The sequence below is a fragment of the Larus michahellis genome, chromosome Z (genome assembly GCF_964199755.1).
Source record: "Larus michahellis chromosome Z, bLarMic1.1, whole genome shotgun sequence".
Lineage (NCBI taxonomy): Eukaryota > Metazoa > Chordata > Aves > Charadriiformes > Laridae > Larus > Larus michahellis.
The window spans coordinates 54,572,319-54,860,676 of record NC_133930.1 but is presented as its reverse complement, the minus strand read 5'-3'; the positions used below and the strand labels follow the sequence as shown (position 1 = coordinate 54,860,676).

The 288,358-nt window shown below is 41.8% G+C and overlaps 5 protein-coding genes across 22 annotated transcripts; 3 read left to right on the top strand and 2 right to left on the bottom strand.

Moving 5' to 3' along the window:
* Positions 1 to 60,609: 60,609 nt before the first annotated feature.
* POFUT3 (protein O-fucosyltransferase 3) lies at positions 60,610 to 73,340 on the bottom strand. Of its 2 annotated transcripts, none has more exons than XM_074570555.1 (5): positions 72,851 to 73,340; positions 70,615 to 70,821; positions 67,777 to 68,062; positions 62,781 to 63,616; positions 60,610 to 61,021 (listed from the first exon to the last, which is right to left on the bottom strand). In XM_074570555.1, exons 2-5 carry the CDS (start codon positions 70,693 to 70,695, stop codon positions 60,797 to 60,799), a joined length of 1,428 nt encoding a protein of 475 aa, XP_074426656.1. In that variant the 5' UTR covers positions 70,696 to 70,821; positions 72,851 to 73,340; the 3' UTR covers positions 60,610 to 60,796. The 2 variants fall into 2 exon arrangements, with proteins under 2 accessions (XP_074426656.1, XP_074426655.1); XM_074570554.1 differs by having other exon boundaries at positions 60,766 to 61,021; positions 70,615 to 70,818; positions 72,851 to 72,978.
* A 4,798-nt stretch (positions 73,341 to 78,138) lies between these two features.
* Positions 78,139 to 92,406, top strand: FNTA (farnesyltransferase, CAAX box, subunit alpha). 2 transcript variants are annotated; one of them, XM_074568978.1, is made up of 10 exons: positions 78,139 to 78,297; positions 78,775 to 78,860; positions 79,452 to 79,566; positions 80,406 to 80,510; positions 81,230 to 81,356; positions 81,776 to 81,924; positions 87,086 to 87,148; positions 88,216 to 88,387; positions 89,922 to 89,986; positions 91,076 to 92,406. In XM_074568978.1, exons 1-10 carry the CDS (start codon positions 78,167 to 78,169, stop codon positions 91,140 to 91,142), a joined length of 1,080 nt encoding a protein of 359 aa, XP_074425079.1. In that variant the 5' UTR covers positions 78,139 to 78,166; the 3' UTR covers positions 91,143 to 92,406. The 2 variants fall into 2 exon arrangements, with proteins under 2 accessions (XP_074425079.1, XP_074425080.1); XM_074568979.1 differs by lacking the exon at positions 91,076 to 92,406 and having other exon boundaries at positions 89,922 to 90,234.
* A 13,521-nt stretch (positions 92,407 to 105,927) lies between these two features.
* Positions 105,928 to 159,980, top strand: LOC141735785 (E3 ubiquitin-protein ligase KCMF1). 4 transcript variants are annotated; one of them, XM_074568975.1, is made up of 8 exons: positions 105,928 to 106,283; positions 114,734 to 114,835; positions 135,328 to 135,495; positions 145,984 to 146,123; positions 152,519 to 152,620; positions 155,270 to 155,444; positions 157,359 to 157,641; positions 159,343 to 159,980. In XM_074568975.1, exons 3-8 carry the CDS (start codon positions 135,465 to 135,467, stop codon positions 159,602 to 159,604), a joined length of 993 nt encoding a protein of 330 aa, XP_074425076.1. In that variant the 5' UTR covers positions 105,928 to 106,283; positions 114,734 to 114,835; positions 135,328 to 135,464; the 3' UTR covers positions 159,605 to 159,980. The 4 variants fall into 4 exon arrangements, with proteins under 4 accessions (XP_074425076.1, XP_074425075.1, XP_074425078.1 ...); XM_074568974.1 differs by lacking the exon at positions 114,734 to 114,835 and having other exon boundaries at positions 106,063 to 106,283; XM_074568977.1 differs by lacking the exons at positions 105,928 to 106,283; positions 114,734 to 114,835 and adding an exon at positions 106,297 to 106,488.
* Positions 159,981 to 166,033: 6,053 nt separating this feature from the next.
* HOOK3 (hook microtubule tethering protein 3) lies at positions 166,034 to 262,837 on the bottom strand. Of its 3 annotated transcripts, XM_074570919.1 has the most exons (23): positions 262,602 to 262,837; positions 246,358 to 246,443; positions 239,093 to 239,165; positions 230,541 to 230,591; positions 226,957 to 227,089; positions 224,777 to 224,844; positions 217,177 to 217,239; positions 215,645 to 215,728; positions 214,253 to 214,416; positions 211,888 to 212,028; positions 208,080 to 208,281; positions 204,586 to 204,696; positions 201,569 to 201,656; positions 200,910 to 200,979; positions 190,639 to 190,779; positions 188,405 to 188,492; positions 182,852 to 182,886; positions 181,984 to 182,066; positions 179,904 to 180,004; positions 178,688 to 178,792; positions 178,498 to 178,569; positions 176,856 to 176,992; positions 166,034 to 167,361 (listed from the first exon to the last, which is right to left on the bottom strand). In XM_074570919.1, the coding sequence occupies exons 1-23, from the start codon at positions 262,656 to 262,658 to the stop codon at positions 167,346 to 167,348; spliced, it is 2,169 nt and encodes a 722-aa protein (XP_074427020.1). In that variant the 5' UTR covers positions 262,659 to 262,837; the 3' UTR covers positions 166,034 to 167,345. The 3 variants fall into 3 exon arrangements, with proteins under 3 accessions (XP_074427020.1, XP_074427022.1, XP_074427021.1); XM_074570921.1 differs by lacking the exon at positions 204,586 to 204,696 and having other exon boundaries at positions 262,602 to 262,824; XM_074570920.1 differs by lacking the exon at positions 166,034 to 167,361 and having other exon boundaries at positions 174,137 to 176,992.
* Positions 262,835 to 288,017, top strand: RNF170 (ring finger protein 170). Of its 11 annotated transcripts, none has more exons than XM_074570930.1 (9): positions 262,835 to 262,947; positions 265,108 to 265,167; positions 274,975 to 275,047; positions 276,507 to 276,588; positions 281,429 to 281,504; positions 282,902 to 283,010; positions 284,084 to 284,157; positions 286,122 to 286,226; positions 287,263 to 287,532. In XM_074570930.1, the coding sequence occupies exons 6-9, from the start codon at positions 282,941 to 282,943 to the stop codon at positions 287,530 to 287,532; spliced, it is 519 nt and encodes a 172-aa protein (XP_074427031.1). In that variant the 5' UTR covers positions 262,835 to 262,947; positions 265,108 to 265,167; positions 274,975 to 275,047; positions 276,507 to 276,588; positions 281,429 to 281,504; positions 282,902 to 282,940. The 11 variants fall into 11 exon arrangements, with proteins under 11 accessions (XP_074427031.1, XP_074427029.1, XP_074427025.1 ...); XM_074570928.1 differs by having other exon boundaries at positions 276,507 to 276,650; XM_074570924.1 differs by having other exon boundaries at positions 276,507 to 276,650; positions 282,899 to 283,010.
* The last annotated feature ends 341 nt before the right edge of the window (positions 288,018 to 288,358 follow it).

The following is a 288,358-nucleotide window of genomic DNA, read 5'->3' as shown; positions in this document are numbered from 1 at the left end:
TTTTGACTTCCAAGGGAGAGAAGGTGAGGTCCTGTATTTGCAAGGGTCACAGGCTAGAAGACAATCAAAGCTAAAAGAAAAGCTCCCACACTGCACGGCTAGTTTTACATAGTCTGATGAAAACTAGAGTCCAGGGAAAATAGCTCTTATCTCTCCGGGTTTCCTCTGATACCTTCTTTATTTCTGTCTGTTTATGGATGGAGAGAAGGCATTTGGGAAGCAGTATTAATTCCAGCTTAGTCCTTAGTCACTATGCCACTTTCTGTGTGTAAACACTCAGAAAACACAAGCCCAAGGCTCCAAATGAGGATTTTTCCGGCCATTTTTATCCTGAGCCTTACTGGTTATGATCATGCTCTAGGAATTTGTGTTATCAGTAAGTCTGGCCCCTCAGAGATGATGGTCATGCAGTAGGCCCACCCAGCAAGGTCAGATATCCTAGAGCAAGGGCGGCTGTAGCCCTGTGTACCCTGCCAGGTGCCAATCTAAGCAGCTTTTTAAGACCTCTAGTCTTAGGGACTCCTTTTTAAAATGAATTAGTGTTTATTAGGGCGTCAGTCTTTGCAACAGAACCTGCATTTACCTACAGATCCCTTCTGCAGAGATGGTCTTGAGGCAGGATTTACCCATCCTCTCTTGATGCAACTGAGTACCGCTTCCTCATACAGTGCCTTGGGCTTGTCCCCACTGAACAGCACCTCCAGTTTGCTGACATTGTCTTGAAGGTTAAACCTTCCCTTTCACAGTTTGCGTACTGCCTCCCTCCATTTTACAGGGTGATCAAAACACAAAACTTGGCTTTTTAAAGGCAGACCAAGGTGCTGTTGAAACAATGATGGCCCATCCACTGAAAATTATCATCAGTTTTAAATTCAGACCAGCTCCAGCCTAGCAATGACAGCCTTGCAGGTTTCGGTGAGGTTCAGGAAGGCCCTCCTAACAGCCTTTTCCATGTCCAGCAATGAAACCAGCCCCACAAACACCCCTAGCCCCAACCTGTGCTAACACAAAGCTGTTTTGAGCTAGTTGGCGGGTTTCAAAATTTTTAAGAATTCACTGCTCTTCTACAACTTTTTCCTCTCCTGACCTTTGCACTTGTGATTTTTCTTCACACCACAAGAAAGAAAGGCCTTCCCATTTCATTCACACACACAGAGTAAGCCACAGGTAGCTGCCTCTACTTTCAAAAGCCAAACTGAGTCATATAATCAGTGTGGTGCTTCTGTGATGGAAAAGGAGTGCAGAGATGAAGAGATCTGATTAAAGAAATCTGAAACTGGGGAGTGCTAAAATGAGAAATCCAGAGGTAATATGGTGAAGTCAAGAATTGCAGGTACCACTGAATAGAGTGGCCTAGCTATAATAATAGCTAGAACACCTGGCAAGCCAGGGGACTTGGTAGCATAGACCAATTCTCCATTCCGTCATGGAATGGAGATGGATAATGTGGAAGACAGCTGATGTGGAAGAGTTAGGATTATGTGGATGAGGACCACTCTACTGCAAAGAGAAAAGATCATTCAGTTGTCCTGGACCACTCAAAAATAATAGAATTGGGGGGGAAGGTGGGCAGAAAACCAAAAAAAAATAAATAGTATATATATTTTGTAGGCTGTATTGTCATCTTTTGTTGTTAAACATTTCCTAAATTTACAAAACCAAGGCCTTGTGATTTTCATATACTCAGTGGCTTCCTGCACTGTCCACTGTTCCTTTCCTTAATGTCAGCCTCATGCTTAGCACCTTGGCCTCCTATTGGCCTGCTTAATACCCACAAGAAGGAAAAGTTGCAGTAGAGCAATGGCAGACTACCTTCCTCTTCTATGTTTGTACAGCATCTGGCACAGTGAAGGGCCATTTCCAGATGCTGCTACATAGATGGTAACGAGTCTGAGATCTGCCAGTTCAACACACCCTGCTCAAGGACTCTAAATGCCAGTCCTGATGCGTGTTTAAAAGTAAGCAAAAATTTATAAGAAAAACTGCTGGACAATGTATGAGTGTCAGAATTGTGTCTCCTGAGAAATGAGTGTGTCCCTACAATAGTGTATGTTGGCCTTCAGGGAACAATGTGTCCTCAGCAGCTGGAGACAGGTCTTTTAGAAACCTCTTTCACGTATCTTTCTTTGCCCTCATCCCTGTTCTCCACATAGAGCCAAATAACTTAAAGTTCTGCAACAACAAGAATACACAAAGTTCAAATTTGGAGTGAGTTCTGGCAGCTCAGAAATCCCAAGTGCATTTCCCTCTTATGGGATCCATTCCACTGCTGCAGAACTACGAACCTAGGTTCCCTGGGGTTTGGAAATCACACTTCATTGTTAGCATGAACTTCTAGCATATTTCTCCTCAGCCATCTCTTCTCAGGAAGAAGTATCCTGCTTATATTTAATCACTCTTCATGCTGCAGCCTCCACACACACCAGTCATCTCCATGTTGCTCCTCTGGCTGCACAAAATTCATCTGTGACGAATGAATTGGAGATTGTATTCAAGATGTGGATATCCTGAGCATTTATGGATTAGCATTTTAATAGAGTTTGTTCTGTTGTCTTCCCATCTACTAATTTTTAATATTAGTTTCTTTTTGTACTTTTACTGTTCATTGAACTAATATTTTTGCAGACCAACCCACAGGAACACAAAAATCTGTTTTTTAGTGAAACTGTGGAATTCACAATTCACCACTTTGTATGCAGTGTTGACAATACTGTTTCCACATGGCGAAATATGTATTAGAGCTTCATCTACAATCTTTTTCTTATGTAATTTGCATCTTGAGGGTTTTCTGCAACTCTTCTCAGCAGATGTTTTTTTGCTACCCCAACTTGGTATGCTTGACAAAGCTGGTTGCCTCATTAGGCAACTACCCTTTCTACCAATCATTTGTAAACAGGCTGTGCAACATGCACTTCTGTATAGATGCACTTCATTAGAAGCCTATATTCATTGTAAAATCTGACTTTTTAGTCACTCACTACTTCCACTATTTTAGCCTGGTCTTTACCTATGCAATACCTTTCTCTTTTAGCTCACTGGAGTTTAGCTTCTCCAAAAACCTCTACCGAATCATCTTGTCAAAAGCTCTTTTAGAAACTCGGGTAGTACCTAACAACTGGATCTTCCTTACAAATATGTTCAGTGGCTCCTCAAAATGACCCTCATAAATTGGTGAAACATGACTTCCTTCTGCAAAACCTGAGGACTGTTCTTGATCACATTTGTTCTATCCGTAAATTCTATCTTGTATTGCTCAGTGTGGATATCAGAATTATTAACCTGCCCTGCCCACAACACCCATCTCCACAGCTCTTTTAAAACTGTTACGTTATGGGCCACCTGCTTCTACTGCACTGGGGTTGTTCTGATAAGCTCTCATGCCACAGTAACTGATGTGGGAATTTGATACTTGGTCTCCTTTTGAAGTTTTGGATGAATGTCATCATTCACGGTGACTTTTTCACTCTTTGTTTTATAAAGTTGTTCTATAGGTTTATTCTGACTCAGATCCTCCAGCATATCCCAAGAGAAAGTGAACTATGAACCTTAGAGAGATCCTTTCAAGTGAACACAGATGTGAAGAGTGTATTCAGTTTTCTGCCACGGCCTTATCTTTTCACCTTGACCTCTGTGACCACCTACAGCTTTTACACAGCCTGTGAAGGGCATCTTTCTCCTGGTGAGTGGTGAAGAAACATATGCCCTTGGCAAGTTGCTTCTCCAAGGTTTTTGACCCGCCTGTTCGTAACTCTGACTAACCAGAAGGTTTCCTATTGTCCTCATCTGGTCTCACTTGTTTTCCTCCTCCAGGTAGGAAAGCTGTTTAATCATGTCAGCCTTTCTCTTTTAAACAAGGCCTTGCACATTGCTCAGGGCCAAGTAGTCACCTGGTGTGACATTTCAGTGCTCTATTAATTATCACTCTTCCAGCAAGTTTCTGCTACAGCCAGTTTATGAGTAGTTTCATTTAAAACTATCATCAGTTCCCACACATTATTTCTAAAACATCAAATATTTGCCACGAAGTTTGTATATATATTTAAACATACATATGTGTGTATATATTATGATTTTATTTCCTATTGTCTGTGTTCTGCTTAAATGAGAATTGCTATCTCTTCAAACTGCTCTTTTCCTTTTCTTTTCCATGACCTTTTACTCTACCCTTTTTTTGAGGGAGCAGTTTCTCTCACTTCACCCCTACAGGTCATCATTCCAAACAGTATATTTTGATGTACTTTATGCGTTTCCTTCTTTTTTATTTTCTGATTTGCTATTTAACTGTTTTAGCTGCAGCCTGCTTCCATGCAGGATTAGCTGAAGCCCTTCCGCTCCAGAAATCAGACCCTTAGGAGTTTTTGATGAAACTGAACATTTCCCCCTCACACCTCCCTATGTCATTTACTCAGCTATACATTAAGGTTTTGCTTTTCCACATCTCTGACTGTCCCTCAACATGCTCCTGGAAGGACTTCCAAAGATGATATTGTCTAAAGCCATAAATTTTGTGTGCAGAATCTTCCTTCTTCCCCATCCCTTTTTCAACCATAACTGATTGTCCATCACTATCACCTCCTTTCCAGCACTCCCTAAGAGCCTGTCTAGACACATGGAGGGATTTACTACCTCTACATCATCTGCCAAGCAAATCTCCATGTAGTCTTCTCCAATATCCTAAGCAGATACTTATAGACATGCTATTTATATGCAGGCACTGTAATAGCCTGCATCTTCCTCTCTGTTGGGATATCTATTATTCTTCATGCAAGGCAATATATGTGCCCAGTGTGGGGCTCATGTCTCACTTTTTTGGTTAGCTGGCTATTAGATTTTTCCTTTTCTCAGCTGCGCTGCACTGCACTGCTAAAGCTGAGTTGGACTGCCCTGAAATGTCAAAAAAAAGTCATGATAAACTCCTCTTTCTCACTGAATTTTTCCAGACTGGTCTCAGGGATAAGTGGTCTGGGCATGGGAGTTGGACAGTGACCCACCTGCCTGGCAAGCAGGTGTGCCATGAACAGGAACATCTCCAGTGCTCCTGTGCCTTCTAGGCTTTCCTGGAGGGGAAAATGAAATCCCCTTGCTACTATTGTTTGGGGCAATTGCATTAATTTGTTCCTTCACTTTAGAGTGGCTGCTTGGCTTCCACGTGGGGTTGATTTCTCTGTAGGAGTCAGGACAGACTCTCCATTATACTGCTGGCTCAGTGTTGGGGTTTGCCTTGCTTATGCACACCACAAAAACCTATACACATCAACTCTGTGTGCCTGGAGTCTTAAAAGCACTGTTTCTTCAGATAATGTTTTTTCAGAAATGCTAAGTTGAATTCTTGACTGAAAGCCTTCACTGGGTCCTCAGCACACTTGAAACGGTCAGTTTCAGTAATCCATATATCAGAAAAGGATTTTTCCGCAGCACAACAAGCAAATTCTGCCTGCACGAACAGCATACACAGAGTTTGGTGCAGCTAAAGACAATTTTTTTTTTTTGTAAGGGGTCCACCAGCCTGCTATTTCCATAATGTCAAAGTGGGGGAGATTTTTTCTTTCATCCTTGGCATTCATAATGATTCTGCCAGTGAAGGAAGCCTGGATGATGTCAATAGCATTAAAATGGAGAATAACACATCTTCCTCCTTGCATCTGTTTAAAACAAAGTGCTGGTGTTTGGGAATAGTCCTGTAACTTTCAGGCAGTAACTCTGGACACCAGGTATAAAACGCTGTCCCCTAGCGGTAATTAACAACTACTATTACTAAGAAGGCACGTCATTTTGTAAAAAGCGTGGCGAGGAAGAGCATAAAGCACAGCATCTCTGAAATAACGGTATACTTCTTATTGTTTGGACAGCAACCAACTGTGGTAGAAAATAGTAGAAAAAAAAAAAACCAAACAAAACAAATAAATGCTATAGCGTGAGGACCAAAGTAGACGTCAATTCCCTAGGCTGCCAGGACCAGAATGAATGCACTTTCCCAAATGAATAAGCTTTCCATTGTGTGCTAAAGTACCCCTTCCTTAAAACAAGCATGGTCTAGGAATCAATAAGGCCTGTTAAATGGATTAAAAATGGACCAAAAAATATATCTCAAAAGGTAATTGTTCAAGTGGACCAGTCTGTGAATGCAAATTATTTCAGTTGTATCCCTGAGGATGGATTTTAGTCCAAGGGCTGTTCAATATTTTAATCAATAACCTGGAAGGAAACATGAAAATCATTGCTGATAAAATTTGCAGATGAAACAGGAATGCATAGAATAATGAATGGTTAAGGAAGGGTTCCTCAGGGAAATCCATATTGCTAAACTGTATACTGCTCAGTGTATAGGCCTTTGTATTTGCCTAATAGTAAAAATTAGTAACAAGCAGTCTGTGATGATCAGGGGGACAGTTCTGGAAAGCAGTGCCTCTAGCAGGGTAACTTAATGTGCATTTTGAGTGAGAGACTGCAGCTGAAAGGGTTAACACAGTCCTCCTGTACAGGGGCTGTGAACAAGGAGCAGGGACCAGGAGTTACAGACTGCTGGCATTAGCTGTGGTGACACCATCCCTAGTCTGCTGTGTCCAGCTTGGTGCCACTGGTATGGAGGGGGTGCCGGAGGAGGCAAAGGGAGGTGGAGTAAAATTGGAAAGTGGAAGGCTCAGAAAACAGATATATAAGTGATGCAAGGTCTGAAAATGCTGCCTTGAAGTAACAGGCTTCAAGCACCTTGGTTTATTTAGAGAGAGGGGGATGGGAGATTGCTCACTCTAAAAGCAGTGGGTTTCGTCCTGTGATTACTGATGCACTGACAAGGGAGGAGATGTAGGAGAACAGGGCACAATTGGAAGCTTAAAATTTGCTGGACTGGAAGCAGCTTTTGAATGGGAAAATGCTTGGAAATAGGTAAATTTTAAAGTCTTTTGCAAATAAAAAACAACAGGAAGGTAAGATAATAGAGAGAGAAAATGAAAAATAAAAAAAAAAAGCCCCAACAACCTTCTAAATTCAGGAGCAGCAAATTAAAAAGAGGATGGAAATGTTTAGCAGATGGAGTAATTGCTGGAAGCTAAGTGGTGGATTCTCTTTTCATTGAAACCTAGCATCTTCCTGCAGAGGAAACTATGCTAATTTACCAGCCACACATGGCTTGCAGCAGATCAAATGAGGATGTGGACATGCCAGGGATATGAACAGCATCTTGCCGGCTGAGAATTAAGATGCTTCAGGGACCTGGGCTCTGTGGCCTGTGTCCTGCAGAAAAGTTGCATTGGGGAAATTTATTTCAGGTGCTACTTTCAGTTGAATTTAGCAGCCACCATAGATGAGATGCCTTCAGTGGGAAAGCTTCATTTTGGAGAAGCGGACTCAGGAAGAGGGTGCAAAGGCGTTTCTGACTCTCTGAGCAGCTCTGATGGGGGAAAGGGCATGCGTGAGAGGTTTAGTACTCACAGTGATTATTAAAGTGTAAGATCTGTTTGTAATCTCAGTAAAAGTCTGAGCTGAAGAGCTCCTAGCCCCCAAAGCTCCTTGACTCAATTTTGTTGCCTGACAAGTGTCCTGATCACAACGTACCATATGGCACAGTCTCCTAGAGGGACAGAGCTGATGAGGATAGCTGCAGGTTTCAATTTCAGTCCCAGCCCACTACTAATTTTCTTTAGTCACTGATGCAAAATATTGATTTCAAGGCAGATTTAAAAGTGTTACTAATCCACAGGGGAATAGGAGTATATATTTAAATTCCATATGTTGATTAAAGCTGTCAAAGGTCTTACATGTAATTAGCTACACGGTTTTGAATGCATTTAGTTCTCAGTTCTGTAAGGCAAAATCTTCAAGATTGCAAAAAGGAAAAATAAATAAGATAGCAAGACTAGAGGAATAGAGCAAGATGGGAAAAAAATGTTATAAGCTGCCCCAGCTGCATGGTTTTGGGCGTGAGTGGTTGGTTCTTTGCTCATTCAGCTCAATGGCATCTGAGCCCATAGCACTGAGGATGTCAGTTTAAAAGGAGATTCATTAATATTACAGGTCTTTGGCCAAACCTTGGTAGATGGATATGGTTTTCTCATTACAATACCTTTCAGGAAAGTCTCCTGGCCAGTAAAAGAGCTCAGTGTGGTGGGACTTTCCCAGGCAGCATAACTACCAATACCCACGATCTCTCTTTGATGCTCCGTTCTCTCCTGAGTCTCATTTTCTTCCATTGTGCCCTTGTGGGCGTGTGGCTAAATCGATTTGTTACAGCAGCCAGTTCTGCTTCAGATGGAGTTCCACCCCAGCTTTGGTCCTTGACAGTATTTCACACCCTTTCCCTCAATTTCTGGATTACTTTCTGCTTCTCAGTTGTCACCTCTTGGTCTTCCTGAATGTTAAGAGGAAGAAGTGTGAAAGCACCAAGTTTTTTAGGAGCAAGAAACTCCTTGGCCTTGCACTGGGCCTTGAGTGCCTAAGTCTCTTTGGTACATTTGGAAACTACTAGCTAAATGTCTGACTAGAACTGCTCGAAAATGTTCTGACTGAACGGCTGTTTGATTAGATTGAAACATTCCACAGGAACATGCCAGTTTTGATAAAAATTATCAAAGTGTTTTATTTCTGCCAAGCTGGAGCTTTTGGTATGATAATTTGGCACACTTGCAGGGCATTATGATGGGCAAAATGGCAACACTGAAGTGAAGAATTGCAGCCTTTACCAAGATGTTGCATTTTTATAAAATGATTTTTATTATATTTTCAAAATTAATTTTAAAGGGGAGGGGAAGGTGCAGGGAACAGCTTTGCAAGGAAATGTCAGAAGAAGGGCTCGTCAAAAAACACTTTCTGCTTTCAAGCTGCCTGTCTTTAAAATGCTCTAGATTCTGGGCAGCTTGCTCTTCAAACCCAATCTGCCACCCACCCTTCCCACATCAGCAGCCCAGTTCAGCCATGCTCCCCACCTGTCCCACTGGGTGACCTCCCTTCCCCCCAGCAAAAAACCTCTCCTTGAGACTTGTTGTGTGGCAGGTGTCTCCTCAGTTCCTGATAAGGGCCTCTTCCAGGACTGCTTTTCTCAGGTGGGAGTTCAAGGAAAGATCTCAATGACAAAGACATGCCCAGGAAGAGTTTGCCCTGGGGAGTGGAGAGGGCATGTGATCCCTGAACAGTCCCTTTTCTGCAGGAACTATTGAAAGGCAAGGCAGAGGGTTTGAACGGAGGGTGCTACGGGGCATGCCAGGATGCAGATCCTGCAGGGAACAGGTGCTGAGTGTGCAGCCCCAGGATGAAACCCATGAGGCTGATCTTGCAAGGGAAAAAGCAAGCCATGCACCTCTGGGTATTCATCTGTGCACCCTGGGAGAGGAGGGCAGGTGACGGAATTAAAAGGCAGGCAACCATAGGCTGATGGGGAATTCCCCTTGCACAAAGCCTAATTAAATTTGGGCTGCCATGCAGAGAAGCAGACTTGTCAGTAAGACTTCCAAAACGGGATTAGGTGCCTTAAATTGAGACAATCTGCATTTGTAATTACACTGCTTGGGATAACATTTCTATGGGGTACTTAGCCTTGTTGATTGGGGAATAGACTGATCTGCAGCTGGGTTTGGGATGGGAGTTCCCTGTGCTGAAGTCTTGCAATGGAAGGAATATTATGCACATTTTCCTGCTTCCTCCAAAACATTTGGTTGCCAGCCACTGCTGTAGGCAGTCCCTGGACTAGACTGACCATCAGTTTGTATCTCTGGAGCATTTCTAATGTCCCTGTGTTATATTGCAACAGTACGATAGTGCAGGGATTCTGCTCTGTAAAGAGCAAAGTCAGAGCATTATGAAGCCCTGCAACATTAATGCAGCTTTGTCTTAGTCAATCTATTCTTGGGAAGAAATACAAGGAAATATAGCTAAGCTTGTGCTATTAAAAAAAAAAATACTAAAACACAGGACGAAAAACGTCTTTACAAAGCAGAATAAGCGTACACAGGGCTGAGTGCTCTGTTGGTGGAAATCTGCTCAGAGTCAAAGAAACTAAGCAAGTCAGAGCCACATCCACTGTGTTCTTGCATGATCAACAAACATGAGACATGTAGATGAACATTTGGGGAACACGAGGATTCTGGGTACCAGTTTATTGCTGCTTGTGCTGAGCAGTGTACCTTTCTGGTGTGGCCGCGGAGGCTCAAATGCTTGCAAAGTGACAATGGTTTCTCTCTTTCAACTGTGGGAGAAAATAGCAATTTCAAATAGAAAGTAAAGCCTTCAAACACTGTGAAGAGAGAAACAGTCTTTATGGGCCACCCACTCTATAGAGCATGACTGAAGGGAAAGGGAAAGAGAAATATTTCATCCCAGAAGAGTGACAGAAAAAACATTCGGGACTGAACTGCAAACTTTTCAGAAGCATGGAGTCAGTCACAAGGGAAGTCCTAAAGAAGATCAAGAGGATTAAGACAGCCTTTTATATTGCCTGAACTTACTTTTGCACAAGAAAATGCAAGATTTCCTTGCCTGAGCAAACAATGACACTTGGGTTTGTGTATCTGGGATGCGGAAGACAAACCCACAGATTTACAGCATATGCGTATTGTACCTTTGTTGATTACACAGTTTATGGTACCAATCCTTCAAAGTTATATACATTTGTAAGCAGAATCCTTACAATAGTCACATTAATCTCAGTGCAGTTATTCCTGATTATAATATTAAACACAGGTATAAGTCTTTTTGGAACTTTTTGTCATTAATTCCTGAAGAAGTAAATGGCCAGGATTAAGGAAATTTCTTTTTCTTTTCTGTATTCTTAGTTTCTTTTCTTTGGTTCAAGTCCTGATCAGACCAAAGCTCCACCCCAAAAGTCAGATATGGACTATCTGATGGCTACAAAATCATGCAGCTGCCCAGAGAAAGGGACAGGTCTTGGATGCTCGCTCAAGTGCCAGCTGGCAGGGTGGAAGACCCTGGCTTGGAGCACACTTGCATCATATTTAAGGCCTCCTGGTTTTGTACTCAAGAGACAGTAGAAAACCTCCTAACCAGCTCCAGGCAGATCATAGGACATTTTCCTGGGTTACTGAAATCCAAACATTGAGAGAGTAAGGTTTTGTTATTCTTGTTGCCTTTGCAGGATCCTGGTATCACTATCCCTATGTAAGTGACTTACAGTTCAGGATAAGAGAATTTTCTCCCACCTGAGGAGTTTAAGAGAGACATAAAAGAGAGAGCATGTGTAAGTAATGGCTATCACAGATGTTTAAACCACCATGCTTATTCTTTGAAAAGACTACCATTGACATTGACATGGTACTTGTCCTTTCTGGGAGTTTGGGACTTTTGGTTTCTTTCTCAGGGTGTCTGGACCTAGTGACGTCTTTGGCTAGGAACTTTATTCACTCTGTAAGAGCTTCAGCAAGTCAAGCTGTGCCCAAAGGGCACCAGAGATGGCCCAGAGGACTGAGATATTTGGAAAGGGATACGCACATGTAATGCAAAGCTCATGTGTTTGCAGAGTGTGTCCCACTGCTCACAACTGGGATAGTCATTGTTCCAGTCTCTGCTCAACTCTCAAGTTGGTTTTGCAAGCCAAATGTTCAAGTACATAAAAGGGCCACAGAGACAGCTGAAGATAGAGGATATCTGTGTAAGAGATAGGAAAGTCTTCGGGATACTGTGTCAAATGAGTGGTGCAGAAGCCTTAAGTGGAGGGGATTTATGCTTTACTATGAGACACAAAGCCATGGGAACATAGACTCCATAGCTACAGTGGTCCATGAAGATCCTGTCTGTAATGGCAGTAATTCTCCTCATGGTGCTGGCTGTTTATCTCTGATAGAGCACGTGTCCCACCCTGGAGAAGACATTAAGGGGTTGGAGTCCCTGGCATGTTTCATCTCTTTGTTACTGATCTGTCTGTGTAAAGCAGCACATGAACACTCTCATAAGACAAGACACTTTGACGTCTTGTTTCAGCCCGTGCAGCAGCAGCAAAGCATGTGGAGCTTATTGGTGAACCTGGCCAATGATTTCTGAAATCACAGTCTAACTGGCTTTTGTAAGAAAACATGTGAGTAAGGAAACAACGCTTCTCATCTTACAGAGTAGCTTATCCAGAGCTCAATCCCTCTGGCTCTTCTGATGGCCTTCACTTGTGAAAATCCCGGTCCACGATCAACAGGGTCATCCATTGTCTCCTGATCTTCACGTGCTGGTGTCCGAGTAGGCCAGATCATGATGTCTTACTCACTCTTCCCCTTCTTCCTTTCCTCTTCTGACGCAATGACAGTGCTGCTTCTCCCAGCTGTTAAAATCTTTCCTCCAGCATGATCTTCTTGCCAGGCATTTCCCTTCTGAGATGTGGCTGAGTCATCCAGGGGTCAACTGCTCTGACATATTACTGGAAATCTGACAAGGTAGGGGAGCTCACGGCAGCTCCTCCCGTTGCTTTTCAGGCCTGCCGAGCTCACCAGAGGCTGATCACTAGCTGCCTGCAGGACGAAACAGGAGGATCGTGTTGGCAATTTGGCACCCAGCACTGAACATATTGGTTTCTCAGTCACAGGCTGTTTCCTGGAAACCAAATAATCTCTGTGGCCAGCACCATCTCCTATTATTCTTTATTAAGAATTTCGCTCAATGCATCAAACTGGCCACAGACGCAATACAATTAATTGGCCTCCTCAGTAGATTTGCTACTCTGATGTAAACAAGGAGACTGGCTCGGGAGAGTGGACCTTAGCGAAGCCGGACTCGCCTTCCAAAAGGAAAGTGCAGAGAGGATGTACGTGTTGAATGACAGCAGGAGCTACGCCTAGTGATGAAGCTTTGCAGTCATGAATGGTGTAAGCTCATCCAACTCACTGCTCCCATAAGTAAGGAGCCACAGAAGACCTACAGCCTCTGCAAAAGGATTGAGGAAAAATGTAAATGTGCTGGAAAAGGGCTGTTCCAGCCAGAGGGAGGTACCAAACTGTGATTGCTGGGCAATCCGGATGCTTCAGCAAGTACAAGCCTTTTTTGTTGCTCATGGGATAGCATTTGCAAGGTTTTCCTCACAGCAATGGCCTCTGTGGGAGACCAGGCTACATTTGCCTCATCTTCCATCCTCATGGGCCTTTAGAAGGCATAGCCCTGATGAGCACTGAAGCACTGAGGATGCTGTCTCAGGAGCCTTGTTCTCTAGGCATGGGGCAAAGGGGGGTTGGGTTTTTTGGTTTGGGCACATATGTCCAGCTGTTTAATGCTGTTTGTCACCCCTTTCCTCCACCACTCATTTCTCCACACCTTTCTGAAGCCTGAAATTCATCCCTGGGTGACAGCCTCCCTCTAAACTCCTTACTGTGTACTCATCCATTTCACCTCCTTTTCTGTATTTTTTTCTGATCCTGCCACTAGAACTGATACAGACCCTGGCACCTTTCCTGAGGAGCGTTAGCATGCAGCAGCCAGTGACTTCTTAGCCACAAAACACTTCAGAAAACTCTGTCAGACCAGGAAAGGCCAAATTCCTGCAACAGAAAGTCCTTGGTAGCAGAGTGGTATGTTGAAGACAAGATGGGGTTTAGGCAGGTTTTATGTAGATACAGCTAGAGATGAGTAGCTATGCTTAGGTTTGTCCACAGGGTGTTTGCAGGTAGGGATGGAGACATGCACTCAAGCCTGTAATCTCTGTATGTACTTTGTATGATTCTTCCTCAGTGTCATCCCTGGACCAAGCACATTTTTTGTAGAGCTGGGTATGAATGCATGTGTAATACACTCAGTCGTACTCCTGCAACCCAGATGGGATGTTCAGCATATTCCTGATTTCTGCTAATTGCTTGTTTTGTGCAGAGGATTTTTTTATTGCTAACGTTACCTGAGGAATCACCAACTCTACGTACAAAGACTTGTATTTCAATAGAAGTAAACCAGACCGTTTTGCATATATAAAGTATTTATAAATTCCTCCATTCTTATTTTTTTCAAAAAAACCCAATAATATATACAAGAAAGTAAAGCACCATGCCACTTAGAAAGAATTGACCACTAATTACAATTTATTATTGAAGAGTAATCTTCTTTGTGAAATAAAATTTTGCTATTGACTTCCTTGCAAAAGAGAAAGGACAAAATTTGCCACAAATTCTGCCCATTTCTGCTTCAAAATATTTTTTACACATATATCTGTTTCTTCGTTGATTTTACAGGTTGACAATACCCCTTTAAATTGGAAAGCAAAACTATACTGTGTCTTACACATGGAAACATTGGAAGAAACCTTGCTGGATAAAAGAGGCAATTGAAAGACTAGTGTGTCCTTCATTTAGAAAGCTGTTTGCTGTCTGATAGGCATTTTTTGTCTAACACAGAGAAAGAGGAGACTTGTCAAAGATCTGAAAATACCACTATAAAGGTAAAATTACCACTTGTAATTCATTACTCAAATGTTGTCTTCCTGGAGACTCAGCTGTGTACCCAGGTGAGCCTCATCCCAGTGTCATGCATGAAAAACACAGTCAACTCCTACTTGTCACTCTTCCGTGTTCCCTCAGCCCTCACTACTTGGTGGATCCCAGAGTTGTGTGATTTGCACATCCCTTTTTTATGCTGCAGTCTCAGATGTGGTGGCACTGACTGTGAGCTGCTGCATTTCCCGCGTTTAAGCATTCAAATGGCTAGGAAAGCACATGCTTTCAGTGGTGAAAGTGTCTGACCAGGGGAACCCACTTCTTCAAAGCAAGAAGTGCTACAGGCATATAAAAGCTATAGGCTTGATGCAGAGGTAATTGGATAAAGTCCTACAGCCTGTGTGCTTTACCGGATGTCGGCCTAAATGAGCTAATGGTCCCTGCTGACCTTTAAATATAGGAAATGCTGACTGTTAAACTGCTTGATCATGGAGTTTTCTGATAGAAATCTCTCCCATTTGGTTTTAGACTGGTCCACAACATAGGAGCCATGCATTTTCACACAGAAGTGATGCCAAAGGTTCACAGAATGTCTCTGGTCTTCTCCTCCACCCCCCTGCTCCTTTTTTAGGGGTAAAAATTCCTTTTGGTGTTTTGTTCTTTTTTTTTCTCCAGAAGTAACTTTCAGATCCTTCTGCAGTTTCTGAATGTTGGATGTCTGCTGTGATTTGTGCGAAGGGTTGGCAGGAAATTTTTTGCCAGAGAGGGTGTCGGTGCCGTGAGAGCAGAGAGACCCCTTTATACAATGTTAGGGCTTAGACACATGACTGCCACACACCAGCTGATCCACAGCGAGCGTAGCTGTGTGCACTGCTATCTATCTCACGCATTTTTCCCCACCCCACTCTTTTGCTGGGATCAAAGCCACCCCCTTGCCCTTGCCAGAGGGTTGTGCAGGTGGTGTGGTGTTCAGCCTTGCTTGCCTGCTTGCCAAAGTGAGAATGAGGCAACTGCTGGCTAGGAACGGGCTGGAAGAAGCTATAACCAGCAGTGGCCTGTATAACCCAGAATTGCCCTCCCAGAGGAAACTTCAAAGCAGACAGAACAAACAGCAACCAAATTAGAAAAGTTGAGTACACTGCAGGAGTTGTTTTACCAGGGAGGTTGTTTTTGGAAGGACAAAGCTGAAATGAAAATCAAAACTTCAGCCTCACTCTCTTGCGCATTTGGTCAAAATCGATAGTATCAACACCATGAAATGTGTTATTTCAACACACCGGCGTTTTGGCTCCAAAGTGATCCTGGCAGGTCTACTAACTACACAGAGTAGAATCATGAAATTAAGAAAGGTAAACTGTTGAACTGCACTAAGATTAGAAATTTATAATATAGGAAATAAAGTCCTATCACTCCCCTGAGGAAGAGACAACTAGCCATCTAATAACAGGTTACTTTCATCTCTAATTTTTACGGGATTCTGTAAAGTAAGTTAATTAATGTGAATGTATTTTTTATGAACAGGGAAGGTGGGTTATCTGCCCTTTATAAGTAACCTGAAACCTCAAAAAATATTCTTCCTTCTAACAGCACTCATGGGTTTTCAGACAAGGTTCCTCTTGGTCCACTCAGTCTGGCACCAAGAATGGTGACAGCACGGAGCATGAATATGTGCATAGACTGTCTCATCTTGAACATTTTGTGTTTACACTGATATCGCAAATTCATCACAAGGCTGGACCAACACACAGGTCCTAGACGACTTCCTGAAATGCAGACATACCTACTGGCCTAAAGCACTCTTCTCTGTGAGGACCTCAGGGTTTGCAGTCTCTCCTGCAGGCGTGTACAATGGTTGTGTGTCACTGAGATGTTCTCCATCTCTATCTGATCAAGTGGATCAACAGTTGTACTGCAAGAAAGGATGGAGACAAGGCCACACCAAGATGTCCTTTCTCCTAACTTTCATTGCCCAGATCAGTGCTAAGCCTTCTCAGAGGCAAGGAAAATGATCAGACAGCTTTCCCGTACACTGATAATAAGAACCAGAGACTATTGCCTGGCAAGTGCCTTAGATGGTATGACTATCGTGCATCTTCTTTAATATTCTCTCCTTCTATTTACAGCGCTTAACCACAATACCTCACAGGTCTTTTTACTGTAGCTGTCTAACAGGCTGGGGGCTTCAATCATTTTTCCATAATCTCTTTTCTAGTCATGATGAGACATTTGCTGCATGTAGCAGTTATTCCCTAGATTGTCTCCTTGAATTCAGCCTCATTATTTTATCATTTTGACAATGAGTTGCATTTGCCATCTGCTGGCTCCAAATCTCAATATAATCCAAATCCCTTGGATTCTAGTTATACTGTTTCTTGTTATTTGTTCATCCTCCAGTTTCTGCATCATCTGTAAACTTGGAGCTCTCCAGTCAGATTCTGCTCTCCATTTTTTAACCAGGATAAATCTGGACCTTCTCCACTAAAGTCTGTGGAATTACTCCAGAGTGAACAAACGGAAACCAGAGCTGGATATTGCCTGGGTTTTCAACACACTCATCCAAGTAATTTTATATTTATATATAGACACATGTTATGAATAACAGATGTCCTAAAGCTGACCTTGAGGACACTTTTCATCTCTTCTGTTCCTATGCCATTTTTCTCATTGACACCCATTTTACCTCAATCCTTGGTGTTTGTTTGAAGTTAATTCAATATTAACAAACACATTATTACAGTTATGAATGAAGTTTTGGCAAAGTGAAGATACTTACAGGCTATGTTTACACTCTTTCTTTCCTCTTTCATTTTCTTCATTTTTTTTCTTCTTTTTTTGGATAAAGATTTTTTTCTTCAGTATAACAAGAAAACATTACTATTTAGCAGACCACTACACACGCCTGGGGACAGTAGGTTTACTGTTCTCCCTGGAATAAACAATAAAAAACTTGCAAAGTGCCTGAATGCATGGAGTTTGATGCTCCACGCCAATGTGGAGGAGAAACCTAGTAGAACTGCTGACCTGTCACGTAACTCTGCAATTTAGTATTACAAAATCTCTTCGCTTTCCCACACCTCTGGAACACCAGTGTGAAGCAGAAAGCAAAACATGTTTTGTCTCTGCAATTCTTTCCCCTTCTGTTCTATTTCTCCCATGCTGGTGAATCTTTTTGCCTGTTATAATTACAATTTTCAGCATAAAGTCCCCAGGGCAAACTAGAGTACACGGGAATAGTATAGAAGGCAGATGCAACCTGCTATCAGGACGTTTACGCCAAACACTGCTACGGGCTTTTAAGGTGTTGCATCTTAACCAGCTGATTTTCCTACTTACACCTGTTCCCAAACCCTGCTCTTCTCACAGTTGCTGTTTTGCGTTTTAGCCCCTAATTTCTGTTATGGTAGCAGGCAAGACATAGAATCAAGCTTTTCTCCAGCTTACAGCACCTAGTATTGCCTGTCCTGTGGAAACAGGAGTAATGTGATCCTGTAACTCGAGACTGTCTCATAACGTGCACACACGAGGGAGTTCAAGTGTTTTTGGCATTACCTAACTCCCAAGTACTCAACTTTTAGCTCTAATGTTCTCTTGGCAACATGTGGTGCAATTTATATATACATTTCTATGCAGTTTCCTAGGTTTTTAACACAAGAAAATATAAATAGTGCCACGTGCAAATAAAACAGCCCACCCACGTGGTCCACCAGGTTTTGAAATACAAGCATCACCAGACATCGCTGTTCCCTAGGTTAAAGGTCTAATGTCACCAGCTAGCTGCGCTGCTCGGTGGCTGTGCTCTGCGGACAAGCCTTAGAGAAGAAAGACACCACACTGAATAGTAATTCAAACAATGTGGGAGAGGAAGTGTGCATATTATGCCCACTTAAATATGCAGTTTTAGGAGATCTGGCTTGAAAGTGAGCCGGAGAACACACAAGTGAGATCTCGCCCTGCGTCATGTTCCCCCCAGACCACGAGTGAGCCTATTCCTCCTCTGTGGTAAAAGATGTGAGTGGACTCTTGTCTTCAAGTTAAGATGCTGATTCTTCACTTCCTACAAATAATGTGGTAAGGAATATGGGAAGAGCGTGTGAGATGCCTGGGTACCAGTTGAAGCACCTTGTTTGAAGACAGAAATTATTTAGGGTCAAAAAGAGAACAAGCCCTCCTCTTTCTGTGTCCCACAGAAAAACATAAAGCAAACTCAGAGTAGCGTGAAAATCAGGTGAGTTGAAGAGCCAGAGAGAAACATGAATGTTTCCTCAACTTCAGGATGAATTTCCTGCTGACCTTCAGACAAAAGTTGCTGGAGACCTTCAAAGAAATCACAGCTGTTTAATGAGGATTAACGGTTCCTCAGAATGAAACAGAAAGTGTTTCCTTGGGATTCTGCACTCTCTAAAGGGCCTTCCCATATCCAAAGATACTTTTTCAGTAAGGGTAGAGACGGCAACAAGGCTGTGGCTCTGACTTCCGCACGCCACTTCAGGAGAGTGGAAGTGTACAGCCGTCTTCTCGCTGCTTCAGTGCCAAATACCAGTCAGCTGGACTGCTAGCGATCTCAGGCTAGCCTAGCCCTCAGGCATCACCCTGCAAGTGCCAGTGGAGAGGAAAGCAGCGAAAAGAGCATTACCCCTCTGACTTCCCTGGCGTGGAGCAATTCTCCCAGGAGTTGAGCATCTCATTGTCACAAGGATAACGATGTGCAGAGTTGCCCGGCTGTCAGCAAATGCAATGAAATGCCAGTATTGTCTTCTTCAGTCAACAACGATCCTTTGAATCTAAATCATGACTGACAGTTTGCGTGCCTGTATTTTGAACAGTGTCTCTGCAATATCCTCTGACATCCATGAAATGTACCTCCCATGAGCTGGAGGGGAAGGCACAGAGGGCACAGTGATAAATGGGTATCCAATGCATTTTATGTTGCTGGAGTGGCAGGATGTGCCACATTTTGTCCCTGGCTGGCTTTACCTGTACTCTGTAGGATGAAATATCTCCAGTGTGCAAAGATGCTGAAATGGCAGGGGCACCACAGAGCGCTGCCCAGACATGCTCTGCCTCCCAAACCCAGTAGTGCCCACAGAGCAGGACTCAGCAACAGCTCACTGCCATCTGCCTTGCCCAGCTCCTCATTGCAGGGAGAGCACCTTCCCCATCTTCCCCAGACTCAATACTTCTGCTGTGCTGGAGCCCTTACCAGCCTTGTGCCCTGAGACATGGCGTGTGCGGAGTACACCAGTGGAAAAAGCATTTGGAATATGTTTTCTGAAGTGACTGCTGCTGAACAGGAGTTCAGCAAGGTAGGAGGTCGTCATGGTCCATTAAGCAGCCACCTGGAGTAACACATCAGACTGGTAAAGTTGGAGGACAAAAGCAGATGACACCTTGTTCATGCACCTGAAGTTATCCCCCCTGTCCAAACAGCCTGGGCTGAATTTCAGAAGAACTTATCAGGGTTTCTGATAAAGCTGTCATCCCTGACTTCAATAAGTTTGCTTACTGCTTCCATCCAAACATGAAACCAACTGTTTTTATGGCAGCTATAAGACACCACAAGCAGCAGAAGTATGAAGCCAGAACTTTTGCTGTAGCAAAGTGTGCCATGGAGCAGGTGGAGTAGGACTCATCCCAAAGTCAAGGGAAAAGGAAACCAGAGGTGCCATGTGGGTTTGAAGTTGCAGAGAGGTGGGAATTCAACACAGAAACTGGGGACAGTTGGTAGAAAGCTCCAAAATGGGTACAGTCAAGTGCAGTGCTGGCTGGCTGCCGTGGAGAGAGCTTTTTAACTCACAAGTCTCTTCCCTCAAACTCTAGCAGTTGCCTTTTTGAGGCAAGATGGGAGATATTTCTTTCAGGATTAATCAATGCACACCATACTTTTCGAGCCATACTGCTTTTTCATGTTCACACATGACAAGCTCCACTGCCATGCATTCACTTTAAAAGGACATATAACAGTGGCTACAGGGGAATATATTGACAAGTGACTCGTAGCATTATAGTTGAATTACTGACAACATTCCTTTTCATCTCAGTCATAAATTTATCACTAGGGTAATCCAGTATTCCTGCAATCTTCATGAAAGTTGTTATGCAAATCACATTCCTGAACATAAATTTTTAGAGAATATGCCAGCGCACATTATGGACCTAAGATCAGAGAGAAGACACGGTTTGATAAGAGCAGCTCAAAATTGTGCATTTGTCAGATCTACATGCAGGTAATGTCTTAATTGTTACAAGTACCTGCAGTCTGATATCTAAAAATATAATAGATGCACTAATTTGGCTAAAGCTATCACAAGGTAATTGTAGCACAGAAGAGAGTTTAGGAAAGAAAGCAACATAATTTATGTCTATTTCAATCCCACATGGTACGGATTCTCTCACTGGTGTTTGATTTAGGACGCCTTGAATTGCCCATTGAGAAAACCGTCCTTTAACTCCTTCTATAATAGCTATTCTGGGCTCTTACATTCCCAACAGCAAAATTGATTTCCCACTCTCAGGCCAAAAAAATCATTCCGAAGAATGTAGCTGAGACGTGCTGATGTTCATGCTCTCTGTATGTGCACATATGCACGTCTGTGCACGCATGTGTATGCATGTTTCTTGTTAAGACAGAAGCTCACACATCTGGTAGCATGATACTGATGCTATGATCTTAAATTAATGCCACTGTAAACCTCAACAAAGTTTCTCTGGATTTATTCCCTTGTAAAAGGGAGCAGAATATCATCCAGTCCCTCGACTGATTAGAAATGTCATTCCTCCTGATGTCCTAGCTAGCCTGTGCTCGCAGTCCTTGAGCTACACAAATTTATTCCATGCCACTTTCAGATTAAGAGGATTTTATTAATTCAATTAAAGTTAATTTTCTTAAATTTACTGGAAAATGAGAGGTTTTTTTGAAAAATCTGTACACATACTTTTGAAAGTTATTTTAAAGTCAGTTAGACTTTTTCTGGTAAATTTTAGTTTGATAAAATAGTCTATCATATCTGTATATTCGACCATAAAGTTTTCGCTTTCAACATTTTGATTGAAACTGTTTTTTATAAAGCACATAAAAACTCTGTTCCACCACCTCTGTTAAAATTCTGTATTTTCCTTTGTGATTTTCCTTTACTGGCTTTATGAAAAAAAGAGCTTATCTACATTTGTAGTTATGTATGTGTACAGTGTTTACTGGGAAATTGCACTTGTAAATGCACTGATCTAAAAAAGAGTTTCTTTTCCTCCTTATGAGCTTAATTCTCCAAAACAAAAGTGCATGCCCACATGCGGTTACCCAAGAACAGCTCCTGCTCTTTAGACTCTCGCTGTCAAGAACAAAGAAGTCTTACTTGAGTTTAGCACTTGGTTAAATAAATGAAATACAAGAAATTACTTTAGAAAAGCAGTGCAGCACCCTCTAGTGTGGACACATTTAGGTTAGGAAATAATACGGCTTTACAGATACTTGATTAACCTGGTGCTGACCCACCAGTCAGCCCAATGGCTGAATTAGGTTCTGTCACTAAACTTCTGATTGATCTTGGGCAATGTGGTTCACTTTGTCTCAGTTTCCTGAAAAAAAATTCTCAAAAATTCAAAAAGTTTTCAAAAAAATCCTCAAAAAATTTCCTTAAAATTACTCGTTTTAAAACAACTTAGACTGTCCTAATGACAAGTTCCTCCTGTATAAAAGGTGGGCTGTTATCCTAGTCATAACCACATGATGGAGGCTGGAGTGACAGCTCTACCTCCTGAAAATGTACTGTGCAGCAGTGTGGCTAGGTAAGTTCTCTTGTGAGGTGCTTCACCTCACCTGACAGCCAAGCTCTTTTTTTTTTTCCCTCAATACGATTGGCACCAGCAAAGCAGTGCCTTATGGACTGGGATCATAAGCTGCGCTGTCAGGTTTTCAAAACTGGTCAATAATGATTTTGTACTTCTACCTCTTGGAAAGCCTGCTGCACATTGACTCATGTAAACCTCTCTCACATTAATAAATTCCATTTATAGATGGATAAGTGCGCAAAAGATAAGTGTGCAAGGTCAACGTGCAAAAGCTTTTACTTAGAGTGATCTCCTGCCTGGAGATTTTCTGGGACTGCAGTCATCATGCGTGTATATGTGATAACACACATATATGTATATATATCCTGTTCAAGTCATATTGCCATTCCATTGCATAGCCAGATATATAAATCCCAAGTGGAATTAGACGGCACATCTATTTGTTGACACTACATTGAGGGGACTGTGTTGCAGGACTGGATCTGTAATGTAACAACCAAGAACTTCTTTCTTTGACAGAACCTGTTGGGTACAAACCATTTAATCTTAAATGTCTCTGACTCAGGCATGAAGTGACAAAATAATTAAGGTAATTAAGGACCTGTCTGGGCTGGATAGTTATGGAGCAGACAAGGAAATAAGTGCCAACACACTCAGACATTTGAGATGCACTACTGCCATCTGTATAGCTGGTTTTCATGTGCCATGGCCTGCCCATTGCTCAAGCACATGCAAACTCTGCTCAAGAAGACCAGGTTCAGGCAAATCTTTTCCTAGTTAAACAAGGCTTTACCATTTTGGAGGGTGCCATGAACTTTTCTTCCTGCCTCGCAGCCAAGTTCCTCTCCCCTTGCACACGGAAGTCACATCAGTCACACGGCACTTCCCTTCTTCAGTCGTCTTTAGCCTCTATGAGCAAAAAAAAGTAAGTTATCTGTCAAAATTAAATGTGAGGGGAGCAGCCTTTTATTTCTCACCCTGCAGTAAGATCCAAGGCATAAAGTCAGGGGAGAGGAGTCTTTTCATGTGTGAGGGACAGGAACCAGAACATACAAAATCTCCAGGGCTTTTATAGAATCACAGAAACGCTGAATGGTTAGAGTTGGAAGCAACCTTAAAGATCTAGTTCCAATCCCCCTGCCATGGGCAGGGACACCTCCCACTAGACCAGGTTGCTCAAAGCCCCATCCAACCTGGCCTTGAACAATTCCAGGGATGGGGTATCCACAGCTTCCCTGGGCAGCTTGTTCCAGTGTCTCAGCACCCTCACCGTAAAGAATTTCTTCCTAATATCTAGTCTAAATCTACCCTTTTCAGTACAAAAATCTAAATCTACCCCTTTTTCTTAGCACTACCTCCTGCTTTTGGGTCCGCGATCATCATACTTCAAATTAGAAATCTGTGATTTCAGGAAGAAATGGGAAAAAATGTTTCCTCTGTCTTGCAATCAGCAGTCTTAGTCTTCAAAGCCAAGATTCAGATCTTCAGCATGAATAAGTTAACACATGCTGATCTCCAACAGGCAGGGAGGAGAGACAAAATTGTGAAATGTAGTAAGATTAGAGATGTGCAGAAAGGAGACAGAAACTTTCAGAGGATCCCAAACAGTACATTACCAGACTTGATACCAGTTTAGTCTTTCTTCTTCTATTTTAAGTCATGCTCTTGGAACATTAGTTTATACTGGGCTCAAGTCTTTCCCCAGTGGGACCAAGATCTTGAACATCACTGCGCTGCTGGCAGGAGGACTTGCACAGCTTCCTTATACACAGTCACATAAACCAGCAACATGAAGGTGACAACAGGAGATTAGGAACAACCTTGGACTTAGCCGTCCAACTCTTCTGTTGTACTGGTACAAGCAGGTCAAAGGATCCTGATCCTGTAAGTATGTAATGATCCAATTATCATTTTGGATCAGTTTGTGGAGTCAGAGAAGGACCGTGTGTGCAGAAAAATGGCCAAGGCATGTGGCATGAGTGGAAATTTTTCTGAACATACTCTAAGACTTCCCTTAATAAATTTTTAGATATTATTAGCTCTGTCTTTCAGTATCATGCTGTCAGTATTGCTGCAGTTAAAATGCCTGTGGGCCAGGCCCACTGCTTGGTGGTGTGTCCAGAACAAAGGGGTTGTATATTCTCCCTAGCTACCACAAAACTGGATACTATTATTGTTCTGCCCACGTCCACCAGCTGGGAGCAAGCCCTTTCTGAGCAACATGAGGCTAAGGACAAATCTAGTCTAGGATTTAGACATGTGATTTTAATTTGTTCAAGCAGATTAATGTATTTCAAAATGCTAGATAAAGCAAACTGGTTGGACCTGAACTTGCACTAAATTCAGCTTCATCTGATCTACGTTTACAAATTTAAAAGCCAAGGCCATGCATCCAATGGGACGGAAAACAGTTTTTCTTTCTAATGTAATGGTGGGGAGGACACAGCGATGGCTAAATGCTGCTCTGTATGCATCTGATAGCAGTGCTGGGAAAAACTGGAAAGCAGCAGAGAATCTGAAGTGAAAACAACGAAGTGCATATTGGATAGCTGGCAATTCACATGGGTGCTTTTCGCATATGCAGCAATGTGAATTATTTCTGTGTTGGCTCTGTGATATGCCTAATGCAGAGAGAAAAGTACCGAGCAGGAGTATTCCTGTGCTTCTCTTGCCTTGTTGCACAGAACTGGACCACAGAGAAGTCCAGATAAATCAAGTCCTGCAGGCGCTGGTTCTTTCACTGATGCAAGGATGATGTACTGTTGCCTTGGTATGCCTGTGCTTGGGTTATGCCTGGGAGACTTTTCTCACAGTCTGTGCTCATCTGCTTCTCATACAGCTGGGCCCACGTCATCCCACAGCCGGCTCCCACTGTGGTCCGAGGCAAAAGGCCCGTGCACCCCACTCACACCTGGGAGACATGCAGCAGCATCCCAAAGGAGCATTGGGCACAGAAACCCAGGCACGGTGTTGGGCAGCACTTCCCTGCAGGGAAAGAATACATCCTCTGATGGATGGCAAGACAGGGACGCCACATAAATTTCGTCATCTCTGCAAGCAGGATTTCTATACATCTTTCCAACACTGGGACATGTTTTGGGAAGTACACTGGAGGTTGACCAGGTGGCATCAAGGATAGGAGACACTCACAGGCAGGTGCTTTCAACTGCCCTGATCCTTTTTATGCTCTCTGAGCACATTTCAGAGCAGTCCCATGTACTGCTGTTACTCAGAGTAAGTCCTGGGACTGTAATGCACCAGCTGCACCACTTTCCTAGGTATTCTCCACATTTGGACTTTTCCACCATTATCTACATCTTGCATGACCCAGATTTAGAAGGAGATTTCACAGTCTCGTGGTAGCTATGTGCTTACTGAACAGCACTGTGTTGGCAGTCTTCAAAAAAGAAAAAAAAGAAAAAGCATGTTATTTTTTGATTGTGAGAAACTGTAAAATTTTTGCAGAAACATCTCTTTCGTAATGCTGTCAAATCATTTATTCATCAAAGTTTATCAAATCACCCAGAGCTCTGTGTCTCATAGTGCTCCCTCAGTGAGATAGACTGTGATTTCTGCATTTGCAGCAAGCTATCTTTCACCGCCCTCCACTGTCTGAGCAAACAGCAAATGCACAATGATAAGCTGCAACTGCCATTACTGCTTTTAAAATGCTTGCAGTGGCAAATCAGGATGAGGCCTGGTGAACATGGCACATCCACAGTGGAAGTTAAATAGTATTTCAGGAGCAAACTTCATTCGCGGAAAACAGCTCCACAATGCCCATTATGCAGGAGTGATGTGGAAGACTAAGAAGATACCACCTTTGAACGACATGTAGAAACATTAAGTCATGGTGAAACCATGAAGTTAGTGGGCTAGTGTGGCCTGTTGGCAGCAATACATGTACATCAAGATATTACTGCAAAGTTTTTCCATTGCAGTAAACTTGGTTTTGTGTAGGCAAACCACGTGCCGTGGACTGGTGAACTAGTGGAGAATACTTTTGGATCTCTCACACATCTAAAATGTCTCCTCCTTAAACTGAAAGTGAACAAGAAAGCCAGAACAGAGTAATATTGTAAAATGTTCAGCTCTGGTGTACTGTGCTCACTCTAGATTTGCTCATCTACAATTTCATCAATGTAATATCTTAGTACTCTGCAGATAGCAATTAACCTTTATCCGGCAAGCTCATTTATCACACTAGGTTTCCCAGGAAATCAGCCCAGGCACAGAGGAGTACGTTCTGGTGCCCACTATTTCCTCACCTAAGCAAGGCTAAGACTTTGAAAGGGTTTAAAGAATTTGCTTATATTTCATTAATAACAAGGAGAAAGTTACATTACTCCATAAATATGTAACATCAGCAGGAAATAACACAACACTGGCAACAAGAATTTCATTTATTAAATTAATGTTTCTTTCTAGTTAGAGCTGCATTTTGTCAGCTTCACCTTTACATGTCCTTCTCTGAACCTGGAACCAGGTTGTTTCATGGGGCAGGAGTCCCTGTGTCTCACTTCGACCATCTGTAGCCTTCTGCCTAATCCAGCCAAGACATCTGATTCCTGTCTACTTGGTAGGGCACCTCCAGCCTGCAATTCATCCAAAAGACAGGTGACTAAGATGAGTGGACTGTATTGGAGGTGCTTCTGTCTCCTCAACTGTGCAGGCTGTTTGGAGACAGACAGTTTGATTTATATTTTGGTTGTTATGGTTTGGCCTCACCTCCCTGCCTTGGTGAGGCTTGTCCTGCAACAGCTGTCTATGCATGCCATGGGGTCTCTGATGGAATTAGGGTCCCAATGTGTCACAATCCCTGCAAGCAGGGGTTCCTTGAGAGGAACCTTTCCTAGAGAGACAAATGGCCTAACTGGGCAAGACAGAAAAGGACAAAGAGGCAAAGTGGCTCCCTGAGCTCCTACAGCAAGTAAGTGGCAAAAGGAGGAGAAAAGCAAGTGAATATCACCCCCTTCAAATTGCACTCTGCTTCACATTAAACTATTTGTGTTTATTCATCCTTCAGGTCAGAAAGGTCACTCTGGCTCTCTCCAGTGGGAATGTCAATCAAGAAAAATAAAGTCAGGCTTGGCAAAATAGAATAGACAGAATAACATAATTCTGGTTTCCTGGGAGAAAAATGGTGTATGGACTACATTCTTGCCAAAGCTGTGGCTGATTCAGAGGCAGATCTGAAGACTGATCAGTTAGCATGGAATATGTTTTTCTGGACATCACAACCTTTGACAGAGTTATAATAAAAGGAGAGAGAAAAAAGTATCAAGAAAGTGTGCAAGAGAAAGGGAAGAGTGTATTTTCCATGTGTTCTGGCCAAGTGAATGGTTTCTTCTACAGAGTTACGGACTGAAGAAAGGACTTATCTGGGCCGGTGGTCCTTTTTGTTTGTTCTTGTACTGGATGTTAAAGGCTGGGCTTACTTTAGATTAATTCCTTGTTTCCTCCCTGTTTCTCACCTTCAGAGACATGGAGATTTTTTTTTTTACTGTCCCAGCAATACGCTAAACTTGCTGAATGGTGTTCCCCAGTCTGAAAAGCACTGAAGAGGAGCCAAGGAAAAATGGTTGCACATTAAAATGCCAGCCTTTGTCCTGCTGGAAGGGGGCTGGTAATGCACTGACACACAAAGCCTTTATCCTAATGATGTCGGCTGTGAAAATTCACTGCCTACATGCAAAAGCACTTCCTTTCCATGGGGCTATATGAGTTCAGCATTTCTGCCCTGGTGTGTGACCGTCTCCCCAAAAGAAGAGATGATTGCTAGGCAAAGAGCCAGACCTCCCTACATGGCAAGATATCCACGCATGGTCTTCCTACATGTCCTGGAGATGGGGACTTGGGATCCTGCACCCGCGCAGCCCATGCCTCCTGCACACTGAGGCGTCTTTGTGCTCTGCCCTCACCCTGGCACAGCCTAGCCTACAGAAAGCTCCCTGCAGCTGGCAAAATAGTTGGCACAATGGCTGTTATCCCACCTCCACTCCCCAGCTTGTGAGAGGGGAGAAAGAGCAAGGCTGTATCTCGTGTTCTGAGTTATTGCACTACCACCCCCCCTTGCTCTGGTGTCCAAGCGACACAGTCACCTGTGCATACAGTGACAACTAGCTGGAGCAATTAGCCCCTGGCATACCTCTACGCACTTTGGGAGCAGAAACTTAGGGAGAATGAAGCAGTTTAACTTTTCTTTTTCTCTAACTTCTAGAGAAAGGCATAAAGCCCTCAATGCTTGAGCCATGAAGACTAAAAATCTGCCAGCCACCTAAGCAAAACTGGTGCTGAGCACTCAAACCTCCCCACCACCTTCCTGCTGAATCCTTCACAGCCATGAGCTCCTGGCTGGATTCGGAGGGCATGGTGCAGTCGTTCGCCCTAGCAGTGAAAAGCTGCCTCTGTGTGCAGAGTTTTCTGACTGATGAGGACTCAGACCTGGAGAGTCTGGCTGCTCCCTGCCTGGCCCTGGCAGCCTGACTTGCTACAGAGCGCACCAACAGAGATGCAAGGTAATACTCTAAACAGGAGCAATCTGGTGCCTCATCCCAGACCTTTGATCTCAACATGTATTTTATTAACGTCAAAACTATTTCTGGACAAGATGTGGGCACTGAAGCCTCACTTTTTAAATTAAACATTCTTCTTTCTCTCTTTTAGAAGAGGTGAAAGACATTTAATTTCTTATATTAATTTCTCCAATAAAGCACACAGTACTTCTCAGCTGATTAAGTGCTGTGCCACTCTTTGGCAGACAGCACTGTTGTGTAATTCCAACCTATTCACATTCCTCAGCTCTCCTTCTGAAATGCCAAGATTTCTTTTCCTTGCCAAATGACGAAAAGGATCAGCCAGCTCAGAAGTGGTTTTAAAATAATTGCAAGTACTTTAATGGCAAGTAGAAAAAACCTGTTGGTCAGAAAAGGCACCTGTAACCAGTGCAGAACCATATTCCCCAGAAGAGCCCTTGTTCAGTTTTGGCGTGTTTTGAGTGATTCACCTGGTGACTTCTGATGTTAATCTGTGAAATAATGAAACCACCACGCTGCTTCAGCTCTAAGAGCTGCACAAAGCGTAGAGCTTTTTGCAATGCTACTTGGATGAGAGAGGGGCAATGGTGTTCTGGATGTTGCACACTGAAGATCCATCCTGTAAGGTTCCACGTTAGTGCAGTGTCCCTCAAGGAAGCTAACAGGTGGTACAGACAGCAGTCATGTCAAAGTTAACACATCTGACGTAGACACCAAAGAAAAGGTTACTGTATAGAAGCTAGCTGGGACCTTTCACACACCCCCATGCAGAACATGAGGACTTTCCACTGAATGGTGAAGATGAGAGACTGGACAGTGGAAGAAGCCCACAGACAGGACTATGTGCCAGTGGAGATTGAATACTTGACCAGCCAGACCATGGCTCCAAGGAATTCACCATGTGTAGTAGCTACCTGGACATTCACACCAGCAAAATCCAGTCCAAATCCCTTCTCCTGCCCCACCTTTCCAAAGGGAGGCAGAAAACAAGGAAACCTCATCTGAGTGCCCTTGTAGTGCAGACAGCGGGGGACAGGAGCTCTCTCCTCTAGAACAACAGTGACAGGGTGCTCAGAGGAGAAAAAACAGACTCACAAAAAAACTAAAGTAGAGGTCATTACATTCCACATCTCCCTGAGGGACATGATTGCTTATGACTCTCATAGTGGGGGAGGCAGAAAAGGAAACTTGGCCTCACCCACAAGTAGGAACGTAGCTTATCGCTCACAGTATCAATCCTGTGCTTGATTTATCAGCACTACTGTGCATCCAAAACAGCACCCATCTGCATGAGGACAGTGTAAATAAGGGCATCTGGCAGAGTCCAAAGCTGCCTTTTAACTTCGAAGATACCTAGTCTTTCTAGCAGCCATCGGTTTCTCAGAAAGACAATAATGTAATACCATTTTTATAATAAGCTGTGTTACTATAATCTCTATGGTTTCACACCCCATTATTATTCTTATGTAGTTAAAAGATATTTAACTTCAAGGGCAGTCTCAGTCTTCTGCTCCAAACCTATTTATATACAAGTAAATTTCAAGCAACAATGCCACTGTCAGCTAAAAAAAAAGGGGGAATATCTCGGTATTCTGACACTTTTGCTTTTCCACAAGAAAAAGAATGAGAAAACCAAAACCAAAGAGGAAAATATTTGCAAGTTTGGAATGAGAGTCCAGAATGAATGTCAAGAAACTCCCAGCAGCCATAACAAAAAGATCCTAAGTGTTTTCTTTTTCTTTATTTCTTTTTCCCCCAAAGGCTACATTAAAATAGGCATTTTTTTATCAAAGCTTTTGGGGTTTTCCAGCACACTGGGATCAATACTTCCTTTCCAAATACTTGGGCAATGAGTCACTGATCAAATGTCAGCCACAATTTATGCATTGTGCAATGTTCTGATCTCAATGCAAGGCCTGCACTGAGAATATTCCTAGACTCACTAAGAGCCTATTCTGGTATTTCTCCCTCTCTAAATTGCTTTTGTTTTTGAATGTCACCAGAGGTTCTTAGTGGACACATGCAGTCAAAGCAGTTTTCTTAAGACAGTCAGTTGTTTACTAAATAACTCATCAGCTGCACAAAAGCCAAAAAGGGGCAGAAAAGCTCCAGCATGAAACAGCACTTCTATGCAAATCAGTGTTGCTCATACTCTTCAATTTCTGGGAGCAACTGGTGCTTTGCACTGAGCTTGCAGAGGGTGCAGTCTGCTCAGCGGCTCGCTCTGCGGATTCACGGGGGGCCAGAGGGGCAGGTTGGTGTCTGCAGCTATATGAGTGACCTAGCTGGGAGTGGGCAAGTTGCAGACCTCCACGCCATGGGATATTGGTTGCTAAATGTTGATGTGTCTTCCACAGCCCTGCCAGCTCTCCACAGCTTCCCTTCCCCTCAGCATGCTGCCGTAGAGCTCCCATCCTGCTCTCCCACCCCAACCTGTTCTGACCACAGCACTGCATTTTGAGGCTCCAAGGGCAGGGAATAGTTTTCTCCCCCGGGGACAGTAAAAGGCAAGTCTTTTGCAGATGCCTGGTGCCTTGGTTCCTTGTCCCTGGCCAACCCATTTTCTGCCAGGGTGGAAGAAGCAGTGAGCTGTGCCAGGAAAATAGCTGATGTCCTCCCTGTTGGAGGAGAAGCAGAGAGTGACTGGAAACCATCACTGACAGACAATACTACTGTGTTCTCCCACAACCTAGACAATTCTGGGGATGTCTGATTGTCTGCTCCTGGAAAACCAAGCTGTTCCTTGAGCAATGGAAATTACAAAGCGTATTTTCCAGTGTGTCTCCTGTGTGGGTTCAGTTACACCTAACACAAGTTCTCTCCTCAGCAGGAGAGTGAGTGGAGACTTCTCTGTCCCCCTCCTAGGAAGCAGGATTGCAATTATCGCTGAGATCTCTCGTCCTCTATCAAACTGCACTGAAACTAGTCAAAGATTCAGAACATGTTGGGACTGCTGGGACACACACACCGTTACTGCATAACCTTAATTTTCTGAGGAAATCAGTCTGAAAATGCGTCTCTGATCCTAAGCAAGCAGCACATGTCCATCTCTGTCTCTTCACCTTCATGGTCTTGTCTGGCTGTGCAATTTCTCATTCAGTTTGTTTAGTTTACTGCTCTGTATTTATTTTAAAGAACTAGTGTTACTAAAATTATACATTGTGGTATTTGCAACTGTAATTGCATTAAAAGGAATGTGCAATTTTCGGTCACAAGGGATGGGGGATGAGAGTGGAGAGAAAGAACAAGATCACTCCAAAGATTACTAGTAATAGACATAAAATTGGCTTTGATTTAGCAAGCATCAGCCTGATGTATTTATAGATTTTCAATTACATATATCACAGTTAGCCTGAAATGCATTCCCAATACTGCTTTGGAATTTAAATCACTGCCTTACTTTTTTTCTTGGGTGTTTCAAGTCTGAGCACTTTAGAAAAAAAAAAAAAAAAAAAGAGAAGAGGTAATATTGTTAAAGTGGCCAGAAGAAGCAGATATCAGTTTTCTGTGGTATTGAGTTGCAAAGGTAACAAAGGACTGCCATTCAACACATTAAGAAATTAAATTTGGACTGGCAGTTTGGAACGGATTTTTCTGCAGCACTCAGCACTTTTCTATACTAGGATTTGTTCTAGAACAGCTACTCCTGATGGTCCGTTCCATGACAATGCTTGCTCCAGAGCAGATTAGATTAAATTAGTATGTTTAGGCCAGCATGAGAATGGCTCATGCACAGGGAGTGAGCCACAAATCACTCATTTGCTTTATGTTAATCCCATGACATTAACTAAATTAATGTTCCTTTGCAGACAAACATTTGTTCTTTGTCGGCACAGGAACATTTGAGGAAATTAATTCAGAATAACTTTGAAAAGGGATTTGTTAAATTGCACTAAAGCCCTATGACCTCAGTTTAGTTTAATTGGGCATTAATTCGCTTAACTCAATTCTTGTCTTAAGTCAATTAAACTCAGCAGAATTATGACCCTTTCAAGTCTGAAAGAGAATGCCCACACAGTGCTCTCAGCAGTTCAGTTAAAGCAAGGGAAATATACACCTTTTGTTTAATTTGGGTAATTTTTCTTCAGTGTCCTGTGCTGACAAGTCCTCTGTGGTGGCCCAACAAGATCAGAGTCTCACTGACTTGCAAAGGTCATAAGAATTTGACACCAGACCTACAGCTCCCACCCTTGCTGCATGCTATCCGGTGCTGCAGCCTTCCTCCCAGCATTGTGCCTAATACCGTGGACACCCCTCAGGGATGGACTCAGTGGTCCCTTCTATTTGTACAGACATTAAACCACCCTGAGCTCACATAGAACTATTCAGAATAACTCAGTAAGGCTATTTTTGCCCTAGATACATGGCATCATGGTATCATCAGACCCTTTTTCTCAGGCAGTCTTTTCCACTGTTGAACAATTAATCAGGTACTTTGCATGAGGAGGGTCTTAGTGACTTCTTGATGCATCCTTCTCCGTGACAGATGCAGACCAGACATTAGTTTTACGAGCAAACCTGTCCTAAGAAACACTGCACTGAAGCCATAGTGTTTATTCCATCTGAAAACTGGAGACAGTTTCCACATGTGGCAGGCTGCAGAAGTACAATCTTGACTTAGAGACCCTCTTTCTTTGTAGTCTGGCAAAGAATATTCCCACTCAGCTGAGTGCTTTTGATAAAACTGTTCTTTCCTTCAGCATGGTGCCCTTAGCTCAAACAAAGAGAAGGTGGTCTTTGGAGCACTAGCAGTTTTCTTCCTGTTTTCTGGCCAAAAGGATTCTCTTTGTCCTTGTCTGCTCTTTCCTTTGCAAGTCTGGGATCACTTTGTCCCAAAAGCGAGGAAGAAATAAGTCATGGGCTCATTACTTAAGTCAAGAAAATACATAAGTGAATGTGTAAATGTAGCAAACTAAAAGACTTGAGTGAGGTGCAATAGCTGCACATGTGATCACTGTTAGGTAAAAGATCTGAATTTTTTATCATTTTATCAGTAAATGTGATGAATTATCAGCTCTGCACCGCCTGTACACATCTCAGTGGAAAAAGGGTTGAGGAAATGGCTGAAGAACATCTTCAACAGAGGAGAAAGTATCCACAAAACTGCGGAGATCTACAGGATGCATAAAATGCCAAAGAAGCTCAACACTTTTAACCTGTCAGAGAGAAGTTAAGAGGCAATCTCAGTCCATGCAATACGAGAGAATATATTTGAGATCAGGTCATATCAATGCAGCCAATAAGAGCACTGTGGGGGCTTAGAGTCAGAAATAGTTGTGAAAGAATGAAAATGGGCTAAGTAGCATCATGACAAGGAGGGTAACTAGCCATTGCTGTAGGAAATGGTAAAGTTTGTCTCTCTCTTAGGAATGCTCAAGAGAAGAGAAGTTACCTTTTCTGCAAGCTCCTTTTCCACGCTTCAAAATGCCTGGGAAGCAAGGACTCAACAGAGGGAAGTGCTAGAGCCTTGCTATACTTTGCCTTTGAGTCTTTTTTGGTGTCCAGGAAAGCACATTCTCATCAGACAAAGCTGAAAAATCCAGCCCTGCAGACACGGAGATGCACGGAGCACACAAGCTGCACAGAACAGCTGAGCCATACAAGGGGCGAACAACTGAAATAACTTCTTTCCTATCTGTTCCCAATACAGGTTTTTCTCCAACACCTTGTGGAAGTTTGGCAGCTCTGGAGTGGAACTAGGAAAAATAGAAGATAAAATCCAGCATAGGCATTTTGCTAAGAGCTTCTTATAAAATTCTCATTAATCATCCAGCAATTGCACATTCAAAACCCATCCAGAAAAATGTCTGCAATTTTTTTGTCTTGAGATGAAAGACAGAGAATGGTAATACCATCTCCTCCTTCCAAAAAGGAAATGGGAGGAGGGTTGGCATAGATGTGTGTAAGAGAACAGTGGCTGCTGTAACACGCTGCAGTGTCCTCTACAAGGGTACCATTGAGTAAATATAGAAAAAGGTAATTTTCCTGCTGGCTGTCAAAGAGACTAACCAGACCAGTAGCTGTAGTGGGGAGCACAGCTCAAATGAGGGCAAAATCTCCCATTGACTGGTGACACTCTTCGGTTTTGCCTGCATTGGACATGCCCCTCCCCTCACAGTTGCGGCTTCGCACCATCGCATTTCTCCAGCAGTTTGGCCTGACATGGCTTTTCAACCTGATCAGCACGTACACAGTGAGTGTGTCTGGCTTGTATATTCGCAGGGCCAGGGAGAGACAGCTGAACTGGGTGGATGGAAATCTGGTGGAGGAAAAAAACCAGGAGGAGTCTGGGTATGAATCAGCCTGACAGCCATGGGGTTTAAGGACTTTTAGGGACTAAAATTTGGGTTTGCTCTTAGGTGCTTGAAAAATGGCAACATGAAGATTTACAGGCCCTTGAGAGAAGTGAAATATCCCAACTAAGGTTAACTGCGACCTGCTGATTTCTTTGGAAAGCTTCGCCCTGCCTGCTTGTGATCCTGCACGGTGTGAAGCGAGCTGGCAATGTCCAAGGCAGCACCCTAGGAGAAGCTGGTCATTCATTACAGAGATCATTTGTCGCATATAGCAGTTCTGCTAGGCTAACCGTCATTTCCACGATGATCGCTTCTCCACTGCTTCCTTGCCTGCACTGCTTCACCAGGATCTTGGCTGTTATTTGTTTTCCCTTTTACAATTTGTGGTTCTCATGCAAGGGTTTTCCTCTCACCATAAAAGGCTCTGCCAGTCGCAGCACTGGGAATGTCTGAGTAGGGGAAGGAGACAATAAATAGCGGAGTGCAAAGATGCCCTTTGCTTGAACTGACAGCTCAGAAATTTGAGCTGAAGTGAGTTTCTGCCAGGTTTACAAGCAGGGGCATCAGCCCAAGAACAGTAATTGTTTTAGATGTATATCTCCAAAGAACAACAATCCCAAAGGAGGAATTATCCTTCTCACAGAACATACAAGCGCAGTACTCCATTGCATCAAGTCCATTGAGATTCAAGTTGTACTAAGCCCAGTTTCCCTGGTTTGCCTTTCTTCTTGCATTTTGCTCCTGCAGCAAAATTACTTCTTCTCAATCACTGATGACTTTCTCAAGAGTAGACATAAGGCCTCATAGAAAGCCACAAACACACTTTGGAAACCTAGCCGTGTATCAGGCTTATTCTACCAACATATGCTCCAGGCTGCCTCTGGTGAAGAGTTGAGCTGCTGGTGCTGACCCTGGAGATTCGGGGTGTATTTTCAGCAATGTCATTCCTCCTCTCTCACTGCTCCAGCTTCTGGCACCAGGTAGTGAAGACCACAGGACAGCACCAGCTAATGTCCTGGATGTGCTCAAATTTCTAAGTCTGGTCCTTGCAATATTTGGGCTTAAGGGAGTACAGCCTACACGCCTCAAGGCATGCCCAAGGCTGTCTCATCTTGCAGCAGATCTTCTTGACTCTGGATGTGTACAAGCCCATACCAGTAAGGGTGCTCCTTAGTTGTTAGCACATCACACAAGGAGCCAAGGAGTTGTGTTCAAGTCCCCTTTTTGCCTGGAGACACCTGAATCTGCAGCCTGCCTTGCCCAAGGAGCATATCTTCCCACCATGTTTCAGAACCATCTCACAACCTTGCCTCTGCAGGCTGCTTAACTTCACACAGTAGACTTAAATAGTGAGTGATGTAAGAAGTAGGAGGAGTGTCCTAACCAGTGAGAAAGTGGATGGAAAATGGCATACCATGCCCAGTGTCCCTCCTTCTTACTATGCCATGTGCTCCTTTCCCCAACCACCCTTTTTCTTCCAAAGGCAAAGGCTCACCTGTTTGCAGGGTGCAGCATAAGGTCAATACTTATAACTCCTCGGAAGCACTATGCCTTCCCTGCAGACTTCATGTCGTTTCTTAACTGGCTTCAGCACTCTGTGCTCAAGTGTGCTGGATTTCATGACTACTAATCTTAATTACCTACCTTGCTTTACGCATAGTGGGGAGCTTTACGATTTTCTGAGCTCGCCCCACTTTCCTCTCCTCCCTAGCACTGTGCAGTACCTGTTACAATGGCGGTTCTTTTGCTCTGTATGAATAGCAAATTTTCAGTCTTGTGAAGTCATCAGCCCCAAGGAATTCTTGTGGCTAGAGGATTTCCCAGTGCTTCAAAAAGGGTTGCCTTGCATCTGTTTTGAACATTAATCCCATACATTTGCAATAGAAAGATATACTGCAGATAATACGTATCATACATAAAAGCTTTTTCTATAGATAGATAGATGGTTATATATACTTGTATTATATAGAAATATATAGATAAATATATATTTTTCAGTATTCTCTTGCCCTTGGCCTGAAAGCCAATGGTTATTTTCTGGCAAACCTCTGATTATATTTTTTCCCATCTAAATTTTGTCTTCATATTTGAAATCTGCACCAATTCCTGAAGATTAATACAACAAAGAGGCACTACTGGGGGCTGCAGGAGGACATTTTTCATCTAAATTCTGATAAACCTAAGTGCTGCTCATTAATTTTTGTGTCCCAGAGGAGTGCCTGGAGCCTGCAAAATAATTTCCTTCCAACAACTTGCATAAAATTTTGCACTGCACTTTGGATCCAAGCCAGGTTGTCGGGGTTGTTATTTATTGCAACTAGTAAAAATGATTCTCAGCTGTTTTAAGTCAGAGACATTCGAATGACTTTGGTGGAGCTGTGCTCGTTTGCCTTGGCAGTTCAGCAAATACACTGTAATAAGAACTAACAACGTTGACATATCAGCTACTGTCACAGCAGTTACCAGAGGATTTTGAATCACTCACAGGAGGAAAGGCAAAAAGGAGAAAGAAGCCTCCTTACAAAGACACTGTGAGCTAGCTGCCTAGCTCAAGACTCCCAACACTAGAAGTCCCCACTTTAATGTACCTTCATGCCCACACGCTCCCTTTTTTTTCAGTTTTTCATGTAATCCATTAAACAACTCGTGGCCACCAGTACTGATTAAACCCACCTTCTGCCACTATAGCGAGCTAAGGTCCCTCCTGGGGTCTTCACAAACAAGAACTAAAGCAAAGCCAAGAGGCAGTTGCCCAAAAGAGAAGCTGCAACCAATGAAGGGGAAAGGGGCATCTGAGGCAGTGATGCTAATAAGCCCCATCAAAGAATGACAATTAAGAATTGTCAGTGGCTTGATGCACAGAAGAAACCTTAAGAGGCAGGCTATCATGTCCTCCGTGCAAATGCCTCAGGCGATCTTAAAGGTGACTGCTGTCTGACAAGTGAATGCATGCCAATTCTGTCTCTTCAGTGGAAGGCTGTCCTGGTTTGAGGTATCTGCTCTACTATATACTCTGAAAAAGAGAAGCAGAAATCTCTGAAAAATGTTGAAATTGTGGCCTGGTTCTTCCCAAATCAATTGGCTCTTCATTTCAGCTGTTGTCTACTTGTAGAAGGAGCACATAATACTCACATTGTGCCTGGAGAAACATGAGATAAGGGGTGAAATAAGCTGGGACCTTCAGCTCCTTGCTGCATGGAGCGTTTGCTTTTGGGATGTCGGCTAGCTGGCAGACCCTGAGCCCTACCGGTCAACCTACACCTCAGCTGCACAAGCCTGGGAGATGGAACTTCTCTTTTCCCCACGTGTGCTTAACTCCTGGTCTAAGCAAAGAGAAGCCAACACTGTGCCTTTCTAACTCTTGTAGGGTAGGTGGCTGACTCCAGGCTTTTGCTGTAATGATCTCTCTTCACATAAAACCTTTCTCACCGACATAGCTAGACAATGATGTCATTCTTCTTCTCAAATAAACAGAGTTCCCAGCTCTTAAAATCAAAGGCAATCTCTTCTCATATTTCCCCTGGGCTAGATCCCAGTGTCTTCTCAGGATGCATATTTGTGCCTGTTGTTATTTCTGATTGATTTTTAATGTATTGCATTTGATTCTATGTTTCCACATTCATCCTGGCCACCTGATCAATGTGTTAAATAATTGAAAACTTGAGATGACACACCCCAGCAGTAAGTCAGGCTTGTTAATATGACACAAACATTTTCGTGCTCTGTATTTTCTGACTCCAAGACCCTTTGCAGTGGCTGCAAAGTTTTGGTGGTTGATCAGGCCATTTATTGCTTTTGAGGTCTCTGCAACCTTTATGGATCAAAGCTTGGCTGGTGTAGTTCAGTGTGGCTCCATTTACTTCAGTTAAGCATCACAGGTTTCTGCCTACTGAAAATCTGGTTTTGCATCTTTTTCTGTCTCTCTTCTGCCTTCTCCTCAGAATGTCTATAAGAACCAAGGAGGCCAAGATTTTAAAGCCTGCTGATGGGCATTGGGTGATGAACCCGCACCAACGTTAATGGGACCAAGACAGCAAAATATCTGTTCTGCAGATTTCACCTTTAATGTTTAGCAAGTCAAGTGGATTGGTTCCTTCAGTGCAGCAATAGGGACTGATCCAAAACCATCTGAAGTCAAGACAGTTTTGCATTTATTTAGCAAGTTTCATAACTGTCGTGATGAACTCCTCCCAGTCCAATGACTTCTGCAGATTTTTATGCAGCACCCACAGAACTGCCTGGCTTCTTATATACTATCTCTTTAGTAAGAATCTGACATGCTGGATGCTATACTCCTGACTCAGCAGCTATCAAGCGTTTTATTCTCCGTCCCTTTTTAATGTTAAAAAAATAATAATCAAGTGATTGTAGCTCATGTTTCCACCTTTTATTTCACTCCTGGAGGTTAATACCAATGTTATTGGAAGAGAATATTGCAGAGCCTAGTTTTCTCTTCTGGTGTTATTTTTATATACCACTTTTGATCTCAGGAAACCTTTTCATTCTTGCTCTGCTGGTGTTTAATAATATTTTAACTAAGGTTTCAGTGCACATGATGCCACATGCTGCTCATGTGAAAAGACGGGAGTGGAGTAAGTGACAGTGGAGAGGCCGCAGATCATGGCAGAGATCAGGGTTTGAGGTAGACATCATGTGTGTAATGGCACAGTCTGGAAACTGGGCAGAATCATAGGCAAGTGAGGAGAAACAAGTAAAACTAGAACATAAAGTCATCAGGTTTTCAGAACTTCCGATGGATAGCAGGCAGGTCAACTTTCTTTCCTGCTGCTCCTGTAGTCCTACCAGCTGAGGATCACCTCTGCTGGCTGAACAGATGCTGTCAGAGTGGACCCAGAGAGTCCTGTAATGGCTTATGCTTGTGATTGCAGCTGACTTTACGGCAAAGGTGCTCTCTCGTTTCAGATTATGCTACGTAAATTCAGAATCAAGCAGCCTCTTTCCAAATCCTTAGGGTTTAAACAGGTAAATAGTAAGAAGGGAAATAAAGTGACAGACCTAGCTGTGACAAAGGGCCTCAGAAATACGTACTGTCCCTCTGGTACTTTCCTGATAGAGACAAATATCTGTTCCTCAACAGGCTCAAGAGCACTCAGACCTCTGTCCATGTGTCCTCTCTACTGGGAATGGTGAGGTTAAGCCTACAGTGAGAGAAACATTCCTTTAAGGGGTCTTGGTCAGGTCTACTAAATTCAGCTCATACCAAGCGAAACAGATGACTATGTTCTTGGGCTCTGAAAGCAATGCATGACTTCCAGGGGCATCTCCGAGCAGAATAACTGCCAGCAAGGTGGGCCTGCCAAACACAGGCATAAAATGTGCGACCTGTGTTTGGAAGTGTGGGTGCGGTGCAGTTGGACATGCACCAGGGAGAGGGACAAAGGACCTTCTCTATTTCCACTCTAAAAGCCTCAGGGCCGAGAAGCAATTCCTCATACCTGGTGCTCGTGAGGGGACACAAAACACCGTGTGATGTGAGGCAGCCAGCTGGCTTGCTGAGGGGATCTTCATCTTGTCGAGCTTGGCTCAGCCTTGAACAGCAGGAAGAAACTGCAACACCATTTCCCAGAAGTTTAGCTGGCAATAGCAGTGATTGCAAATGCTTAGCAAAGTGCCTTTTGTCACATTTTGCTAACAAAGCAGGGGTCAGGTCCCTTCTGCCTCTTGGGATATAAATATCTTAATTAGATCTTTCAGAAAGAGAGAAGAAAAAATCTAGAAGCCTAGGAGATATTTTATTATTTCTTCTTTATTTTTAGTATTAAAAGTATAACTCAAGTAGTGCTGGCACCAGGATGCATAATCCACTTAGTAGGGCAGAAAGGGCTCTTGAGCTGTACCACAAATGCATCATTTGATAACAGTAATGAAAAAGACAGCAATCTATATCTGCAAATAGCATTAGAGCAGAGTTGGTTTGGGGACCAAAGGAAGCTGATGCTGAATTTATGAGGCAGACATCTCAAACATTTGAGACCAGTGCTTTCTTTCCTCCTCTGTTTTGTTTCATCCTCCCTTACTTTTTTTCTTTTTTAATAATTTGACCCTTTGCTTGGGCCACCTCTTAGCTCTATAGTCAAAACAATTTAGTCAAGAGAAGCTGTGGACTGAAGTGGGCCTGCCTTGCCTCATGGGCTGAGTGGGACCAGGCAGCTCCTGCTCATTTACCCTGCCCTGCAGGCCTTGCTCCGTTGCTGCATCTCCTCATGGTGCACATGCTCTGAGATGCACACACCACATGGATTCATGCCTGCAGTGTCTGCCACTGAGCTGGGGCTCAAAGAGCTACAGGGCCAGACAGGAGAGACCCCATCCAGCTAAACACCAGACAGGATCTTCTCCAACAGAGGTGTCCCATGTAATCTTTCTCCATCCCATTTCATGCTACCCATCACATGGCTCCTAAAAGCAGCCTCCTAAAGGAGGAGTAAGCATGTTGGAGGAAATATGTGGGATCTGCAGGGAACATGCATGGGTAAGAAAAACACATAAGAAATGCTCTACCACTGATGCACAGCAGTCCTCTTGGCCAGTTGTGGCAGTAGGAAATGCTGCTTAGGGAGAAGACACAAGCCCATCCACTTACATGAGTTTCTCCATTTCCTTTGTGCTTTGTGTTTCCTTGTCTGCTGTCACAACCTGCAAGTTGCAAAAATTCTCTTCCCCTCCGTATAGAAGCAGCTTCTTTCTTTTCTGTTTTAAACCAGTCCCCTTGACTCCAGTGTTGCAGGATTTGATGAGCTATGGCTCCACTTTAAGTTTGCCTTCCACTTTACTGATTTTGCATGTGCCTGTCTCATACCCTTCAGCCCAGTCCCAGGCTAAAACCTCTCAGCTTTTTTAGTGTCCTTGAAAGTAGCTTCTCCATCTCCTTGGTCATTTTAATTCTCTTTTCTTTCCTTTCTCTACATCCAGCATGTCTTTATTGGAGACGAGAGGGACAAGACCTGCACTGTCTGCTGAAAATGCAGGTGCATCAAGATTTTCCCATTCACACCCTTTTCCAGCTCTTTGATGAACATGCTGAAAAAAACTGGTGCCAACACTAACGTCTGCAGGATCTTCCACTAAGCCCCATTAGGCAAATGGGGCAGTATGCAGCTTTACAAAGCCGTACTAGTTATTTCTCAATACACTGTGTTTATCCATATGCTGTGTGACCTTAGTCTTGACAGTAAGCTTTTATCATCTTCTCAGGACTGTAAGTCACCCATTGGTTGATGCTTCCATCTGACACCCTTGCTCTTTGCAGTGACAGGTTATGCACTTCAAGCAGCAGATCTGCAGGTTCACACCTGAGTTCCCACTCAGCCCTACAGTGAATGCCATCTGGTCATAGGAACTTGTTAACATCTCATCAACCACAGAGCCAGACACTTCTCGGTCTTTCAGGCTCCTGTTAGTACAGACCAGCACTTGCAAATTTTGCCTTTGCTCTGTGTCCTGGCACATGCCAAGCAGCCAGAATTGCAGGTAAACTAATTTTCTGGGTGGTTGTGCTCTCTATTTCTCTACTGATCCTTTCTTAGACACAATAATTGTTAGTTACATCCACCTTGTAGTGTACCGGTATGAACAAGGTACTTTTTCCCAATGCAGAGTGGACATACTCCTCTATGGCCTTTCTCCTTTCCTGTGCCTGCAGACAAGCTCCGTTATGAAGAGGGATAGTCCTTTCTGCATGGGTTCCTCTTCTCCTGAAAGGTTTCCCAGATCCATACCACCTACCTCTTCACGCTATCACCTACCTCATCCACAATTCGAGGCTCTGAATTTCTGCCCTGACTCCTCAGCCTTACACGCGGCAGGGGATTTCAGACAGTGTTCCCACGGAGATCACAGCCCCCAGTCTCCAGTTTCGGCATTGAGACAGTGAAGTTCATATCCCAAGGCAAGAGAGACTTAGAGAAACAATGGTTCACAGGCAAGACCCATTGCAGTTCTGCAGAGGGCTCTGCCTCATCATGACTGGGTGCTAGTGGTGGCCCAGGAATTCTTGATCTGACCCTGCTGATGAAGGTCTTACCTCATAGATACTCTCTCCATTCAGTGTTTTGCATCTCCTAAAACATTTCCTTGATTTTTTTCAAACATGCCCCTGAGCCATGCTGTCTGAGATGTTTGTCCATAGCAGCTGGAAGGGAATCTTCAGCTTTTTTCTGATATGTGAAGACTCACAGAAGAATGGCTTCTGGCTTCTTCAGCTCTGTAGCTTTTACCATCATAGATCACTTTAACAAGATTGCTAGCAAACCTTAGAAGAACAGCTGTGATCTGAATGGGCTTGGACAGGGGAGCAGGGCGTAACTCAGTCTCTCTTTTCTAAAGAACACGGGGTCCTGGCAGGACCCTCAAGGCTCTTAAAAATTTTGGGGATTGGGAGGAGGTAATTTTTAAAAAAACATACCTAAGTGCCAAGCCTTTCACTTGCATTTATTTCTGTGAGTTCTTCCTTACACTCTGTTAACAAGCTACAAGAAGACATTGCGTCTCCAGGAAGTTGTACGAGCTGTGCAGGCTGCACAGTGCAGCTAAGGAACCCTGGGGGTCACAGAGAACAAACTCCTTCAGCAGGGTAATGACATGGGAACACAGGAGAGCTTGTAGGGACAGAAGAAGGGGTGAATCCTGGAGAAACAGGGAAAAAGACTGCCCTCAGGACAGAAAGGCAACTGCAGTAGCAGAATTAACTGATAAGTCCTACCCTCCCACCCTGCTAAGGTACTGGCACAGGAAAGGCATGCAGACTTTTGTGCTTAATATAATCCCAAACTGGTTTTATTGCTGATTTGTTTAATTTTTCTGTTTTACTGACGGAAATCTTACTTGGTCCTGTCCTTTTGCTAACCTGAAACCAGGTTTTCCTGCTAAGCAACTGCAGAGTGTCTTGCATGCAGGAGAGCTGCCTGTGGTTCTACATCATGTTGCAGAAGACACAAGCTGAGCCAGCGCTGACTGTGGAGCTGCAGAGCTACAAGCTGGAAGCCATGAGAGAGGAAGAGGAGAGCTGGAGCACCTAGCAGGAGCAGCTAGACAAGTGCAACTCAGCTACAGCAAGCATCAGCATTTACTTGCCCAGGAAGACAGTAAGCAAGTCCTAAGATGTTACTGATGAGAAAGAAGAAATCTGGTGGTTTATTGGCTGTGCTAAAAATATATATCCATGCACACTGAAAAGGAGTGATTTGTCTCTATGGTACTTGGTTTTCTCTGTGCTATCTTTCCCTTTCCTCTCTTCGATAAACTCATGTTTGTTAATCCACGCTTTTAAAGGGGAAAAGTTAGGTCATTGAGCACCAGACAGTTTAAAGTTAACCTTTTGTGTTTTAGTCTCACATTCTTTTATTATGACCACTAAAATTTAAAAAGCAGCCATTGCTGCTGCAGTGAAGTCCTGGTGAAAAGCGTCCATATGCTCTATACAAGACCATCAGCTGAAGTAAAACTATGTGTTTCTGCTAAAGAAAGTAGAGAAATTATTTTTCTCATCCTCAGACACTGAAAATAAGTCATTGCATTTTTCAAAATGCAGTGCATATGTTCTCTCTCTGCCTGGGAGAGGAAAGGCCATACCACAGGGGAGGTCAATGTTTCTCTTCAACTTGGTATCCTTGAAACTTGTGCTTAAAAAAAAAAAAAAAAAGAAAGAAAAAAATACCAAATAAAAAACAAAGAAAGAAAACCTGGTGTTCTCCCATCATCCTGTGATTCCAGGAGCTGGAACACTGGCTCTCATCTTGTGGCAGTACTGAATTATTTTATGAACTCCCCACCCATCGGCCCAGAAATAGGCCATGCTAGGAAGTGTCTCACATTTCAGCAAGGTGTGGGCCAGGAAGGTGTCATCTCTGTCACGAGAGCATAGGAAGGCATATTACTTGTGGCCAGCACCTCAAATACCCAGGCTGTACAGGAATATCGTTACTGTCCTCACCATGCTGCGGCTACACCTGCCCTGGGAATCACCCTTCCTGCACCAGTTCTCACAAGTGTAGCACACAGACCCAGGATTCTGACGACCTGGAACATATCTTTAGCTTTGCCACTTATTGGGCTTCCTTCACCCAAAGCATCTCCACAGCCGCCAGGGGCGATGGCACAGAGGGCTCCTCCTGGCTGGACTGGTTCAATGCCACATGCCACCATCAGCATCTCAGGATGCTTCGCTTGCTGCTGTGAGGGCAGCAGGGCTGCCTGTGGCATCACTTGCATTTATTCACCAGGTCTCTCAACAGCTCAGAGGAAAAACATATCTGCCTCTCTGGCAGAGTTCAGTTAGAGGGAACACCAGACTTTCCTTCTTTTTACAAGCAAGTAGAAAATAAATTGACTGCTTACCTTTTATTTTAATTTAAGTAAGTGAAAACATGAGTTGTTTTTCTTTATAAAACTAAATGCATTCAAAATTGCTTAAAATCAAGTCAGGTGAGTCTAGTCTAAAAAACTAGAGCTGCCATTTGAAGGGCAAAGGAAACCCTAAGCCAATGGAAATCTCTACCTGAGCCCTGGGGAAGAGGGTGTTTCAAAAAGGTGAAGTCAGCTTTGGAGAACAGTGACTTCCAAAAGTGCACAGAGAATATTTTCTTCATTCTGAAGCACTTATTTGGCTATTCAGTGCTGAGAACTGGAAGGTAAAAGGAAGGGCAGAAAAGTTTAATTTTCCTCTTCTAATCTATGAATATAAACAAGATGTAAAATGAGATTTATTACTGTTAAAATCTTGAAGGTCATTATGACCAGGAGCTAAATTCAAATCACTGGCTAAGGATCGTATTACTTATGTTTAATAAATGACTTAGTTTTAAATGTTGGACATGTTTTGATAAACCTTCTCTTTTGCAGTATGCATATAGTACTTCTATGTAATTACAAAGGAAAAAAAAGAAGAAACGAGATACCTCTTTCCACACAAACACCATGCAAAACCTCAGCTGAAATGCTGTTTGGGAGCTGACTGAATCCTGGCTCTCTTCCAGAAGCTGTTCAACCAAGATCACAAGAAAGAATCTTTAACTAGGAAAAGCAAATGGGTCTTCATGAGCCTCCAGCACCATAAAGAAAGTAAAAATTATTAATCTGAATAAACATATTAAACCTTGTAACTGGGTGAAGAACAGCTGTGGGTCCTGAGTGTATTCCCAGCTCAGCCAAAAGATACGCTGGATTTTATGAGCAAACGAGAATCAGACTTTCTTTGAGGAGAAAACAAACCTGAAAGCCCACATACAGCCAAATGTAAGCAATAATTTAAATTGAAGGTCCCTGATTTTTGATTTAAATCATGATTAAACATGATGTTTTAAATCATCATGATAAATGAGTTTCCCCTCTTGTCAGGACTCTCCTTATTAAACTGACACATCTAAATTCTTAGTCAGAAAGTCTCAGCTATTAGTCAACAGAGGTGTCCTGGAGGGGAAAAAAAAGGTTTAATCCTGCTTTCCCATCCCCCTTTTTCAAGCAATTCGATTTTCTTCTATTGATCCTGTTTTTGTCACAGATACCTGGCTTCTTTGTCATAAGGAATGTCACCTGCAGTTAAAATCATGGTAAGCAGAACAGAGATTTCCCAGAGCACGTGGTTAAGATATTTATTAAGAAAATGCAGACGAAGGTCATACTTTGCCTAGTTTTTTTAGGATCTGTGTCCATGTGAAGTCTCCCTCCCACTCAACCTTGCTTTTCTGGTTGCGGTTTTGTGATGCACAGACCAAACGCGACCCCAGTATACCTGCCCAAGCCAAGCATGAGACTTGTGGCAGAAGGTTCCCCCTGCAGCCTCCTTTCTCCCACTGTTACCCAGCAGATCCCTGGTGCGGCAGGAGAGGATGATTGATTCTCAATTCGTGTTATCACCGCTTTGCACACCCATATCTTTGAGCAGATGCTCCGCCGGTTCCTTGTGTGTCAGTGGGCAGGCAGATTTGTTTTCTCCAACAGCCACTTTAGCAGTCAAGCTTGTCTCACCCTCTCTGCCTGATTTTGAGCACCACAATGCCCGGGCACAGAGAGCCAGATTAACAGCACAACACAACCAGCCCACCTGGAGACCCAGGTCCAGCTGCACAGCAGCAACAAAACATGACTTTCCATGGAAGGGGGGAGGGCTGCAGAGGGACTTGCATGACCACATGCTGTTGACATCTCCAGGTGGGATGCCAAACCTACAGGAACTTTTACCTTAGTGCAATATTGCCCTGGTCCACGAGGGGCCATTGCAGAAAGCTCTTCCCCATCCCTCACCCTGGTTTATTCTAATACAGTGCTCTTCTGAGAAGGTGCTCGTAAACACCATCAAGGGTGCTTCAGTCATCCTTGGTAATTCTTTTGAATTATTTTTAAAATGTCTGTTAGCAACCAAACAAGGAGGCAAACTCTCGAAGTTTTTCTTTTGTAACCTCTAATTGTCCACTGTTAGTTGTATTCTGTCATGCAGCTTCTGGTGTTTTGCTTTTTTTTGCTAAACATCCAGTATACTGGGGTTTTACTTCTTTTAAGTAACAAATAAGAAAACCCAGATGAGAAAACCCTGCTACATAGGAGGCATCTTTGTCATGCACTTGGAGTGTCAACACACTGCAGAGGCAAAGGGGTGATAGCCGGGGAGAACTCTACAGGTGACAGTGACAGACAAGCAACCCCAGCACCTGATGACAAATTGAGTCCGGGAAGGCAAAACTGGGGGGTTTGTCAACAACCAGGACACCATGCGGAGATGGCACTGTCCCTCCCTGTGCAGATCAGGAAAGATGGGCCAGACCTTACTGGTTTAACTGCACAATCCTATCTGCTGCTGTAGGAAGTACTTTATCTGCAAATTAAACTTCAGAAATGTAGAAGAAGGATCAATCACATCTCAATTTGATCCTGGGTGGGATATCAATATGAATATCATAACGTTAATAATGACATGTAGATTCTTATAAAAAGGAAAGAAAAGTCATATGACATTAAATGCTTGCAAAATGGCACTTACTTACCCATTTTCTTCATTTGTGTAAATAAACTGTAGTATTAATATACCAATTCATATTCATTTAGTACTATAGTATTACTTCTGTAAAATTATTGATGTAGTATGACTGATCAATAAACTGCAGATAACTGCTACTTGGGAGTAAGCCTAGATGTTTGTAAACACAGCCTCTCACAATGGGCTGTGTTATTTTTCCTTTTCCTCCTTTTGTGCTTTCCTGCTGTCACTGACATTGTCATTTTGCATTTAGCTTACTGTGCAGGCAGCTCAAAGAACCTGCAGTGGACTGAATGTGAATACGACCACTAGTTGCTATTTCTTGGAGCATAGTTCTTTTTAGGATGATAAGGGGAGGTCTACGTTCATAGGATCTTGGGTGTCACCAGTGCTGTTGAACTCAGTCCCGTGTTGCGTTGGGCAATGCAGAGCAGATGTATATCACAGACAGGACAGCAGGCTGCCTATGCCACGTACACTCCACATGTCTCAGAGTGCTTCCTGACACAGCCTAAAGGGCATATGGGCAGGGTATATAGTCCCAAGCCAGTGCCCTGGATCCAAGAGAAACAGTAGCTTCAGGTGATCCTAAAAGCAAACCACGCTCCATTGTACAGAGCAGAGCAGAAAGAACATCAGCATCTCTCCACAAATCTGTCCTGAAGGGAAAACTATCTTCTGAACATAAAGATTGGTGTTAAATCTGGGTTGCAAGGATGCACAAGAGGCATTCACAGCAATGTAAGGCTGATGCCATGTAAGTCCTGTCTTGACTACGGTCAGTTCCAGGAGCGGTGTTGGGGAACGGTAACATGCTTCACATCCTACTTCTGTAATAATATTAAATTAACACACAGTTTGGTGTGAATTTGTAAATAAACCATAAAATGGTTCATGTGCAATTCACATGCCATTCACATGAATGATTCAAACAAAAAACAACAAACAACCAAACCAAACAATTCAAGATTTCCTGAATTTGATACAATGGCAGTTTTCTCCTTTGCTGTACAAAGAGGACCTTGAAGAGACAGCGGTCCGTAAGTGCAGCACACTAAAAGCCACTCATCATGCCCACATTTGCTCGGGCTGCTTGCCAACGGGGTACCCCTGAAGTTCAACCCCTTCAGTCCAGAAGTCTGAACACTTAGTTCACTTCTCATCGTCGTAAGTATTTGGGCACATCATTCCAATGATTACGTGTCATGGGAAATCAAACAGAGCTTTGAGTACCTCCTTCAAATCATACTCGAGAATATTTGTGCTTCGTGCAAGGGAGCAGGAAGGATTCCCTGGGCTGGCAGGGCAGGAACTGCAAGTGACCACATCATAAGCCTTTTCTCATATGAAGGACCATGTATTTTAATTTTCCTGCCCGACTCCTCAGTTGAGATAACCAAGCGAGGGCTAGTTCCTCTCACTTTTCAGGTGAACGAGATGCAGAGCTCATACCCTGCTTTGGGGGAGGTTCAGCCTTTCCGAGAGGGATACGACATAGCAAAGCGACGGGCACCACATGGCGAAAAGCCCCGGGGGTCCAGCTGCGGTGGGGCAGCGGTGCCCTGCCTTGCAGTGGCACCTGGTGGCCATGCGGGAGATTACACCCGCCGTGTGGGCACTCCTGCTCCCTGCCCCCCGCACTGCTGGGCTCACCGGAGGGGTTTTGCCGGAAGGTTTTTTCGCTCCTCGGGGGGAAGGTGGGGGGATGGTGTTAAATATTGATATGGGTTCTGAGGATGCGGTTGGCTGAGGCATCATGGATGTGAATTCAGGCTAATCAGCACAGGATGTATTGACCGTGAAATGCATCCACAGGGCTGAGTCAGTCCTGTCGTCTCTCAAGGTTATGTTGCCCCATCTCTTAACGAGCATATGGGACAATTTCACAGCCAGTCCCGCTGCTCTTTGGGGCATTGGGATGCTGATGCACCAAACAGTATTTTGGGTACCCACAGTCACCCCTGCTCCTTGTGTCAGACAAAAGGACAGACTCCCTATCTCCCAAAATTAGGCTACATCCATCCATCCATCCACCCTGGACACCTTTCATGCACTACAGCTGCCATCCAGCCTATGTCAGGGCAGATCCCACAGCCTCCTCTGAGGACAGTGGGTCTGTCACATACCAGAGGACATATCTGTCCCCACCCTGCGGCAGGGAGAGAAGTCAGCTGCGGGTGCATGGCCCTGCTCCGTCACATCACCATTGGCTGTAGCATGGTGCCTGAGCCCCTCCGACACTGAGGAGCTGGCCTGCCAGTGAGCAAATCAAAGCCTTCACCAAGCAGTGTTCCCACCTGGAGCAAGAAAAAGGCCAAGTGGGCTGCAAACTCGTGAGGCGTGTCCCTGACTCAAAGGGTTTGAGATGGGAGCTGAGTGGGACAGGTCTCCCAGTCCCCCAGCAGCAAGTGGTGCCTGAGAAGGAGCTCTGCCCATGATCCTGGGCTGAGAGTTCAGTGCCTTTTTTGGGAAGACACATTTCTGCCTCTCCTTTCCTCTCTATTAGCAGCCTGGCACTTGCTCCCAATTCCTTTGCTCTTCTCCTTGGTAGACTCGACCATATGCACTCCACAGTGAAATGCTGCAAAATCCCATGTTGAACTGTGACAGTCTGAGTCACTTCTGTGCAGAGCCACAGGTGACAGAAATAAAGGAGAAGTCATTGTGAGAGACGGATGAGATTTGACCCCATGCTTCCACCAGCTCCTTCTGCAGAAATACTGTAACACCTTTGACCCTGTGAAGCACAGGCATGTGTGGGCCAAGAAAAAAAAACAAAAAAACAAACAAAACAAAACAAAAAAACAACAAAAACACAGACAAAACCAAAACCAAAAAAAATAACAACAGCAAAAATCACATGCAAAATATCTACTGTTTGGTCCCCTTACAGAGAAATTCAAGGTCTCAAAACCAGACTTTCCAAGTGTCAGCATATTCAGATGTTTCTATCTATCATCTCAGGTGTCGAATTACTTAGCCTCTTTTCCAAAGATGTCCCTAGCAAGGAATACTCCAGCAGGACATCTGCTTGAGTCTGCAAAGAGCCTGGAAAGAAGCGCTGCCAAGCATAATCTCCTCTAGCACCTTAGCAGTAGATTTGGCCACAGATAGGGGAAACGCCCTCAGGAAGCTGACCCCCCTCCATGCAAATGAGGAACAACTTTCTGGTGGGTTTTCCCATGGGTACAGGTATGAATACCTTTACATAGCAGCTCGTGAAGAGGTACAGAACAGGTGCGGTACAGCTTCTGGCTGTTCTCCACTGATGCTGGAGTGGACTTCAAAGGAAAAATAATGCCTACAGGAGTGAAGAGACAAGAAGTCATACACACACTTTAGGCTGACTGCAGCTGTATCTTCTTCTCCGTAAGTGTAAAAAATTCTACAGCCTTGCAGCTTTCCATAGCACCCAAATCACTATTGCTGTGCCTATAGAAAAAACTCTGGATATCTTCCCCCTGTCCTCAGCAGCACCCCTAGAGCTGGTTTTCCATCCAGCAAACTAATTTTTCGCTCTAGAGCAGAGCCCCAGTGCCAGGTAGCAGGCATGCCTTTTGTTCTGGTGGGAGAAGGGATGCTGGAACAGCTGCAGCATGGGGGCATAGACACACCTCAGTAGCCCTGCCCATCAAAAGTGGTTGGCTCTGCAGTGACCACCATCCTCCCACTATGCCACCCAACATTTGCATTATCTACAGCCTTCTGTGTCCTGATGGTCTCACCAGCTCCCACACAGTGGGCCAGGGATTTAGGATCCAATGACGCATGGTTTCTTCATGCTTCTCTTAAAAAAGCATTCTTAAAAATCCAGTAATAATAGCAAATCGTGTGGACAACGCCTTCTGTCATCTCTGAGCTGGGCAGGCCCCAAAAAGGTGAGCTCTTGTTCGAGTGCTTGCATCTGTTTATTTCCTAAACCTACATTTAGGTCATGTATGTAATGGCATTTTCTCCCTTAATAACTATCACCGGCCTCCTTGTGCAAGATGCAAGAGGTCTGCTTTAACACATGCCAGCCATGAGCTGTATGGCGAAGTGCCATCAGGCGAGTGGTGCAAGGCGAGCATGTAGCAAGGGTAATCCTGACTGTAGTTAAACTACACTCTAGTCACAGCAACTCCTTGCCTTCACCTGCATGTCTCCAGCTCTGTGGAAACCTCGGTTTTAAGCCTCTACAGTAGTGGGTTATCCCTCATAACAGGACTTGTCACTCCAGACCATGTCACAGGGGTGGCAGACATGGCCAAGGCTGACTCCTGAGCAGGATTACTTCCTCATGATGCCATATGCATCTGAGCAGCACCACCCCCAGAAGACACATTCATGTCAGCACATCTAACGCAACTTGCCCTACTTTAAGAACAGCTCAGAGTTGTCTTCCAGAGGCTTTCAGGTGTGTGATCAGCAAGCTTACCTCAACTTTCACACCTCTTGGCCACTATCTTCTCTGCTGCTACCAAAAAAAACCCTGAAAAGCAACGCTATTTTCTTCCAAAATACTGCTGACAGTCATGGCAGCGAGGTTGTTCCTAAGGAGCACGCTTGCCCAGCAGGAGCCAGTACACAAAGCTGTTCTGCCTTTCTTGGGCGACTCCTCCCCTTATGGGGCAGGCTGACTCTGACAAAACAAAAGCAAGTCTTAATGCTGGCTGCCATGGGCAATCTTAAAAACAGCTCTGTGGTGACAACCAGCCATGGGGGCATGGAGCTAGCTCCTCTGCCCATACAGGCTATCCCTCTCCAACTTCACCTAAAATCTTCCTTTTGTCTTCTTTCTCACTCTCTCCAGTGAGTGACCATCAATTCCCACCAGAAGAAGTGCCCAGATGGACAGGCTGGCCTTCTCAGGAGTCTAAGCAGGGACAGGGAGGGGGGGGTCTATCAATGAGAGGGTGCCACAGCAAGGGGGCAGAGCCTCCCTTTCCTTTGGACCTGCCCCAGTTGCCCCAGCTGATATTTCAAGTCTTTTCTTCCTATTTAAAGAGTGGAGCACAGTGAGCAGGCACTACTGAGCATGGAGAGGAACGCTGCTCCAGTAACAATGGAGGAGCAAAGCTATCTTGCATACCTGTCCCCTGTGCCTCCACAGCCCAAGGGTCTGGGACCAGCTTCTCTGTGGCAAGACTCGTTTGAAGCTGGAGCAAGGCTTTTCAACCAAACCAAAAGTGCAGTCCCTCTGTCACACCACCCTCTGAGTGACCTGCGACCTGCAACCTGCAGTGACAGCCAAAATGTTGTCCCTGTGGCTGCTGCCTACTGCCTGCATGGCTGGTCATTGTTTTGGCTGTGGGCTTTGACTCTAGTCATTAGGCCAGACAGTCCAATTCTGACCTCTCAGACAGAAGAAGAAGGGTTTTTCTTTAATTCTAGATTAAGTCTTTTTAGGCAATGAAGAGGCCTTTTCTGATCAGAGTTTGAATCTACTTCCATTATTATGGGGATTTTTGTGTGTACCGCTCCCACCACCAGAATGGATCATCTTGGGTTTCTGTGGTCTTTGCACGAAATACACGGCATGGAGAGAAAGGATGTGTTTTTGCTGACTCTGGGAAAATGCATCAGTCAGGAACAGTGAGTAATGGCTTTAAATGCAAACAACTGTTAGCAGAACATTTTACTGTATTAATAATTTACACTCCACAGAAAATTTAATTTAGGCAAAGTGAGAGTTTTGTGGCACAGTTACAAAAGGCACACATGATCCTGGGGATAACGGATCTATAGTGAGCCTATGACTCCTCCTGAGGAGCCGTACCCTGACAGCCAAGTCTCTTGGTTTCATCACTGACCTTGAGGTACAGTTTGTACAGTGTCTTTCTCAGTGCGCCAATGGCTGGGACAGGGCTGCAGTACGAGAGCATTTCCTCATCTATACAAAGAAAAAGAAGGTATTCTGAGGCCCACCCATGCTAAAGAAATGCCTGAAGCTGCAAAGTGTGCACACCAAAACATTCAGAAAGGTTGTCAGGAAAGGGGAAAAAAATAGAGTTATCTTCCAAGCTTGTGACCCTGGAAGGCTTGCTGGATTATATTACCAATGCACTGTCACTTCTACCTCCAGATGGCAGCCACTGCACGTCAAGCTGCCTCCGACCCTGCCCTGCCCCAAGGACTGCAACAGCCAGGGTCCACCAGAGGCCCAAGGACACCCCACCACCCAGAAGACACGTGCCAGTGGTCCAGAAGGACCCTGTTTTCTGCAGGCAACACACAGCATTGAAAGGGAGATTGACGAAGCTGCCAAGCAGCCCTGGAGCCTGCAGCAAAGCTGATCAAACAGAGATGGCTTTGCTTAGGCTTCCCTAAACTGGCTACGTGCAGCATGCTTCAGTCCTCTGAGCCTTACTGCCCCACTTACTCCCCCCAGCCTGGGGAGCCGTGGGACCACAGACCTAAATACCCAGGGTACGCAGAGCCCAGGAAGGTCGTTCTCGGTCTGAAGGCTCTCAGAAAGCAACATGCAGCCTCTTGCCATTTAATGTGGCTTTTTGTGTGTAGGAGACTACCAGACTGGCAAGTCAAATGCCGCAGAGGTTAGAGATGCCAGGTGGTTTCCCTGTGCCTGGGCAGAATGACACAGCCTCTGGCTAAGTCTCTTTCAATGGTGCTTTTCCCAGACTCTCACCCCATTCCAGGTTCAGGATGGACAGCAAGTGAAAGGGAAGAGGAGGAGAAGCTAACTAATCTGTGTGTGCATGCAGTTTTGGGATGGAACTAGGAATGCAAAATGGATGGGGCTTCATGGGCTTGGTGGTGCCCCAACTTCCCATAGTATTTCAGGAATTAAATGTTTTTAATTCCCGTGTTTTTAAAAAGGCCAGTTACACAAGTGTTCTTGATTCTGCTTTAATTTGCAACCTTAGCAATCTTCAGACAGTTTTTCCCTGCAGAATATACGTACATATATTAAACAAGATTGCTTTCAAGACATCTGATTGATCAAATGCAAAAAAGCAGTCTCTATGCCCTATCTTTTTCCAAGGCCAGAGAGTTAAGAGATCAGCAAATGTCTGTAGGTTTTTAATAATTAATTCACCAAGCCTGAGTTTAGGAGGCACACTAGAAACAAGGTCTGCACATGAGGGTTCAATAACAATGGTTTAAAAACATTTAGGGGGGAATGTCAGCCAGCAGGACATAGCAGCATATGTCCACACCACCCCATGCTACCCACCCTTCCATCCTTCCTGCTGCTGAAGAAAGTGCTCCTGTGAAGGGTAATACAGATGAGCTCTCTCTTTCCATTAATTACACAGAGGGAGCCTGGCTGTAGTTAAAGTAGAGCCTGTTTTTTGAACAGTCTCCACAGATCTGTGCCGTATGTCGGCTACATGAAACCTCCCCACCATTCACCTCATGCATACGCAGTAGTGACACACTTTCCTACAGAAGCACACAGGCCCCCTCATTGTATTTCATATTAGGCTAACGCCGCACTGCTGACAAAACTGAGCATCGCGTGCTTTGCAAGTGTGCATTACCAGCATCAAGATCTTTGGCTTTCTTTAATGCCTGCCACAAGGAAGCATTTCGTTTTGTTTCTCTGTAAAATGCTGAATGAGGGAGGAAAGTTGGGATTTGACCTCTGAAGCCCGCAATGCACAGTTGTGCACCCACAGCATAGGATCGAGGCTTGTCTTGCATTGAAATGAACACAATCAAAGTCCTCCTTATATTTCTTTTCTCTAATCACTTCCCCAGTCATTGGCTTGCTGTTCATTTTCTGGGGTAAATTCTCCATTGTTCCTCTAATGTATGCCTAGCACAGCAGTCTCATATGATCTGCTCCCACCTGTGTTAACACCCCCACCCCATCAAGCCCTCCTAAAGGACATGAAACAAGGGAAGTGTGTTGGCTACTGTCAATGCTAAGGAGATTTTTGAAGAGTAAACAAATATGCAAAAATGAACCAATTTGGGGAAAAACAGGTTGAGTGGTCAGAGTCCAGAGAAGGAAAGAAATTTTGAACCTGAAGTCAGTGTGCACTGGGATCAAAGCGATGTGTCAGGAGAGCCCCCATCACTGGAATGCTGCGGGAAGGTACGGAAGAGGCAGAACATGGTAGGCGAAGGATGGCCCCAACTGCGCAGCACTCTGCCATGGCACGGGGGATGCAGCTGTTGAGGGCTTGTGGGGAACGGTCAGGGGATAAACTAACACCAGGGGTGATGTGGGGGCATCTCCTGTGGACCAGCTCACCAAGAGGTGAAGCAACTCCTAGACAGTTGTAGGAAGCCTCATGAAGGCAGAACCAGACATTCCCAGGGGAGTTTTCCCACCAGCAATAGCTTCTGGAACAGACAGAAGCACAGTCAGGGTCGAGCACAGGCATCCAGATCCTAGGGATGACAGAGAGGAGGCTCAGGCCTCTGACACAGCAAACGTGAAGTGGAAAACTGTGAGCAAATGTTTGCAGTGAAAAAACATCCACCTCATGTTTTGTTTTCCTACATAACCAGATGCCGCAGAGGAGGAGAGGCACAAGGGCACAGGTACATCAGAGAGAGCTAGTGGAAGAAGGCGGCTGGGAGTAGAGAGGCCAGGGGAATGCAGTAGCAAGGGTAAAAGCAATCCCTGCTCCCATTTGTCTGTGCTTCAGTCCTGATTTTCCTCGGGGAGAGGGAAGAGGAAGACCATGCCCAAGGCTGACTTCCAGGGTCGCCTCTTTCCCCAGGCTCTCCCAGACCCACTGCGACTGCTGAAGATTCCCAGAGACAGAATCACAGAATCACAGAATGGTAGGGGTTGGAAGGGACCTCTGGAGATCATCTAGTCCAACCCCCTGCCAGAGCAAGATCACCTAGAGCAGGTTGCACAGGAAGGCATCCAGGCGGGTTTTGAATGTCTCCAGAGACAGAGACTCCACCACCTCTCTGGGCAGCCTGTTCCAGTGTTCTGCCACCCTCAAAGAGAGGACGTTCCTCCTCATGTTTAGGTGGAACTTCCTATGCTCAAGTTTGTGCCCATTATCTCTTGTCCTGTCTCTGGGCACCACTGAAAAGAGCCTGGCCCCATCCTCCCGACACCCCCACTTTAAGTATTTATAAGTGTTGATAAGATCCCCCCTCAGTCGTCTTTTTTCCAGACTGAAGAGACCCAAGTCCTTCAGCCTTTCTTCATAAGAAGAACTGCTGTACTCTCTCCAGCAGTTCCCTGTCCTTCTTGAACCGGGGAGCCCAGAACTGGACACAGTACTCCAGATGCGGCCTCACCAGGGCAGAGTAGAGGGGGAGGATGACCTCCCTCGACCTCCTGGCCACACTCTTCTTGATGCACCCCAGGATGCCATTGGCCTCTTGGCCACGAGGGCACATTGCTGACTCCTGGTCATCCTGTTGTCCACCAGGACTCCCAGGTCTCTTTCCACAGAGCTGCTCTCCAGCAGGTCAGCCCCCAACCTGTACTGGTGCATGGGGTTATTCCTCCCCAGGTGCAGCACCCTACACTTGCCCTGTTGAATTTCATAAGGTTCCTCTCTGCCCAACTCTCCAGCCTGTCCAGGTCTCTCTGTATGGTGGCACAGCCTTCTGCTGTGTCAGCCACCCCTCCCAGCTTTGCATCATCAGCGAACTTGCTGAGGGTGCACTCTGTCCCCTCATCCAGGTCATTGATGAATACATTGAAGAGGACTGGACCCAGTACTGACCCCTGGGGAGCACCACTCATCACTGACCTCCAAGTAGACTCTGTGCCCCTAATCACCCTCTGAGCTCTGTCTTTCAACCAGTTTTCAATCCACCTTACTGTCCATTCATCTAATCCACACTTCCTGAGCTTCCCTATGAGGATGCTGTGGGAGACTGTGTCAAACACCTTGCTGAAGTCAAGGTAGACAACATCCAAGGCAGACACCCCCAAGCTGAATGTAGGCATCACCTGAAGGGGCAGTCTGGCCTCCAGGTTTCGTATTTCTGATGCAAAAGCTGCTGTGAGCTTAGAGGCCACTAATATGTATGACTCCCGGGGGAGCTGACGGATACGCGTTCAGGGGAATAAATGCAAGCCCAGTAGGAACTGCCTTTGTGTCTTACATCCCGCAACAGGGGAAATCAGGACAGCTTGTTACCAGTATGCAAGAGATTGGGAGGCAGCCACTCATTCATCCAGAATCAGCTGTTCTTGTTTGAAATACAGAGTTTTTCTCAACTGTTTTGCTGTTGCCTTTTAAGGCTAAAAGAAACCGAAAAAGAAAGACCTGTGCCACCCAGGATATACATAAGCCTGCCAAACAAACTGGATTCCTCTGCTGGCTAGAATTACAAACCTGTACATGGCAGGAAGGATAGCAAATCATCTGAAAAAAAAAATAGACTGGTCAGCTGCTTCTGCTCATTCAGTCTCAGAGCAGTAGGGGGAGAAAAGAGATCAACTTAAAATTCACAATGGTCAGTCCTTCTTGCACTTGATTAGCCTGCGCAAGTTCTTGCCATAAGTCTCCCAGGGCAATGTTCACTAAGACCTCCCTACACCCAGCACCGGAAAAAGGCTCCAGAGGGTGATTAAAGACCAAAAGGCCAAATATAGGTTGCTCTGAACTAGCCTGTGGGAGCCAAGAGCTTAATGCTTATCCTCTAGGAAGGACGCATTGTGAGAGGATCTTTTGATGCTGACAATCATACCACAGCACACCTTCAGACAACTTCACCTTTCTACTGTGTAAATCTACAGTGGATGGAGATGTCTTCCGAAACACCTTCTGCTGACCACTTGAAATTTCAGAATGTGGATTGTAAACCAGTTACTTCTGTCTTCCTTTCCCTCTCACTCCACCAAAATAAAATGAAGGATAATAATGCACCATAAATTAAGTTAAATACGCCGCATATCTTTGGATAATATCTATCTACCAGATTGCCCAGGAAGCTCAGGAGCTGACAGATTCCACAATGGAAACAAAGGAAAAAATATCTTCAGTTGTGCAGCTCCTGAGGTCTTTAAACAACATGGCTTGAGATTTTTGGCAAAAGAGACAGCAGTACATCACCAAAAAAAAATAAATAAATAAATAAAAGACTCCTTCATGTTGCAGATATTCTGTGCCATCCTGGGAGGAGAAAGAGAGATTCATGGCAAGGTGCTGGGATTCAGCAGTTCTCTTTGTGAATGTTGTGGGGTTTATGTCCAGCTCTTGGTCCTGGTTTAGGAAAGCCTCTAAGTCTGGTGTTAATGCCACTCTTCTGAAGGGCTTCATTTGTGAAGCTTAGTTATTATTTGCACTGTAGACCACTGGGGAAAGAGTTTAAGACATGTCCAAGAGACGCTGTGTGCCATACTGGCAAATCACTAGTGGTGAGAAATTTCAGCAGGACTGTTTTTCTTAATCAAAACTAAGTACGTGCTCATAGAAACAATGACCAATAATACTACATGGTTTGTGGCCACAAAACTGCTCTTTCTCTTGTTATATTTAAAATAAATAAAAAATTCACCAGCCATTTGGTGAGGAAATTTCTGGTGAGGAAACTTTTCCAAGGTAAGTAAATTTTGCAGCTGAATTTCCTGGTGTAAATGCTACTCACATCCTTCCACATTGCTACCCATTCACAAAACAGCTAGATGCCTGGCAGCAATCTTTAAATAGCCTGCTACAAGGAACAACTGCATGGGAATTATCAGAAAGGTGAAAACCTGCCTTTCCAGCTATGTGAAGAACTCCCTATTAGTAGTTACATTTGGCTGTGTCACCATACCTGGGCAGGGGTACGAATTACTGTCCCTCATCTCAATGACTCCACCCAGACAATGCCATTTTGCAGATCCTGTGGAAGTTGACTCCTCCACAGAATGAGGCTGGAAGAACTTGGGATGAAAACTGCAACAGTCTGCATGCCAGGCAAAGGTGTGTCCTTTGGCAAGTGATGACCTAGATCACCACGCTTTTTCTTTATCAGATAAAGTAACTTGGGGTTTTCTGTGTTACAACGGGGAGGCTGCTTGCCTACCTCTCCTTGTGCCACTGAAGACTTTTCAGCACCAATGGATAATTTTATCCCTCTCCTTTCAAGCACATAATTCCATGTTTATATGTGATACAAATACTACTCCATCATCAGAAAGGCAAAAAGGTAAGTCAGATTGAGGCCAGCCCTGTTTCTGGGGAACGGAGATAATTCACGTGCTCTGCTTATTTTTAGCAGAAGATGGTGGGTAAATCTGAGCCAGCACATTTTTCATTCAATCTGTCCCTGGACACTAACAGATGGTGCTTCTTTGTGCCAAGCACTAATGCACTTTACATTGGCATTCAGTGTCAGGACACAAAGCCCGCCAAGTCCCTGCTAAATCTGCTGATGCCAGGAAAATTGGTAATAAACGCTAGCCAGGGACACAGTCCCAAGTTTTTCCTCCACCTCCAAAGCAGCACAGAAGCTGTACCAGTGCAATAGTGTCAGCTGCTCTCCAGGTCACGGCTATCAAGGCAGCAAAGGAGGGTTCTGGACTGGGGAAAAGGGTGTCCTGAGGCCATGAACACGGATATGTATCTGAAGATGGAGTGAGATCCATCTGCTTCATGGGAATTAGCTGTGTGCTTAAGACTGGGCTTTGAGAACCTTGACAACTTGTGCCTTAATGCTCAAACATCTGAACTACTAACAATTAATATAAATAATTCTAAAATATAAATATAAATAAATACACACACACACACGGATCTATACCACCTGACAGGGTGATTCTATTGTTTAGCACTCCTTATTACTCATTGAGCACTGAACATACTAAATTCAGTCTTACAGGTCTACTTCCTACAGCTACCAATCCTATATATGATAAGATCACCTACAAAAGAAAATTCCACAGACCACTCTGAGGAGCTCGCTTTGTTTTACAGGTCATTGTGTTTATTCTTTGAATACAAGCATCCAAAATTCTTGAGCTGTAAAATTCCTGTTTCTTTCCACCAGGTGCCTCAGCGCCCAGGCTTCTTTCTTGGATTGCTCAAAGCTTGCTATCCACATCTCTTGGAGTGAAGTCCAGCCAGGGTTTGAAGATGAGAACCAGAACGCTTCTGGTTTGGGGCAGCTCAGATGGTTAACCTGAGCCTGCCACCTCAGGGGCAGCCGTCCCTGGCAATGGAGAGAAATAAAACGGGTTATTTCAGGGACCCGGGCAGACAGAGAAGAAAAGTGCTATGCCATTAGTAAATTATGAAAGCAAGTCAGTGACATTTTCCTTTCCACTACAGGCTCTAGCCATGTCCCCGTGGATGTCAGAGGGGAAGCTCTCCCCACAGTGTCTGGGACAAGGTCAGTCATGCTGGCAAGAGTCTGAGTCTCAGATCCGGTCTGGTTGCAAATGAGCAGCATCAGTCCACCCAAAATGAATTCTAAGGCAAGGAGTTCTGTTTTCATCTTACATACACACACACATATTTACTGAGATTTTTTTAAGAAGAAAAAACAAGCCATGAATCTGACCAGGAGAGCAAACCGGTCTTCATAATCTTCTTGACTTGAGAGCGACAAAAGCATGGGGAAGGAATACCTGTATCTAACCTATTCTATACCTTTTCATGGTTGTATTCCTAACTCAAAGAGAAGACATCTGTCCAGATTTGCACCAGATTCAAACAGGAAATCCTGGTTAAATGTAATGCTTATCAGTTTGCATTCCCCATCACTACAGCTCACCTTAGTAACTTCAAAAGCTTTCTTCATCTCTCTTCTACTGGCTGACCACAGAGTGTACTGATCAGACTGTGACCAGCTAAAATATGGCCTAATGGATATAAGACAGCTGTAGGATACTAGAGCCGTAGGATACTAGAGCCATTGATCAGTTCCATTACTGGACACAAAAAGATGTGGTTTTTTTATTCATGCTGATAACTGAGCTCGTGGAGAGTGTAAAAAAAGGATACTGACTCTAGGTACATAGACCTGGAAACCATAAGGGAATGTAGCAACTAAAATGAGTATCCACCAACTCAGAAATACACGTGGTGAGAGTTTTTAGCTTCAGTCTAATTCCAAGTAATGCCCTGTTTATATCAGACAAATCCACAACAATTAGTAGCCTCAGGAGACTGACAGCTCATGGTGCCTTTGAAGTGGCCTTCTGGTCTTATACCTGGCACTGTTGCAAGACTGCTGGGCCCTCAGTGCTGGGCTTCCTGATAAGACAGCCATTTCTAGATGGTCTCTATCAGCATAATTTCAAGAGGATCAGATGGGGAGGAACAGGTCCAATTCCTCTCACAAATACACAACCTGGCTTAAACATCAATGTTTCAATGTTTAGTCATCAAACGTGGCCGCAGACACATTTGCCACTACAGGTTTGAATATACCCATAGACACACAGATCCAGACAGTCATAGAGTATTTAATTCAGGAGGGTGATCCTTACTTCATGATCCTCCACTGATCATCTAGTCCAGTTGCCTATTCCAAACAGGTCTAATCATATCTAATTGCCTAGGGAAGCAGTGAGCTGAGTCTTAAAACACTTCCAAGGACAGAGACCCTACAACCTCTGTGGGCAACCTGTTTCCAAGTGTTCCAGGTCATCTAAAGCAAGCCAGCAAGTTAGGCTACTTCCTGTAGCCTGATAAAAACAATTCAAGCCCTCTGCTGAAATGACTATCAGCTCAACGGCCAATGTGTATGAGCTCAAGCTCTGCAGCAGTATGAGGAACACATGCTCTGGCTGTGCACCCACAAATTCTGCCAACATCTTTTGACATGAGGATGTACAACCCAATGACATTGCAATACAAGTGGCTGTAGGCTGGCCAGAAATCTGGTAACCAAACTTCCTGGGACAAATCTGAGACTAGTGTCATTTTAAAGCCTCTCTGAGACACAAGGACAAAGTCACACGTACCTTTTCTGTCCTTCTGATGTTTTCCCACACTCTGTTACACACCATGCACTCAAAGGTGTCAATGTAATTGTCCTGGGTGATATCTTGCACTCCCCACTTACGTTCCTTCATCGCTGTAAGCAACCTTGGGTTGGAAATGTCCCCTTTCAGTTTCCATTGTAGGTAGGACTCATATTCTTGATCATTTGTATCTAGTGTTTTGATATAGTGGGCCAGCTCCCGAGGGTGTGAAAAACTGGACACCAGGATTGCACTCTTGTTACTAGGAAGCCAGTCTACAACGCTGGGAGACCCAAAGTACACTGGTACCACTCCCAACTTCAGTGGCCTCCAGAGTTTTTCAGTGATGTAATCTTCACAGATAGCATTTTCAAAAGCAAGAATGAACTTGTACTGTGCCAGTATTTTATAGAAGTTCCCATCATCCATGGCAGCTGGATTTCTGAGATGCTGAGGAAGGTCTCTGTTATGCAGACATTCCCCGTAAGAGTCTACTTCAATGTGGCACATCAGCTCACGCACATACCTGTCCCGGTCAGAAGGAGGGTTGCAGTCAGACTGCACATATACAAGTGGCGCAAGCCTCTTCCTCAGGCTGTTCTTCATCTGCAGTGGGATCATGTACCTCAATGACTTCAGGACCTCTATGCCCTCAAGGTACTGAGTGGTCAGCGGTAGGTGAGAATGGCGGCTAAAGGTTGCAGTGTGGTTGAATAAGGTGATGGCTGGTTCATGGAAGAGTTTGTAGTTGTTTTTTGGCGACTCTTCATGGAAAAGGGCCCAATCATGGTAGTCTTTACGAGGGAGGGGTAGGCTGTCTATACTGAAGTCAGTACCTAGACAAAAGCAAACAGTGTTTAGCCTGCCCCTAGCAATGATGCAACGCTAACTACAATGACACAGAAGTCTAGTTTTAATTTAATATCAGCCCCACAACCATTGCATTTATGACATTATAAGGCAGTATTGCAAAGAGTGGAATTAATGCAAAGATAGAGGACTGTTATGACAGATAAAACTGAATTTGGCAGCAGAATCTAGAGAATGGGGATCAGTACTTAATATTACAAACGGTTTCCTTTCAGGTCGTATTAGTTTAAAGGCCTCTCATTTCAAAGGCTCACTAGAAATTCTCCATTTTAATGCACTGAAATGAGACTAATAAGATGCTTAATAATTCCTTGGTTTCGTAAATAGGGGAACAGATGGTGTTGCTTCTATCTATGACATGAGGGAAATGGTTACTGCAGGGCTCAATTTGGTCCTAGTAGCAAAACAACAAAAAGGATGCTAGAATATTGGACAGGGTTAAAGAGAAAAATTACAAGAATGACTTCAAGTCTTGGAAAGACATTGTACTATAGCGAGTTTGGAAGCTCATCTATGTAGTTTATCAAAGAGATAATTAAGAGGTGATGTATCACAGCTGCCAGATACACACCAGATGCATAAAGAAGTAGCTTCTGGCAGAAGATAGCTTCTCAAACTAACGCCAATAGTAGAAGAACCATATCTAAACTCTAAAAACAGACCACTGCAGCTGCTTGCGCCACCCTGTGAGGACAGGGAGCCTCCAGAACAACTTAGAAAAGCTGTGGTGGAAGCTTTACGACAAACCTAGAAGCCTTTTTCCAAAGGCTGATCTGTGCAAAACTGAATTCAAAATACCGGCTTGTGAATATGACCCTTGGTCTCCCTTCAGTACCGCTGTACCACACTAATACAACTAGCCTTATTGCAGATGAAATGCAAAGCTGGTCGACTCTCTGTTAAGATACCTCCTCACTGTTTTATAACTGTATCTGTTTTTTACTTACACTGAATATACAAAACTTTTAACTGGTCTTGTCAGGAAAGGGAAGTTCCTAACTGAAGCAAACATTGAACAGCTGGTTTAGAAAACACCACAAATCCTTTCTCTTTGAACAAGCCATTCTACCATCCCAGTCACACTCGTAACTTTTCACTCTCTGATGTACCCTTGACCTCAAACCACTGATGGGAAAAAAGCGAGAGCTAGCAAAAGTCTAACACAGAATTTTGATCTAGAACCTAATATATAAAGAAGTAAAAGAAATGCCCAGTGGTCTTTGTGGCTGCACAAGCCTGCCAAGATGACTCCAAGGATGACCTTGTAAAACCAACATAAGACTTCACTATTGCAGTGAAGACAGATGTTATCTGCCAGTAACATAAAAACCTCCTATAGAGCAAGATCTTTCAAGAGCATCAGGTGGTTTTTTTTAAGGCCACTAAGTATTTTACCTTCTTTTCTCTACTGAAGGGTGTTCTCAAGTCATCAACACTAAAAGGATGAAGGGCTGTACCACTGAAAAATGCTCTTTGCTGCCTCTGGTTTTGATGTGTTATAGTGATAGAAGAAGGTAAGCAAAATTGAAAGTGAATCATATTCTCACAGGGAAGCTAATAAGGCCTATCTAGTTCTGAAAACACTTCGTTCTAAGTGATGCCCAGAAGAGAAGCAGCACTGCATACAGACAATAATGAAATGCTGTGGACTGAAACCACAGCACTTCAGCTCTCTCTCTCAGAAGGGTGCTCCCTCTTTAAGGTAGTATTGCAGGGAAGAGGGAAGGAAAACGCAGGAAAGAATAAGACAAGGAAAAGGATCAGAGAGAGACGAAAATGCAGCATGAAAAACTTAATAAACAAGGAGAGAATTAAGCAAAGAAAAACTTAAAGAAAAATACACTGTAGATCAGAGCACATCAGAATGACTGATTCTAATAGAACACTTAACCAATCTCAATCCAGCGTGAAGACACCATGATTTTAAGGACTAAAGGGAAGATAGTATCAGTGTTCCATATCAGTGTTCCATACCCCATGAGATGAAGGAAATAAAGGAGCTTATGAAGGGATAAAGAGAGCACACCACCAAAATTAGGAGCAATTTCAACATCCAAACTATTAATTAGAAAATCTTAGATATGTGGCAAAATGCAGAAGAGAAAGACAGATGCTGTCAGGAGAAGTTATGCACCTTAGGAGACATCTTTTATTCAGCTTTCATACTCCAAGGACTCAACGCTCCAGCGCAGAAAAGCTGGACATCCTCCTCCCTTGGGAACAACACGCCCGAGGTTCTGACAGCATGGCACCAGATCAAGCTCATACTGACTCAGTTGCACTGGTAGCTCACGCCACACGCCAAGACGCTGTGAAGCGTGCAACACTGAAAAGGTGGAGTTGGAAATCCCTCCCAAAAGCTGAGACAAAATCCAGCAAGTGGGTGCCACATCTCACTTCCAAACAGGAGATGATGGCCCTTGACAAAGTCATCACCTACACCTAGAGGCTTCCCAGGCCAGGACAGTAAGTCAGAACAAGCTGCAGAAAAGAAGGTGGTCCTACCAAGGCAGTTCTGCTGGAAAACATCTGTACCCCATATTTTTGCATAATATTTTTCCTAAGCTTTGGATCATTCTTCCCTTGAATAGCTCACTGACCAAATATTAGGGGAAAATTAATGCAGTTTCTTTGGAAGGTGAAACTGTGCCCTGATCCAACCCTAGCATGGAAATGCAGATGTTCCGAGTTTTCACTCAGCAGGCTGTTTAGAGGGAAATTCTGGAACACCAAAACCTGTCTTTTTTGCAGGCCCACAGCTCAGTGCATCAAGGTCAGCGTGTGAAGCTTTTCTTTATTACGTAGCATTTTTTTTCACCTTCAATACCAATCTATGACCTTTTTCTCTGCTGGTTTTAGCACTGTGGTATCATTTATTGTGGTTTAAAAATAAGTAATATTTTGCATGTTTTGACATTTGTCCTTACACAGTTCATAGCCAACATCACTAGAAAAAGAAAAAAAACTACAGGGAGAGTCTTTTGCCTAGCATAAATAGTCCTTTAAAAATAAGTAAGCAAACCATGTTCACAAGCCTGCTAAAAATGAACAGTAATAGTCCTTCTAATGCTGAAACAAACAAACAGAATTGCTTCCAGAGACCAAAACTACCAGAGTTTACAGCCCTCATGTGATGCAAACCCAGATTTCCTTGTCTTTAATTGGGTCAGCTGCTCATTCCTTTGCTTTCATGCTTGACCACTATATTATCAACTGAAAAAGCTGACCTACTTGGAGCTCTGAAAAGATTAGTGATGAGAAGTTTTTAGTTCACTGTTCACCAAGCTAAAGGCCCTTCTTTCTTATGTTTTGAGTTCACCTGTATCCTGACTGAGTGAATGAGATTCAGGACTCTGTTTTATTTTGGTTTGTTTCCAGACAAAGGAGCTGAACCTAGCAGTCACAGAAAAGCATTTGGCTTCATTTTTCCACCTAAAATTCACTTTTTCTCTGAAAAGCAACTGTGGGGGGGAAAGGACAAAATGAAAAAAATGCCTGGTTTTAAAAGATGCACCTTTTGCGTTTTGTAGACTCACTTTACAGTATATGTAATGGGAAGTTTCTGAGGTGGCAGAGCCAGAGCAGCTCAGAAGGTTGCACTCGCTGCTGATCCCTGTGCAGAATCAATAGGTCTCTTTCTCTACTTTCCATTTACAGTCTGCTCTCGGCACATGAGGCAGGGGAGTTGCACAGTTACCAGCGAGGGCATTATTTTAAGACAAAAGACTTGCACAAGTGCAACAAAGGCCTTGCAGAACCTCTGCTAGGGGTGACAAGCCAGAAGACTGGAAAGAGCTGGCTTGATCTCAGACTGTCTTTTCATGACTTGGCAACCACAGGAAATTATCTTTTCTCCCATAAACAGGGAGCACATGTGATTGGAAAGCAGCATGAGAGAAGGCAACAGTCATCCCACAGATGTGCACAGTCACTTTTCAGAGCACATTTTCAGAGAACGTGCATCTCTGTATCTCTACTGATGGCATTCAGCAACAGAAAAGTTTAGCACAATGACCTGCCTAAGTTTCCTGCTCTCAGTGATTGCCTCCTAGAATAATTAATCTGCAAAGGAAAATAGCTGGGCAGGGGGGAAAGTTACTCCTTTAAAAAGGAAATAGATCCTTACCATAGAACAGAAACGCTCTCGTCATCTGATTGTGCTGGTAGGTCTTGTTGATGGTAAAGAAGCAAACATCCTCTCCACACTGACCCAATCTCCCTGTCTCTCCAGTCAGGGGAGACCACCAGAGCACAACCGGATAGTGATTTACATCAGAATCTGTCTTGAAGCTGCTGTGAAGCTCCTGCTTCTTAAACTGAAAAGCGTGTCTCTCCACAGGCTTTAATGGACCACTGCGTAAACTGGAGATTACTGACGCCTTATTCTCTGAACTGCCCAGTTCAGTGATAACCTTCAGAGAAATAAACATACATATCACAGTGCACCACTGTCATTAGCCAGGACATTGACAAATCAGAGTTTTAGCATCAAGCACAAACCAAGTCTGCATGTGAAGTTTCTGTCAATCAAAGCAGATACATGCCACTGACTGCAGCCACTGTCCAGGGGATCTTAATGTCAGAACAACAAAAGCTTTAATTTGAATTTGTAAGGAGGAAGCAAGGAAATACATTTCTGTACTAAGATATGGCCACATCACATATGATTTAACAACGCAACTTCTGCTTTCTCCCTGGAAAAAGCACAAAACAGAGAACAGCCCTTCTGTAGCCAGGTTTCGTCTGGAAATTAGCTGTAAAAAAAAAAAATCCATGAAGCTTTCTTGTCTCTGTGTGGCCATCTGTACTCACCCCTATTAATTTTTAAACCACTGACTGAATAGACTAGGTGCAGACAGGCCTTAAAGACAATGCAACTACAACCTCGTGGCTAGTTAGTGGAGAAAAATCTCATCTGTATGCAAAGAAGTAAAAAACCTCCCATTATGAACCACCATTTACTGATCTGAAACCCTATGAGGAACCTTAAAAACTCTCCACCTGCAGGAGAAGACTCTAACACTGCTCACCATCAGCCATGAGACAGAAGCCCCTACAAAATCTGTGGGATTTCTGGTGACCATGAAGCCACCACTCTTTTCTACAAGGTAGTACCTGCTATAAAAGTGTCCTGAGGCAGAGCAATCTGTTGAGCAAAGTGACAGAAATAGTGCCAGCAGGTATTGCCACAGAATACATAGCTCCTGCTCTTAGCTTTAGTGGGGCAAAGACCTTTCTGCTACCATGCAAACAGCTCTTTGTGTGTGCACCTTCACAGGCAGTGCGTAATGTCACCCCAGAAAAAAGCTGCAAGAACGATGGGGGAACTCAAATCCACCAGACAGCTTTGGCCACAGCACCTTCACTTGTCAGCCATCTCTGAAGGACAATACTCGAAAGCAGGGCAGGGTTGTTTGGAAACGTTTATCCTCACTGATTGCTTCACCCCACGCATTCATTTTGCTGTTTGCCCTATCATTAGCTCTCATTGTTTAGCAAAACATACTGATTGTAGCTCTGCATGACTCTGTGGAATACAGGATACTGGGACAGCACGCACAGGAGGCTGTGCAAAGTGCAGCTGTACACAGAAATACAGAAAACATTCCTGCATTGGCGAGTGGACAACTGGGGAAAAGATTCATACGTCTAATAGTTTGACAAGATATAACTGCAGCAATATAACTAAACTAAGTCTATAACTATCTCATGTCCAGGTTTCTCATGCCCTGGCAGAATTTAAGGAGTCTTTGTATTTGCACAGAATTTCTAGTAGCGCTCTCTGAACTGCTGGGGGCTGATACACCCCAACTATACTGACAGCTCTTCTGCTATAGCAGTTCCAGCACCAGCGCACCAAGTGTCACCGTCCAGTGAACATTCCCAGATAAAAATCCCAACCAGGCATGGGGAAGGTCTGACCAGCTCCAAACCTGCTTACCTGTGGAGGTGCAGCAGAGTCACAAACGCTCCCAATAAAGGTTAAAGGTCCGAAAGACTTGCTAGCCTTGCTCCTATGCTAGGGCTGCCGTTATCACCTTTGGATGCCTTGTTCAGGGGAACAGAACTGAAAGTGATCATTGAGTATCAGTAACTGCCCCCAGGAAATAGCTGGAGTAAGCAGCTGGCCTGGGAGAGCTTCAGAGGTCCTGTTGCTATCTCCACTGGAAGTCTGAGCACAGACCAAGTGGAAAGGCATCTCTGGGGCAGATGGAACACCTGGACACGTTCCTGTGCAACCTGCTCTAGGTGATCCTGCTCTGGCAGGGGGGTTGGACTAGATCATCTCCAGAGGTCCCTTCCAACCCCTACCATTCTGTGATTCTGTGATCCTGGCTCTCTCGTAACTGAAGTCTCCTACAGTCCCATAACTGCCAGCCAAGGCTGATTCCACCTGTGTAAAAGTTGTTCTCTTTTAACAGAAATCTAGGCTAACCTGCACCAGTCACTAATTAATATGCTTCCACATTGATTTTTCTCTCATGCGTTTTTTTACTGACTGGCTACTGGACTTCCCAACGCCAAGAACAGCCTTTGAGTCAAGGACTGAGGAACTAATCTCCATCGCCACTTACTGATGTGCTCAGATTTCCCAGTTTTTCTTCCACATTAGTATGAAATGGGTCCAGCCTTGCCGCCCTGCCTAATGAGTTCAAATGCATGAACAGGGAAGGCAATGCTGCTTGGAGGCAACGCAACACGGCATGGTATAGTACACCACTCCTGAGAAAATCCTCCAGGAGCTGAGATGCTATGCAAGAAAGGTGTTCTCTGTGTAATGTCATTTCTGGAGTGAGCTATTACCACCAGGCCAATGCTGCTGACAGAGTTTCTTTAAACACTCCTCTTAAAGCACAGACTTGTACAGAAAACATCTGTCGCCTCCAATGCTCTCTCTCATCTGTCAGAATTGTGTCATACTTTGAGAGCAATCTCATGCATACCCCTCCCCTTGCCCCTGTACCTGGAGTGTCATCACAAGGAAAAAGGCAGCTGCAAAGCAGAAGCAAGATGCCCACAGTTTCTTCCTCCTCATCCTAATCATGCTGCACTGCCAGGACTGCCAGAGCAGTTAGAGCTAGGCATCAGGAAAGCCAGCTTGTCTAAAGTCTTCAGCCTTTGCTGCAGAGTTTTCCCACTCCATCCTTACTCCTCTTCATGGTGACTGCTGCTGAAAAAGGGTACAGCATCAATAAAGACCACTCCTGAAGCTCAGTGGCTAGCTTGATGTCTACCCACAGCTTTCTGTAGGTGCTGGAGCCACATTTTGAGCCAGGTATCTAGAAAGCAGCCTGCACAAAACAGCACTCTCATACACAGCCCCAGGCATCTACTCTCCCTCTGGCCATCCTGGACCTGGGCATCCACTCTAAATAGGGTCACACAAACCCTTATCCTTGCAGTCAGTGGAGAGAGATGCTGATGGGCCTGGGTCAATCCTGTATGGGACGAGAAGCTGTCTTCCTGAGTTTCAGATGGCAAACTGTGCTGCTTTTCAACAGACTCACAAAGAGATGAGTGAAATGAAAGACCTTCCCCCCCTGGGCAAGCCCTGAAAATGCTCCTGGAGGACACACAAAACTTTCTGGCCTTGCGACTTTCCATACTGCAGACTTCCGGGAATTCTGTTCACCAGCATATCTAGCTCAATGCATAGAGAAAGTAACCATACAGCACACAAAATCTTTCCACACCTAAAAACATTTAAATTTAATAAATTCCTCTTACCCTGTAATCTACATTTGTGCTAGTCTGGCTCTCCTCAAACAACTCTCCCCTTGCCCCCATTTTTTAGCTTCCACAGTACCCTACTGTTTTGCTGCATGCTGGATGTTACTGTGTGAAAATCCCAACTCCTGACAACACGAATAGGTGCAAATTCCAGCTTTGTCTTAAAAAAAAAAAAAGAGGATGGGAGAAAGATAAGATTTTATCTCTCAACACAGGAGTTTGAAAAAGTGGGTATTCTGAAAACTCAGAAGGCAGAAACACACAATCAAAAATGTTTAATAAATTGCTATTTTAAAACTCATCTCTTTCAGAGAGGTGCCTTCTGTAATTTAGGCTGGTTTTCTATGAAAAGAAGGTGTATGTGATTGCATTGCCTCCATAGGCATATACCTGCCAGCTTTCCCCCCATCCTAATCCCACTGTCAAAGTTCAAAAAAAACTGACAAAGAGGGATGGGTTCCAAACCTACTGCCTGCCATAGTAGTACCTCTGTAGCAATGGCAGCTAGAGACAAAACAATGATCCTGTTTCTGCCTCCACTGCAACATGAGTTCATCCCTTCCCATCGACCATCAGAAAAGCCTCTTTAGTAAAACTTCACACCAAACCATGCTGTGTGAGTTCCGCTCTGCACAGGACAGCTGCTTTTGAAGGTTTTGTGTGGACACAGGCTGCCAGTTGAGCACTTCTCAAATCAGGTTGGATCTTTTATAAAGCCTCTGCCTCCTGCATTAGAGCCAAAATGGGGCACCAGGAGGGGAAGGGGCTGAATTCTGCCCACAACTGTGTTGGTGAAAATCTACTCAAGGCACACCCTGGAGCCTCACAGTATCTTCAATACCAAACATCTTACCCTGTGCATGGCAAAAAGTAAGACTGATGACCCACGGAATGCTCCCCTACCCCCTGCCCAGGTAGAAGACTAGTAATCATCCCATTTTCAGCCATTCTAGAGGGAGAACTGCCCACACCATGGGCGTGCTGTACCAGTTGCCGCTGGGTACTGCAGTGGGTCGTGGCTTCACTCCTGCATTTGCAGCGCCCAGCCCGCAGTACTTTTACCCACTTGGAGCAGGCCACACCAGGCTCCGTCCTGCCCCAGCTCCCCTGCTAAAGGCGACCTTGCAGCGCTCTCCCAGCCCGGTGACGCCGAGCGGCGGCCCTGAGGACTTGAGGGAAGAGAGATAAATCACCGCCCGAGATTTGCAACACTTCCCTGCAAATCTTTCCAAACTTCCTACCAGCTCTCCCTGCCCGCTCTGCTTCCAGCCCTGCTTCGCTGCATTTCTCCGGGCTCAGCATCCCATCCGGGGTTGTGCCTGCCCCCCCCAGCGCCGCTCCTTCCCTCACCCCGTCCCCGTCCCGAGGCTCAGCCGGTCCCGCAGCCCCCGTGGGGGCTGCAGCTCCGGGCCCTCCTCCCCGCCCGCGGCTCGGGCATCCTCCCGCCGGGCGCCCGCCGCTGTACTTACCCCGAGAAAGACGCTCCCGCCTCGCCTCACCGCCCACCGTCCCCCTCCGGCTGTGTGCGAAGGGGTTTGGGGCGGGTTTTCTGTTTTTTACTTTCAGTTTGTGCACTTCCCGAGTGCGCGGAGGGAGGCGGGGGCGGAGGGAGGGGGGAGGTGGGGGCGGAGCGGAGCCGTGCTCCTTCCCTCCACCCACCGTCCTGCCAGGCCAGCGGGTGGGCCGGGGACCTCTTTTTGGGGTCCCAAAGGCCCTGAGGAGGAAACGCAGAGGGCTAATCGGCCTTCGTTCCCACCCCGCCTGCCCCCTCTTCCTGCAGGTCCCGCACTTCAAGACCTTCACCCTCTCCCCCCCCCAAAAAAAAAAAAATCCGTCCCTGTCCCTGATATCTACAGCTGTTAGCATAGTTGTGGGTTTTGCGTTTTTATGTTTTGGCAACAGTGCCGTTATCTCAGCCGGTGCTACCCTGGCGAGGACTTAGCCGTCCTCCCTCACGCCAGAGGGATGCCGGAAACAGAAGCGCGTCACGGAGGCGGGGGAGGCGACGGGGACACGGAGCAGCATTTCGCCCCACACCCTGCCCGCCTCCCCGCGGGCGCGGGCATAGCCGTGAGGAGGCCGTGCTGTCTGACGGCTCTGTGTTTCCAGCGGCTGGCCACCTCTTCACTCGGGTGGTGATTTATCTCTCTTCCCTCAAGTCCTCAGGGCTGCCGCTCGGCGTCACCGGGCTGGGAGAGCGCTGCAAGGTCGCCTTTAGCAGGGGAGCTGGGGCAGGACGGAGCCTGGTGTGGCCTGCTCCAAGTGGGTAAAAGTACTGCGGGCTGGGCGCTGCAAATGCAGGAGTGAAGCCACGACCCACTGCAGTACCCAGCGGCAACTGGTACAGCACGCCCATGGTGTGGGCAGTTCTCCCTCTAGAATGGCTGAAAATGGGATGATTACTAGTCTTCTACCTGGGCAGGGGGTAGGGGAGCATTCCGTGGGTCATCAGTCTTACTTTTTGCCATGCACAGGGTAAGATGTTTGGTATTGAAGATACTGTGAGGCTCCAGGGTGTGCCTTGAGTAGATTTTCACCAACACAGTTGTGGGCAGAATTCAGCCCCTTCCCCTCCTGGTGCCCCATTTTGGCTCTAATGCAGGAGGCAGAGGCTTTATAAAAGATCCAACCTGATTTGAGAAGTGCTCAACTGGCAGCCTGTGTCCACACAAAACCTTCAAAAGCAGCTGTCCTGTGCAGAGCGGAACTCACACAGCATGGTTTGGTGTGAAGTTTTACTAAAGAGGCTTTTCTGATGGTCGATGGGAAGGGATGAACTCATGTTGCAGTGGAGGCAGAAACAGGATCATTGTTTTGTCTCTAGCTGCCATTGCTACAGAGGTACTACTATGGCAGGCAGTAGGTTTGGAACCCATCCCTCTTTGTCAGTTTTTTTTGAACTTTGACAGTGGGATTAGGATGGGGGGAAAGCTGGCAGGTATATGCCTATGGAGGCAATGCAATCACATACACCTTCTTTTCATAGAAAACCAGCCTAAATTACAGAAGGCACCTCTCTGAAAGAGATGAGTTTTAAAATAGCAATTTATTAAACATTTTTGATTGTGTGTTTCTGCCTTCTGAGTTTTCAGAATACCCACTTTTTCAAACTCCTGTGTTGAGAGATAAAATCTTATCTTTCTCCCATCCTCTTTTTTTTTTTTTAAGACAAAGCTGGAATTTGCACCTATTCGTGTTGTCAGGAGTTGGGATTTTCACACAGTAACATCCAGCATGCAGCAAAACAGTAGGGTACTGTGGAAGCTAAAAAATGGGGGCAAGGGGAGAGTTGTTTGAGGAGAGCCAGACTAGCACAAATGTAGATTACAGGGTAAGAGGAATTTATTAAATTTAAATGTTTTTAGGTGTGGAAAGATTTTGTGTGCTGTATGGTTACTTTCTCTATGCATTGAGCTTTTTTTGGGGTCCCAAAGGCCCTGAGGAGGAAACGCAGAGGGCTAATCGGCCTTCGTTCCCACCCCGCCTGCCCCCTCTTCCTGCAGGTCCCGCACTTCAAGACCTTCACCCTCTCCCCCCCCCAAAAAAAAAAAAATCCGTCCCTGTCCCTGATATCTACAGCTGTTAGCATAGTTGTGGGTTTTGCGTTTTTATGTTTTGGCAACAGTGCCGTTATCTCAGCCGGTGCTACCCTGGCGAGGACTTAGCCGTCCTCCCTCACGCCAGAGGGATGCCGGAAACAGAAGCGCGTCACGGAGGCGGGGGAGGCGACGGGGACACGGAGCAGCATTTCGCCCCACACCCTGCCCGCCTCCCCGCGGGCGCGGGCATAGCCGTGAGGAGGCCGTGCTGTCTGACGGCTCTGTGTTTCCAGCGGCTGGCCACCTCTTCACTCGGGTGGTGATTTATCTCTCTTCCCTCAAGTCCTCAGGGCTGCCGCTCGGCGTCACCGGGCTGGGAGAGCGCTGCAAGGTCGCCTTTAGCAGGGGAGCTGGGGCAGGACGGAGCCTGGTGTGGCCTGCTCCAAGTGGGTAAAAGTACTGTGGGCTGGGCGCTGCAAATGCAGGAGTGAAGCCACGACCCACTGCAGTACCCAGCGGCAACTGGTACAGCACGCCCGTGGTGTGGGCAGTTCTCCCTCTAGAATGGCTGAAAATGGGATGATTACTAGTCTTCTACCTGGGCAGGGGGTAGGGGAGCATTCCGTGGGTCATCAGTCTTACTTTTTGCCATGCACAGGGTAAGATGTTTGGTATTGAAGATACTGTGAGGCTCCAGGGTGTGCCTTGAGTAGATTTTCACCAACACAGTTGTGGGCAGAATTCAGCCCCTTCCCCTCCTGGTGCCCCATTTTGGCTCTAATGCAGGAGGCAGAGGCTTTATAAAAGATCCAACCTGATTTGAGAAGTGCTCAACTGGCAGCCTGTGTCCACACAAAACCTTCAAAAGCAGCTGTCCTGTGCAGAGCGGAACTCACACAGCATGGTTTGGTGTGAAGTTTTACTAAAGAGGCTTTTCTGATGGTCGATGGGAAGGGATGAACTCATGTTGCAGTGGAGGCAGAAACAGGATCATTGTTTTGTCTCTAGCTGCCATTGCTACAGAGGTACTACTATGGCAGGCAGTAGGTTTGGAACCCATCCCTCTTTGTCAGTTTTTTTTGAACTTTGACAGTGGGATTAGGATGGGGGGAAAGCTGGCAGGTATATGCCTATGGAGGCAATGCAATCACATACACCTTCTTTTCATAGAAAACCAGCCTAAATTACAGAAGGCACCTCTCTGAAAGAGATGAGTTTTAAAATAGCAATTTATTAAACATTTTTGATTGTGTGTTTCTGCCTTCTGAGTTTTCAGAATACCCACTTTTTCAAACTCCTGTGTTGAGAGATAAAATCTTATCTTTCTCCCATCCTCTTTTTTTTTTTTAAGACAAAGCTGGAATTTGCACCTATTCGTGTTGTCAGGAGTTGGGATTTTCACACAGTAACATCCAGCATGCAGCAAAACAGTAGGGTACTGTGGAAGCTAAAAAATGGGGGCAAGGGGAGAGTTGTTTGAGGAGAGCCAGACTAGCACAAATGTAGATTACAGGGTAAGAGGAATTTATTAAATTTAAATGTTTTTAGGTGTGGAAAGATTTTGTGTGCTGTATGGTTACTTTCTCTATGCATTGAGCTTTTTTTGGGGTCCCAAAGGCCCTGAGGAGGAAACGCAGAGGGCTAATCGGCCTTCGTTCCCACCCCGCCTGCCCCCTCTTCCTGCAGGTCCCGCACTTCAAGACCTTCACCCTCTCCCCCCCCCAAAAAAAAAAAAATCCGTCCCTGTCCCTGATATCTACAGCTGTTAGCATAGTTGTGGGTTTTGCGTTTTTATGTTTTGGCAACAGTGCCGTTATCTCAGCCGGTGCTACCCTGGCGAGGACTTAGCCGTCCTCCCTCACGCCAGAGGGATGCCGGAAACAGAAGCGCGTCACGGAGGCGGGGGAGGCGACGGGGACACGGAGCAGCATTTTGCCCCACACCCTGCCCGCCTCCCCGCGGGCGCGGGCATAGCCGTGAGGAGGCCGTGCTGTCTGACGGCTCTGTGTTTCCAGCGGCTGGCCACCTCTTCACTCGGGTGGTGATTTATCTCTCTTCCCTCAAGTCCTCAGGGCTGCCGCTCGGCGTCACCGGGCTGGGAGAGCGCTGCAAGGTCGCCTTTAGCAGGGGAGCTGGGGCAGGACGGAGCCTGGTGTGGCCTGCTCCAAGTGGGTAAAAGTACTGCGGGCTGGGCGCTGCAAATGCAGGAGTGAAGCCACGACCCACTGCAGTACCCAGCGGCAACTGGTACAGCACGCCCATGGTGTGGGCAGTTCTCCCTCTAGAATGGCTGAAAATGGGATGATTACTAGTCTTCTACCTGGGCAGGGGGTAGGGGAGCATTCCGTGGGTCATCAGTCTTACTTTTTGCCATGCACAGGGTAAGATGTTTGGTATTGAAGATACTGTGAGGCTCCACCTTTGACAGAGACCAGATTCCTCAGCCTTGCCCTGTCAGAAAGCACAACTCTTGAATGGTGCCATTTTGTGAGTTTCCACAGGGGAGGAAATACAGGTCACCTTGCATCAGCCCCTTAGCAGCTGAGCATCAACTAGTGCCAGGGGATCTCCTATTTGCAGCTCTGTAGCATTCCACCTCCGCTGCCACCGCAGCATTTCCCACCCGTCTCTGTTTCCCCGTGTGGTCTCACGGCGTCAACCTGCTGCTGTTGTTCTGGTGGCCTTGCACCTGCACGCCCCAGTACTGGTGTCAGGCTGGCTTCTGGTGGTAAATATGCTACTGCTGGCATGCACTATGCCTCCCTTCTGTTCTTGCCTCTCAGGTCTTGGTTTATAGCAGTGAAAACCAGGCACAGCGCACAGCCGAGCAGACAGCTGCCGCACCAGTTAACCCATAAGCGCTGCTGCCGTAACGCCCGGGCAGAGCCGTGACCACCGGCCGACAGGCCGACAATCCCTGCTGGTACCATGGCTTTTCCTCAGGGCACGGTGGAAGCGGAGAAGCGAAATGGTGCAGCGCCCGGGCCCCGCTTCCCTCCCCACGCACGTGCGTGAGCGTTAATTAGCAGACCCGTGGATAAAAGCTTCTGAGGGCGGCAGGTGGCCCCTGGACGCTACCGGAGGTGGGGGACAGTCTCACTGCCCGGCCGGCGGGCAGGCCCCACCTGCCTCACGACCCCGCCTCTCCGCGCCAGACGTCGGCAATGCCGAGCCACGCATCGGCTCCGCCCCGCCGCCGTACCGGCCTCTGTGCTTCCGTCGGGTCCCGGAAGCAGCTGCGGGGCGATGGCAGAGAAGGGCAGGGGGGCGGTGGAGCTGGAGCCAGCGAAGGAAGGCTGCAGCGAGTTGGACAGCGGTTTCGGGGAGCTGCTGAAAGAGGATGAGGTGGGGAAGGACCCCAGCTACGTGCTCTACAGGTAACGGCCGCGGCGGCGCCGACACCGACCGGCCGGGAGCGGGGCTCCCCGCGCCGCCGGCGCGGTGGCGGTGTGTCGCGTCGTGTCACGTCTCGTCACATCGTTCGTGGGGGGCGCGGGGTCGGGGCGCGGAGGCATTGAGTTGTTGACGTGCTCCGGGGGTCGGCGGTCGCGGCCGGGGCGGGGGCGCTTGGTGGTGTGGCGGAAGTCGCAGCGGGTGGGGTGGCGCGATGATGGCTTTCCTGTCCCGGGTTGCATCACCGCTGGGTTTTGAAGCGGTTGCGTGTGTCAGGGTCTCCCTGCGGCGTTCGCGCGCCGGTCTGCGCGCGGGGCAGTAGCGCCGTGACAGTAGTGCCCGCTGGGAACAAGGGGGTGTTGCTGGGCGTCGATTCGCTCGTGCAGCGCTTTGAGTGGCGTCTCGTGCTTTTTAGAAACGTTTAAAAAAAAAAAAAAAAAGACTAACCCACGTATTTGCAGGGACAGGAAGAAGTGGGCAGATATTAAACCCATTATCCAAAGCGATGGACCGACCCCTGTCGTCCGGATCATCTACAGTGAAAAATGTAAGTTTTAAATACGTCGTGTGCTGCAAACTTAAGGTGGTTGAGTTTGTATCTGTCCCCGGCATTGTTAAAGCAAGACCTCACGTTTTGGGTAATGTATTTTCCAGAGCAGCACTGGGAAGAAATTAGTTTAATGTTTATTGTGTTATTGTGGCTGTGTGTGATGTTTTCACCAAAAACCACTGAGGTTGAATCTTCACCTGAGATATTAATAGCCAAAGCTTTATTTTAAAATCATACGGCTTAAGAGGTAATACAACAGACAGTCCGGTTCACACAGTATGGCATTTCTAGCCCACAAGTGGAAGAGAGTGTATAAAGCTACTGCATCTGGGGAGATTGTGGGTAAGCAGCAAGAAATTTTTCTGATTGTTTCATGTGTTACTTGGGTGGTGTATTTTTAAGATATTTTTGCAGCTTTTTGGTATACTAATATAATTTAGAAGATTTAATTAGCAATGCTGTCAGAGCAATACGTAGCTATCATTTTAAATACGTGTATTCAAAGTACACAAAATAGGAAGTAACTTGATTACCCCCTAATCAGGCGATTGTCTCATGGCCTTGGATAAGATGCTGTTATCTATTTAGTTGAAGATGTCTATGACTACTTCCGGGCTGTTGTGCAGCAGGATGAAAGAAGCGAAAGAGCTTTCAAGCTGACAGCAGATGCCATTGAGTTAAATGCTGCAAACTACACAGTATGGTAAGTTATAACTTTGTGATTATTTCTAGCATCGCTTGATTGCCGACTTCTTATGTCTTTAATAAATTTGTTAGTCTAATGAGGGCATGACTAGCTGAGTTTACACAGAGGAGTAGTGTAGACTTACAGTGAGCTTATGAAGAAAGCCTTTGTTCAGTATTTTCCGTTTCTCATTTTGATTCAGTGGTTTTCATTCGTTTGGCTTTGAGAATATTATCAATCAAGGTCAGGGTTAGCCACAGAAAGAACTTTGCTGTTTAAAATTAGATCACTTGCCTGATAACGTGGCTGTGGCAAAATGCTAAAGATGCCCTCACTTGACTTCAAGAAGAGACATAAAAGTATGATAGCTGCTATGTCCTGCTAAATAGTTATATACTTACTAAATAGTGCATTTTAGAATATCTGTCAGGTTAATGTGCAGTTAGGTAATGAATAAACAGTGAGGTTTTGATATTTGGAGTAGGGCCATTTAACTCATGAATGCTAACAGGTACCTCTTGTACGTCTATTCCCCTACATGCATAAAATCAGAAAGTTTATATTGTTTTAAGCACATAAGTCATAGTTTCTGCGATAAGATCAGTGCGGGTAGACAGAGGTAAATTTGAAGCAAGATTGCTGTGACCTTTGATAACATGCTGTTGTAAACAGTTGTATTCCAGTTCTCCACTCTTCAATAACTGAATGGCCTTTACCAGAACTGGATACTGGTTTAGTTTTTTGCACTTTTTTAACTCAATATCTACTAGAAGAACTGTGAACAAAAGTTCTGTGTTCTCCTCTGTGAATTTTAGGAAAGTCCTGTTGCAGTGTTCGAATGCTTGACTTTTATACAGGTATTTCAGGAGAGTCCTCCTGCAGTCTTTGGGAAAGGATCTCTATGACGAACTTCAGTATATTACAACTATCATTGAAGATCAGCCAAAGAACTACCAAGTCTGGTAAAATCATGTTTTCTTTTCAGTTCTTAAATTTTTTGCGTATGATTTTTGTTTTGTACATTGTCTAGAATAAGTTGTGATCACTGATCCACAAGGTTGTTAAGAGTTGCTTCCTGTGTCTACTGCATTGGCAGTAGTGGAGGAGTTAAATGGAGTCGCATCAGTATCACTGCCAAAGTCCTCTTTAGCAGTTTGTTCTAAACATGTGATTATGACATGCTTAAAAGGTCTTGTTTTCTTTTAATTTCAACTTTCAAACTGTCAAAATTTTGACATCAAAAAAAATGATTTATGAAAAGACAAACAAAAAAACAAATAGAAATGAGTGGGTTTTCTTGGCCTTGGGAGTTTGCTTACCTGTTGTTGGGTTCTTTGCAACAATATGTGAATGGGAATAGGTGAAACAGCAATGCCGGTTTTTGTAGAGAAATTATGTAGTACTAGAAAATTTTATTCTGCTGAAGACTCTGGCCATGAGGTTAAAACATGTTACTTCAAGTAAACATAACTTGCCTAAAAGAAGGTGATTGGCCAATGTGTATGTGCAGTTAGAATTTGTTATAAGTTTGCATCATATATTTCTCAGAGCCAGTAATTTGCAGTATTTAACTACTGGGTTTTTTTCTAAGTAGTTGCTGTATGCTGTTTCGCTACAGAACACGTGTTCACAAAAAAATTTTTAGGCTATTCTAAAAATAGTTTCCTCTACCTATCATCAGGCATCACAGACGGTTGTTGGTGGAGTGGCTGCAGGATCCATCCCAAGAGCTTGACTTTGTAGCTGACATTCTTAATCAAGATGCCAAAAATTACCATGCATGGCAACACAGGCAATGGGTTATTCAGGTATTGTATCCACAGAACACAAAGTCACAAAATAACCTGCTCAGGATGTAGAGTTTTGCTTCTTAAATGCAATCTGAATTGCATTTGGCACTTAAGGCTGAAGGGTGGAAAACAATTGCATTTTAATGTGTAGTAGAGGTTAGCTATAGACTTGCCTTTTAGGAATTGAGTTCAAAAAGGTCTGGTTTTGACTGCATACTGTTATGTGTGTGAATTTAATGATGAGCTAATACCACTGCGGGCAACTGAATACTGTAGCATGTTCATAGTGTACTTCCTTATTTTTCTTTGAACTTTGTGTTGATATCTTTAAAAAAGTATCAGTACCTAATGTTCAGAGAACTTAGGAGCAAGGAAAATATGTCTTAAAAAATACAAACTTTTGATTGTGATATTCTCTCTTCCTTCCGTTTCCATAGGAGTTCAAATTATGGGACAATGAACTGGAATATGTAGACCACCTTTTGAGGGAAGATGTGAGAAACAACTCTGTTTGGAACCAACGATACTTTGTAATTTTCAACACCACCGGCTACGATGATCCAGCAATCCTAGACAGAGAAGTCCAGTTAGTAATGTTGTTCATGCTAACATGAAGAACTCTTCATTATGTGAGAGCAAACGAATAGTTTGAAGAAGGTCCATGTGGGCTTGTCTTTCCTATTATAATGCAGTTTTTGGACTCGCTCTCAGGGAGAGCAGATCAAGTCTTAGTGCATATAAAATCATAGGGCTGGAAGGGACCTCTGGAGATCATCTAGTCCAACCCCCCTGCCAGAGCAAGTTCACCTAGAGCAGGTTGCACAGGAATGCATCCAGGCAGGTTTTGAATGTCTCCAGAGACGGAGACACCACCACCTCTCTGGGCAGCCTGTTCCAGTGCTCTGCCACCTTCAAAGAGAGGACGTTCCTCCTCATGTTTAGGTGGAACTTCCTATGCTCAAGTTTGTGCCCATTATTTTTTGTCCTGTCGCTGGGTACCACTGAAAAGAGCCTGGCCCCATCCTCCCAACACCCCCACTTTAAGTATTTATAAGTGTTGATAAGATCCCCCCTCAGTCGTCTTTTTTCCAGACTGAAGAGACCCAAGTCCTTCAGCCTTTCTTCATAAGAGAGGTGTTCCAGTCCCCTAATCGTCTTGGTAGCCCTTTGCTGCACCCTCTCCAGCAGTTCCCTGTCCTTCTTGAACCGGGGAGCCCAGAACTGGACATGGTACTCCAGATGCGGCCTCACCAGGGCAGAGTAGAGGGGGAGGATGACCTCCCTCGACCTCCTGGCCACACTCTTCTTGATGCACCCCAGGATGCCATTGGCGTCTTGGCCACGAGGGCACATTGCTGACTCCTGGTCATCCTGTTGTCCACCAGGACTCCCAGGTCTCTTTCCACTGAGCTGCTCTCCAGCAGGTCAGCCCCCAACCTGTACTGGTGCATGGGGTTATTCCTCCCCAGGTGCAGCACCCTACATTTGCCCTTGTTGAATTTCATAAGGTTCCTCTCTGCCCAACTCTCCAGCCTGTCCAGGTCTCTCTGTATGGTGGCACAGCCTTCTGCTGTGTCAGCCACCCCTCCCAGCTTTGTGTCATCAGCGAACTTGCTGAGGGTGCACTCTATCCCCTCATCCAGGTCATTGATGAATATATTGAAGAGGACTGGACCCAGTACTGACCCCTGGGGAACACCACTCATCACTGACCTCCAAGTAGACTCTGTGCCCCTAATCACAACCCTCTGAGCTCTGTCTTTCAACCAGTTATCTATCCACCTTACTGTCCATTCATCTAATCCACACTTCCTAAGCGTTCCTGTGAGGATGCTGTGGGGAGACAGTGTCCAATGCCTTGCTGAAGTCAAGGTAGACAACATCTGCCACCCTCCCTTCATCTCTCCATCCAGTCATTCCATCATAGAAGGCTATCAGGTTAGTCAGACATGATTTCCCCTTGGTGAATCCATGTTGAGTACTTCTGATAGCTTTATTTTCCTCCACATGCCTTGAGATGACTCCCAGAACGAGCTATTCCATCATCTTTCCAGGGATGGAGATGAGGCTGACCGGCCTGTAGTTCCCCAGCTCCTCCTCCTTGCCTTTTTTGAAGACTGGAGTGACGTTGGCTTTCCTCCCGTCCTCAGGCACCTTGCCTGTTCTCCAGGATCTTTCAAAGATGATGGAGAGCGGCCCAGCAATGACTTCTGCCAGCTCCCTCAGCGTTCTCGGGTGCATCCCATCGGGGCCAATGGACTTGCAAATATCTAATTGACCTAATTGTTTCCTCACTTGATCCTCCTCAACCCAAGGGAAGTCTTCCTCTTTCCCCGTTACTTTCTCCAAAATCTGGGACTCCTGAGGGCTGGGCTGAGCAGTAAAGACCGAAGCAAAGAAGGCATTCAGTAACTCCACCTTCTCCGCATCCTCAGTCACCATGGCTCCTGTCTCATTGCGATCAGTGTCCGCAACTTCTCTGGTCTTCCTTTAGGTTCCAGTATACTTGTAGAAGCCCTTCCTGTTGAGCTTGACATCCCTGGCCAGGTGTAATTCCAACGCGGCCTTGGCTTTCCTTGTTTTATCCCTGCATGCTCTGGTGGCATTCTTGTAATCCTCCCAAGGGGTCAGTCCCTTCTTCCATTTATTGTAGACTTCCTTCTTCTACTTGAGCTTTTTCAGAAGCTCCTTGCTCAACCATGCAGGGTTGTGTTTACATATAGATGTGTTCAGTACCACTGACTTGTTGAGTAGTACTGAAGCAAGCTATGCTCACCCTGGCCAAGCTGTTCTCTTGAACCTGTCTTCCTACCCTGCTGTTTATTCAAAACTTTTTTTTTTTTATCGTCAACTAGCTATAGCGGAATAACCTGCAAAAAGTCTGTGACACTGGAAGCACATAAGTTGTGCTGTTCATTAGTATCTTGCATCCTACCCCTAGAGCTTGGAAGGAGAGGCACTCTCAGTGTTGCACTAAACTGCTATTTTAGTAGTACAGTAGCGACAATGATTTAAAAATAACATGGACATGGATTGTAGGAAGAGGAATTGCCTTTTGTGAGGAATTTGATGCAGCTGGAAAAAGAAAGGAGCTTTCAGGGGTATGTGGTCAGCACAAAAGCAACTAACTGAGTGAGTTTTGAGGAAAGTGATCTTTGAAAGCTGTTTCAGAGTGATGTGTTTGTAACTGAAGACAAACTGGGTTTATAGCCATTTATTTCACTACTGATGGTGGTAAGGGAAGCCTCCTTCTATGGTTTTCAACTCTCAGACTGCTGATCAGGGTTGATGATTATGAGAAGACGTTTGTCTAAAGTGAAGAAGCAATAAAAAGAACGTACTGCAATTTTTCTGAGTTATTCTTTAGAAGAAAGGCTGAGTCTCTGAATAGGTCCATTGGTACATTGTTCATAGAGGATCCCAGCCCCCACCACCTTTCATTGCCCTTGCAATTGTCTTTGCAAACTGCAGTAACTCATACTTTTCTTTCAGTTTATAACTTTCTTGCAGATTAATAAATCTGCACCATTTCCATGACTTAGGCTTGGATATTTGCAGCTTTCTGTCTCCAGAGGTTAGATCTGACATCCTCCCTTGATCTGTTTATACGTGCTACTATGTTCAGCATAATTGTATACCATCTTAAGAATCAGACTGTCCAAGGTTAACACTTCCCCGGTGTTGTTGTAGAACTGTAGTTGGGCTGCTTGTTGCTTGATAAACTTGGTCATTGTCATAGTGACTGCAGAAGGTTAAAAAAGGTTTAGGGTTGGTTTGAGGTATTTTTTCAGTATAGAACTTTTTAATCAGTGTCCGCTGTCTCTGAAAATAAGCTGAATGCTTAGTTATACTGGGGAAGGGCAGAAGGTAAAGCTTGTTTTGTGAACATGAAATGTGGCTTTGTGACTGTATGGCAGGTGCCTCTTGTTGCTTTGCTTTTAGAGGAGTTGCCGAACTACTGCTTTAAAAGAATTGCTGCAGAAGGTTGTGTGAGCTGAAAGGTCAACCTCTGCCTTTCTGTGGGTTTGCTCAAGTGCAGCCTCATGAAAAAAGTTCTGCAAATAGGTACAGAACATACCATACGCAGTCATAGTAACATAGCTCACCCTGGGCTTCGATTACTCTAGCCTTTTGGGTCCCTTGCCATTTCTAAGTGTTAAGACACAAGTTATTCCTTTAGCATACTGGGAGAGTATGTTGTTTCTTAGTTGGCTGTGATGACAGTCAGCATGGCTTCACTAGGGGCAAATGGTGCCAGATAAATTTGGTGGCTTTTATGATGGCATTACAGTATTGGTGAATAAGGGAAGAGCAACTGATGTCATCTCCCTGGACTTGTGCAAAGTGCTTGACACTGTCCTGCACAACATACTTGTCTCTAAATTGGAGTGATGTGGATTTGACAGATGGACCACTCAGATGATAAGGACTTGGCTGGATGGCAGCACTTAAAGAGTTGCAATGAATGGCTCTGTGTCCAAGTGGTGAGCAGTGATGAGTGGTGTTCCTCAGGGGTTAGTACTGGGATCAGTGCTGCTTAACAAATTTGTTGGCAATGCGGACAGTGGGATTGAGTGCACCCTCCGCAAGTTTGCTGACGACACCAAGTTGTGTGATGTGGTCGACATGCTGGAGGGAAGGGATGCCATCCAGAGGGACCTGGACAGGCTTGAGGTGGGTCCATGGAAACCTCATGAAGTTCACCCAGGCCAAGTGCAAGGTCCTGCACCCGAGTCATGGCAATCCCAAGCACAAACACAGTGTTGGGTGAAGAATGGCTTGAGAGCAGCTCTGAGGAGAAGGACTTGAGGGTGTTGGTTGATGAGAAGCTCAACATGAGCCGACAATGTGCGTTTGCAGCCCAGAAAGCCAACAGCATCCTGGGCTGCATCAAAAGAAGTACGGCCAGCAGGACAAGGGATATGATTCTGCCCCTCTACTCTGCCCTGGTGAGATCCCACCTGGAGTACTGCATCCAGCTTTGGAGCCCCCAACATAAGAAAGAGATGGATCTGTTGCAGTCCAGAGGAAGGCCATGAAGATGCTCAGAGGGCTGGGAACCTCTCCTGTGAAGAGGGGCTGAGAGAGTTGATCTTGTTCAGCCTGGAGAAGAGAAGGCTCCGGGGAGACCTTATAGTGGCCTTTCAGTACCTAAAGGGGGCCTACAGGAGAGATGGAGAGGGACTCTTTATGAATGAGTGTAGTGATAGGATGAGGGGTAATGGCTTTAAACTGAAAGAGAGTAGGTTTAGATTGGATGTTAGGAAGAAATTCTTTACTGTGAGGGTGGTGAGACACTGTAACATGTTGCCCAGGGAAGTTGTGGGTGCCCCATCCCTGGAAGTGTTCAAGGCCAGGTTGGATGAGGCTTTGAGCAGCCTGGTCTAGTGGGAGGTGTCCCTGCCCATGGCAGGGGGGTTGGAACTAAATGATCTTTAAGGTCACTTCCAACTCTAACCATTCTATGGTTATTGCTCATAATTTTGAGAACTGTTTCATTATTGTATAAAATGCAGCAAATGGAACACTTCAGAATTTCAAACTGTTCTCAGAGTGTTTGCCTTTCTGAGACTTGCAGTGATTATATTATGAGGTGTTTTTGATCTATGACCCAATTGAGATGATCTTCAAAAAGGCTCTGAAATATAGACTAGAGGGATGTATTTGGGAGTGTCTGAGCACAGTTAGGTAATTTCTAACTGCATTGTTAGTGGTTGCATTCATGACCTGTTATCTTTTTCTCACAGATACACTCTTGAGACAATCACAGCAGTGCCACATAATGAGAGCGCTTGGAACTACTTAAAAGGGTGAGGCATCCTTCTCTGTGGGGCAAAGAATATCCGTAGAAGGTGTCTTAAGCCTAACCCTTAACTGAAAAGAGCTTGTTGCTGTTCATCCTAGTGTTGTGTGCTTAAGCAGGCAGGCAAAAACCTTTGCAAGGGGTCAATATATTAACCTAATTTCTCTATAACTTTCCATTAAGTTTCTGGCCCTGTTCTTGTGGGAGGATTGCAAGTACTTCTCATGCTTTTAAAAAACTGAGCCATAATGTTACTGGTTCAAAAGCATAGATTAGAAAGTAATGAGCATGCTTTCAGTCTAATTTCTGTTCAGTTGAGCATAACTATACTAGCTGACTACAACATTAAGCTGTATTATTGCTGGATGCTTCTCACTTTCTGCCTTACTATTTCAAAACTGATCTCCTGTCATGGTTTAACCCCAGTCAGCAGATAGGATCACGCAGCTGCTCACTTAATGCCCCTGGTTGGGATTGGGGAGGGAATCAGAGAAGTAAAAGTGAGGAAACTTGTGGGTTGAGATACAGACAGGTTAAGTAAAGCAAAAGCTGCGTGCACAAGCAATGCAAAACAAGGAATTCATTCAGTACTTCCGTTGGTAGGCACGTGCTCAGCCATCTCCAGGAAAGCAGCACTCCATCATGCGTAGTTACTTAGGAAAATAAATGCTGTAACTTCAAATGTTTCCCCCTTGCTGCTTCTTCCCCTAGCTTTATATACTGAGCATGATGTCATATGGTGTGGAATATTCCTTTGGTCAGTTGGGGTCAGCTGTCCTGGCTGTGTCTCCTCCCAACTTCTTGTGCCCCCCACTCAGCCTGATTGCTGGCAGGGCAGTATAAGGAGCAGAAAAAGCCTTGAGTGCTTATCAACAACTAAAATCACCAGTGCACTATCAAAGGTATTTCTCATCCCACATCCAAAATATAGCACAATACCAGCTGCTGTAAAAAAATTAACTGTACCTCAACTGAAACCACAACATCTCCAAATAAAGGAGTCATAACAAAAATGTAATTCTTCATGCCGTATTTCCCAGTGTTATATTTCAAGCCTATTAACCTCTGTTCTAGGATTCTACAGGATCGTGGTCTTTCTAAGTATCCAAATCTGTTAGAGCAACTGTTGAATTTACAGCCTAGCCACAGTTCACCCTATCTGCTTGCCTTTCTTTTGGACTTATATGAAGATATGCTTGAAAACCAGTGTGATAACAAGGAGGAAACACTAAACAAGGCATTGGAGGTAGGTTTTGAGAGCTTGGCTTTGTTTCTTAGGGATGCCATCTATTACTCTCTTGTTTTATATCCTGACAAAATGGGATTGATTTTCATAAATAGAACAGGTTGCTTGTTAATCACAGGAGCTCTATAAAGACTTGAAAGCCAGATAATAACAAGGGTCTTGAGAATTTATCTATAAATAATAACTTGCCAGTTAGAAAATTGCTGTAAGTTTTCTTCACCTGGTAAAAAAGGAAGGTTTCTAATATTGCCTGCAAAAGAAAGGAGATGCTTGTGCAATCAAGGTTTCCAATGCTAACTTTGTAGCCTGAACTCACTTTCTTCTCTGAGGGTTGGTGGATCTTGTTTTCAGAGTATCTGTATCTAAATAGAATCTCAAGCTCCCTTTGCATGTCTTAGTTCTTTCTAAGAAAGCTACAGAATTAGCTTAAAGGCCAGCAGGCACTGGGAGCATTAGTAAGAAATGTCAGGCATCGTTTCCTACAGAGAATAAGTGACTTCTAGTAATGTTGTATATCTCCCTGTACTTCATATTCAGGGAACTCCTTGCTGTGGTTTGCAGTGTAGTTTTGACAAGAACACTTTTCACTCACTGTGGGACAGACTGGAACTCAGTGTAATTAGAGCTGCAGTTCTTCCCTGAAGTCTCGGTGTTCCAACAGCGTTCTTCCTCAATATTTTTCCTTTGTGTTCCAGGACCAGAGTGTAAATAAGTGCAGTTTTACCTCACAGGTTCATGTCCCTTTAGACTATTTCATTGAGTTTGACTTCATCTGTTTAGGCATTGAAACTCCTATTCCTGAACTCTGGTTCACTAAGTAAGGCAACATCATCTGCATAATAAAAGGGAATTGACTAGAACCTTTGTAGACAGTGTTCATACCATATAAGCTTACATAGCGTGTCCTGTGAGTCGGGTTGACTTCTGCTGTGCCTCAGTGCTCACACAGATCAAAATAAAACAAAAATCAGAAGATGTAGAAGTACGTGTATAGCACCAGCTCTAACACATTGTGAGAGAAGGTTACTGACTTGCATGGAGAATCCTTTTGGGACAGTCTGCTAAGAGAAAAACCATTAAAAAAATATCTCCTGTCAGTCTGTCAGGACTACTGAAGATTCAAGAGCAGGATGTTGCCCCACTGTTTTGAATGAAGTCACGTACAGCCTACTGGATCACTAAAAGACAGTCAGGCTTTTCAGGAAGTCACCAGTGTCCTGCAGTATACTGCAGGCTGCATAGGCTGGGGTAGATGATGAGTGGTAGGCACGGAAAGGAGTCACAGGGAAGCCGTTGCAACTGAAATAGGACTGAAGAGATTTCTGTGCGGTGTCACATTGGTTGACTACTGGTTGGAGCAGAGATCGCTTTGAGGTCATTGGACAGTTGCAAATCTGGTGAATAAAACAAATGTTGTTGCTGAGGAAGGTGTTTCTAATACTGGCTGAACCACATCTTGTATGCATTTTATAAAGATAATAAGGTTTCCGTAAGCTTTTGATTATAACACTACAATCTCTCAATTTTTTCATAGCTTTGTGAAATTCTGGCTAAAGAAAAAGACACCATCCGAAAGGAATACTGGAGATACATTGGAAGGTATCTTAAGAACAAGCACAGCTCAGGCACTGAACACACCATGCTGACTGACAAGCAGCAGTAGCTGAACGCATAGGAAGAAAACAGCGTTAAGCTCTCAAGCTATTCTAAAGCAGTACTAAGTAGGGTCATCAACTAGTTTAAAATCCAGTGTAGTATTCAGTTGGTAAAGAGGTATTGCAATGAAAGAAGAGTGCAGTGCTGTATAGTCTCAGGTTGTGCTGCTGACAATAGCTGTAGGAGCAGTCAAAAAATAAATGTACCAAAAAAAGGATTTATTTCCTAATAATGAATACATATACCTATGTATAGGTACATAGGTATAGCTATATCTACTCTTTAGCTACATAGCCACATAGATACATATATATACCTACATAGGTATGTAGGTAAACTGTACCTACTATTTATAAAGTACTAAACTAATTTCTGATGCCCTGGCTTATCCATTCATGGTTCCTAACACAGTCACATCAGATGCAGTAATGACTGCAGGTAACTTAGGCTAGTGGATATGAAATAACCTACTTGTGGTTAGCGCAAGCAGGAGCTGCAGTTGTTGCCTTAGTGGGAGCAGCTATGCAACACTGACAGCACAAGCTATGCAGCTAACACCAAGTGTCATTTTAAAGCATTTTTATGAAATATTTTAGTTTCTTCTAGTCTTCAGATGCACATAGTCTACTCTTCTCAAATGCTAATAGAGATAAAAATAACATCCCCCTTTTAGGGATATTAGATTCTATTGTGTTGAGGTGTCTTTTGCACTGGTGTATTCTCATCCCAGAAACTTTCCATATGCTTGATGTATTCATTGGAGCCTTGAATTCTTACCTGCACAGTCAGAAAAAATGCTTTGAGGACCCTAGATGATCTCTTAGTTTTTTCTTGGAGTTCTGTTCACATGACTGAAAATCTGAATTATTGGTTTTTTCTTCACCCTTTGTAACCAGACCAAACTGAAGTCATAGGTCAGAAGAGATTATAACTAACTAGTTATGTTATAGACCTTCACTGAACTGGAAGGAAAGGAGTGGTTTTATTGGGGACCTATTCCCATTAAATGTCTTAACCTTGTTGCTCCTACAGGCTTTTCATACCTTTTCCATGCATATATTCAGCCAAGAAGTATTTTCCTCCCCTTTGTGAAAGATAGAGCGTATCTGCAGTGCAGAACTGCAAAGGATGTGTATACCTGTACAAGAAAACTGCTGCATCTGCTCTGTTTTCAGTAAATGACCGTTGTAAACTGTGTTCTTCACATAGACTGCTTGGCTGATCTGAAATATTTTTTTTGAGAAGATCATAATGGGAACAAATAAATACTAGTATTCATAATAGGAAGTCTTTCAGACACTAAACACTAAAAGCTGCTGCTGTAATTAAACCATAGTGGAGATTATTTTAAATGCTTGAAATATGTTAATTCAATGCGTTCTTTAAATTTAAAACAACTCATGGGGGGTGCAATCACTATGTGAAAGCTATGTAATTTGTTTTAATATTTTTACTGTTTTCTCCGCGGTAGAGAAAACATTTTTATAGTGACACACAAACATTTAAAATGGACAAGAACTTCAAACTTTTGGAGATTTTTTTTTACCTGCTTTTTTCTTTTTACTTTACACAAGCATAGTGATACTCCAAAGATAATGCCACTCCTGAGCTAAGTTTACTAACGAAGGAATAACCAGATATGTACTATAACAGGAAATATCTCATCTCATGTAAAGCAAATGTGTGACCAAACAAATCATGCAAATCCTAAGAAAAAACCATTCTGGAGACTAGAGTCCATTTAAAAAAAAAGTTGTTATGTTTTAACAGAAATGTTTTGGGTTTTTTTTAAATGTTTATTTTACTATTATGTTTTAGCAGAAATGTTCATTTTCTTCTTTCAAATGCTTATGTTTACTATTATTTGGGTTGCAAGGAAGCTCTGAAGTCCTCTTCAAAAGGCATCTCAGTTCTGTGGTAGTGAGCCATACTCAGAAATACCGAGCTGTGAGAGCTGGGAAAATGACAGGCTGCCCAGCCAGGTTGCAACTGCAGCTACTAACCCTTTAATTTTAAAAATATGCCTGAGACAGAATCTTTCTCGCAGAAGTGGGAGCTTGATGAAGTGTATGCGTCATAGAGAAAAGGGCCTTACAATAGGAAGTGTTAAACTATGTATAGGAATTGGTACTGACTACCAAAGTTCAGGGGAAGCACCAAGCTGATTTGTTCTAAGGGTTCATCTGTACAAGAAAACTTCCTGTTGTTACTGATTGTGTGTATTGATGGGACTCCTGTGTACAATTTTATTACTGAAGAGCTGTGCCTAAATGGAAAACTGTATCGGTACAAATGTCCCTTGTAAATCAATGTAATTGGAATATTCAGTGGAGTATGGAGAATTATTAAAGCATGTGAAATAATTTCCTATGCCTGCTTTCATCAGAGGCTGATGTTCTTACCTTGGTCTAGCTGTGTCTGTCTGTCTAAGCTGTTACTGACTTCCACCTTATTGTCTCTGCAACTTGGCTGACAAAACAGCCTCCAAGTCCTTCCTAATCTATTCAGTACAAAACGACCTCAGCTAGCACATAATGCTCTATCGGTTGCTGTCTGGCTGTGCTGAGACAGATTAGGAGCGTGCTGCTCAGCTGGACCTCATGTGGGAGCAGTATCCTGCAGCAGGGAAGCAGTGACATGTGAAACGCTTCTGTCCAGGAGGTAATTCATGCAGTGCAGTGGTGACAAGGGGCATATGGAGACCTGGGCCCCTACAAGAGCACAAAAAGCCTTGAAGCTCCTCTGGCTTTTAGAACAAAGGGGTAAGGGAACAATATTAAGTGATGGTGCAGAGTCATCCCTTGTGGGCTCACATGAAGGCTTTGCAAATGCCTATGTGCAAGTTCAAAATTGGCAGGGGAGACAGTGCAGGTCTGGTTTCCTTGTACACACAAATGGAAAGAGAATATTGACAGCTGGAGACATGTGTCTCAGATGTTGTCCCAGATATGGCGTGGTGAATACAATAATATGAAGAATGCTCTTCAGCCTCGCTTGTGCCCTTTTTTGAACATCAGTGCCTTCTGCCACCTTACTGATATTGTGGGATAAGGTGTATGCCTTGCACTTTCTATTCCGAGTCTGGTTTTAGTTGGTGATTACCCCTGTGACTTTTGGGTTGGCAGCAGGTTTCCCTAGTGTATCTTCTGCTTAAGACAGATTGTTTTGGAAAATTTTGGTAAGACGATGTTTGACCGGGTTTTGGCAAGCCTGTTAATGTGTCAGTATGGCAATTTACTTCTCCCCAGGTGTAAAATATCCTTCAGTATTTAATTTTTCTTGTAAATAACCATCTCTATGAAATATTCCAAGCTGAAAACATTTACTCTTCTTTTAAGGCTGTACTGTCAAGCTTTTGATACAATATATTCTAACAGCAAAGGGTAAAAAAATTGCATTTGAATGTAAAAAATATATTATTTTTGTCCTATAACAGGTCCTTTCCAGAATCCCTGGCAGTCTGGACTGGTCTGTGTAATTCTGGTCATGAATAACATTGCCATTTTAAAGTACTCTGTGTACATTTACATGATTACACTCTATGGATGAAATGGATGAAATCTGAAGCAGAGAATAGAAATCTCTAAAGTAGACAATCATTTGTTTTCCTCCACAATATGTTATCTCATGCCTAAGTGTTCAAATAGGGATGATCTGTACCTAGCAGAAGTCACAGTGTAGAAGTGACACGGTCATTTTCTCTATTCATCCCTTCTCTGCTCTTAGCATCGTTTTATCTTAATGCATCACTTAGCTTAAGACCATACACCCCTTGACACAAGACTTTTTGAAAATTAGGAGCCTATTTCTGGACTGGAAGCGGTACTGTTGACACTGTTGATGGAGGAACAGCGCCTCCCTGTGCCTGCTCTGAAAAGAATACCTTACCTTCTGCCCTGAATTTGACGAAAAGAGCCTATAGGCTCTTCAGGAAGGATAGGCAAGCAAGGAGAGGCGGGGGTGTGGCCCTGTATGTTAAGGAGTGTTACGAATGCTTTGAACTTAATGATGGTGATAATGGGGTTGAGTGTTTATGGGTAAGAATCAGGGGCAGGGCTAACAAGGCGGATATCGTAGTAGGAGTCTGTTATAGACCGCCCAATCAGGATGAGGAGGCAGATGAAATATTCTATAAACGGCTGGGAGAAGTCTCAAGATCGCGAGCTCTTGTCCTCGTGGGGGACTTCAATTTGCCGGACATCTGCTGGGAATACAATACAGCAGGGAGGGAACAGTCTAGAAGGTTCCTGGAATGTGCTGGGGATAACTTCCTGACACAGCTAGTGAGAGAGCCAACTAGGGAAGGTGCCCTGCTGGATCTGTTGTTTGTAAATAGGGAAGGTCTTGTGGGGGATGTGAAGGTTGGAGGCTGTCTTGGGAACAGTGACCATGAAATGATAGAGTTTTCGATTCTGCGAGAAGCAAGGAGAGGGGTCAGCAGAACTGCTACCTTGGACTTCCGGAGGGCGGACTTTGGGCTTTTCAGGAGCCTGGTTGACAAAGTCCCCTGGGAGGCAGTCCTCCAGGGCAAAGGAGCCCAGGAAGCCTGGATGATTTTCAAGAAGGAAGTCTTAAAGGCGCAGGAGCAGGCTGTCCCCATGTGCCAGAAGACAAGCCGTCGGGGAAAAAGGCCGGCCTGGCTAAACAGGGAGCTAGTGTTACAACTTAGGGAAAAAAAGAGGATCTATGGCCTCTGGAAGGAAGGGCAGGCCACTCAAGACGACTACAAAGAGGTAGTTAAGCTATGTAGGGAAAAAATCAGGAGGGCCAAAGCCCAGCTGGAGCTAAACCTGGCTTCTGTTGTCAAGGACAACAAAAAAAGCTTCTATAAATATATTAGCAATAGGAAGAGGACTAAGGATTATCTCTGTCCTCTAGTAGATGGGGCCGGCAACATAGTGACCAAGGATGAGGAAAAGGCTGAGGTACTTAATGAAGTCTTTGCCTCAGTCTTCAGCAGTAGGACCAGTTGTTCCCTGAGCACCCAGACCCCTGAACTAGAAGACAGGGATGGGGAGCAGAATGAAGCCCCTCTAATCCAAAGGGAAATGGTGAGGGACCTGCTTCAGCACCTGGATGTGCACAAATCTATGGGGCCGGATGGGATCCACCCAAGGGTATTGAAAGAGCTGGCGGAAGTGCTCGCCAGGCCACTTGGTATCATTTATGAGCAGTCCTGGACAACCGGGGAGGTCCCAGCTGACTGGAGGTTAGCAAATGTGACACCCATCCACAAGAAGGGCCGGAAGGAGGATCCGGGGAACTACAGGCCAGTCAGTCTGACCTCGGTGCCTGGGAAGGTCATGGAACAGATCCTCCTCAGTGCCATTACACGGCACATGCAGGAGAACAGGGTGATCAGGCCCAGTCAGCATGGGTTTGTGAAGGGCAGGTCATGCCTATCAAACCTAATATCCTTCTATGATAAGGTGACCCACTTAGTGGATGAGGGAAAAGCTGTGGATGTTATCTACTTGGATTTTTGCAAAGCTTTTGACACCGTTTCCCACAGCATTCTCCTGGAGAAACTGGCTGCTCATGGCCTGGACAGGTGTACTCTTCGCTGGGTAAAAAACTGGCTGGATGGCCGTGCCCAGAGAGTGGTGGTAAATGGAGTTAAATCCAGTTGGTGTCCAGTCACAAGTGGTGTCCCCCAGGGCTCGGTGCTGGGGCCGGTTCTCTTTAATATCTTTATCAATGATCTGGATGAAGGGATCGAATGCAGCCTCAGTAAGTTCGCAGATGACACTAAACTGGGCGGGCGTGTTGATCTGCTTGAGGGTAGGTTGGCTCTGCAGAGGGATCTGGACAGGCTGGACCGATGGGCTGTGACCAATGGTATGAGGTTCAACAAGGCCAAGTGCCGGGTCCTGCACTTGGGTCACAACAACCCCATGCAGTGCTACAGGATTGGGGCAGAATGGCTTGAAAGCAGCTCGACAGAAAAGGACTTGGGAGTGTTGGTTGACAGCCGGCTGAATATGAGCCAGCAGTGTGCCCAGGTGGCCAAGAAGGCCAACAGCATCCTGGCCTGTATCAGGAATAGTGTGGTGAGCCGGACTAGGGAAGTGATCATCCCCCTGTACTCGGCACTGGTGAGGCCCCACCTCGAGTACTGCGTTCAGTTTTGGGCCCCTCGCTACGAGAGGGACATTGAGGTGTTGGAGCGTGTCCAGAGAAGGGCTACAAAGCTGGTGAGGGGCCTGGAGGACAAACCTTATGAGGAACGACTGAGGGAGCTGGGGTTGTTTAGCCTGGAGAAGAGGAGGCTGAGGGGAGACCTTATCACCCTCTACAACTACCTGAAAGGAGGTTGTAGAGAGATGGGGGCTGACCTCTTCTCCCTGGTGACAAGTGATAGGACGAGGGGAAACGGGTTCAAGTTACGTCAGGGGAGGTTTAGATTAGATATTAGGAGACATTTTTTCACTGAAAGGGTTATTAAACATTGGAATAGGCTGCCCAGGGAGGTGGTGGATTCACCATCTCTGGAGGTGTTTAAAAAAAGGGTAGATGGGGCACTGAGGGACATGGTTTAGAAGTGGCTCTTGTCAGGGTAGGCTAAAGGTTGGACTCGATGATCTTAAAGGTCCCTTCCAACCTCAACAATTCTATGATTCTATGATTCTATGAAAAGAAAAAAAAAAAAAAAAAAAAAAGAAGAAGAAAAAAAAGCATTGTAGTATGTAAAGAGGCATACAGGTGCCTGCCTATGAACATCGAGGACAAGACTGACAAAATCGAGGGCGCATGCACTTACTTAGTTTTCTATAAATACTTGTCAAGAAGAGCTAATAGAAGCTTCAGCAAATTTAGCTGTGAATCCCACCTCAGGATGTCTAGATGTCTACATCAGCTATCCTGTGTAAGCTCCCTGGGTCTCTGTTCTCCATTACGTGTGTCACCCATCACTGTACCTCAAGAAGCCATGGGATATAAGCCTACATAAGATTTCAGCCTCAGGGAATTAAAATCTGCTTTATCGTTGTTCTGCAGTTGTGCAGCAGGGAGAGTGGACATTAATCGCTAGATGGCAGTGTGAAATTCACCCCGAGTTCACTGAGGCCGGCTACGTGCAGGCAAGCAGCGGTGTAACTGGGACAACTCTTTCTCCGTGCAGCACCACTGATTTCACACCTGCTAATTCAACACGGAAGAGCAGCTGCTAGTCAATACATAGCACCACAAAGGACTCAAGCATGAGTATCTCGGGAGGGGCTAAATGGTCATCTTCACTAAAAATTGTTGGTGTTAATTGGAGAGCAATTTTTCATTAACTGAAATTATGCCTCCTCTGACACTGCACACCTTGTACCAGATCCGGAGTCTGTTAGAGTCCTGGTGTTCTAAAATAACCGCGTGACTAAACCCCTCTGCTCAGAGTGTGGGTTTTGTGGCCAGTTCACACCTTTTGGAGATGTGTCTCCAGTTAGAGCACTACATGCATGCACCTTCACAAACTGGGAAGTTTTGCTCCACTAAAGCCAGCTTTGTTATGGTAACTTTTTACAGTCCCTCTGTAATGAAATGCTGGCCATTGCTGTCTGTTTCTGTGAATATGGGCTGAAGGACAACAGGACCTGCTGCTGCTTCTTGGAGGTCAGGGGAGGACTTGGGCCTAATCGAGGAAGTCAAGCATGCTGTCACAGGTCCAAAGTGGTTGCATCACTCATTGGGAAGCAGGACCAAGGACTTTGGCGAAGAAGGGCAAAGACAGACCCCTCTTCCACATGTACTGGTTTGTCAAAACTCAGTTTTGTGGGTTGTCACCACAAGGAATGGATTTTAAGTGAATGAAGAGATGCTACGTGTGACCTCAGACAAGTCAGCTTGAGCACCCAGGGCTACTCGGGTGCAGATGCTTCCTATATGTGTATGCATTGAGCTGCAAGGACATGCTACCATTACCCTCTCCTGGGGTATAATGCTAACTCTGGTACCTCTGCCCTTATCTGAAGTGGTCAGTGTAATGCTGCCATATCAGTACTGCTCGTGAGGAGTGGTCTTGCCACTGCAGAAGAGTTATTGCTGTGCTTGCGCTTCTCATTCTTCTGGGTTTGGGTTGCTTTGTAGAGATGTATTCAGTTAATTACTTCAGTGGTTCCCTGATGTGTCTTGTCTATTCTCCAAGTCACCTCTCCAAGAGACCAAAGAACACCTGAATAAATGCTTGTGCTGCTACCAAGAAGCTTTGGAAGGAGGGGGAAAAAAAAAGGAAAAGCGAGCTACACTTGTATTGTTGATGTACATCACCTGTCCTTCCCCTTCTGCCAAAGCCTGTCATCAGGACAAGACATACAGATAACCTCCTTCCCTTTCCAGACCGAAGGTGCTTACACACATACGTCCTTGCTGTAGCTTCCAGCCACACCATGAATGTGAGTTTTATTTCTGGTTTTACTAGCAGACAGTGAGAACACACTCTCCCTGTACCTCATAGCGTATGGTGCTCACCATAGTTTCCCTGCTGCAAAATGAGCCAAAATGACCATTTGCAGGTACCCACAGCCCAGGTGGAGGGCTCCCAAGCATATAACTCTTTGCAGCACTGTGCCAGCACTCTGCTACCAGTTGAGTGGTAGTGCAAATCATTTCACCAAGTTGTTTTAGAGGTCTAGCCTGCAAAGACCCTGAGCTCAGCTGAAGGCTAGAATAAAAGGAGAGACAGTTCAGTGTTTTAAATTGGCAAATGAAAACCAGAAACACCTGTTTTTTAAAACACACTTTCAAATGTCAATGTTGATAATTCTTTAACTGAAAAATTAAAAACTTGTATACTAGAAAACTGCTTGGCTTCTGACATTCAGAGGGAAAATGCATGAGAAAGCTTTGTCTTAGGTGAGATCTAGTTTTTTGTTAGAAGGAGATTTCTGGGCAAAATACGAAAAGCTGGATGACTTCTTCTTGTCATTAGCAGTGTCCCAGGCATAGCTAGGTCCTTCTCGGAAGTGAAATTTTATTTTGTGTCATTGCGGAAGGAAGGGCAAGATGAGGGATGACTGGGTCTGGGGCAATCCAAAATCACTACTCATGCATCACTAACAACAGCTAAAAATATTGCAGCAAATCATTTCAGGAGAGGCGCCTGCTGCTGAACCAGACAGAGCCACCTAGCACACCCAGCAGTTCTGTGCATTTGCAGTAAGAGCAATGCTTCCCTCCAGCTTAGTCTGTATTGACTTTCTCATTTCTTTTTTTAATTGCTAATACATTGGTGGCTCTGTGCTTCTCTGAGCTATGCAGGCTAAAAGTTAAGAGTGAGAGTAGAGGAAGGGAAAGATGAGATATAACCCTTTTTGCTACAGGATTGCTACTCATCAGCCATGGCCAGGACGTGACCCTCATCCCCTGGACTTTATATCCCATGCCGCCAGCTTTCAGCTGTCACTTTATAGCACAGGTTTTTTACAGCAGAAACCACATGTCCTCATATGTTCAAAAATGACTGTACACAGAGGTGCCCTCCCCACCCCCCAACAAATGCCAGCAGTGTCTTTGTCACTGTTGGAGTTTCACAGGCTTTCTGTTCCACAGCTCCATGCCTGCATAGCAGACACAAGCAGTGCAGAGCAATGCTTTCCCATGCTGAACTTAGCCTGGGTAGTGCTGGAGTCGTTGAGATTTTGCAGTGACTTCTACAGGACCCCTTTGCTCACAAGGCTGCTCATGGAAAAGTACCGAGCCATGAAGGCCCACTGTGACCTCCCCAAGTCCTGGGACAGTTGTGGAGACTAGAGTATGTGACTCCATTGTACCACCTCATCATAGCATCCCACCCATCACATGATCCCAGCAGGTGAGTTTAGAGCTCTAGGCATAAGGTAGCACCTGCTTTAAATTTTACTGAAATAGAGATGTATAGACCCAAAGATTAACCACTATGATTTGCAAGGAGCAGCTTGTCTCCTGTATCAGATGGCAGCATCCACTGTAAGAACATGCACAGAGCAGCACTCAAAAAGTTCAAATACGCTCACTCAGTGATTTGAATTCATAAGGAACCTGCCTAAGTACAGTTATTGTTTTGAAAGAGGGTGGGGATAGCAGAGAAGAAAAGCGCAGAAAAAACACAAGAAGGTAATAAAAACCTAGCTCATAGCCTGAACTGGTATTACGGCATGGCCCTGAGAGTCATGTGCATAAAATACATCTTAGCAGCAGAGGAAAGGGTGTTTACGGTGATGAGAAGATACTGTTTTACTTGCTTCCCCCTGCTCACAGAAACAGGGCTTTGTAAGTAAACAGCATACATCCCCAATACCTCATGCTTGCTGGAACAGTGCTTGAGACACTCTGTTTCTCATTCATTCACGTGGAATGGAGTAAAACCAGCAACATTTGGGATTATCAAGTAGAAGAATATTTAACCTCCAAAGTAACAGTAATAATGATGTCAAGAAAGAATAAATTCTTTTTTCTTTGTCCTCTTCTGACAGAGAGCAGAGCTGGAATTTGAAGAATTTTAAAAGCTGTTTCTATTTCCTAGTACACTGTGACTTTAGATACTGTAAGAACAGTGTGCCTACTGGAACCATGCCGTTCCGAGGGTATGTAGTCAGTTTGGAATATTTTTGTAAGAGGACAGAATGATTTAATGAATTTTCAGTGTTTATTTTGGCTCAAATTCTTCATAAAGGTTTGGCCAGAAAAGTAGGAGAGAAAGAGGTAGCTGGGGCACTTTTGGCTTTATATCAACATCTGGTATCTTAACCAACATCGGTACAGACTGCTGAAAAGGACGAAAGCTCTCAGTAGTGAAGGATAGAACCTCTGAATGCTGACTCCAAAATGGAGAGGTCTGGAAAGGTGAGGAGATTAACAAGACAGTTCATGGTTTTGCCAAAGTCCAGATATATTTGCTGATAGAAGGAAAAGACTAGCAATATATTAGAATTCTGTGTAGTGCCTGCATGCATCTGTCTGACTGCGTACAAGTACCGATCAACTGAACCTCTTCACAGCACCTATCTGTTTTCCAAAAAGATTTTGGGAACATGCAAAGTCTGCTACAGATGGCCTGTGCTGAAGGCAGAAGTTTCAGGGTTTGTGCAGCTGAATGTGGGGATGCCACTGCTCAGGAAAGATGGCAAACGGGACATCTACACCTCAACTGCACATCTCAAAAATGGAACAGCTCCTGCAACTGCTGGTAGCCAGTACAGTACAGGCATAGCAGTGTAGCATTTGCATTACACATCCTAGCAGCGTCCAGCATTCAAAAGGAGGAGTTCTGATAAAAGTTTAAACTGATGATGACCATTTTATAGCATATTTAGTTGTGCTTACCCCAGTTTAGCTCCAAGGCCAAATGCTGTTCCCACAGGAGGGATGTCTCTGCTAGAAATTCAAGCCCCACTCTCTTCCAGTGGGATGTTTGGACCCCATTGCAAATGCACTAAATAAGACCCAGTGAGCAAAGCCATATGATGTTCCTGATGACTCCACGTTCACTTGTGCTGTTCCTCAGTGCTTTGGACACTTCAAGCTGGATTACGATACACAATAGGCCTGGGAACATAGAAAGATTCAGTTCCCAGGAAGTATTTATGTAGAAATACCATTTCCTATCTAGCATCCAGCCACAGGAGTCTCAGACTCTTTGTGTTTTCTGGTCCATTATCATGGCAGAACACATGTCCTTAATGCAGACACCAAAACAAAACAGAAGAAGGTACGTACACAAAGTTCTTTTAGGTCTTTGCTTCTAAATTAGAAAGCAGCAAGAATGTCTTTCTCAGTTTGATTTTAAAAGCTTTCTTTACAGATCATGCTGAAAACAGACAGTAAGCAGCTATATATCCCGTTGAATGACTACTGGGCAAGAGGAGGCAGAAAAGCAGCAGTGAGAAAAGAAAGCGTAGTGGGAGGCCCTGACGTGTACCAGTGTGCAAATGTAACGTTTGAGCACGTATGCAATCACAGTTCCATATTTATCTTATGATGACCGGAATGATCCAAGCAACTGACTTATCTAAGTCTTATACCACTGTAGTGACAGCATATCTTGCCTCCAAGTGTGAGGCTGAATCACCTGACTGACAAGGAGCTAGCGTGTGTAGTTGGGTCCCCAGCCTTGGTAATTACAAGTCCAAGCAAAGTGAAGCAGCAATCACTTCCTCAAACAGATGAAGCCTGGTAGGGACAGCACTGAAACAAGTAAAACCACTGTTTTAGTGGGCTTTCAGTAGCCCACAAAGGGGTGAAAGATTTCAAGGAGAGTAATGGACTAAGTGGCACCTAACTTAATAGTTTTACCGCTCAGGAACTCTGCTCTAGGATGTCACTATTCAGTCTAATATCCAAACTTAGCCTGCTCTGCTCCAGACACTGAACCCTTTTACAGAGGCAGGGAGAGGAACCACAGGAGGCCACACTAGCATCTCTTCCCTATTTCAGAGGATTTTATTACTTCCAGGCACAAATTTTATCGTATTATGATTTCATGTTGCAAAAATTCATGATTTTTTTTGTTTCTTGCTGTGGTTTATGCAATGGCCTAATTAGCTATGAGATCTGGGTCTCTAATCTCTTGCCTGGCTCTGACCTTGAATGACCTTGGGTAAGTAAAATTTCATTTCTCAGCTTGTGTTTACCAATCAGGAAAATACTAACGTTGAAATTTTTTTCCCTCGCAGCACTATAGGAAGTCTCACCTATGGATTATTCTGATGCACAGGAGGGAAAGGATAAGAAACCCAATTATGGCAGCCTCTTCCCTTAGGGACAGAAGGATCCATCCACACTAGTGTCCTGGTTTGAGACATAACAAAACCAATCTTTTCAATAATTTTACTTTTCAGATTAAGTCTCTCTGAAATTAACAGTATGTTTTTCAGACAGTGCTTGCTTCCAGAGTGATAAGGCCTGATGTTTGCAGTTAATACCACAAAATGGTATGCAGAGAGGCTCTTCCTTATACTTATTGCTATAAAACCCTAGCTCAGCTGACTTTGTTATGTACCATGTAGGAGGGTCAGAGGTGGAAAAGCATAGAGGGGTTGCACCTGTGGGGAGGAGCAGACAGGACAGGTGACCCAAAACTGACCAACAGGGTATTCTATCCCATCTGCCCCTTGCTCAGTATAAAAGCTGAGGGATCAAAGGGGTCAGGCTCTTTCATCAATGGCCGGCATCCGAGGAAGACTCTGTCTGTTCATCTGCCTTTAATCCCAATGCGTGTGGTCCTGAATCCAGTTGCTGTTCATCACCTAGACCAGTCTGTGACTTTCCCAGTGCCTGCTGGTGACATGATCATCATCCTGGGAGCTTGATACTGTATATATTGTATATATTTCATTATTTTCTTATTAATATTTTTTCTTTTTATTTTTAATATTTCATTAAAGCTGTTTTAGGTTTTTTTCCAACCCGTAAGTCTCTCTCCCTTATTCTCTCTTCCTTCCCTTCTGGGAAGAAAGAGGGGCTAGTAGAGAACATCTGTCATTCATTTAGTGCCCAACCTAGACTAAACCTTGACAACCAGAATTAAGCCTCACTAAAACCTTCTTTCTCATTCTACCTGTGGAATAACAGCATGTGGGTTTGAGAAACAATATTGTTCAAAACAAGGACAGTACATGTTACGAATTATCAAGTTCATGCTAAGAACATAAGAATATTTCCTAGTGGTGGCCCTGACCTTGTAAAGGACCTTCAAATTCTGTTATGCACCTCTTTCTGCACTCAGATGGAGTTGCCACAAGCTCACCTCTGGGAGCCTGGTTGTCTCCTGTGTGCTATATTTGCAGAGGAGATAATCAGCAAAATTTTGGACTTGAGTCTACAGATATGGAGAATAGGCTGCAGAATTCTGCTTGGCTGCCTCAGGCATCAGGGGTGTTTCAGAAAAGCTGTGTTCTGAGGGGCTCACCAGCATGTGCTGGACGATGTGCACTCAAGGGATATCCATGACAGCAACACTTAATAACAGCAGGAAAGGTTATTAAACCATTTTGCAACTGAAGCATTGAGAGATGAGACAATTAGCTCAAGGTCTTCCAGGACCAAAGACTGAATCTTCCAGGTCCCAGTGAAATGCCTGGGTTGCAGTCTGTATTTACCAGATGCATGGGGAGAAGCTCCTGTGAGAGGACACTCTGCCAGAAAGAGGATAAAAGTGAGCACAGGCCAAGACAGCACCGTAGTGCTCAGACACAGAGTTATGTACACAGGGAACCACAGCCTTGCACAGAGACAAGATATGGCTAGCCAGCTGACTTAGCAGCTTGCAAGCCACCTTGCTCTTCTAGGGACTGAAAGGTAGCATCAGCCAAGAACACCTGATAGTTTGTATTCTGCATCTGGGTGAAATAGTTGCCATTTGCATTTAAAAATGCTGGTGTTTAGTAAGACACATGACCCACTACCCCACTCTACGCACTGTTGCGGTGAAATGCTGGCAAACTAGGCACAGCTTTGCCTCCAGAACTGTCTTGGAGATACCACTTTCATAGCTTGGTAGTGAGCTTTACAATCGTTGCAGATTTCTCTTCAGTCTCTTGTCATCTGTGGTGTGCTTCTTGCAAACTCCTTGCATGGTCACTGGCTCCTCCCTTGCTTTCAGAAGCAGTGAAGCCATTGGCTCCCATCAGTCAAAATGACCCTCAGTTTCTCCTACAACTTCCCCAACACACATTACTTGCTTCCAGTGGAAATGCCCACAACCCACTGGACTTTTAGACAGACTGGATCCAGGTTACCCTCTCAGTAGGCACTGTATGAAATTGGCAAAGGGAAAGATGAAAGTGAAGCAGGTGGCCAGAATACAGGGGACAAAAGTGTGCACATGCATGTAAGGAAGAGAAGCAGAGGCTATATATGATTGGCACGGGAGGGAGGTGGTGCAAGGAATGAGGTTGGCACTTCCTCCTATTAAACACTTACTGTTCACTCCTGCCTTTCACTGCAGCTTGGTGCTTAGGCTGCTCTGGCATGGGCCCTCAGGGCCTTCAAAAGACTACTGAGAAGGTACTTCAACTTGAACGTACAAGAATTGCAGGGCTGCGGCAGACATATGGGGGCTGTGGAGAAGATGGAGGCGTTGGACTGGCAGAGATAAAAGGTGGAGGACTGCTACGAGCAGGGTAGGAGATGAAAACTTAGAGGAAAATGAAGGCAGGTGGGAGCAGCACGGACAGATGAAGTGAGAGAGATGGTGCTATTCAGGATGAAATCTGGGGAAAGGCCAGGAAGTCACAGGAAGAAAGGCAGTACAGAATCAAGACGCTTGATTTATGTACCCTGTACATCTGTACCAGGGAAGGTATACAGCCACACCGCAGGTTTTTCACTCATCTCAAGACTAGCCAGCTTTCATGACAGGGAAGGAAGCAATCCACGATGGGACAAAAAGTTCTCATGGCAAGTAGAGAACGAGACACTTGTCTGGAGCGCGATGACACACGGCACGTGGGGCCTCCTCCTCTTCCTTCTCCTCCTCACTGAGCTCGAGCCTGACCGGAGGACACTTCTGGAAGGAGTACTCCGCAGGCCTGACAAAGGGGGAAGGGGAAAAAATAAGAAGGAAATCAACCCCGTGCCTGCTCTGGAGCCCGCAGCGAGCCCTTCCCCAGAGCGGGCAAAACGAGTAACGCCATCGGCGATTGAAAAATCGGCTCGGGGCATGCGCACTGATCTCTGCCACTTTTCCACCCCACCACCACCTCACCCCCTCTTTTTACATAAAAAGCTGATTAACGCGTGTCCCTCAGACCGGTTCTGGTGACTGCCCCACCATCAGGTCCCGTTACCTTGGCCCGCCTCCTCCCCCGGAGCTCGGCCCGGCAGCCCGCGCGGGAGGGCCGCCGCCCCGGCAGGGTGTTTCCTCTTCCTCCCGAAGCGCGGCTGGGGCGGGAGGAGCAGGAGGAAGGGGCCGGGAGCGCTCCAGAGCGGCGGTCAGCCGCGCCGCCGCCGTCGCTGCGGCAGCGGGCGGAGCGGGAGGCGGCGCCAGCAGCCGGCGGGGCCCAGAGTCACCGTGTCACGGCGCCGAGGAAGCCGCTGCCGCCGGATCCGCCCCCCGCAGGGCGAGCGAGGGAGGAGGAGGAGGGAGACCGGCTCCTCGCCGCCTCTTGTATTTTTGCCCCCTTCCCCGCCCTGCCCTCGGCCCCTCTCCTCCAACCGGGGCTCCGTGCGTGCGGCGGCGGCGGCGGGGGGCCAGGCCGCAGCGGCGCCTGAGCAGCCCGCGGGAGCCCCGAGACGGGCCTGGGCCGCCGCCTCTGGACTAGGATGTCCCGACATGAAGGTGAGCGGCGCGGGGCGCCAGGCCGCGGCGGCGGGGGTGCGTCCCGGGGTCCGGCCCGGCGTTGGGGCCTGGCGCGGCGCCCTCTCGGGCGGATCATCATGGCGGCGCCGCCGCCGGCGGGAGGGGGACCCGCGGAGCCGGCGGCGGAAGGAGGCCTGGGAGGCGGAGGGCGGCGGCCGGGCCCCGCTCTGCAGTGTCATGGGAGGTGAGGCGGCCGCGGCCGTTACGGCCCGTCTCCCCGCGCGGCCTGCGGCGGCCCCGGTGGCCTACCCCGCCGCCCCTCCGGGCGCGGAGCCGAGGCCGGGCGCGCGTAGGGAGGCGGCGGGGGGCCGTTCCGCCCCGCTCCTCCGCCTGAAGGACGGGCGGAGGGAGGTAGGGTCGGGCCGGGCGGGCGTGCGGGGCGGCCCATCCCGGCGGGCCCGGCCGGGGTGGGCGGCGGCGCGGGGCGGCCTGCCGACGTGTCGGCCGCGGCGGCGGGTCAGGCCGGGCACGGCGCCCCGAGCAGGGGGGCGGTGGGGCAGGGGACCGCTCCGGGAGGGCGGCCTGGTGCCCCGGGGGAGTGGGCTGGGAGCGGGGCCCCGCGCCGTGCGGCCGGCGGGCCGGCGGGCGGGGAAAGGAGCTGGGCCCCGGCGCGGGGCCTGGGGGAAGAGGTGTGCGGACAGCCTGCGTGGCCCTGCTGGCGGGTGGCTCGTGTGCTGGTAGCCCTGGGTTCCTCTCTGTTTTGTCCTGTGGCAGTGGGAACTAGTGCTGATGTAGTGGCGTGTTTTGAGGCGTTAAGAGAAGCCATCAGAGAAAACGTGTTTTGTGTGTGTGTGTGCGCCCTGGTCACGCTGTGTTTGCCGCTGGGGGTGAGTTGAGTGGATAGTTCAGAACGAGTCAAAAGGAGCAGGATGGAGAGAGAGCTGGGCGCTAAGAATGGAATTTCTACAGGAGGGAGATGGGAGTGTGAAAATGGGAGAGGAAAGTCGCTTGATTTTTCTGGCCTTTCTTACCAGTGGGTAACATGCTTGGACTAGTATTAAAATACTCTGTAAAGCCGCAGTTTGTCACCTGAAAGGCTAACTTTCTGCCATGTTAGGAACTTAATTCAGCACCTGTCTCCATTTTCTCTATCTCTGTTTTAACTAATGTTAAAATGTTTTGGCAGAAATGTTACAGGAGAATTCAGTATTTGTGGCTAATAACACTGGCTTCTGATTGGTAGCTTGATGCTGGACAATGGTATATATGGTGGATTTTTTGATCTGCTGTCACAATATTTTGCAGACTTCGTGTTTACGCAAGTATGTGTGCTTCTGTATCAAAGAACTGTCTTCCCTGAATCCACTAGCTCTTTGTTAAAATTTGGTAAGGGTACCAAATTCTGTCTCTTTTTCTCTCCATCCACCCACTTTTAAAATATATATTTTCCCAAAGGGTGAAGATGCTGGATTCGTTTATGATTAAAGATGCAGTTTCTAACAATAGTGAATGGAATGAGCATTGATCACAAAATTCTTGTTAGGGATGTTGTGGGATTATGCTCTCTGTAGTCTCTGCTGCGATGCATGTATCCGTGATATTCTTTTTGAAGTACAGTACTAGAATACAAGCTTTTCTAGCTTGAAGAGGTTAAAATTAAAGAAGTGATATATTGTGGTGTTCTTCTTTGGTGTTTTTCAGTGGTAAGTTCATGGACTGTTACAAAAGGTGGTGGTGTTTGCTAAAAAGGCATTTCAGTCCTGGAGCTGCCTTTTTGTTAAGACAGAGGAAACTTGAAAGTAGGTGTCCTTGTAAGTATGTTTGTGATGGAGACTTTATCATAATCTTTTCTAGTTGTGTGTTAGGTTCTGTTTGTAGTAGGGAATGTTATGTTCCCTTGCTTGGGTATTTGTTGATATTTTTAGAAGGAGTGACTGTTGACAAAACCAGGCCTAGTATTGTCTTTGTGAAGCAGATTTATCAGTGTTCGGTCTTTCTAGATGTGCCCTGTTAAAAAAAAAAAAAGTTAAATAACTGTATCTTTCTGGATAAGTGAGTGTGAGGTTCAGTAATTTCATAGTGCAGATGTAGACTCCTCAGGTTTGTGTCTGCACACACATGCTTGAGAGAAATCATGAGAACACTGTGAGGTTAAAAATGGTATCTGTCATTGTACGTTGTATCCTTGTGATATATTTTTATTAAAAATCTAGTCTGACTTAATTTCTCAGTGGTTCTCCTCTAACTTAACAATTCAGATGTTTTTGTTTAGTCAACTTTAGTTATAGGGTTAAAACCACTCATTAATATGGGAGGTGTGCGTTTCTAACTTCATGGAAAAGAGGTTTGGAGACTTAATTTTGTTAGAAATCCGGAAATCCTCAGAAATGAAATAGTCAAAAAAAAAAAAAGTAATTCTTCTTTCAGATCTGCGTGGTGTCATTCTCAGCTGATAGTTTTTGATCCTGGTTTGGGAAGGGCTGTCTTGGAATAATATAGTATAGGGAAAAAACAGTTTTAATCATGTTTAATAAGTGATATCTTTTCTGCATGTTTTCTTTAATGGTCCGTCCTCAAAGTTACAAGATTTATTGATTGCTCCTGACAGAATCTGGATGCTGTACCAGTTTTATGATGGGAAAGGATGCCCCTGAAAGGGTAAATGCTGGAGAAGTGGAATTCTGAAGTCTTGGGACTTTAAATAGGCTGTGAAGCGTCTGATGGAGGTTTAAGCTTACCTTCCATCGGGGTTTCTCGACTGTTTTCATTGGTAATAATAATAATCCATAATATACATTGAAATAATCCATAAAATATCTCTCTTGTTTAAAAAGAAATGAGAGAGATTTTGTTATCCTTCAGAAAATGTCTGACCACAGCCTGCCTTTTCATTGTACTCTCATTTCACACAGGAGTCTGGGCTCACGTTTCTTCTGAATTCAGGAAAATGGGCACAACTAGAACTTGAATTATTGTTGCTCTGTCTTGAGATGTTCATTCAGTGCTTAAGAGACTTTGTTGGTAATACTACTACAAGTAGCTGTTAGTGTTTATCCACCTCTTGCTAGTCACTTCTGATTTTTCAAAACCATTTTTGTTCTCTGATTTGATGTTAAGAGACTAGCTGTTCTCTGCCTTTGGTTTTCTAGAATGCAACATGAGGTCATCCCCTGGTCGTGGATTTCGTGTTGTTCCCTTTATAGGAGGGACACGCTGTGTTTCTCTGGGTTAGCCCCTCTCTTGAGGAGTATGTGGTGATGTAATATTTGGCAGCCTGTAAGGAGCAGGTAGGTAATTTTTTTTTAAAACTCTAGAAAGTATAACAGAAGGTATTTTTCATAATACAGATTTTCTTTCTGTGGATGTGCATCTGGTAGTGATTCTCTTGTATAGCAGTAGACACCACGCAGGACAGCAGAAAAATAGAGAATTGCAACTTCTGGGAATATCATTAGAAGATCACTTTTTGCAACTTCTTTTGTGAAACTAGGTTGCTGCAGCATTATCAGTCATACAAAGGCATGGCTTCGGGTTCCCTACATCCTGCAGCTGCAGAAGGCTCCCAGCGCGACACTGCCTGTACAACTCAATTCTCGGCCTCACACACTGTGCATCGCACTCCCATCCCCAGTTCCGTACTTTGCTTCGTATTTGCACTAAAGGATGTACTCTTTAAGCTTCAAAGAGCTAGCAGCAATGCAAGTGGTGGTTGTTTTTGACAGTGCTCATTTGTGAGCATTTCATGTGAATTGGCAAAGCGATGCAGTTAATCCTAGTCCCACGTGAAGTAAAGTTGTGAATGGATGGTGGTAACAAAGCTAGGAGGGGAGGGCACTGACTGTCAGGACCATGTGGAGTTTCCAGATGTTCTCTGCTGGTTTCAAGCTCCTTATATTCAAGGGCTCCTCTTTTTTTTTTTTTTTTGGTGTGTGTATATATAAATGTCTTGCATAGATGTCTTTAAATCAAGTGAAATACACAGAACTTGGTGTTTGAAATTCTAGAAATCTTAGACTTGCACTTGAATACATACCAGCCATTTGAAAACAGCTACCGTAAAGGTAATGTTAGCTCCAGTCTTCTAGCTGTATAGTGAACAGATTAGGAGTCTGGGCTGATGACACTTTCTGTATGATTGTGATACAAAACATAAATAAAACTTTATCCATAACAAACTTTTTGAAAACATTAAAAGGAAGAGCAATTTCTGCCCCTTGTAATTATGCAATAGCTGTGTCATACTTTAGCTGCAGAAGGGTACTACGAAGTTCTGTCAAGATAAGTAACACTCAGCAGTTGATGTGTAACTTCTACTATTTCATGTAGTGTCAGTTATAGAATTGCCATTAAATGCAGAACTAATCTATTTTTGCATGTAAAGCTCTTAATTCAGGCAGCAAGACTTCATAATTTTTCATACTAAGTACTCAAAGTATTGTGGTGAAGTATTGCATTTGATAATGAAACATACATCTGTGAGATCAGCTATAACTTGTTACCTTCTGATGCATTTGGATACTTTGCTTACCTCTTCTCCAAACACAGAATTTTGCTATTCCACGGTACAGAATAATCACACATTCTTTCCTAATTTGTTGCTACTTCGATCTGTTTTTTGGCAAATAAATCCAGATTAAGTTGTACATGTAACATAAAACAGTGAGGGTTTTTGAATTTGCACTAATATTTGACTCTGACAAAGCATTTTCTAACTGTATACCTCAAAGTATTTCATACTGCTGTTAGTCTTACTTTATGGTAAGATATTGATGCATATAGTTACAGGTGTAGTGCAGTATCTGAAAACAAGTTAGTGTGATAACTTAACTAGCAAGAGCTATATTTAGGACACAAAAGATGTTAAATGTAAACAGCTGCAAATGTGATTAGAAATATTGGAATGCAGTAATTTGATCTATTATTAAACTGTTGTTTGTTTTCAGTGAGAAATGGTATCATCATTTAATAATAAAAAGAGATGGACATATCGGAGATGTTTTAACTGGTGAGATACTGGTTTTGCAGAAGCTAGGTTTTCGTTTTACAAAAGGTTTCTGGCTCTGATGGTTTAGGAGGCATATTGTCTGAACCAATATGCTGCTCTCCCTGCAGAGTCTGTGAACAATGTCCTCCAAAAATATGTGTAAAGAGAGACTATTTTTTCTCTTAGGTTTGTGATAAGAAGTAATGCCATAGATCAAATGTTCTATGGAAAACAGGATAAAAAGATTAAATTGAAATGACCAATGTTGAAAGGTTGATAGCCACTATCTTAAGCAGAAAAAATGGAACAGATACTTGTAACGGTACTGTGTGGGCATGAAGAGAGAAGACAATGGTGAAATAACTTTTACTTCCGAATGTTTGTTTGAACTAGTGGTGACTAGAAGGGATTCAGGGGAAGTTTATAGAGAGCCATGCAAGTTGCCTGAGCTGTACTGGACAAATAAAACTTGTACACGTTAAATAAAAAGAAGGGAGCTTTTAAAATACCTCCGTGTGTTTACACTACTGATAACATTTGAGGAAGAGTTGTAGGTGTCACTGTTCATAGTTGTGTCTTTGTTACTTCAGTTTCTGTTAAGAAACACAAAGTGTTAGTACATTCAAGAAGGTGATGGACACAGCAGCAGATTTGAAGAACAGTACTCAGGAGCTGGGATGTGCCAGAATTGCTTTGCACAATTTGCAAAGTATCTGCATTGCCTAATTACACAGTCGCATATTGTCTACTCCATACCACCCCCACCTCCTTTAGGGTCCACAGGAGAGTTTTGCATGTTAGACCACTGCTCTGTGTTTGGGAGTGTACAGCAAATGAACAGGTAGAGGCATTACAGGAAGAAAGGATGCTTGAGGTGTTGACAGTGGCGTTTTGTTGTGGAAAGCTGGATCAGCCCTCCTGTCCTCTGCTGCAAAGTTTGTGTGAACTGCTAGGCAAATCACTTTGTCAAGAATTCACAGATGGCTGTTAGCTGTTTGTTCTTTACGTTATCAAGGCCTGATTGAGGATTTTGGGATCCGAGCATTCATGACTGCAACAGTAGTAACTGAGTGATAAGCTTTGAAAAAACACCTAACTCTAGAAAAATCAAAGATTCGGAAGAATCCATCCTTTGGCATTTCAGATCGGGCAACTGGATTCAGTGGACTTGCAGTTTTAATGTTTACATGTCTTGGTTTTGCTCTATTTTAAGAGAAGAAAAATACTGCTTAGAAATGGTGTTAAACGTAATTCATTGATATTTGTGCTGCACTGAAATGCAGTAGAGAAATGCTTAAAAGGGGAAAAGCAATGAGAAAATCCATAGTTAATGCAAATTTTTCAAAGCATGTGATAAATAAAGGCACAGACTGACCAGTGATGATAAAAAAAAATTGAGACTTTTCTGTTTGTGTACTGAATGCCATATGCACTGGTGCACTTAGTGAGGTGGTGTTTTTCTAGAAAGGAATATAATTATGTTAGATTGCATTTCCTATAGATTCTGATCATGGGCTGATACCAGGATGCATATATTAGTTATGAGCAAGGCTGTGAGTTTTCATGGCTTTTGTTCTTGGAATCACTTGGGCTGTCTTCCACACATGATACGTGGTTCCCTCTTCAGGATTTGAAATAGATATGAGTGGATTTGGTAGCTGTATGTTCTGAAAATGGAGTCATAATGGAGAAGAGGTATACAAGCTTAAGTATGGGTAGCAATGTTATTCATCTGTACAAAAAACAGTATTATAAGGCACTGTGAGCAGCTTGGGCATGTTGAGTTCAGAAAACTCAAAAAGTGCGCTGCTAGTGACTCGGGACATATGTGAGGGGGAGTTGCTGCATGGATGGAAAATGGAATGGTATTTACCTCAGAAAGGCTGGCACAGAAAGGGAGTCTGAAAGAAAGGCATCATCTGTGTAAGAGTCTGAAATCTCCCTTTCCAAATACAAGAAGAAGATATATCATGAGTTCAAGAGGGTGATTAAAACTGAAGTGCTTTTTCATACAATATGTAATGAGATTGTGGAGGAATCTTTCACTGAAGGTTCTTGAGGCTCCCTAGTATCCAGATTAAACAAAGTTTTGGGTTTTGTCTTAAACTTTATACTCCTGGTCTCTTAACTATTTCAGACTTGATTGTGTCTGTTGAGTGTCTAAAATCTTTTGTCCCATTTAGTTCCTGCACCTTTCCCTGTAGCATCATCTGAATATCTGGTTTGAACTTACTCCTATTCTTTTTTTGCACATATGGCCTTATGGTTATCCACATTTCTATCTCGGCATAGCACTATTACGATTAATTTTGACACAATGAAGTAAGACCACTTTGAATTCAGTGTGGACCCCAGAGACAAGTTAATTAGTTTAATTTTAGTTTTAGTTTATGTTCTAATAGTTTTAGAATATATGTCTAAGCCCAAGTTTTCGGTTTAAAGCTGTTTTTAAAAGTTCTGTTTGGGTTATTGATGTTTACTAAGTTAATATGTGAGGTCTGTACCAAGTGAACATGGTGGGACATCATCATAGAAGTGTCTTCAGCTTTAATATGATTTTTATCACTCACATAACTGCTCTTTGTCCATAGGTCTCAGAATTGTATCTCAAAGGTGTGTGCAGGTGATAGTTTGATTTCTGACACTGAAGTAATTGGTTCTAGCTAGGAATTAATTTTTAAGTATAGATAGAAATCACTGGAGCCTCTGATGTATTTGGAAAAACTTAGTCTTTTTCACCCTAGGTTTACTCTGAGAATGTACTTTGAATGAGTGTTGGGGGGAGGATGAATTTTTTAGACGTAATTTTCCTTTTTTAATATTAAAATACTTAAATGATTTTTTTAGGCTTAGTCTATGATTTACCTTTGTACGAGAAGTCTTCTTTTTATTGCCCATTTGTCACCCTGCAGTGAATTCTGTGTGTATGTTTTTCTATTGTGATTGCTTTATTTGGAGCGTCTAGGAGACTTTCTCTAAAAGTCACCCCATTTTCAGTTGGAGACCAGGGTAAAATTTTTTTAATCACAATTAATCAGGGAACCTGGGTACAGGAGACCATGATGTTTCTCCCATTTGCATGTGGGTTATCAGGTGGAGATTTTATGTCTTGCCAGAAGGCAGTCAGGAAAGTCTCCTGTAAATAGGAATTAGTGGTCTTATGCTTCATTGCAGTGAGTCCATTCTTCTAAATTTTTTACTCAGTGGGACATTTCAGTGGCGTATACTATGTGTAGCTATCACTTTGTATAACTTCCCTATAGTATTTGAAATTTTTTTAACTTCAGTATTCACATAGAATTTCACATTTTTATCAAAATACTATTGATCCTGTTCCACATTTGATTTGGATCATCCCACCGTCATCACTGACAAAATACAGCTGAAGAAAAACATTAATTAAAAACAAACAAACACCACAGTTAAAATATTGCAAAAGTAAGATGAAGCAACAGCCAAAGTTTAAAAAAAAATCATAACTACTTTTTTTTTTTTCTTACCTCAGGTCAGATTTGGTCTTCCCCCATCACTTCTGCCACTTCCTGGGGCCAGATTCTTTTTGGGAGGCAATGTTTCTTGTCTTGACTGACAAGAGGTGCTGTCTCTGGTAGGATAAATTATCTTCTTTGCTTTCCTTCTTTTTGTCGTTGATATCTTATCTTTACCCTTTTATTTCCTTGTCATTGCTCTTCCTTCCCTTTGCTGTGCTCTCCCTCTCCTGCTTTCCTCTTTAGAGTGCTCTAGGGTGCGATTTTTTTCAAAAACACCTGGTGAAGCTGTAGACCCATGTTGGATACAAGTGCAGTAGAAGTTTAATGCCTTCTTCTGTAAGCCTCTTTAAAAAGCAAAGCTCTAGTGTTTCTTGGTAGCACAACTAGCCCTCGCTTATTTCAGAAAATAGCTATTGCTGGAAATATTCTTCAGCAGTAGTTTCTCTGACCTGTTACAGAGATGGATTTGTGTTTTGGTTTTGTTTGTTAGATGAGACAAGATGGCTTTAGTAGTGAAAGTGTTGCTTACTAGTGTAGGATATGACTGAGTTCTCTAATTATTTGTTGAGGGGAGTTACTGTTCACAAAACTCTTAAGTAACAGTAAATACCAGTATTTAAGGCCTGACTTGTGTTAGCTTATTGATACTAAAGCAGCCAGTATTCTTGGCTGACAGCGATTACTATTGGCCAGCTCTCTTAGACTGTATTTACCGTAAAAAAAATTGAAAGAATGAGGTGGAGGCTTTCTGTGTAAACAGTTAGTGTAGAAATTAGCGTAAATTATTGTGACAGATGGGATAAAGCGGTTTGAGAAAAATCAATATTCATATTGGGATTGTAATTTTGAACCAATTTCTAAACAAACTCTGCACCTGTACAGACCAACAGAGTTGCTTTCCATTTGCTTGCTAGTATGGCAGGAACTTCATGGAAGCTTCTGGAATTAAACAGCTGGGCATGTGCCTAGAACAACATTAGAATTGGAGGCTGAATGGAGGCATCCTGGAGGTGCCTGGTTGGAGAGCAGTGCTGTGAGCTGTTGAACAGGTGATATTCTCTGGATACCTATCTCAAGTATCCCAGCTCCAGCAGCAATAGGTAATACAAGATTTTCAAGGTCGGGAATGTGCTAGGATATAGTCATGTAAGGACTTCTTGTGTGATTGTCAGTAACTTCTGTCTTTACTTTCAAATACATAAATCTGGTAAGAAAGAATATTGAGCTTCACTGGTAATATATTTTTTTGCATAACTTATCAGTTTGTATATGTATTAACTCTACATGCTTAGAATTAGGTGTTCACCTGCAATGAATTTGAAAATGTGGAGAGTCTGAATGTAAACCTTCGTCAGAAATCTGTGGTTTGGGCACAAAGGCTTATCTGTGCTCAGGATACCATCACCTCACTTTCACTTCAACAAAGCAAATGTTTGAATTATTGCAAATATTTCCATATGCTTTTAATATAGGCAGTAGCGGTGAGATGCGCCTAGCACAAATGGTACTTTGTGTATGTCAGTATGCAGGATGAGGTGTGGATTGTTTTTGCAAGTCGAAAATTGCAGAGACAATCTCACAAGTGAGAAGTACCTTGTAATTCACTGGTGAAATCAGGTCTGTGAGAGCAGCTTCACCAGTGATAATAGTGGCGGAACGTAGGTCACAACTGGACAGACATAGTTCTGCCACTGCAGTTTCCAAAGTTTCTTCAGACTTTCCCTTTATTTTCTGAAAGTAAATAAGGCCACTAACTTTGGTACCTGAATTATTGTTAATACCATTTTTGACATGTCCAGAGTAGACTCTCTCCTTAAACCTAGCTGTGGAAAATGACATAAGATTGGGAGAGAGAATTCAGGATGCCCCTGAAGAAGGACACCCAGGCTTTGCGAAAGCAAGCTGTGGAGAGTGCAGAGTTTCCTGACTAAGATTTTCTCAATATAGATATGCATAAGATAGCTCAGATGATCTTAATTTCATAATCCCTGCTATAGTTTGTATTGTTGTGTTAAGGTGAAAATGTTGGTAAGTGTATCATAGAATCACAGGGTTGGAAGGGACCTCTGGAGATCTAGTCCAACCCCCCTGCCAGAACAGGGTCACCCAGAGCAGGTTGCACAGGAACACATCCAGGCGGGTTTTGAATGTCTCCAGAGATGGAGACTGCACCGTCTCTCTGGGAAGCCTGTTCCAGTGCTCTGCCACCCTCAAGGTAGAGAATCATAGAATCTTCATGGTTGGAAAGGACCTTTGAGATCGAGTCCAACCAAACAACCTACAATCTCTGCCACTAGAGCATGCCCTGAAGTGCCAAATCTACAAGTTTCTTAAATACCTCTAGGGATGGTGACTCAACCACCTCCCTGGGCAGGCTGTTCCAGTGCCTGACCACTCTTTCAGTAAACTAGTTCTTCCTAATATCTAATCTAAACCTCCCCTGATGCAACTTCAGACCGTTTCTTCTGGTCCTTTCATTATTCACTTGGGAGAAGAGGCCAACACCCACCTCTCTACAACCTCCTTTCAGGTAGTTGTAGAGGGCAATGAGGTCTCCCCTCAGCCTCCTCTCATGTTCCTTCTCATGTTTAGGTGGAACTTCCTATGCTCATGTTTGTGCCCATTACCTCTTGTCCTGTCCCTGGGCACCACTGAAAAGAGCCATTGGCCTTCTTGGCCACAAGGGCACATTGCTGACTCCTGGTCATCCTGTTGTCCACCAGGACTCCCAGGTCTCTTTCCACAGAGCTGCTCTCCAGCAGGTCAGCCCCCAACCTGTACTGGTGCATGGGGTTATTCCTCCCCAGGTGCAGCACCCTACATTTGCCCTTGTTGAATTTCATAAGGTTCCTCTCTGCCCAACTCTCCGGCCTGTCCAGGTCTCTCTGGATGGCAGCACAGCCTTCTGCTGCGTCAGGCACCCCTCCCAGCTTTGTGTCATCAGCAAACTTGCTGAAGGTGCACTCTATCCCCTCATCCAGGTCATTGATGAATATATTGAAGAGGACTGGACCCAGTACTGACCCCTGGGGAGCACCAGTCGTCACTGACCTCCAACTAGACTCTGTGCCCCTAATCACAACCCTCTGAGCTCTGTCTTTCAACCAGTTTTCAATCCACCTTACTGTCCATTCATCTAACCCACACTTCCTGAGCTTCCTTATGAGGATGCTGTGGGAGACTGTGTGAAAAGCCTTGCTGAAGTCAAGGTAGACCACGTCCACTGCCCTCCCTTCATCTATCCATCTAGTCATTCCATCATAGAAGGCTATCAGATTGGTCAAGCATGATTACCCCTTGGTGAATCCATGCTGACCACTCCCGATAACCTTCTTTTCCTCCACATGCCTTGAGATGATGCCCAGGACGAGCTGTTCTATCACCTTTCCAGGGATGGAGGTGAGGCTGACTGGCCTGGAGTTTGTGTAGTGTAGTTTGATCTCTGACTATAGATGAAAGTTGGTTACTTCTGCTGTAAACTATGACCAATTTTTTTTATTATTTAAACTGTATTTGTTACTTATATTAGTTAGATACCTTACAGATCTAAGAAGACAGAGTAGAAGCCGTGCAGAGTGTCTCGGCTTGGGAGGAGGTCGGATATTTTTCCCAGCGCTCTTCTCCCTCGGTTATCTTCCATTTTGGACAACTGCAAAGCTGAATAAACCTATCTGCCCTCCTGAACGCAGAAAGAATGGATGCTGTGATCTGCAAGTATCTTCTCCCAGGTTGTTTTGGTGTAAGACTGGTGGATTGCCAGACAGGATCTGACAGCACACCAAACGTTCCTTACTCTGGAAGACTTTTGTCAGGAGCTGAGAAGACAGCTTTAAATTTTGCTGTAGAAGAGTGGCTTTATAAGCCAAGATTTTTAAGTGAAGATTTCTCAGAATATAACCTGCACTTGATAAGCTGAGGTTCCTTAGATAATTGACTGTTACTAGTCAAATTTCTAGTGGTAGAATTGGCTATAGGTAACACTTCTCACGTTATTTCAAACTGCTGTCTGAAGTTTATTTAGAAGCAGAGGATCTGCAGGATGCAAATTCTCAAGTTTAACTGATGATGTCACATTAAAAAAAAATAATATAAGTGGAGGACTTTAATAGGTTTTGGGGTTGTTCTGTTGTCTGTTATGATATTATCCAGCTCTTAAGTATTAGAACTGGTTGCTGGGAGGTGTCATTTTCATTGTACCTCAAAGCTCAGTTAATAGTTTTGTTTCTGGAAGCATTAAGAAGTGAAGGAAAGTGATTATCTAGCCAAGAATAAAGTACTTAGGGGTGATAACTGATTCAGGTGCAGGACTCCAGACTTTAGCTTTGAGGAATACCATGATGTATTTTTTCAGAGCAAATATTTCACGTCAGCAGCTGATGAATACTGTTTGTAGTGCTTGCATTAAACTTTGTGTTGAGCTTCTTCCAAACCTATTTTTCCTTTCGTCTGATGTCTTTATTCCCAAATTAATGCTTTTGAAGAATGAAGATGCTTTCTTAGCTTGTGTGACATGACATTGTGTTAAGCGTCCGTAATCTGTAAGGTGATGCTGCCTGCATGCTATTTCATAGTGCTAAGCATTTGGAGATCTTGGCAGTGTATAGCAATTGTGAAGGTCCATACTGTAGTTTCTTCCAGTTAATCCAGGAACTCTAGAGAAGCTGCTAGGACTCTGAGGAACGTTTCAGAAATGAGAAACTACACAGGAAATACTTTGAATGGTCTAATGACCTATAATCAAGACAAAGCAGACCATAGGGGTAAAGAAGACTAAAGAAGTTGTGTGTAAGTAATAGGGTTGTGAAGCCTTTTGTTTTCTTCCTGCAAAAATTGTAAGGCATCTTCTAATTGTACATAAGAAAATTGGCTGTACCATAGGTTCTAAGTTGCTGTATGTGGATCTTTTATCTGTAGTGAAAGATGTCTACAAATGTGAAAAAAGCTTCAAAACTCTACCTGTAAAATATATTTTATGTGGACAGTATTTCAAGTGCAGTGTCATACCTCATTCTTCCTGAAAAATTAATGTAGACTTATAAACTTTGGGAAGGTAAGAGGTGCTGGATTGCTTCAGAGTTTCATTGCTTTGCTGAGAGGTGTATCAGTGACGTAAAGTAGCTGCCAGGTCTAGCACACGCGTAAGAGTCTGGAAGTGAAGTAGTTAACCCATACTGCTTCCTGTAGGAGCTGGTGTGTTGTGACAGTTGATAGAGTGCTCAGAAAACCTGTTACAGTTGGCTTAAAGTTGTACCATGAATGTGGATATCATGTTCTGTTCAATGGGCTGAAGGTTTCTCTTCATCCCTGTTCCCCAGTGACACCACCTTGGAGACTACCAAGGTAAATGGGTAGAGTTTCATGCTCATATCCAACCTCAGTTACAGGTATCTGTAGACTAGAAGGCTGTGCTGTTTTCATGGTAAAACTGGTTGCATGTTTGACATACATTCCCAAATCAAACTTGAGAATCCAACACAGTGTACAGTGAGGCTGTCTTAAAAAATATTTGTGTTTAAAGAAGATACTGACTAGAATATGCAAATATGAGGGTGAGTGTTTTTGCTAAGCATCTGAGAACTTGAAATAGCTCAGCAATTTAGTGGGCGAAAACTAACTTTCTGTGTAGAATTCAAGTGGAGTCCAGTGGGAAACCGAGAACAGAGCTTGTAAGTTAGTCTGAAAATGCAAAGAAAAACCTTGTGGTTTTCAGTGTTACGAATGCACTAGGTCTATGCTTCCAAGATGCAGAAATTTAGGTAAAACAGTGAAAATATCTCTGGAGTTTCCAGCTTCGTTATCTAGGTTATATTATAGCACTTCTTTTTTCTAATAGGCAGATCATTTAAGAACTTATTTCAATGAAGATCTGTGAGATTTGTTCTTACAGTTGATTTTTTCCCCCTTATCCTTGAAATACTGTTTCATGCCTTTTGTAACTGCAGCATGGCATCTGAGCCTACAGTAAGGAGTAGTGAGACCTAATGGGTTTTGATATTCCCTCTCCTTGTTTCTTAAATTATGAAGTGAGGTATGTTTTATCTGTTTTGATAAAATGCTGTACTACTAGGCACCTACTTTATTCTTGTAGTTCAGCAAATAAAAACATCCTATAAACTGCTGTTATTTTCATTTGGAAAAAGTCTTTTGTTGAAGTTCAACTTCCAAATTTTTGGAATTCTGTGAAATAAGATTATTTTTTTTTAGCTGTCATTCAGATGTTACGTTCAGTTCCTGTACTCAGTATTCCTCTGCAACTGCAAGTTTCAGACTGTTTTCATCTGGCTGTTGATCCTTTGTGCAAATGCAGTTTTCCAAATATTTTTGATGTTATTTATTTCTGAATGTCTTGTTCTCGAGTAAGGCTGAATGACTGTCTCCTATTCCGAGAAGGATGAGGGGCTGTAGAAGGATTCTGTCTGAAGCAAGGTGATGGCAGTTGTGGTACCTGTCTGATTCTTGTGGTATAAGTCAGATTGCTTTGCGATTTGCTTCACTAAAATTTAACAGGTGGATTTGAGAGATCCAAGTTTTGGCAGGATAGAACAAAAATCTACTTTTTTTGCCTTTATTCTGCCTTTAATGTTTCCACCTGCAACAAAACAGTTACACTGAAACCACAGTGATTTTTTTTTGGTTGTTGTTCAGAGTTATTTTTTCCCCCTCCAATTGAAAGCAGGTGGTCTAAATACTGACATTGCTATATCTTTCAGTTTCTATACAGATAAAAATAGAGATTGCTCTTTCTCTTTGAAATTGTAGGTGTCTGCTTTCAGTTTTAGGAATAAAATGAACTCTCCCTTCCTGTCCTTAAATTTCTTAATATGGTTGGGATTTTATGGCAAAATAATAGTGAAGCTGATGAACTTAAATTTCATGTTTTCTACAGCAAATTGATGCCTTGCTGTCTGGTTTGACAGACTTAACCATTTTTTTTTTTTCATACTTATCCCAAGTGATGCTTTCCTTAAAAATCCAATTGTGTAGTGTTTTTCCTGAGAATTAGGTTTACTTTGAGGACAGGTTTGAACAGAAATTCTTTTTTAAGGCGTTTTTTCTTAAATTAAAAAAAGTTTCGGTGAAGAGATTGAGCTAATTATGATAAAAGACTTAAGTACTGAAGATTCATGAACTGTGATGTGTAAATCTGTGATGGCTTTTAGTGTTTAGTGATTGAAAACTATTTATGAAAATGATCTGACTCATTATTTTCAAATAATTAGGGTAGTTAGTAAATTATTCTGAAAAGTAAGTTGAATGTATGTGTAAAGGGTGGATAGGACTGTCAGGGAAGTGTTCAGAAGGCAATATTCTGGTAAACTTTTCGTTCTTTATGCATATGTGGTGTGAGAGGAGAAGAAAAAAGAAACGACAAGTAAAGCTAAATGAAACCCTTGCTAACGAGAGAAACAAAGATAAAGGCAGGCATTTGATATGAATGGCAAATGGCTGGGTTGCCAGTCCAGGGAGCATCTGAGCAATTACTGAAGAAGTATGTGCCATGGAGAATCGGAAAGAAGAGGAGAGAGGAATGGAACAAACTCAAAGCCTGACCGAAGTAGGCATGAAACCTTCTTTGCTTTAGGTTACTGTATTTCCCACAGTACTTTTCTGGTATGGCTTTCACATCATAAGCAATTGTAGTTTGCTGGCATGTTACTGGCCTGGGAAGCTGTTCTCTGTAGCAAAGAGTGGGAGTAAAAGTGGTTGCCAAGGCAGTCTGTTTATGTTCAGAGTAAGAAAAATGCCTGAGAAAGCCTAGGGTAGAACATTATTACTACTTAAAGGAATATACTGTAGTTTTTTAACCTTCTGTTACCATTTTAAAAATAAGTTTACATTATCATTCTGTCTTGTATTCAGATAAATTCCTAGACCTCTTGTGGCGTTAATGAAAGATGAGTTCCATTTATGACATTGTGGTGGCTTCAAAATGGTGATTTTGAAGATATGCTCTAAATTTGAAAGTAGTGTTGTGCCTCCTCTCTGTAAACTTAATTGGGTGATAGTGAGGAACCTAGGTATGGCTGCTTGCCTGTGTATCAAACATTGCTGCTCTCTTTAATAAAGAGGAGAACTTCTTCTTTCCCTCCCTCTCCCAGCTGCTTTCTAGATGTATTTTCCTGACATGAAAAGTCTGTGTGTTTCCAGCCCACCTTGTGCAAGTTTTTACTTTGAGTCTCAGCTATCCTGAGACATGCTGTAATCACAAGGCATTACCACGAGAGCTGGAATGCTTGCTGCATGAAAACTTTTGTCTTTCATTTCTAGCTCTGTCGTTGCTCTGCCAGTGCTACATGCTTCCTGCATTGCTGCCTGTGCTAAATCTTACCTCTTCTATGTGCTGCAGGGGAGCACTGTTAACAAATGTTCACCTATTTGGGGAAGGTTTAAGTATAAAAGGGTCAGGAGTGAGTATGATAGTGCAAAAGGAAGTAAAGCTGAGTGTATTCCAGACAGGAGAGTTATGCATAGCATGTACCTAAATAGAGTATTTAATTTCTGCTAAGCTTTTTGCAAAGATAAGAATTTATAAGGAAAACTGGTGAATTTTGCCTCTGCCAGCTGGGTTGAATATTGATGTTTTTCTCTTACCTGCCTGAAACAATGGTTCATGGAAAACAGGACTCAAGACTATCGAGTCTTCAAGCACTTTAACTTCTCTGCTTAATTGAGCCGTATTATTCAGTTCTCTCCCATGCCTGATGGGACATTTGTCTCGTTCTCCTTGTTTGTTTTTCCCTTTTTTTGGTCACTTTTCTTAAATAACTCAAAGGTTTATTTTCTGAGAAGACCACCCCTTAATTCTTTTAGGGCTCAACAGAGAAGTACCAGTTCTTCTGTTTAGTTTAAGATTTTCTTAGTGTTTCTTCATGTTTCTTACACAAATGAGTTCTATAGGTGTGTTATGTTTTTTCCCCCGGCCTAATTCTCTTTCACTTGGGGTTTGCCTGAGCTGCATACTTCTATTGTCTCTTTAGACAGGACCAGGTTTCTGAGTTTATTTCAGGACTATTAAATGAGAAACTTTGCTAGTGACTTTAATAGATACAGGATTTAGCCCAATGCTGTTACTTTCTTGCCCTGGCACTGTTTACAGCTTCCTCAGTTTAAGTAGTTTTCTGTTAATAGAATTCACATGCTGTTTGCCGTTTTCCAGATTAACAGAGTTGTTAAATAAGATCACGTCTGGTGCCAGTTCCCTTTGCAGCCACTTTACAAACTTTCTGCACTCTGATAAATGTGTTGCAATTTGTTTAATTTTAATGTGTTTATAGTACTTTAGCAGGCTTTCATGTTGTGATGGTTTTGATGGTCAAATCAAATTATATTAATAAGAGACATGTGAGACAGAGTATCAAGTATTAGATCAGAAATCCAAATATACTTGATCAAAAATCCTTGCAATGTACACTATTTCTAGTTCTAGCTTAAAAGTCTTAAATATTGTCGTGGTTTTGGCTGGATCGGCCAATCAGAATGACAGATGGCCCTCTCTCCTCAGAGAGGAGAGGAAGAGTTAAGGAGATTTAGGAGTTTAAAAAAAGGACTAAACTACTTTAATGAAAATAATAATAAATAAGAAAATAGTAAATAATAATAGAATAATAAAAATTAAAGAAAAAAAGTATGCAATATATACAAAACTGTATCCAGCTCCCAGGATGACAATCGCATCACCAGCAGACACAGGGAAAGTCCCAGACTGGAGTGAGCGGTGGACAGGAGCTGAATTCCGGAACTAAAGTCAGGAATGCTCAGGTTGGTATCAAAGGCAGATGAACAGACAGGGTCCTCCTCAGACGTTGGCCATTGAAGAAAAAAATGAGGCAGAGCTGCCTTGCCCCATTGATCCCTCAGCTTTTATACTGAGTGTGATGCATATGGGATGGAATACCCTGTTGGTCAGCTTTGGGTCATCTGTCCCGTCTGCTCCTCCCTGCAGGTGGGACCCCTCTGTGCTTCTCCATTTCTGACCCTCTAATGGGGCAAGCAGCGAAGTTAGCTGACCTTGGTTGTTATAGCAATAAGTATAAGCAAGAGCCTCTGTGCATACCGTTCCTTGGTATAATCAGGTCTCATCACTCTGAGAGGGAACAGTTTCTGAACAAGATGCTGTTAATTTCAGACTTCAGTCAGTTAGAAGAGGCCCAGCTAAAAAGTAAATTACAAATCAGAAAATTGGTTCTGTTTTACCTCAAACCAGGACAGATATATCTGGCAAAACCTTTCACTGTGAATCAGTTTTCATGACTGGTGAACTCTGCTGGTTTCTAAATGTTTAGATATATTAAATGTAATAGTCTATTCAGAGAAGATACTTGACATTTTTTTGTTGAAAATATAAAAGTCTTGTACTCTGAGTGAAAACATCTTCGTGCTGTAGGAGGCCAGGACTTAAAGCTGTAGCCTAATTTTCTCTGTCTGAATTTAAGGAACAATTAGTGAAGACTGATCAGCATATGAAGCCTAGCAAACACTGCTTAGATTGTCAGTAACTACTTAATAAACTTTTTTTTGGCTAATAGATCTGAAGAAAGTGGTCTGTTTCTGGTTTTAGGTGTTTGCAGTAACTTGCAAAAGTAATAAAACAGAAAATAGAAGGCATATTATTATTCTAGGAGGTTTTAAACAATAGTTCTCCTACATAAAGGTGTATTCCACATTAATATTTTTCTGAACAAAATTCATTAAATAAAAACGTGGTAAGTTAGTTAAAATGTGTTTTAGAGTTAGTCTCCTGCAGCTGCTTTCTCACTTTATCTGAAGGAGTTTCCCAGGATTCCTATAAGCGTGTCCAAAATCCTCTTTTCATTCATGCTTGCTTGCTGTGTTTTGGCACAGGGATGTGCATTATTTTTTCTGTCTTCCATGTAGACAAGTTTGTTCCTTACTGTGAAAAGTAGGATTTTTTTTGCATCGTAGGCTGTGTAAGGATTCTTGATACAATGATGTCTAGATAGTAAGTTCAGCGTTTTCAGTAGCCTCTAGAGCAGTTTCTGGTGTATGTACGTGGTGTCCCAGCAGTATATTACAGAGATGAAAGAATCTGCAGATTTGTATGTAAAATGTTTACAAAGAAAGTGATTGCTATTTTTATTGTGTAGAGAGAATATATGTTTAGCATTGACAAGAACTGATTGAGGTTATGTACAGGTATTTTGGCTTATTTCAGATCAGAATAAATGAGCAATGTTTAAGCCTCCTCTTAACAGAAGTATTTGTATAGTATCTCCTTTTTCAGTGATTTGGTACTTCGGCAAATGAACTTTACAATGTTTTTTTGGACAATGATCAAGAAGTTTATATTGATGTTTTTTGTTTGGTTGGAATTTTTTTTGAAAAAGGCAATATTTAAAAGTTGCATGCACAGGGTTTACTAGTTGGCTGTTACATGATCCATCTGAAGTTCTAAGAAAACAACTTCCCTCCTTCATCCAGTTTTGGCTAAGGTGATAGTAAAACCACCAGTGTTTCTGGGATCCATTTTAAAAAAACTAAAATGTTCACTCAGTGTTTTTATTTGCATTGATGGTGGCGAAGTTGCTCTTGGACTTACTGTATAAATGTCATTGGTGTCATGGGATGCCATCTGCTGGGCAGTATGATTGGTCCAAATGAGATGTAGAACCTGCCTGTGAGAGTCGTAAAGCCTAAAGTAAGACTACTTTGGAATTTTTTCATTAAGATGTTGAAGAACTACAAATACTTTGTTAACATTTCAGTATGTTTCTTGAAGGAGTAAAACCAGCCCTACCTGTTACATTTAGATGTTATGGCCTTCCTCTCAAAGTTGGACCTTTAGAAGAGATGTTGGGTGACTTTTTCAGTATTCAGTGAATTTTTGATGGTGTTTTGGGGAAATATAAGTGGTTGTAATGGTCGTTTTGTTCTTTGGCTGATTTTAGTACTACATTATTAAACTAATTTGTGTAATCAAATAGAAATTGATGGACTGACTAACATAGGTTACAAATTCAAGTTAGGAAGCAGTGAAATGAAGCTAACTAACACAACTTTACTTCATCTCTTACACATAGGCCTTAAGATAATAAGTTTAATTACCTGGACAGATACTAGTTTGTGTCTGAGACACTCCTCCCCGATTGCCTCGGTGCAATGGGGATTGCATGTCAAAGATGGACTGCTTTGAGGATGAGACAGGTATTCTATTGCACATCTGAAACAGAGATATGAAGCAGTCAGCTGTGTGGGGTTCTTGTTGTGGTGTCAGAATTAGAAGGCATGGTGAATCAGTGAATTGAGGAACTTCAGAGAGAAAAGGATAGTTTCATGGGAAAGGCAGGTGACTGTTGCTGTGGGGAGCCATCTTTCTCTCTACTCTGTGTGATTCCTGCATAGTGTTGGGTGTGTTTTGCAGTGCTTACTAATCACTTGTTCCCAATAACTTAGGTGACTGAAACCATTCTGTGTATAACTTCTACAACTGGAGATGTGGAAGCAAAAATGGAAGAACTCCTTTTGGTAGCAAGCAGACTGATGCTCATGTGTTAGGACCAAGGATGGAACTTGCTGGGCCAGGCGGACTGCCTGATTCCTTAAGACCAGCTCTAAACAAGTACCAGACACTGTGCAAGTGGGCTTCATGAAACTTGTTGATGACAGGGAGGTTGCAGAGATCTGTTTCTACTCTGGCCTCTGAAGAGGAAGGAGGAGTGCTGTTCAGAAAATAAAAGTCTTTTTGCCTTTCTGGTCTAATGTAGGCCTGATACCCTCCCTGCTTTCTTTCCAGTTCCAAGCCAATGTTATCTCTGCCTGCAGCTTCTTTTTGCAGACATGCTAGTCTGGTTGCTTTGTCTTACAGCCTGCTATAGGAAGGTATTGCATGTTCAGACCTGTTGCACACAGGATGTGTTAGGGGATGGAGCATTTTTAGTTATTTCAAGGGTATGGTGTGTGAATTTTCTGTTCAGCACTTGGAGGTACAAGGCTGATGGAGCATGCTCTGTGTTGTAGGTCTCCTTGATGTTTGTTTTCACAATCTGCTTTAGTAAACATATAAGAAAAAATAAACAAAAGTCAGAGTTCTATGGTTTGGCTGAATTTCTGGTGAAAGTTTCAGAAGTTTCTGGTGAAACAACAGAAGTTTCTGTTTCTAGAAAATAACCTCTCAAATTAGGCAGTTTTCTGCATTAAGAGATGAGGCTATTAAAGTAAGAAACCCTTGACGTTTCTTTTTTTTTTAAGGTTATCAAATGGTATATATTCTTATCTTTAGTCTTAGGGGTAACACAGGGTAATGGAAACTGTTAGTTGCTGAGGGCAGCTGCCCCGGAGCTGGCCTGATGCGCAGCACACTGGCAGATCTCGGCACACAGCGATTTTCCTGAGGTAGGGAAACGTCAGGACAGCAGAGAGACCTGGCAAGACCTGACAGCTCTTGTGGGAGATGCTGACAAGGCCTGGGCATTGCCAGAGCAATTGTGGTCACTCTCCCTATACAAAGCAGCCTGGGGAGTGTGAGCCACCGGGAGCTTGGCCAACAGAGCAGGCAAACAGCATGGGGTGGCGTGGTAGTTTGTGTGGGAGGCTACTCAGGGAGGGCACCTCTTCAAAGAAGGGACATTCTACTATCTGAGTGGGCGACTTGAAGTACATGTAACTCAGCAACCAGGCAGTATTCTGTGACCATCTGCACAGGTCAAGGGCACTCATCCTACCTGACCCTCAAAGCAAAATGGTGAGCACTTGTCTGAGAGCGAAAACTGCAGGTCTGCCTTGGGGATCTGCACCATCTACCCCAGCTCCACCCAGACAGAGCTGCTGAAGGCAGAGGCTGCAGTGCAGACTCTGCAGGAGGTGCCTTGACCTTTCTCCCTGGGCAGGGACAGGCAGCAGACATGCATGCGAAAGGTGTGCCCAGGTGAAGGAACTCCTGCCGCAGGAGGTGGTGAGAAGGCTGTGTAACATCAGGGAGGCTGAGAAGGAGTTAGATATCTGGTTCCAAGCCCAGTCCGCAGTGTACCCACAGCCAAATAACCAAAACCTCCCCCCCGCCCCGGCACACATAGAAGTGAGGGGGGCCAATAATGCAAAAGAATGAAAGCTTGAAAAGCAAGGACCGGCAGGAGAAAAGAGACTTCCCCTGAAACCTGAGGTGCCCTTGCAGAACTGCTTCACTGCTCTGCAGATAGAAGAGGAAAGACTAGTCACACCAGGAGAGACACTGGAGCTGAGTAAGGCAGCCCAAGAAAAAGCAATGGGTGATAATAGTAAGCGACTCTCTTCTGAAAGATACATAGGCACCCATTTGCCAGCCTGACACACCCTCTAGGGAGAAGTGCTGCTTACTGGGGGCTTGTATCAGGGATGTCACTAAGAGACTACCAAGCCTTGTACGGTCCTCTGACTATTATCTGCTGCTGCTGTTTCATGTGGGCTTCAGTGATACTGCCAGGACCAATCTGAGGAGTATCAAGAAGGACTACTGAGCCCTAGGAGAAGTGGCAAAGGAATCTGGAGCGCAGGTATTTTCATCAGTCCTCCTGGTCAAAGGGAAGGGGGTTGATAGACCCAATTGAATTTGACAAATCTACAAACGGCTACAGGACTGGTGCCGCAGCCAGGGGTTTGGCATCTTAGACCATGGGACTCGCTTTGAGAAACAAGGTCTGCTGGGGCTTGTGGTCCACTTGTCAGAGAAGAGGAAGAGCATCTTTGGTCATAGGCTTGCCAAGCTTGTGAAGAGGGCTTTAAACTAATGGTGCTGCCAGAGGAACCTCAATGCATCCCACTCCTACTACTATCATGACAATGCAATTGTAGACAGTAAGTCAGCTTTACTGGGGGCTGAACCTAAATGTCTCTATGCAAAAGCTGGTGAGACCTTACCAGCACAGGTTAGAGGGAGCACACCTATTGTTGTTGTTATTATTAGACAGAATCACCTCCTTCGACCTGCTGGCCACACTTCCTTTAATGCAGCCCAGGATACTCCAGCTTTGAAGCCCCCAGCATAAGAAGGAGATGGACCTGTTGTGTAGTCCACAGGAGAGCCATGAAGATGCTGAGAGGGCTGGAGCACCTCTTCTATGAAAAGAGGCTGAGAGAGTTGGGGTTGTTCAGCCTGGAGAAGAGAAGGGGAGACCTTATAGCAGCTTTCCAGTACCTAAAGGGGGCCTACAGGAGGGATGAGGAGGGGCTCTTTATGAGTGAGTGTAGTGATAGGACAAGGGGTAATGGTTTTAACCTGAAAGAGGGTACATTTAGATTAGATACTAGGAAGAAATTCTTTACTTGTGGGGGTGGTGATGCACTGGAACAGGTTGCACAGGGAAGTTGTGGATGCCCCATCCCTGGGAGTGTTCAAGGCTGGGCTGGATGGGGCTTTGAGCAGCCTGGTCTAGTGGGAGGTGTTCCTGCCTGTGGCAGGGAGGGGGTTGGAACTACATGATCTTTCAGGACCCTTCCAACCCAAACCATTCTGTGATTCTTTGGTTAGAAACAGCCGAACCAGTTAAATAGAATGTCTTGTTGTAAGGCCTTGGGTTGCCATGTGGCATGAAGACTACAGATGAGGTAGTTGATGTCAAGAAAATTTATCTTAAAAACAAAACAACAAAAAACCCCACCACAAAACCCAGACCAACTCACTGAAAGCACATCTTACACTGAAATGTGTGAGATGCATATTAAAAGTACTGTTACTTGTGATCTTCTGAATTCAAAAATAAAATGCAGTGCACAGGTTGCAAGCTCTTGTACCATGAAAAAGGCAGCACAACTTCTTAATTTTCACTTGCATGCTTAAGTTGGCATTTCTGAAAGGGAATTTTGAAAGGTAGAAATGTTAAAGTTTGTTCTGTCCCCTCGAAATTCAGTGGTACTTTTACATGTAATTCTGTCAGCCTTTGAGAAGGGTGAACTTGTTTAGTACGTTAGGTAAGGTAGGAAGAAATGCTTAAGTAAGTGGCATTTTCTTTCTGAAGAAGAAATCAATGACAGTCTAATTTTGTGTTTATGTTGGATGTTAAAGAAATTCAGTGATCCTTGCTCTGACCACTGATGAATTAAAAATAGTACCTGAATTACAGGCCAGAAGGTTGGGTTTTGGAGGACATTTTGCTGCTGACGGGAATGTTAAATGGTGAAACTACTACTTATTAATCTAATGTCTTCTATGAATCTAATGTGTTGCTAAAACAAAGAAGTTTAATTCTCAGGGGTAGCACAAGGATTAAATACTGTTTTCAGGAGCTAAATATTGCTGTCCTCACTGGCTGAATACTTGAGATGCAGGCTTCATATGTGTTTTAAACGTTCTCTAGTGGTTAGTGATGTCACTTCTCTGAAATCTCTAAAAATTAAATGCTATATCCAAAGTATTGATAAAGTTTAGCAGCTCACATTGTTTGTGGCAGGAACATATTCCAGTGTCTCTATATAGCTTATCTTTCATATGTTCTTCATACGAAAAAAAACAGCTGCTGGATTCTCCAGAGCTTCTCAGGTCACTTTTATCTGGGCCAGGTTGCTGGGCTCTTAATGTTATTGTTCTGATTGCCTGTAGTATCTGAAGAGGCCAAGTGTGGAAGAACCTTTTGGTCTGTTACAAATTGGTGTCTGTCCAAGGAGGTAATGGCTTGGGACATTCAGGACACTTTAATTGATGTTGTACTGTAGCTTTGCTTGTAATTGTAAAAACAAATTAATCCTGGTATATGTAATACTTGAACCACATATCTGCCCAGCATTATTCTCTCCATTGTGAATCAGATTATGTGCACTCTCTGGTGTGCCTGTTAAACCCAGGCAAAGTTGCTTTCATTTTAGTTAATTCTGAGCAAACCCAATTCTATGTCATAAGAACAAATTATATTTGGCTATTGGTATCAAAGTATGAAATGTGTTGGGGAGAGGAGTTGTTCTGGCTTTGTGGTTTTTTTAATGACATCACTATTCATCATGCTACATACAAAATGCCTGCGTGATAGTATCTTCCCTGAGGTCATTGGCTTGGATTAGGTGAAGATGTGGGAAGCCTTGGGATAAAAGTAGTAAGAATTTTGTATTGAAGGGGTAAAACATGTTTTATTAATGGGACTGCTAGGTATCTCATGATTCATTTCACTCAAAATGTGGAGCTGGAGGGACTGAGGCTGTTAATATTGCGAGGGAATACTGCTGAAGAAACTTTCAGAACTTGGAAGTTTGATAATTGAAGGTAAAGTGAACCAAAACTCATTAGGCTTTTAGCACAATGCTACCCTCTAGTGGAACAGTGTTGCATTAAGAAAACCATTTGTCGGTGAGCAGCAATGTTTTGATTAGACATGATATATGTTGTGCAGTATGTGCATGTACTTGTATAGCAGTAACAAAGTAGAAGAAAATTTGAGGAAGCCACCTTTATCATCTATGATAATGAAAATGTAATCTGGAACTGGAACGGATATTTATGACTCTGATAACTTCTTTGCAAAGAGTGAATCAGAAGTTCTCATTGAATAGCAGTTACATTCACTGTTAATAAGATTTCATTCAAGGATTCTTTCAAAAGTCAGTAGCATTTTGTGCAAGTCAGAAATGTACGCTATCTAAATCCTTGTCATGCATTGCTCAGGCTCTTCTTTTGGTTGTTTGCTTTTGTTCCCTGTTTCAAAGTGAACCCCTCCAGACCATGTTTTCTTATCAAAACCTGTGATTAATATGGATGCATCCAGTTTATTCAAACATTCCTGAATCTGCAACTTACCTACTGTATTTGCAAATGTAAGGTAGATGCTGGGAAGTGCTGGATAGGCATCTAGTGAAAGACAGGCTGTGCTGACTGGAATGTGTTACCTTTGAGCGTTCGGGGTTTGTGTAGGGAAAAGAAATGAACTCTTGGAATTCCAGTTGATGTAAAGAGGAAAGTGGAGAAAAATAAAAAACAAAATCAAAGCTTTGATAAGAAAATAAGTGTTCATTGTAATAGAAAAAATAGGGTGTAAGGAGATTATTTGCCTGGGTATTTCAGTTTCCAGATCCCAGGTTGGATAGATGGGTGAGGTTTTGGCAGCCAAGTAACAGGCTAGAAGTGGAATGGGAAAAGCTGTAACGGACTTGACTTTGGTGAGACTGTTGTAAACATGGAAGAATAAAGGATGTAACCTCTGGAAAAGAGACCCTACTGGATTCAAGACGTGGTCTGGGGATTTAAGCATGGGTTTAGCTCCCAAACTGAGGCTTTTAATTTAATTATCACTTTTGTGGTTTTTATTCTCTGCTACGCAAAAGGATATAAAAGTACATCCCCTGCTGTCAGCCTGTTTCTCCAAATGGAGCATAAGTGTGGCAAAATATTAACCTCGAAAGATTTAGGAAGCATGCTGTCTCTATAACTTTGTTATCCTCTTGGTCTGACTTCAGCAGCTATAGCAATGCGTTATGCTAATGTTAGTTTTTCTGTTCAGTAGACTTCCTGATAATTGATCATGAGAAGAAAAATTAATCTGTTGTTTGAAGACCTTGTTGTACATTTCCACTGGAAATGTTCTTAAGTTTTACTTACAAACATTATGCTGTGATTTATGTTTATGAATGAATTTCTCGAAAGTTTATATCACAAAGTTTGTGGGGGTTGCAGTTTGGAATGACATGGGGAAGTATTGCCACGAAGAAAAATGTGTAAATGAAAACTCCTTAAAAACATGTCTGTCTCTGAGTAGGAACAATCTAGATGCTAGAGAGAACATGTGACAGGAGGAGTTTATTGCAAAGAGGCTTACATCTGCATTAAATCAACTGTTCTGAGCTTAAAGGAAAAAAGTAGGGAAAATACGACTTACTGGAGAACCATGGCTTAATACTTCATCTGAAAAGCAGTTAGTGTCTGACATGGCAGACTTAGTTTAACCTGGAGTCTTATTTCAGTGTGATATCTTAACTTGCTGATCAGCTGTTTTCTAGAAAGTTTAGTAGGCAACAAAAAGACTTTCAGTGCTGCCAATAAGTGTCTTGTGTATAGCATGCATTGTTGGAGAGATATGGATACTGCATAGGTAAAATTTTATGGAAAAATTGCATGGGAATAAAGCAAACAACCCAATTGAAGCAATGAAATTCATTCTACAGAGTTAACAAGCAGGTGTTCTCAGAAGTTAGGTCGCTCTCAGTGTAACAATCTTTGATTTGGACAGATCCTTCAGAGTTTATGGATGAAATTTCAGGAGAAAAGTGTGTCAAGTGAGAAAGATTCTTTTTTTAAGAAAAGCAAACTTTGAAGATGGTAACACAGCCATCCTCAAAATGTAGCTCTTCGAAGCTATTAACAAAGATTCTTGAAATACTTTCTTCTAATACACTGCTCCGTGTAGATTGATGCTTTCAAAGTAGATACTGAGTGAGGCAACTGAAGAAATAGGTTCAGTATTCCTATAAGCATGGTGCTTAGACATTAGAAATGATTAGATAATGCCTTAAGCTATCCCTGTAGGTAAAGTGACTAAAGGAAAAAATGGTAAAATTTTGTCCACTGTTCATCTAAATGTGATGATGCAATTGTTTGGACAGGTAGCAGGGATTTAAAAGAAATTACTTATTGTTGCATTCCTGTATTACATGTGGGAAAGCTTCTGTTCAGATTCTACAGAGTAGAGTAGCGCAACAAAAAAATGCAAAAAAACCACCAGTCCTCTCAGTTAGGCTTCAAAAAAAATAAGGAGGTGGCTAATGTGACTATTTTGGTCTGACAGTTTTAATTCTCTCAAGTTGTCTGTGCTTGTACCAAGCTATGAAGAATACATCTTGGCTGGTGCTGAAAGAGGATGTTGGTCAAAATCCTGCCTTAATTATATACATCAGCTTCCTTCATGGAGGCCCTGAAGTTGCTGCTGCAATTGAAGGAAGTTTATGTTAGACTTGACGTATTACAGGATGATGACACTTATACTTAGTTAAGTAACCAAGAGAGAATCGAAACAACACAGAGAGAAATTACAACCTTTGGAAGCTATAAAACCTTTTTCTGATACATGCAGTGTGACTACCTTTCAGTGCAGAGATTTAGCTTGAGAAGGAAATAGGATGGAGAGAACTGGTGCAGCCTGACTCCAAAACACGGCTTAACTTTTTTTCTGCTTTTCAAAATGGAAAAAGGTCCTAATTTCTACCCCACGTATAATGTCAGGGATGGTTATGAAGTTTTTCAGAATTAAAGTGTTAGTAAGTGTGAGAGAAAAGGCTGAAAAGCTAGTGGAGTTTTGTCAGTGGTTGGTTTGCTTATTGTTGTTTTTTCCTCTTGATCAGCCACTGTATACCGTTCGGCTTTTACGAGTGTTTGGCCCAAGATTCCTAACTGAACAGTCAAAATACCAGTCATTGCTACTAGGTAAAGGTGCCTGTAGGAAGGTGCAACTGAAGAGATTTTATAACTTAACCTAATACTATTTCAGGTGCTTGAGTCTGGCCTTATTTTACTTCAAGAATTCAAGATTCTAATTTTGGGACAGCAGCATCTTTTAAAGACATAAATACATTTAAAAATAGTCAGCTGCACATGTCAGAGATGACTGGCTCCTTTTAGTTGTTCAAAGGCAATAACAAATTTGCCTCTTATTAAAAAAAAGTGCATTTATTGCTGTTTTAAAGCAATTTTGTTTGTTTACAGGTGTCAGCTGTGATGCATGTTTAAAAGGAAATTTTCGAGGTCGCCGATACAAGTGTTTAATTTGCTACGATTACGATCTGTGTGCAACTTGTTATGAAAGTGGTGCAACAACGACAAGGCATACAACTGACCACCCGATGCAGTGCATATTAACAAGAGTAGATTTTGGTAAGTGATAACTTCAAACTCTAGTACTTTGCTACTATGTTGTTTCTACAAACACGAATGGATTTTCGTGTTTTTACTTATTCACTTCCCATGTTAGCACACCGAAAATAAAAGCAAGTTCTCATCTTCTAAAACCAGGCTTTTTTTGTTTGATTTTTAGCATACAACAACTGATTTATTTATTTCTTTTAATTGGTGTGTATATATTTTTAATCTTTTATTTTGGTCTGATAAAGCAGGTAATAAATATACTTAATAACAATGACTACTCCTAATTAACTTCGAATTCAGAAGATATGCACTGTAGCACTTAAGTAAAGCATTCTCCCCCCAGTATGCTTTAAGTGCTACAGTGTACAAGCAGAAAAGTCCTGGGAGATTTTGCAGGAATGTTACTCACTGGTGGCTTATGTGGAACTCTAGGTACAGCAGGGATAGTGTTGGACTGTGCACAGTATAAAAGACTAGTGGCAAGGACTAGCATATAGTGTTCTTAGAACTCCTTTGAAGATCTACTAATTTAAGAATTATTTCTGACTGTAAGGCCATGTCAATATTTAAAATAAAAAAAATAATTGTTCTTGTCTCCTATCCTGCTGTTGTTTCTACTGTATCTTATTTGTAACAGGTTGTAACTCACAAGATACTTCTGTGACAAATCACTGGTCTAAAATCCAGCTGATGCTGGACATGTATTTCATTTTTATGTTCAGCCCACAGGGCTAGCATTTTAATACAAATTTTTTTAGCGATTCCAGCTGTATTGTTCTTTGTTTTGAATGCTTTTAAGAAATCATTATGATTTCTTAAAAGCTGAAGTCTTATGAATTTTAAATTGCTTCTTTACCTTTTTGATTAAAACAGAAGTAAAATCTACTTCTTTAATGCATTAAAGACTAGAAAGTAGCTATATATAGAAACATGCAGTTGGTTTCTCAAAATGGCCTTTGAATGAAGATGTCCTTCACTTTCTTTTAATTCTCAGGCCTCTGCTTGCCTTAAGACTGCCTGGTCGTGACTTAAAAAATCCAGGCCCTGGGATTCCAGGGTTTGGAAGGAAATAACTTAGTGCGTTATCAAAAATGCACACCACCATTCCAGCTTGCATATATTTCTTCTTGGACTTCTTTTTTTTTTGGTCTCACTAATGAGGTAAAATGCTCTGTGTATGGTATATTAATTCAGGATTCTGGTCACTGTTTGAGAGGCACAGTTCAAACTTCTAAGCCCTTTAGCAACAGTTATCTTGGGTTGTTAACACATGGGCTAACAGGACAGCATTGCTGTGAACACTAAAAGCTCATCATAGTGGTCAGAGAACTGAAACGTGCTTGCTCTGAAGCCTTAAGCTAACAGTAGATGTCAAAGCATTCAGTGACTGCACTGAGGAAACTTGTTCTAAACACTACTCACTTTAAAAAAAAAATCTACCATCAGTACCTAAGAATATCTAGGAAATATATTTTATTTCTTGCAACTTGGCTGTTTCTCTTTTGGAAGTCTTTGATATATGTATCTTTTGGTTTAATACATTTTATTTGTGTATGTTGTGGGGGTGGAGAGGGGTTATTTTTTACTTTTTAAGTCTGCATGAAGAATACAGGTGATGAGGGGAAAGAAAGTTCATAGTGAGGTATTGAGATGGGTAATAGGATTCCAAGGGCTACTTCAGCTTTGCTTGGTGTTTACGCTATTGTGGCTTTTTTAAATAAGAAGAATAAGAAAACAAGCTCTAGGAATTTCATATGTCTTGATATCTGAGCATTGCTCCCACAGAACCACTGTTGGTTAAAAAAAAAGTAAATAATGCTGCAGCTCAGCTCTGCAGCAAGGTTTCTTGTTTAATTAACACTGTAGAACAAGAACAGGGAAAGAATACATCACCACCAGATTGTGAACCGCAGCAAAGATTGATAGCTCCCAAGTAATCCTGACCTTGCAAGTTTATACACTGGAGAATGGATTAGGGATTATTTATAAATAAACATATTCCTTAGGGCTCAGCAAGGTCTGTGGCATCATTTTTAAATTTTTTTTTTTATAGTTCCCTGTAGAATATAAAACATAAAGGAGTGTGCCTTTACAGTATTGTACAGATGCTTAGAGAAACCAAAGTTAACTTTTCAAAGGGCTTTGTGTAGCCAAGGAAATCATGTGACTTTGAGGAACATCCAAAAAATTAGGAGCTAAGGTATTTTCAATTAGAAAATCAATAATGAATTATTGGACTAGTCTAGAATGACCTGTTTCAGAGTTGTCAGGATAGCTCTACTAATCAATATTAAAAATAACCAAGGAAGCAGATATTAATGGGTTAAAGGAAAATAATCTCTAGGGGCAGATTGGCAACGTAAAACTAAATGACATAAAAGTAATGAAGACTTCAGTCACTTCCTAGTGACATTCGAAGCCAAATGAAAGCAGAATGTTTTCTAATGTGTGACAGTATGAGTAGGGAGTTTTCCTAAGGGAAACTTCAGTAGAAACACAGAGTGGAAGGCTGCTGTTATAGGTAGATGTGTGAATTGTAGTTTAAGTGGACATTGACGAACTTCAGTACTGTTGACTGTAATCAGGTTTGATGCAAAGGTATGGAAACTGTTTGTAATAGGAGTAAACAATTTTTGCTGATGGTGGGGATGGAACTGGACAGCTGGTAAAATAGGAGTGTTTTACCAAGAAGGAAGTACAGTGGGGGATCCTTCCATTGCCAAACTGATATAAGCACTTCAGAGGCAGGCAGTGTCATTTTTCTGATTTTAAAAGTGTGTGTGTGTGGATCAGTGAGTCATTTGCGCAAGGTCCCTCTGCAGCTGATGAAAAGGACCTGTACCTGTAGCTGCCGTCACCATTCTGGCCATATCTATATGCAGATAACTGCGGAGCTCACTTAAGTACTCTGTGCTGAAGGCTGTGACCAAGTTCAGGTTTGTGGTGACAGCTAATCGCATGGGTGATCCTATGTGGTTGTGATCGTTTCAGCATAGAAAAGGTTAACATACTGTTTACCTCCATGAAAATTCTGATCAGTCTTTAGGGTTCCTAGGTACTGTAGTAATGTTGCAGAGTATATTGCAAGAAGATGGACTTCTTCAGGTGCTCTGAAGGAGCTTTTGTTGTCATCTTGATACTTTTTGATTTATTCTTCCCTTCCTCCCTCTTCCCCCCTTGAGACTCAGAGTAGTATAGGAGCCCATATGAGAACACTGAAAACAAATAAAAATCCCTGGTGATTTTTGGCTACACATGTATTTGCTGGTTAGCATGTTCATCTTTCAGGGGTCAGTGTATGACCTAGTATTAATTTTCAAGCAAGGTGGGATCCAGAACAATGGCAGTGCTATTGTTATTCAGTCTCCATGAGACACTGGAAAAAATGCTTTAACATACACACCAAGAGTGATATAGTGCTATAACAGGGACAGAGCTTAAAATAAAATATGAAGTCTCATGTGATGACAAGAAGCCTTTAAAGCACAAATCCAATTAGCTAGAATTGCAATAGGTCTATGTAAAGAACAGGAGTGTGCTTACCAGGCAGTCATTGTACTCTTGTGCTTTTTGTGGGACAATTTGTCAGGACAGTGGAGAAGTTCAAAGCAAATTTCTCAGTTTTCTTTATCCTGAAAAAGAATCCTAAGCTGTTAGGATGTGTTGTGGTTTGGGCTGGATTTGCCAATGACAAGATGACAGATGCTCTCCCTCACCTCTCACTCCAAGGAGAGGAAGAAGAGAGATAAAGAGAGTTACCAGTTTAGAAAAAACCCTAAACTACTCTAATGATATATTAATAATAAAATAAAAAGGAAATAATTAAATAGATACAATATAAATAAATATATATAAGACCAGATTAAGTTCCTAGGAGAAGATGTCACTGGCAGGCACTGGGGAAGCTCCAGACTGGAGTCAGTGACAAATGGGAACTGGAACACACTGATGGGGATCAAAGGTAGATGAGACCCTCTAACTGTCTTGGTGGACACAAATGTGTGTGTCCGCACAACGCACACACCCACCCAGGTCCTTTCTATTTTATTTCAATATCTGCCTTGAATTGGAGAAACCAAAACTGGACCCTGTGTTGCTGGTGTTGCCTAACAAGTGCCCAGTAACCTGGGATAGTCACATCCTTTGATTTGATGGCTATTCTCTTACTGATTTAGCCCAGGTGTTCATTTGCCTTCAGTGCCGGGGCACACTGCTGGCTCATGTTTGGCTTGCTGTCCGCTGGGATCCCCTGGTCCTTTTCAGCAGAGCTGCTGTTTTGGCACTGCTCAGTATTGGCAGACGGGCTGCAAATCCTCTCTCAGCTTCTTTAGCATCTGTGCTCATTCTTGGCTTCAGCATGTGCTTCCTATTGTTGGGGAGTGGCAAGACCAGGGCTGCTCCACAAGGAATAACAAACCAGGAGCTGAGGGTGACCATAGCATGGGCAGGAGCAGTGTCCTTGCTGACAGGGTGGCTGGGGCAGGGTTGGTAACAGGAGCAGGTCCTGTTGAGAGTCCCAGACAAAGCAAGTATAACAAGTCAGCTCAGAGGTCCATGCAGGAAGTGCATCTAAGGTCGCAGGATGGCTGGGTGCAGCTGCAGCATAGTTTGTGGCTAGATGGTCAGACCTTAGATGTAGCCCATGAGCAGAGGGTGTGTTGTGGAGGCCTGCTTTGAGGCTGGTCAAGGCAGCTAAGGCCTCTTGGTCAGCTCAGGGCCCTTTACACCTGCTAAGGAAACAAAACATGCAGCTGCTGATGGATGAATAACTGAATACCTGCCAAGTAATCATTGTCAGCCCCAGCAGTGTCTCTTGCACAGAAGCAGTTGCCCCAGTGCTATCTGGTATGAGGTTGAATACTGAGATTGGCAGCTGATGAAACTGCATGAAGAAAAATGGAGGATGTACTGTTTCTTCTTGCTAGACATAACTGTTCTGGAAACTTACTGAAGGATTGAAATAGTGATGCTCTGTCTGGAAGGAATGAGCAGCTGGTGCCAGATTCAACCAGGCTGGCATTTTACTCTAGCAAATGTGGCTCTTGCACTGCCTTTGTAGTGAAAGGAAAGAGTTCCAAGTAAGGTGAGTAGAGATCCCACCCGTCGAGTGTAGGTCCCTCCAGTTTGTAAAGCAGGACAACATTGGTGATTGTCAGAGTATTAGAGTCTAGATGAGTATTTCAGCTATATTGTCGTGTATCTTTGTTTCATAGGATCAGTCATAAGATACTTCTGGTTGGAACGTAACTCTGGAGGTCTCTAGTCCAACCTTCTGCTCCAAGTTGTGAGGTCAGACCAGGTTAGCAAGGTCTTTGCCCACTTAGTTCTTGAAAACCTCCAGGAATGGAGATGGCACAGGGGCTGTTTGGGTATCCTGTTCCACAGCCTGTCTGCATGGGGCAAAACACTTTTCCTTATATCCTTTTGTCCTCCATTACTGTAGCACTGTGAAAAACCTGGCTACATGTCCTTGCTTTTGCCCTCTGTTTGTATAGGGGCATCTGTTAGGTCACCCAAAGCTGTCTCCTCCAGGCTGAACCAATGCTGGCCCTGTAGCCTCTGCAGTGTGAGTGCTCCAGCCCTGCCACCTTAATGGCCTTCTGCTGAACTCGACTTGAATTTGATGTCTCTCCTGTACTAGGGGGCCCCAAACAAGATGCAGCGCCTGGATGAGGCCTATGGGTGCTGAGCTGAGGGGATCGCCCCTACCCATACTGCTCTAGCCACATGGCTGGCCCCTGCTCTGCTTGCTGCCCCCCCTTCCCCTGCACCCAGTACCATCTCCTCAGAGCTCTCTATGGCTCTGGTGGCATCACGCCCCGGCTCTGCCTGCTTCAGGTAGGGCTGGGCTGAATTTCATAAGATTCCTGTTAACCCACTCCCTTATGCAAATGTTTATAAATAGAGGGTAGGTAAGCATTATTTTAAGTTCATAGCAGAGTATCTAGCAGGTTTTAGAATGTCTTTTGTTCAGAAAATCTGCAGCAAAACAGAACAGTGGTTTTAGGGGTAATACTCTTTTGAATAGTATGGCTGCTTGATCAGTGATACAGGAATATATATATGCTTTGTAAAATGTGGTGCGTTGCCACCATTTAGTTTCTTCAAACATGGAAAAAAAGTTCAAACAAATACACTACAACTTGTATAATACCAACGTTTTTATGTATAAGTATATATCAAATTAAAATTATATTACTTGTGAAGAAAAGTGAAACTAAAATTCTTGGCTGCTGTGTGCCCTTTGTAAAGAAATATGTCTTAACAGAAAGCAAGGACTAGCTGTTACAAAATGTAGTTCTGAATCATCTTTGAAAGATTGATTTTTATCTAAGGAATCCTACTATACTTCTGGCTCATTACTAACCTCTTGCCAAGTTTAAGAATGTGTTAGTTAACTGTTAAGTGCCAGCAGTCTGTAGCTATAGATGGATAATAAAGCAAAAATGCTTATAGTTTTGGTTGAGTTTTCACATTAAATCCAGTTTGATTTTTTTTTTCCCATTCAAGAAAAGCTATAATGTCTAAACTGTTGAGGTTGAAATCTAACTTTGTAAACTATTGAGTCCTCCTCAGACAGCATTCTGATCCTTTTACTCCCTTTTATTCTTCCTCTAATTGATAAGCAGTGTAGGTAATGAATCCTCTCCTAGGGGGATGTGATTTAGTCCGGTGTTCTTTTTTACTAAGCAACCTTGTCTTCCTAGAGACTTTGAAAAGAGCGCTGCTTTAGAGGTCCAGAGGAGTTTGAAGAGCTATGGACTTATGCTTTTGTGTAGGAAGGTGTTTGGAAGGAACCAAAATACATTACATGAAAGGTTTCTTTTTGGCCAGAAGGGATAATTCTTTGGTCATGGGCCAGTTGCATTGTAACAATTGTACAACTGTAAGAGAAACCAGTAATACAATAGTAGGTTGCCCCACTTCTGCAGCCGTGGCGGCATGGCGTTTTCATTTTTTCGTGTACTTCCTTTAATTGTTAGGGTCTTCCTTAGCAAATGAGCTTTTGATAGTCAATAACATGGCCGTGTTTATAATTTTTAGGATTTTTTGATGTACTTATAAAACAAAACAGGTGGAAAAATATTCAGTCAGCAGCTTCAACATCAAAATTAGACACACAGATTCATGATACCACTTTTTTACCAACCTCTTTTCTTTTAAACCATAACATAAATTAAAAAAACAGACTTAACTGGGCACATGTATTTCAGATTAGAAAAGGAACAGATTTTGATTGTAAGGTATGGAGACAGACTAAATTTGAGGAGGAAAAAAGAAGGTATAAACTTCCAAAGGAAAAATATTTGGATTTGCCAGTGACTGATGTCATGTCTGACAGGTGCATGTATTAATATTTTTTTATGGATGAAGGCATATTTATTTGGCATGTGCATGTATGCTTGGTGTGTATTAGGAGAAAAATGGGTAAGGAGGTATGAGTGGGAGAACATGCAGGAATACATATAATCAGGAGGCTGGAAAGAACTCAGATTTGGGTTATTTTACTAATAAATGGCTTGCTTCATACTCTCTAAAAGCAAGGACTAGAAACACTGGATTTGACAGTACTCATCAAACTACTTGATGGTGGGGTGGTATGAGGAACAGAAAAGGCCTCTGCTACCTAACAACAACTAAAACCACCAGTGTGCCATCAACACTATTTCTCATCTGAAATCCAAACCATAGCACTACACTAACTGTTAGCAAGAAAGTTACCTCCATCCCATCTCAAACCATGACAGTATTCAAGTCCAAAGATACTTGTGCGTGCAAGTATATGTAATTGGTTTGTCCTGTAGGATGACATTGCATAACACCTGTACATAGGGAATGTCAGAGTTCTGAATGCTAATGGTGTTATCCTATCTCAGACCCAGTTTTTCTGGTCACGTGCCAGGGTAATTGTAGTACCAGTTTGCTCATATAGAATAAACACAAGCTTACTGTGAGTGATGGATAAGAACTAAAGACAGTTTTAAAAGCTTTGACATGGGGGAATTTGCTGCTGTTCCTGTTTTTGAGCATTCAGAACACACTCTAAAGCTGATGGATACTTACAAACCAAACAAGCAGATTTAAGAGTTTCTAAGAAGCTTTTTTCCAATCTGGTGGGATTGTCGTCTTCAGTTGGATATAGTATATTTAGGCATTGGCCAGCGACCTCTCCCACAAATGCAGGATGGTAGACCTTCCTCTTAGTTTCACTGATTCATCCTATGGATCAAGTGGGCATCAAGTAAGGACAGATGTTTTGAATTAAGACATACCACATGCCTTGTTGTTAGGAAAGCTGGAGAGGAATGTTTTACAAGGTCATACAGTGGTAGGATGATTCCAGCTTGAAACTGGAGTAGTGTAGTTTTAGATTAGATATCAGGAAGAAATTTTTCACCATGAGGGTGGTGAGACACAGGAACAGGTTGCCCAGAGAAGTTGTGGATGCCCCATCCCTGGAAGTGTTCAAGGCCAGGCTGGATGGGGCTTTAAGCAGCCTGATCTAGTGGGAAGTGCCCTACTCAGGGCAGGGGGATTGGAACTAGATGATCTTTCAGGTCCTTTCCAACCCAAACCATTTTATGATTCTGTGATGCCAGCTGAATGCCTGACAACCTGTCAAGGAAATGCCCATCTTCTGTGTGTTGAGTGACCCAGATGCATTCAGAACTGACTCCTGATACATGTTGTGCAAGGGCCTTTGGGATTTCCTTCTAATAATGATTCCAGGCATCTGTGTCAGTACTATATAAACGACTTTCAGGTTGGGGGGTAGGGGTGCTAATCTTTTGGGCATGTCTTCCAACTTAGATTCACGCTGACTTCCAGTCTGTATGGTTCTCTGTTTCAGTCGTATCTGGTATGCAATTCCATTCTCTAATGAAAAGTTACTTCTGTGCCTTATTGTATAAAACATTCAATGGAACCTCAAATGCTTCTTTGGAGAACTAAGACTTAATTGTCTGGGAGCTTTATAGTTTGGATAGTTGGACATGTTTTCCTCATGTATATGTGAATAAATGAACCTGGATTCAGGATGGTACTCAAGCTTAGTGTGATAGTTAATTTGAAGAACCAGTTAAAAATGCTTAGGGTATCAGGTAGTGTTTCTTCTTTGGCAAGGCTCTCTGTCTCCTTGGGTGTTTCTTATCATGCCTGTTAAAAGGGTAACTTGCTCTCATCTTCCAGCATTTAAATTCTCTGGAAGCAGTTTCCAAATAAAGGGAACAGTGTCTTACTGAAAAAAAATTTTATCCTGCAGTGTATTCAGTCTGATTCTGTATGTTTAACTCTGCATATTAGCATGTTGCTAAGAAGTTCATTTCCTGTATTGGTCTTCAAGAGTTAGCCCTCAAAACCTAGTTATATGTAAAATACTACCTGTTAATATAGTGGATTATAGATATGTACCTTTTTTAGCATAAGCATCATCTTTTGTAAGGCTGCAGAAACAAAAATGTTGTTCTGTTCTTTCTGTTCATGTCCTAAAGAGGTCAGTAGTAGAGTTGTCATAAACCTTAGGAAGCTGCGACTTAAGCCATCAGGACATATTCCTAATACATTAGATAGGTACTGCCTTGTGGTGCAGAACATGAGTTCTAGTATATGTTCAGACTTGTCCAATTTTTAATTTATAACAGAATATTTGTAATTCTGTGAAAATATTTTTCAGTTACTTATTGATGAGTCCTAGAAAAAATATCAGTGAAAAGATTTTAAATTACTTGCTAGAGAAAAATCACACTTTTTATCTTGATGTGAATGTAATGTTTATTCTTGTTTCCTGTAGAATACATAATACCTGCAGAGGATGAGAGAAACTAGCATTCTTTTCTTGCATGGTTTGATAAACTTTCATATGAAGTTTGGGGAAGCCTCTACATTAGTAACTTAAGTGCCTGCTTTTCATCAGTAACGCAAAAGTGCTTAAATTCAACATACCTAAAAGTTGCAACCAGTGTGTAACAAATAACCAGATTCCTTTTTCACTATCAATCTTTTACATTATATGTTTGAGGTATTTCTAAAACTATGGTTCAGCTATGGCATAAATATTGACATATGGTATCACAGAGGTCTTCTAAATTTTAACTTAAATTTTTGAGGTACTGTTGAGAGTTCAGCTTTTGAAAAATCATCATATGATTGAAAATACCGTACGTGACCTGCTACAAGGGTAAGAAGGGTAGTGGTAGAGTGAAGGTTTGGCAATAGCAGCAGCATCATAGGATTCTTTGCTCCTACTGAATATTAGAAAATTATATTATGTTTGCTAATGAAAATGAAATGTAGTCTGTCTGGTTTTCATAATCAGTGATCAAACACTTTTTGAATATCAGACTATGGCCTTTATAGAGCATTAAAATAGCCATTTCAATTTAATACCAGATGAATTTTGTAGTGATTACATTGAAGTACACTTGGAAACAGAGGTTTATATGAACAAAAATAATACTACTGCTTTGAAGTAACCTCTTTAAACACTTTCTGTTCCAGATTTGTACTATGGTGGAGAAGCTTTCTCTGTAGACCAGCCACAGTCTTTTACTTGTCCATATTGTGGGAAAATGGGTTATACGGAAACATCTCTTCAAGAGCATGTTACTTCTGAGCATGCAGAAGCATCAACAGAAGTGGTAAGAAGCTTCAGAATTGGCTTTCAGTTATGGTGGAAATAAGTTAAAAAGTCTCTCTTCCAGAAAATTGGTATCCTCCTGTTCTCTTTTTTTTTTTCCTTGAAGCATGAGTACATTTGAATGCGTTGTAAGAAGACATACCCACATTTGATCATGATATCAAAAATTCTATGTTTCATGGGTATCATAATATAATGAGCTTGCTTTTTCTTTTATGGTTGCTGTTTGTTTTTTCTGATGTAAAGGCTGACATGTCTAGGAGTTCATTATCCTATAAGACAAAATTTAGAATCATCTCATGGTTATTCTGTGTAGCCATGTCTCCCTTTTTACAGCCAGTGTGTAATTGTCCTGGAAAGTTGTAGCTGTGCCAGTCTTTCGTAACCGTAAGAGAGAGGAAGACACGCAGTTTGGTGTATTTTTCAAATAGCTTTTGTAATCAACCTGATATATTTGTGCAGTGGAAGTTGTCATTCTTTTGAAAATACCGCTGTTAAAACAGGGGTGTTTTCCCCTGTCCCTAACCATTAGGACACTTGACATGGTTAAAAATACACCACTTAAACAAGTGTCAACAGAAGTACTTTAGTCTGAGGTGTTAGCTCCTGCTATCCTGGTTGTCTTTGGGAGTAGGAGAGACCTAGATTAGCAGAATGACATCCAGGGTGCGCTTGTCTGGTTAATGCTGTATCATAGATTCCTAGAAAAATGTGAATGGTTGAAGTGGATTACTCATCACTAACACCTTGTGAAGACATTACTTAAAAATAGGTTCTCTCTTCTAATCATCTAGTTTTCTTAACTACCAAGGAATTCTGTGGAAGAAAATGAACCTTTCTTTTCCAAGCCTATTGAGGATCTTGTGTGAAGGAGTGATAGGGGAGGTGGTTTGTCCACCTTTTTGAGATTCGAAGGTGTTCTGATATTTCTTAAAAATATATGAAGCAAAGCAGTTTACTTCACAACCAGTTGCACTGAAGGATCATAGTTTAGCTTAGTGACACACCGCAATTTTTATCATCTCCTCGACTTTTTCTTTAACTTTGCAACTTTCAGACATAGCATCAACCATTGGAAAATCCATGTTTGGATGACTTTCTTTGGTGGCTTAGTATTGCAATTCTTATTTGCACCACTTGATGTCAGTGATACGTTCCTGACACAGAATGCTAAGATTTTAACTTTTCAAAATTTCATACATCCTTGTTTGCAGCTGTGACTCCTAGAACTGATACATAAAGCATAAGTTTGTGATTCTAGACACTTGCAACTGTACTGATTACTGAAAGATTTGTATGTGTACTCCTTTCTGTGAGTCAGTCTGCAACTTTGTTATATCTTTGTTCCAAACAACAGTAAAGGACAATATTTTAATCCTTGATTATAGAATCATAGAATGTGTTGGGTTGGAAGGGACCTTTAAAGGTCATCTAGTCCAACCCCCCTGCAGTAAGCAGGGACAAATTATGATTGCATATGTTTGTGCTAATGTTTGTATCTAGCTTTTTTGATAAATATTTAGTGTGCATGCACATAAAACTACGTGGGTACTGTACTCTTACTGTAAATAGTGAAAGGTTACAACATTAATAAAGAGGAAAATATGGATTCTAAATGCTTGTGGTCTTACAGTTTCGAGCAATTATTTCTGTTTAGATACTGAGCTTGTAGCATCTGTCTATCCAAAGATGTGTGCTATTTTAGATCCTTAATTATAGATCTTTAAGGGAACTTTACAGGTTAGAATTCCTTGTATTTTACAGCCCCCTCCCTCTCCACCCCCATTTTTCAAAGAATAAGTCAAAGAACCTTTGGTCCATTAAAGTTCGCCATTTTTGTGTTCAAAGTGGTGCAAATAAGAAGCTTACTTTCTGCTGATTTTTCTTAGGTATTTGGCATTGGTATGTACAGCAATGTTAGGTACTTGTAGGCAGTAATGGCAGACTGGCTGAGGTTGGAATGGACCTGTGGAAGTCATCTTGTCCAACCCCCTGTTCAAGCAGGATAACGAACACCTGGTTGTCCAGGACCATGTCCAGGCGGCTTTTGGATTCTTGGAATCCAAAAGATAAGATTACTGTCATGCTGTGTTGTCCCTCCAGGAGATAATGGGGTGTTGAAGTACGCCATGAGGGTACTTCAAGGGCCTGCAAATGTGGGCCATCTCCTATATGTCTGTAGAGGGCCTGATCCTTTTGTTCTTACTGGTCAGGTGGCCTGTAATAGATACCCACTATAATGTCACCTTTGCCTAATCCCAATTTCTAATCCCAACACGTAAGGTCTCCGTTGGCTCCTCTTCCATCCCCAGCAGAGCTTCATGCACTCCAGCTGCTCTCTCACATAAAGGTCAAGCTCCTGTTCATCTTCTAAAGCGCCCCCTTCCTCTCCTTTCTAAAGAGCACGTATCCCACCATTGCAACACTGCAGTCATGGGAGCCATGCCACCATGTCTCCATGATCCCAGAAAGACTGCAGCCCTGCAACTGCATTCGGGTCTCTAACTCACCATGGTCATTCCCCATGCTGTGTGCGTTAGTATACAGGCACTCTGGAGAGGCACCCCAGCATGTTGAGGTCTTGGAGAGAAACTCCAGGAGGAGAGTTTGTTGATAATACCTTGAAGGTAATTGTTTTAATTCTGGTTACTGTAATTGAAAATTATATTAGTATCTATAGGAGTAGTCATAAGTTTTGTGATTAAGTCTGTAAGGTTACACACTAAAAAGAATAAATCATAAATCATATGATTTTGGTGATTACTAAAACATCAGTAACTATCAGTATTGCTTCACCAGCAAATGTCCAAGGGTAATGGTAAGTGTTACAGGACAAGTGCAGAAGAATCTGACTGTCAGTATAACGATTGTTATTGTTGGTGTTGAGTTTCAGGTCAGTTGACTGTTCCACATAAAACACAGCATTTAACTAGAAGCCTGCTAGCATCATCAATACAAAGATTTTGGGAAACTGCATCAAATGTAATTTTTGAATCTCATTTCAGAACAGAGACATAAATTTTCTACTATTACATTGCACCGCAACAACTTTCTCACATTTAGCAAGGCAGTAGCTAGGCCCCTTGTACATGAACTGTAAGGACTAAATTGCTGATAAAATTGAGGTGAGCTTTTCTTGCAGAAATGAAATAGACATTCTGAAACAGTCTGAATGGTTCCTGTTTCATTCTCAAAGATTACAGTGTCTCTTGTTGAGGTTATAGAAATACTGTCACTTAAAGTGGTTACCTTATATGTAAATAGGGAGGTAGTGGTAATATAAGCAGGCTTTGGGAAACTGGCAGGTATTCTATGAGCATGACTGATACAGGACTTTGCAGTCATCTTTCAGACATCATTCAGAGTACCATGATGATTTTTTAATACAAATGATCATAACTTCAGGAGAAACTTCTGACAATGTTTTCCTTGCATCTGTACCATTTATTCATGCATGTTCTATTAACAATGACTTTTAGCTGTGTCATGCTTCATCAGTGATGCTGCAGTCTTTGATACGATTTTGCCAGAGTTTATGCTCAATTAAATCAGTCAAACTTTTTGGAAGTTTAGTTCATGTTTAGAATTAGGGTTAGGATACTTAGATTCCTTCCTTCTCATTGTTCCTTGTAGTTTTCATCTAGCTGATGTTTTTCTGAGGACTGTGTCTCTTCAGGCAAGTAAGTGCAGTTCATAGTGGCTTTTGTCCTGTTACCAAAATAACTTTCTTCTGCTTTGCTGCTTTCAGAAGTGTGTCCTCATGTTGGGGTTCTGTTTCCTCAGGGTAGCTTAAATGAAAAGAGATTGTTTTCAAGGTACTGTCTCCTGTTGATATGAAACACATTATTTAAGATAAGCAACTTATAAATAAATTTATGGACTTTAGAACCATCTGTCCAATAGACATCCATTCCTGTGTCCGTACAGGGTAGGTGTATGATATGTTGGCATAGCCAGGTATTTATTCTATTAAGTTGTAATAAGATGTTTTTCCTCTGTAGGGTGTCTGCTTGTATGACTTCTGTAGTGACTTCTCTCCTCTGGTAAGAGGTGCTCTGTGAAGAGAAATGCTGAATGTTGAAAATAAAGGGGAAGGAGTTGTTGCAAAATGCTTTAAAAATACCTGGGTTTCTGTTCAGAGCTGACTACTAGAATTAAAGTGTCATTAAAGATGTAGTAGCTGCTGTCAAAAGCAGATGAAATTTTACAGTAAACTTATTTCGAGACCTTGTCCTTATCTCCATAAGCGTAAGATAGATGTGTGCGCTATTATACAGGTGTTCTTAATGCCCACAGTCTTTTGAGATCTACTGTCAACAACTTCAGTATATGCTTGAAGAGTACTGGGAACCTAGGCTTTATGTTGCAGCCAGAGTTGCTCCATAAAGACAAGACTGTTTGTGAGAGACAGAGATAAATTCATAGACAGTAGTTGCATTTAACTGTCAAAGTGCTGTCAATTTGAGCACTTTGAGCACTTAACATTTGTGGGAAGAATTTTGTGGGATGGGTTCTTTTTTTTTTTTTGTCTGCCATCTGTAAAACTTTAAAATCAGTCTGCAAAACTACTGTGAAGAAAAATGGAAGATGTTTTTGGAGTCATTCAGAAAACAAGTCATAATTATGGCAATTGTAATGGCACTGTTTGTCTACTTAATTAATGTTGTTTTGGTTTAAAAAAATAACAAAACGAAGACAGATGTCAGTGCCTTCTCATTGGTAGATAAGGGGAGAGCAACCAACATCATCTACGTGGACTTATGCAAAGCATTTAACACTGTCCTGTGTGACATTCTTGTCTCTAAATTGGAAAGGCATGGGTTTGGTGGATGGACCATTTGGTGGGTAAGGAACTGGCTAGATGGCTGCACTCAAAGGGTTGTAGTCAATGGCTCGATGTCCAAGTGGAAACCAGTGATGAGTGATGTTCCTCAGGGGTTGGTACTGGAATCAGTGCTGTTGTAACAAATTTGTTGGCAATGTGGACAGTGGGATTGAGTGCACCCTCAGCAAGTTTGCTGACGACACCAAGCTGTGTGTCACGGTTGACATGCTGGAGGGAAGGGATGCCATCCAGAGGGACCTGGACAGGCTTGAGAGGTGGGCCTGTGCGAACCTCATGAAGTTCAGCCAGGCCAAGTGCAAGGTCCTGCATCTGGGTCATGGCAGTCCCAGGCACAAATAAAGGCTGGGCAGAGAATGGCTTGAGAGCAGCCCTGAGGAGAAGGACTTGGGGGTGCTGGTGGATGATAAGCTCAACATGAGCTGACAATGTGCATTTGCAGCCCAGAAAGCCAGCAGCATCCTGGGCTGCATCAAAATTATGGCCAGCAGGTTGAGGGAGGTGATTCTGCCCCTCTACTCTGCCCTGGTGAGACCCCACCTGGAGTACTGCATCCAGCTCTGGAGTCCTCAGCACAAGAAGGACATGGACCTGTTGGAGGGAGTGCAGCGGAGGACCATGAAGATGCTCAGAGGGCTGGGAGCGCCTCTGCTAAGAGGACCGGCTGAGAGAGTTGATGTTGTTCAGCCTGGAGAAGAGAAGGCTCCAGGGAGACCTTTTAGTGGCCTTTCAGTACCTAAAAGGGGGCCTACAGGAGAGATGGAGAGGGACTCTTTATGAGTGAGTGTAGTGATAGGATGAGGGGGTAACGGTTTCAAACTGAAAGAGAGTAGATTTAGATTGGATGTTAGGAAGAAATTCTTTACTGTGAGGTTGGTGAGGCACTGGAACAGGTTGCCCAGGGAGGTTGTCAATGCCCCATCCCTGGGAGTGTTCAAGGCCAGGTTGGATGAGGCTTTGAGGAGCCTGGTCCTCTGGGAGGTGTCCGTGTCCCTGCCCATGGCGGGGTGTTGGAACTAGATGACCTTTAAGGTCCCTTCCAATGCAAACCATTCTATGATTCTAGCAAAATACCCTTGTGTAGGGATAAGGAGATCAGCCCTTCTCTGCCAAACTTGAACTGATGCACCACATGGATGGGTGGTCTCAGTTTGATACTTCAGTAGATACTTAGGTGTGGTTTCATTCTGATTCCTCTGCTGGGATGAGTATCAAGCAGGCAAATAGTAATCCTGTGTAATCAGACTCTACTGTCTGTGGCAGAATTGCATACAAAGACTAATTTTCAAGACATTGCAAATCGAATCTGAAAACTCTAGCTCTGGTTTTCACAGCATTCTGAAACTCATAAAGTAAAAGATGTCTAAATTTATGTCTGCACTTGAATACAAAAAACTTCGGGTTTTTTAATATGTTGCTATCCAGGTGTTTGTGAATACCTAGCATGTGATTTTAAACCATAGGAATCAATGTCTAATGATTGACTCAATGATACGTGTTCTATTTTGTGTAAAATTCATGAAGTTGGGGGTTTTTATGCTTTGTCATTTCAGATTTGTCCAATATGTGCAGCGTTACCTGGAGGGGATCCAAATCATGTCACGGATGACTTTGCAGCTCATCTTACACTGGAACACAGAGCTCCTAGAGATTTAATATCCTTTCCTAGTTGAGACAAAGAGGCTAGACTGTTTCATCTAGTAGCCATGGTGACTCGTTTTGATTTTTATGGTCGAAGGGTCATACCCCTGGTTTTCCTGGAATTTCAGTTGCTAAAAATCTGTGCGTCAAAAATAAAAAGGTTCATTTGCTAGTTTAAAAAAGTGTAAATACCACATTGTGAACAGACTATAGGTACATTTGACAGAGTTCTTTTTGCTCTAACAGAAAAACATTTAAAGAACTTTGAGAGGTTTTTCTGCTTGCAGTGTGATGTATCGTACCTGATCATCAGTCTTGATGCTGCTTTTTGTATCCAGATTCATTGGTGTTCTGTAATTATTTGTGACACAAAGATGATGATTTGAGATTGATTTGAGTTTAACTTGGTTTTGCAACTGATTTTAAACTTGCCTAACTGCTTTTAATACCACGTTTTAATTACATAATTGCACAGCATTACTGACATTTTATAACCCAACTTGAAAAACTTTCACATTTCCTGGGAAATAAGATGTTGTCTTTCAGTTACCTTAGCAGCAGGTCATGCAGATTGACCTATACTTGCTGGCTGAAGAGGTGCAACTATTGTTGTTTTTTTTTTTTAATCCTTATTCTAGGAATATTTTTCTTTTTTTTTTTAATTCCCCCCTGCTCCCCCCCACCCCACCCCCCAGGTTTAACCGATGAAATATATTTTGCTTTGGGCTTTTTACTTAATGGCATGCAGACTGTGTAGCCTACCTGCAGTAAGTAATCTCTCTGAAGTATTCCTTTGTGTCTCATTTAAACAAACTGACAAAAAGGCTGCGGTATTACTTACGTAGTGGCTATTTTGTTTAAAGATTTTTAAAAAGGAAAAAAAATATATTCTGAACACTAGCAACTAGAGTAGAAAAAAACCAACAAAACCCCCAAGCCCTAGCAACTGGAGTTTGTTATGCTAACAGAAGGGAAGACAGCATTTATGGAGATGGCTCTGTTTCAGTTGTGATTGTGTTTGATTGCATTTATGTTAAGGGCCAGGACAGACTAAATGCACAAGTTCATTACTACACAGTAATTGGATCGGTGTAAAGGAACTTGGGTGTTTATTTGCTCTGTGAAGGAGTATAACTAATAATCCAATGAACAGTAGGAAGTTAAATAAAAGCAGTTATCTCTACTTCACCTTTCCCTGCGGACAGGATCGGGGCTCTCAGCAGTTGGGAGGAGCCAGGTGCTGAATGCACCGGCTCGGGCCGTGAGAGCTTGGTCCCAGGCATCCCTGTAGGTCCTCCGCAGTCAGGTGTCTCACAAGGCAGACTCGTGCCATCCTCCTTTTCAGGTGGAGGTGGGATAAGGTTGATGAGGGGAGAGCATCTTCCAGACCATTGTATGAGGTGCTCTGAGATGTTGCTTGGTGAGTGGTGTAGTGACTCACTGAGCAATTTTTCTTGTGTCAGTTTAGTTCTGCTCTTTCTACCAATTGTGAGTTTTTCATAGCACCTGCCTAATATACTTTTTCTAACAAAACTTACATCCCTAATAGCATGGCTATTTAGTTTAAACATTCTGTAAAATCTTTTTGTAATAGCCAGAAGTTCTTTCTTGCTGTGAGAAGTCTAGTAATTTCTTTCAGTCTCTAGTTCTTGATCTCCATGACATCTGAGGTTCTGCACTGTAACTGTGTCTTATCAAAAGTACATTGGACACTACTTTTATACAGTAATGGATACCATATGACTGGTAAGCACACTATTATAAAAAAAGAGTGTGGGAGACGAGGATCTAAGCTAAAAGTGTAGTAACAGTGAAATAAAATATTCAAGCCTATGCTATTTCATTTTGCACTAGTAAATTATACTAGCGATTTTTAAAATAGAAGAAAGTCTTATGTGGACTGTCTTGGAGGAATAAATGTTAACTACTTTCTGACAAAAATAATCTTCACATAATTTTTTGTTTGTATCTTAATTTATATGAGAAAACATATAAAAGTTACCACCTGAAATATAAGCGCCTGATATGGAGAGGTAGGGGATAATGGGAAAATGAAAGGCATCATTGTCATAACCACAATTACTGGTATTTCTTCGGCTAAAAGAGGAAGCAAAGGGGTGTGATGGAAGTGATGAATACTCCAGGAAGCTGAAATTTCTTAAGGACTGAAATGATGAGATTTCTTGGATAAAAGCATGAAGTACAAAAGTCAAAAGGAATACAATAATTATTATGTACTTTTGATAGGAATGGCAATTAACTTTTTTATTGTTTTCAATAATTAACAAAAGAATTGGAGAATAAAATATGTCTCTGTAATAAGCTTTGCCGAACATGCATTTGTCAGAGTTTTCAGGTTACTGAATAGAAAACTTTGATTTAAAAAAAAAGCTAAGAAATTAATCCTGATGTTTCTTAGACGTCATAAAAAGCTGGAGAAATACAAGGAGTTTGGTGTACATAGCAAAAGTTTGAGTATCTTGAGTTCAGATCAGTAAGTCTGACTGGAACCATAGCTACAGTGTACTTTAGCTTTGCTTCAGAAGTTGAATCATTATTTTATGAATGAAGAATGGTATGTGCCTGAGTATTTCACCCATCAGAAGTCCTTGTCATTTAATACTCAATGCCAAACAGTTCTGTTTTCTTAACTTCTTGGTTACGATGAATCCAGTGGTGTTCGGCATGTACGTAGGATGTTCCACCCAGGCCGGGGTTTGGGAGGCCCCCGTGCACGTAGATCAAACATGCACTTTACTACCAGTTCCCCTGCTGGGCTTTCATCTTCTCAGAGTTCATATTCTCCAAGCAATAGAGAAGCCATGGATCCCATAGCTGGTAAGAGCTGTAACTGTGAATTTCACCCCAGTGTCCTTCTTCCGCTTGACGTAAAATTCAAGAAGATAATAGTTGCCGTGCCTTCTGTTGTTATGGAGCTGCTTGTATAGATGTGCTCCACAGTGCAAGTGTGATTGATGGCTGCTTGCGGGTGAGCATGGTGCTTGGCTGGGTTGTCACAGGGCCTGCGCACGGAGAAGCTGAAACTGCTACCTGTAGCTTTTGCTTTTAATTCCAGACAGTGTAAGGCTTATATCCAAACCCAATCTATGCACAGGTGTTGAGCATTTTTACAAGTGATTGTGTCCAACTTCATCACATCTCGTTTAGTACATCTCGTTTTAATTTGCCATATGCATAAAGGTGTTTATGGAGTAGAGTATCTGTCTCTGAGGATGAAATTAGCTGAATTCGAGTATTAATGCACATTTAAAATATGTTCAGTTCGTATTCAGGCTGCTGTTTGAATGACAGACTTGCTAGTATCACACATTATTTTTTTTTAGGTGTACTTGTAAATTCTTATATAGGTGTACTGTTGCAAGTATTTGCAGTCCTTTTTGGTCAAGTTTAGAAAAACTGGGGGGGTGGGGAAGGGACCAGAAAACAACAAAGATGTGTCTTCAGGATTCCTAGGAGTAACTTTTTTGGTGTATGTTTAGCTTTGTGAAAATAACTTTTTTTTTTAGAGGAAATAAAGAGTAGAGAATTAAGACAATTCTGAAAACAAATGTAACTTTCCCAAAGGGGAAATATAAACATTTTTATGTGGCGGACTTGGACCATGCCAGCATAAATGTCAGGGAAACCTCAGGACTTCTGCCATAATCTACCTTTGCTTCAGATGCCAAGAAGGCATAATGCTTAAACTGGAGCTTCCTACCTGCCATGTTGTGACTTCTTGAGGGGGAGGTATCCAGCCAGCCAACTTAATGAGCCATTGCCCCTGAAAGGGGAGCTGTGTTTCCACTGCCTTCCTGAATCATGGGCCCCTTGCCTGCCTTCTGATGGCTCTGGTGCTCTGCTGGACCGCTGTGACCTGATTGAACTCATCAAATTAGCTGGGAAGAAGTATCCCATCAAGAGAAGAAAGTAAGTCAAGTGAGGTCACAGGAGGGTCTGAAAAGGACTAGTTTGTTCAAGAACAGAGGATGTTAGTGAAGCCTCCAGTGCAAGACCTTGTCTTTCTCTTACAAGGGCAGCTAGTTCAGCTCTGTTAAATATGGAGTGGCTGCTGAGTTTTGTTTTCAGCCTTACACAGCATTCCCACTTCACAGCATTAAATGTGGGATAAAACGTCATTCTTTTGAATCTTTTTGTGTACTTCTGGCAGAAATAAAAATTTAAACAGCAAAAATGCTTGACCACTTCAGTTATGATGTCAGGCAATACTTTAATGTTTTCTTAACTAAGTATTTTTTATTAAATGTTTGAAGTAACAGTATGATATTTCTCTCTTTGCTGCAGCACAGCTTCCCTCTGGGATATTGGGAAGGGGAAGCCTGTGTTTTGGGGGAACATTTGTTGAGAGGAATATAAAATCACCAAGCAAAGCGAAAATGAAATATTGTCCTAGTCAGTTGCTATTTTGACTTGAAGTTTCAGAGAATTGCTGTGGAAGATGTAATTTGCCAGGCATTCTCCGTAGGTTGGCTCTCCTGTTACTTTGAAGGCATTAAACTTTGACTACTTATTTGGAATAAATCTGCATAAATGAGTTTTAATCTTCCTTACCCTGTGAGACAGCGAATGCTAGGACTTTTTTCGAGAGCTTTATGGGCTCTTTAGCATTGTTTGTTCTTTATTGATTGAAAAAAGGAATTGAGGCACTGGAATGCAGGGGGTGTGTGTTCATTCTATTGTGTAATGATCGCTTAAGATCTTTCATCTTAGAAACTTTCTCTTCTCTGGCAGAGCTTTTATCTCAACTGTCAGGCGTGAGGCGTTCTGCAGGAGGACAGCTCAGCTCCCCTGGCCCTTCTGCTTCTCAGTTACAGCAGCTGCAGATGCAACTGCAGTTGGAACGACAACATGCACAGGCGGCAAGACAACAACTGGAGACTGCACGCAATGCAACTAGGCGCACCAACACGATCAATGTCAACACCGCTATGTCACAATCTACAACAACAGTCAACACATCTAACACAGAAAACAGTCAGCAGACTATCCAGAATTCCCAGTTTCTTCTTGCAAGGTAACTTGTTCTGTGTATTTGCTTGTATTTACCTTTTACCCTTCCTGTTCACCTTAGTCCTGACAGAGATGTAGAGTTCAATGAAATTTATGTGTTTGGAGTTAGGCACATGCCCTAGTAAAGCAGTGTGTGATCAAATACATCACAGAGTTAACAGACCAATTAATCATACAGAATACATTCATAGCAGACGTCAACAGTGGTCACAGAATGTATTATTAAATATCCAAAAGTAGCAGTTTATAGCTGGCCCAAAGGGAATTATTCTGCTTTTGGAATACCAGCTCCAGGAGCTGGCTGCAGAAATACGCTGTAGAGGTCTAGTGTTTCCAATAAAGGAGAGGTAATGTCATGAGTGTGCTGTACTTCTTTTGATGCACCTAGGAACATGTTTAGAGGATTAGACTCGAGTATGAGTTTCTGCAAACCTTGAAAAGGAGGCTGATTTTGAGTTTTGGCTGTAAGTTACTTATGACACCAGGCAGGGGACTTCTGCCAGATCCCTCATCAGGTCTGTAGCCAACATACTGTGCTTTTGTTTGTATTTATTAACATCTTTTCAAACCTGTGGTCTGTCTGCTCCTAAGCAATGGGTAAACATTAGTTGCTGCATCTCAACTTCAAGAGGAACAAAAGGAATATTTCTTAAGTAAGTTGTGCTTGTTTCCCCTGCCACTTCCAAGAAAAAAAGTGCATTTCCAGTGATACAAGCATATAGACTTGAGCCATAACAGAGAGGGGGAGAATCAGAAGATAGTATTGTTTTATAGGAGATTAATCTTTAGTAAAAGCTGAAGGTTGAATAGGGGTTTATATATCAATTGTTTTAGAGACTGGATTACAAAGCAAATAAAGGATGCCATTAACTAACATAATACTTACCTGGTCTAGAAATTATACTCAGATTCCAGGCTTATTTTAAAGACTTGTCTCGCCCCCTATGTCATTCACTTCCTTTTAGAAGGTTGGCTATTGACCTGAAACAAATGTTTTCCACATCTCCCCTGACACACCCCTCCATGCATACTCTTGTTTGTCTGTTTGGTATTGTGTGGGTATTTTAACAGCTCCTGCACCAAGAAACCCGGATTTGAGTCAATCTGATATTTATCTAAGTGCAAAATAATGCCATGTGACATCTTTCAATCAGAAACTCATTATTTTTGGAGAAACTTAATCAAAGTACCTGCAAGTGTCACAGATGGTGACTTTCATAGTTGGATGGAGCGATTTCCTTGCCTACCAGGGCCTGCACTATAACCTAGGAGAAGTGGTGGAATGAGTGTTGTATCGTTCGTCGGGAATCCCTGGGCTTTACATGTGCAGTAGTGTATTTTGTGGCATATGTGAACCTAGAAGTTGACCTAGAAACAAAACAGGCGCACAGTGAGTATCTAGGAAATCACAACAGCTCTCCCTGAAAGGCTCCTGAATAGCAGGAAACCTCACAAATATTTTTTTTTTTATTTTCGTTGAGCTTTAGGCTCCAATTTGAACGCTGTTGTAGCAGCAGGGAAAGGGTGTTTGTTAAATGAATGGCTCTTGTACTGAGGTGTCAGAGGTTGCCAGAGCTGTCCATGCCGAAGGGCAAGCAGCACTGCCCTGAAGGAGTGGGTTTTGAGTGCCTTTTGGCGCCTGCCAGTCATCAGCGAAAGGGGCTTTCACCAACTGCCTGTCTTCTCTTTCCTTGCTGCTGTGCAGGTTGAATGATCCGAAGATGTCAGAAGCAGAGCTTGAGTCAATGGAGAGCGAGCGGGCAGACTGCAGCCTGTTTGTTCAGGAGCTTCTACTGTCCACTTTGATGCGGGAAGAAAGTTCCTCCTCAGATGAGGATGAGCGGGGGGAGATTGCAGATTTTGGTGCTATGGGCTGTGTAGATATTATGCCTCTAGATGTTGCTTTAGAAAACCTAAATTTAAAAGAGAGTAATAAAGGAAACGAGCCTCCTCCACCTCCTCTTTGATGACATCCCACTTTGCAGACAATGTCCTCTGTGCTGTATTTGCCAATGAAAGTGGACAACAACTATCTTGGGTTTGTTTTGGTGATTGTAATTTCAGGTCTGTCACTCTTGTTACATTGTGTACATTCAAAAGAAAGAGAGAAAAGATATATATGATAATCATTTCCACTTAACTAATTTTTACTTCTAGCAGGTAAATGTAGGTTGCAGTGCAGAGCAGAAAGCTCTGTGTCCTGTACCTTGACATGCAAAAGGCTCTCCTAATACTCCACATTCAAACTGAAGACGAAAAAAAAAATGAAAAAATCTCTAATGAAGCTGCTGTGTGTATTTATGAATATTAATGAATAAAAAATGCTTGGATGGTTTACCTTAACTACTGCATGACGTTTTTTGCAGCGTGCATGAGTTTTAGTGACCTTGTCATTTAAAAATTTAAATACAAGGAGTAAAACTATAAATCCCAAAGCTTTCCCATTATTCAAAGGTTACATGACAAAAAGGTTAGTGCAGACCAGCGATTTGTGGCCACAAAGTAGCTTTTGAATAATATGTGACAGAATGACATCTTTACGTGCTGTTCCTGCACAAGGTGGAAACTCTGCAGTGGGATACATTGTCGAGACCAGGGTGTGGCATTTTGCTGTATGTGACCATTATGTCGCGCTGTTAGCCGTCACCTCAGTGTGGAGTTGAACTTCGTTTTATGCATCTGTAGGAGACACAACAGTAAGGCCACTGCTGGAAGCCACCGCGAGGGGCTCTTGTGTGCCCTGAAATCAAATGATGTTCACTTTTGTTTAAAGCTTTTCCTTTTTGTGGTTGTTAAAATTTTTTAATTGTTAAATATGTTTTAGTCAGGTGTAGACAATTCGTATATTCACTGTGTTTAAAAAAAAAAAGGTTAACCTGGATCATGTTGTTCTAGTTTAAAAAGCCTTTCACAGTCTCAGTCATATTTTGAGTTATTTATGTGTTTGCTTCATAGTTTGCAGAGACCTGTCAGTATCAGGAGAGCTTGAGGATTTGGATTCCCAGAATGTCAGTATATTACAATTGAATTCTTAATGCTAACTTTAGCACCTTCTATTTATTGTTTCTTTTGGTTATTTTTGCTGGTGTAAGAAAAGTTGAAAAAGCCTTTTAGTTGAATCGTGCCACCTACATGTCTATACTGTTAACCCTCCTGGTTTGGGGAAAAAGAGTATGGTGTTCTTGTGCATAGAAATTTATAATAGTCTCAAGACAAGAACAGAAGGGGTATGCTTGATTTTGATTTTCTTTCCCCCTTTTTTTCTTTTTTTGTGGGTTTTTTGAATGTAAAGTTAGATTATAAAAACAAAAGTGCACACAGCTTCTGATGAAAATTTAAACTAGGCTTATATGATAATGGTGTCTTTCCAGGTATTTCTCACCTCACCCCTTCTCTCTTTCTCTGTATCCTTCCATCTCTGCAGCATTGCTAGTATTTTAGAGTAAATTTACAGACTTGAACACCAGATGGTGTTCTCAGCAGAACTGTGACGTGTACGCTAATCCAAAATAACAGCAGCAAAAGGAGCAACCCCATAGACTGAAGTTTAAGTTCCATTCCTTTTTCTTTTTTTTTTTTTTTTTAAAATCCTCAAATCCTGATTGTTTCCACATAGGGTAGTACCAGTTTTGTTTTATTTCAGTCTCTGCAACAGAAAATGTTTCAAGGGGAACTTTCCATGAGGCCTCTGGTTATCCTGAGAGTTAGACCCAGTAGGGACGATTTTTTTTTTATTGTTTGTTGAGGATTTTCAGAAGTTTTTCAAGCTGTAGTCTTTTCAAACACATCTTCTGCACATTACAATAAGACACACGGTTCAATAAAGCATTTTCAAGACTGTTGTTTAGTTGATTTTCTTTGGTTTTGGTGTATTACCCAGACAGCTTTGTTCCAGAAATTTCTGCATCTATCTTTAATTCCAACTGTACACAAAAACAGTTCATGTAGAAATCCCAGGTGATTTACATAATCATGTTTTAAAACCACATGCTCTGGCAGGTGCTGAAGTTTGTAATCCTCGACTCCTCACAGGTAGGTCAATTCAAGGTGCTTTTAAAATAGGCTTTTCTCAGTGTGGTGGTATTTCAGATCGGTGCATGGCTGGTCTCCGGAGGATGTGTGTGTTGCCTGACTTCCAAACTGCACTCCACCTGCTTTGAAGAGGATGCAAACCAGAATTATGTGTGTTTATTTAGAGGCTGAATATATACTGACTGGGATTTAAAGCTATTCTTGGGCATCATGTTAACTCTTACAAATCTTCAGTTGTTTGGGGTTTTTTTAGGTTTAGAAATTATACTAAATGGCTAATAAGAAGATGTTTATTGCAAAATTCTTGAAATGCAGTGAAGCCTGTGTCACATACCATTGTTGGTCTGTAAACTCTTGGTGCGGCTGGCAAGAACCCTCACAGGAGTTTTGATGCCAAAAATACACTCCCTTGATGTGGGGGTTGATGGCTGGGCTGGGGAAGGCCCTGGGCTGCTCTGAGCTGTTTGTTGGTGTGGTTTTTTTTCCTGTTTGCTGTTTTGTTTTGTTTCTTTTTTTTCTGTTTGGCTCAATCTTGAAGAAAGGTACTTACTTTCTGTGGTGTAATAAACCCTGGAAAGTGGTGTGAAAAATCAATGAAATCAATGAAAATGCACCTACCTCAGGTTTCAGTTGTTGTGAGTGCCTTCCTCCATTCCCTGGAATGTTTAGGGGGGTGGGGGTTGGTTGTGTTTTGGGGTTTGTTTTTGTGTTGTGGTTCTTTCCCTTCTTCTGTCCTTATAAACCCTTCCAGAAATAAGACCTTCTCCCCATGGAGTCATGTTCCCAGGTAGCTTGTGGGCACTGTACCACAAGAACCAAACATCCAGCTGCGCACCTATTCTGCACTATTGAGACACTTGTCTGTTGGGAAAAAGACAATTCTGTTACCAGCCAGAGTTGCTCTGCTGCCTCCTGGGGCTCTTGGACAACCTGGAACAGGGAAGTGGTTGGGTGCATTTAGTACGTGAAGCCTTTCCCAGTTACATCACTTAATCTTCCCTTCCTCTTCCCTGCCATAACTGACCCTCGCTCCCCTCTGGTGTCCTGTGCTAACGCGTGAGTGCCATTGCCTTCCTTGGTCCTGTGGTCCCTGCAGCCGCGCTGCTGCTGCCTCCCTGCAGAGTGCAAGTGGATACACAGGCGCTGTGCTCTGCTCTGTTGCACAAAGGATCTCAAGGTGGGCCTACGTGCACAAACATTTATTTGCAGAAGTTGATGTGCATGTGTTATTCCAAGTTACTTGTGGGCAAAAAGAAAGGGAAAAGAGGAACTGTACAGGGGAGGTGTGGAGCATCTGTGTGTCATTTTAACACAGTGGTGGCTGCTGCCTCCTGCAAAGACCATCAAACACAATAGGACAACGAATGCACTTGGGACGCATTGGTAAAAGCAGAGTCCCTGAAGCTCTGGAGGTGTCAGAGAGGTACCAGTGGAAGAGAACCTGCAATGCTCCATCCGCCCTCTTGGGCCACCAGCTGTGGAGGGGCAGGGTGAGGGGTGGTTTGGGGCATCAGGAAGGGGGTAAATGGTGTCGGGAGGTGACTGTGGCCGTGTGGGAATTGATGTGGAGTCGGAGGGACAGGGAAAGGACGGGGGAGGCAGGAAGAAGGGATGCTGATGTGAGTCCCAGCGCACTGCGGGGTCGGGGGGGGCTGGGAAGGGGAAAACAATACAGCAAAAGGACAGACCGGGACAGCGCAGGATCGACAGGACAGCAGAAGGGCTGAGGGTCAGAGGTACGAGATGCTGAAGCAATGACCGAGGTGAAGAGGCGTGGCTGGGGGGGCGGGCAGGAGGCGAGAGTGACTCACTGTCAGCTGGAGGTGAGGCGCTGGCAGACCCTTGGCTCCACCTTGTACTGCCTGTGGCCCCGGAGAGAGCTGGGCACCGCTTCTGGGGCTCTCCTGCCCTCCCCGGACAGCAAAACCCCCCCAGCCCCCTGGGGGCTCATTACTGCCACAGCGACGCCAGTGCAGGGGATCTCCCGATTTTGCTCTCCTTACAGGGGCTGCAGCAGGGTCTCCACACATCCTGCTCAGCCCCCACCAGCCAGCACGACACTCCTGGGCACAGCATCTCTCACTGGCAGTTGCCTTCTCCATCACAAGTAACAACCTTCACCCGTGCCTGACACTGCCGCCTCTTCCCACCCCAGGTGGCAAAGCTGCTTATCAGCGCAGAATGGAAGGATGATAGTTTCTGTCCATCTATCAGAACCACAGTGTGTCCCCCCATAGCTAAATTTCCATCAGCAAGAGAACAACTGTATTACTTCAGCCGTGGCCCTTTGAGAGGCGAACCATGCCAGGCAATCCTTGCTGTGATGGGGCAGCCAGATGAGATTTCCAGAAAAAGTCAGGAGTTTTGTTGTTTCTGTGCACCCCTGCTGCTGCCCACCTGCCATTCACACCCCTTTGCACAGCCCCAGGAAATGGGTTTCTAAGACGCCATTTGTATATCTAAGAATCAGACAGAACAGATGTAGGTTTGCTTTGCGAAAAGGCCCATTTTTTTCCCAGCTGTTCTGTGGTGACTGATTCTAAGTGCATTTAAAGGCAAGGTTTGTATTATCCATGTTATTCCCACTCCACTGAAGTCCCTGTTAATCACCGACTGGCTGCAAAAGGCCCCACCAGCTCCCATCATTTCATACAGCAGAACAGCATTTCAGGCTCAAAAAGAGTGACTTTAACATGAACTGTGCATTGGCCTCAGTTTATAACCAAGTAAAGGAAAAACAAGCATTTACATTTTATATAAGCGTTTATTTACAACTTGTTTAACAACTGTACACTCTGTCATCTTGGAAGCGTTAGTGTATTTGACTGGGAAAAAATATTAAACCTTTTGATTCCAATGATCATTAATGAGTATTTTTTTGTCTATATACAGATATGTATATTAATACTGCTACCATGACAATCTGGTAGTTACACAATTCGTAGATGAACTGAAATGGGAAATAAATGTTTTGACACTCTAGGAATCCATTCTTTTACAGAAAATATATCACTGGCAACTTCACAAACAGTTACTTTGATAATTGGTCAACAATTCAGGACTGTCAAACAAGCTGCTATTAAGAAAGTAAAAGAGTATTCTATGCAGCACAAATGAAGTTAGTATATCAGAGACATGCTGGAGATCCCCTCTGAGTTGTGAGCTCGCAATCACTTCATGACAGAGATGCTAGGCTAATTAAAGTAGCCAGCTCACTTGCTGAAAGTTACTGGCTCCACCTGACATCTCTCTGTTGCACTAGTGAACTCAAGCATTTTTTGTCAAGCTAAACACACTTACATACAAATGTCTTCAGGCTCAAGAACAACAGACACTTGTCTAACAAACAGACACAGTCTCTAATTTGTACAGACCACTTGGAGAAATGAGGTGCTGCTCGGCTTCACCCCAGGACACCGGCGCAGGCAGGTGCATGACAAGGCAGCCATCCCCTCCCGCCCCACAGAGCCCCCCTTCCGGGGATCCTGCACCCAGCCTGGCCTGGGGCAGCGTGTGGGTCCCAGCCAGAGCAGCACTTGCAAACGAGAAACAACCCATGCCTTTAAGACCCAACAAAAAGAAGTTTTTCTAATAACACTTGCCCTGACACATAACAAGGGATCAATGGCTAAAACCTGGAAAGACAACAAATCCTTTAGATTTCTCCTGGACTCAGTCTGATGGAAGTGCTGCTGCGTCTGCCACAGGAATGCCTGGCTTGTCACCACCAAAGCCCAGGTCCTGCCTGCAGGTTGCGTCAGACTTCCTGTCCCAGGTCCTCATGGACCAGGGAAGACATATCCCCCTCCAGGAGTCTCCCGGACTGCTGTCAGCCAGAGCACCTGGCAGCCATAGGCTCCCCAGTCTGGTACAGTATCCAGAAAGGAACACGCCACACACTTCTCACCAGGATCTTAATGCTTATCCTCCCCTCTCCTGCACGGTCTGCTTGGAGCCCATTCCTACCTGCCCTGCCCTTTCCCGGCTGGCACAGACCCACCCCCACCCCCCGAAACAGAGGTGAGGACGTGATCTTTCTTTTCTCCAAGTCATCCTGCACAACACCACTGACACAGTGGGCATGGAGAGCCCTGGACCAAACACAGGTGGGTGTCCCAGCGCACGAGGGGCAGCTCTGCCCAGAGCCCCCCCGATGGGCCAGGGACAAGGCACGCGCTGCCTTTGGTGGACAGAAGTGACTGCAGAGATGAGCAGACACAACATTTCTCCAGCATGGGGGTGCTCACAGGGGAAACAGGGCCAGTGGCTATGCCAGTGCCCGAACAAGCAAAACCATTCTTGGAGCAAGCAGAGTACATATGTGTTTATATTTTTGCATTTTATATTATTTACTTTATATTTTTAAGATCCTAGTGAGCAAGAACGGCATTTCTCTAGAACTGGACTCAAACCAAACCACTTGCGGGAGTCATTGTTCAGGCTCGCTTCAGATTTTCTGGAAAGTCCTATGGCTTAAAAGCCCCTTTCCCTGTTTGTTACATACTAACTCCTATACAATAAACCCCTTAACTTACAACATTACAGCACTCCCTCGTCTTCTGAATCTTGCCAGTACTGGATGTCCAATACAAAACAAAGATACAGTAGTACAAATGTGCAGATTATTTAAGAATATTAAATAAGCAGCTTTTTAAATTAATATAGGCAGTACAAAGCATCTTGAGTTACACTGTCTACATATGGCAAATCTTATAGCTAAACTTCATAATACAAAGAAGCAGCCAAGCTAGTGCAATTGGAAATTAAATAGCTAAGACTGCGGTAAGAAGAAAAAAGAAAAAAAATTAGTACAGGTGAAAGATAAACGACCCAAATTATAAACTGGCAAGGACAGGCTGCATAATACTGAAAGTGTAGACGGCTTTCATACTTATCTCCATTCACGTTCTTTCCTCAGATTGTTTTAACAATTGTACACAGATTGAAAAAAAAAGTTTCTGAAAGAAACCAACAACACAGCTAAAATGTAGAGAGAAAATACAACAGCCACAAACTACTGTGTATATACATAGTAAGGAAGCAGGCAGTGTCTGTGAACAAAATACCACCCGGTAGTTTGCCTGGCTTGGAGATTATCAGATGAACCTTGCCTGGTTTTCTAAGGAAGATGGGATGGCCAAGCAGCAATTCGTTAGTCATTTCTCCCGGTAAAACACCTCCTTCGCTTTATGTTAATTATTTAAAGATTCAAAGTGGATCCTTTAAGGGTGCAGGTGCTTTGAAATTTTAACAGTAACCAAAAGGCGTTTTTAGGAACTCATTAAGACTAGATTTTTATAGTTCAGTATATGAAAATGTTGCAGGAAGTCTGTGTGTTAATACTGTTAAACAGAATTAAATAAAGTGGACAGGCAGAAGTAAAATGGAGAGCTGACAGTGCTCTGTCAGTTCGCAGAACGCCTCCTGTTGAGTTCTGAATACTGGATTTCCTCTCTTCTAGCCTCATAGGAGACTTTTTGTGAAGAGAAAGAGTAAATGGAAGCGGGAAATGGGAAAGCCACTCCCCAAGATGGTAAGCTTCTCTGCAAGTAGATGTCCCTTTGAAATCAGATGGCCATGAGTCTTAAGTGTAGAACTGGTTAAGTTTTGGTTATGCAGTCTGGACAGAAAAGCAAGTCATGCACTGAACAGTCCCTGTTATAATAATGCTGCAGGTCATGCAACCACATCACTGCAAATAAAAGAATAAAAAAGAAAGTTAAAAAGCAGGTAACATATTACCGTTAAAAAACCCAGAGAACAGCACAGGTATTTTTCAGAGCAGTTTAGTAAGGCCATCTCTACTTCAGAGTTGTGCAAATTCATGGGGAAAACATCTTTGCTACAGCAACTCTTCGAATTAACAGGAAGGTTACACACCAGTAATTAGAAAAAGCAACAAAACAGACTTCAACAATATCTAAATTTAAACATAATTCAGACAAATTTAAACATTTCTGAGTAAAGTCCTTCAGGGCACCATTCTCAACTTACACAGCCATGGAAACTAAGTTTACACAGTGATGAAAAAGTCTCAGGCATTCCTGCTGTCTGTGAGTACAACAGTTAAAAAAAATAAAGCAATATAAAGTGAAAGGTGCCTGTCCTGCGTGTGGTTATATACTAAAAGACAATCCGGGTCACAATGACTCTGTTCGAGCCTTTGAGCTCTGAGCACCACTGAAGACTTTAAGCGTTTATGTTTCATCAAAGCTCATCCTGTGTGTGAGGCTGCACCAGCATCACCGCCACACTACGCTGGCAATTTCTACTCGTTGCATGCAAATACAGATTTGAATCACACAAAAATTATATGTATTCTTGTTAAAATAAGCTGAGTAGGAGCCACTGAGCAGCCGAAAGAGCACATCACAATGCTGCGGGAGTGAATCTAAGTTTGGCAGAGAATTGGAGCGGTTGGCGTGTTTCTCCATCCTTGCTGATGCACCCTCTCTCTTGGCCACCGTAACCGGAGAGGTGGAATGCTTTACTAATAGCACAGGTACGGTGCTTTTATCTTCCCCAGGTAACACAACTATCCCCACACAGCATGGCACAGCGCTAACTGCTCGTTCTCATTTTCGCACTGCACCCACTGTGATGTTACAGAGAGGAAAAATAGCTTCACCAGACTGAAATCAAAGCATGCAAACAGTTTCTCTCCCCATTTTCTTCTCCATAGTATTGCACTGGTCAAAAATGATTCTAAGAACAGTTCCTGTCACAGGAAAATCCAGGTTAAACAGATAAGGAAGAATATTTATAGCTAAATTCATGGACTTAATGCAAAATTCTGTCTTTCTGCTATTAATCCTACAGCTTGCGTATCCCTCTCTTTTTCCTTCTCATTCACCAACCCAGAATAATAACCATAGTTGAAAAACAAATAGAAACATATAGACATAAATCAAATAGAATAAAAAATTTTAAAAAATTAACACATTCAACACATTCAAAGCTGACTTCAAGAGTGTAGTTTGAGTAATCACTGTCTACTGAGCTTGCTTGGCACTGCTTGGGTGCATAAAGTTACGGAGTTCAGGATTAATAATATGAAGATTACCGTAGTTAGTCTATAAAAAAATTAAAAGCTCAAGCTACATAAGCATGTACCTATTCTATTGTGCATAAATGAATATAGTCTACTCCTTTAATCTTACCTGCCTATTAGTTCAGAGGACTTACTTATTGGCACTTCAAGTGTCCTGTTGCACGTAAACAGAAATGACATTGTAGTTTTCTCTTTGAGTAAACAGTACTTTTGAGAGGTCTTGTAAACTCAGGACAGTATATTCTCTTTCAAGGATGTAACAAATTCATCTGACAGTGCTCTTTCCTGTCTAGAAATTCTAATCTTCTTCTAAAAAAAAAATAATCTGTCAATTTCTTTCTCTTGGAGAACTCCTCAAAATTAATCAATATATTTTAAAGCTACCTGTTGAGGCAGCAACACTTCAGAAGACAACAGAGATGTGAAATGTGAGAGCAAATTCACTCAGCATCACCTGACATTGCTTCTGCAGCATCTCCAGGAAGAGACAGTTTACATAGCAGATAATGCATCTATAGAGGAGTAACTTTCTCTTACTTCCTTCCCTTGCCAGTCCGAAACACTCCATCTGTAAAGCACACGTTTGTTGCCAGCCTGGGGGATTATTTCTTAGTGAGGCATTTCCCCTCAACATTCACTGCCTTGTCTCATTAGCTCTACTTCATTACAAGTGGTTTATCCATCCCTTAAAATCTTCCTTAACTTCTTGCTGTCCTCTTCTGTTTTTTCAACACACATGTCACCGGGACAACTCCAGCACACTGAAGCCACAGAAAGGATGGCAGCCTTTTTCACTAACCTAGACAGCTCTGGAGGTAAACACCAAGACAAGAACTTTTAATTCAGAGCACTGCTCACACACGTCAAATCTGATTAAAAAACCCCAACAAACCCAGCCACATGTCCCCTCTGAGCAACTGTTTTTTCCTGTTCAGTCTATGCTTGGTCCTAGGATGGTCCATGCTTTCTCTAGCCAATGATCTACTGCCGGTAAGCAGTACTTTCTAAGGCAATCCCCAAAGCTATCACAGCAATGCAGACTACTCACTTTCATGTCTAACACTAGACTCTCTTCCCAAGTATTTCTGCCAAGCAAGCTTCTGCTTTGAAGTATCTGCCTCCAGATTTCTCTTCCTGCAGATTTCATAACTTCATAACTTGCTGGCTTCTACTGCTAAAGTTTGTTTTTCTTCATCTATTCTTTCTATGTCTTTCTCCACAATATTTCCTTTAGATTTTTTTAAAGGAGCCTTTCAACATAGCATATTCCAGAGTTGTATTAACACCACTTTGCATTTTTATAACTTACAATCCCAGAATACAAAGCAGACTATAAATTATAAGAATTGTGGCCTTACAATGTCATGCTTATAACTATTCTAAGATATTACTGATACTGCTTAATTAAAGCTTTAAAACCTCTCTTGAAACCAAACCACTGATAACCTCCAGGAAATAGGTTTACTCTCCTGCTTACTAATCTTTGGTGACTGAGAACTATAACATCTGCTTTACAAAATTTTAAATTACATAAACAATGTTATATTCAAATCCAAATCAAAAATCTGATGGTCTCACTACAATTCTTTTATAACTCCATGAGATTTACACCATTTGGGATTTTCTCTTAAAATCCTGCTCATTTTCATGATCGTGCTAACAACATGAGCATGCTAACAAGGTAACAACTGACCTGTATGTTGATTTTCTCTTCTCTTAAAGTTAGGGATAATCATTAGGGATTCAAGTTCCACTTGCAGAAGAAGCTATCCTATGCCTGCAGAAATACTTGCTTTTGCAGTATTTAAGATTTTTGCCATGCTACAGCAGTTAACAGCTCTTCAAAGTGCTGACAAATGGCCACTTTTGTAATGATTAAAATAACCGTGTTGCTCTTTCTGAAATATGATATTCTAACTTCATCTGACAGTAAAGGTTCTCTCTAATGTGAAGCAATGAATAAAATTACCAGCAGACAGGAAAGGCTTCCCAACTACTTTCCCTCCACTAACATTGCTTATTATACTGTACGGATCAATCTCTGAGATCCAAAGCAACATGACAGCAGCAAGACATTTTTATGTGACAAACGGAACCTGCTTTCAGTCTGGAAACAACACACAGTGCAACGGAGACTGAAGGATATGCAGTTTTCCAAATGCCTTTATACACACAGCACACAGCAGCAGAGGAAATTCATAATTTGCCGCCACGGACAACTAATGCAGAGATCTGCTTCAGGAGAGTCCCTTATTACCTTGGCAAGGCCTAAAACAGAAGGTTAGAATCTGGGCCATAGTAAAGTTAACAGCAAAACCATCCCCTAGCAACTAATAGATGACTTCAATTACAGCAGTTATCATGAGCTCCTACTGATGCACTGACTACAATTTGACATCAGAACAATTTGTCTAGGAAGCTGTCTTGGCTATACTGGCAGGTGTTTCTTCAAGGTGATTTGCCAAGTTTTCTAGAGCTCCTTGATCAACATTAATTCATTATCTAATTCAATGAGCTGATACATTTAAAAAATGAACGTTGTGTCCCACTATTTCAATGAATCCACAAAAGTGAAGTCCAAGAAAAAACAGTGGACAAGCCTAGATACATCCTCAACATCTCCAAATGGTGCAGTGAAGCTGGCACCAGAGTCAAAATCTCTGGGGGTTCACTGTACCAGATGCAAGAAGTCTGAGGCTGCTGTGGCTGACAATGACAGCTTCTGCCTTCACATAGGTAAAGCCTCTAATACTTAATCAACTGCAATTAAAAATTAATTAACAAAAAAATCCCACAACAACCCAGCTCCAAAAGCTCACGTTCTGTTTATTTTTTTTTTTAAATTAACATCAGAAACCATAATGGTCAAAGATATACTACTCTGCAGGTTTTTGTACTTAACAGTTGCTTGCACTGAAGAAATCACCCCTGATTTTTACTTATAGCAGGCAGAGTCACTGACAAGCTTCTGCTCCTTTTCTGGACTTCCAAGAGGGAAGAAAGATCACAGGAGCAAGGCAATACAATCAGTCATGCCACGACATTTTCTTAATTCCTTCAAAGTGACAAACTGGAGATACGGCGAGAATCCTACATAGAATCTGACATCTGCCACAAAACAATAATACGATTTAGCTTGTGGAGATGTTCTGAGCCCATATGAGATTCACTGCTTGCCTGTACACCAACCTCTGAGATAATGCAAGACTTCACTTCATTCTCCTGATGCAAGGCACACAGGTGAAACACAGTGCTCTTGCCAATACAGAAGGGAGCTGGACTGCGCAAATCTGGGAGGGGACACGTGTCTGGGCTGTATGCAGTCTGTAAGGTCCAAAGCCTCATCCACTGAACTTCTGGCTTAGCCGATCTTTAAATTTAAAAAGTTGCAATGATTCACCTCTTCCTTTTAACTGAATGCTAAATGTATCATACTGCCAGCACCAGCTAATACAGTTGTTCTAAGGAAGGGCTTCTGAAAAGGTTCCTTTATAAGTGCTTGATTTCCTGAGATCACATTTCAGCCATAATCCAGCTATCGAACTACTCTGTAGGCAACACCCCTGAAGTACGACTACTCGGCTTAGAGGAAAAAACACCACTTGAAAGTATTTCGTGACAGAGTAACCTCTTTTAGCTATTTATTTGCACAATATTGGTGAGGAAAATGCCTGCAAAATTTGCTAAACTTGGTTTGGAGATACTAAGGTTTATCAATACAATATTACTGCCAAACACAGAGTCCACATTCTACCTAAAATACATGTGCAAAAACCCATAGAAGTCAGTGTTGCATAGCTGACTTTGAGTGCAAAAACACCTCCCTCATGAATCCTTGCAAAAAGTCAAAATGTTGGGCAAGAATAAGTAAAACAAGTAAAATTCAGGGACTGTTTTGCTTCATAAGAAAAAGAAAAATCAGGCACATTCAGGACTATCTTCCTCCAGATAACTAACTAGAAGAAAATCAAGTGGTGAAATGAAAATATTTTCTAATTAACAAATCTACAGAAAATGTCAACGCGTCAAGACAATTAAACCCACTAAAAATCATCCAAGAAGCTCCTAAGTGGATAGTCTCATATACGCCAGAATTGAGGAAAAGCAAAAGCTACTTGCACATGTCATATACCAAGAACTGTAAAATTGCCAAAACTTCTTAAATTTTCTTGACAGCTTGCACATACCACTTACTGTTTAAGATCAGCATAAAGCAGTGATAGAAATATTCACTGATAATTCTTTCACACACAATGAATATAAAATTGCCAGTGCTCCTTACATGAATAGAAAGCCACAGAAAACTTGCAGAAGTGTTACTGCTATCTCAAGTGACATCAGAACAGGACAAGGTTACCATTTGCTTATTTCCAAAGAGATAATGAAAAGCATCTTGTAGCCACTATATTTACTTCTATTTACAATATGTAAAGCTGTATGGTCTAGTAATTTATTTTCCTTTGCACTGTGGGTGGAGCACACAACCTTTTAAATTAGATTACGTCAGCTTTCACAGCATGTGGAAAATACATGTTATGATCCAAGTGGTTATGTATTGCTATCAAGAAAATGGGGAACTTGAACATACTTTTCTGCAGTGTCTGATCAGATACACTAACAACTTAACTCTCCATGCAAGTATACCACCTGCAGTGCACACACATCCTTTAAAAGCAGAAACTAAGCTTCAGCTCTGAACAATGAAAATATTCATCCATTTAACTGTTATCTTTTATTGGCATTAAATAAAATCTCTCAGAAAGATTATTTTGGGCAGATCCTTGGCACAGCGCTCAAGAATGTGCTCTGATGAACTCTTCAGCTGTTTTATCACTGCCCTGAAGAACCTTTTCTCTTCAACCTCAATCTGTAGGGGCTTTTTTGTAATGTATAAGGACAGGATATAGCATTAGTTTAATAATTATCACTACATTTTTGACATAAATATTTTTTGTTGCTCCAGAAAAAGTGTTCCTAAAAGCTTCTTAGAAGTATCTAAGGTACTTACAGAATTCTGTTTTACAGGGTTTTTTGCTTATATTCTTTTATTGCTGAAGATGTGACAAACAGGCAGCATTCATTGTTAGCTCATCTATACATGAGCTTATTCCCTGAAGTTACGCTCTGAGCCTCTTCTTTTTCTTAATATCACACTACCTCCAAAGCTATACAACAAGCAAGGAAAATAATGAAGCTGAACCCTTTTAATAAGGAAGCTGTTCTTCTAAGGCTGAAGGTTTAATGACCCGCATTCATCCACACCCTAAGTATTGATGTATGCAGCAAATAACAGAAGCAAAAGAACAAGGAATTAAATTCCTGATGATTACCATTAGAAGATAGAACAAATGACTTACTGGAACTGGACAGCAACAGAGTATATTTCTGCAAGATGGCAGTGTATTTTTAGTTTTTTATATTCAACACAAATTTTGGGAAATACCAGAATTACTCCAAGTTTGAGAATTCTCAAAAGACAAAATGCTTGTTCAATCTTGCCTAACAGTTACTATGAGCAACAGTAAAGGACAGATTCAGTATTAGTCTTGCTTTGCTCTTTGATGCTGTATAATGATGCTATATATTCTTGAAGGGCGCTATAGAAAACACTTCAGTGTCTTAAGGGAAAATGGAAAACTGACCAGAACCACAAAGCAGAACATAAAAGCAAACAACCACCCAGGAGTGAAAAAAGCCACAAGAGCTAGATAGGAAAGTAAAAGCTAAAAATGAAGCTTCTAATCAGCATTTGTTGTTCTCCTGACCACCAGGGGCATTTGCCTGTCATCAAAACTTTGGAGGCAAAATTGTAAAACAAATGTTAAAATAACAAAAGCAAGTAGTTTTATTCTAATGTGCAGATTGTGTTCAAGATATTTTAGACCTCTACATAATTAAGAGCAACAGAAAATTAAATTATTATACAAAATTAAGAGATAAACTTCCCACTAAAGTCCTGGTATTCCTTGCTCTCACAAATAGGCTCTGGCAGTTTGGTAACAGGCAGAACCAGCCAGATTGAAATAAAAATGGAGCTTTAGATTCTTTCTCCGGCTGACATAAAATGCTGTAATCACAAAAAAACCTCATCAAATTCCCTAAGAGAAGAGATCTTACTTGCTTCTGTTCACACATGGCCTGCAGTAAAGAGTTCTTCAGATGACTAGAATCGATTGCACAATAAAATCAGTAAAATGACCACACAAACTGTGGTCATCTTGCTAGATAACACAAATGACTTCTTGTCTCTTTAGTATTCCGTATCTCAGTAAGAGACAGCAAAACAAGTACCACCTCACTGAGCTACAGAAATTGTCCTAAACTTCCTTTACATTGTTACCTTTCTGCACACAAGAAGATATTTTCACTGTCTTATCTAATTTGGCAAGCACAGCCCAGGCATGTCATACGTTGAATTATATGTCATACATAAAGAGAATTTTTAGAAAAATCAGGTTTTTTCCAAATGTGAGGAATAAAAGACAAACCTATATGCAGTTAATAGACTTCAGCATCTATTTTTAAATTACTGGCGGTGGGGAGGGAAGGGAAACAGAACTGATAAATTTTTTCAGACACATACTGAATGCATTTCTTAGCCCAGATTAAAAGAGATGATGTACTTGAGGATAAAACAGTACCTACAAGAGTCATTCACCTGTTCCTTACCCTTTAATCTAGGTGTGCTAGTTTTAATTATCTTTTGCTCATTCTACCCAAATTGTGAATTAACATGGACCTTCAGATGATTAATAAATGCTAGTACATCTTTTCTCTAGAGGGATTTATGAAAAAATGTCTTCACTTGGGAGGGCATTAAAATAAGGTAAAAGAATAAATTTATAAACCAGACTGCATTTGCACTAGGGACTAAACAGTCTCTAAAGGAAAAATGTTTAAAACTGAAACAACACGAGATGTATGTATATGAAACTTTCAACCAATACTCGGGTCCTCTTTGGCCGTCAATTCTTTGACAAAAATGATAGGGAGAGCATAGAATTAGGCAGAGAAAAAGCAGAACTTTGTAGGAACAGAACCTAAATTAATAGCAGGGGCCATCATCCACCCCCACTGATCAGCATGAAGGTGCTACAATGAGTGATGTACAATTAACCAGCTACATGCTAAAAAGGCAGTACAACAAATCACAGCCAGTTTCCAACAAAGTCAGCAACAAACTCACCTGAAGGCACTGGTACCATTAGTAAGGCAACTGATACAATTATACCCTGAATCAATATCTTAAAAGCAAGTCTTTTAGCAGGGGATGACAACTGGAATACATTAACATCAATAATATTAATCTGGGCCTTGATCCATTATGTACTGTTCATCCATAATTATAAAATTTTAAAACAAATGTCCTTTTTAAATGGATGATACAGCAGCATATTAGAGCATTCTAAGTATTTCTCGGTATTTTTATAATACATATAAAGCATAACTTGACCAAGAAGAGTGGAAAAAACCATTTGAAAATATTGAGCTTTGTAAGCAAAAGAGTGACACCAGTAAATAAAGAAAAACCTGGGAAAAAAGGCATCCTGCTTCCTTATTAAATGCCAAGAATAAGAGCAAACTTTGCATATAGGACATTAAAAAAACCAAACATCCTTTTTGCCATTGGTAAGTTTTTTAGTAGCAAATATATTTCACAAGAATATTATATACTAATTTTGCATTTCTGTAATGAGTTTTCAGCATTTTCTTAAAGCAACAGGTTAGCAGATGAAATAGAAAGCCTAATTCCCTTTGAACAAAGACAGTCTTATAAAGAGTAACAACCCTGATAGGCACAAAGTATCAACTGTGACAGGAAATTTACTTGTTACACAGCCCATATGAGGCTTTTCATAAGAGACCAGGCTTCAAACAAGTAAGACTCTGTTATTATACAGCACTCCCCTAGATGTTTTCAAAACTTTGGCACATTCAAAAAAATGCAGAGAGAGATGGACTCCAAAAAAATATAAGCAAAGGGCATTACAGAACAATAATAAAACCCTTTCCTGAACTGTAAAATAATAGCAGGAGAAAGAGAAAGGATGCTGGTTGATTTTCCTTGAATGTTGTCACTTGAAACAGGCCTGGATCACAGGGCAGTTTTCTTTCTAAGGGCAAGGCATCTCTACCTTGCTGTTGCTGGCTGGACATGACCAGGGTAAGATCTCCTTGTGCTGGTGGCTTGCCTTTGTCTAGCCAGGAAGGACTGTCCTGAGCCTGTACTAGCCAGTCTATCTTCTGCTGCTTTTTTATGCAGAGTCATCCCCTATGGACAAAGAGAAACTTCTCAGTAAATACCAACACATAACACTGAACAGCTTTACTTATTTAAGTTCTGTTTATTATCTCCTTCTTCACCAACATTGACTAAGCTATTTTGAATTTCAGACGTGAAGCATCGTATTTTCCAGGATAAAGCTAAGATATTTTCCTAATTCTTTGTGTGTTCTTTTTTTTTTCTTCCCTCCCCCAGTAATTGTCCAGGTTTGGAATAACTGTTAAGAAGCAGGTCCCCCAGTGTCCCAGATCTGAACATATGCTTCTCCACATAAACACATGGTAACTGGATGAGTCTTTTCAAAAGTGCTCCCCTTCCCTGCCCTGGCCCCCTTCAGCATGTTGAGCTAGAAGACTTCTTTTCTTCTGAAAATAATTAAAGTATTGTCATCTCTGAAAATACCACCTCATATGGCAGGAGCATATCTTGAGAGAAAGTATGTTTTCAGCAGGAGTAAATGTAAGGGAATGAGGGAAGGTGTGATGGATTGTGTAGTTGTGTATAAAAGCAGAGGCTCATGAGAGAAAACGACAAAGCTATTAATGCTCATTCTGGTGTTCATCACAGGCTATTGAACCACAGCTCTTAGCTCAGGCTTGTCTTATGCTTGTCAGTAGGACTAATGCTATAAAGTTGGTCAGGACACTAGTCACTTGACAATGCCTTCAATATTTAAAGGATTCAAACACTCTGCTGAAGTATCATTTTTGGCTTCTATTCATGGACATAACAAGAACATAAAACAGCAAGAAGGAAATTCTTTCAAGGAATTTGAACTATATGACAAAGCAGAATGAAACATGAATGTTACATGTCAGGGATTCCTTCTATCTGAAAAGCAGTTTCAATTCAGCCACACTCTGCCAAAGAGAAGGCTTAAACACATTTGACGAAGGTGAAAAATCTCTCAGCATATGGGCCCAACAAAAGCTGTATGGCTGCACAGATCACTTCCTTACGGTTTGAGTGGTTTAAGTGAGGGTCTTGCCCCTGTGCTCATCCTTTGCATGGGGCTAAACTTGAACCAAGCTAAAGGGGTTATTTCTCAGAGCACTTACTGCAGCAAGTAAGCTGTATTGCTTTTCTTGTGCCCCTGTATTAGTAACAACTGGAAGACTAGAGAGTGGAGAATCAAAGAAGAAAGTAAACTTGACCACTGTAAGTCAGTATAACTGAAGGGTTATAATTACATAATAGTAATCTGAAGTATCGTTCCCTCTAGAAAGTGTAATTTCTGGTTTTAAAACCCGAAAATAACAAACACGTTCTTTTTCCTTTACCCAAAGGTTGTCATAGGAACATACTCTTATATAGTGATAGCTTAAAACTATTAAAAAGCATTTGTTTCTGTGTCTGTGTGCTGGAAAATGCTTTTCAAACAAAAAAAAATTCCTGTAAATTAATGAATACTGATATAAACAACCAGAAAAAACTAATATTAATAGTTTCTTTCCTTTTTTTTTGTTTTAATAACAAGTTTGGTAGATTCTTACCATATTGTACCAGGCACTAACAATAAATTTCTCCTCCATTTCTCTTTGACTTTTTGTTTTCTCATATTCTTTCTACAAAACAAACATCAAAAAAGCATACATTTACAACAAAAGTATAATAAAAGTATTAGTCTACACCTAAAAAACAATAAGGAAATACGCATCTACCAGGAAACTTGAGGATTACTACCTCCAGTGAATGAAACATTCTGTCCCGTTCCTGCAACTGATTTTTCAGAGCCTGAATCTCAGGAGCTGCACCCTGGTTCTGCTTAGGATCTAAGGTGCGGATGACCTGTAAGAGAAAAGCAGATGGTTTTTAATTAAATCCTGAAGACACAATCTAATTGAAGGGAAAGTCATGAAGGAATTACAACATTTTAAATCAGATTAAGAAATAAAAAGTGACTTAAAACATGTCAGTGGTAAGAAATGACACTCCGAAATGTGAAACAGAGGTATGTGAAGTTTTAAGAGGCTGACTCATGTGAAATAATCTTGACAGCCAGCATGACAGAGGCTCTGCCTCTGAACATCTGTCATGATATGTTAGAGCATCTGAACCAGGCTCTTTTACACGACTTTGAAACAAAACTACTGATAGGAAAAAGCAACACCTAAGAGGTTCCATATCCCAGACTCACATATGTGGTTCTACCCCCAGCTACACTCCCCTGGGAGTCCCTTGAGGAAGGACCGCTTTGGTCCTTATGGCAAGATGCCATGATTCACTGGCCTGGGGTACCAGGTGCTGTAATTTCTAGATAGCTCTGTTAAGCCAAGAAGTATTCTGTGGCACATGCATGATCATTATGCTACTAATAAGATGACAGGACAGCTGGTTATGTTTGTACGTGGCATCCACCATGGGTAGCATGAGTGCTAGCAAACACAGAGCTAAACCAAGAACAAATCCAGCAAAATATCTAGATCCCTAAGCCTTTAATAGAAATTAGCTTAAAACTTTTAACAATCTCTGGACACATAGAAAGAGAGTTCACACCTTTTGTCTTTCTACCCATTTCCAGATAGGTAGAATCATGTCCAGATGCTGAAATAAAACAGATGCTTTAAATTTTAGTAAGTCATTTTTACTGAATGGTACTCATGAAGGGAGATTCATAAAAGTGTACTATGTTTCTAATAAAATACACATTAGACTTGGATACAGTTTCTACAGTGGAAGGCAATAATGAATGCACTTGTCTTTGCAACACCAAAAACCAAAACTGAAAGTTGATAAGAAGATCACAGAAAGCTATCCTAACTAAATAATTAATGCTACAAAGAACTCACTGCGTCTACCTTATATTTTACTTGCTAGTGTGTCTACAGGTACCTTCTGCAGACTTGACATGTGGTGCACTCTCAGAGAGGGATCGTTAATATGGAGTACATATACTTACACTTTTGGCCTTTTCCAAATACTTCTTATATCTCTCTTCCATTTGCTTCATTTCCTCCTCCTTTTTCCGTAAAGCTTCTTGTAATTCTTCAATTTTGAGTGCTTCATGTCAGGAGATGCACGCATTGGAAAATAACATAATTATATTATGTTTATTTTCATGTTTTTCAACAGACATTTACGGCACACCTAAATTTATTTCAGTTAAGAAAAGCTAACACAAGGAACCTGATGTAGCAGATACCATAGTTTTAACTACTGAACAGCTCAGAAACACACTAAAAATGTGTGTTCCTATATAATCTCATAAGATGGCTGTTTTGTACACAAACTTTGCTTTTTAAAAACTTATAAAAAAATAAAGAGAAGTGGAATCATAAATCAATACCATTACTGAACACACTTAGAAAATGAGTTTACTAATGACTTACCGATTCCATATAATTTTGGTATTGTAACTCAGATAAATATGAGTTTTACAATTTTAGGTAAGAGGAATAATTCTTAATAGGCACAACTCTTGCTTAAATCAGCTAAACTGTAACACTGGACACAATTTCTTGAACTTGTGACATGAATATACTCAATTTAATTTTTTCCCTGCATTTTCTTAAGCAGCAAGGCAGACCAGTCGGACAGTTTCATTGCACAGCCTTTTCCTATGTTGATATAGGAATATATCAAAACGCTATTGCTTATACATGTTCTACATATCTTCTCAGATCTCAGGAAAAAAAAATCAATTGCATCTTCCTGGAACAAATAGTATAAACTATTGACATCTGGTTCTCAGATGTCAGATAATTGGCAACCCTCAGTCCATCTGTTTTGCAGCCTTATTTTGAAATGTTCTTTCATGTTTTTCGAAAGTTTTCTCTCTAAGCACTCGGAAAACACTAAGCTGTTAAACAGGACCAAGTAAGATTTTCATTGATGAGTAAGAGGACCAATAACCAACCATCTCCAAGGTTGCAAGAATCCATTTTTCAAAATGTGCCATGATTCTCGTACAATGCCCAAGCATTTTGGCCATACCCAGGATAGTTAAAAGAATCTGAAAAAATAATTCACACACATTTCCTGAGCATGTAAAGAAAGGAAGAAGGTACAACTATTTTTATTTTACTGAGACAAAAGTTCAGACCTAGGTTTTTAAAAAGCAACTTGTAGTTTCAGTAAACTAACTACAGAAGCCTCAATATGTCCTAATGTTTAAAAGCTAGCGAATCAGAAGACTGCTATTACACTCACACTGGGGCTTGTCAGGTATGACAGGGTTATGTTTTTATTAGCTACTCATGAAGTTCCTGGAACTCTTTTCCAAGTGTTCTAACATTTCCTAAGACATGGAATTTATAACATATTCTGCAGTTTAGCTCAACGCAAATGAAAAATCTTTTTGGATACATAATGTATGTAATAAATACTGAACTGAAATTTTTATCTTCCTCGATCTCTTTATGAATAAAATTGCTTCGGCACAAACCAGAAAAGCTGCCATTGGTTGCAGTCTTTTGCTTTGTTCTATAATACATAGGTTTGGAAAAAAACAATCTACTTCCTTCAATACTTCTCAGGAAAAAGTAGCATTGATATGCCATAAACCACATGATGCTGGGTTCTCGATACCATTTAAGCAATATGACACACATCCTACATTTTCTTCGACAAGTGTCCGAAAATTTTCTCAAATTACAACACAGTTTTGGAAACACACCAAAGGAATATATATTGGGAGTAAAAAGAACCTGGTGATGGCAGCAAGGATCTCCTAAACTAGGGTCTTAGGAGACATGACAGTTCTGAACAACTGAGGTTCAACGACAGGTATGACAGTGACTTGGTATTTCTACAGCCATCTTGATTTCTCACTACATGGTCTCTAAAATGTGATCCCCTGCATTTCAAGTGTTAGAAGCATCTTTTTGGTCACCACAGCTTCCAGAGAAATTAACGTACCTATCACTGCCAATTAAAATGTACATTTTTTTTATCTTGCACTGCCTATAGGTATCATAATTTAAGACCTTCCATGTGAAATACTTTACAAAGAAAAGAAATGGACTGCAAAGGTAACTCACAACTGTTATTGCATCTTGGTTCCAAATCCTCAATAATAGCTCGTTTCTTCTGTAGCTCATTGTTAGCCTCATGGAGCTTCTCACTGTTACAAACCATAAAAGAACATATTGTTTTCCCAAGATTATTACTGTGCTTAAATGAACATGAAGCGATACAAAACATTCACAGTGATATATTTCTGAGGGCATGATTGTTTTTTGCTGTGGGGCATGAGGACAAATAACAATGTCACTGTGGAAATATTTGTTAAATAAGATGAAAAACATTACGGTGTATGGACAACTGTAACAACAAACAGTTTCATTCTCAGTAATTATAAACTTAATTTAGAATTTATAGTTAATTGTACAATGCATGCCTAAAATGAATACTTGAAGTAGAGATTATATTGAGACAGAATGGCTAAGCCCAAAGGCAACAGAAGCAAAAAGCAAAACAGCTCTTTGCATTTTAGGGAAGTAAAAGAGGTGCAGAAATAGCAGAACAAAATGGTAACACGTCCTAAAATGTTACCTTTTATACCATAATGTATACTAAAAAGTAAACATATTAATTTTGTTTACATTAACATGCTTTCCTCAGACCAAAATTAATTACTCCTCCTGAGTAAAGATTTGCACAATGTTAAGGAAAGTTTTCTACCGCTACAGAATGATGGTTCCTTCATTACTCTTACTGCTTTCACAAAGGTTTTCTATGAGATGAAAATAGTATCTGGACAGCATATTCCCAAACATTCCTGGGTTATCTAATTTCTCTTAGTTGTATATTTCCCAGATGCGCGATTAATGACTGTCTGCCTTCCTTACCATAGGGAAAACACATAATTTCAAATGGCAAACAAAATAGGCAAAAAATAATACTTACAGATGTTCTTCAAGTTTCTTTTTCAGAAGAATTGACTAAAACAGAAAGTTAAATGTTTTATTTTAATATATTGCAGAGCTTTAACATAATTTCAAAATTATTTAAAATCATATAATTTTGGCATTCTAACCAAAATCCAACTTTTTACTTCACTCAGTTTTAGATCACAACTGTAAAGCAATCCTCTGTGGTAGCAATCCTTCTCTCCACAGCTGTGAGGCTTTCCTGAAATTAGAGCGCTTTATAACTTTAAAAATATTTTCCCAGGAACTAGATCAATAAAAGCAAGATCCATAAGCAACAAAATTGTATGGCAGTTGTTTTAATTTCTTCAGTACTTTTATAATTAGACTTAATAAGTTAACCTGAAATGGAAAGTGCAGCAAAATTTGCTAGAAGAGCTGTCCTACCAATATTGCAATGCAATTTGCATGAAGACATGTAGCAAATTAGTCAAACTAAGTTCCTGTCCCCATAGAAACTAGAAGGAGTATAGTGTTTCTGACTGGGGTATAGCAGAAATTTTACCCTTTTTCTGTTTCTCATCTGTATTTATTACAGACACATAAAAATTATCATACAACTTACAGTGTTCCACTTTCTGGTTAAATCACATTTAAATAAGCTCTTTGAATAAAAGTTTCAAAGAAGATTTTACTTTAATTTTAAACTCACTTCATACACCGTGAGTATCTTTAAAAAAAACCAACCCAATAAATGTCTACAAACTGAAAGTAGTGTTAAGTAAATAGAAAGCCATACTCACAATAGCCTTGAGCAGAAGCCCATGCCAAGAAACAGAGATGACATTAGTATAAAGCAAAACAGCAGCCAACAGAAGAAACTATTTAGAAAGTCATGAACAGAAAAAGTTAAAGCTATGCATTTTTTCACGTATGTGCATTTTTCTCCTTTGTTCTCATCAGCAGTTTCATCCTGTAACATTTTCTAAAACGTACCACTAAAACCAAAAATATAAAAATAGTACAGAAGCACATTTGTAAATCATTGTGTTTAAACCAAGATTTAAAAGGAGAGCACCCGCTATTTTGCAAAGTCATTTTAAAACAAAAATCACACAAGTAACAAAACAGGAGAAAATATGCAGTCTATTGGGCTATAAACAAGATTAAGAGATGCATGTGTTTTTGTGGAGTGATTCTGAACGGTGTTATCGCCACCCTGATTGAATACAAGACAAATGTAGAATATTTAAATCAGAAACTGCCTTTTTGGTCTGTATTTATCCAGTACCAATCACATTGAAGGTATCGCATATGACTGATGGCCCAGAACGCCATCAAAATATAAGATAAAATAATCAACAAAATTACTTCATTGCTTTTTCTCCAATGGTATTTCAATAAAGGTTTAGACACCTGGCCAAGAGAGTCAATTGCCATGTGCACTCAAAAAAGCTTTTAACTTTGTTACAGTGTAAGTACTTCAAAGTATTTTCTTTGATCACTTTACTGGGTCATGCTTCCTTATTATTTCAAAGTTGGATTTCCTTATCACACTATAAGAAAGGGGACGAACAGGTAAAAACAAGCCAGCATGACTCTACTGAATTCAGAGTCAGAAATTTGTAGTAGCTACAGATCCACAGGTTTTGACCATTTGGCTTTTTCCTTTTCCACTGCTCCAAACAACTGCTGCAACACCATCTTTTCTGTAACAATAAATGTCTGTATGCATCTTTGTTGGGCACAAAGCATCTGAACTGGCACCATCACTTACGTCTGATCATTTAGGAGACTGTTTGTTGGTTTGGACAAGAAAGAGAAACGTTGCCAACAGTCCCCATTTTCCCAAGGTAAGAAAATAAACACTGAACTCATCTTTTCTTTTGCAATCCTTGTATTGCTCTTGGGTTTAGCTTGGAACAGACACAACTACTTGTCAACATTGATTCCACTGGTATATTTTCTTACATATCACTTGCATAGTACCAGCATTGTTGTGGGAGTAAACCCTCTCCCATCTAGACAGATCATATGTTCTCATAAGCACAATCTAACAACAATAAACAGGACACGCAATTAAAAGAAGCAGGATGACTGAGTTTACCCAGAGTAATTTAACCAAAACATCAGATTAGGAAAAAGAATAAAATGTAAAATGTGTGATTTTAGCCACCCAAAGATCCTGTATATACTTGTAGTAAGGCAGATAAACTCAAATAAATTACTCTTAAAAAGGGCAAACATTACTTTTTTTGGAAATCTCAGTCAGCTTCAAAGCCATGTATCCAAATCTTCTGCTCCTAATAAGTAATTACTAGAATTGTTCTGTCATAGGAAGGCCAGTCTCTTAAAAAAATCCCAATCAAAAAAAAAGCTTTATCTAATTTTGAGCTAGTTTTACATTTAACTTAATTCAAATGCTTTATCTGTTCGTTATAGAAAAACATTGCTATAACAAAACTATAAAAAGCAGAAAATGCACACTCGCATTTTGCTTTTTCCTCCCACTGCTAACAAGTTCTACTTAAAAAACACTGGAAAAAATTACTTACTATGGTGTGGTTTTAGAAAATCCTCCCCAGTATTTAAGTGCTATCTTTCCTTTACATCAAAAACCCTACAGAAATAAAGTCTTTTTGATGGAAATTTCTTTCATGCTTAAATAAGCCAAAGGAACAGGTCTGTCTCCTTTTTGAGGACAAAGTTTGGTTTTGTTCTGCACATTAAGGCCATAGGCAGATGGCTAGGCTCTGGCTTGAGGTTAAGCTAACTTAGCAGGGTGAGGGAAACTGGCACATGACTTGAGAAAACTGCTTGATGAGACCAGTAACGCTGTGAGAAGATGACAAAAGTTATAAACAGCACCATAAGGGATGGTTAGATTTCACAGACGCTATCATAGAATAATTTGGGTTGGAAGGGAGCTTTAAAGGTCACCTAGCCCAAGCCCCCTGCAATGAGCAAGAGCATCTTCAATTAGATCAGGTTGCTCAGAGCCCTGTCCAACCTGACCTTGGATGTTTCCAGGGATGGCGCACCTACCACCTTTCTGGGCAACCTGTTCCAGTGTTTTCACAAAGTGAGCAAAGTGGCTTAACTTCACAGGTAACTGAACAGGTAAGAGAGTTTTGGGGACCTTTAGGGAGGTTCCAAGTCAGCATTACTTAGTAATGGTATCAGTAACAGCATATAAGGCCAAGACTGCATATTTGACAATATGAGAAACACCAGACGTGGTATGGATTTAGCAAGGCTAGGTCCAGTGGTATAGGAATAACTAAAGGCAGGTTGCTCATATAGGAAGGGATTAGGGCAGAGAAAAGGAGGACAAGGATGACAAAAGACAGTGATAATAAGGCATGCAAATGACATAGTTGAAGCTGTGCAGGGTACCTGCTGAGCAGCTCTACACATGACCACTGCATTCTGAGGACAATATATCAAACCTGCTAGTCTGACCACACCAGGCATGTCTGAATTGATTCTGTAGTCTGCAAGACTGGGGCAAGGAGGCCTTTCCTTGGCTAGCAAGTCAGCAGCCAGGATGGACTAATCATGCATCCCAAAAGCATGTGTCAGTGCCCATTACAGGCCTAACGGCACTGATATTTTCCTAACATCTGCCTTCCACTGCACTTCAATACAAAATCAAAGCTGCTTCCCCATGTGGACCTCATCAAGCAGCATGTATTATTGCAATGATACTTGCCTGGCTTAGGATAGTGCTTTTACTACTTTTGGGGCAAGCTAAAATTACTTCAACTTTGAAAATAAACAAAACCAAAAAAACCACCCCAAGCTCTCATCGTACATTTCTGGACTAAATCCAAATGGGATCTTCAGTTTTCTGGGTTGAGCACATTAACAGTATCAGTATATAAAAACATGGATTTCAGCGCATTGTTGCAGAAAAGTAGTGAAAAAACAGGAAACATGATGAAAATGATGCATCAGTGAACTGTATGCCATGTCTCTCCTTATCCTTTTTCTCATGCTTTTTGAAATGATATCTTAAGGGTAACTCAGGTGGCCCCAGCACAACTTCCATCTACTTGGGCAGCTGGGTTTAACTTCGAGGTTTGCTGTGCTTTGTGTGGGAGACTGGATGAGATCTTCATCTTCAGAAGTTCTTGGAGCCTCCATACTTCTCTCAGTTTTTTTTCTTTTGCTTCTCTCTTTTTTTTTTTACTCTCTCTTTTGCTTCTTTAAGAGTAAATGAAGTCCTACACACTGAACTCAGCAAAACAGGTCACAGGATTAGTGCCTATTAGTCAGACCTACAGAGAAGTCAGGAATGCAGCAACTGCATCATGGACTTGCCAGCTCTGATTTGACAAGGGCTGTACTGTGGTGGTGTGATGGTGGTGTTTTGCTGTTTAACAGAATCATCTCAGATGATGCCTACGTAGGCTGCAACCAGTCCTGTAAGTGAGCTGCAGACACGTCCTAAACTACTGTCCAAACCACAGCCTCAAAGAGGGACACAATTAAAGTTGCAGTAAATAAAGCTAAATTCAATTAAACAGGTATCATTTACAATACTCAGTATCTGAGAATATTTGTTTTTCATGTTCTTGTTCACCCAGAAAAATCTGATTTTGGCCCATAACGAAGACAACAAATAATATCTCAGAATCACATAATAGTATGGACCTATTTTAAAGTGCATTCTAAGTTACTTAGGAAAATAATATTTTTTGAACTTGACTAGGTATTTTACTTTCATATTCTGAAAATCAACAGGATAAGCTAAATTAAAGACACTCTTACATGAAAATAAGCAGCTTGTAAAAACTTTTACTGTTTTATATAAATTAGTTAACACCACAAATATAGAAAGCAACACATTACAACTTTTTGCCAATTAGCAACACAATACACTGAGATTGTGAGCATACACTGCATGTACAGTACAGCAAATCACTGCTTTCAAGAAAGTTCTAGAGCTTCTTCTCTCAAATACAGGAGATGGCAAACACAATTTTTGAGTGGAAGACTGAAAGTTGTTTTCCACACTAACTCTGCCACAATTTGTATTCTTACATGAAAATTAAAGTTATCTCCAAATACAGAAAGAGAAAACACTGAATTATGTTGAGGGCCTAACTATTTGACTTTTTTTTAGTTTTGGCTGCCTGGCTTCTTGTATTATGAGATACAACAATTACAGAGCTTCCACTGGCAGGAAAGGCCTTAACTTTCATTACGAAAACTAAACGAAAAATAACTTCAGAAAATTTATTAAGACATGGAGAATTAACATTTCCTTAATTCCCTGCAAAACTCTCTATTCTAATTAAATAATTTCAATAATAAGTTTACTATCAGAAGAGACACAATTAATCAAATACAACACTTTTGACACCTTCTCTACTTAAGATGGTTTTCCTTTCCAGACAAATATCTTCTATGTCTTACATGCTATTTAGAGAAGTATAGTTTAGTGATAAGACCATAGGGGTAAATATGGAAACCTATCAGAAATCTTGATTTGCACATTTCTTTTATATATATTTTTTTACAAAAAGGAAAAAGTTTCAAAAATGGTAAATACTTGAATGTAAGTTTGATGTACATTTCTACTTACATCTTCAGCTTTTGAACCTTGATCCTGCAAAGATTTTTGTAGTTCTTCAACCTGGGACTGCACTTCTATAAGTCTCTGATTTACCAATCTAGGAAAGAGACAGTAATTTGTTTTTCAGAAAAACCCAAAAAACTGCAAGAGGAAGCAGCTAGAGATTTCTAGTGTCCAGTGTTTTCAGGTCACCTACACAAGAGATGCAATATTGTATTTCATTCACAGAAAATTTACAACAGTAGCTAGAGCGTACAGCAGTTCCAGAGATTATAGTCTGTAGTCATCCAGAACATTCTGATACTCTTCTAAGACAATATAAATGCGTGTATTAAGAAATCATTTCTATATACATGAAACAAGAGTTTCTAACAGTCAGTTTTACTGTGTGAGAGCTGCTAGCTTACCGCTTTTATGCAGTCACAGATTCCTATAAACCTGTAGCTTGGAAGGGATGTCTAAAGGGTTGTCTAAACCCAACCTCATCCTTAAAGCAGGTGCACTTAGAGCAGATTGCTGGGAACCACATCCAGTCCAGCTTTGGACACCTTTAAGGATGGAGGTCTGACATTCTCTTTGGGCCTCTCTTCTAAAACTCAGACCCATACTCCATATTCTGTCTATTGCCTCTTGTCCTTCCAGTGTCAATTGCTGAGAAGAGTCTGTCCTGTCTTCTTGACACCTTCCCATCAGGTAGATGTAGATCTCAGTATTATCTCCTCTATGCCACCTTTTCTTTGGCCTGAGCAAACCCAGTTCTCAGTCTTATCCCACATATCACATGCTCTAACATCCCTCACCTTAGCAGTATTCTGCTGTAGTCCTGTACATACATGTCTGTCTGGTTTCCCCAGACTGACTGCCTGCACCCTGGTGAGGACAGCCCAGGTCACAAGGTCCTCAGCTGACATATCCTCCTTTGCTGTCCACTGGAACCCCAGGACTTTTGCAGCAGAGCTGCTCCCAAGCCCACTGCTCCCAGACAGCATTGCCAGGTTCCTCTCAGCCAGGGACAGGGCTCCCATCAGCTCATTTCTCTGGACTGCTGAGCTCCTCTGAAAAACAGCTCTCCATTTCAGCATATCAGTCATTCCTCCCAATGTGGTACCGCCCTCAAACTTGCCAAGAATATAGTCCCTCCCATCAGTCAAGTTGTTAATAAAGGTGATGAACAGCATCAGTCCTGCTATTGATGCCTGAGGAACTTGTTGCCAGTTGGGTTTTGTAGCGCTGATGATAACGCTTTATGCCCAGCTATCTAATCAATTTTCCACTCACTTTACTGTCTACTTACTCAGTGTATATCTAATAATTCTGAACATAAGGTTACTATGGGAGACTGTGCCAAAGGCTCTCCTAACGGTAAGGTAAGTACCAGCCACTGTTTCACCCTTCTTCACATAGGTAGTCATCTAATTGTCAAGACAATTGGATTAGTTAGGTATGAGTTGGCCTGAATAAATTCACGTTGGCCTTTCCCAATAACTTTCTTGTCCCTGATGTGGCAGGAAACAGATCCCAGATGGACTTGATTTTTGAAATTCATAGAAAATGAGCTGTGGCCAACCAGCCTCTGTAGTTCTCTGGACTCTCTTTCTTGTCCTTCTTGAAGGTGAGTGCAGTATTTACCTTTTCCCAGGCTTCAGAAACCTTCCCCAATCAAAGGACGGACTGGGGAAGACTAGCTGGAGAGCAGATTCAAAGCTTAGACAGAGAGCAGTGTCGCAACAATATCACCCAGCTGCCTTAGGATGCTCAGATGCACACTGTATGGTCCCATGGACGTCTGTATGCTGATTGGCTTAATCTAGAAGGGTCAGCTGGAGCAGACTGCCCAGGAACATGTCCTGTTGGGTTTTAAATATCTTCAAGGATGGAGACAACCCCTCTGGGCAACCTATCCCAGTGTTCAACAACGCTCACAGTAAAAAGATGCATGTTCTTACACTGAGATTAAATTTAACAAATTTAATGTGTTTTAATTTCTGCCCACTGCCTCTTGACCTGTTACTGGGTGTCACTAGGCCTTCTCTTTTCCAAGCTACATAGTCTCTATCCCTCAGATTCTCCTTATATGAAAGATGCTGCAGTCCTGTAATCACAACCTTGTGGCATTTCACTGGACTGACTCCAGTAAGTTCATGTCTTTCTTGTACTGGGGAGGCCAGTATTGAACGCAGTACAATCAAAAGCATACGGCATTGTTAGAAAAGCCAACTGAAACAGAGGACAAAACTTCTTACCTGTTTTCTGTCTCCAATTCATTCTTCCGTAAGTTTGCATCATCAAGAAGGCTCTGCAACAAGGCAATCTTTTCATTGTCAGAACCTTCTTGGTTCAACTTTAACATCTTGTTCTCATGCTGAAGGCGAATGAGTTTCTCCCTAAAAACATAAAATATAATTTTGTAGAAAAAAGTATGCCAATCTCTATAAAAAAGAAAAGAGTTTGCCACAGGAGGTGTAAATATAATGTAAAGATCATCTTCATCTATTTAAGGGAGACAGCTAAAACAACAATCATACCCTCAAACCCCCACATACAAACCTGATTAAGGGAGTTGTAATTGTAGAAAGCACAACACAAGCAAGCTGCCTGAATGCCCCTATGAAATCTCAGAGTACAACTGGACAGATTTATAGGTAGAATGTGGAGAACGTAAAGCTTGGTGACAAGTCTTAAGGGAGCTTGTATTTTCAGCTGTGACGGAACTACTGCATGAACGTGGGCAAGTCACTTCTATCCTATTGGTCTGTTTTCAGAGAACTGTAGGATCATTTAGGTTGGGAAAGACCCTTAAGATCATGGAGTCCAACCATTAACCTAACACTACCGAGTCCACCACTAAACCATGTCCCTACGTGCCATGTCTACACATCTCTTAAATACCTCTAGATGACCCACCCTGACAAAGACCCTACAAAAGCCTGTGAAAACTTTGCACCACAACTTTTGTCACGCCCACAGGGTGGTGGTCCACACATATGCATTTCGTTCACTTTTCAGTCACAAGGTGAGGAAGTTCTGGCTCTCAGCCACTAAGAGGTGGCCACGACCATATATGACCACAGATCAGATTCACTTAGGGTAAAAATGGAGCCCACTGGAAGGCAAAATTTGAGTTGCTCTCCTTGGAAGCAGCGGGTCTGCACACGGGGACTCTCCTCATGGGCTGGGATGCCACCTGTGGTTCATCTCCTGTACAGGTTGAGAGACCTCATCTTATAGGTGAGTGATTGTGCACAGTTTTGTATCATCATGGTTTTAAACTAGAGCAGGGTAGGTTTAGGTTAGACATTAAGAAGAAGTTCTTTACAATGAGGGTGGTGAGACACTGGAACAGGTTGCCCAGAGAAGTGGTGGAGGCCCCATCCCTGGAGACACTCAAGGCCAGGCTTGATAACACTCTGAGCAATCTGATCTAGTTAAAGATGTCCCTGATGACTGCATGAGGGTTGGACTAGATGACCTTTAAAGGTCACTTCCAACCCAACACATTCTATGATTCTATGACCATTTCTAAACCTTAAGAATTCTTGAGTTGGTCATGAGCATTAAGTCCTCGTACATTCTGAATCTTTGTTTTACTAAGGTTGCTGGAGCACTAAATGATTTTGATAATAACTGATTTCCAGTTGATTCTCTGCTAAACAATTTTTGGTTAGAATAAAGTTTCTTTGAGTTTATCACCTGTCTAAATCTGATTTTGTGACAAATGGTGACAGATGACAACTCAACCATTTCCCTGGGCAGCCTGCTCCAGTGCTTGATAACAATTTTGGTGAAGAAATTTTTCTTGATATCCAATCTCAACCTCCCCTGATGCAACTTGAGGCCATTTCTTCTCATCCTATCACTTGCTACTTGGGAAAAAAGATCAACACCCACCTTGCTACAATCTCCTTTCAGGTAGTTGTAGAGAGCAATAAGGTTTCCCCTCAGCCTCCTTTTCTCCAGACTAAACAACCCCAGTTTCCTCAGCTGCTCCTCATAAGACTTGTGCTCTAGACCCTTCACCAGCTTTGTTGCTGTTCTTTAGACACGCTCCAGCTCCTCAAGGTCTTTCTTGTAGTGAGGGACCCAAAACTGAACACAGTATTTGAGATGCAGCCTTACCAGTGCCAAATACAGGGGACCGATCACTTCCCTAGTCCTGCTGGCCACACAAGCCAGGATAATATTGGCCTTCTTATGGATGTCTACCTTGACTTCAGCAAGGCTTTTGACACTGTCTCCCACAGCACCCTCATAAGGAAGCTCAGGAAGTGTGGATGAGATGAATGGACACAGTGGATTGAAAACTGGTTGAAAGACAGAGCTCAGAAGGGTATCAGAGGGTATAAAATCGAAGATTTCAGAGGGGTAGTGATTAGGGGCACAGAGTCTACTTGGAGGTCAGTGACGACTGGTGCTCCCCAGGGGTCAGTACTGGGTCCAGTCCTCTTCAATATATTCATCAATGACCTGGACGAGGGGATAGAGTGCACCTTCAGCAAGTTCGCTGATGACGCAAAGCTGGGAGGGGTGGCTGACACAGCAGAAGGCTGTGCCGCCATACAGAGAGACCTGGACAGGCCGGAGAGTTGGGCAGAGAGGAACCTTATGAAATTCAACAAGGGCAAGTGTAGGGTGCTGCACCTGGGGAGGAATAACCCCATGCACCAGTACAGGTTGGGGGCTGACCTACTGGAGAGCAGCTCTGTGGAAAGAGACCTGGGAGTCCTGGTGGACAACAGGATGACCGTGAGCCAGCAATGTGCCTGTCCTGGTTTGAGGTAAAACAGAACCAATTTTCTGATTTGTAATTTTACTTTTTAGCTGGGCCTCTTCTAACTGACTAAAGCCTGAAATTAACAGCATCTTGTTCAGAAACTGTTCCCTCTCAGAGTGATAAAACCTGATTATACCAAGGAATGGTGTGCACAGAGGCTCTTGCTTAGACTTATTGCTATAACAACCAAGGTCAGCTAACTTCGCTGCTTGCCCCATTAGAGGGTCGGAAGCGGAGAAGCGTAGAGACGTCCCACCTGCAGGGAGGAGCAGACGGGACAGGTGACCCAAAGCTGGCCAACAGGGTATTCCATCCCACATGCATCATGTTCAGTATAAAGATGAGGGATCAGTGGGGCAAGGCGGCTCTGGCTTGTTTTTTTTCTTCAATGGCCAACGTCTGAGAAGGACCCTGTCTGTTCATCTGCCTTTGATACCGATCCGAGCACTCCTGACTTTAGTTCCGGAATTCAGCTCCTGTCCACCGCTCACTCCAGTCTGGGACTTTCCCTGTGTCTGCTGGTGATGCGATTGTCATCCTGGGAGCTGGATACAGTTTTGTATATATTGCATACTTTTTTTCTTTAATTTTTATTATTCTATTATTATTTACTATTTTCTTATTTATTATTATTTTCATTAAAGTAGTTTAGTCCTTTTTCTAAACTCCTAAATCTCCTTAACTCTTCCTCTTCTCTCTGAGGAGAGAGCGGGGGGAGGGCCATCTGTCGTTCTGATTGGCCAATCCAGCCAAAACCACGACAGATTTATTGGCACCCAACGTGGGGCCCAACTGTGGCACTACCAGAGTTCTGACAGATGGTCTGACTAGTTTGAACTCCAGTTTACTCAGAGATTGATACAGACAGATCACATCATGTCGTTGCTAAACAGATTATTTTATTGTCTCTTTGTAGGCACTGCTTTAAAGTTAATTGATACGACAATGCTTAGCTTGCCTTATGTGTTGTATTGCTTGCTTGTTCTTTCTGTCTGTATGCGGTGGTTTAAACGTGCTATTTTGCTATTACAGAAAGTGGAAAGCTGCTGTATGGAGTCCTACACGACGAGTTGCAGAAGCAACTGAAGGAGAAGGTGAATCGAGTCAATTTGCAGAGGTAAAAGCTATCCAGCTGGCCTTAGACATTGCCGAATGAGAAAAGTGGCCAATACTCTATCTCTACACTGACTCACGGATGGTGGCAAATGCTCTGTGGGGATAGTTAATGCAGTGGAAGCAGAGCAACTGGCAGCGCAGAGGTAAACCCATCTGGGCTGCTGAATTGTAGCAAGACACTGCTGAGCGGGTAGGGAAACTACTTGTAAAGGTACGTCACGTAGAGGCCCACGTACCCACGAGTCGAGCCACTGAGGAACATCAAAACAATCAGCAAGTGGATAAGGCTGGTAAAATTTTCCAGACAGATTTGGACTGGGAACATAAAGGTGAACTATTTTTAGCTTGGTGGGCCCATGACACGTCAGGTCATCAAGGAAGAGATGCAACATACAAATGCGCTCGTGACCGAGGGGTGGATTTAACCATGGATGCTATTGCACAGGTTATCCACGATTGTGAAACATGCACCGAAATCAAACAAGCTAAAAGGTTAAAACCTTCGTGGTATGGGGGATGATGGCTGAAATATAAGTATGGGGAGACTTCGCAAACTGACTATATCACACTCCCTCAAACACGTCAGGGTAAGCGTTTTGTGCTTACAATGGTAGAAGCAAGCACCGGGTGGTTGGAAACCTATGCCGTACCACATGCTACTGCCTGGAATACCATCCTGGTCCTTGAAAGGCAAGTCTTGTGGCGACATGGTACTCCAGAAGGAATTGAATCAGACAATGTGACTCATTTCAAAAATAATCTTATAAGTGCTTGGGCAAAAGAACATGGTATTGAGTAGGTATATCACATCCCCTATCACGCACCAGCTTCTGGGAAAATTGAGTGATACAATGGACTATTAAAAACCACCCTGAAATCAATGGGGGGTGGAACCTTTAAAAACTGGGACAAGCATTTAGCACAAGCTACCTGGTTAGGTAACACCAGGGGATCCATCAATCGAGTTGGTCCTGCTCAATCAGACCTTTTACATAATATAGAAGGGAATAAGGTCCCTGTGGTGCATGAAAGGAATATGCTGGGGAAAGCTGTTCGGGTTTCTCCTACTTCAGGCAAAGGCAAACCCATTTGTGGGACGGGTTTTCCTCAAGGACGTGGATGTACTTGGTGGGTGATGATGGAGAATGGAGAAATTCAGTGTGTACCTCAAGGAAATTTAACCCTTGGTGAAAATACTCAACTCCGAGCTGTATGATGTTAATTGTTATACAATACTAACAGCGTTCTATAAGTGTTTTTCAGGATAACATAGTGGTGATGAGACCTGAGCCAGCTTCATCAAGTAGTGTCCAGCAAACTCTTCAGGATGGACATACTACCTGTGGACATGGACCACAATGAACTTTATATCATCTTTTCTACCCTGAGAGCCTGCTATGATAGATGAAAACCTGCAATTATTACCTAAATGAACTTAATGAACTTTGGTGTATAAAGATAAAATCATAAGTGAGAGATCTATGTATCTATATATATGTATATATTTGATGGAAAAGAAGTGACAGTAATCTGAGCATGACGCAAATGGTATGGAATAAGGGATGGAATGTCCTGGTTTGAGGTAAAACAGAACCAATTTTCTGATTTGTAATTTTACTTTTTAGCTGGGCCTCTTCTAACTGACTGAAGTCTGAAATTAACTGTTCCCTCTCAGAGTGATAAGACCTGATTATACCAAGGAACGGTGTGCACAGAGGTTCTTGCTTATACTTATTGCTATAACAACCAAGGTCAGCTGACGTCGCTGCTTGCCCCGTTAGAGGGTCAGAAGTGGAGAAGCGTAGAGGGGTCCCACTTGCAGGGAGGAACAGACGGGACAGGCAACCCAAAGCTGACCAACAGGGTATTCCATCCCATATGCATCACACTCAGTATAAAAGCTGAAGGATCAAAGGGGCAAGGCACCTCTGGCTCGCGCTTTCTTGTGGCCAAGAAGGCCAATGGCATTCTGGGGTGCATCAAGAAGAGTGTCGCCAGAAGGTCGAGGGAGGTCATCCTCCCCCTCTACTCTGCCCTTGTCAGGCCACATCTGGAGTACCGTGTCCAGTTCTGGGCTCCCCAGTTCAAGAAGGACAGGGAACTGCTGGAGAGGGTGCAGCAAAGGGCTACCAAGATGATTAGGGGACTGGAACACCTCTCTTATGAAGAAAGGCTGAGGGATTTGGGTCTCTTCAGTCTGGAAAAGGGATGGCTGAGGGGGGATCTTATCAACACTTATAAATACTTGAAGGGTGGGTGTCAGGAGGATGGGGCCAGGCTCTTTTCAGGGGTGCCCAGCAACAGGACAAGAGGTAATGGGCACAAACTTGAGCATAGGAAGTTCCACCTAAACATGAGGAGGAACTTCTTTACTTTGAGGGTGGCAGAGCACTGGAACGGGCTGCCCAGAGAGGTGGTGGAGTCTCCAACTCTGGAGACATTCAAAATGCGCCTGGACGCATCCCTGTGCAACCTGCTCTAGGTAACCCTGCTCTGGCAGGGGGTTGGACTACATGATCTCCAAAGATCTCTTCCAACCCCTAGCATTCCGTGATTCTTGGCCACCTGGGCACACTGATGCCTCATATTCAGTCAGCTATTGACAAACACGCCAAGTCCTTTTCCACCAGACAGCTTGCCAGCCACACTTCCCAAAGCCTGTAGCATCGCACGGGGTTGTTGTGCTGCACCCAAGTGCAGGATCCGGCACTTGGCCTTGTTGTACCTCATACAACTGGCCTCAGCCCATTGATCCAGCCTGTCCAGATCTCTCTGTAGATCCTTTCTACCCTCAAGCAGATCAACGCTGCCACCCAACTTGGTGTCATCTGCAAGCTTCCTGAGGGTGCACTCGATCCCCTTGTCCAGATCATTGATAAAGATATTAAACAGAACTGGCGCCGGGGAACGCCACTTGTGACCAGCCACCAACTGGATCTAACTCCATTCAGCACATTTCTCCGGGCCCAGCCACCCAGGCAAGTTTTTTTTACACAGAAAAGAATATGCCCGTCCAAGGTCTGACCAGCCAGTTTCTCCAGGAGAATGCTACTGGAAACGGTGTCAAAGGCTTTACTAAAATTCAGGTAGATGACATCCACAGCCTTTCCCTAATTCACTAAGCAGGTCATCTTCTCACAGAAGGAAATCAGGTTAGTCAAGCAGGACTTGCTTTTCATAAACCCATCCTGACTGGATAAGGAATTGGCTGGATGGCTGCACTCAAAGAGCTGTGGTCAACGGTTTGATGTCCAAGTGGAAACTAGTGACGAGTGGCATTCCGCAGGGGTTGGTACTGGGACAGACGCTGTTTAACATCTTCGTCAACAACATGCACAGTGACTCTTTATGAGGGATTGTAGCAATAGGATGAGCGGTAACAGTTTTAAACTGAAAGAGGGGAGATTTAGATTAGATATTAGGAAGAAATTCTTTACTGTGAGGGTAGTGCGGGACTGGAACAGGTTGCCCAGATAAGCCATGGATGCCCCATCCCTGAAGCGTCCAAAGACAAGTTGGATGGGGCTTTGAGCAACCTGGTCTAGTGGAAGGTGTTCCTGTCAGTGGAGTTGCAACAAGATGATCTTTAAGGTACCTTCCTTCCAATCTGAACCACTCTATGACTCTATGATAAATGATGGAAAGGGGCTTGGTGAGCACTTCCACCAGCTCCCTCAGTACCCTTGGGTAGACGTCATCTTGCCCCATAGACTTGTGTGTAAGCGGCGTAGCAGGTTGCTAACCTGATATAAGTCCAAGCCCCCTTTGAACTCTGGGGGCTTCATTCTGCTCCCCATCTCTGCCTTTGAGCTCAGTGGGCTGGGTACCCTGACAACAATTGGTCTTACTACTGAAGACTGAGGCAAAGAAGGCATTAAGTACCTCAGCCTTTTCAGCATCCTTTGTCATTATGTTTCCCCCCTCATCCAATAAAGGATGGAGACTCTCCTTAGCCCCCCTTTTGTTTTAAGTGTATTTATAGGAACATTTTTAATTGCCTTTTACTGCAGTAGCCAAATTAAGTTCTAGTTGGGCTTTGGCCCTTCTAATTTTCTCCTGGCATAACCTCACGACATCCTTAACAGTCCTCCTGAGTTGCCTGCCTCTTCTTCCAAAGGTCATAAACTCTCTTTTTTTTTTTCCTGAGTTACAGACAAAGCTCTCCGTTTAACCAGCCAGTCTTCTTCCCTGCCTGCTCATCTTTCCGCACATACAGACAGCCTGCTCCTGAGCCTTTAAGATTTTCTTCTTGAAGAATGTCCAGCCTTTGAGGACTACTTTGCCCTTCAGGACTGCCTCCCAAGGGACTCTATCAAACAGGCCCCTAAACAGGCCAAAGTCTGCCCTCTGAAAGTCCAAGGTAGCAATTTCGCTAACCCACCTCCTTATTTCTCTGAGAATTGAAAACTCTATCATTTTATGATAGCTGTGCCCAAGGTGGCCTCCAACCATCACATAACCCAACATTCCTTCTCTGTTGCAAACAACAGGTCCGGCAGGTCACCTCTCCTAGTTGGTTCACTCACCAACTGCGTCAGAGTTGTATTTCCAGCAGACATCTGGTAAGTTGAGTTCCCCATGAGTCCCTCATGAGTACAAAAGCTAGTGATCATGAAACTTCTCCCAGCTGTTTATAGACTATTCCATCTGCCTCTTCATCTTGGATGGGTGGTCTATAGCAGACTCCCACCACACTGCCTTGTTGGTCTTTCACATGATTCTTACCCATAAACACTCGACCCTTTCACCATTACTGTCAAGCTCTAGACAGTCAAAATACTCCCTAACATACATGGCTACCCCACCACCCCTCCTTCCTTGCCTATACCTCCTAGGGAGTTTATAGTCATCCATTGCAGCACTCCAGTTGTGTAAGCCATCCCACCACGTTTCTGTGATTGCAACTATATCATAGTTTTCCTGCACAATGGCTTCCAACTCCTCCTGTTTGTTGCCCACGCTGCATGCATTGGTGTAGATGCACTTCAGTTGAGCTATAGATTCTGCCACCTTTTTGGGGGGAGAAGCCCTAATCCCTATGTGACTGTTCCCAGGTGTTTCTGTGGTTTCTAGTGCATTAACAACCTTTATGTCTTTGCTGCCACATGCATCTCCGTCCTGTCACTCCACTGAGATGGCAAAGGTGCTGCATGCATTACTACAGGGACATTTCAAATGTGCTCATTGTGGAACAGGCTGAAGGACTTTGCTAGCACACCATCCCTCAAACATTAGTGTGCCACTCCCAGGCTTATCTCTAGTAAGCCTGGTTTTATCCCCTTTCCCCTTCAAATCTAGTTTAAAGCTCTTTCAACAAGCCCTGCTAACTCCTCATGTCACTCAACTTGTTGATTTCCTCAGGTGCAATTTACATGCCACAGACAACCTGCCTCACAAAACTCTCCCATTTAGTCTGCAGGTCTTCTCTAGGAGATGGAGAAAGGTGCTTGAAACACAGACCCATGCTCTGTTACCACAGAAGGAATGAGAGAGCAACAGTAGCTACTCCTATGGGTGGGCTGCCTTGTGCAGTCTTCCCCCTTCATCAGCAGAAGCAGCAGCCCAGACCTCCAGATAAGGAAGTTCCAGTCCTACAGCACCTACTGATACTGTTCATCTCTAACAGGTAGGTGTGGAGGCCAAGTTTAGCAGCTACAGTCTGCACAGATGTATACTTGCATAAAATCCAGAATTCATCTTCATGAGCCAAAGATGAAGAATCAGTGAAACCATAGGCTATGCTTGTATATTTCTAGCATTTAGGGTCCTGTCCTCTCTCACACAATCACGTGGAAGGATTATGCAGTAACTCCATACTTCACTAACACTGCCTCAAAATGTTTTTCTTCTCTTTTTTTTTGTCTCTGAACAGAACGAAAAAGAATTGCTCTAGTAGTAAGGTGCAGCAGCACAGCTGGAAGGAAACCAAATTTTTCCTATTATTAGCTTTCTAGAAAGATATTATTCTACTACTGAACAGTATGTTTTGACCCATATTGAGCTTTCCAAATGTTAAAATACTGTAGAGACAAAAGAAAAAGATATCCCGAACAGCTAACAGTTTTCTGAGATGTGACTGTCTTAAAAACTTTTAACATACTGGCAAGGCCCAAGACAGGCTGCAACATTTAAAGATACAATTATTTTCAACTCTGCCACTGCTGTTCTTCCTTTTAATAGACTGTAAGCATCTGCCATGATACAAAGTGGAATTTTTTACAATTATATACACAAGAATTTATATATTTATACATATATTATAATGTAATTACTCTTCCTTTCACCACTTCAGTCATTCCTTCCTTGTACAAATCACATTCTTGTAACAAGTATTTTTGTCTCCTAATCATATATATGCTGCAGTTATAGGAACTCTCTGCAGGAAAATAAGAGACACAATGTGAAGATAAAGGTTTTTTTGTTTTCCTTTTTTTGGTGTAGCACAATACAAACTCAAGAGAGGTCAGCTGACTTTCGCCAACAGTAACAGCTCCTGCTGTGCAGAAAACCAAAAGAAGAGAAAAAAAACCCAAACGTTAATTGTAGAAACTTTTTACACTGAAAACTAACTAATCATGTATGGGTACATTGTAAAGGTTAGTAAAAGCAAGCACACATTTAGCTTACTTTATTTCAGGAGTAACAATTTCTGCTGCTAAACTGTCTGAAGGCTCTTGTCTTCCCAGAGGCATCAGTCCTGGGTTAGGAAAAGCAAAAAATTTAGCAAGCAGACCAGTAACTTCTTTAAAACACCAGAAGTAAACATTGTTCTGGAAGTTTACAGTTTTAGAGTAATGCTAGAAAACTGTCAGCATAGTCAGGCTACAGTAAGACAGAAAAGCATGATTTCATTTGGAGAATAATCATTATTTCTGTCTTTATCAATTCTGATCAAGTAATTTTATGGTGTATTTTCTGCTCATTAGCTTATCTAAGCACTACAAAGCTGTGCAACATCACACACAGAAATAAATTGCAAAACACGAAACATACGCACATGAGAAAACTTAGTATTTCCCTAAATAAAATTATGTAACTACACAGAAATCTGAAATACATTCTAAAAATATCACTCTGGGCAGGAGACTAAAATTTCTGATTGAGTGAAATAACACTTGAAGTTTTCAAATGCTTACAAAGTTATGAATAGTTGAAGCAGTTTTTCACTGCTGATCTTAGAGGAACTTAAATTTTTTCTGTGCTAAATAAAAGCGTACTCAGTAGTCTCCAGAGAAGTCCTGTAAACTTTAGAAAAGATACATTTAATCTCCTTATCTGCACTTTACCTGTTGTGGTGAGCTGACCCTCCTGAGCTTGTACACATCTGAGCTCTTCAATAGTTTCTTTCAAAGAATCCCTTTCTGTTCTTAATCTCTGAATAATTGGAAAGAGAATGCATATCAGTCTTGGCACTACAAATCCATCTTTAGCAGTACACAAGTCATAAAAGACACATCCTCCAACACTTCAAAAGGAATTTAATGCAACTCTAGAGTTAATTTTAAAATTAAGGCATCTCACTGTTTCATAACAGAATAAAAATAAATATTACATATTCCACATGAACAGTGGGGTTTTTTGAGAAGAGTTGCTGCTCTGCATTACACTTATGGGGGTAAAAATATCAGGATATAAACTTACAAAAATTAAGATATCAATGAAACAAAGTTCTTGTACCAGGTAGTAAACAGCATTCGCTGGGGCTACCCTCTCAGCCATCCTCCTTTTCCCCCTCATTGTGGCTGATTCCAAGGGAAAGGGAAGTGAATTAAGAGACTGTAGACCTTTCCCTCACCAAGAAACCACAGTTTATCCAGGAGTGAAATAAAAAGCAGATGAGTGCACAGCCAACATAACAAACAAACTGCATTAACTTCAATTAACTTTCACTGTCTTTCAACAGTGAAACTGTGAGCAGCATTTCCATATTCCCTTCTTCCTGTATGTGAACTGGTCTTGCCATTCACCAGCATCTTAGCTACGGAAGAAAACTAGTTGCTTGAGGCTCAATCCAAAGAGAACTGAAGAAGAGGACTGGACCACCTTGGGATCTAGATTATGGGCTCTTCAGTAGCATCAGGCAAATACTCTCCCAATTTGGTACAAGCCCCTTTTGGCAAAAAATGAGAACCTACAGATAGCATCAAGTTTTTGTCCGGAAGGTTGCCAAGATTCAAAAACGAAAGGAGGAAATGGCAACTATGTAAAGATCCAAGTTATTGTTTGCTCCAAAATCAGACATGTCCAGTATTACTAAAAGATCCAGGACAGACCTTGGCTCTGTGTAGGTATGGAATTATGTTAGCTGACAGCTCCTTGCATTTCATCCTATTAGCAGTTTGATTCAGATATATTTTAGATTTCAGCCCAAATGGATCCAGGACATGGAACCACTTTGGCAAAGAACATTTTGGTGAAGTGTGACAGAGGCTTCTGCTGTATTTCTGAATCCTGCAAGGTGAACTCTGGTGCAACCGTCAGAACAATCTGAATAAAGCGTACATTCTGTTAGCACTGAAAGTGGTTTCAAAAACCCTACAGGTGAAAACACTGTGCTTACCACAAATACTACAGAAGAACAGCCACACGGAGGAGTGCTCAAACTCAGCTGCTGAAAGCAAGGATTCTGCAGTCTGCTACCATCAGTCAGAAAACACCAAGTTGATTAACCAAATGCCAGAACATTTTAGTGAATAGAAAAAGCTCTAGGGCTTCATTTGTACACTGCAGACAAAACCAACTCATCACATTACCTTAGCTCTTACCATAAAACACACCACAGAAGTAAAATTCCAAGCTACGTAGGTGAAGGTATCAAACACACTACCACACTTTGCCAGAACACAAAGACAAGGACAAAATCAATTTCAGTAACTGTTTCCAAAATATAACTGACAAGATGCCACTATGTAGCTTGTGACCTGTGGTGGGCAACCTTACTGGTACATATGTGACAATGGGAAACAGGAAGAGTAGGTAATAAAGGTAGTGAATCACGAATTCAAATGTTGAGAGACTCAAGCTGTAATCTGCTTCTCACAGGTGCATATCCATTCAAAAGAATGTATTGAAATACAACATGTGCCCCCAAAAATGCTATTTGCCAGTGAGTAAAACAGAAAACTATATGACAATGGCCTGCAATTCAGATCCTTTGTGCAAGATGAAATGGTCCACCAAGCAATGGGTAAGCCACAGACATAATCTTACCATTGGTCAAACATAACAAAACTGGAAAAAAAAACTTTAAATAAAGAGCAAGAAAGAAAGTCAGAGCACAGTACAATCTGAACCAAAGGGCAGATGGAAGTGATATCAAGGATAAGTGTCCGCTATAGTTTAAAAATTTAATAAGATATGGAAATTGAAGACCTATGAACAGAAAATAGCTGAAAACTTTCATTTCAAATGCTATTCAAGTGCAGGGGCTGGAAATTTTGGAAAGGAAACATAACTATTGAGGGAAAAGCCTATAGAGATTCTGACGGATGGCTAGATGGACTCATACTTAAAAGAAGCCTAAGAAATTGCTAACTTAAAGTGCTGGCCTTGGTTTGTGATAGTTTGAGGCACCTACATATACATTCCTATGAAACAAGTCAAAATAATCTGGTGAGAAACAATAGTGAGCAAAAGAAGTCTGAAGGATCAGTCTTGGCAAGAGAGGACAGAGCAATTAATCGCAGAATCACTGCAGAATTGCAGATCAGCTGCAAATGACAGCAAGGAAGGGAACAGAAGAGTATCCATCCTATGTGTTCCATGTTGGCAGTACAAGATAGATAAACAAGAAGCTGCCATAAAGGCAAGATCGCCACAAAGGACACATCCCTCTACACAACTGCTAAGCTTCTTGCTGCAGTAGTCATGACTCCAGAAAGAGAAGCATGCTGATGGTACCTTAAAGAATACTTTAGAAAAAATGCAACAGGAATATAGTTCTAGGATGATACTGCAGAACGCCTACTTTAGATAGTTTTTCAGAATACTTTACAATTACCCTGGGTGATTATTAACCTTCTCACGGTAAGTGGTCAAGAAACAACTTCAGATCCCAAATATGAAGGCTCTTCCTCTTAAAAATAGATTGCATATGTTTTTGTACAGTCACTTTATTCCATGCTGTACAGTTCTTAGGTTTAGAAAGGATCTTGTACACAAACGTCAGAAAATTTTAAGTGAAAAAAGACTTCCTAATTTAAAGTTTGCTGTAAATAGCTAACTATAATTACCATATCTCTGTGTTGTAAAGGACAAAAAGTTGCTATCGCTACTACCAAAAAAATAACACCTTGGCACTTACATCTTTTTCTTTTTGAAGGCTGTCTACTTTTTCTTTCAGTCGTTTGCATTCATAATCTAATTTATCAGCTTTCTTGGATTCTTCAGATAACCTGTTTTGTAGTTCAACTGCCTGTGAGAACAAGAACCAATAATTTGTCTGCAAATATTAAAACAAAATACACAAGACAAAGTAGCCAATTACCATGCACCATGAGTCATGTTGTAAACAAGTGAAATAGTTACCTATAGGATATACTAAAAACTGCTTTCATCAGTTGTTCTATGTTTTAGCAAAACCAACAGCAGTCAAATATTAGATCTCAGCACAAGCAAAAGAAGCAAAAACCGTGAAGTATTTTCAGTACACCTGAAAACAAGAATTTAAGCCCAAGCATGGTTTACAGGAAAAAGCTATATAGTTCTGTGGATCAAAGATCTTAGGAAAAGTATAAAAACCTCCTGCATTCTGAGAAGCCTAGGAAAAAGAAAAAAAACTCTGAAGAAATCAAATTATCTATGCTTTTGTTAACTCCATTTCACAAGTCTCACTTGGAATTTGACCACCAGTTTATGCAGTCAAGTAACATTTCTTAACCTGGGATTTTCCTAATGGTTTTTAACACACTAACATAAAGATTCAGCCACAGGCTCATAAACAGTTTTCTGTATTTCAGAAGCAAACATTGCTAATAAAGTTGCATGTATACTTTCCACTACAGATCAGTAAAGAGCTTTTAAAACTAAATGAGCAGAAATCTGAAAGCTGAGCGGAAACGATCAGTGAACGGGAGGCAAATCAGTGAAGTCTTGCCTTTTCAAAACTCTCAGCCTTTACTAGCAAAGGCTCATTCCCAGAACATTAATAAAGCTCATAATGCAGAGAGCATGGAAGCAAGTAAGCTGAATAAAGACTGACCTGCAAACACAAAAGCTGAATGAAGACTCAGCTAAAAGACATACAGCTTCTTCAGAAGCAATTAATAAGAAGGCTTTTTCATGGCTTTTAGATTACAGAGAAAGTGATTAAATTAAACTGTGAAGCATAGCAGTAGCCATACCTACATTAAGACTGTCTAATGGTTCTAATTACCTTTTATTTTCAATGTATATAGCTACAGGAAAATAACTACCAGACCTAAAATCTGCATGGTCTTAAGTCTTAGAAAAGGACTTTGCTGCTGCTGTTCTTAAATTAAATGCTGCAAAAAAAAGCACAGGCCTGCCATTTCTGAGATTATCAGATTAAAAAAATATATCAAAATGTGAGATATGAAAATATTTCATTTCTCAGGTGTGACATTTATCACTGGGGCTATCAGACTAAGTGCAGGTAAAAAAAAATGCAGGCCTTCAACGGTGATTGTGTCACCACTTGCAAAATAGGTGTATTTTCACCTCAAATGGAAACAAATGCATTAATGTTTGTAATCACTCATGCTATGGTAATGGTATGTAGAAAACACAGCAGGATACAAATTGTCCTGAATCAGGACTTGGGAGTGTATAGAAAGATATACAGTTACATGGTAATGCAGAAGATTAAAAAAAAAATGAATTGCCATCACATTTACCGAGCATTATCTGACATGTGGAATGAGTAAAGCAGGAATCTCGCAGCAAAGAAAAGCAAGACATACTGTTAAAAATATATCAGAATGCACATGCACAAAGGGGCTGAATTAAAGTTACAAAAAATAATCCTGGAATCTTCACATTTCAATTCTTCATGCTACAATAAAAAGTTTCTTAGAAAATGCTTGTGCTTGCTTTCAGAAAAGTTAGCAAAACCTCTTAAATAAATAAATGCTACTACATTTCCCAGCACAATACACCACCACTAACCTCATCTCACAGAAACTGCTGGGTGGGGTGAAAATGCAATTTCCTTGCAGATCACTATAGGAATTTGAACAAAGCACTTTCATCTGCAGAGCACAGGGCTTCTAAGCCAAAGAAATAACTCCTCTGATGGTGTAATCATGAGTAGGATTGGATCCTTCACACACCAGACGGGACACATTCCACTACAGGGACATGCTAGTGCTCAGCGGTGATGTAACATCAGAATCCTTATACCCGGCTTAATTCTTACAGCACAATTTAGTATTCCCAGAAATTAATTTTGTGACAGCTCATGATTTGCAGGCAGGTCTCAAGAGGAGCCCTGCCTTACAGACACTGAAGGCAAACACACTGTGTGTTCAGAGGCACTGCGTTTAGGTGAATAAAACTCACATCTGTCACAGAGGCTTATTCCGGTCTCAGCCAACACACAGTTTTGTACAAGTCAACAGCTCCTCAGCCATGAAATTCCACCCATAAAACACAGGGAAAGATGAAGAAAAGGAGTCCTTTTGCAGCACAAATGATGGGACTGCCCTTTTCAAAACTCTTATTGTTGGTGAAATAAGATTGATCAGATGCAGATGTCAAGGTTACACAACTATATCACATGCTCAGCTGTTTAATGGAGCTAAATACTTGTTGCCAGTAAACGTGATACTACTCATGTATGAAAGGCCATGGCTCTCTACATTTACTTTTCCCTTTGATTGTCTGTTATTTCAACATTTTTCTTGTCCAGGTTCTTTTTTTTCTGATAGAATCACTTGGACTTTATTTACAATCAGCCCATAGAGGCTGAAGCTAGTTGTTTTAATAACTAAGATGGCCAGGTGCAGGGAAAAAGCTATCAAGTCTTAGGGACACACATTGCTCCTGGGCTTGCAAAGTTGTTATCGGTTGTTTATTTATTTTTATTCTGCTGTAAACTGACATATATGGACCTCTGTGCCATGACCATTCGAGATTATGAGAAGGCAGAAATACAGAGCGGGCACTACTACTTTAACGAACCACGCTCTGCCTGGCCCTGTAACAAGAATCCCAGAATGATGTCATGTCAATATAGCATAGAAGCAGAGAGAAGATTAAGCCCATCTTCCACCTTTACAGAAATAGAATCACATGACACTCTGATAAGCAGGCAGCCTTTCACTCCAGAGAGCGTGCTGGTCACACGTTTTGTACGCTGCTGGGTTCGTATACACAAAGATGACATGCAACCTTCTCTCTTCATAACTGGACAAATTAGAACCTTAAAAAAAGAGGTTACTTAACCACAGGAATAACTTACCTCAGCTGTGGTGCATTCCCCCCTGCTGGAAATTTCTAAGTGAAAAGTGGATACTTTTTCTGAAAGAAGAGGCTCTAATCCAAGCCCCACTACTGAACACAAATTAGGAAAAATTTGAAAAAAAAAAACCCTTAACATCTGTTGATTTTTTTAAAAGTAAGAAATACTGCTTATTGGCAAACTAGTAGAAACTTGAAATAGTGATAAGAATTGCAGGAAATAAGGACAAAGGTAGTCCCTACAAAACATGGAAGTCTTGTAAACGCAAGGAGCTGTTTGTTCATAATTTCTTTTTTACTCTGAGGCATTAGCCATGTTATGAAGATAAAGTGTTCGACAATACAGAGAACTGTTGCATTGATGACGTCTGTTCTCACCTGTCTCTTGTACGTTTCCAGTTGACTGCGTGCTGCGTTGGCCTTCCTTAGCTCTTCTTCCAGGCTCACGGTATTCTGCATGTACATTGTATTCTTCTCTTCTAAGAGTTTCACTTGCCGTCGCAAATCACCCAGGTCTTCCAATTTCTTTTTGTATGACTCTACCTGGCTTTCTAACTTGGCTACTTTATCAGAAGAATGCCTGGAGGGACAGATTTATACCAAATTTGTACTCTGAAAACTAACAAAATGAAATGTCCTGAAGCTTTCTCAGTATTTTGCCTTAATGTGGAAAACATTCTGAGACATCATGGGGAGACCAAGAAAGCAATCATATCCTCCCCCATTACTAATGTTTTCACTTTTAAATTGTCTTCTTCCCTCCCATAATTATTTGTCAACTCAGCTGCCGATGAAAGTACTTTTAGTCACAATCGCTCTCCCAAATACAGCCTTCTTATCTGCTTCCAATCTTAACAGTTAAAGTACCTTCACTCCCACACATTTCCTTTCAATTCTAAATCAATCCTCAGTCCCGCATTTTACAAGGGTAAAGAATAAAATTTTCTGCCCTTCGATTTTTTCCAATGATAGCCAGGAATAAAGTCATAAAGATCTATCTCCTGGGCAGCATACACTCGGTGACACAGAAATACTGTAACAACTTTGGAACCTGATTCCTTCTTGTCTTGGTTTCTGCTGGGATAGCATTAATTTTCTTCCTAGTAGCTGCTGTGTTTTGGGTTTAGTATGAGAATAATCTTGATAACACATATTGTGTTAGTTGTTGCTAAGTAATGTTTACATTAGTCAAGGATTTTTTTAGCTTCCATAGAAGCTGAGAGGGAACATATACAGGACAAGCTGGACAAAGGAATATACCATACCATAGACATCACGGTCTGTATATAAATGGAGGTTGGTCAGGGGGCAGGAATGTGTGATTGCTGCTCAGGATGGGCTGGGCAACCCATCATCAGGTGGTGAGAGTGACTTGTGTTGACTCTGAGGGAGCTGGCAGAAGTCATTGCTGGGCCGCTCTCCATCATCTTTGAAAGGTCCTGGAGAACAGGCGAGGTGCCTGAGGACTGGAGGAAAGCCAGTGTCACTCCAGTCTGTAAGAAGGGCAAGAAGGAGGACCCGGGAAACTACAGGCGACCAGCCTCACCTCCATCCCTGGAAAGGTGATAGAACAGCTCATCCTGGGCATCATCTCAAAGCATGTGGAGGAAAAGAAGGTTATCGGGAGTGGTCAGCATGGATTCACCAAGGGGTAATCATGCTTGACCAATCTGATAGCCTTCTATGATGGAATGACTAGATGGATAGATGAAGGGAGGGCAGCGGATGTTGTCTACCTTGACTTCAGCAAGGCTTTTCACACAGTCTCCCCACAGCATCCTCATAAGGAAGCTCAGGAAATGTGGATTAGATGAATGGACAGTAAGGTGGATAGATAACTGGTTCAAAGACAGAGCTCAGAGGGTTGTGATTAGGGGCACAGAGTCTACTTGGAGGTCAGTGACGACTGGTGCTCCCCAGGGGTCAGTACTGGGTCCAGTCCTCTTCAATATATTCATCAATGACCTGGACGAGGGGATAGAGTGCACCTTCAGCAAGTTTGCTGATGACACAAAGCTGGGGGGGGTGGCTGACACAGCAGAAGGCTGTGCCGCCATACAGAGAGACCTGGACAGGCCGGAGAGTTGGGCAGAGAGGAACCTTATGAAATTCAACAAGGGCAAGTGTAGGGTGCTGCACCTGGGGAGGAATAACCCCATGCACCAGTACAGGTTGGGGGCTGACCTGCTGGAGAGCAGCTCTGTGGAAAGAGACCTGGGAGTCCTGGTGGACAACAGGATGACCATGAGCCAGCAATGTGCCCTCGTGGCCAAGAAGGCCAATGGCATTCTGGGGTGCCTCAAGAAGAGTGTGGCCAGCAGGTCGAGGGAGGTCATCCTCCCCCTCTACTCTGCCCTTGTCAGGCCACATCTGGAGTACTGTGTCCAGTTCTGGGCTCCCCAGTTCAAGAAGGACAGGGAACTGCTGGAGAGGGTACAGCAAAGGGCTACCAAGATGATTAGGGGACTGGAACACCTCTCTTATGAAGAAAGGCTGAAGGACTTGGGTCTCTTCAGTCTGGAAAAGTGATGGCTGAGGGGGGATCTTATCAACACTTACAAATACTTAAAGGGTGAGTGTCAGGAGGATGGGGCCAGGCTCTTTTCAGGGGTGCCCAGAGACAGGACAAGAGGTAATGGGCACAAACTTGAGCATAGGAAGTTCCACCTAAACATGAGGAGGAACTTCTTTACTTTGAGGGTGGCAGAGCACTGGAACAGGCTGCCCAGAGAGGTGGTGGAGTCTCTGTCTCTGGAGACATTCAAAACCCGCCTGGACGCATTCCTGTGCAACCTGCTCTAGGTAACCCTGCTCTGGCAGGGGTGTTGGACTAGATCTCCAGAGGTCCCTTCTATCCCTACCATTCTGTGATTCTGTATCACTTTATTTTGTATATTCTTTTACCATTATTATTAGTCATAGTAGTATCTTCCTCTTCTGTTACTGTTCTATTAAACTGTCTTTATCTCATCCCACAAGTTTTTTTCCCCTCCTTTTCTCCCTCTTCTCCCAACTCTACTTGGCATGGGAGCATGGGGGTGGGGTGGTGAGTGGCATGGGAATGAGCAAGCACCTGAGTGGTCCTACTTGCTGGCTGGGGTTAAATGATGACACTTCAAAAAAAAGGAAAAAAGAAAAAAAAAAAAAGAACGGAAAAGCTCCGTTCAAAACATTTCAGAGTTTTTTCAGTCCACCTGGGTTTACTGCCAGGACAGCAATAGCCTTCACCCCCAATAAACAACACCCCCACTACTATAACTGTCCCCAGTTTCATTTTAGAACTAACTGATTTACAGACTCTATTTCCTATGAAATCTGCAGAATCCTCCATTGAACTGATGGTCAATTTATGGGACACTGGGGCAAGCCAAATCTCCTTAATCCTGAATAAAGTGCAGAGCTTCTCTATAGGGCAAGGAATTACTCTTTGAACCCATGCTGCCCACATAGATAGTTTATGGAATTGTGCAGCCTGATGGGCTCATTCCTTATATTAAGGACAGAGAAAGTAAAGACAGATAGCCTTGGTAGAAAGCTGCTGGTGAATTAGAAAATGCAGCATGAAAATAACCCTTGCTAGACTTGCTAGGAGGAGCAATACAGGTGAGTAGTGTATGCTGTTCTGAATAACCCATGGCAGCATGATGCCGGTACTGAGGGATTATGTTCCATAGTAAAAGGGGCTTCCTTACCCTATAAACCCCTAGTATCACCAGGTCTCAACAAATTTGGGTACTAAAATCCAGTGGCAAAGAGAACTGTAATGGATGTTGTTCATATTAGCATTCTATGATGAACCAAAGCACCACCCAAAGTCCAAATAATGCAAACCCAAGACAGGAAAGGGTCTAGTTCCCTGATGAGAACAGATGCCCAAGCCATGATGAAGGTAAGTAGAGAATACTCAAGAGTCCAGTGAGTGACTTGTTATAAGATGGTGCAGGATTGCTAAGTTTACAAATAGTTATTGATTAGGTATGTAATAAATAACTAATTTACTTAAGCACAATTGTGTGGTGGTCTGTGTTAAAGTTAAGTACTGGAGGATCTGAAAGAACCTTAGCATTGAGGAAGTTTTTATATTTAATATCAAAATTATTTAAACAAAAGCTTATGAAGACTAAGTACGCAAATTATATGGATTAAAAGTTAATAGTTAAAAAATGACTAATAGAACAGAGTTTACCTGAGTACATCTATCTCATCCTTCAAAGACTGAGCCTCCTCTGCCAAGGTAGTAAGCTCTTCAGTTTGTTGTCTCAATTCAGCAATTTCCTTTTCTAGTTCTTCACAGCGTATTCGATAGTCATCTTTGGCAGCTTCTAATCTGTAGAAATGAAGTCAAACAGAAAACAATTTCTCAGCTTCAGCCACAGTTACCTTTCCTCCTCATCATCCTCTCTAAAAACACATGAAACAACCTTCTGCTTCTGTGAAGGAGAACGGCAGCCCAATATGCTTATTCAAAAACGTAGAAGCAGATTGACTTTTTTGATGGTCCCAATTTGGTATGAGTCCTTCTATTTGGAAGATAACAAGGTTAACGTATGTTCTCAGGAAGACAAATCCTGAGGTTTTTTTATCATAGTAATTTTTCACAATGGAAATTCAAGCAGAAGTTTCCACCTTTTTTCTTGTTGGGGGATACTGAGTTTGAGCATGATGTTTTTATCCTAAGATACTGTTCAGCTGTTTAAATTCCTATACACCTTCAGTAACATTGACCTGATTGTCAGATGTTCTAAACGCTGTAGAGCTCTCACCAAGGTGGCTTTATTTATTTATTTATCTACTTATAAAGAACCTGTGCCCATGCATTACCTCTGAAAAACCAAGTCATACATTTAGTTACCTAGTTAGCAAGCAAAGAACTCAAGACGACCAAAGTTTCTGGAGTGAACTACTTACATACAGTACACACAGGCAAAGTTGCATTAACCTGGCAGCGAACAAAGGGAGTAACTAAGAGAAACTTTGTCAAAGCATTTTGAAGGAACAGAAGAGGATACAACCTGGAACATAAAGTCCTATCGTCATTTTTGATCTGAAATTAAAATAAAAACAATCCAGAAAAGGAGGTATGGGCCTGGGGAAAAAAAAAAAAAAAAACCACACAACACCAAACAGAAAAGAAAAAATAAAAAGGTATTCTATCCACTATTTCAAGGAGTCCAAAAAGTATCTACAAGAATGGGGATAGTAAGTAGGCCATTTAAACCATACGCAACAAAAATTTAGATTGTGATAGACCAGAATTGTCAACGGACATAAAGAGGCAAGACTAGGAGAAAAACTGTTGTACCACACCAGACATCAGTTAGACTGTACGTATGTCCTGCTTGGTCAGTTAGAGCTGGAGAAGGAACATACACAAATTTCCATTAGAAACCACATGCTATGAAGGCAGGGGAAGGAGGTAAAGGAGGTTAGGAGATGAGTCTCACATGTGAAAAGGGTTTAGAAGGACTAGAAAGACCTTCAGAACCTGAAACAAGAGTCAATAGGCAGTGCTGATATTTTGCATATGGGGAGAAAACCTGTTCAAACAGCAACTGATAACAGGCTCAGGTAGAAACCATTCCAGAGCACAGAGATGAATAAGGAGAGATAAAAGGGGATAGAAGAGAGACATCACTACATTATTTCTTTACACGGTCGATGTATGGAAAACAGAAAACCCGGCACTAGCTGCTGTGAAACACTGAACATTTTTCGAGAAACTGAAGGGAGAGGGTGTGTCCAAACATGCAGGAGAGAGGCTTAGAAAAAGGAAGGGGGAAAATGGCAAAACAGGTGAAAAAACAAAGCTACATGGCAGATGACATAACAATTAGGCAAGAACAATCATAAAAGGACAGAAAGAGCAGAAAAGCTGCTTATGTAAAGAAATACCATAGTTTCACTCATAAAGGATAGGAAAAGTACAACAAGAAGAATGAAAATATGAAGTGCACCAGCTTTCTTCAGCAGAATAGGCTTACAGAGCCTGAAAGCAACAATCAAAAAGACCAGAAAGGATATTTAAAGAGGAAATGTATTTCCACATGTTGAGGAAATGCAAATGAAGAGCAGAGCTCACTTAAGGATGATCTCCATGTTTCAAATACGAAACAATTCGGTTTCAAACACAGAGAAGGATACCCTTTGCTGTATAGTAACACTACCTGTAGTACTGCCCATAGCAAACTTTCAGCTAGGAATTCCTACACCTTAAAAGTACAAATCAGATTAATTTACATGGAGGAAAACATGCTACTTTTCATTCTGATTTTGAAAAACATGGGTGAAATGATTGCACACAAACAATTCAAAATAACTTCACAGAGTAGAAAATGACACGCATACAGCACTTCATCATTAAGAAATCATGTATTTTTTTTTATGCCGGAGCTTGCAAAGAGGTAGATCTTAACACGTACATTACTGTAAAAACTTCACTAATGTGGTTATACCATCCATTATACTAATTCATAATTGACAGCAGGACCAGATGCATGTAAGTCATGTTGACAGCTACAAACAAACAATCTAGCCAAGTGTAGGTTTTCTACCTGAATGTTTCCTCTTGGAGTTGTTCTAGTTGTGTCTGCAGTTGCAAGTGCCTACGACCTGCAGGGCTGTTGGGATCTTCGATAGAATCAGACTGATTTAAACGTTCCATCAAAATCTGGTTCTCAGCAAGCAAGCTGCTCTTTTCCTCCTGGAGGGCTGCAACCTGTTGTAATAAAAGCGTAAACTGGAATAATTGAGCTACCCAGCTATAGAGAGCAATTTTATTTTCGTGTGCATAATAAAGTATCAATACAACCCACAAATGGAAACACACGGGCTTCAATAATCACATTTCACAAGAATATACTGTTAACATTGCTATGTGATGTAACCAACATAGTGCAACATTAGGGGCAGATTTACCACACAGAAAATGTAACTGTTCTTAACTGGCACAAGCATCTAAAGAAAAAGTCTTAGTTATCACCGAAGATAACTTCATTATAATGAAGTCTGCATACTTTCACAACAAATAAAACTATCCCTCCACAGTAAAGCTGTTAAAACTGATTTCCAGAAGAAACAATGCCTATCAGTCACACAGAATATCCAAATCTGGATACCCAAGGGATGGCTGTGCCCTTCCAATATTTTTTTTTTTTACTTCAGCAGCCAATTGCAAGTAGACCTAAAACAGGAACACAGACCCAAAGATGACTCAGTTTCCGCCAACGTTGTGAAAACAGGCAATAATGCAAAGAACCCAAAGTGCTGCAACTCAAACTACAGCTGAAGCATGGGTTCATGTATGTATTACTAAATAGAAGAGAACTAACATGCAGGAGGAGAAGGGGAAGAGAGGGAATGTGAGCATCTCAACAGAAGGAAATGCTTCAATAAGAGTTTGAATAATCTAATACACCAAAATGAACCATGACACGCAAATGATCTTCATTAATTCTAACAGATACAGAACTGCTTGGCAAAAGCCTGAATTATACTCCGAAGTAGGGTGGCAAAGGCAATGCCTTCTGGGGCTCCCACTTAGCACTCTTCATGTCTTCTGGATAAAGTACGCATGGTTAACAGTAAGGCTTAGCTGACAGACTACAGTAACTTCTGATTGAGATTTAACTCTTAACTGAAACTATTGCAGCAGCATAACCTCTATTAGTTCTCTAATGCAAGAGTTGAACCACGCAGCTCAACTCCTTTCTACCTGAATGAAAATACGGTTTTCTTATGAATCATCTTAATACTGGCAACATTGCATCAAGGTAAGAAAACAATGAAATTCACTCCGCTAGGACAAGTAAAGCAAAAGAATTACTGTGCAATTTTCACCTCCCTTTTAAAAATTATGTTTCCACACTACTTTGTTTTCAGCTGCCTAAAAATTAACACATCTCTTTCCCACTTCAAAATTAATATGCACGATATAGTAAACCTACCTGCATATCTAACTCATGACATCTCTGGGCAATTTCTTCTTTTGTTGCTAGTGCTTCATTTAATTCTTCCGTAGTTTTCTTCAGCTACCATAAACAACAAATATTTATAGTTTCATCACTCTGTGAAGCATCTAAAAATATTCTGAACTACATGACTGTAAAATTATTTTTACATTCTAAGTCATACATTAGAAGTTATAGTCATACATTAAATTTTTGGAAAACTGAGGCAATCCTGCTCTTATAAAGAAACAATGAAGCAGATATGATTACTGTTCAGTTTGTGTGACAGTAAAAAGTAAATAAACCTAAAAGTAATATTTGGTCTTACAAAAATACATCAGAATTATCCCATCTATTCAATGAATTGAGTCAAAAAATCCTGAAGAACTTGGGTCTGAAGAACTCACCAACTATGTACATCGAAAAAATTGTCAATGCCACTTTTCTTTACAAATGCAAAGAGTGCATAATTTCACTTTTCAATCTACTGTTCAAATACAGAAAGGACTGGAAGGTGGAATACAGGGAATAGACAATTAGGATAAAATCTCTCTAGTCACTGTAAGCTATTCTTATTGCATAACAACAATACAACTAACATGGTGATGGCATGAAAAAGGGCACTGAATCTTGTAAGCAGTGAGAAATACTCAGATACTTCCCTTCCAAGGCTCTACATTCAACGACACTTATCTTGCAAGTTTGCATATAAATGCAGTTAAGGTAACATAAAAAACATAGCTACAAGAAAATTAGCCTGATAAAACAGGTGCATGCATATTATGTATACAGAGATATAGATATGTATTATTATGTACGATGAATTTTAAATGGGCTTTCACAAGATGGGCATCATCGTATCTAATTTTTTCAAGTTCATTTCTCAAGGGCCTGTAGACATACAAAATTTAATTCCATCTGCCAGAATTTACATACTTCTGCAGAGAAGGCATGATGGCATAACACAGGGAACACCACTGTACTATACTTCTTCTCAATGAGAAAAAAAAACTGAGGAAGTAAGACAGTGTTAGCATGAGGTTAAGCTAGTAAAAAAAACAATTGCCTTTGCATATTCTTTATGTATGATTCTTTTTGAAAACTTCTCTTACATATTGTAACAGTTCCCAGGACTGCTTTGAGGAATTTTGAGCCACATGTATGGGCTTTTTTTAAAACCAATTTTGGAAGTAGAAACTGGCAAAAGAAGTTTTATTTAAATATTACACATTTTTTCATCCCTCTTTCTCAATACCCAAAGATTTGCAGCAGTCTGCAGTTTTGCATACATACAGCTAGACTTGTTTTCCAAATTGAGTTTTTCTCTCATTAAATTCACAAAATGGGTAAACTCAATTTGTAAAGCAAAGGACTTGAAATACTGAAATTTGGTTTTCCACTCCTTATTTGAATTTCCCACAAAACCCTTTCAATATTAAAGAAAAAAATGACAGATTTCTTAATAAAGCAAAATGACTGGCCACTGATGTGCTATGATTGACGGAAAAGAAATGTCTAGTCTTAGATACCTGCCGATCAAGGTCAACGTAAGCATCATTTCCAACAGAGACTGGAGACTCTTTACTCATCAACTGCAATTAGATTACACTGGATTAGAAAAAGCAAGGATTTATTCTTATATTAAAAGCTAAGCTTCAATGAAATACCAAGCTGATTTTAAATTTTTGGGAGCTTCAATCTAACTTCATTCAGAAGTTCTTAACTTCATTTTTATATATGACATATTCATAAACAAGTACAGAAAGAAATCTTCAGAATTTATGATGTTTAAAGCACTATAAAAGAAATCTTACATAATCTCTTTTTTTTCTCTCTGAAAATGCACATTCTTGATTTATAATGAAACCTACAGTACACTCTGCTAAGCATTTTGCTGAAGTTGCACTGGAATGATAGCAGCTATCAACACACCATGCAACACCTGCCTTTAATTGTTCTCTGCCAGTGGTTTTTGTTTTCTGATCACCTGGAAGTTCACATCAATTTATTTATTTAACTAAAGTTGGAGAGCTATCTATCTCAGATAATTACGAAAAACAAAGATGATCAAAATTCCTGCTCTGGAGTTGTCTGTAATTTCCAAATTTAAAAAAAAAATTCTATAGATACTACTCCTGAAATGAGTATTACAATTTCTTGTATACTAACTTATTTTATTGCAGGAAAGGCTGGTAACAATTTTAGTCTAGCAAACATTACTTTTACCCATGACTTTTTTTTTTAAATAAAAAAAAAAGCAAGCAAGCCCTCTAAATTGACTGATGTTCTTACTGAAAGATAAAAAGCTGATAAGAAAGTAAGTTTTCTTTCAGTAACACAGCTAGTTAAAAGCTAAATCAAATGTAACAGAAGCTGCCGCCCAAAGACCTCCTCCCACCCACCTCCAGCAAACATATTAAGGTAATGTTATTATTGAAAGTTTTAAGCAACAAAAAGCAGCAGCCTTCCAAATGAGAATATATTGTAACTAACGCAAAAGGCAGCCCTACAGAACAACACTGATGGTTTCTGTTATCCTGTCCAAATACAAAATGTTTTATGAATTCTCCAATGGCATGATTTATGGAAGTCACAATCAAAAAGGCTCAATCCTAACCAAAATCAGGACAAGATTTCTTTTCTAAGGCCTCCTGTCCAGCCTGGTTACTCTCTCCAGAGACAGGGCTTCCTTTATTCCTTTCAGAAATCAGTGCTTTTGCATTACTTTTCATTGGCAAAGCTCCTTGGATACACAGCACAGAGCTTCCATTTCTTCTACATCCTTACTGTTTATACCACTGTGTACAAGAGAAAAATCTCTGTTTGACATTTACATCATTCAAATATTTATACATTTCATTTCTCTCCCTTTCCCATCTCCTTTACTGCGATTTAGCCACATACTCCATGCCCAAATTCACCTATATGTCCTCCCAGACTTTGATGATGTGTGTTGCTAACTGCTGAATTCCTTCCATTTTGTCTACAGTTTTACAATGACAAACTACTCTGAAATGAAGCATTCCACGAAGCTCAGATTCTCTGTAACAGTAATTAGAAAGTCCCTAGCCTCTGAGCTGTCCCCTGGAAAATGAAGTGGCATTACAAATTTATATTTAATTTAGGGCCACGTTTTCTAAATTGATTATCATTTTGCCATCCAAAACAAGAATTTCCAATCTCTCTCTGGTCTGTAATGTTTATACATACTTCAATTACTCCATTTCCCTAGTTCATGTTTAAATGCTTTTCCAGATGATTAACAGGGATATCCATACTAACCAAATACTGAACTCTTTGCCCTATTCTATATCCCACAACACTGTTCACAAACATGCTTCAAGTAAGTTCCACCCATTAAGCCAGTACTTTCCAAGGGGCAGGTCCCAGACTGCATGCAGCCTATAAGGGTGTACAACAATGTGTCCCTGACAGCCACCACCCCTTTCTGTTCCTAGCTCAACTTCCTCCTCAGAAACCCAGTTTAATGGGCTTGCCCAAGACTTTACTGTGGGAGGAACACAAGAGGCCGCACAACCCACTAGAGGCCACTGTGGTATTGCTGCTTTCTGTGAATTAGTTTAAAGGAGTCAGGCCGAGGCCAATAATATAATCCCTTTATTCTTCAATAGCTTTTGCCATCTCTCCCAAAACTTCCTATCCTTGAAAACCCTTTGCAGAACTGTCCAAAAAAGAGGACATTAGCTGGGAAAGGATTAGGCAGTGGAGATACATGCTGTGGATTTAGCATCAATGTTACACAGAATTTATGAATTTAACTCCACGGAGTGCATCAGGAATGTCATGGGAAGTATGCATAAGGCACTGAGGGCAAGAGCCACAGACACACGTGCAGATGACTGACTCAATGGAACAAAAAGCATTTTTCAGTCTTACAGCCTGTGATATGGTTGGGATGCTAAAGTAGAAATCTAAGGGATTGTGCTGAGTGCAGCAGCACAATCAGAAAAGGAACAGGAACAAGATTGCCAGATTACTCACATATTTTGCATATTTAGAATGAAGACTTGAAGTAGCATAAGCATTTGTCCAAGTAATCAAAACACCATTTAAATTCAAAAGAGCTTATTTTGTGGTGAAGAGGTCAGTCTGGATTTTAAATGGTACAATAACCTGGACAACAAGACAATTTTTATAATTCTTTGTCTAGTTTTATGAGAAGCAGTTGTTATTCGCTGTTAATCCTTTACATCTACACATTTTCATGCTCATAGCTTTGGTATGATGTCTTACAAAATACTTGTAGATCTGCTAATTTTATATTATTAAAACCTTCACATTTTAACTGCTTTGCTTGTGAAACGTGAACAAGTTGTGTTGTCATGGATACATAAAGATTAGGGAAGGGGTAAAACCGTCACAAAATCTGCAGGCATGAATAACCTGAATTATGAGTGCTTTTTTTCCCCCTACACATGATCTGCATGATTTTGCAAACGCAGCTGCACCACTTAGTTGATGATGTTAAAAGCTCAAAACATTTGCTTTATCTGAAGTGTGTCCTCTAAAGTTGCTAATAACAAGCTCATTTAAGTGCCCATGAAACAATGTCAAAATCCAGCTCCTGTACTCCAAAGGCTGTGGTTTGTTTGTGTTTGGTTTTTTTTTTAAACATCTTTTTGTTTGTTTGCTTTTTAAGAATCAAGGCTATGTATTACACAGTCCTTTAGGGCAGCTGGACTTTCTTCTTCCTCCAGACCCACAGAAAAAATTTTCTGTCATTTCCTAGCTATTCAAAAGCCACTTTTACTTCAGACAAAATGAACTTTTAAATAGTCAGGACAAAATAAAGGGGGAGAAAAAAAAAACCCACAAAACCAAACAACTTCTACTTTGTGGAAGCAACACAATTGGTATTAATCCAGGCAGGAAGTACCTTTTGCTATGGACCCCAGGTGAGTTTTAACGTTACCTCTAGTACTTTGCTGTTAAGAGCCTAGTCTGACTCTCAGCGAGACCTGCATTGATACCTGCTAAGTGATTAAGTTTAGAGACGTTCTAAACAGCACAGGCAAACAATTTCTTCAGCTCACAACTCATCAATAATGAGCTTGTCTGCTCAAAGAAAAGACTTAGAAAATGACAGCACAATTTCCAAAGGATGTCAAGGAAAGGAAAGGAAAGGAAAGAGAAATACATAACGGTCAAAGCAATTTCTGTAAGGAAAGGCTTTTGGTCTTTAAAAAAATCCCCCTGCAAATTATGAAATTAAAATTATACATAGTAATATATTAATTTCAAGTAATAATAAATTATAATAATATAAACAGAATATAGGAATTTATATTACAAACTCTACAATATGTAATTTATAATTACATGTAATATTTTTTACAATTTTTTGATAGTTACATCATTCTTGCTCTTCCTCTACCTTGTGCACAGCTTGCATTTAGAAATCCACATATGCACATTAGAATCTAAGAATCTAAGTGGTGGCAACACACCAGATCAATTTGACCACACTGAAAAAATAACAGAAAAGCATTGTTCTATTTATATAACCTTTATGGAGCAAGAGGCTTATTTTATTTTAAACATTGAAAGAAGTGAAAAAAGGAAATGCTGAAGAGTCACAAGTTACTAAAAAACCTTAAACAACAAAATAAAATTTAAAAAGTAAAATGCTCCTTCCACTTAAAAATCAGATTCTTCATGCAAAAAAGTGAAAACAGGGCAGAGGCTTGTTTCTACTGTGCCTCATGAAATATTTTATGAGTAAGATGATTTATGAAAACCAAAGAAGTATATGTGCTTTGCTGAAACAGAAAAATGGATTACATAATACATCAGCAAAGCTTAGAGAGGTCTTTTTACATACCTAATTTTGAAGAAAGAGTACCTGCATGTCAAATGCTTTGAAATGCTTGGATTAGGTGACATACCAACTTTTCAAATATGCATATATAGCTATTTTCCTAGACACTTTATTTTGGTCTCTCCTACACATTGCTTAGCCCAAGTCACTTGGATTCTGAGATCTACTCTGAGTTCAAGAAACACAAAAAACCTCCTTAAATCCAGTGAAGTTTCACCAGATACAGACTGCAGGTGCATCTCTGAAGAGACACTCTGGATCTAAACTCTTCTTAGAATCACAGAATATATCAAGTTGGAAAGGACCTATAACGATCATTGAGTCCAACTCGCTGCTCCTCACAGGAGTACCTAAAACTAAACCAGATGACTAAGAGCACTGTCCACATGCTCCTTGAACTTGACAAGCTTTTTGCTGTGACCACTTCCCTTTTCCAGTGACTGACCACCCTCTCAGTGAAGAACCTTTTACTAATGTCCAATCTGAACTTCCCTTGACACAGCTTCACACTGTTTCCTTGCAGCCTGTTGCTGGTCACCAGAGAGAGATCAGCACCTCCCCCTGCACTGCCCACCTTGAGGAAGTTGTAGTCTGCCACGAGGACACCCCTCAGCCTTCTCTTTGCCAAGATGAACAAACCAAGTGACCTCAGCCACTCCTCCTAAGTCTTGCCCTTGAGACATTTCACTATCTCGGTCGCTCTCCTCCAGACACACTCTAATAGTCTAGCGTCGTTCTTAAACTGAGGTGACTAAAGCTGCAGAGTACTTGAGATAGGGCTGCACCAGTGCAGTATAGAGTGGGACAATCACCTCTCTCAACGAGCTAGCTATGCTATGCTTGATGCACCCCAGGACACGGTTGGCCCTTCTGGCTGCCAGGGCACACTGTCAACTCACATTCAACTTACTGTCAATCCAAAACACCAGATGTCTTACCACAGGGCTGCTCTCCAGCCTCTTGTCCCCCAGTTTGTACATATAACCAGGATTACCCGATTCCAGGTGGAGAATCCAGCACTTGCTCTTCTTAAGTTTCAAACGGTTGGTGACTGCCCATGTCTTTAGTCTATCCAGATCTCCCTGTAAGGCCACTCTACACTTGAGGGAGTCTGCAGCTTCTCCTAGTTTAGTATCATCGGCAAACTTCCTTAACGTACGTTTGATTCCTGTGTCCAGATAACTTATAAAAACATTAAAGAGCACTGGCCCTAAAATTGACCACTGGGGAGCCTCACTGGTGACTGGCTGCCAACCTGATGCAACCCCATTTACTATAAGTCTTTGAGCCTGACACATCAGTAAATTGCTCACCCAGAGTATTATGGACTTACCTATATGTAGGGTGGACGTTTTATCCAGAAGGATACTGTGAGAGACAGTATCAAAAGCTTTGTTAAAAATCAAAAAAAACCACATCATCTGACTTCCCTTGTTCAACTAGATAGGTGACCTTGTCATAAAAGGAAATTAAGTTGGTTAAGCAGGATTTTCCCCTTGTGAACCCGTGCTGGCTATGACCAATGACTGCTCTATCTCTCAAGTGTTTTTCAGTAGCTCCCAGAATAATCTTCATAATTTTGCCAGGCACTAAAGTGAGACAGGACTGTAATTACCAGGGCCTTCCTTCTTTCCCTTCTTGAAAACCGGGACAACCTTTGCTAGCTTCCAGTTGCCTGGGAATTCTCCAGGCTCCCAAGACCATTGAAAAATAATGGAGAGAGGTCCTGCTGTCAAGGCGTCTCAAAGTCTTTGAGACACTTTCTGACCTCTTTGTTAAGCACCTGAGATCCTCCTCTTGTGGTTCTCAATGCCTTGGATTTCTAAGCTACTTGGAAGGCAGCATTAAAACCACTCAGAACTGCACCAGTACCTGAATAGTAAGCTTTTTGATTCACTGAGTTTCAAAAATCTGTTCCAGAAGAACAGACCCTTATCCTGTGATTTGTTCCCATTTTTGCTCCACGTCCCTAAGAAAAGGCACAAACACTAAAAAAGTTCAATGCCTGCTCATCAAATCCCCATAATTGCGGTCTGCTTCAGATCTGGCTATTTTACCAAATGAAGGAGATTTTTGCAATAATCACACAGGAGATTTTCAACAGAAGGAGGGAGGATAAGAGAAGGTTTACTATTTTAAGACAGTGCAGAATAAAGTGATGCTGAAAGTTGTGTTTAATAAAAGAGGACATTAGAAAAATCCACCAAAACATTTTACTGCATAAAAAGAATGCAAAAGTAAAATATTTTTTACTTTTGTAAAAAAGTAAAATGCAAAAAACTCAGACAAACTGATGCTTGGCAGCACTGACTGGAAGGTGATTTAGCATAAGGATTCTTTGAATGCTCACTTCAAAAGTCCTGCCTGCAATGTTACAGATAGCATTCAACATACAGACATCAGTATGTCCAACAGCATGGATACAGCATTGGTCAAACTGACAACTGCGGATGGGGTCCTTGTAGGCTCACTGACATCTCTTTATTCGGACACTATAGAAAAGTGTAATTGCTCTATAGCTCACCGTGGAATTTAGCTTCTCTTGTTCAGTTCAGAAGAAACAGATTACCAGCAATTTCCTGCTCTCCTTAGCAGCCTGCCCTGTAGTAAACCTCCATCTATAAAGACTGATGGGCCCTTTGGGCTCCTAAGAAGTTACGGGAGGGCTTCATGGCTATAGTGGTCACTAAAATTGTGATTTAATTTTCACTGTGGTTTTAATTTACTACTGAACAGCACTTTTACAAAATACACTGCAGTATACTTACTCACTTGTAAAAACGTATTAGCACAAATATCTTCATTAGCCTATTCGTAACGTTACAGCTGACAAAAGAATACTCGGCTATCCATTTCTCTTTCTTTTCTTTTGTCCAGTAAAAAATAAATAAAGAAAATTAACAGTTCATGGAGTTTTGCAATTTCAAAGTACAAATTTTGAAGAAATTCTACTGTATTTGGTTGTTCATATAAAAGCAGTCTAGTGCACTTCAGGAGCTACAGGGTGGGAAAGGTAGAGGAAAGGGAATCCAGTATCAAAAATATCTAGAAGTTTCAATCTTCTAGATTTAAAGAAAAGTGGGACATTCAACCAGAGTTCCTTGACATAAAGCAAGCTTTACTGATTCATTTTTCTAAGGAAAAATAAAATATTTTTCAAAGTAAAATGGCAAAATCTATGCCCCTTATTTTCTTTACTTCCAACTAATTTTTTCCAAAGTGGGAAAATGCATACTTATGTAAAATACTGAAAGGCTGAACTTTTACACACTGTGAGCATCCCAGCATACCTCCTGAATGGCTGTCATGACAACATGTTGAACAGATTCTTCCATCATCATTATGGTCTGGATGTACTCTGAAAATAAGAACATTCTGCAATGTTACTGTTGAAACTAAAGTCGCACAGAACACGAGGTCAGAAGCTGCATCCTTCCTACAAAATGACTAGGTGCCACAGATGACACTGAAATACATAACCACGAGTCAAGTCCTCCCCAACAAACTCAACAAGACTTTACCAGAAATCTGTTCAGACATAAATACTAGCTCATTGGAACTCTGCAACAATGAAAAGAAGTACATGACTGTCATTCATTTTTTTCCTTCCAGCATCTCACACTTTTGAAATAACTGCTTCTACTCCTTTTCTCACCTTGTTCCCTAACTATTTAGGCTATACAAACACATGATCCATGCATAGGTTGTCCTTTTCCATAAGCTTAACAATAATGTCTTGTCTTCCTACAGCATGCTGCTTTCAAGGCATTTTCATATCTATTCTTAGTTTCTGCTCTTATTTCTGTGCTATATCACAAATAAGTCCCCTCCACTTTTTCATTCCTCACTTATGTGTACATGTGAGCTACAACACAGATAACTTGTCAGATGACACAGTGGTTAGAAGGACAAATTCTGGTATTTAGAGCAAGTCAAGAAGTTTATGATTTGCCTAGTATCATATGCTTTCCAGTCAGATATGATCACCTTTACATGTGACCTGTTTTCTTCTAACAATTTGCCCGAGAGGAAGATGCTGGGAATCAGTCACTTCAAAGTGATTAATTAGGTCACCCTAAGTATCACACAAAGTACATAAAACTAGACTGTTCCAATATTTCAAACATGTACATTTTTAATGTCCAGACTGAAAGAGTAAGAGAAACATAGGAATAAGATACAATTCCCACTTGAGGATGCCAAATAGTCACCAAAGGAAGGAAAACAATTGTACATGAAACAGAAGGGACAGGAGGCCTAATAAAACAGGTATTTATGTACTCATGGGAGATAATTACCTCTATTTTAATTAATACAGTAGCCAGACTGTCTCCTGGTTAAGGGAAGAATAAAAGTAGTTTCAGAAGGAGAAATTAGAGTGATTTAGGCACCTGAGAAAACTGGAAAGGGGAAACTAGCTCTTAAAGCTAAGACACACCATGCAAGAGGAAGACAAAAGGTCTGAAACCCTGCTGCCTTTTTGTCAGAAAGGAAACCAAAAAGAATCAAAATCAGGAAGAGACAGATATTTCACACGATTTTAATACAAATACAGTAAACAGTTTCATTTACCCACATGTGTATTTTATAAATATGTTCCTATGCTTCCTGTTTTAAGTGTTAAGAATAAATGTTTGTAGTTGCTTTGTTACCTTAACCTGTCTTAAAATAAGTGTAATTTAAGGTAATTGGGTAACAATAAGACACCGTGCACCCAAGCCAAGTTTAGCGCATGAGATCTGGGACACCTCAACAAGCGTCTCCATTGCTCATCACATCCTCTGTGGCACCTGCAGGAAAAATGAATGGGTCCCTATCCTACCTGTGCAGGTCAGATAGACAGTTGGTCCCATGCGACTCAAGACAGGCAGAATTCTCTTGCTAAAGTGGGATTTAATTGCCTAACAGATGCCTCAAGTGAAGTTTTGGATGCCCTTGGTCTTCAGCTGCTGCCCAGAATGGCATGTTTGCCAACTCCATGCAAAAGTCTCAGAAACTGCAGTGTTCCAAATCACACCAAACATATCTTCAGATCAACCCCCGGTCATACTGATGGCTCTTGGCCATGCAGGGAGATGCTGACTGGAATGCATTCCTAAAACCGAGTCTCAAAGAAGAGTGCAACAATCATATTTTTTTATTCTTAACTATCACAATATAGCTCATAAATGGTTAAAGGATAGGCCCAAGAATTTTTCTTTCTAGAGTGCCTTTTCAGCTCAGCAAAAAAAACCTGAAAATATGTATGTTGGAAACAAAACCAGTTCCACAGTTTGAGGCTCCAAAACTAGCGAAGCTTATAACAAAACAATAGTTATTATGACAAAATAATGTCATCATTGAAAAAAAAAAAAACATACATTTATTTCTGACAGCAACAGAGAAATACAATTTTTTGCCTAAGTAGTTACGGAACAAGCTAGGGTTTCATTCACTGCCTGGGAGAAAACATGTTTTCAAAATTTAATACCTTGCTTCTGTTCACAATTCACAGCGCACCCCAAAATAAGCTGAAGCATTCTCCCGAGCTCCGCAGCATCAGCATGCTCTCCAATCAGGTTAACATCAGGAAGGGTGAAGTCATTAATTTGTTGCCCCAGAATCTGCATAAAGACCCAGTACATACATATCTGTGTCACTGCACATATACATACACACACATTTCAAAATACAAAGATGATTCAGAATCAACAAGAGCAATTCACTCATAGTTTAACATAGTTGTCAATCCACCTTTAACACAAACCAAACTGCCTAACACACAAATATTAAAACACAATGCTTGGCACAACTAATATTTGGCAGAAGACAAATCTGACCACCTCAACTAACAGGCAACTATTAGTTTCAAACTTAGCAAGATTTTCTTCTTCAGATAAGAAAGGTAACAAAGTCAGGCTTCCATGGTGATCAAAAATATACTGATAATGAAATTTTTTCTAAAGCATTCCATTAAAAAAACCTAACACCTAAAAACACCTTATGTAGCATCAAATATTATACACAAATCTCACGTTTTTTACCACTAGAAAGCCAGAAATTGAAATATTTCACTTATACATGTGTCTAGCACTGATGGATGACAAATATAAGACAGTAAAAAAAACTCCATCACTCAAACTCACATTTCTAGAAAATTTAAGGATATTTAGCAAGTCTCAGAGCTAAGAAAGCTAGTTCCATGGAAGAGAATTTGAGGCAGTAGTACAATACATAATTAAACAGCCCACATGCAGAAAGAAAAAAAAAAACCCAAACCCAAAACCCCATGTGACTTACAATTAATGTAATCTGATTTATAATTAAGAAGATTTACATTAATGATTGTCAGTAGAAGGAATTAAACAATTCTGCTAAATTGTTCATAAAGAGCTTTCAGGGGGCTGAAAATATGAATATGAAATATGGAATTAAACAGATCTCTGACACATTAATTGCAGACAAAAAGAAACTGTCAGTTCTTAAGCAGGGTGCAATAAAGAAACAATGACTATGGAAAGAATCAGTCATTTGTTTGCTGGATGCTCTTTTTTGTGTTAATACTCAAGAAAAAACAGAAAAATCAGTAAAGGTATTTATAAAAAATATTTAACTGATGTGTATGATGAATATGTGGAAATCAAGCCATTCAAAAGTTTTCCAAGGTTGGGCTTTGTGGAATTGTTGTCATTGAGTTTGTTCTTGTTTTGTATGGTGGTTTTTGTATTGTGGCATTATTCTTTTCTCAAACAGCTTTCTCAAAGAACTAGCACCAACACTACTAAAAATCTCTATGCTTTAAGGGACCCAGATTCATTCCTGTTGGAAAGACTTCCTTTAGGTCATTCTAGAGAGAAAATAAGATTTGAGAAAATAAGATGTGAACGCATCAAGCGTAATGGGAAATACTGCCATTGTATATAGACTGCGATAATACAGTAAAACACAATATTCTTTGAATTATACAAATCTCATATGTGTCTACATATTGATCCTAGTACCCAAATTTCTTTCAAATGCAATGCCAGCTTTAGGTTAATAATACTACAATGGCTTCATAGTTACTGATAATATTATTGCTGTTGAGGAAAGCTAAGCGGAAGAGGCATATCAGCAGGCACTATGAAGAAGCCAAGGATGAAAAGGTGTAAATAGAGGATTTTGAAATACACAAGACACGATTTTAATTCACCACCAACCAAAAAACCTGAAAGAAATATGAAAATGAAGGACACACTCCACAATAAATAGCTTGAGAAGAAAAATTTTTCCCCCTTTTTAAAAAGATAAATATAAAAAGCCTTTACAAAAAAGAAGAAAGTTTCAATTCCAGAGCAGCAGAGTTCTGCAGCAAGATTACTAGGCATAACAAAGCATGCAAGCCATAAACAGGTAACTTTGCCTTCTTGTTCTTCCATACCGTAACTATCAAAGACAGCAATGTAGGATAGCTACTAAAAGATTGTTCTCCTGAATGTGATACAAATTTTTTAATTTCTGAAGATGAACAGAATTAGCTTATATGCTTGTCAAAGGCTTTTAGCTACATCAGGCAAAATCCATATACATTCACATCTGTGTTTTTGTAGGTAACTGCTAGAAGAGAGAACTGGGCTGAGGAAAACATAACTAGGATTCAATTCAGATCATCTCCATTATCACCACAAGCAATGCCTCAGCAGAAAAAAAAAGAAACCAAACAAAAATACAGCCAAATTTATAAGCGTACATTACCTCTGCAGAACTTAATCACATTGAAACAGCTCAAAACTTGCTTAGTAGTAAAGTTTTCATACCAGAAACTTAATCATCGTACATACCAACTATCTGAAAAGAAGCTGGCATCACTTTGTCATAGTGATACTAATTTTCTATAACAAAATACTTCCTTGTTTTTTTTCTAGAATTGTCAGTTATGACAGCTTGCTTAGCCATCAATTTTCAAAGTTATTTCAACATGGATACCTGACCATTTACTGAATATGAGCTTATGAGTCTAACTTTTGCTTCCTGAAAATCTGTTTATTTTCAAAGACTTAAGTTTATTAACAAATATCTTCCTCTCTGAAGTATTTATATATCTTCTGCTCCAAAGAGCTAAAAATGTTCTTTATACTCCCTCCTCAAGAGAAAAAAATAGGAAAGAGGTAGCTTTCAGCTGGAGCAGAGGAAGAAAAAACAAATTAAAAAAAAGTCAAACACAGGTACTGTTAAAGTCCATCATAAGGGCACAGTCAGCAACAACATACTATTTGTATGACAGAATTTGCACATCAGACTTCTCTGGAAGCTCTGCGTATTCAATAACGCAGGTGAGAAGTTTTAGAGAAGGCTAACAGCTGAGAATAGGCCATGAAACACTCTGTGTACTGTCCTGGTTTGGGGCGAAGCAGAGCCATCTTTCTGTTCAGTGAGCAACCAGGGTCAGCTGACTCAGGCGTCTACCCTGTGGAGGGGTCACAGCTGCGGACAGGGCAGGTGACCCAAACTGACCAATCGGCTGTTCCATCCCACCTGCCATCTCAGTATAAAAGCTGAGGGACCAAAGGGGTCAGGTTGACTCCTCTCCAGTGGGCTCTTCTTCAATGGACTACTTCTTCAATGGACCTCTTTCTTCAATGACTGACATCTGAGGAGGACCCCATTAGCTCTTCTACCTTTGATCCTCATCAGTGTCTTCCAGTTCCCATTTGTCACTGACTCCAGCCTGGAACTTCCCCAGTGCCTGCCAGTGACATCTTCCTAGGAACTTGATCCTGTCTTGTATATATTTACTTATGTTTTATCTATTTCATTATTTCCTTTTTATTTTATTATTATTATTTCATTAGTTTTGTTTTTTTTTAAATTCATAACTCTCTTTATCTCTCTTCTTCCTCTCCTTGGAGCGAGAGGTGGGGGAGAGCATCTGTCATCTTGTCATTGGCCAACCCAGCTCAAACCATGATATATAGCAAATACTTTGCAATAAAAATTCAGAACTTAATCAGTAGAATATAATTTACTTTAAACAGGATAACTAACATATTTAGCAAAAAAGGAATATAGATACAGATTACTTAAAATGGTTCTTACCTCATGGTTGTAATCCAATATTCCTTTTAAAATTTTCTTCAGGTTGCTTACCTATTTGACAAGAAGAAGGAAACAGAATAAATGCAGGGAATAAATTAGAGAAATTATTAAAAAGTAGGCAATCACAGAAGAATTACTCAAAAGAACCATACAATTATATCTATTTGAACAATGAGACCTTCTGTTTGAGCAGTTAAATTTAGAATCACGGAAGTTATGCAATAGTCCTTTATGATCAGACTTCCAGACCTGATCACAAACCATTAATTGACAGAATCCATTTAAATTTATGAAAAACATCACATTGTCTTAGACAGGCTTTAGATCAAAGTATAAAGCATGAGTTACTTTTGGAATACTTGTTGATTTTAGGATTATTTTTTGTACCCACAAGTTGAAATATTCTTTTCCTCCTTTCTTCTCTTAAAGTATCCTAGTGATCTACTTTCTGCAGAGATAAACCTCTTCTTCCAAACCAAAACCAGGTACTGCTCAATATCCTCCTTTATTCCCAACCTATGTAAGCTTATTAACTTTCTCATTAATTATTCCTCTTAGTTCTCTAATTTTTGTTTATCCCCCCCATCCCAGCTCTTTACACCTGAATGTCTGTCTATAGTATCAAGGCAAAATTCACGTTTCTGAGTGATGTCTGCACTGCCATACTAAGATAGCTTCTGTTCACTTGTGTAACCAATGACTTAGTTAAGTGTCTCCTGCTGTATAGAATCTATGCCACACTTCTCTACTCGTGAGAGTACTGTTCCTTTTCCAGCAAAAATCCAAAGTCCACTTACATCAAGTCTCTAAGAGTGCAATTAAAAATTATAAAAATGCTCAACAGATCTCATAGGTGATATTTAGAAAAAAAAAAACAAAACAAACTTTGTTGGGAGTAACTACTACAGATTATCACCAATTAATGTCCAAGTATTTAAGCAAGGAATTCAGATAATAATAGCAGTGCACCATTTCCTGTGACAGAGGAGTGGCTGAAGGTACTGGGGTTGATCGGCATGGAGAAAATGAGGCTCAGGGGAGACCTTATCACTCTCTACAACTACCTGAGAGGTCAGTCTCTTTTCCCAAGTAACAAGTGATAGAACAAGAGAAAATGGCCTCAAGTTGCACCAGGGGAGGTGTAGATCGAATATTAGGAAAAATGTCTTCCCCAAAAGGGTTGTCAAGCACTGGAAGAGGCTGCCCAGGGAAGTGGAGGAGTCACTGCCCCTGGAGGTATTTAAAAGACGTGTAGATGGGGTGCTTAGGGACATGGTTTAGCGGTGGACTTGGCAGTCTCAGGTATAGTAGGACTCGATGATCTCAAGGGTCTTTTCCAACCTAAATGATTCTATGGTTTGATGGAGTCTCTAAACAGGTTCTGCATAGACTGAACAGGACTGAACTAAGATTCACAAAAGGCTGTTACCGACAACAGTAGACATGGCAGCAAACTGTGGACATATAATGAAGGGAGAGTGAAAACAATAAAATCCCAACTGTCTTTAAAGCCTACAATAACTTCTATGTTCTTGATTACATTCCAAAAATACCCAGCTAGGAGATTCTGTCCACTGACAGAAGTCATCTATCTTCCAAAAGATCTGAGGAAACACTACAGGAAACAGTTAGGAAACATGATCCTGAAATCCAGGGACAAACTTAACACTTCACGACAATCAATGGACAAAATGAGGTGATGAAAGCAAACCCAGCCTCTTTTCTAAGAGAAACTCAAGAAAGGAACAGACTACACACAAACTAAAAGATCTAGCCATAAAATCCAAAGGGATAACAGTCTGATTACCTTATTCCTATTAATCCACTCCCTTTTGGAAACAAGTGGCAAAAGCTGACCACTTATTAATATATAAGTACATCCTGATTGTCTTCATAATCACTGAACTTTAAGTCACATAAGAAACAAAAATTCACTTGGACTTGAAAAGTGACACATTGAATAGTCTGACAACCTAGAATGAGAACTGGAGATGCTACGTGATAGCAGGTACATAACAACATCTACTCTCCCTCTCGTAACACCATAATAATTAGCTTACTCTCAGGTTTACACCTTCTAGTGCCAAACACATACTATTTCTTTAATATTACACATAACACATCATGTTTCTGTAAGAAATACCACTATCTTCTAGCTGTCTGCCCAAAAGCAATCACCACCACCTCTCAAAGGCTATGCACAGTCATAACCAAAGCCTGCAACAGATTTAAGAATTTAAAGAAATGTAAATAATTTGAGGTCAAATCACCACAAAAAGTACTGCATTGATTGGAATATAATTTTCAAACTTGATTCATTAAAATCTTCCAGTTTGTAATTTACCTGAGTCTGATGCGGAAAGTGCCACAGAAACGCAAAGGCCATGTTGCAGAATTTAAGTCCAGTTTAACGATGAAAACATTGTGAGGAACCTTGAACTTGAACATAATCCCAAAAAAATGAGAAACAAAATTGAAAGTATCCACCTACAAAATACTGATTTTCCCCTTTCCTTGTAAGCGTTGTTTGAATTAAGGTCCCTTAAACACAAAAAGTCACCTTCCTCCATATAACTTTCATAGAGCTTAGAGTTGAGATGCTGGGACAAAATCAGTATTGATCAAAATCTGTCATCAAAACTAACATACAGGGCAGCATCCTCAGAAAAAGAAAATATCAAACAAACACACAAAAAAAATAACCTTGTCTTTGAAGTCATATTTTATTCCATGGTCAATCAGCAATAGTAGGATAACTTGCTTTCAAGAGTTAACTGTACCATCTTTGTATCTGGCACGTAACCAGGCCATTATAAGGCTAAAGCAGCTTCTTTATAGACTGGCTTAAACTTAACAGTGATCTTCAGTATTACTCAGAGGGCTCTTGATTTTTTTTTTTTTTTTAACCTATCAGGAGTGAATACACTTAGATGATTCTACTGCCACTGGCAAAGAATCATCATGGGGAAACTACCACAAATGTTTTCTATTTTGAGATTCAACTCAGGACCTCCAGTAACATTTGTCAGGTCATAGCATAAGTTCTTAAAAGGAAGACTTCAAACAGAGATGAATGAAAATGAACAACAGCTCAAGAAAGTGTTAAAGACAACCAGTTACATCAGAATTCTAAATCACAGCAGGTGATGGTTGTTCAGAATTTTTTTTTCTCTTTTTCTTAAGCACATGGGGAAAACCTAACTATAACTTATTAACAAAGACCATTAAATCTTGCAATGACAGAACACAACAGATAGAATTTCCAATATCAATCATGACTACAAAGCACTGTAATATCCTTTGGAGATCAGGCCACAACCACATGGCACACTTATTTGCTTGCATCAGCAACGTGACTTCCTCCTTTTCCATACAAGGCATGTACGCTACCCTCTCAATCCCTTTCACATCTATTCCCTGCACCCATACCTCTCTTGGAAAAATACCTTCATAATCTTTTACTGAGGAAAAAAAAAAATACATAGTGGCAACTATGCTTTATTCCACTTCAAAAGTTGTTGCAGCTCACAATAGATGGATTATTATTTCTAGGTAAATCTCCGTTCATTTTCAATCTCTTTTCCATCTGTCATTTCCTGTTTTATTTCCCCAATCTCCTATTACCAAGGAGAGGATATCCGCTTTGAAGTAATGCATCCACAAAGGCAAGCCGCATGTTTTAATTCATTTTCTGAACACCTGAATTTCACTAATATCCACAGCAGAGATGTGTGGATGTTCCTTACTCTCTCAAGTTTACAGCCACCTTGGCAGTAGTATAGTACAACATAGTTAGCACACACTGTTCAGTATGAGACTGAGCCTTTTTAAATAGCATTAACCTGACAAACTGACTGGAATGAAAGCAGAGATGATGTGTCCTGGGTTACTGAAGGCAACACATGATCTGGCAACACTGTACAACTTCAAGTTTGTGGGGTTTTTCTCCTAGTTTTTTTTCCTCATCTGTCATATGAAATCTCTATTTTTATTTAATCACAATTTACTTACTGGTTACAAACCAACGGTCCATAAGGGTAGTCCACGTAGACTTCTCTCTTTATTAATATACTTGAGCAACAAAAAGAAAGCTTGATGAAGTGGACAGTAGAAATGCCCTTAAGCTTGCTGACAAAAAGAGCCAGTCCCCAATTTTGCATTTATCCCTATATCACGTGTATGACTGAAATCTTGTTTGTGCTGAAGACTCTGTGTAAATTGACTTACCCTTGTACATTTCAGGTCCTGAAGTGTCTGAATGGGAACCCCAATGTTCTGAAATGCTGTTCAACAGTATCTTTCCTGGTTAACTATGCAGTAACCTGTTTCCCTTCACACGGGTTATAATTAAGAACCTTATAACTTCTGTAAGTGTTGCTAGGGCACACTTGGAATTGGTGAGAGAATTCTTAATCACTCAACTTCAGATATTAAGGTACATTCATTAAGGTACATATTCTTCCTGCACTTAAAAGGAAAGCGGGGGAGGGGAGAGAGAGCGTGCATGAATTGCTCCCACCACATACATTAAGTTTCTGCTCGAAACTCCATTCTGCAGGAACCTGTCTCTTCGCTGTTTGTAAATGGAACTGAGAGAGAGATGATACCACTAGCTTTGGGGTTTATCCCCCTACAACCTGTCTTCTGCAAAAACAAATCCCAAAAAGAACAGATACAGACACTTCTTTGAGTTAAATAAGAAGGAAAAAAAATAAAATGTGTCTCTGAACACAGAGGGCATTCCCACATTAAACTTATATTTGGAGACATTGTTGACTTAGGAATTAAGGGTATATCGAAACAGAATTAAATATATCAGTTGCTAATTATCTTTTTGACAGAAATGAATGATGGCTTACAATACGCCTATAATCTGCTTCTTGCTTGCAGAAAAACATTCACATGACAGGCTTCCACTCTTATCAGAAAAAAAACTCTAAAAGGCAGCTGATGAATAAGTGATCCCTTCTCTTACAAAGGAAGAAGAACGTAGCAGAAAGATGGTATTGTACAATGAAAACTAGCTTCCATTACTCCACCAGTCAAGCCAACTTGTACTGTAGAAGAATTCAGAGCAAACCCAATTGTACTACTGCAGGGAGTCAAAATTAATTTTCAAAAATCAGGTTTGTTTACTTAGATTACAGCAGGTTACAGCATTGGTTATTCCATTTTGCAATATTGTATCAAACTCAAGACATTCAAACTGTACTAGCTGCAGAAAGTCTAGTGGCTCCCATTGTTTGAATGAACTATTCAGTAATGGAACAAACGGAGCTTGCTACTATAAACATCGATAAAATTGTACTTTAAACTTATGCTGTAGTCTGAATGCCAAAGTGAAAAGTCCAGAAGAAAAAGTCAGAAATCAAGCTGAACAATGTATTTCCTTCCTTTCCCAAGCTAGGTACAACCACACTGAACAGAATGGAATACGGGAAGGGGGGAGGGGGTGGGAAAGGTGTCAGTTTTATCCCATCAACAGTCAACAACTTATTCTGTAATTGCCAAAACTGACATGCGCGTATCAAATATTTAACTGTTTAAATTTCTGTTCTGTTACTGGTATTCCTGTATGACTTGACGTTGAACTATTCTTTTTTCTTGATTAGGGAATTTCATTCCTGCAAAATCTTGGCAACAGAATTCTTTTCGATACTGTTTCCTAGTTTCAATAAAGGCCATTTCATCTTCAAAATGCCTTTGTCTTCACTAGTGTGTTCACAGTTTAAACTCTGACTATATTAAAGCCTTCAGTTGCACATCAGGAAAGAGATGCGTCTTTGCTTTTCTTTTTATTTTTTTTAACCGCAACATAAAATTGCAGTTAGGGCAGCAGTGAGAAGAAGGGTTTTTTGTAGCCCAAGGGAAAGCAAACTGCTATGTACACTGATGCATGCTATGCCCGACAAATTTTAACCCCAAAGAAATAACAACATGTTTCTCTACTAAACACAGCAGATGAAGATCATGTCAGCTATAACACAGAGAATGCTTCCTACTTTGCAAGTCCCCTAAGTTCTAACATTTCCCTTTTTCTATCCTGTGCATTGTTCAGTCTCTCAAGTCAGACAGCCTGCCCTAAAACCAAGAATATAACAACATGCCTGTGAATTTATACATTTGTTTTAAATCAGTACATCAAGAGGAAAATATTTTTAGTAAGACTGCATTCTTGCAGTTACCATAAAGTGAATTGCTGAACAAAAGAAATAACGAAAGACGAGCCACATATTCTTGCTTATTTCCCAGACAGGACAGCATCCAATTAAAAGTTAGCAATTGCATGATTGAGTATCTCTTTCAACAGCAGTTAGGAGGGCTGTATCAAGCCTATGCTAACCTCTACCACACCCTCCTAACCACTGTTCCACAAGGTTGAACTACCTGCACATTACATTTTGGTTTGGTTTTTTTGTTGTTTTTTTTTGTTTGTTTTGTTTTTTGTTTTTTAAACTTATTTGCCCTATTAGACTGGGTCCTTTATGTGGTCCATAATAGCATGAGCTTGTACAAGTGGTGGCTATTACACCATATGATATTGGAGGCAAAGAGCAACCATGTTTAGCAACAAGAATATAATTCAGCTCATTATCATGACTTGTGAGGTAGTGAGATAACCCAATTATTTCTCACAGTGCTTTTTGAAATATGAAGGGAAATCTATATCATCAAGTCATGCAGAAGCATGTTGCCTACATTTTAAAATCTAGCGACAAACAAAACAGAAGTGCACAGATTGAAAGTGTTTCTACAAGCCAGACTATAAATGATGGATGGACTGATAGCCATTTGAACAACTAGATCACTAATAGTGTTTACTCACATATAAAGAAGAACTGTTGGCAAAGTATAGGATTGCTTTCCTGGTTACAAAGTAAGAGTTAAGATAATTCATTTGTGCCTTTTAGTATTCTTTATGAAAAGGGAAGCGGTATACAAAAAATTTATACAAAAAGCTAGAGTACATGTCTCTCAAACAAAAATGGAATCAGTCATTAGTTCTTATTTACTTGGATATATGAAAACCAAGAAGGAATGACACCAGTAAGAAACTGAAATCTGACCTGATGTTTTTCCAACCTCAATCACATAAGGAAGTTACTAGATTGCTCAGCTTTTTTTTTTTTTTTATTCACATCTGCTAAGCCTTAGTATCTGCCAAATTTGTGGCAGACAAAAAAAAAAAAATTATTCTTAAAGCTCCGTATAAGAGTTACAGAAGCTGCTGCTCTGCTTTCAATCAGCTGAAACACTATTATAACAAATAGTTCTCAATTTTTTGTTCTCCAAATTTACCAGGCAAGACTTCAATATTCCTTAGAAAAAAAAACATAGAAATATTTTAGAGAAAAATAAAACCTTGTATCCAGCTGTTCAGTTGCAATTCCATATGCTTCTTTGAAAAGTTAATTTAAAGTAGCTGCTCTACGAATAGCAGAGCTAACAAAGCCTGTTTAGGGATCATGCATTTTATTCACCAGCCTGTTAATATATCCTCATCAATCTGCTCACATTTTTTCTAGCAGCCCTGGCAGACCAGCAAAAAGCAGATCAGACTTGCATGTGGCTGACCAGGCAGCAGAGACCATGTTGGCAGCTCTGCTGTCCAAGTCAAAACATAAACAGCACCAGTATACCCCATGCTCGGCTCAGACGGCACTTATCTGTATGTCCCTTCTATTCAACCAGTGATATTGATAAGCCTGTAAGTACTAGAGCATTTCACAGCTGTAGCTCGTCCCCAGCTGCTCAGAAGGGTTTTGGTCGCCAGAACAAAATGGTTTTATTGGAAACACGAACTAACAGACAAACCACCACTATTTTGTTTCCCCAAGTAGTCAGGCAGGAAATGGCAATTTAGGTACATATATCACTCTCTGAAAGAAACTGGTCAGAAACTACACTAACATCTGTATGTGAAACTATGTTCTTCAGGTTTTATAAACCAAAAGGATCCTCAGCCATAGCACTGTAAATTTTGTTGCCTTAAGGTTTTCAGAGAAAGTACTAGAATATCATGTAATGCAAGTGACCCAGCAATTAGACTGTGGTTAAAAAACATGCTGAGTACAAACAACACAGAAAAAACACAACTTCCTTGCCTAAAGCTCAGCAGTTGTGCAGAGCTGATAAAAATAAAAGGAAACAACACTTTGTCATTTTTATTTAAATAAACTGCTTGTTATTCTGCCATTTTTATGCAGCTGCTTCTCAGAGCTCTTTTCTTTAATGTTACTTTCACACTTTGCATTTAAAAAAATCTTTCATTCAACATTTGAAAACCAAAGATAATTGATGCATAAAACTTACTTTAATATTTTCTTTTTAAATTATTGAAATAATTTACAAATTCAAAATGCCTTTTCTTCACTAAACAGTGCAGGACTATAACAACAGAAAAAACAAGTAAGTATAACTAAAATGGTCTAAAATTCAAAATGCTGTGCTATAAAGCAAGGCCTTAATCTAGAAGTATGCTAATATTTAGATACAATATTGTATTAATATCTGAAATACAGATTCACAGACAAGCGAAGTAAGTCAAATACCTTTAGCCTCCAATTATCCCCAACTTCTGTTTTGATCCTGTTCAGCCAATTTTCATCAAAGTAAGCTGGATCTCTGAAACAAAAAATGTACTCATTAAAAACACGTTACAGAAACTGTGAGGATGCCTTAGTGATTAAGCCCCTACCTCAGGCTGAGGTTATTTAAATGACTACCTCTGTATCTGACACATGGTCTGCATATAGTAGTTCAGAATCCTGTTACTACTCACTTTTCTAAGGTCTCGCACTCTGTTGACAGCACAGCTTCATTTGTGTGCCATGAGTAACTAACACTTTTGAGGAAGCTGCTGTACTTGGAACGCATTTCGACAGCTTTTCCCTCTGTATGTTCTTCTTCCAATTTATCAGCTGGTGCTGGAATGGTATTTGCTTGCATTACTTGAAAGTGTTACAAAAATTACTACTTTTCCATGTATTATAGGTCCCTACTGCTACATACTGCTTACAACTACTCATCTTCTAAACAGGAAGCTCGAGACTCGACAATACCTATGTTGTCTTTACACAGTGAGAAAAGTTAAAAAGTATCACTGAAGTTAAGTATTTACTACCGAGAACACACTTTACTATTATTTCATCTACCAAACACTATCAGTTTTTGCAAATCTCTTTTCACGGTAACCCTAAGCAAATCTTTTTATGAACATCTTTGCTTATAAGTTTTTCTACCTTCTGCACTTTTGATAAGACAATCAAAATAAAGAACAGAAGAACGTTTAGTGCTTGTAGAGTATATTCGTATTTCTATAAACTTCTTCCCTCTCTTCCTTTTTCTCACAAGCACCTTCTGTAAGCTGCTTCAAGACAACTCCCAAGACTCTCTTGCCCCCAAGTTCCAAGATCATCTAAAAGGCTAAGATTTCTGACTGTTTACTTAAGTAAAATTTTCCTTATATCATACAGAATTTTGAAAATGCTATGGTCAGAACTAAGGAGATCGAATGTACTACAAATAACTGGTTTAAAAGGAGTAGGTCAACATAATATAAGGAAAGGCTCATATTTCATCCAACATATAAAGTTAATATAGTCAGTGGGGAAAAAGATGACCTTTTTTTTTTTGTAAGCATAAGGCTCTTAAGAGTCAGTGTGGCTGGGCAGGTTAGAGTTTCACAGGAAGTATTCTAATTTCTGGACTTTTAACACTGAGTACTATTAGATTTACTGCTGTATCCTCTAGGGATAGAAGGGTTCTGAACTGAGCTTTTTTTTTTAAGGCCAAGATGCCATGAGATCTTTTGACAAAAGCTCAAGAAAACTACAAATGCGTCTGGAGATCCAAACGACATTTATACCATATATGCTGTAAAACAGCAATTACTTCAGTACTTATATAAGGGCACAGACTTTGCAGCCACATTTTGTACCTGATGCACAGTATCTCCTGTACTCCATCTTCCCCATAATATCTTCTTCACAATGCATCAAGATTTGCAAGCAACCCGTGATACAATACACAGCAATGGGAGAGAGATCACAAATTGCAGTGTTTCTCTACTGTCACATTCCAATTGCTATTTTTACACAATCTGTTACAGACTCTGGTGAAGATTACGACATATTTCTCTTCCTCTGACATGGCATCCGAAAAGATATAGCTGGAAGAACAGCTTTAATTACTAGTTATGTTGATGACTCCAAATTACTCCCATTCAATAACAGTGCACAGATGACAGAATCTTAAAATTGTGAAACAGAAAAAGCAACGTCTTATCCAGAGTTTCATCTGGGTTTGAAATAGATGTTTTCAAGTAGCTTTCAAATGGCCTCTCTGCCCTCAGAAGACAGGTAAACCTAAGAATGAAATTGATTTGAATACATACAGGATCTACTAGAGATGAAGGAGGGTCACATTCAGCTTTTACAAATGGCTCTCCTTGCAAAAAGTTTTAAATCACCTAACTTCCACTTAATCACAACAAACGAGGTGTGGCATCCAAAAAATACCCTGGTATCTTTCAGATGGGTCTTCTGGGAATTGCCAACAGACAAGTGAGCCTTGCTTACAACAGACAGACAACTACAAAGTGTTTATGCAGCTGAGTGAGAAAGCAGGTCTGTGCTTCACCAGCACAAAAGACCAACGGGACTTTCTTAAGGACTGTATCTTATAATTTTGAGGATTGCACTTGCTCACTAACATCTCCAGCTGCTTCAAGGCTGCAATGCCACGAATATACAAATTCTTGACTTACCATCTTCATTGCAAATAATGACTCCAAGAAGCAACATGGGTAAGTATAAACAAGGGCCCACAAGCAGATTTATATTGGGACTTACTGGATGGCTAATATTGCATAACTGATTTTCAACAATAAGGACATCTGCTGAGGAAGAGTAATAAGATTCCAAGGTCAGCTCCAACTCATTCCACTCTGGAAGCTGTACTTCTACAGCAACTAAGCAGCTACTACCGCAATAAAAGTAACGTGTGGACCAGCAACTGGTCTTCACTGTCTTGATGGAAGTCTTGGGCTACCTACACCTTTATATATATGTCACCAGACATATATAAGGAAGGTCCCTGAAAATTAAATCTAAACTCAGTGTGGTAGTCCTCTCCCACGGATCCCATTTGTTTTCTCTTTTGAAGTATACAAAATTCATGGAAGCATCCTAGGGTCCAGCAGCTGATAAGGAATGCACTCTAAATCATCCACATGTACCAGTGCTCAGAATAGTACCAACAATTCTGTTTACAGCACCTCCACACAGATTACACAATAATTAGCAGCATATTGCAAAAACACTTTGCCAGCAATGCAACAAGCAGAAAAGCAATAGGCTGGGTATCAACACCAAGCAAATCTATGAGCTGTGATCATCCTTTCCTCACCCATAAATCACCTCAGAATCATTCCTAGTTTGCCATTATAATTTTATTTCTGTCCTCAAAAGTACGATTAAGGTTCAGAATTAATACCAACAACAATACTTTCTCTAGATGAGAAACTAATGAAAATAAAATCTGAAATAAAAAAAATTTCCATCAGAATTTCTACAAATACTTTTTAAAAGGAGCTTCCAGACATCAGGTCATGCACAGCCCTTGCTGCAAAAAAAGTCTCCCTCTGCTGAATTGCCATGGTTTGGGCCAGACTGGCCACTGAGATGAACGACAGATGTCCTCAAACCAGGACACAAATCTTTAGAAATCATGATTCAATCATATTCATAGTTCTTTAACTCCCTTAGTCCATGTCATTAAGAAAGATGCTGTAATTTCTTACAGTGTTTGAAAAAGCATCACCTAAGCAAATATGAAAATGTGTGGTTGAGAACTGAGTGGCTGTGATTACAAAACCTACCAGCTCATTTTGAAGAGTTACTGCATTAAACAAGGACAGCAGAAAACTGCTTAGAGCATCATTACCATGAGATTATTTGTTTGCACCAGGCATTTTGAATTCAGTAAATTCCTGAGCTTGGAATCCAAACTTGGACAATCCAAACTTGGACAATCTCTTCCAGTGGATAACTTTCAGATTCATAAAGTTATTTGTTTATCAGTTGATTGCTGCCTAGTATCTGAATACTACTGCAGATAACTGTGACTGTTCTTCAGGGTACAAGATACTTATGCTGTTGTTAATGCTGTATCACTTCATGTGATGTTGTTTTCAGGAGTGCTCATTTATACCATCTCCATCTTATTTTGTATGCAAATTTTCCTTTATTTAAGCAATCATCTCTCCACATCATAGATGCCAAGAGACAGAAATATTCTGAAGAAAACCAGCCCACAGAGCATGTAGTATAACTCATGACTATTACTCATTTTAACAGTGGTACAGTAAGCTGCATAAAGAAATGTCTGTTTACAAAAACTTCCCTCCCCCAGCGACATACAAAAGCATGGCTTTTGTGTTCTGCATGTGTCAAAACATACACAGCATCCTGCAACGTATAATGAATAATTCATTAAGTAGGGCACAATGCACAGATGACAAATTAAAATATATACCATCTCTTACATTTACCAAGGTCAGTATGACAGACAAAGAAAGAATTAAAACAAGAGGGTCACCTGGTACTAAACAGTCTCCAGAGTGGGATGAAAGGAAAATTCAAAACTGTAGTATAAAACAGGGAATCATGCTGTTCTAGGGATATGAACAGACAGTGAAACCATGAGTAACACCAGCAAAGGCTACGCAAAAACATGAAGAAAAAGAGGATGCAATTCAAAAATAAGCTATGGCACTTCTATCTGCTCTAAACAGCATAACCTACGTGATTTTAGGCAGACAGCCTACTCATAGATAGTTCAAATGTTTTCTTTTGCTTCCAATCTTTACTCCTGGAGTACCGCATTTGTAAAATAATAATCAACACTGATTTTGTATAGGCATCTTATTTTACTGTATTTCATATCAATTCTAGTCAGAGAGACCAGTAACATTTACATCTGAACACAAATGAGCAAAAAAAGATAAGCTAAAACACAGGCTGAATTTCTTCCCCTGAGATAATATAGTTGGCATTAGAGAATTCCATTCAATGGTACTTTAATCTGAAATTCAAAGATAAAGGTTTCATGATAAAAAGAAAGAGAGGGATTTACCAGCACCTGTTTATTAATGACTGAATATAAAGCAAAATGTTCATGCTCGGTTACGTAGTACACATTTCTGCCGTTTTATACTGCACACTACATCATTGAAAAGCTTCTGAAGGTGTCAGTAATTCCCTCTGTACTCTCTCCTTCTCACAGCCTCTTCCATCAGCTTTATTACAGAAAATTCTGCTACGTGAGTTGTTACTCCTGATGAATAGCCCTTACTTACAAATGGGCTGCTACCTTGAGTGCAAAAAATATCAAGAATAATGCACAAAAAATTGAGAGCAATGGAAGGAGCTGCTAGCCCCTTTTGAACACTTGACACAAGGCACAGCGGGTTTTTAATCAGCTGCTGAATATTCTTCCCTTTTTTTTTTACTGACAACAAATCCTACAGTTGTGTTGTGCAAATTTTCTGTATATCTAAAGCAACTAACTACCTGAACTAGGGATCTCTTTGAAACTGTTCCTCATCATAAACTACTGTCTTAATTTCTTCTTGTTCCCACTATCTCCTCCCCTCCTCCAATGAACTCTTCCTATGAAGGTGGAGGTTAAAAAAAAATAGAAAGAATACAGACTTCAGACTTTTAAACTTCTAAGTTTTCAAGAAGCAATGGTATCCTTACTCTCCTATAAATATATATCCAGATCACTGGATCACCCCAAAATCTTTCAGTTTTCATCAATGCTGTACCTCACTTAATTTGAGTTCTTCACTGACTGCATTTTCTTCATTCATAGTAACGAACACACATTGATGAAGAACCCTAAACAAGAGGCAGCTATACTGAAAGACACCCAAATTTCAAGGAACACGCATTACAGAAATAGTAGTTTACCCCTCTCAATGGAATAAGAGGTTCAAAGGATTATGAGCAGCAGCACAAAGTCCAGCTGGAGGCCAGTCCACCAGCAGCATACCCAAGCGGTCAACACCATTAAATATCTTTGATAGTGACCTAGATAATGAAACAGAGTGCAACTTTTCAGATAATACAAAACTGGAAGGAGTGTTGCCTTTTGGAAGGACCTTGACAGGCTGGAGAAATGGGCTGATAGGAACCTTATGCGTTTCAGCAAAATTAAGTGCAAACCACATGCACCAGTATATTCTGGGGGCCAACTGGTTGGAAAGCAGCTTTGCAGAGAAGAAGCTTGGTAGAAACCAAGCTGAACACATTCCAGCAATGTGTCCTTGCAGCAAAGAAGGCCAGACACATCCTGTGCTGCACTGGGAAGAGCACTGCCAACAGGCAAAGGGACGTACTACTCAGCTCTGGTGATAGCACTCTGAAATGCTGTGTCCTAGGCTTCCCAGTATGAGAGACCTGCACATACAAGGAAGTTCAGCAAAGGGCAATTAAGATGATTAAGAGATTGGAGCATCTGTCATATGAGGTGAGACTGAGCAAGCTGTGTCTGTTTAACCTCAATAAGAGAAGGCTCAGTGGGATCTTATCAATCCTATGTATAAATACCTGATGGCTCCTTCTTTATACCCACACATAATCTTCTCAGTGATGTCCAGTGAACAGACAAGAGGCAGTGGGCACAAATTGAAAGACAAGTAATTACATCTAAAGACAGAGAAAAAAATGCCCCCTGCTTTTTTTTTTGGGTTTTTGTTTGTTCTGTTTTTTAAAACTGCAAGAGCAATTGAATATACTCAAAATCTGATGGGACTCAATCCTGGGGCAACTTGCTCTAGAAGACTCTGTTTTGAGCAGGTGAGTTAGATTAAACATTCCAGAGGTGCCTCCAACCTCAACTGTTGTACAATTCTTTGATGTAAACCAGAATAACTCTAACAGAAAGCTGTTCATTTCTATTCCGTACCTGCTCAGTCTTCATTTTCAACAAGTTTCATACAAAACATTTTATTCTGCATTTACACTCAAGACTCAACATGTTAAAAGGAATAAAGCAAATCTTTTTTTTTTAAAAAAGGTCTGTAGGAACTGGCATGCTCTATTAGGGCTTCTGAGTTTGGTAAATGCTGCTTAAGCTCCTAATGTACAAAAAAAGCCCTTGCCCTTCTGTAACAACAGGTAATTCTGCATATAGATACATTTCAGATGTGTATCTGTAGTCCCAAAAACATACTATATTACACTGAGATGGTGAACTAACACATTTTGTGCTATTTAATCTTAAAGGTCAAAAGAACAAAAACATCTAATGTAACAGCTATTATTCCTTCACTTACTTTCAAGAACATAGTAACTCTGCAAACAACTAAAGTGACAGTTCCAATTTATCACAGAAGTTTTAATGCATGAAATGACAGTATATATAATATTATTGATATACTGACTGTAGTTTCAAACAAGGGTCAGGGCCAATACCTTACCTTGCACTGGTTCCAACTTTTTAAAAAAGTTTCATTTTGTAAGCTTAGGTTTAATCCAATTACAATCCAGTAAGCTCATATTTGAATAAATACCTCCATAAAACAGGACTTTTGGGTTGGGTTTTTTTTTGCATTTAAGATAGTTATCTGAAAACTATAAAGAAAAAACTGTATTATTCATGTTCCAGATTAAAGTACTGTCTAAGCATAGGAAAAGCTACATCCTTACGGAACACCAGCCAAGTTTGAACCAAAACACGCTTGAACACAGAAAAATGTATTGATAATAAATTCGTGTGTATTTAATTCATTAGATAAAAAAATTCTTACATTTTTTGAAGAACCTGGGCCATGACAACCCCACTTGTTAAATCTTCCACGGTTTGGCATGGTGCCTCAACATCAAATGTCTGGATCTGTGGGAGAAAGGAAAAGGTTACATTATTTTACTTCAAGGTCAAGGGATGTTCAGAAGTAAAAGAAATACTACCAAATAACAAATAGAACAGAGTAAACCCTACACATTTAGAATACATGGTAGGAATTAAGAAGCTTTAGTTTCAAGAGCAATCAAGGAAACAAACTACTGACAAGGATCCCCACCTTTGTTTTTGTAAACTTGTAAACTTTGCTACAAAAAACAGTGGTATATTCTCCAAAATGTAAATTTTCCACAGCATTTTCTAATTTGGAAAGTGACCGGGCCTTCTGTTGTCCCATTCAAATACTTCTAGAGTGCTTCCTTAGAATAAAGAGCTCTCTATCCCCAGGTTTAAGAAATCGGGAAAGGAGGGCAAGAGATTGATATGGCTGATTCAAGACCTGCTAGTCAGGGCAAGGAAGAGATGCACAGACAGTGGAAGCAAGGACAGGTAAGAGTATAGGGATGCTGCCCAGTTGCGTGGCGATGTGGACAGGAACACCAAGGCACAGCTGGAGCTGAAATTGGCAAGGGACGCAAAGAACAATAATAAGGGCTTCTACAGGTATGTCAGCCAGAAAAGAAGGTCAAAGAAAATGTACACACACACACCCCGCCCTCCCCTCATAAGCTGGTAACAACAGACAAGGAGAAAGCTGAGGTATTCAACAACTTTTTTGCCTCAGACTTCACTGGCAACCTCTCTCCCCGCACTGCTCAAGTGGATGGACCACAAGGCAGGAAGTGGGGGCCCTCCAACTGTAAGAGAAGATCAAGGTTGCCCTGCAGAGAAGGACTTGGGGGGTACTGGTGGATGAACACCTGGACATGAGCTGACAGTGTGCGCTTGCAGCCCAGAAGGCCAACCATATCCTGGGCTGCATCAAAAGAAGTGTGGCCGGCAGGTTGAGGGAGGCGATTCTGTCCCTCTACTCTGCTCTGGTGAGACCCCACCTGGAGTACTGCATCCAGCTCTGGAGTCCTCAGTACAGCAAAGACATGGACCTGTTTGAGCGTGTCCAGAGGGGGCCACAGAGATGATCAGAGGGCTGGCGTACCTCTCCTATCAGGACAGCCAGAGAGAGTTGGGGTTGTTCAGCCTGGACAAGAGAAGTTTCTGGGAAGGTTCCATCTGGGTCAGGGCAATCCCAAGCACCGATATAGGCTGGGCAGTGACTGGCTTGAGAGGAGCCCTGAAGAAAAGGACTTGGGGGTGCTGGTAGAGAAGAGGCTCAACATGAGCCAGCAGTGTGCGCTAGCAGCCCAGAAAGCCAATCGTATCCTGGGCTGCATCAAAAGAAGCATGGCCAGCAGGTCGAGGGAGGTGATTCTCCCCCTCTACTCCACTCTCGTGAGACCCCACCTGGAGTACTGCATCCAATTCTGGAGCCCCTACTACAAGAGAGATATGGACGGGCTGGAAGATGTCCAGAGAAGGGCCACGAGGATAATCAGAGGGCTGGAGCACCTCTCCTGTGAGGACAGACTGAGAGAATTGGGGTTGTTTTGTCTGGAGAAAAGAAGGCCCTGAGGAGACCTTATAGTGGTCTCTTAAGCGGGTACCAGTATCTTAAGGGGGCCTACAAGAAAGCTGGTGAGGGACTTTTTAGGATGTCGGGTAATGGTAGGACTAGAGGGAATGGATTAGAGCTAGAGATGGGACGATTCAGATTGGATGTTACAAACAAGTTCTTCACCAGTGGTGCGACACTGGAACAGGTTGCCCAGAGAGGTGGTGGAAGCCCCATCCCTGGAAGTTTTTAAGGCCGGGCTGGACGGGGCTCTGCGCAACCTGATCTAGTGGGAGATGTTCCTGCCCACAGCAGGGGGGTTGGAACTAGATGATCTTTAAGGTCCCTTCCAACCCTAACAATTCTATGAAGACCTTGTTGTGGCCTTTCAATACCTGAAAGATGGGGACAGACTTTTTAGCAGGGCCTGTACCAATAGGACAAGGGGTGATGATTTTAAACTAAAAGAGGGAAGGTTTAGGCTAGATACAAGGAAGAAGTTTTTTACACTGAGGCTGGTGAAACACTGGAACTGGTTGCCCAGAGAGGTGGTAGATGTCCTATCACTGGAAACATCCAAGGTCAGGATGGACAGAGCTCTGAGCAACCTGATCTAGTTGAAGATATCCCTGCTCATTGTAGGGGCTTGGACTAGATGACACTTAAAGGTCCCTTCCAACCCAAACTATTCTATGATTCTACCAGGCAAAAGTCTGGAGGAAAAAAAAAAGGAAAAAAAACACCAACCACTTGGCTCAATCACTAGCCCTAGTAGACTTTAAGACCTTCCATCACCTTTCATGTAACAAGAGAAATGGGTTCTTTTATGTCATTTTATTAAATATTAATCCAGATGTCTGATTCGTATGTCCATGAACACAAGCTGTCAATTTTTACACAAACTTGAAATAAGGAGTAGCAGGTGACTGTTTCAATGCGAAGGAGGCTTATCACTGGGGACTAAATAATTCCTGCAGGAAGTCAGAACCTTAGAAAATCCAAATTACAGTTTCAGATTACATATATGACTAGCAATGATTTGTTAGCTACTAGGCATAGGAGGCAGAAATGTATTTCATGAAAAATACTCTTGATATGAAAGTCAGAGAACTGGACAAACACTCAGTTCTCAAAAGACAGTAGTTGAAGACAAGGACAAAAGTTGTGAGCAGGAATCTAGCACGCAATGAAGCTGGAGGAAAAAAAAAATTAAGAGAAAACCACAACCAAAACAAAAAAAACCACACACGAAAAAATTCCACCAATCCCTTTCATCCCCAAAGACAAAGAAGCCCTCCAGGACCTTTTCCTTCTAAACACTAAGAATTAACGAAAGATCTGATCTTTGCACAGTGATTATACATATAGTTTGACTTTTAATGCTGGTGCAGTTGCAGAACAGACCTTTTATGTATTCTTTTGTAATAATACCTGAAATCTTTATTAGAGGTTCTCAGCACACAAAATACTGTGTGACTGGTTACCTTATATGCCAACACAACAAAAGGTAAAACCCAGTTGCAATTAGTTATTTATCAGAGCAAAATATTCCCCAACCTATAAATGATCCTTTAGAATTATTTACCCATTATTTCCCTACATTTTTGGAACTGACTGTGCAAGCTTACAACTGCCATGTTGAGCCTACAACAATACTGTATTGTCACAGAAGAAAGATCACACAGCTAAGACAGGGAGAAGTGGCTAGGAGTAAGAACAAGAAAGGAACCAGCCTCACTGGATTGGATGCAAATCATTACTCAAGACATTAGCAAGAACACTCGAGAGAGCAAACTGGCAGAGAAGATTAAGGAGGAATGGATACTTTTGTCTCCATGCATCCAACCAATATTACCTACAAGATCTGCAAGAATCCCACTAAAACAAATTTCACTTGGCTTCAATGCCTGGAGGAAACCAAACCATTAACTTTTTTCAGGACTGTAAGCTAATTATGAGATACAGAAAGGTGTTCTTCCTCAGATGCCAAATTCTTGTATTGAGCCAGACCTGTCAAAATGAGAATTGGATTCCTATCCTATAACCAGATCCTGTGCTTCTGGACAACTTTAAGGTTTCTTGACCCATTTTTCTCCTCCCCTTTGTAGGACTGCAATTTTCTGGTTGGATAGTCATGTGATAAGCTATTTTTTCATGCTTTCCAAGACAGCAGCAGACTGTATGAAACAAAGGAGATCCAGGTTCTCCAACAAGCAACAGTTTTATTCCAGGATTTGCATTTCTGGTTATTTTCACTGATTTTTAGGTTGTCAGACTTCCCTTATTAAAATCTCTAGAGTTACTTTGCAATCCAGTCACAGTGTTAGGCACTCAATTAGCCAAACAATGAACATTACTGGCCAGGGTGGAAATTCTTTCAAGGAGAAGGAGTTTAATGTTATTTTTTTCATTTGCTTCTCCTTTTATATATACTGTGTTCAACACCAAATACCTGCACAGGTCAAAGCCATAACAGATCTCAATCAAAATTTAAGTTTTCCAAAGATTAAATATTTCACATTGCAGAAAGTAGAAGAGCTACCGTGACTAAAGCTTACTAACTAAAGGACTGTGCGATGAGAGAGCCATGACAGCATAAAGCAGTTATTACTGCACTATCTTGGCATTGCCAGTAAATTGCTGCTAACTGAATTGTTCAAGTATGACACATTATTAAGATACAATGAACAAGAGTCTCAAGTCTGAATGGTGTTCCATTTAACCATTTCAGAAACATTCATGAGAAGACAAGCCAATCTACCAACTCCTGGGGAGAAAATTAATGTATTCCTGTTTTGAGTTGAAAGCCAGATGAGCCAGTTGATGAAAAAGAATACTACACACCATTTGTGATGAAGATAAAATTAAAATATGATATGTAATCTAACACACCACCATAAATCAACAGTTCTTTCCAAGCTTTCATCTACTTAATCATGTTTTATTTAAAAGTACTATTTACCATTGATGCTGTCTCTTCTTTTCTCAAAATACAAGCTATTAATAAGTGCAAAACTGCCAAACATTACCTCAATACACCCACATTTATAGGATACATACATTCACACTCCAAGCACCAGTGAACTTCAGAAACCCAAAAAAGCGCCTTTTAAAACTAGAAACATCTTCTTGTGGAAAAAAATGCAAATGGCAGAGTTTACAGGAGGTGAACTCTGCTGATTAGAGTGCAAAAATTTCCACCTCTACTACCCAGAGCTGACAACATAATGAAAATGATGTCACATTAAACACAGGAAGTGTAGGGCATCTTCTGTCTTCAGCACTCTTTGACACACAGTAGCCTAAGTGATAATGCAACCCATAGAAATGGATGCATGAGCTTTCACCAAAGGAGGATAACAGAACTGTTCTCTAAAAGTAGGTGTTAAACAGAAATCACAGAACAGTGCTCAATGAACAAGAAAGTGAAATTCTTTTTGGAATCATAGAATAGCTTGGGTTGGAAAGGACCTTCAAAGGTCATCTAGTCCAAGCCTCCTACAATGAGCAGGGATATCTTCAACTAGATCAGATTGCTCAGAGCCCCATCCAACTTGAACTTGGTTGTTTCCAGTGATCGGACACCTACCACCTCTCTGGGCAACCTGTTCCAGTGTTTCACCAGCCTCAGTGTAAAAAATTTCTTCCTTGTATCTAGTCTGAATCTTCCCTCTTCTAGTTTAAAACCATCACCCCTCCCCTTGTCCTATTGCTACAGGCCCTGCTAAGAAGTCTGTCCCCATCTTTCAGGTATTGAAAGGCCACAGAAGGTCTCCCTGGAGCTTTCGCTTCTCCAGGCTGAACAACCCCAACTCTCTCTGGCTGTCCTGATAGGAGAGGTACGCCAGCCCTCTGATCATCTCTGTGGCCCCCTCTGGACGCACTCAAACAGGTCCATGTCTTTGCTGTACTGAGGACTCCAGAGCTGGATGCAGTACTCCAGGTGGGGTCTCACCAGAGCAGAGTAGAGGGACAGAATCGCCTCCCTCAACCTGCCGGCCACACTTCTTTTGATGCAGCCCAGGATATGGTTGGCCTTCTGGGCTGCAAGTGCACACTGTCAGCTCATGTCCAGGTGTTCATCCACCAGTACCCCCAAGTCCTTTTCTGCAGGGCAGCTCTCAATCCCTTCATTCCCCAGGCTGTATTGCTACTGAGGGTTGCTTTGATCCAGGTGCAAGACCTTGCACTTGGCCTTGTTGAACCTCATGGAAGTTCACATGGGCCCACTTCTTGAGCCTGTCCAGTTCCCACTGGATGGCATACCCTCCCTCAGGCGCGTCAACTGCAACACTCAGCTTGATGTTGTCTGCAAAGTTGTTGAGGATGCACTCCATCCCACTGTCTATGTCATTGATGAAGCTATTGAACAGTACTGTTCCCAGTACAGAACCCTGAGGGACACCACTTGTCACCGATCTCCATCTGGACATTGAGCTGTTGACCACTACCCTCCAGACGTGACCACCCAACCACTTCCTCCTCCACCAAACAGTCCACCCATCAAGTCCATACCTCTCCAGTTTAGAGAGAAGGATGTTGGCAGAGACTGTGTCAAAGGCCCTACAGAAGTCCAGATAGATAACAAGCTCTTCCCTTGCCCACTGATGTAGTCACTCCATCACAGAAGGCCACTTAGTAGGTCAGGCAGGACTTGCCCCTGGTGAAGCCATGTGGGCTGTTTTGAATCACCTCCTTGTCCTCCATGTGCCTTTGCATTGCTTCTAGGAGGCTCTGTTCCATGATCTTTGCAGGCACAGAGGTGAGGCTGACAGGTTGGTAGTTCACAGGGTCCTCCTTTCTACCCTTTTTAAAAACGGCTGCAACGTTTCCCTTTTTACCCTCACCAGAGCCTTCACCTGACTGCCATGACTTTTCAAATATCATGGCGAGTGGCTTGGCAACTACATCAGCCAATTTCCTCAGGACTCTGGGATGCATCTCGTCACGTCTCATATATTTCTGCATGTTCAGATTCCTCAGATGGTCACGAACCTTGATCTTCTCTTACAGTGGGAGGGACTTTTCTACACCAGTCCCTGCCTTGCAGTCCATCCACTCGAGAGGTGCGGGGAGAGAGGCTGCCAGTGAAGACTGAGGCAAAAAAGTTGTTGAATACCTCAGCTTTCCCCTTGTCTGTTGTTATCAGCTTATGAGGGGAGGGCGGAGTGTGTGCGTGTACATTTTCTTTGACCTTCTTTTCTGGCTGACATACCTGTAGAAGCCCTTATTATTGTTCTTTGCGTCCCTTGCCAATTTCAGCTCCAGCTGTGCCTTGGTGTTCCTGTCCACATCGCCACGCAACTGGGCAGCATCCCTATACTCTTACCTGTCCTTGCTTCCACTGTCTGTGCATCTCTTCCTTGCCCTGACTAGCAGGTCTTGAATCAGCCATATCAATCTCTTGCCCTCCTTTCCCGATTTCTTAAACCTGGTTATCTCATCAAAATGTGAAAAATTTAATTGAAACTGCCCTGCTCACTGACATCTGCTAGAAATTAAGCTGCAAGACCAGCTATTCTTTCTGATAAGTATTTAAGCAACTAACATTCTTATAGAATACAGTATCTACCTATATCAGCATCAATTAACAACAAGCCAAATTTATGTTCAGATCTTAGCCTACTAATCCTACCTACTTCTATCAGTAATATTCTATAACATACAGGATGTACAGGTTTTATATGTATGTCTGTGTGTACACATATATATATTTATGCGTATATACACATATATACCCATATGATATAGGATAACTACTAATGGGTAACGTATTGGTTTATATGTGTATGTATGTGTAAGTATTATATACAAACCTACACACATTTGTTTGTGTATATATACATAAAAATTTTTATGCATTTGTATACAAAGATATAGATACATGCACAGCATATATGGATCATACATACAGGATATGTATGCAATATAAATTGCTGCTATTTTAGGAAATTTCTGTAGAGAACAAGCTCATTTCTAGCTGCAGAAAAAAAGAAGCTAACTCTAATAATATGCCTGGATGAGCTCTACTTTATTCTTTGACTTTGAGGTGGCTCTTTCAATTGCCTTTTAGTTTTCTATTGTAAAATTGTTGAGTCTTTGAGTCAGTTGATCCTAAAGGGAAAGACTAGCAATGAGGTGTGAGCCAGTCTGTTCCCTATCACAGGTAGCTGTTAGGAAGCTCTACTTCAGGTAAAATAAGAGGGAACCTTTATTCTGTGATATGATTTGTGATTTATATCTTTCAGGTTGGTTAATATATGTTGGCTTGCACATCCCTGAAATGTCTGCTAAATCTTGCAATTCCACTACTGATGGTTTTTGGAAGTATTTGAAACTTTCCAGCTTCCCATGTTGCATTTTGGATTATGTAGTATGCCGGTTTAATCTTTGAAATTGACTTTCAACTGCAAATTAGAAAAATCTAGTAGAGAATATCTATCAAACTGAAAGGAGTAACAAAATTTTTCTGTAACATTTCTTTTACCTACAGAAATTCTAATTCGTTCAGGTATATAACATACTTTTTGTCCCAAAGCCTTTAAATATTTTGTCCCAGCCCTTCAGCACTGCATAAAAAGTATTGCTTATTAGACACTTAATGTGATACTTTCAATATTCTCAAAAGAAATAGAAGTTAAATAGTTGTCCAAACAACAGGTGAAACTAAGTCCAGAAATTTGGATATTACATATTTTTATGGTATAATCCACACATTTTCATATAAACCATAGAATCATAGAATGGTTAGAGTTAGAAGGGACATTAAAGATCGTTTAGTTCTGACCCCCCAGCTACGGGGGCGTTCATTTTTTCCTGAATGAAGATTGCTAGGCTACTAGAAACCTGGGCCCAAATTGATCCATACTAAGATAAAGGACAGGCAGCAAGGCATAGCTTCTGTTTGATAGCATAAGGCAAAACAAAGTCCATTAACTTATTGGCTAGTGGTTAGCCAGAAGAACTTTGCATATTAGTAGTCCAAATTTATATATATTTCTAATATTACTGAAACAAAAAAAAAGGTGAACATAGATGACAGCCTTCCCCTTGCAAAATACAGAAAAAGAAGAATAACTATTTAAAGCCCACAACTCCACCCTCTTGCAGCTATAATTTAGATGAAAAGTACTGTCTCTATTGACAGGTAGAATAAAGAACTCTCCCCCAAAGGCACAGAAGATGAATCCAAAAGCACTAAGTTCTACTGAAATATCTACACAAACTTTCTCACCAGTGTGGAAACACAGTCTTTCACAGGATCACAAGAGTATGAAAGACTTGGCAGCTAAAGGATAGGATTCAGAGAGAGCTGGCAGTAAGTTTTCATCAGCCTAAGAAATTTCAGACTTAGCAGACTCCAGAACTGGTAACACAGACGTATAGCACACCACTAAATTTAGCGCATCTTGCAGTTCAAGTCTTCTCCATTTCCAGGATTTCAGCAAACGTTTTCTTGAACTTCGTGGAGACTCTGCAGGTATGCAGAACAAGATTTTTCAGAGGCTGACCAAATTCCATGATTCCTTAAGAAAGGCAGGAGCCGTCATGGAATAGGCTGACATCTTTTGGCACTGTCCATAAAATAAAATCAGGTAAACCATGTCAGAGTGATCAAGTCCTGCTGTTTGGTTTTGGTTTTGTTTCTAACCACCAAAGGGGCAGTAGAATTGATAAAACAACCATCATCTCTGTTGCAGTTAAACACAAACTTATTTCTACTTATTCCAATCCTGAGGTAAAACTAAGGATACCCTGCTGCCATAGCAAACAAGTTCACTCAAAGGTTTATCTTATGTAATCCAGCAGTGCAGGAAAGGCTATAAACTATTTAATACTCTGAAACTCTGCAACGAACAAAGCACGGATGGTCATTTCCCAGATCTAATGTCCCCAAAACATACATCACGTGGAGTGTAAATACCCACTTGTTTACCTTAAGTACCTAAACTTAGCTACCCTGAGAGATTTAGCTGCAAACAGTGAACAGGACTTCCACAGAGGACACAAAGCAACACTTCCAGTGCAGTGTACACTTGCTAAGAAGACTGCAGCTAAATGGCATGAACGAGCCCTATGAATTCTAGGGCTGAAGCACATTATCATCACATTTACAATGCATCTTTTTGTGCAATACTTGCTCCACTACATGCACCACTCCAAAAACATTTCCTGTGTGCCCCCTTTGAAAAGCTGCGATCCCTTTTTGGCCTCAGCTAGTCCACTGAAACACAACTCCAGCTTTGTACCCATTCAGAAGCTTTTGCCTGCCCCATGCAGGAGTGGAGTGCTGGCTGGACTCCCCCTGCCTTTAACCTTGGCCAGCTTTTCCCTCCACCAAAACCTTCCTTCTCGTTTCCATGCTGTCTCTCGTCCATTGTCCCAAATGAGAAGTACTAAGTAACTCACAGGAATGACTAAGTCATGTATGGCAAAGTAAGGCAGCCAGGAAAACAGCACATGCATACTCTGCCGGGCAAGAAACCACTACCAGTACGTTGGAGAGGGAGTTAATCCCTTTCCTATGTGGCAGGACCGGTCAGGCTGTTGGCAACAAAAGCCACAAGAAGGACACTACTACCCTCTTCCCCTCACTTCCATCCACGCATTCCTGCCTTAACCTTGTCCTAGTGTTAGTTGGTGTGTGGCCAATAACCTTGTTGTTTTTTGTTTTAAATTAATGACACGGACTTGCAAATTAAATTGATTAAGCAACCCTGGACTTAGGCTCTGGAGGCAAACTGTAGTTAGTTAAGTCTTTCTAAACTACCACAGTACTCAAGAGCCCTCAGCTCAGCCAAGAAAGCAGACAGCAGCAAGTGCAATTGAGTCTTGGGCCCCTCTTCTTCTCCTTCACTGGCTCCACAACTTGAAAGTCTGCAATTGCTCTACAGAAGTCAAACACAATGCAGCAAAGACACTTGATGGTCCAGGAAGAATAGAATGTCAGAATATCATCTTCCAGTTCAAGAGGCTCAAAATGGTCTCATAATAAGAAAGACAAAGATAAATCGTGAATTTTGAACTGACTTCATCTCTTTGACATAACTGTTGAAGTACTTAAAAAAGAAGATAGAAACAGGTTTCTCTCCTCACCTCCCACCTTGAAATTAACAAGCTAACAGAAAAGTTGTTTCCCTTATACTGTTTAAGGTTCACAGTTCTCAGCAGTAAAATCTGTCTCTTCTCGAAGCACCATCTCATAATCCCCCTCAAAAAATGAGGGGGCCGAACTGGGAGCCAAAATTGAGCACACACTCAATCACATCTAAATGTTTTTTCTTCAGAGAACTAGTGATTGTTATAAATGTACCACTGCTATAGAGCAGCTCTTCAGAAAGGAGTAAATTGAAAAAAGGCAGAATTTGGTAAATGATCGGAATATCACTGTCTTAGACAACTACCCCTAAAAAGGGTGGAGCAACAAGTTTTTACCATCTTAGTGAAAAGTCATCAAAAATAAAACAGGTTGCTCAACCTACTAGTCTGTGACAGCAGATACAGGGGCTGTGATCTGCTAGATACCTCAACCCATGCTCCACGACTGCAGGCAAGCTTAGTGTTTTTTTCCCCCCCCTCTGTCTGCACAGCAACATATTCAAACAAAACTATCTTCTTGACCTGCTGTCATCACCAGCAGTCAACCACTTCTGAAATCTGATGTCTTCTTCAAGAGGTAAGAGATGCCGATGCGATGATATCTTCAGAAGAAAATGAAACCCTCCAACTTTGTAGTCAACGATCAAGGATTGAAATAAGAAAGAGTTTTAACAGGCTTAGCAAGTCTCCTACAATCTCTGCCTCTAACAAGAAACCGAAAGAGTGCTTAAAATTATAGATACACAAGGATCAAGAACCGCAGAGTCTGAAGAGGAAGTAGGAAAAAACACAACTTTCCTAGCAAATTCCAGCAGATTTTATCCTCTCTGAAAGGGGTGCCTACAAAGTGTTTACAAGCAGCCCTCTTGAGGAACCAAAATTTGCTTCAGCTCTTGCTCACGTGATCTCTATGTTTCAAACTAACACAGGCAAACCCTTCCAGTCGCGGACAGACTACCATACAGAAGATGGAGATAGACTGTACCGAGAACATTTTTCAGCCAGAAAGGAGAAAGGTCAAAGGACTGATACCACATAAATGGTCAGACTGTTTTTGAAGTGGAGGGTGCCAAAACTGGGGCCTTGTACAGTGTTTACAAAATCCCCGCTTATCATAAAAGTTATAACATGCCTTTCAGAGAAACTATATTTGGCCTTGAGGGTTGGAAGATAAAGCAAGCAGGCAAGATGCAGCTTGGTGGAGACAGCACACTGCAAAATAAGAGATATTTATCATAATGAAGGAAAGAAAGTTCATGACATCTCCACAGCGATCTGCTACTTATAAACAGAGAGCAGTGACCTCTTTGAGGAATGCTGCTGTTTACATGCCAATGTCTAAGCAATCTTTTCAGTATTACATCTTAGTTCTATGTTAAAAAGAAAATTTCTCAGATTACATAGCAAAAGCCTGTAGATACCACACTGATTTTAGATACAGACATATTAAAGTGTAACTGCCACATGCACGTTTGACAGCTCTCCATGTTTTAAGAAATGACTCAGTGATGTATCTGAGTTAAAAGCACTCCTGACAGCACACACAAAGTGAAAAAAAAAAATTAAAAATCTGTGTGCTCATATGTGGACGAGGCATAAGTTTTAAACAAAAAAGATGGCGTGAATCTGTATCAGATATGCTGAAACAATTTTAGTATTATTGCAGGTTTAGATATGCTGAAACAATTTTAGAATCATTGCAGGTTTACCTCACAGCTATATTTTTCTAAACTGCTTTGGTTGGCTGCAATGCAGCTTGGATAACTATACCACAATGCCCAGAATAGTCTCAGAAGAGGCTTCTGGGAGATTTTTGGTAGAGTAATAATCCTGCAATTACATTAGGCTGCAAACACTGGTAACATATAAATATTAACTTTGAGATATCAGTAGTTGGGCTCCAGTCCTCTCAGTTTCACTTGAGTTGCTGCTACCTTGGCTGCCTCAAAATAACATCATGGTCGCTTGCTAAAATCACAGGAAGCAAAAGCTCTCCCACCTGTTAACATCCTGAAAAAAAAGTATTCAGGAACCCATTTGACAATGCTGACGAAGAGGTAAAAAACCTGAAAATTACACCCCAAGCTAAAGCATAACACCAAAAATGGGGGTGTTGGTGAAATATTAAAGAATAAAACAAAACATATTCACAGGTAAGCAGTTTGTTCCAGCTTCAAGATACCAGAATAGGAATCACAGGCATGCAAAGTAAAAGGCTTGAGGGATATTCTCATTCATTATAATCATGAGTTGGCAGAGGGAGGAGCAGTTTCATTTCACCCTACATCCATTCCAGCAAACATTCGGTTTACGTTGAACAGGTTCTCATACTTGTGCAAAGCCTTATCTATTCTACTTAAAACACAGACAAACCAGTTCAAGTACTTCTGTATGAATGTGAAGCAAGCAATCTGGGAGGTTAAACCAGTTCTTAAGAACCGGCAGCATCTCTGGCGTAATGGAAAAGACTGGCCATCCCAGGTATGCATAAACTGCAATTAAGAGAGCTCTATTCTCCCATCTAAATGAACGGTTTCGCAGACACCATTATGGGACTTGAGGGAAAGCCAGGCAAAAAAAGCATCTTGTTTATACAGCCAGTTTCACTCATGACTAAAAAACTTCATTGCCTCTTTTGCAAGTTTCATGTAGTCTGGAATAAACTGAAGACACCTTTCTTCATTTTTTTTTTTTTTTTTACTGAGTCTGCTTCAAAGCCACATTCACACAAAAATACTGAAATTGTAAAAATAACCCATAACTTCACATAGTCATCTACGAAACGTGTTGACTAATTCTAATGCTGTTTAAGAAGGACTTACAAATATTTCTGTTAACTAAAAAACATGCAGCTACTTTTCTTTATTCCTCTATATCTGAGAGCGTGTAAAAGTTAGAAATGTAAAGGGATCTGCATGGACCATTACTACAGACAGGACAAGACTCCATTGGATAGGTACAGTTTCAGGACTGAAGATTATAAATACTAACTACTGCTCAAACATGATCATATGACTGAGTAATAATTCCTACAAATGGTCGACGCCACAAGACTTTTCCTGTTGCTGTGTTTTCTCTCTCTAAATTTTCCATTTTTATGTCCACTTTTCCAGGATGCCTTTTTGTGCCAAGGTAATTTTTTTTTCAATGGTTTAGCTCTTCTAGGAAAGCGCAGATCATTTTCAAGGGTAACAATAATGACTGCCATTCAACAAATCAATTATCTCAACTACCAACCTCAAACATAGTAAGGAAAAACAAACAAACAAACGAATCACTAATTCTTTCCAATATTTTTTTGGTTTAATGTGAGAAAAATCAGTGGAGATTTTCACTAACACTGAACAGTCTTCATATAGATACACTTGTCCTCTTCATCTCCACAAACAAGAACCAGTGACTCTTCTTTTATTTTTCTATCAAGACTACTCGAACTTCCACCATATGTGAACATGTGCGGAAGTTGATAAAACAATCCTTTCAAATACATACAAACCACTGGTTTGTACTCTATTTGGCTGTATAAAGCATTCTTTTGGGGAACAGGGAAGTAGCCACTGCCTTCTGACTCTGCATTTTTTGATTTCCCTTGCTAGCTAGCAAAACCTTAACCTTATGAAGTTTTAAAAGCAACTTTATGGAAATTTTAACACCTCAAAGTCAAGTCTGAACAGAATATTTAAGTAACAGAATGCTGGAATACTTTTAGTTTTGAAGTCTTCTCAGACTTGACGCGAACTTCTGCACACATGCTGTACTTCAACAAAATATTGTCAAGTCATTAATGATTTTGTCCAACCTGCAATTAGATAATGGGCAGGATCAACAGTTCAAATCACTCCTAACATACTAATACCAAACAAGAGAAAATTCTCTTTCATTCTGCAGCAGCTTACAAGTTTCGAGTACAGTAGTCTCATCTGCAAAGGAAAGAGCTAGTCTGTTGGTTATGTGGAAATCTGGGGAGTTAGGAACACATTGGGACTGCGACCGCTTGCTAGGTAGCCTTTCAAGCTTATGCTTCTCTCATTGGCACAACTGCTTTACTGCCACGGAGCACAAGAACAGCCTATCTAGAACAGCTGAAATTAAAACACATGGAAACTAGCAGCATATAGCAACAGATCTTCCTCCATCACCCCCCCAGTAAACCCTCCTCCTTCTCCTAGGACTGAGCCTCTCATTCAGCCTTTCTTTGCCAGGATACATACACATTGACTCCCCCATGAATTTTATCAGTACGAGGACATTCACTCCCACCACCTGAAAACAGGAAGCCAAAAGAAGGACAAGTGGCCAACCACAACAAAGATGCAAAGATTGTCAGGAATGTGATGTAAAGAGAATCTAGGTTGCATATTCCAGACCTGTATGAAGCACTGGGGGACACTATTCCCCAAAATATCCGCCTTCTGTACTTTCCTGCTCACCTCTAACAATCACTGAATTTCCCTTCCTAATCCCCTTTGACTTTCACAGAGAAACCTAACCTGTCATTCCCCAGTAACTTACTCATCACCACCAGGGCTTTAGCCAGCTCTAGCCTTGCACAGATTAAACATCTAAAAGAGAAAATCTCTGTTTCCATTCAGCAATCAGTTGTGTTCCCGAGTTTCATATAGTGGGTATTTCCTTGGCAATTTTGCTAATGGAGGGGGGAGAAAAAAAAAAAAAAAATCGAGGCCCAAACATAAAATCTAGTGATTCCAAACACCTAACAGCAGCTGTGAAGAAATCAGCTGCTAAAAAAATACAAATTTCACAGCTATGTTACAGTCACCACTCAAATTACGGAGTAGCTGCAAATCCAGGTTCAATGTCCAGTACATTCTGGCTGTTCTGTGAATGACTGCACAACCTGAAGATGTTTACAGATCAACCTCCGAACGCTAAAACAGGAAAAGGTAATTCTTAGGTACTGTATTATCCTCGACATCACAGGTGAATTTTGTCTCTCGAGGCTCAAGCACCACTTAAAAATAGACATAAAGAAACAGACGAAAAGAAAGTTTCTGGTCAGAACACCCGCCGAGCGCAGCCTGACACACCGGAGCCACGCCAGGAAGGGTGCGGGGGAAGGATCACAGCTACGGGCAACACCTCGCCCGCTGCGCCCGGGCGCACGACGCGGGGCGGGGGGCGCAGCTGGGCGCGCTTCCTCTGGCAGCGCCGGCGCAGGCCCCGGCCTCCCCGCCCTGCCGGTCGCGGCGCGGCGGGGCGCCGGTTCCTTTGTTCCCTAGCCGTGGCGGTAGAGCTAAGGCGGCAGAGGGCTCTCCCCGAGCAGTCCCCTGACCGCCTGCCCCGCCGCGGCTACACCAGGCGGGGCAGGTCGGCCAGGGCTCCGCCGACCCCGGCCGGGCTAGAGCCGGCCCGAAGGCCAAGGCGCGGCTCGGGTGGGGGCTGGGGAGGCAGGGCGAGGCCCCCCTCTCCCACCAGAGCAGGGCCGCGGCAGTGGGGGACGCGTACGGCGCCGCGTCCCTGCCAGGTGGCCCAGCTGCGGGCGGGGGCCTGGCGGGCGGGGGCCTGGCGGCCGCAGCACTCACCCAGGTGAGGAGGCTCTCGCCGAGCTCGGCCCGCTCCAGGCTCTCCACGTTGAACATGGTGGGGCGCGGCCGAAGGGGCTAACGGCTGGGTCGGGTCGGGTCGGGTTGGGTTAGTACCGCCGGCGCCCGCCCCGCCCCGCCCCGTCCCGTCCTGTCCCGGGCAGGGCCGCGGCGTCGACACGTCACAGCGCCCTGACAGGAACGGCCTGAGCGCGCCTGCGCCGTGCGGCCGCCGCGCGGGGGCGGAGGAGACGCGACGCGACGCGACGCGGCGCCACGCGACGCCGGCGGGGGGCGGGGCCGTGGCCGTGGCCGGTGGCGAGGGTCGCGCGCGCCGGGAGCTGAGGTACCGCCGCGCGGGGCCGCGCCCCTCCCGCGCCGCTGAGGGGAAGGGGCGGGCGCGGGGGCTCCGTCCGGCCTGGCCCGGAGGGGACTGTCCTCTCCCCGCCCCGCCACAGCCGGCGGAGGGACAGGGGTTGTGGGGGGGTGGGGGGCGTGATCGGCGCCGTGGGCGTCCGCAGCGTCACTCGCGTCTCTTCCGGTCCGGCCTGGTGGTGCCTGACGCTGCCGCTGGAGGTGGCCGCGAGCGGGGGCTGGCGCTGCAGTGAGGCGAGGCGCGGGCCGCTGCGGGCCGCGGAGGCCCTTGTACGCTGCTGGGCCCCTGAGGTGTGACGGGGGCGGTGAAGCCGTCCACGGGGTTTGCCGCCTTCCCCCAGCCGTGTGTGCCTTCGGCTGTCGCCGGTGGCCGGTGGGAGCGGGGTGGGAGGGTCTCTGGCAGGGCCGCGGGGGATCTGCAGCAGCACCCCGAGCCCCGGCTGTCCCTGGCTTCGGTGGCGTGGGCTTGTGAGGAAGCTGCACCCACAGACATTCTCTTGCTAGTAAGTAATACGGCTTGGCTTATGGAAGGAGCCGCCTCTACAAGGTTTTCCTCTCCTTTTGGGAGTAGAAAATGACATTAACTTTGTCTCAGCAAAACTCTGCTGTAGTAAAAATTAACATAAAATAAAAGTTACTTACTTAGCATTAGCTGCAGGTAATTCAATTAATTTTTACTATCAAAGACAAAGTGTGTGTTTCATGCATGGATAGAGTGGTTTTGCATCCTTACTGCCCCAGCCAGAGTAGCTCTCCATCATGCTGCAACGGGGTTGCCCGAAGAGTTCAAGAAGCTCCTCAGTAGTCAGTTGAATTTTGGCCCATCCAAAGTTTGCAATGAGAATATCGGGTGTTAGAATAAGCTGTACAGTTCCCGTCAATTAGCAACTGGCCTGACTTGCGACAACATGGAGTAGCAAGCACAGCGTGCTGATAACAGTTCAGAGTCGGATAAACAACTGAGAAAGGCAGGGTTGCAGATCTAGTAACTGTCACTTTGTTCCTATTTTCTCACAGTTCTTTCGTTAAATAAGTTACTAGCATGCACATCCTACTAACCCATGGAGTCTTTCTTTATGTCAGCCTGTTTTGAATTAAAGTGTGTTGTAAAAGCTATGAAAATTCTCAAGTTTTCCCAGTGAAGCACCTTCTCACTGATCTCATTGTACAACCTGCTGTTTCCATTTTTAAGTTATGACTTTGATCTCTCTTCATTTAAAGGTAGCTTTCACATTTGGGAATGAGTTAAAAAGTCTTAGAAAACTTTGTAAGCTGCGCAGCTATAACTTTCAGTTCCAGGTTTTAATGTGTACTTTAAGCTACATGCTTGGTACTTTTGACAATGTTTTCACAGGTATATTTCAGTGTTTAAGGTTTTTCTGGCACATCTTCCTTGATGTACCCATTTCCCACTCTGCTTTGCCTGTTGTGGTGATGTCTATTTCATGGAGGCAAATAAATACAGTAATGCTTTTTGTGTTGCTGTCTATTTTAGATGTGAGGCTGTATGTGGAAGCATTGCTTTCTACAACAAAGAATTCTTCGGTACTTTTCTTAGAAGAGATTTAAAGCCTTTTCATTCATAGCTGAAGTATTACCATATTTCAGTAAACGTTCAGTAAACAAATACTTCAGTAACATATTTCAGTAAAAAAGACATAATTTCCTTTCTCTTCTTGTCTGATCAGAAAAGTCAGATATCCAAACTGAAGGCATTGGCAGGCTCTTTCTCATGTTCCTATCTGCATATAAATGCAGTTCTATCCTCTGTTTTTTGTTAGAACTCTATACCTTTTGGTATGCTTTAGCCTTTTAAAGCAGTCGAAGACCTTGTCGGGGATTGTTTTACACAGGTCATGGCATCACCCAGACAAATATTCCAAATAGTAAGGCTGTACAGACCATTGAATTTGTCTTTTTTGCTTCAAGGCATCAACATAGTTTCAGGCTCATGAGAAAAAATATTGGAGGCTTTTTGTTTTCCCGGTAGGATGGTGTATTAATTTGGGATTATTTTCCCTTACAGAATTGCATCTGGAGTTTGCATCTGCAGTATTTTTAACTTTCAAAGCATGATTCCACCAGCAAAAGCAAACTATCTTTTTTCCTTTTTCCTTTTTTAACTCTTCAGGGAAAAAAATGTGCCTCAGAGACTGCTGACCTCAGACCTTGCAGAGACCTGCTTTACCAGGTAAGTGCCTCAGTTGGTCATTTCTTAAGGTATATTGAACAAAATTATTAGTTACCCACTGAAATTGCCCTCCCCCCTATTTTGGCAAGACTCCTTAGGCTTTTTCCTTTCTCTTTTGCAAAGAACATGTGTGCACATAAATGTAGTCAGCGTAGTCCTGAAAGCAGAAGTGGTTTATGAAGATATAACTGAATATGATATGGATGAGTTTGGCTACAATTTTGCTGTACCAGCTGAGCTGATTTGTGACTCCAAAGTTGCTGCTAACTAATAATAATGCTGTATTTACAGACTGCATGAAAGCCTAGTAACATATTCCCATGTCAGTTTTAACAACCTTCTCACAGAATATGTCTTGTTAATTTGTGTGTTGCTATATTTGGGATTTTTTTTAAATTTCCTGTAGTAAATGTGCTCTTTAGGTGATCTCCTGGTTTTTAAAATGTATGGAGATACTTAATACTAGAGATGTGCTTTATTCAAATAAGGCAATGCTCACAAAAATGGAAAAGTAATAAATCCTGACTCCTGAAAACCACTTTTTCTGAGTACAACATCAGTAATTTTCATTATTTCTGTTTCGTAATGTTATATATGTCTACACCGCTATTTCAAACTCCAACTTAAGTGCACTGAAGTACCTGGATAAAATGTATCAGCTCAGGATTTAGCTGATTTAGGACGTAGGCTAGTAAATGCATGCTAGAGTCCTCAATGCTGTTAATACATTTACTGTTCATCATGCATGCTTAATGCTTGGTGTTGTTAATGCTTTCTGAATGCAGTCTAGGTGTACCTTTGAGCTCTTTGTGAAGCAGAGCTCACAGTTTGCTGGTTCAAATCCATTCACAAAGTCCAATTCTCAACCACAGAGAGTGGCCATGACCTGCTGCTACCTTGAAGTAGGAAGTAATTGTCCAAATTCTGATGAGAGAAGTCTCAATTATTGCCCGACATTTAAGAATTTATCTGTATTTTGGTTATTTATGTCTGGTTTTCTCTTAAATTAAACACTGAATTTATGCCTTAGATATTTCAATATAAGTTAATATGCATGCAGGGAGTGGGTTACAGAATAAATGCACTCTATTTTATCAAATCATAGAATCTTCATGGTTGGAAAGGACCTTTGAGATCATCAAGTCCAACCATACACACCAAAACAAAAAAACCCTACAATCTTTGTCACTAGAGCATGCCCTGAAGTGCCAAATCTACACGTTTCTTAAATACCTCTAGGGATGGTGACTCAACCACCTCCCTGGGCAGGCTGTTCCAGTGCCTGTCCACTCTTTCAGTAAAGTCTTCCTAATATCTAATCTAAACCTCCCCTGCCGCAACTTCAGACCGTTTCCTCTGGTCCTGTCATTATTCACTTGGGAGAAGAGGCCAACACCCACCTCTCTACAACCTCCTTTCAGGTAGTTGTAGAGGGCAATGAGGTCTCCCCTCAGCCTCCTCTTCTCCAAACTAAACATGCCCAGCTCCCTCAGCGTCTCCTTGTATGACTTGGTCTCCAGACCCCTCACCAGCCTGGGAGCTCTCCTCTGGACACGCTCCAGTGCTTCAATGTTCCTCTTGTACAAAGGGGCCCAGAACTGAACACAGTACTCGAGGTGAGGCCTCACCAGTGCCGAGTACAGAGGCACAATCACTTCATAGAATCATAGGGTTGGAAGGGACCTCTGGAGATCATCTAGTCCAACCCCCCTGCCAGAGCAGGGTCACCTAGAGCAGGTTGCACAAGAACGCGTCCAGGCGGGTTCTGAATGTCTCCAGAGTTGGAGACTCCACCACCTCTCTGGGCAGCCTGTTCCAGTGCTCTGCCACCCTCAAAGTAAAGAAGTTCCTCCTCATGTTTAGGTGGAACTTCCTATGCTCAAGTTTGTGCCCATTACCTCTTGTCCTGTCCCCCGGCACCACTGAAAAGATCCTGGCCCCATCCTCCTGACACCCACCCTTTAAGTATTTGTAAGTGTTGATAAGATCCCCCCTCAGCCGTCTTTTTTCCAGACTGAAGAGACCCAAATCCCTCAGCCTTTCTTCATAAGAGAGGTGTTCCAGTCCCCTAATCATCTTGGTAGCTCTCTGCTGTACCCTCTCCAGCAGTTCCCTGTCCTTCTTGAACCGGGGAGCCCAGAACTGGACACAGTACTCCAGGTGCGGCCTCACCAGGGCAGAGTAGAGGGGGAGGATGACCTCCCTCAACCTGCTGGCCACACTCGATGCACCCCAGAATGCCATTGGCCTTCTTGGCCACGAGGGCACATTGCTGACTCATGGTCATCCTGTTGTCCACCAGGACTCCCAGGTCTCTTTCCACAGAGCTGCTCTCCAGCAGGTCAGCCCCTATCCTCTACTGGTGCAGGGGGTTATTCCTCCCCAGGTGCAGCACCCTACACTTGCCCTTATTGAATTTCATAAGGTTCCTCTTTGCCCAACTCTCCGGCCTGTCCAGGTCTCTCTGTATGGCGGCACAGCCTTCTGCTGTGTCAGCCACCCCTCCCAGCTTTGTGTCATCAGCGAACTTGCTGAGGGTGCACTCTGTCCCCTCATCCAGGTCATTGATGAATATATTGAAGAGGACTGGACCCAGTACTGACCACTGGGGAACACCACTCATCACTGACCTCCAACTAGACTCTGTGCCCCTAATCACTACCCTCTGAGCTCTGTCTTTCAACCAGTTTTCAATCCACCTTACTGTCCATTCATCAAGCCCACTCTTCCTAAGCTTCCCAGTGAGGATGCTGTGGGAGACCATGTCGAACGCCTTGCTCAAGTCAACATAGACCACATCTACTGCCCTCCCTTCATCTATCCATCCAGTCATGCCATCATAGAAGGCTATCAGACTAGTCAGACAAGATTTCCCCTTGGTGAATCCATGTTGAGTACTTCTGATAGCTTTCTTTTCCTCCACATGCCTTGAGATGACGCCCAGAACGAGCTATTCCATCATCTTCTCAGGGATGGAGGTGAGGCTGACCGGCCTGTAGTTTCCCAGCTCCTCCTTCTTGCCCTTTTTACAGACTGGAGTGACACTGGCTTTCCTCCAGTCCTCAGGCACCTCGCCTGTTCTCCAGGACCTTTCAAAGATGATGGAGAGCGGCCCAGCAATGACTTCCACCAGCTCCCTTAGCACTCTCGGGTGCATCCCATCGGGGCCCATGGACTTGTGAATATCTAATTGATCCCTCATTCGATCCTCCTCAACCCAAGGGAAGTCTTATTCTTTCCCTGTTACTTCCCCCAATGCCTGGGACTCCTGAGGGCTGGGCTGAACAGTAAAGACCGAAGCAAAGAAGGCATTCAGTAACTCCACCTTCTCTGCGTCCTCCATCACCATGGCTCCTGTTTCATTCAATAGTGGGCCCACAACTTCTCTGGTCTTCCTTTTGGTTCCAATATACTTGTAGAAGCCCTTCCTGTTGAGCTTAACATCTCTGGCCACGTTTAATTCCAAGGCGGCCTTGGCTTTCCTTGTCTCATCCCTGCATGCTCTGGTGGCATTCTTGTAATCCTCCCAAGGGGTCAGTCCCTTATTCCATTTATTGTAGACTTCCTTCTTCTACTTGAGCTTTTTCAGAAGTTCCTCGCTCAACCATGCAGGTCTCCTGCGTCCCTTGGCCAATTTCTTTCTCTTAGGGATGCACCGATCCTGAGCTTGGAGGAAGTGGTCTTTGAATATCAGCCAGCTTTCTTGAGCCCACGGGATCTCTCCAAGCAGTTTCTTGAAGAGGTCAAAGTTAGCCCTCCTGAAACCCAAGGTTGTAATTTTACTTCTTGATATTTTGTGCATAGTACCCATGGTCCTGAACTCTATGATTTCATGATCACTACAACCTAGGGTGCCCCCAACCTTAATGTCCTCCACCAGCACCTCTGTGTTTGTCAGTACCAGGTCCAGAAGTACTCCTCGCCTTGTTGGCTCCTGCACCACCTGTGTCAAGAAGTTATCATCAATGCACTGGAGGAGCCTCCTGGACTGTGCATACCTGGTTGTGTGGTCTTCCCAGCAGATATCAGGGTGATTGAAGTCCCCCATTAGAACCAAGGCCTGCGATTGTGAGGCTATCTTCAGCTGTCTGTAGAAAGCCTCATCAGCTTCCCCATCCTGATCAGGTGGCCTGTAATAAACACCCACAACAGTGTCCCTCATATTTGCCTGCCCCTTAATCCTTACCCATAAGCTCTCAACCCTCTTGTCATCCACCCCTAGTGAGCGCTCTGTGCATTCCAAATGGTCTCTCACATAGAGTGCAATTCCACCAAATTCCACTTCCCTACTCCTGCTGGCCACGCTGTTCCTGATACAAGCCAGAATGCTGTTGGCCTTTTTGGCCATCTGGGCACACTGCTGGCTCATGTTAAGCTGGCCATCCACCAGCACCCCCAGGTCCTTTTCTGCCAGGCAGCTTTCCAGCCACTCTTCCCCAAGCCTGTAGCGTTGCTTGGGATTGTTGTAACCGAAATGCAGGATCCGGCACTTGGCCTTATTAAACATCATACAGTTGGCCTTGGCCCATCGATCCAGCCTGTCCAGGTCCCTCTGTAGAGCCTTCCTACCCTCAAGCAGATCAACACTCCCACCTAGTTTAGTGTCATCTGCAAATTTACTGAGGGTGCGGTCAATCCCCTCATCCAGATCATTGATAAAGATATTAAACAAAACTGGCCCCAAAACAGCCCTGAGGAACACCACTGGTGACTGGCCACCAAGAGGATTTCACCCCATTAATCACAACTCTCTGGGCACAGGCATCCAGCCAGTTTTTAACCCAGCGAAGAGTACACTTGTCTATGCCATGGTTCACCAGCATCTGCAGGAGAATGCTGTGGGGGATGGTGTATGCTTTTTTAGTATGCTTAAGTTCTTAAGAGTTGATTTCTATTATGTAAAATGGGTCAATCTTATTAGAAACAAATGAATTGATGCAAATGAAACTTTTTTTTCCGTTCCTTTTACCATGGAAGAAAATTTCGAGGACTTAAAGCCTTTATGATCTTAAAAAAATGTGATACTTAATAATAAAATAATTAAAAAGTATTTTACTAGTTGGAGAGGAGTTTGTTTATCCTGGAAAACATACAATCTCTACAAATTAAGCAGCATTTTTAAGGGGGAGTAATGCTTCTGCAGGCAAAAGGTATTACAGGTTCTGACTTACACCCTGGCCCACCACCACTGTCTTAATTTTATAATTTTTTCAAGCACTGAGGTTGGTTGTCAGTACTGCATCAAGAAGAAAATACTCAAAATTAAGTAAAAAAAAAAAAAAAGAAAAAAAGAAGAAAATAAAAAAACCACCACAAAAGCTGAACTGCTGTTCTCATCCACTTTACTCACAGCCCATCCCTGAAAGGACACATTGTTATCCAGTGTACCTTTTCATATGTTCAGTAAATTCGACTGTGCTCTCAAAGGCAATAAAATGTTGCTCTTGGTTACCAATTTGTATCTCACATCAGTATTGCTTGTGTGTTATCTCATTGTTTACTTCTCAGATGTGAAAAGAGCCTCTTTCTTCTTTTTCACTATGCTTGCATATTCCTTTGGTAGTAGGTCCTAAAATCTCTGTGGTTTTGAGAGTATATTATAATATAGTAATTCCCTGATAAAATTGGAAAAGTTCAAATACTTCAGAAAGCTACGGGGATATTCTGACTTTGGATAGTTGGCAACAAGTGTATCAGGAACAGTGTGGTGAGTAGGACTAGGGAAGTGATCATCCACCTGTTCTCAACACTGGTGAGGCCCCACCTCGAGTACTGTGTCCAGTTTTGGGCGCCTCACCACAAAAAAGACATTGAGGTGCTGGAGCGGGTCCAGGGAAGGGCAACAAAGCTGGTGAGGGGTCTGGAGAATAAGTCTTATGAGGAGCGGCTGAGGGATCTGGGATGGTTTAGCCTGGAGAAAAGGAGGCTGAGGGGAGACCTTATTGCTCTGTACAACTACCTGAAAGGAGGTTGTAGCCAGGTGGGGGTCGGTCCCTTCTCCCAGGTAACAGGCGATAGGACAAGAGGAAATGGCCTCAGGTTGTGCCAGGGGAGGTTTAGTCTGGATGTTAGGAAAAAGTTTTACACTGAAAGGGTTATTAAGCATTTTAAACAGGCTGCCCAGGGAAGTGGTTGAGGCACCATCCCTAGAGGTATTTAAAAGATGGGTACACATAGTGCTTAAAGGTATGGTTTAGTGATGGGTTTTGTCAGTTAAATTGGTGGTTGGACTAGATGATCTGAGAGGTCCCTTCCAACCTAGGCTGTTCTATGTTTCTATGATTCTATGATTGCAAATGCTGGATTATGAATCTTGGCATGGGGTGTTGTTCTAACTGTGCTGTATGTTGAACACTGAAAGTCTTCATAATACTTTTCAAATCTGAAAAATGAAGAAATAATGCATCCACACTGCTGTACGTCCGCATGCCCTCACATTTCAATGTGATTTGTATGAGTTTCCAAGAATAAAAGACACTGTAGTTGCATAGTAGTTGCACTTTTTCTGCAAAAGTTGCACTTTTTCTGCATAAGCCTGCATGAATTGTTCACACTTAACCATAGAGGACAAATGTAACTTTTCAGGCCTGCAGATTCTTATTTGAAATGTAAGTAAATTAGTGTTGCTTCCTGTCAGTGATCGCTCTCAGAAAAACTGATGATAAACAAGGTGATTTTGTGTTCAGATAGTTAGTCTGTGATGGTTTTTAGAAACAATAAATTCGATTCCTTTGAATTTCCAGGCATTTTGTGGTCACTTCAGTCTAAGGTTGTTTACATTCTCTAGCTGTCAAGACTCCTAATGCAGATAAACCTGATTCCTGTCTAAATACTGTCCTGTAAAGTCCAGCTGTAACTTAGCCTGAGTGGAACGGAGGAGTAACTCCTTGTCTTTTTTTTCCCCTTGCTGGGCAGTCATTCTTTTATTTCGTGTAGATGCCAGAATTTGAACATGAAATGAAACTGGAAATTAAATTTTGGGCTCTTTAGTTGTTGCTTTTAACCTAGGAAAAAGGCCTGACATTTTTGTCAGATTTCTAAACTTTGCAACTGGTACTTTTAACATTCTGAAGTTGATTGTATAAATGACAATTTTGATGTGAGTGTTGTTAGATGTGGTTTGGTTTTTATCCCTTAATTGGAACACAGGGTGGGGTTATCCTTTCATTTAAGAAACCTATCCCTGTTACATGGCTAAAAAGAGGAAAAATCCCAAGTATAACCAAAAATCAGTTCTCAAAATTTAATCTATTTTCAATTACTGCTTCGCCCCCCCCCCCCTCAGAAGTCGTTCTATTAACTTGGTACTTTTCTCAGAGAGATAGTATAGACAGGAATTAATTTCTTGTATAGAAGAATAGAGGCACAGCATTAAAAAGTTCAAATCTTCTTTGTAATTATTAAAAGAAACAAATGTAGCATAATTCTAGAGAGAAGAAAAATTATTTAATGTCTGAGAAGCCTGTGGTGTAGAATGCTGGTCCAAAAAGGATTATATGATGAAAAGGTATATGAAATACTGTTATTTTTGCATAACCAGACAAATGTAATGGATCAACATGAAAAGGTTGAGTTTAATACAGACCACATCAAGTTGCTATTAAATGACATCAAATTATTACCACTTACACTTTATCTGTGAGGAAGTCTGTTCTAGAAGTCTTCTCTGACATACACATAGTCCTTGTCAATGATGATTGTCTCTGAAGACTCTTCATTACATCAGTTAAGAATTAAGTCTTCTATAGCCTGCTTATTAATTGTACCAACTGAAAGAGCACCACTGCTAAACACATGTGCTGGGAGGCAAGATTCTTTAGCAGCTGTTTTAGGACTGTTAGTTACTCTGTCATGCATTCAGACCACTGGAAATGTGTTCATTGGTTGTTGTGGTTGCACCTGAAGAAACATGAACTGCAAGCTTGCAGTTCTAGGTTTTTGTGTTTGAAAATGTTCAAAACAGACTTGAGATCAGAAAATTCCTTCCTCCTGCAGTCAGACAATTTTCAAATAGTGTATTTTAGCAGTGTTATCCTTGTAGCCGTTGCTTTTTTTACATGCTAACCTAGAGGTAAGAGTAGGAGGAGATTGTTACTGTCTCTACTAAGGCTTGAGTGACTATTCTGAGAAAGTATGTATTTATCTTTTGAAGTGAAACACTTCTGTTTGTAGTTCCTAGTCTATGCAATTCGTGTCAGCTCTCCTGTGCAATGGTCTGATTCAGAAAAAGTGCTAGAGGTAATGAGGGGAATATGCTCAGCACTTGTTGGCTCTCCAGAAGCAGCAAGTAAGTTAAAACATGAACAACATGAGTCTTAAGCATCAGTAGCCCGTCTTCTCTAGAATTAGTAAGAAAAGCAGCTGGGAGAGACACTGAGGCAGGGATTCCACTCCCCCCAGTATACATCTTGGCAGTATTGGTACATTAGTGAAGACAAAGTGTTTGAGAGAGCGGCATTTTATGTAGCCAGAAAGACTGTACAGGAATTTCTTTTGGACACTTAAGTTTCTGTGAAAGTGGTTATTGGGAAAGTCATGTGTGGTAAGCGGAGTTTTGAAGCAAATACAAGTAACTGGCATTACTTTTGGGAAGGAAGAGAAGATGAGGATCTTTGTATTTCTTATTCATATTCTGCTACTAACCTTATCACCATAGTCTGGTATTTCAAGAGGAGTGCATGAGCAGAAATGAAGGCAAGCAGATATAGTGAATGTTATTAATAGTAGGTCAATAAGGTTTAAGAATGTTGTTGCAAGGAACACGCAGAGAGGGAGACAGAGCTCTATGGTGGATGTCTTGAACGCTGTTCAGGGAAACTGAGTTAACTTCGTGTGATATTGGCAATGTATGTGTTGGTTTCAGAGTGCACCAAGCAAGCAGTGACACAGGAATACTTTCAGATGTCAGTGTGAGAAACATTTGCCTTCCAAAGGTGCAGTTAAATCATCTATATATCTCTGCCACAGTGTGTATTTCGGGGAAAAAAGGGTGTAATACTTAATGGGATGAGTTGTTATTAGCATGTTGGTCTATTCTAACAGGACTGATGCAGGACAGTGGAGGAATCATCACATACCAGTTCCTTGCCATTTACTTCTGGTTTTGTACTGAGTGGTCAACCCAGAAAATGACAGTGGAACACAGTAAATCCCAGTGGACAGATTATGGTACTTAAGGAGAGAAAACATAGGATTTGAAGGTACCAGCACACTGCCTGAGACACAGTTGTGGAAAATGAGTGTCCCAGAATGATGTATTGTAAGAGAGAAGCTTCTTGAGGACTGGATATGCAAAGAAATAAAGTATATAGGTCGGGAATGTTGAGCTGAGGAGGCATCACAGCACACCTACCAGTCCAGATCCTCAGCACCAAGGAACTGCTGCTCAGAGAACTTCCACTCATGGAAGTTTAGCCTCATGGCTTTAACTATAGCAGTATAATTGTCTAACGAGTTACAGAGAGAAATGCTATACTTCCTTGTGTAGGCTCTTGTACCTACATAAGACCTTTTCACAAAGATTTGGTCTTTTATTCATTAGTATATATGAAACCTGTGTCAACCTACCTTAAACATGGCTCTTGATGAGTCACCGGTGTTCCACCTTTGGGAAAAGTTACGCTTTACAAATATTAATCGACATTTCAGTAGTTAGACTATGACACAGTTGCTTGTGTAGAGCTGTAATTAGCAAAAATTACAACTATAGTTAGAGAAATAGTAGTCACAGTTCAGATTGGAACACTGAGGATAACTTCATTTATTCTTTCACTTCATATATGCTTCATTATTTCATGTTTTTCACAGTGGAAGCCCAAAAATACGAGCACAATTGAAGGAATCTACCCTTTGTTCTCCATGAATTTTCTCTGCTCTTACGGTACTTATTATACCACTTACCCTTTTTTACAATAACATTAGAATATACCAGCTTCTCTTGCATTACTGCTACTGAGGGCAGCTCCCACAAACGTAAGGAGGCTTGGAAAAAGCTCCATAACTTGTCCATGAGAAGATCTGGAGGGTGAGAGTAGCTGTCTTATGGAAAAGATGACACTTTTATATTAGCAGTAGACTGGGGTGTTGAAATCTTGCCAGAGTAGTCACTACAGGTATCCACTAAAATCCCAATGACTTGTATTCCATTTCAATTTTGCAATTAATTCAGGACCAGGCAGCATCTGGTGATACTAGCTAGACAGCAAGATTCAAATTAAAAAATTACACACGAGCTGTGAAATAGGGAGAGATACTGTTGAAAACTTGCAAGTTTAAGGCACACACACTGGACTAGTAAGTAAAGTAAATGATACCAGTCTTACCTGACCTTATAAACTGATGCTGAGATTTTATGTCAGCTCTATATGAAAAATACTTTAATTGTGTATGGACACAGCTTCAACATGACTTTTTTGGTCATGTACCAGAGTTAGCTTCACTCCTGCTTTCATAATATTCACAGCTGTAGTTCATTTCACTTCTTAATTGCAACAGGAGTGATTTAGCAGTGTGTTGGATACTGTTTTATTTTGCCTGTCTCCAGCTGTAGGTTAATGCTGTAGGTTAAGAAATGTTAGTGTTGGCAAGTCATTCTGATTGTTGCATGTGTGAAATTAATGTAAAACAAATTAGGCTAATGAGGGAAGCCTGATAATACTCTTTTTCTTTCAAGTTTCCAACTGAAGGATGGTAATGCACAGAAAAGATAAATAAAATATAAAGTGTATCAGGTGATTCCTTTGTATCCAAAAGGGCATTTAACACCCTAAAAACAGCTGAACTCCAAATGTCCTTGTTTCTTTGTTTGCATAAGTGGTGAAAATTAGGTTTCTAAAAATTACATTGTCTCAGCCTCGCAGCAATGATGTGTTGTGAGTGAAGCTAAATTAAGCTAAAATTCTTGAAAATGCAGAGTCATTATACTTTTTTTAAATTAACTGTCCTTAGAATATGTCTAATTCAGCAATGACCTATTCATAGGCCAGTTATCTGGTAAGGATTCCCAGGTAAAGTATATGACTGATGTTTAAAAAAAATATATCTTTAGATCACAATGCAGTCGTATAACTGCCACAATGCAGTGGCGCTTGCCGCTGCGCAAGACAAATGTTTTGCAGTTCTCTGCAGCAAGCTCAGTGTCTGGTAAAAATGCATCTGTTCCCTCTTCTTTTACCATTTTTTCCCCCAGCAAAGACTAATCTGTTGCTTCAGGAATTTATTGTGCTTATGGATAGATGTGTATACCTATTATTTTATAACTATGTTTAAAATGTATGTGTGTACGTTTTATATATATATATGTATGTATGTATATGTATATATTTCTTTTTATATTTTAGAGCTGTGATGGCCAGTCACCAAGCAGAAGTTCAGAGTTTGAAGCTAGATAATGATTCAGTTATAGAAGGAATAAGTGACCAGGTACTGGTGGCAGTTGTGCTCAGTTTCACTTTCATTGCTGCTCTGGTATATACACTTTTAAGGTGAGAATATGTCGACAGGAATTAATCAACATAACTGCATTTGTAAAATTCTAACTTTCTCAACAAATTTTAGCATTGGTATGTAAAACAACTGTGATTTTGTGACATTAAGAAAATGATTCTTTGATCACTTACGCTGTTTAACTAATAGCCTAGCAGAGTTTCATAATTTAATTCACAGTTAACATGAAGTGATGCATTTCTCAAATGTGAAGTTTAACTCTTCTTTGTCTTCAGATGATCAAACTGAATAATGTTCATCATTCCTTAGGGCTGAAGATGGCTGAATTCACAGTATATATGGCTGGTGTGTCATATTTGGTTACAAAGTACAGATTTGTCAATAATGACTCCACAATTAAGATTGGATATAATCCTCTAATGTATGTTCTAATTGCAGTCTCCTTCCAAAAAAAAAAAAAAAAAAAAGAACCCCCCAAAAAAACCCAAACCTGGATAAATTGACTGATTTGTTTATAAATGAGGATGCTGGAAAACAATGGACTTTAATACACTTTCCATAAAGCACAATGTTAAGGTCAGAATTCAATAACTTCAATGGTCAAGTAATCAAAGCTTATTTTTCATTTCAGAGTTTTTCCTTGCAACCTAACAAATATCTTAGCCTATATCCTTTGGGAAAATAAGTCTGAGATTCAGATTCGCTCCTTTTTTTTTTTTTAAATGGATGTCTGTAGACTTCTGAACACAGAAGAGTTTTGACAACTAAAGGGAAGAGAACATCTAAGAAAACTCAATTTTAGTGATGCATTGACATTATGGAATTTAGTGAGGAGGATCTGTCCATATGAGAAGTATTAGCAGGATAGGAGGTATTTCAGAGCAAGCTACAAAAGAAACCAGAACTGGGAAAGCTTGATTGTACTGCACGTGTACTGCTGGTGTTCAGAACCAGGAGATAGCAAAGGAATCTAAGAAGTGTGCACTTCACCTTGCTTTTCTTTCCAAGGCTGTTTCAGTTATTCAGAGGTCTCCAAGAGTGCCTCTTTTCCCTCTGCTCTCTTGCGCTTTCTCTGCTCCTTATATTGACATTTTTAGCATTTGTGGCTTGAATTTTTAAATGTTTTAGTTTAAAAGTAAACATTTTTAAGCTTTTTAAAGGAAAGTAAGTTAGAAACATGAAAAAAAAGTGAGTGGAACAAAGGTCAGCAGTGGGCAGGAGTAGTAGGAGTTCAGTCAGGGTTGGAGTTCAGGGGGATGATACCTTGATGATGAAGTGTTACTTGGGGAGAGGGAAAAGGGCTAGTTACTAACTACCTCTGCAGTGTAATGAGCTAAATAAAAGGTTTTTCTCTGGATCCTGTTACATGCCCTTGATGGTTTATTTTATGGAGGGCCAAACAAACTCAGACTTGAAGCTTCCATACTTTGGAAGTCTGGAAGCTTGTTTACTTCTGCATTGTATGACTAACTACTGAAAGTCCCATCAGCATTGTCTTAGCTCTCCACTATGCCTTCTGTTACCTTCTGAAATTATCTGTTCAGCAGCATTTTTCCTCTACCTCCTTTGTATAGTCTCCATGAAAATCTGCAGAGTACAGTGGAAAATCTCTACAGTACAAAAAGTATAGTAATTTTTATTTATTTAGCACTGAAGGGCGAAGTGGAGGAGAAAAGGAGGATTTTCTTTTTCTTCTCTAGTTGTCTTAGGTAATACAGTGGTCTGTGTGTTCCTTATACCGTGTCCACTACCCCAGCCTCTTTGCCACCCATACTTCTGTATGCAATGTCTGAAATACTTAGGTTGGGTAGGAACAGGTCCTGGGTATGAATACATGAAAGAAGGCTTAAGGTAGTGAATAAGATTGCAGGAACTGAATAAAAAGGGAGAGTAGGCAGCAAAGAGTGTATGTTGCAGTAGATTTAAGGGGGCGGAAGTGGAATATGGAAAGAACTCTTAAGGGATAAGGTTGTTGTGCTTGTTTCCAGCAGAGAGAATTCAATGAAGCATCACATCAGGGCATGAGCTGAAGATCTCTGTGCTTTTGGTGGAGAAACTTATTAGTGGTAATTAACATATATACCAAGTTGCAGATGTTTAGTTTAGTCACTATAAGATACTTTTGCAAAGCCTGTATGTCTTCAAGGTATAAATTTTGGTAAAATACAGCCAGATTTTTTCCATCATCTTTTAAACTTGTGAGTAGGTTGTCACATTACAAATGAGACTGCAAAAATTTAGTTTATCCAACAAATTAAAGGCAGCCTGACTCACCAGTGTTTTGTATCAGAGATTCCCTACTTGTCTCAGATGACTTACCTAACCCATGTTTATGAATCTGCAGGTTTAGATCTTTTTCTGTATTTTTCTATCTCATCATATGGTTTGCTTATATGATCAAGTCAGTATTTTCAGCAGAAGTGAGATCTTAATCCTTGGAAATTAACAATCGCCATCATTGCACAGGGATACACCAGTCTATATAGGTACTGTCCCTCACTTTCCCTGTGTGAGACTGCACACTGAATGGGTAGGCAGCCTTCCTCCTCCTGGTAATGATCACTTGGTGGGACCCTTTGTGATATGCAGCACAATCTTTTCACGTCATGGGATTTTTTTGCTGAAGTTACAGAGCGCTCACACTCAGAAGTGGGGAAATTAAAAGACTCCACATCTGTTTGTTTCTGGCTTGTGATTGATAATGCCTTTAATTGCATAGCACCATACAATTTTTCAGGTTTTTTTCATTTATTTTCTCACACTGATTGCATGAGAGAAGTTATGAATTGGATATGTCTTCAGCTCTGCCTGTCCCCTCGTGGCAATTGTGCAGTGTTCTGCTGCCTCAGCATTTTATGCATAAATGACTCATGTTGTACATACTGTACCTCTATAGATCTACAAATACTCTCATGTATTAAACATGATATATGATACCAGAGTAAAGTCATATAAATCAATGCTTCAGCAGCTAATTTGCAATTAGTTGTTTCTGAAAGAATCAGAATAAACTGGCTTATAATTCACACCTTCCACTTGTGTGTGATTTGAATTGAATTTCAATATATATCAAAGTTCTGGCAAACTGAAGGTGCAAAATGCGTTTAAACAGGAAAATACTTTTATACACATAACATGTATGACAAACAACATGCAGAAAATCTGACTCATGGAGACCCAGGGTGGGCAAGAAGGGTTTTAATGTAAGCTTCCCATCATATAACTTTCATATATATGACACCCACATTAGCATTAAATAAATTTACTTTTTACAGATAACCATGTAGTTATTAGTATGAAAAATAATTAATATGAAATTAGTATGAAAAATATAGTATGAAACAGAAAAATTTGTCTGGTCCTTTTTGAAGAAAGAATGAAAGAGACAAAATGTTAAAGGTGTCAGTAATGCATTATTATGATTGCCCACATCAAATGAAGGAAAATATTGCAGAAGCTCCTAGAGCCACTGAGGAAATTATGTAGATAGAACTGCAACCAGAAAATTTCCTAAGAATTCATCCAGTCCAGCTCTCAGCTCTGACAGAGGATCACTTTGCCTAGATCATCCCTGGAAGCAGGGCAACCTGTTATTTGATTTAACTTTTAGTCAAAGATAGATCACAATACCCTAAGGTAACCTTTTCTGATTTTGTACACTTAGTGTTGAGAAATGTTTTTCCACCAACCTTAGATGACTGTGGGAAATAATTGCTCATATTTATAGAATGAGAGCCTTATCCTGTCCCCTTTTCCCTCCATGAGAGGTCTTCTATATGAACTGACATTTCTTTGCTCTTTCTGTAGTGTTTAAAAATCATGGCCAGTAGTTTTCATTCTCTTCTGAACTTCCTTCAACTTCTCTATGTGTTGTTACGCATTTAGCCCAAAACGGAAGCAGAATCCAGCTGAGACCTTCAACAGTGCTGAGCAGAAAGTTGCACACATGTTGAGTTAATGCTGGCTGAAATCCATATGAATAAATAAAGCATAAAAATTCAGAGTTTTGAATATGATGCCGTTGACTTGTATTTATTTTAACTCAGCACCTCTTAATGTCATCATCATTTTTAATTCTAATTTTGTTCCTATTGTGCTTTTGAATTTCAAACTTCTGATATATCCAGCCTTCTTTCTTCAGTGAGTCCCTTCCCTATGATTCCCCTTGGCATCTCTAACCTGTAGTTTTCTTGCCTGTAGAGTCTTTCTTTTTAAAGAGGGATTTAAAAAGAATGATTTCTTTTTATATCCAGTCTGCTGATAGTTACATAAATTCAACGTTCTAAATGTAAGAGTTTGCCTACCCCTTCTTATGTAAATGTTATGTCTTAATCTTTCATGTAACAGATAAAATTGAAATAATTGGATTTTTCAACTCTATAACTTAGGCAGTGAGTGAAAAAAATAAGAAATTTGTGAGTAGACCAACAATATAAAAACTAGCAGGGGAGTCAAAAATTAAAAATATTTCTTTATGAGTAATATAAAAGCTTTCAAGCAAGTTGATTTTTTGCACGTTAATGGCTTAATTTTGTTACAGATGAAAATATAGTTTTAACATGATTTAACGATTGATTATGGAGTCTCTCTGAAAAGTCTTCCTGCTGCTGTAAAACTTTAAGTGTCCAGACTAACTTTAGGATCTAGAATAAATGTCCTGTTTCCTTAATTATTTGTGTACTTCCTTTAAAACCCTTTATAGCGGGAAAGAATTATTTTTTGCCCTTTGTCCAAGTTTCTTTTTTTTCAATCCGTTATTTTTCAGTGTTGGGTCACGGTGTTCAGTTTTTCTTATTGCTTATATTACCTTTTACAGAAGTGAACATCAGAACATACACCCAGAAAATCAAGAGCTAGTGCGAGCTCTTCGTCAGCAGCTTCAAACTGAGCAGGTGCTGTGCTACGTGTTTGCATCATTCAACTATCTGGTTTGGGGTAGCATTGACTTCTCTGAGGTTCTGGAAGAAGCTGGTCTTGAAAGTTATAGAAGCTTACTTACTATACAGAGGCATCCTTGAAATTTATCAAGTAACGGGATAAAGTAGGCTTTTTTTTTTTATGGATAAATTAAGTAATTAAAATGAAATACTTGGCTGGTTCTTTTTTTAAACAATTTTTTGCCACAAGGTGGAGTATCTTAGATTATGTTGTGTGCTTCCTGCAATGTTCCTGGGAATTTAGTGGTAAAGGAAAGGAAATCTGGAGTACAGCTTGCTGCCACAGGACAGGGGTTAGATGTTTAGACTGATAGTCTGTGTGTAGCAGAACAACAGCACAGCAAGAGCCAGGCAACAAGGATTGACAGAGAGAAACTTTTTATCAAAGCCTCTAGTGACAGGGCAAGGGGCAGTGGTTTTAAACTGGAAGAGATTAGGTTTAGATGGGACATAAGGAAGAATTTTTTTACAATGAGGGTGATGAGACACTGCGCCAGGTTGCCCAGGGAAGTTGTGTATGCCCCGTCCCTGGAAGTGTTCATGGGCAGGGCTTTAAACAACCTGACGTAGTGACAGATGTCCCTGCCTGTGGCAGGGGAGTTTGACTATATGATCTTTAAAGCTCCTTCCAACCCAAAACATTCTATGGTTCTGTGATTGCATCCAGTTCCAACACGTAAGGGAAAGGCTGGAAGAATCTAGGCCAGATTAGTGGAAATTGCTGAGTCCCAGCCCTAGAATGAAAAGCCATACTTTTGGAGAGTATTGAGGACAGTGTTTCATCACAGTACTTCTTGAAATAATAACAGATTCTTAACTGCAGTGCATATTTATGTGTAAGACAAATTTGGCAAAATGGAGAGTAAAACCATTTCATGGCAGTGACATACACAAGCTGATGTCTATGCCTGGGCTTGGGACCAGTAAATACTGCAACTGGTAAGCAATTTAGTTACCTGGCTCTGGACAGAACTACTTGGGATAATGAAGGAACAGTCTAGATCTGAGTTGTTATTCATGCTTCAGCATGTCTAACCTAACTTAATGTGAAGGACCAAGGAGGTTCTTTCTTTGTGGTCTTTAACTGGATTGAAGCACACGCTTACATAACAGATGAAAGGAAAATAATGGCCTTGTCCCAAGAAGAACTGGCTTGGTGAATGAGTTTTTTCATTTCAGTGTGTTTGATTTTTGGATTTAAATATATTTCTCTTTCATTTCACATAATTTTTGCATTTGACTGTTGTACTTCTAGTAAATGAACACTGGATTTATTGCTATTTTTTTAAACTCAGTAGACTTATATAAAAATAGTATGTCTAACACTTTGCATCACTCTTCTGTTCTAGCAGGATGCTTCTGCTGGTGATAGACATCGCTTCTACACAGATATGTCCTGTCCAGTGTGTTTGCAACAGGCTACATTTCCTATAGAAACAAACTGTGGACATCTCTTCTGTGGTAAGCAAGAAAGGCCCCAAGCTGCAAAGATAAAACCAGAACAGAAATACAAAGATAAAATCAGAACAGAGACACAAACTTTTGGCACTAGTACAGCCACCCTAATGCAAAGCTTTGTTTGATTTTAACTGCTTATCTTCTAGTCTGCATTAGAAGTAATTTTTATACAAAATGTTGAGAAAATACATTTGTGAATAAACAGTTATTGTGAGTGTGCGGCATTTTTTTCTATGCTATCAGGATTGAAACTGCTGTTAATTTAAAAGCGTCAAGGACAGAGAGTATAATTCATTTCCTGTTAATAAAAAACGGAATATGCTGAAAAACACCTGGAAGTATGCCATTTAAAAAACCTGGTTTAGAAAGAGTTAAAAATTCAGCTTGGTGTTATCTTTATCTCAGAGTGTTTTGGGTTTTTTTCTTGAAAGTCATGAAGAATTAAGTTCACAATGCTTAAAGTGTTTGCCTTTTTTTTTTTGAAACCCAGCTATTCAAATTTATATATAAACACCCTATGTTGCATTTTGCTTCCTCTTCTTCAGGTTCCCAGCAGGATTTTTCACTGCATTCATCTAGTTTTATGGAGTACATAGTGCATACCATGCCTAGTCATTTAAACGCAGAAATTTACAAGTTTGGAAAAGAGCTGAAGCATTCAGATTTTTGTGTATTCCTTCATCTGTTGAAAGTCTAATAGTAAAGCCAGGGTTTTAGGATAAATTTAACATCTCTTGACATTTTTGTCACTTCTGAATTTTAAACTGGTAAATTTTTTAATTATTTGCTTCTTCAGTTAATGGTTAAGAAGTTTTATATCTTTTCAGGAAATAATACCTTAAAATTAATTATGCAGCTGAACCCTATTCAGGATTTTTCTCATTAGTAGCATTGATTTCAAACACATAGGTTCTTGTTGTCTTCAGTGAATGCTGTATACAAAATTACACCACAAAAGGTAGATTTAACCTAACTGCTTGTACACTTCTGTTGTTTTCCTTGGTGTGTAATGTATTATTTCATGCAACAGATGTTTCAATTCAGAAGTTCAAATGTCTGTAAATTACCTTCATCAGGTTCCTGCATTATTGCCTACTGGAGGTATGGCTCATGGCTTGGTGCCATCCGTTGTCCAATCTGCAGACAAACGGTAATATTTTAAGTAATCACAGACCTAGTAGTTTGGCTATGTAGTATAGCCAAACTTATATTGAATTGCATTTATATTTGAATTGCAATAGTGAGACTGACAGAAAAAGAAGTCTGAGAAGCTGAAAGAATATGGACATGCAAGATGTAGATGGTGGACATTAAGGCTTTTTGAACTTTTTGCTTTGCCAAATGGCTCCAAAAATACAGATTGTTCCTGCTACTCAAATTTTAGTGAACAGCACTGATAACAGCCATTTTTTTCTGTAAAGGAGTATATGAAAACAGAAAATTCTAAGACCTAAACTATGATTCTTCCGTGCTTTCTGTTTGGGATGTGATACAACTTCTTTACCAGCACTTGCATCTGAAAGACCTGGCTGTTGTGAAAGACTGCCAGTAGGCAGGATACTACTGGTTTCTGAGAAGTACCCCCTCCTTTCCTTGTCTCCCTGCCAAAAAAACCTACCCATGTCAATTTCTTATTTTGTCCCTATTTTTAGTTTGTATGTATTATTAATTTGAGCTTTGTAGAGCAAGCATTAACTTACTTCCTACGCAACTTACTTGCATTGTCAGTTTGAAATATGTCCCTGCAAGTTGTTAACACTTAGGAATCTCTGAGTCTTATAGCATATGTTTTAACAAAAGTACATCTTTATTTTAACAGTGCACAACCTACGGAGCTAGTAACTTCTGATGTATTATATAACATGTTTCACGCCCTTGCCCATACATTATATCCTGCTTTGATTATGTGTATCAGCAGGACAAATGACTGTAAGAACACAGAGGAAGGAAAGAAAAATAGGTACAACTAGAGAAAGAATGAGTATATTTAGAGTGTAGCCAGTGAGGAGAGAGACACAAAAAATAAAGGTGAAAAACATGGAGAAGCGGAAAATAAGTGATTTTTTTTTTTTAGTGTCTCTTCTTACATAGATATTCTTATACCTTCCTCTGAGGTAAATTGGGCGATACTGGTTGCATGATTATGCATTCCTTCTCACCCTGTAAAGTAGGAACAGTAAGGTCTGATTTATAAATGGGGGATGGCAGTATGTACCCACGAACAACATGAATCTTACAGAAGGTTTGTGGCAGGGCTAGGACTTTAATTGAGATCTGCTAATGCTATCATTTGCTAAATGTGACTGCTGCACAGATAAAAGATATATATTTTGTGGCCAGGTACAGAGGCAGCTGTTGAGGACTATAATAATTTAAAGTGCTGTGCATTTGCTGTTTCCTGTGATAATCTGCATTTTATACCTGACCATTGCTTCCAAATGCAAGTCTCAAGTTCTCAGAAACTCCTATACAGAACGATAGCATAAGATATATGTGAATATGACCTTACATATTTTTCTGTGTTTGCATGAAAGTTAATGCAGAACATAGCAGAATTCTCTGTGCTTACAAAAGACCTGAAGGTTAATATACTTTTTCTGTTAACTTATTCTGTATTATTATCCTTGGTCTTGATATGAATGTCCATGTTGAAAAGTACGAGTTTTGCTTCTTGTTTGCTGAAATGCAAGGCCGTTCTAAAGATGTAAGAAAGGTGGCCTCATCGGTTGCTTTATTTGATTTTCAGTTTAAGAAACAAAACTATATTAAATTGGTAAATTAACTTTATTCTCCAAGTCATGTCACCCTTCTGAAACATAAATCACTTAGGTGTTTAGAAAATTTACCGTCAGCCTCTCTTAGAAGGAGGGTTCTTATGCTTGTTTTTAACAATCTTTTAAAAAATTAATATTCTGTAAAGATTTGTAAGCAATGAATTTGTTAAAACTTAGCAGCAGTATCCATAGTTTTCATTTTATTTTGCTACTGAATATTCAACTAAAACAAAGATTGTTCTATGTAGTTAACTGAAGATTACTGTTTTCATTTATACTTCACAATGCCTGCATTTAAAAGACAGTTGCACATGTAACAAAATCTCCCTGCTGTGCCCAGGTAACATTGTTTTTACCACTCTTTGGTGAAGATCAGCAGGATGCAACCCAGGTATTTCAAGATGTTAATGATTACAATCGGAGATTCTCAGGACAGCCCAGATCTGTAAGTTTTGTGTAAATTTGGGTGGGAAACAGTGATTTTAGGGGAGATTAACAGCATTTTTGTGATCTTTTTCTTTCCTTCTTTTTTTTTTTTTTCTGGGATATGAATTTTCTATTCATGATGCTTAAGGACTGGGCATGTTTTTCTTAGGAAATTCATGTTTATTTCCTTAGGAAATTCACACAGTTAGGGTAGGCCCACGACCTTGAAAATGTTTATTTGTGATTTGTGGAAATGTATGGAAACTTACATTTTTGTTGTGAGAACTGCTAATAAGTCTTGAGTTCCCTATTCATATGTAAAGCTGTTTTTTAATTTTGACTTGTTAATTTGAAAGGATTAATAATTAGTCAGTAGAAATACTTAACAAAATACATGACCTACAAAAAAGAGTATTCACTTGATTGATCTCTTTACATTGATTAGAAGATTATTTTCCCCCAAGATTATGTTACAGTCTTTATTCTGCTCTCTGAGTGAAGAAAACAGGATTTTTTGATAAATAGCTAAGAGAGATGGTTGAAGTTCTATGAACTTCAAAAATTCAGCCCTGTGAGCCTGTCTTCTATGTGCATGTTCTGATTCGCAAGGTGAAATGCGAAATGCGTACTAGCAACTTCCCTACTTGTCTTCATCTGTTCATTGGATTTGGATATAGTAACAAAACATTAGCAAGAAAAATGTACAGTCCAATGAGACAAAAGAGGTGTGAGCTAGCGTTATTTTCTTTCATGTTCTAAACTGTGAAACAGTTACACTTTAGGTCCAAAACAGATTGAAACTACCTTTCTCTGTGGGCTCTGTGTCTAGTCCCCAGTAACCTGTCTGAGGTCTTGCCAGAAGTCTGCATTAAAGCCCTAATCAGACTAGATAAATTGTCTTTGATCCAGGAATTCTTGTCTTAACTGTTTTTTGCTTTAATTCTTAGAAACTAAAGTTGTAATGTACTAGTAGAAACTTCGGACTAAAAAAAGACCCATTTAGCATGGGCTTGTTGCTAAAGCAAAATATTAACTTCTGGTTTCTTTCTCCATAGATTATGGAAAGAATTATGGATCTGCCCACTTTATTGCGGCATGCTTTCAGGGAGATGTTTTCCGTTGGGGGCCTCTTCTGGATGTTTCGTATCAGAATATTCCTCTGCTTGCTTGGAGCCTTGCTCTACCTGGCTTCACCTCTGGATTTTCTTCCTGAAGCCCTCTTTGGCATTCTGGGGTTCTTGGATGATTTCTTTGTCATTTTCCTTTTGCTGATATATATCTCTATCATGTACCGAGAAGTGGTAACACAGCGGCTGAATAGATGAAGTGGACAAAAATGACCCAAATGCAGAGGTGGTTGTGGAATGTTTTAAAAAGAGAACTATAACATAAGTATGATGTAGGAAGGCGCCTGTGTACAGTTTCAGTAGTTAAAATTTCATAGCTGGTCATCTTACACAAATATGAAAGGTTAGTATGTGGTGATTTTAACTGGAATCTTTAATTTGTGTATTACATACGCTTCATAATGATGAGGGTAGTTTTATAATATAATAAACTACCTTCATCGACTTCCACCTGATGAACAACTGTATGTAATCAAAGCAGAAAACACCTTTTTTGGTGTGTGGTTTGTGAAAAACAAGTTCTAATAAAGGACTTCTAATAAAAAAAACATTTGGGTAATCTAGACATGTATAAGGAAATTCAGAAATTCTTCCCAATACAGATATCACAACTAAATTGTTTATGTGTCCCTGTTGTGGGCTAGAGTTTTTTAAAATAAAAGTAGCTTTGTATGCCTCTGTGGAAGAAGAAACCCAAGGACCGCATTACAATTATCACCCTGCAGTTTGCTGTTGTCCATGTACTTCACAAAAACAAGGAGAACACCTGAATATTGCTTGAACTGCACTATGTACAGTCGCATGAAATTCGTACGATTTTATTTTTATATTTGGGAATATACACACAGTATCTGATCTAGATAGAGAAACTGGTATTATGCACACCGGACTGGTTAGTGCTCTATTTTTAAACAGGAGCATGTTTTTCCTCTTCAAGCTTACTTATTTGGTAGGTATGCATCTTGGAAGTGGGGGTTTTATGCTGCTTTGGGTCAATGCAACGTATCTGAAGGGAGAGTTTGCA

Excerpts from the sequence above, each read along its gene's own strand:
- POFUT3 (XM_074570555.1), bottom strand. The coding sequence starts at position 70,695 with ATGATTAGGATGAGGAGGAAGAAACTGTGGGCATCTTGCTTCTGCTTT. Across the intron at positions 63,617-67,776 it reads GAGAGCGTTTCTGTTCTATG|GTACTGACTTCAGTATAGAC; the intron begins GTAAGGATCTAT and ends GCTTTTGTCTAG. Across the intron at positions 61,022-62,780 it reads ACATCAGAAGGACAGAAAAG|GGACGGCTGCCCCTGAGGTG; the intron begins GTACGTGTGACT and ends CTCCATTGCCAG.
- FNTA (XM_074568978.1), top strand. The coding sequence starts at position 78,167 with ATGGCAGAGAAGGGCAGGGGGGCGGTGGAGCTGGAGCCAGCGAAGGAA. Across the intron at positions 81,357-81,775 it reads ACAGGCAATGGGTTATTCAG|GAGTTCAAATTATGGGACAA; the intron begins GTATTGTATCCA and ends CCGTTTCCATAG. Across the intron at positions 88,388-89,921 it reads CACTAAACAAGGCATTGGAG|CTTTGTGAAATTCTGGCTAA; the intron begins GTAGGTTTTGAG and ends ATTTTTTCATAG.
- RNF170 (XM_074570924.1), top strand. The coding sequence starts at position 276,514 with ATGGCCAGTCACCAAGCAGAAGTTCAGAGTTTGAAGCTAGATAATGAT. Across the intron at positions 276,651-281,428 it reads CTGGTATATACACTTTTAAG|AAGTGAACATCAGAACATAC; the intron begins GTGAGAATATGT and ends TACCTTTTACAG. Across the intron at positions 284,158-286,121 it reads GTCCAATCTGCAGACAAACG|GTAACATTGTTTTTACCACT; the intron begins GTAATATTTTAA and ends TGCTGTGCCCAG.
- LOC141735785 (XM_074568974.1), top strand. Across the intron at positions 135,496-145,983 it reads ATTAACAAGAGTAGATTTTG|ATTTGTACTATGGTGGAGAA; the intron begins GTAAGTGATAAC and ends TTTCTGTTCCAG. Across the intron at positions 146,124-152,518 it reads CAGAAGCATCAACAGAAGTG|ATTTGTCCAATATGTGCAGC; the intron begins GTAAGAAGCTTC and ends TTGTCATTTCAG.
- HOOK3 (XM_074570919.1), bottom strand. The coding sequence starts at position 262,658 with ATGTTCAACGTGGAGAGCCTGGAGCGGGCCGAGCTCGGCGAGAGCCTC. Across the intron at positions 214,417-215,644 it reads GTCATGAGTTAGATATGCAG|GTTGCAGCCCTCCAGGAGGA; the intron begins GTAGGTTTACTA and ends TTATTACAACAG. Across the intron at positions 188,493-190,638 it reads GAATTGGAGACAGAAAACAG|ATTGGTAAATCAGAGACTTA; the intron begins GTAAGAAGTTTT and ends TCTCTTTCCTAG.